This window comes from Pelodiscus sinensis, chromosome 5 (assembly GCF_052426305.1).
Source record: "Pelodiscus sinensis isolate ZL-2025 chromosome 5, ASM5242630v1, whole genome shotgun sequence".
Taxonomy (NCBI): domain Eukaryota; kingdom Metazoa; phylum Chordata; order Testudines; family Trionychidae; genus Pelodiscus; species Pelodiscus sinensis.
The window spans coordinates 80,571,251-80,859,608 of record NC_143056.1 but is presented as its reverse complement, the minus strand read 5'-3'; the positions used below and the strand labels follow the sequence as shown (position 1 = coordinate 80,859,608).

The window sequence follows — 288,358 nt, the reverse complement described above, 5'->3', positions numbered from 1 at the left end:
ATCAGTTCTGGGGGTTGAACATTGATGTTGCTGATACTAATGGAGATAGAGCAAACAATGCAATGTACTGACAGATTTGTGCACATATATGGATACAAAGTGCCCATATTTGTTATAAAGATTCAGGTGGCCACTGATGCTTTTTGCCTGCTTAGCTGAACTAAGTCTTCAGTTATAGGAAATAAAATTTGGCCACCTGGTATCCATCAGTCCCTCCTTCAATTTTCACAAGTGTCTGTTACAAACCCTGTATGCGGGATTTCTGCATTTTGGTTGTTGGAAAAATTAGCTGTTAACTGTCAGGAAATGATGTGTTTCCCCAGCACAGTCACTCAGACCCATTACAGTCCCTGTTCTAAGTCCTCTTCTTATTGAATACAGTTTACAAGAGGTTTGCCATAATCCCTTTAAAATTAGTTTGGGGTAGGGGGGTAAACTATTCAGACTCTTACAAGAATAAATTCTCTGGTAACAGAGAGAAATTCTGCTCCACCCAGACCCCCTTGATTCAAGATGGGTCTGTCCACATGGCCTCCTTGGGCTCGGTCCCAGAACACAGCCCCTGCAGCCACCAGCTCTTAACCCCACACCCCTCACCCCTCTAGACCCCTGGCTCCCCAGTGGAGGGAGTGCTGCTCTGCGCCCCGCCTCATGGGCAGCAATAGCCAGGACTGGTCCTAACTGAAATGCGGTCATGGCCTGTCCCTAAGGGTTGCCAAAGTAATGTCTTATGTATCCAGAGTAGAGCTGTTAGGGAATTTTTCAACAAAACGGCTTTTCATCAGAAAATGCCAATTTATCAAAATCATTTATCATGTCCAGGATGGAACTTCTGGCCAAAACAAAAATGAGAATGAGAGAGAGAGAGAGAGATGCATCCGAGAATTCGATTCTCAGGCTCTCCAGTTGAAGTTGTTCCACTTCGTATAAATATTACTGCAAGGGGTACAGAGTGGCTCCATCACCCAGTGGTTAGAGCACTCTCTTGGGTTGTGGATATCAGGGACTTGAAGCTGAATCTCCCATCTCCCAAGTGAGTAACTCATCCACCAGAAGGCAGGCTATTTTGGGATAGACTTTCATAAAAATATTTTAAAGCTCTATTTTTGTTTCAATGCCGATCAAAAATAGATGTTGAAACCTTGAAATTATCTTGTTATCAGGCCAACCATAATCCATAGTTCCTTATTATGGCTCTGTAGGGTAGTTTGATCCATCCAAGAGAGAGGTACAAGGACCAGTAGTTACTGGTGAACTCAGGGAATTGATTGACAGTTTGGTTTTATTCTAGATATACACCCCTCCAAGTGTTAATTCTTATTCAAACTTCATCAGTGTGTAACACTCATGAGATCCACTTTTCTTGTGGTATTGTGGTATATTTTGAGCTTCTCAAAGACTGTTCAAAGGTAACGTTTCAGAATCATCAAATGCACAAAGGTTACTTTTTTCCCTTAGGCAGAGGGGAGGTTGTTTTGGTTTAGTTTCTGAAACATTAGGTTTCCTTCTTGCATTTCAGAAAGATGCAGCAAAGATCTAGGATAGGTAGGCACAAAATTTCACTCCACATTTGTCTTCTTATCACAAAAGAATTATATGATGGCTAGAGGGAGCTGCAAGACACATCAACAGGCATTGTGAGATATCACATTCCACCTGCAAAGATCACAGAAAAATCCTAAATTGGAATGGGCCTGTAAGGAACAGAAACTGGATCTGTGCTAAACTTTACACCAAACGGTCACACTCCAACCACTTCCACACCAATTTACTGCATCTTTTAAATTGGTTTGCCCAGATACGTTACAGAAAATATGCTCCCAGTTACAGAAAAGCAGGACAAGGAGGTGATAAACAATACAATAAGTGCAGTATGAACTGTAATTATAGGAAACTGTGGAAAACTTTATGAAAGTCAGCAATTGGAATAGTGCCCCAGGAAAAGTGGTAGAAATGCCATTGCTTCAAAAGTTTAAGATAATATTGGACAACGCACTAGAAATTGTTCTATAAGCAACCTTTATCAACTTTAGTTATCAGGAGATAGAACGGCAACTCCCCTTCCATGGCAAATAAAGCAGGCAACATGCTGCAGAAGGAAACTCATTACCTATAGAAATTTGTGACTATGCTGTATCTAGGTGTCCATAGTAAGAGATGAGAGAACATTCCTATAATTCAGGAACAATAACGTCTCAAGATGAATGACACTTTCTGAATTAATATCAAAGGGCTTTTTAGAGCATGCTCTCCTCATAATAGTATTATACAATTATGGCTAGCTATCTGAGGCACTTCTTTTTTTAGTAAATTTAATCATGAGTTTGCTGTCATCTCTAACTCTCTGCATGTGAATTTAGTTTCAGGCTCCATCAGTTACAAAAGAGTTTTCTTCAGGAGCTGGGTGAAGTGGAGAGGGGAACACATGCAATTATTTTTCCTTTCAATGATCCAGCTAAGTCTTATGTGCGTGAACTAAGAAGTTCTGATCGTGATTTTTTGGAATCTGGAGCTTTTCTTTCTGTCCTGATTGAGACCCTTATGTTCTGGTTCTTGCACCCTTAACCAGGATTCCCACATTCCAATGAACTTCTGAGCTTGAAGACAATGTTATCTGAGGTCTCCAAACAGTGCATATTGCTTTGTAGCAGTCTCAATACTGACATTATTAAGTATTAATTAAATCATATTTAGGCAATGTTTCTGTAGTTTAGTAATTAGAGATGGAAAAGACCTCTTCAATCACTAAACTGAAGACTCTATGCAGTCAAACTCGAAGAGTAAATTTTGAAACATGGAATATTTAGACTTTAAAGGATAATCCAGACAGTGGATGACCCGAAAGACGCACAGCAATTATTGCCAGAGAGCTCCCACTATTTAACATCAACATAGCTGCCCTGACAGAATCACGTAGACCAGAAGTAGGACAGCTAAGAGAAGAAGGCAGAAGGTACACCTTTTTCTGGAAAGGAACCTCAAAGGAAGAAAAACAAATTCATGGAGTAGGATTTGCCATCAAGAACTAACTAACAAAGATCCTATCTGAAGTCCCTGTCGGCATTAATGAGCATCTCATGACTCTTCACTTGAAGCTTGCCAAAAACTGTCGTGAGTGCTTATGCACCAACTTTAGACGCCAAAGATCATGTGAAGGAGAAGTTTTACACTCAGTTGGACACAGCCTTGAAAGACATCCCCAAAGAAGACAAGATTATTGTTTTGGAAGATTTCAATACCAGGGTTAAAAGAGATGCAGACCTCTGGCAGATTACCAATGGAAAAGAAGAAGTTGGCAATAGCAACTCCAATGGAGTGCTCTTCCTTACAAAATGCGCGGAACATGAGCTTGTCATCACAAATACCCTCTTTTGCCAGAAGAATACATTTAAGATCTCATGGCAATATGCTCAATTGAAGCACTGGCACCTTATAGATTATGTCAACGTCTGCTCTTGGGATTGGTGCGATTTCTTTCTCATCCATGCAATGACTAGCACTGATAACTGCTGGACCAATCACCACCTCATCCAATCCATGTTAGCGATTAGGATTGTCACCAAATGGAGAAGTCAGAAGAAACTGATCCAACAAAAGATCAACGTACCAGGCTTGAAGGACCCCACCAGACGAAGTCACTTCCAGATAGTGCTCTCAAGGAAACTGCCGACAGTACACCCTGAAGACATGGAAGAACACTGGTGTCAATTGAAAAATGCCATCAATAGTGCTTCTGGAGAAACCATTGGCTACCAGACCAGGAAGCATCAGAATCGGTTTGATGAGAATGATGTGGAAATTGAACATCTGATTGAGACAAAAAGGAAAGCCTTCAGGGCTTGGCAAAGTGACATCAACTGTGCAACGAAGAGAGAAGCACATGCCAAGGGCAAGGCAAAAGTCCAATGCAAAATAAGGACGCTGAAAAATCAATGGTGGACCAAGAAGGCACGAGAGCTCCAGCATCTTGCAGATATCAATGATACGAGAGGTTTCTTCAATGTCACAAAGCTGTTTATGGACTGAGAAACCATGGAATTAATCCCCTGAGATCAAAGGATGGTACCCAACTTTTGAAAGACAATGAATCTGTTGCTTCTCGCTGGAGGGAGCACTTTTATGAACTCCTGAACCGCCCCTCCTTGTGGACCACGCAGCGGTTGTTCCAACACTGCTGTACATGTGTGAAACCTGCACAACATATAAGTGCCACCTGAGGGCACTTGAACAATATCATCAATGCTGCCTCAGGAGAATCCGTTGGGAGGACAAGCACATGAACACTAGCGTCCTGGAAGAGTTGAACATGGTCAGCATTGAAGTATCATCATCTACCAACAACTTCGCTGGACTGATCATGTGGTCTGGATGCCTGATCAGCACCATCCAAAACAAATTCTGTTTTCCGAGCTGAAGGAAGGATGGTGGAGAATAGGGGACCAGAAGAAGCAATTTAAGGACATGTTGAAGACAAACCTGAAAAAGTGTTGCATCAGTGTTGACACTTGGGAAAACCTTGCCCAGGATTGTTCCCAGCGGAGAGTAGTAATTCATGAGGGGGTGGCATAATTTAAGAGGTCCCCACACAGAGCAGATGAGGAGAGGAGGAGAAGGAGAAAAGAGCGGCAAAAACTGCCCCGCAGCCCTCCAATAGCCACCAGCACCTGCCCTTCTGCGATAAGACCTACAGCTCCAGAATCGGTGTGGTCAGCCATCTACGGATCCACAAATAGGAGGGTGACAGGAAGGTGTCCTACTTGTTATCGAGTGACCACCAAGACATAACTATGGGGGTGCTGCTGAATTCAAATAGGAAAGCGGAGTAATAATCAAATCAAAACACCATACAACATGGGCAGGCTGTTTGGCACCATTGCTCAGTGCCATCCCTCTGGCTCATTTATGGTTCTGTACAATAAACAAATCCTAAGGGTTTGTCTTCACCAGAGATGTAGATGGTGTGAGAACAGGAGAAGCAGCCCAAGAGCCAACAAGCAGCTGGAAGCAAGCGAGTTTGAATAAAGAACCATTGGAGGAGAAGAGAGGTAAGACCCTGTTGCTTAGGGGCAGTCAGTGCGTTTCTGACAGCATTTGTTTGCTTGCTTGAAGGTAGTTTTGTTTGCTTGTTTGTTGTAAGTTTGTTGTAGCTTATAGGGGGCAATGCACTGTGAGGAAGCAGCAATTCTGATCACAGCAGAGCCCTGATGGGGGTGGGGGGAACACTTCCTTGATGAGGTGGCCTATAAAGGCAGCCGAACAGCTAACCAGCAGCACAGAAGCCTGCAAACAGAATTGGAAACAGGAATCTGAAACTGTCTACACTGTACACTTTACAGCAGTGTAAGCTTATTTTTTTACACCAAGGAAATGCAGTAGAACTAATCTACCTGGATTTATGGCATTTGATACAATTCCACATGAGAAATTATTTATTTAATTGAAGATGAGGATTAATATGAGAAGTGAAAGATGGTTAAGTAACTGGTTAAAGGGGAGGCTACAACGACCATACCGAAAGGTGAACTGGAGGGAGAAGTGGGGGGAATTACTTATGGATTTCCTCAACAATCAGTCTTGGGACCAATCCTATTTAACATTTTCATTCATGACCGTGGTACAAAAAGCAGGAGTGTGCTAATAAAATGTACAGATGACACAAAGTTGGAAGATACTTCCAATATGGAGGAGGATCAGAATATCAGACAAGAAGATCTAGAGAATACTGAAAACTAGGGTAATAGAAATGGGAAAAATGTAATAGTGAAAAGTGGACTTAGGATTTAATAACAACTTTTTTTTTGCAATATGCTGGGTATTTATTAATTGGAAGGTACAATGGAGGAGACAGACCTGGGTATATTGACTGATTGCAGGATGGCTGTCAGTTTCAATCTGATGTCACAGTGAAAAAGGCTAATTCAATTCAAGGATGCAACAGGCAAGGTATTTCCAGTACAGTGAGGGAAGTATTAGTACCCTTAAACAAGGTACTGGTGAGATCTCATCTGGAATAGTGTGTGCATTTCTGGTCTCCCACATTTAAGAAAGATGAAGTCAAACTGTGATAGGTGCAAGATGATTAGAGGAATGGAAAACCTTACAATAGAAGACTCAAGGAGGTTGGCTTGTTTACACTTAACCAAAAGAAGTCTGAGGGAAGATATAATTGCTTTCTCTAAATACATGCATAGAGGCAGTCAATAGGTACACTGCGGACCAAATCCAGATTGCAAGAGGCTTTTGAATGGATTCTGAAATCTTTGGGTTTATTGTGATTGTGATTATCGTCTCTGGAGTTTGGAGCTTGACTATACATTGACCAACAAATTTTGACCTTGACAAGAAATAATTGACTATCCCTGCATCAGAAGGATAAATATCAAGGCAGGAAATGAGTTATTTAAATTAAGCACCAATGTTGACACAAGAACAAATAGACAGAAATGGGTAATCAAGAAGTTTAGGCTTAAATGAGATGAAGGTTTCTAACCATCAGAGGAATGAAGTTCTGGGACAACCTTCCAAGAGGAGCAGTGCAGGCAAAAAGTCTAAATGGCTTCAAGACTGAGCTTGATAAATTGATGGAAGGGATGAGATGGTGAGGCTGCCTACATGGCAGGTAGCTGATCTGGGACTGCTAGCAGCAAATATCTTCCATGGCTGAAGACAGAATCCTAAATGGGGAGGGCTCTGCATTACTACAGCAAATTATTTTCCAGGTGTCTGGCCAGAGTGTGCCCACATGCTCAGCATCACTCTAACTGATCACCACATTTGGGGTTGGGAATGGGAAGGAATTTTCCCCCAGGTCAGATGTCAGAGACCCAGGGGGATTTTCACCTTCCTCTGCAGAAAGAGGAACAGGTCACTTGCCGCTTTAAATTAGTGTAAGTGCTAGATTCTGTGTAACTTGAAATCTTTAAATCATGATTTGAGGACTTCAGAAGCTCAACCAGTGGTTATGGATCTATTACGGAGGGTTGGGGGATGAAATTCTGTGACCTGCCATGTTCAGGAGGTCAGACTAGATGATCATAATGGTCCTTTCTGACCTTAAAATCTATGAGTCTGTTAACTCAATTGTGGCAGGAACACGTTGTTTTTAGTTTAACATTATATCAGCTGGCCAGACCTATGGCTCCTGCACAGGTGACACCTGAGAAGATGACACAGTGTCAACAATGGGTTATTCCTGTCTATTCTGGTCACCAAATGGTGTTTTAACATCATGTTAGTTCTTGCAATTCCTTATGGTTGTGCTCCAGCAGAATCTAACTTTCTAGAGAATAAAAGCTCCCCATGAATAAAAGCTCCCCATGAATAGAGAGTGGTGAGGAGAATGAAAAAATGAGGTGAAAGAAAAGAGCATGTCCCAGGGAAAGAGGAATTGAGAGGTGAGAAAGAGACGGAACTACCATTAGTACTGCAGAGAAAACCAAGCCAAAGAAAAAATACAGAAAGGTGCAGTATAAGCAGTACTTAGATACAAGATGTGAAGGGGGCAAAGGCAAAGTCATGGAATGAAGGACAGAAAAGAAGAAAAGTGACTCACTATGCCACTATTTGTATTCATTTTTGGCATACAAAGTCTAAGAAAGCAATAAATAACAGGAATGCACATGGTTCTGGCAAACGGGAGAGTCTAATTTTGTGAGTTGTGCACAAGATATTATCTTGACTGATTTTACTTCCATTCTACCTTTGCTTTTAGCCTGCTTGCACTTCTGTCCCAGCATTACTCTCTGTCACACTCAACCTGAGTAAATCTGCCTCCATTTTAGGTTCTCTCTTCAGCCTTTGACCCATACCAGTCCTGTTTCCCAACACCCTATTATTCCTCAATGGTCCCCTCCCTCGGGGCAATACTTTTAGCTTCAAACTGAACTATACCTCTGCTGTTTTCCCAATATCTTTTCCTATTGGGGCCTGATGCTTCAGTCTAGCTCTGAAAGAATAATGCCTTCAAAAGGAGGAATAACTGCCCCATGGAAGGAGCTTGGTGTGGATGGAGGAGTCTGAGCATGGAGGAGTAAGTCTCAACATAGTGGGGTCTCTGGGTCCAGGGGGTGAGGCTCAGCAGAAAGGTTGGGTACACGGGGTCCAGATGCACGGGGGTTGAGAGGACAGGGGAAGCAGCTCCCTGTAGAGTGACCCCTTCCCCAAGTCCTTCTGTCTTACCTCCAGCCCTTGTAGGAGTCTACGGTAGCTTCCTTGGTTTTTATTCCCCATATTCTTCACACAAACAATTTCTTTGCCACACACTTCTTTGCTGCATTGTACCTCCCTGTCATTGCAGACACACATCTCACAGACTGCCAAGCCGCTCTCACTTTTCTCCTTCATAGAATGCACCCATATGCTTTTGACATTTCTGTTTCAGAAATTATCCCAGTAAGTCATCTCCAACATTGATCATAACCTTCTATTCTTCTTGCCTATTTCTCCTACATCTTGCAATTATGAATGGACACTTCATAAACACTCTTCTAAGAGTACTCCTGGTACTCCTCTATCACAGAACCATCTTCCTTGCTTTGCAAATGGGCGAATTTGTCAGATTGCTTGAGTTCTGGTGAAAGTCCCCTTGCCCTCCACCATGCATTGTTATTGAAGCCAGGCAAACAAGTCCACAGAGTTTAGACTCCCAGATACTGATGTTCTTTACTTCTTGAGGAAGAGCTTCTTGAGGAAGAACTTAAATATTTCTTTTGGTCAATTAAAGCCCTTTAATGAGTAACAAAGTCCTATTGTTTCCAGCCAGCTGAGGTTCCTGAGAAAAGAACCCAGGAATCCTGCTTCTTAACCCCAAGGATTATTGACTCTCAGTCCTGTGGTCTTAACTACAGATCATTTCCTCTATTGATCTAGGAAACAAATGGCATAACGCTTGTGATATTCCATCTGGCCTCCAAAATGTGGTGGCATCATGATGGTTTTGCTCATGGGTCCCATCACAGGCTGAGATTTCCAATAGTTGTATACCAGTTCTGGACATGTTGCTCAGAGGAGTGGGAGGGAGCACAGAGCAACTTGGCATTATTCTTACTAAGTTCCTAAAGTGTAATACTTTCCTTTACGTGCTCTTTCTTATTCACACATCTATAAAACTTGCCGCATCCGGGTGGCAGCAACCCTCCAGACAACCAGATTGTTTTTGAAAGAAAGAAAAGGCTTTCTCTCTTGCTCTCTGCAGGAGGTGGGAAAAGAAAAGTTAACAAGTTGCTTGTGGTTTTCTCCTTCCAGGTTGAGCGATCAGGTCTCTGTAGGGGGGATGCGGCAATTTAAGGACATTTTATACCTCAGAAGAATCGCAATCAGTAAATTGCCAGGAATGTATTTGATTCTTCTGCTCTCCTTCCCTCGGCAGCATGCCACCACTGAGTCAACTGCTAAGGACATCTTCTTGTTTGTGGTCTCCTGGATCCCCTCCTTGCCAGGGGACAACAAATGAATTTCCCAGAATGCTGGTTCTCGGCCCAGCTCTCCTTGCATCATAAATTTTAAAATGTTTCTTTTATAAAACTAAGAAATGAAAAATGAAAAGAAAAGGGAAAAACACACAACCAACCTATAAAGAGAACATAAAAGCTATTTAATGGAGTGCATAATGAAGCAGAGAGGAAACAGGCTTGCATTGATTTTCTCTGACATTTCACCTATTAAATTATAAGCTTCTTGAGGAAGAGCTTGAATATTTCTTTCGGTCAATTAAAGCCCTTTAATGAGTAACAAAGCCACTATTGTCTCCAGCAGGCTGAGGTTGCATGACAGGCAAAAATCAAGGAAGAATAAGTTCTATGTGGAGACCCCAATGAAAATGGTCTTTTCAGGGTGTTCAATGGAAGGAGACATCCTAAAACCTCCTGCAACAGTGTGCCTAGGCTACTGGCATTTCACAATAGGGGCTGAAGGAAAATTGAGAGCTAAAGAGTAATATGATCAGGAAAGGACAAAACAAGAAATAGGTCCATGTTTCTAGTGATCTGAGCATGGGACTCTCATCCAGGACACTTTCAAAGCCCAGCCCTACACTTACTGATTCTTTGGGCAGGTCACTTCAGTGGCAATCCTCAAAGGCATTTAGATGCCTAACTCCTATTGGTTCCCACTGATGTGAATGGGAGTTAAGTACCCAAATATGTTTGAGCATCTGGGCTTTCATGGCCCCAACAACTCAGTTTCCCAAGTTGTGAAATGGGGATAATTATATTAACTTCCCCACTGCAGATGCTGTGAGGGTTAGTTAATATTTGTAAAGTACTTTGAAGACAGAGTTTGTGATGATCTTTCTTCTGGAGGTCCTTGCAAGCTTTTGAAAGCAATAGTTCAGAGATCTTATAATAATTCAAAGATCTTAGCATGTAAAAGAGGGTATAGGCAGGCCCGGATGATGATGGCCCCTTAATGAGGGACAAGGTGGGGAAAGAATAGTGCCGCAGGAAAGTGAAAAAACAAAGTATTTATTTATTCCTTTGAGCATAAATTACCTTTTTATTGTAACCTCAGTTTCACACTTCATCATTTTCAGAGTCACAGGGGGATGAGGTGTGTGGGAGGTGTTTGTATGTGCGTGCATGCACACACATTCGCTGTCACAAAGGAGGAGGAAAAGCTGAGGGAAATAAGAACACCTGGTTAGCACCTCAGTTGCTGCTGAAAAATCATTTCTAGTATGCATGAAGCTTGTAGGATTTGGCAAGGGCCTGACTGACAGACACCCCCCTTTATTCAAAAAAGCCTTTGAAGCATCTTGAATGTTTGCTGCAGATGACCATTCTATTAATTATTGTTACTAAATAACATTATAGCACTATCAATCAAACAAGCACTATGAAAAATAGAGCAAGGCATGTTATCTGCTGAAAAAATTTCACAGCATAATCTGACAATATCTACCATTCTGGTATGGTAACATTTTACACTGGTATAAAATACTAGGAGGTCTTAGGTGGAGGAAAATCAGCCCCATTCCTTTCAACCCCATCCCGTCCTTACAAGGCTATCATCAGAGTCAGTTAAAGAGCTCCCAACAGTTTCTGTCTGAGTTTCATCCAACACTGTCCCATCTGAGCAGTTTTGCTAATAACCTAATCTAGAGTCAAATGGGAAGAGGTCCCTTTTGGCCTGGAATTACCCTGTCGCTGCCCCAAGGGAATTGCAGAACTTCATGAAGGCCAATCTAGCATCCAATGGGTTCTACATTGTACACTGAGGAGTTCCAGCAAAAATAGGCCAAAAGCTCCATTGGCTCCTTTCACTATTTAGATCAGAGGTTCTCAAACTTCATTACACTGCAACCCCCTCCTGACAACAAAAATTGCTATCTGACCCCAGAAGGGATGACTAAAGCATCAGCCCCTATGAACCCATTTCACAATAGGGGCTGAAGGAAAATTGAGGGCTAAAGAGTAGTATGATCAGGGAAGGACAAAACAAGAAATAGGTCCATGTTTCTAGTGATCTGAGCATGGGACTCACATCCAGGACACTTTCAAAGCCCAGCCCTACACTTACTGATTCTTTGGGCAGGTCACTTCAGTGGCAATCCTCAAAGGCATTTAGATGCCTAACTCCTATTGGGTCCCACTGATGTGAATGGGAGTTAAGTACCCAAATATGTTTGAGAATCTGGGCTTTCATGGCCCCAACAACTCAGTTTCCCAAGTTGTGAAATGGGGATAATTATATTAACTTCCCCACTGCAGACAGGCAGGGGACCAAAGCCCAAAAGCTTCAAGTCTAGGCAAGGGGGCTCTAAACTGAGCCCCACCACTCAGGGTTGAAACCCAGGGCTTCTGCTTCAGGTCCTCATAGTGGGGCTCAGACTTGCTGGGCTCAAGGCCAAAGTCAAAGTCAGTCCTGATGACCCCATAGAAATTTAGGTGAATACGCTGATATAGGACAGCCTTGGGTGTAATACATTGCAAGCTGGAGTCGTGACATCAGAGCAGGTTAGCCAGCCCTTTGCTTCATGGCTTGGATTTTGAAGATGTAGGGTTTGAGCTATGCATCCAGGCTGGCTCTGCACACAGTTTTGTTTGTTTTCTCATGAATTGTTGAGCTCATTAAGGGTACGTCTAGACTACCGCGTTTTGTCGACGGAAGTTTTGTCGACAGATACTGTCGACAAAACTTCTGTCGACAAAACGCGTCCAGACACATTGAGTTCTGTCGACAAAGCAAGCTGCTTTGTCGACAGAACAACGTAGTCTGGACGCAACCCTACAGGCAATAACACCTTCTGTTGACAGAACTCTGTCGACAGAAGGTGTTATGCCTCGTAAAATGAGGTATACCAGCGTCGACAAAATTGCTGAGTTCTGTCGACGTTATGTCGACAGAACTCAGCGGTGGTGTAGACGCTGGTATAGTTTTGTCGACAAAAGTCCACTTTTGTTGACAAAACTCGGTAGTCTAGACACACCCCTAGATACACCCTTTAAGAAAATGGGGAAATGAGCCATCGCCTTGGCTTTGGCTGTGAGCTCCTGGACACACTGATTTCCAAGTCTCTGTCTCCCTGATCCTGGCACGGTGGATAGATTGGGGTGGGAGGGTAGTTTTTTCTTAAGTCAAGGCCTTAAAAAATGTAAATGTAAAGCAAGGAAGAGATTACCTTGTCTGTCTCCTTAGATGTATTAAAGACAGGTGACTTTTTAAAAAATCTCAAAAACAATAGGTAGATAAATATATTTAAAATATGATAATAAAATCCTAAATTCAATCAGTAAAGCAGCTTCCATGGTATTAAATAATGTATTCATGCATTTGTTTGTCTTTCATCTGTGGCTCAAGGTGGGTAGAGGAAGATGATACCATTGAGTAGCAGCACCATTATAGTTACTGTCTGAGTGCTGGCTATGCTGCAGAATGACCTTGATGTAACTATGTTGCTCAGGGTATGAATAATCCACAACCTGGAATGAGGTAATTATACTGATTTAGGCACATGTGTAGACACTGCTGTGTTGGCAGGAGAGCTGCTTCCACCAGTATCGCTACTGCTGCTCATGGAGGTGGATTAACCACACCAACAGAAGAGCACTCTCCCATTAGCATACAATATATTCATTGGCACCAATGCAGCACTTTAAGGGTAGACCTGTCCTGAGACTCACTTACTGTTAGACAGCCTATTATTCTATGTGATGCAAAATTCACATGACTATAGTTTGCTTTGAAAATTGGTGTGCTTCATGGAGCTCCAGGGTAGGAGTAATAGTTCAAAAGTGGCATTGTTTGAGTAAGGGGTTTCTGAGATCTATACTCCTGAGAAAAGCATGCAACATCAACATTTTATGGTGCTGGGGGATGGGAGGACTTGGGGGGGATTCTGCATGCCTAAAGCTCAGTGTGGTTCAAATCATCACATTGATATTACACACTCAGTAATTTCACTAATGGCTGGTTCCCCACTGAGGAAATAATATTTAAAACATTATTCCAGATAAAAGCTGGATCGACAGTGTGCCTTGAGCCAAGCTGCTTAGCCGGAGACAGTAATTTCTGCATATGTAAGAACTATGATTCTCTGGCAAACCAGAGTGTTTTCACATAAACTGAGCTTTGAATAGTGGTCTAGCTCAAGGTAATACCCTCTACCCACTGAACCAGAACTGTACCCATCTGCAGTGAATACAAGGCCTAGGAAGGGCAGCTTTTTGAGGAATGTGTTAGTAGTTCTGCTCTGCAGCAATGGAGGTACAGAAGGTAGAAAAATAGCTTTTAACTATAAGGAGGGTTAAACTCTGAGCTCGGCTTTGAAGGGAGTTTGTGGAATCCCCATCAATGGAGGCTTTTAAAAACAGGTTGGTCACACACCTGTTAGGGATCTTCTAGTTTACTCTTAGACCTGCCTCAGTGAAGGGGTTAGACTTGCCAACTTCTCAAGGTCTCTTCCAGCCCTATATTTCTGTGATTCTACAAGGGCTCTTTCTGAAAGCAAAGGTTCTGGTTTAAGAGGATGCGGTGGATTCCCCACACTATACCCCTTCAAGGGCTGAATTAAGCCAAGTGGGCCCAATCAGCTAATGATGTGCAAGCAGGGGAGCTTTAGGCTGGGCACAGCTAATTAAAAACAGGCTTACTGGAGCAGTAGCAGGCAGTGCCTGTATAAAGCCAGGTGGGCAGCCACAGGTGTTTGCTGTTGTAGGGAGAGGTTTTATGGAAGTAGATTACAGTGTTCTCTGAGTGGAGGATGTAGGAGGTTGACAAACCTGGGGGCAGGCAAGTATAGAGGAAGAAACTCATAGGAAGAGCAGTTGGGAGGGCTAGTCCTTATAGGATCTCTGATTGAGAACTATAGGTGCTAACTGCATGGGTGTTTTCAGGTTTAGTAAACATGGGGAGAATTAGTGGGTGTAGAGCATCCAGTGGCACCAAGCTCACCCCTTTCCCCATGCCTCTCGCATGTCAGTGGTCCTGTACTTACCCAATCCTTCCCAGTACTTCCAGAATGCTGAAAACAGAGGAGTCCTGGTGTTCAAGCTCTGGGAGGGAGTGGGGACTGAGTGCGCAGGGGGAAGAGGCAGGGTGGGAGTGGAGCAGAGGTGGGAAGAGATGGGGTCTTGGGGAAAGGGGTGAAGTAGGGGCAGGGCCTGGAGTAGATGGGCAGGTCAACCACCCCTGGCAAAATGAGAAGTCAGTGCCTATGGCTAGGAGCATACCAGTCAGTGAGGAGTGGCAAAGGTATAGGCAGTGTCAGACAGCAGGTTTGGAAAGTCTGTGAATTCCCTGGGAGAGGACTTCTGTGATCTGTCTGGAGGAAGCTGTGCACCTGGTAGTGAGAAGGGGTAGCAGAGAGACAAGATGGGAGAAGACAACTTAGGTGAGAGAGAGCAAGCTGGGAAAGCTAATCCCCACTATGGCCAGTAGAAAGAGCCACTGTAGTGAGTGGACTCTAAGAACGTTTTGAAATATTGGCCCTGTCAGACATCCACATGCATACTCAGATTTAACTCTAAAAATACTGTCAAGGAAAAGTGTGGGGTATCAGTAGAGAGGAGATGAAAGGCTCTAATAAGCAGTAGCTCAGGGTAATGCAATCATGTTACATGCACCTTACTCCTTTCAAACACAAGGGAAGTGTGTGTGATCAAACAGAAGCAAGTAGCTACCACTCTCATCGACGTCAGTATGATCAAAGGGTTTGTCAAGGATTAGGACATGTATCCCGAACAGAGGGCTCCACTCCAATGTCTGGCTTAAGGTCAACATTGATTAATGCAGTGCTGTCCATCAGTCAAAACAGTAATTTGTTTACCATAGAAAAATAAACACAGCTTTTTCTGATGAGCGAGTCAGTCTACATAAATCTAAGATTTATACCTATCAAAGCTTCCCCTTTTCCCCCCTCCTGCCCCCACTGTGCTGTCTCTTCGGGGAGAAAAATGGTCCAAACAAGATGTCAGACACTAGGAAAATTTGCCATGTGGCCCTTTTAAAAACAGTAATATTAAACTTCAAATACACGTTTTCTTCACAAACTGCTATAGAGAAATCAAGCTGTGGGTAATAACCATTTTAAATAACTTTTTACAAAATTTTCACCCATTTAAAAGGAAAGCTTGAAGCAACCTTATGTAGTGTGGTGTTATTGCCATACTGTAAAATTGCTGTGACACAAAGTCAAGGTTTCCTGATTTTTTTTTTTCCGAGACTTAAATATATCTACAGTCAACATTCTGGAATGGTACAAAGTATTGCTGCTCAACCTTAACTTTGCATTAACAAAGTTTACAGCAGCAAATTTAAATTGGGAGTCTGATTCTGTGTTGCAGGGGGTGAAAGTCATAGTAGAAGTTAGACATTTTGGGTGTGTCTAGATTGGCAAGATTTTGCGCAAAAGCAGCCGCTTTTACGCAAAAACTTGTCGCCTGTCTACACTGGCTGCGAGAATTTGCGCAAGAACACTGACTTTGTAATGTACAAAATCAGTGCTTCTTGCACAAATACTTTGATGCTCCCGCTCAGGCATAAGCCCTCTTGCACAAGAATACTTGCGCAAAAGGGCCAGTGTAGACAGGAACATTAATTTCTTGCGCAAGAAAGCCCGATGGCTAAAATGGCAATCGGAGCTTTCTTACGCAAGAGAGCTTTTATACTGGGCACAGATGCTTTTGCGCAAAAGCAAATCTTTTGCGCAAAGGCACATACTAGTATAGACACTCTTTCGCAAATACTTTTAATATAAAAACGTTTCCGTTAAAAGTATTTGCGCAAAATCTTTCCAATCTAGATGCAGCCTTAAAGAGAGAGAGAATTATCTTATTGATATGTGAGTTTTAATAAGGGAACCAATATTTAAAAAGTAGTTACATGTTTGGGGGGTTAATTTTTCCATTATCCTGTAGCTTGGACAGATAACAGGACAAGTCCACTTTTTGGACTTTCATGTGAACACACTCCTGGGAGCATAGGGTCTCACTTCTCTTCTTGCTGAGGGGTGTTTGACACCCACACTGTGCTTTAGATCCTGCCCCCACTTCACCTCCAAGCCTCAATCCCCATCCCACGTCTTTCTGCCTCTACTCCACAATGCACCATCTCCTCTTCTCCCCTTCCTCCGCCCTCCCTCTCCCCCCCCCCTCCGGGGAGCTTGATTGTCATGAGTGAACTAGTCATGGTGCTCAGGAAGCACTGCAGGGGAGGAGGATCTGGTACATGCGGGGCCTCCAGTGCGAGAGTCGTGGTGGGAGCAAAAGAGGGAACATGGCTTCAGTGAGTGCTACACACCCATTTCTTCCCTGGGAGAAGTACAGCCTTGGAGCATCCAGCATCCACACCTATGCCTGGGAAAACACTGACCCTGAGTAAAACAAGGCTAGGACAGAATAATGAATGGAGGTCCTGGGTGGTGGGTGAAGAGCTGGCTTGGGAAGGTTAGCTCCATCAGCCCCACCCACCCTCCCCAAGGCTCCATCCTTTCCATGCCTGCTGGAGCCCAGCTCCACTGTGACTGCTGGTCCTTGCCTGTGCCCCCATGTACCCCATTGTGACCTCTGGACCTTTCCCAGGCTAGTACATGCACCCCTGGGCCAAGCAGTGTGTCTCCAACCTTCTCACTCCAAAGCAACCAGCAAATGTTCCTACTCCCGGCATTCCAGGGGCAGAAGAGCTGGAGCATTGGGGGTAGAAAAATTTGCTGGCTGCTGTTTTTGCTGTTACACTGGACAGTGCGGTCCCAGCCTCCCAGGCCTCAGAGCAATGCAGCCCACGACCCCCGGCTCCAAACCACAAGAAGGCCGCTGAGCATGGCCCCAACCCAATGGCATTGGGTGCAGGGAAGCCAGCAGCCACAGAAGAGCTGGCCACCTGCACAGTGAGGAGTGGGAGTGGGAGCAGAGTATGGGTGGGTTGTTTAGGGAGGTGCCACCTCCCCCCTGCCTCTGATACGTGCCACCCATGGTGGATGTTTTGCTCAAACCAGTGGGTACGAGGTGGAGGGTTGGTAACTAACAGCACCGGCAGGGTCATGCAGGCAAGTTATGTATCAATGTAGACAAGAGAAATCATAGGAGAGGCATCTGTGTCAGGCCTAGTGAGCAGTGGAAAGTCCTGCTGACTGAGCTAGTCCAATGCAGGAGGCATACGTATGTTAATATACCTCCAGCCACTGAGGCAGGGCTCTCGGACTGTGCTTGGTGAACAATGAACTTGGCTGAGTATATGGCCGTGCTCTTTCAGGGCAGTCCTATCAAGGTGTGTTGAGCCAGCCACCGGTGGGGCTTGAGTCCTGCCCACCCTGGCAACAGCCTGACAGCCAACACAGGCTGCCCCAGGGATGGAGCTTGCTCCCACATAGGGAAGGCAGGATCGGGGATGCCTTGAAGGCAGGGTGGTGAGAGAACGCACACATGCCAAACTGACAGCCCACCTCACCCTTGAATTTGGAGTCGGAGCATAAAGGAGTCTAGCTTGCACCACACTGTATGCCACCTTTGGCTGGAGCTTCCATGCACCAGGACTGGAAAGAGCGAGAGACTACGGGTTGTCATGAACTCCCCCCTTCACACTTCCCACACTTCATATGTAAAATGAATCAGTCTGGTGTGTGCCCCAGAGAATCCTCTCCCTGATCTCCCTTGCCTGGCCCCACCCTGAAAGCTCAGGTGGATCCTCTGCATGATGCAGGGATCAATGTGAACACAAATCAGTGAATTACACTTGGGAAGGGATAATGGGAAATTCTTTCACAAGCCCACCCAGAATTCTATGGCCAATTGTACTTGTTAATTTTGGCCTTCTCTTGGGCTGGGGCTGAGTCATCTGCTGTTCAGTCAGGTGGCTGCCAGGCCATGAGGGCATCCCTATTGCCATGGAAGATGCTTCAATCAGAACTTTGCAATGCCCTCCATAAAGTTTTTAAGACTGCATGAGAGATGCACCATATAGTCCCCCTTTCTTGCCCCTGGTGTGATTTTCCAACAGGGCCCAAGGTCAAGGAGAGGAGAAAAGCTCCTTCAACACCTGCTGTGGCCTTCCAGAAATTTAGGCAACTAAGCCCTGGTCTACGCTAGGGAGTTAGTTTGAAATAACTCCCCTGATTTCAAAATAACAAGTGAAGCATCCACACTACCAAGCCTGTCATTTTGAAACAAGGGGCTGGTTATTTCAAAATAATAACTCCTGCTTTCCATAAGGAATAATGTTTATTTCAAAATAGTTATTTTGGGAGTTATTTTGAAAAATGTTATTTTGAAATAATTTCCTAGTGTGCATCTACACAGCAGGGCTTAACGCAAAATAAGCTACGCAATTGAGCTACGTCAATTGTGTGGCTCATTTTGAAATAGCTTATTTCAAAATTGGGAGCATCTACACGGTACTTATTTTGAAATAGAGCGCTCTTCTTCCAACTTCCCTTACTCGTCGTACTATGAGGGTTACAGGAGTCAAAGTAAGAAGTCCTTCAGCTTGACAGTATTTCGACATTATTTCGAAATAATTGCCTGCTATGTAGATGAGGACTAAGTTATTTGAAAATAATGTTGCTGTGTTGACATACCTCTAGCGAAGACATGCCCTAAATTCCATTAAAATCAGTGGGAGTTAGATGCCAAATATCTTTGGGTCTCTGGGCACTGGTGCCTGTCTTCCCACCCTGGAGTTTGAAGAGCCAATATTGAGATGAACCCTGGAAACTTTTTGCACCACTACTAAAGTTCTCTGTGCCAACTAGGAGAAGTCAACTCTTACATCAGCCAGGAGAGACTCATGCTCTCTCTCTCTCTCTCCCATTTTTCTTGTACCGTCTCTAGAATCTCCTTCCTCCGCATCCACCTTTTCTAGAATCTCCCCCATCTCAGTTTCTCCTTTTCTTTGGGTTCTAAACTTTTGTCTTGCATTGCCAGTCACAGATATGTAGCTGCCATATTCTGTCCCAGAAATAGCTGCATGTCAGGAGAATGCAAAGTGTATTCTCTATGACAGAGTCAATGTTTTATATTGCATCCATTGTTGTATTATCCAAGCGCCTTATGGAATAGAAGAATTCAAAAGAATATAGGGTCTACATTACTTTAGAGCGGTGGTCACCAACCAGTAGATCAGGATCTATTGGTAGATCTTGGAACCTCTGACAGGTGATCCTGACTGGTTTGGCTGGGAGGCTCTCAAGTGATGACACTTCAACCTCTCAGTACTGCTGTGCTGCTCCTGCCGTCTTACTTAGAGGTGCCTCTCACCCCCGGGAGCCTCCTACTTGCTGTGCAGAGCACAGGAAGAGGAGAGGGTGCTGATGTCAGGGTCCCTCCTCCCTCCACCCTGTACCTCATCTCCACAGAGCAGAGGGGGGCAGGGATGGAGAGAGTCTGCTGGCTGCTTTGGCAAGTGGTCAGGGCCAGGATAGGGGTGAGCCTGTCTTAGCCCCCTGCACCACCACCCAGAAGCCACTTGTGGTAAGCGGTGCCCAGCTGGAGCTTGCATTCCAAACCCCGGCCCCAGTCCTGAACCTCTGCTGCACCCCAAACTCCTGCCCCCAGCCTAATAAAAGTGAGTGAGGATGGGGGAGGGAGGATGGAGTGAGCAGGGGTGGGCCTCAGAGAAGGAGCAGGAAGGAGGTGATGCAAGGGTGTTTCGGTTTGAGGTAGATCCTGGATTACACTTAAATTCAAAAAGTGATCTTGTGCTTAAAAAGGTTGGAGACCACTGATTTAGGGAATCTTTGTGTGCATCTCCAGCATTGGCACACTGGAAAAAGGCACTAAAGAAGCAGAAGGTAGTATTATCATGGACTAGCTGCTTCTTCAAAGAGTAAAATACAATGCAGGATGTAGCATTTAAAAAGAAAAGCCCTATGTCTCTATGGGGAGATGTATTCTACTCACAGCTGACTTGTAGATGAAGAAAAAGAAGCAGGTTATGTGTAAACTAGTTCCTGGCTATTGTTGTCTCCTCTTTGAGCAGATGAGCACATGGCTGACTGCTGTTGCTCTGCAAACATAAAGCAAAGTAGGCATCCAGAAATAGTATCATGGCAAAATGCACACGGATACAACGAAGTGAAACAATAAGTGTCTTCTCATGGTCTTCTTTGCCCTGACATAGGATTGAACCTTGAACCACTAAATTGGGTGAGTAAGTCCAGGGCTAAAGGTGAAGTTAGACCACTTGAGGCCCACATGGTTTGAGAAATTAACTAATTAGGACCTTTCAGCAATGACATCCAAAGGCGTTCCTGGTTCCACAGCTGGTTTGACACTAGCAAGATTTTTGGAGGCTCAGGAAGTCTGAAAGGTCAGCCATTCTCTGAAAGCTGGTCTGTTCTAATCCCTGTCTTTTCCCCCCTTCTCAGGCCCTTAAGATGCCAGCTGCAACTAAAAGAAACCACAAAAAATAGTTTGTTTATCTTTTTTTCTTTTTTGGTGCATGGCTAGGAAGAGACACTTCCAGTCTGTGTAATTACCAATTATAAGAGGGGAAGTTCAAAAATAATCAAAACCACTGGAGCACCCTCAGCTCCCCAAACCACGACTCTGCTCCTATATTCAATTAATGTGGTCATTAACTGACTGCATGTGACCACCAAAGGAAGTTGAGCTGGAGTCTGTTTTAATCTTGGACCTTGCTGGTGACTTTCTGGCAATGAACCAGGGATTCAGTTAACCATGCTAACAAGCTGTCTCCCCTACTGTCAGTGTGCCAATGCTCAAGGTACACAGTTGCAGAGCACATGCCGAGGCGTCTTTTGGTTTGCAGGAAAGGATATGGAGGATGGGATGCTCCCACATCCAGGTAAGTTCCAGAGGGTACTTTCCAAATATATTTGTGCTCTCAGACCTATACAAAATAGAGTATGTAGATTATGCTATTCTATACTCTTGGCACTACTACCATCCATTCATTGTTGCATGGTAAAGGCCCTTTCCTGCTGCTTCTATGTCTTCATTAAAGCAAAAAAAGGAGGAAGGGTCAAAATCAAAACAAAATAGCTCACTTGTCCTGTCCCAAGCAAATTTTCCCAATTCATGAACATTTTCAAGATATTGACTTTTCATTTTGGTATTCAGAATGGACATGCGCGCACACACATCAAATCAGCATTTTTTCCATCCTGCAAAGATGTTTTTTCCACTCGTGTCCATTATGTTGAAGAATTTGCCAAAGCCTCACTTTGCTTAGCCAATAAATGGGTTGCTATAGGGACGAAGAAAGAAAGGAATGTTGCAAGCCTTGGCTGGAGTCAGCTGCAAATAGGAGAGACTGTACACATTATACACTCTTTCTACCTCTGACTGCATCTGGGGACCCTCATCGCCTTATAAGTAGGGGACACTCTAGCTACAAGAAGCCTTGTACTTAGGAAGTTTGGCCACATTCTGTGAACCTAAAATGCTGCCATTATTTTTGAGGGGGAACATTACTTCCACCCTCCTTCCCCCCGTTTCCTAATGGTACATCTCTAGCATTTTATATACTCTCCAAATTTGCTTCCTAGCACCCCCTCTTCCCCACACACACCTTTGCTGCACTATTTGGAGAATTTTGAATAACTGTTTCTTTTTGTCCTTAGCAGAGAAGGGCTGCTGTGTTCTTCCTCTGTTTTAACAGGCACTAGGATCTCCAAGGAGCACGCAGGCTGCCCTCCATGGTTAACCATGTTTGAATGGAGTAACAAACCAGCTCAGCTGACTCTTTCCTCAGTGGAAATGGCGGGATCTGTAATCCTGGGACACTTGGACATGGCAGTGCTCAGCAAAGCAGAATTTGATTCAGGCTGACTGCTCAGGGACACAGAACTTAATTATGGGTGAATTTCTCTTTGAGATTCAGCAGGCCAAGAGCAGAGCTGTCTACATGATCTTGTCTTGTTTCCTGGGGGCAATCCTGTTTTGGGGGGAATTCTTCTATTGCCACTACTGACTATTAATCTGGGATTAAAAATAAATAACCCCCACAATTCTCTTGCTCCCCCCAGAATATCCCAACAATTCAGAGGGTATCTTCATATAACCATCAAATAACCACATTGGAGGAAATCCTGGTCATTGACTTCAATGGAGCCAGGATTTCACTCTTTATTTCCAGAAAATTTAATTTTTTCCCCCAAAATACTTTTTCCCTGGAGTTCATTCTTTCTGTTTTCTCATGCTTGCTAACGGACACCTCTTAGTGTTGGGGTGGGATATCTCCATACCTTTAATCTTTAGGTTGCCAGCTCAGATGGAGATAGTGACTGAAAGACATTGCACTCAGCCAAAACAGGCTAAACTCTCAAGACATTGAATTGGTGGGTTTGCTTAATTTCTATTGGACAGGTCTCAGCTTCATAGAAACCTCAGCTCACAAGTTTGAAGAGGTCAGTGAGAATTAAGCCTGCCTAGAAGTGATGTCCACCCAGACTCAAGGCTGTGACACATTGGAGGAAATCGTATAGGATTGTACTTGCTCTGTTGATGGAATTGTGGTATCCAGAACTGTCAGCCAGGCACCTTTGCCAGTCTTTTAATTAAAGAACAGACACACAAACAAAATCATCTCTCAAACTCTGCAAGATAAGGACTTAACAGTTCTAGAAAACAAGGTAAAACATAAAAAATAGAGGAAAACAGAGGTTGAAGAAAACATATATTTGAAAAGGATTTTTAAGGTTGAGTAGCAATTGTGGTTAGCACAACTAAGTGTTACTAAGTCTTTCCAAGCTTGTATCCCCATTGGAAGTGGTCTCCACTCTGTTTGTACTGCCTTGGGTGATGATTAACAAAAAACTCTTAAAAGATTCTGGGTCTTGCTATAAGGCAACAAACAGAACTACAAAAATTTTCATAACTGTTTACTTGGCATGTTGCCTTCTGAAGTATTTTGTATTTCCCCCAAAATCTACAGTTTTACAGTGTTTGTTTTTCTTTGTTTAAGTTTCTTATGGTCAACCAACTTTTCCTCGTTGCCTTAAAAACACATTAATCACATTTTTTTACCCACGCTCTGAAATACATACATTTTCCAGCTACCCTCAAGCAAAATCTCTGGGAGCAAATTGCATAAAGAAAGAGAGAGAAAATCCTATGAGACCTTGAGATAAATTCCTGGAATAACAGATCAGCGTGTATGTGAGTGGAGGAGTGAGAGGGTTTTGTGTTTCAATTCTTTCTTTTGCAGATTCCCCTTTTCCTGTATCCCCACAGAGTCACTGACTGACTCTCCCTGCATGATATAGCCAGCTCACCTATGAGAGCAGCTGTGTGTTAAATCCCTGATAGTAGCTGCATCCACATCCCAGGGCGGGAACCAGGTTAAAGTTGTACTTTCACTGAAGGCCTCATTTTCCCCTTATCTGACTTCTACCATGTTATTCTGAACCTGTTCCATTTAGAACTCTGCAAGGGTCTGATTGTGCAAGGATCTGACCAACTTCAGCCCTCAAAATGAGAGCAGGGACCATCTTCCAACACTGTGCCCATGATATTTCAGCTAATGAACTCAACTAATGCAGTTCCTGGTCAGTCAGTGTGGGTCACTGTTTAAGTATTTTCCTATGCAGCACTCTACTGCTGGGTGAACTTCAGAGCTAGGGCTTGGTCTACACTGCCACTTACCTTGGTAGAAATGTATGTCACTTGGAGGTGAGAATAAGCCACCACCACTACCCCTGAGCAATGTAAGTTTCACCAAGTTTCTAAGCATCACTGTGGACAATGTTAGGTCAGTGGGTGAGTGTCTTCCTCTGACACCACTACCATCTCTCACAGAAGTGGATTTACTCTGCTGACAAGCGAACTCTCTTCCATCAACATGGAGTACCTTCACTAGATGTGCTACAGCTGCTTGGCTGCATTAATGCAGCGGCACCATCGTACTGCCTCTAGTGTAGACTAGTCCCTTCTCAGAAGCATGGAAAGGGTGGTTAAAATGCCAGTGGTGGACAACAAATTTCATTCTAACATGTGAGTAGCAAAGATAAGGAACTTACTGCTGCTTTTTTATAAAATATACGATCCAGATTATCTTACAGTAACAGGTGGTGTAAATCCAGTGTAACTTCATGGAAGTCAATGCAGTGATTTCCCATTTTTATGGATTGACATGGGGATTAGGATTTCTCCCTATACATTTTACATATGTAGCATCCTTTTAAGCCCACCACCCTAGTTGAGGTTAGCTTAGAACTGTGACCATTTTGATGGCCTAGTTGAAGAGAAGATATATGCAGACTCTAGGCTGACCCTGGCTCACGCTGGGTAATCAATTCCTGGCTCAAGATTCTAATAAAAATGGAGACGTTGGTGAGAGACAAGGGCTTCACTCAGGGCAGCATTGCTTTGACAGGATCCAAGTCTGAAGATCATGTCACCGTTTACCCTGGGCAACATAAGCCCATTTGTTTTCCTCCATGCAATACTACCATTACCTGGAATGTCACCGTCTGGCACGTGCTCCATCCAAAACAGAAAAGGAGCACGGTGTGCGTCCCATCTCCAAAGCCTAATCACTCCTGAGTTCCTCCTACTGAGAAGGAATGAAGACTGGCAAGAACAGAACTGGTCTGTGTCTCCTTTTCATTCCCCTCCCCATCTCCTTCTACCACCCCCATCCCGCACCACAGCAATCAAGCTGAAGCAAGGTAGCAGGGTGCAGAGAGTGATTTGAGTCAAACCCTTTTATATCCATTTCAGTTTCTGCTGGGCCTTCTTCTGACAGATTTCAAAAGGCTGCGTTGCTAATGAAAAACACACACGCTCTTGAAAATTAAGTTAACTCCTTTTATAAAAAAGAAGAAAAGGAAAGGAAAAATCCCTTTTTGTCTCCATTGTTGCATATTAGAACCATATTGTACATCGCGCCACTTTCTGCCTTATGAGCAGAAATACAGTAGTTATTGCAAACTAGGAGAGCCAAGATTTCCCCCTCATCCCTATTTTATTTTGGAAAGCAGGAGTAAAATAATTCTGACAGGCCTTGTGTAGACAAAACCATCTTAGTTCTGTTTTATTTTATATATATATATATATATATATATATATATATATATATATATATATATATATATATATATTTTACTAATTCCTCTTATTTTTTTTACCATGCATTATAATTGCTTTGAATTAATAGGCCAAATGCTTCTGAATGCTGGGGTTTTAGATCCAAAGCCAGTTTGGGCTAGTAGTTGGAGTTTAGGTTTAAGGTGGAACCAGAGCTAAGGTTTGGTTTAGCGCTGAAGTCTCATGAGATCAACTCCTCAGGCAAGATTTCTGCCAGGATAACCATTTATTGGGCTGAAGTACATTTACCTCTCGCAAGGATTTAAGGTTCCATTTCCATTCCATCTCTAATATTCATATAAATAATGTCACTAATCATTATGTTGGATTTCCCCTGGAATTTATTGTTGATTACAGGGACCATCATTTTAAAAGTTGTCTTATTTTCTGATGGAAGAAGGATATATTTTATTAATTAGTGGGAGATTGTTGGGGTTTCTAACCAATGCTAGCATCTTAGACTGTGAATTCTTCAAAGCAAGAATCATGTCTTCTTAGGTGCTGCTCTAACACATTACCCAAAGGGGGCTCAGTCCTGACTGGTGTCTCTGGATAGTACCTCAAGAGCAATGCTAACTAATATGAAATGCAGGTTGGAATAAAATGAGCTAACTGGATCCAAATCTAAAAAGGACCATTCTGAGGTCCAGCAAGGTCCAGATCATTTGGGTTAGTATTTGTATGTGTCTGGGCCATCTAGTTCTTTCTGGAAGCAGATTTCCACCGAAATGCTATATGAAAGGCTGTTTGTCTGGAATTATAAGCTTATTCAGAAATAGAAGGAGCAAGGCTGTCACCAGAAAAGAGGCTGTTTTTTAGGCATTTCCAATCTGATTTCTAAACCAAAGGGGTCTCAAAAACCATGTTCAGTCATCTGGACTTTGGAAGCTCTTGTCAACTGAAACTGCAAACCATCCCTTTGTAACTGACAATGATTTGTGCCGCTATTGTATCTCCTGTTGGGTTTGACAAAGGCACTTAGAACCAGATTCTAAGCTCAGTAACACTGATATAAATGCACAGTCAGGGGAGGTGACAGCCTTCACGGGCCCCTGGGCAAGGGGGGCAGCTCCATGCTCCTAGAAGGGGCGGAGCCTCAGGCAGAAGGAGTGGGGCCAGAGAAGCCGGACCTCCGCGCCACCCAGAGAAGGGCACCTCGCCCTCCTCAGCACCACCCGGAACACGTACCCTTCCCTCCAGCCCTCAAAGCTGCCTGGAGCACACGGTGTGGCACTCTGACCGACATAAAAGGTTTGGGGCTCTGGCTGCTGCCACAATAGAAGCAGCATCAGATGGAAGTCCCGAGCCACTTTGAATCCCTGGCTCTGAGGCAACTTTCTTTCTCTTCATGCAGCTGATGAAGTGAGTTGCAACTTACAAAAGCCTGAGCCATAATAAAATAGTTAGTCTTTAATACAACAAGATCGCTATGGGTGAGGCAGAGGTTTTTTGTTTGTTTTGTTGGGGTTTTTTGTTTGTTTGTTTTGCTTTGTTTGTTTTTTTGGAGCTGAACCAAACTGTCAATAAGGCTAACAGTTGGAATTATCCCTGTACTCTCTGAGGGTATGTCTACACTACCCTCCTAATTCGAACTAGGAGGGTAATGTAGGCATACCGCACTTGCAAATGAAGCCCGGGATTTGAATTTCCCGGGCTTCATTTGCATAAGCGGGGCGCCGCCATTTTTAAAACCCCGCTCGTTCGAACCCCGTGCAGCGCGGCTACACGGGGCACGAACTAGGTAGTTCGAACTAGGCTTCCTAGTTCGAACTACCATTACTCCTCATTCCACGAGGTGTACCGGTAGTTCGGAATAGGAAGCCTAGTTCGAACTACCTAGTTCATGCCCCGTGTAGCCGCGCTGCACGGGGTTTGAACGAGCGGGGTTTTAAAAATGGCGGCGCCCCGCTTATGCAAATGAAGCCCGGGAAATTCAAATCCCGGGCTTCATTTGCAAGTGTGGTATGCCTACATTACCCCGCTAGTTCGAACTAGCGGGGTAGTGTAGACATACCCTGAGTGTTGTTATAGGCAGTTTTGTTATAGGCACTTTTCTTATAGGCAGTATCACCAGATGCAGAGCTCAGAAATACAGGGAAATCTAATTCATTAAAGGACATAAAAGATAAACCAGGCTGGAGGAATCCTCTCCAGAAGCAGCTTCAAGCTTTGGAGCCAGCCCAGAACTCTGAATCAAGCAGGGTGTGAGAAGGATTGTTTTCAACAGACAAAACATCTTAAAAACAAATACAAGAGCTAGAACTTGTCCCCTCGAGGCTAAAAGTCTCTAACAGATGCGGTGTTGTCTCTTCCCCACTATCCTCAGGAAGCTGGAAGATGCACCAGGGTGATCTCAGTGGTAAACAACGGCCACCATGTTTTCCCCCATTTTTGATAATGAGCTGTTTTCAGCAAAACTTGGCCGTTCAGTCAGACTCATCGTGAGTTCAGGCCCACAAGACTTCCTCCTTGGCAATGTGCTTTTGCAAGTTTCCAGGACAATGACATCATGAGAAAAGTGCCCCCGTGGTGCTGCCAGGCCCTGTATTTGGGAGATGTGTGCTCCTTTCCTCTGCTCTGCTTCTAAAACCCTGGGCTGTGTCTACACTGGCAAGTTATTCCGGAAAATCAGCCGCTTTTCCGGAAAAACTTGCAAGCTGTCTACACTGGCCGCTTGAAATTCCGCAAAAGTACTGACGATCTAATGTAAAATCATCAGTGCTTTTCCGGAAAAACTATGCTGCTCCCGTTCAGGCAAAAGTCTTTTTCTGGAAAACTGTTCCGGAAAAGAGCCAGTGTAGACAGCACAGTAGTGTTTTCCGCAAAAAAGCCCCGATTGCGAAAATGACGATCAGGGCTTTTTTGCGGAAAAGCATGTCTAGATTGTCCACGGACGCTTTTCCGCAAAAAGTGCTTTTCCGGAAAAGCGTCCTGCCAATCTAGACGCGCTTTTCTGAAAATGCTTTTAACGGAAAACTTTTCTGTTAAAAGCATTTCCGGAAAATCATGCCAGTGTAGACGTAGCCCTGGTGTCCAACATGCTAGCCACTAGCCAGATGTGGCTATTTGGCTGGTTGAGCGTGGCTAGTTCGCTATAGCAGAACTACTATACTACTGCTACTGCTGCAGATCTGGTTGGACACCACAGTTCTAGAAGGTGAGTTGGGCAACCCAGCTTTCAACAGCTTAAATTGGCACTGCAACTTTCTGGCTCAGGGGTGTGAAAGAACACACACATCCCTGAGTGCAGCAAGTTACAGCTCTGCAAAGCACCCATGTTAACCAGGGTACAGTGTTGGGAGCACGGGGAGAGCTCTGTCCCAGTGCTCCTGTCATGGCCACACTGCCGCAGTTAAGTGCTGCCACGACTGTGCTGTAAACTTTTAAGCATAAACAAAGCCTGAGTCTACACTAGAGAGCTTATCGCAGCACAGAGGAACCATCTGACACAGCTGTGCTGCTGTAAGATCATAGCTGCTCTCTGCTGATGGGAGAGAGCTCTTCCACCAACATAATTAAACCACTCCCATGAGCATGGTATCTCTGTTGGTGAGGGAAGCTCTCCTTTCGACATCGCCCTGTGCACGTGACCACTTATGCTAGCTAAACTTCTCTGGAGCGGATGGGGAGCTGTTTCACACCGCCATTTTGCAGACGTAAGTGGTAGTGCAGACACGACCCTGGTATTGCTCAGATAAGGCTCTAACTGGGTTTTATTAGAGCTGAATGACCTTCCCAGAATGCATATTGTCAGATCAAATTCAGGTGTGTCAAAAGCAGAAGCAATTGCAATGGAAATATGTTAAATAAATGCATGGGTCCAAATTGTCACCCCTCTGCTGTGTGGCTACAGCATTCAGGCACAGCTCCAGGGCCAGGCTAAGAGCAGAGAACAAAGGGCCGAGAACAAATCTGGCCACACATCCCTCAGGTTCCTGAACTGCATGTCAAGCTTCACTCTGAAGCTGAGCTAATGCCACTGCTGATCAGCCACTGTGACCTCTGGTCACAAGAGCCAGCTGCTAATAGCACAAGAGGCAACGTAGTCTAGTGGGCTAAGAAAAGCACTGGGAGACCAACATTCCTTCCTTCTTATCCTGACTCAGACACTGATTCCCTGTGTGGGCTTGATCAAATCTTTTCACTTTTTTACCTTAATTTCTCCAGCTGAGAAATGGAGCTAATAATGTTTATCTGCCTACAAAGGAAATAGAAATGGCAATTAATGAAGATTTATGAAACATTGTGTCTGTGCTAAAACCCACCAGAGCATTCATAGTGCCCAAAAGTGGCTGGAAACCCAGTGAACGATTACCTGCTTTTTATTGGGCAGGTGCATCCTTGCAAAAAGAAAATGAAAAAGTTGATAATTATGCAGAGACCCACCTCAGGCTGCAGCAACAGGTTGGAAGCACCCTAACACAAATATTCTAGTTCTACAAAATGAAGTGGATGCAAATTACAATGCCAGACAAGTATAAAGAAGTCTCAGTATAGAGGAGAATCAAACCTTAATATTTTGCATTTCTATTGCACTTCTCATCCCAGGATCTCCAAATGCATGTGAAACTTTCTCTAATGTTCATGACACCTTAGAAGATAAATAAATGTTACTATCCCTATTTTACTGGTGAGTACTCTGAGGCTCAGGATATGTCTACGCTGCAGAGTTTTTTGAGAAAAACTGTTGTTTTTCTGAAAAAACTTCACTTACATCCACACTGCAATCGCGTTCTTTTGAAAAAAATCGAAGAACAGAAGGGTTTTTCTGACATTGGTAAATCTCTTTCTATGAGGAAGAAGCCTTTTTCTGAAAGAGCTCTTTCAGAAAAAGGCGTGTGTGGATGGGGAAGAGGGAGTTCTTTCAAAAGAAGAGGAAGTGGTGTGGAGAGGGCGGATAAAGAAAAGTTATTTATTAGTTCCCTAAATAGAAGAACTAGAGGACACCAAATGAAATTAATGGGGAGCAGCTTTAAAACTAATAAAAGAAAGTTCTTCTTCACACAGCGTGTAGTCAACCTGTGGAACTTCTTGCCAGAGGAGGCTGTGAAGGCTAGGACTATAATAGAGTTTAAAGAGAAGCTAGATAATTTCATGGAGGTTAGGTCCATAAAAGGCTATTAGCCAGGGGATAAAATGGTGTCCTTAGCCTCTGTTTGTCAGAGGCTGGAGAGGGATGGCAGGAGACAAATCACTTGATCGTTGTCTTCAGTCCACCCTCTCTGGGGCACCTGGTGCTGGCCACTGTCGGTAGACAGGATACTGGGCTAGATGGACCTTTGGTCTGACCCAGTACGGCCGTTCTTATGTTCTTATGCTGTAGGAAAGAGGAAAAAGCACAGGTGGCCTTTCCTCCCCAGTAATCACTCAGGGTATGTCTACACTACCCTCCTAGTTCGAACTAGGAGGGTAATGTAGGCATACCGCACTTGCAAATGAAGCCCGGGATTTGAATTTCCTGGGCTTCATTTGCATAAGCAGGGCGCCGCCATTTTTAAAACCCTGCTCGTTTGAACCCAGTGCGGCTACACGGGGCACGAACTAGGTAGTTTGAACTAGGCTTCCTAGTTCAAACTACCATTACTCCTCATTCCACGAGGAGTAACGGTAGTTCGAACTAGGAAGCCTAGTTCGAACTACCTAGTTCGTGCCCCATGTAGCCGCGCTGCACGGGGTTCGAACGAGCGGGGTTTTAAAAATGGCGGCACCCCGCTTTATGCAAATGAAGCCCGGGAAATTCAAATCCCGGGCTTCATTTGCAAGTGTGGTATGCCTACATTACCCCGCTAGTTCAAACTAGCGGGGTAGTGTAGACATACCCTCAGTGTGGAAAATGTAGAAAATGAGCTTTTGCTGTGTAGACGCTCTCTTTTGGAAGGAGTTTTTTTAAATTTTGTTTTGGTTTTTTTTGGAAGATCTCATCTAGAAACGCTTCTTCCAAAGAAGCCTGCAGTCTAGACATAGCCGGAGAAGGGTCCCAAACTCTCAGCGAAGAGAGAAAGATCTTTGGGACTCTTTATTTTATGTGTAAAAATGTCATGCACACCTATAGGCTTAAACTCCTTCTTCTCTTTGATCTCTGATGATAAGACAAGAAGCAATGGGCTTTAGGTTTAGGTTGGACATTAGGAAATACTTCCTAGCTGTCAGGGTGGTTAAACACTGGAATAAATTGCCCAGGGAGGTTGTGGAATCTCCATCTCTGGAGATATTTCAAAGCAGGTTAGATAAACATCTATCAGGGATGATCTAGACAGTGCTTGCTCCTGTCGTGGGCAGGGGACTGGACTAGATGACTCCTTGAAGTCCCTTCCAGCTCTAGTATTTTATGATTCTTGTCGGCTGCTTAGTGGACTCATTTAGAAAATGAGCTACAACAAAGTTTTTAACTCATCTTAAGACATCAGGTTGTGATGGGTTAAACCAGCCCAGCTTCCCCAAAAGGGTTTGTGAAGCTTAGGGGGCCTTTTGGTGAACTTTGGCCAAAACTGAGTTTGAATGAAAAGCAGTTGTTTTTTACTTCATTCCTGATTTTGTAATGAAAGTTTTAGTGATTTTTACGGTCAGCAAAAATGAGTCAAAAATGGTGGCTCCAAACACAATGGAGCTTGGGGGTGGTTCAAGTTCTGAAGTGTAGGCTCACATCTAGTTTCAAGCAAACACATAGATGAGATGTCACATCTGCTTCCCCTGACAAACTGCTGGATTCTGAAAATCTTTCCTTTGGAAAGATTCTCCCTTGCTTAGCCATGGCAAAGGAACGGTGTGGCCGGATCATTTTTGAATGACTCCCTTATCTTTCACAATTTTTTTCCTAACGACTTTCTCCCTTTGGATAAATCTGTTTATTGAAAGGCCAAGCTTCTATTGTGTTGTATTAGTTATCAGCAAAATTCAACATAGTCAAACTAAGCCATGAGCTTCTTTTCTGCCCCCTTCTCCTCTGTAAAGAGGAAACAAAGGTTACGAACCACAAAGCAGGGAGGGAGGAACCTGTGCAGCTAACTGCAGAGCTGCAGGTCCTGTGGATTCAGGAGGAGATTTGCAAAAGTCTTGCAAGAAAGATGGAGAGGCAGGCAGACAAAAGCCTGAAGGAAAGAAAGCAGGAAAGAATGGGTATGGAAACTTTCTGTGCAAACCCTTCACTGTCCCTGGAATAAAAAGACAACAAGGAAAAATAATGTACACATAAAGGAATACTGTACTTAAGTAAACTAATTCCTCAGGGATTAATTGCTGTCATTCAAAGGCATTTATCTCATTCTGAGATATCAGGGACCCCTTGGGCTATGGGTCCTCCATATAGTGACTGGATGTGTTTCCATGATGTTGGGGAAAATGGTGTTCTAGTTTGTGGATTTTGCTTAAGGATGGGGTAGGCAGAAGAAGGGAGACTTACCTTATAAGAGAGAAAAATAATCCCCTGCATCAGGAATCCTTTCTACTGAACACAGAAGCACTGATCGTTGTCTGGCTTTCTAAACTATCAGATTAGGAGGGGCTGAGGGCTCGTGGCAGCTGGTGGTTAAGTGGCAGAACAACCATGTCGATTCATAGTTCATGCTACGGTGTGTTAACCAGCTCTAAGTAGCTTGAGGACTGCCCAAAACACAGCTCCAGGCTGTCTGTTTTGTAACAGTTCATCTTTCATGGCCAATTGACTACCGTGAAACAGAATGTTTATGGTATATTCCAGATAAAGAGGTGGGCAATTCATCCATTTCCAAGGTTTAAAAAAGTTGTCTTGAGGAGCTAGGTAGGTTTGAAATGAAAAAGATAAAATTTTAAAGATTTGAAGGTGAGTCTGGAACACAGGCCATGTTCCAGGGCAAAAGAAACTGGATTCAGAAACAATACAGCAGTGCTTCCTTTGTCCTTTGCTTTCCCTGTTTCCACAATAGGAAGGAAATAATAACAACACTTAGGCTGTGTCTACACTGGCCACTTATTCTGGAAAATCAGCCGCTTTTCTGGAATAACTTGCCAGCTGTCTACACTGGCCCCTTGAATTTCCGGAAAAGCACTGACGATCTACTGTAAGAAATCAGCCGCTTTTCCAGAAATACTATGCTGCTCCCGTTCGGGCAAAAGTCCTTTTTCTGGAAAACTGTTCCGGAAAAGGGCCAGTGTAGACAGCACAGTAGTGTTTTCCGCAAAAAGCCCCGATCGCGAAAATGACCATCGGGGCTTTTTTGCGGGAAAGCGCATCTAGATTGGCCACAGACGCTTTTCCGCAAAAAGTGCTTTTCCGGAAAAGCATTCTGCCAATGTAGACGCGCTTTTTCCGGAAATACTTATAACGGAAAACTGTTCCATTTTAAGCATTTCCGGAAAAGGGTGCCAGTGTAGACGTAGCCTTCCTGTGCAAACAGTACTTTGTCCCCAAAGATCTTCACAAACCGTGTTTAGCCTTCACACCATCCCTGAAAAGCAGATAGCACCATGTCTCCTTTTAGCAGATGGAGAAACTGAAGCACAGTTCAACTCAGTATAGAAAGTCGTCTCTCACCAAATACATCGCTTAATGTGCAATTAGCCCCTCACAAAAGCTTAGGTAGAACTTGTGTATGTCTTGTTTGCTGGCCCTCAGCATGGAGTGAATTTCAGCCACAGTGATTAATGTGGGAGCTGAGCTAAAATGTGGGATAGAATTGGCTGGAGCTAGGGAACTCTGATGGCTAGCAGGCTTATGTGGAGTCTCCTAGGTAAAGGGGGAGAACAGTCTCAGTCAGGGTTAGGTCAAACCCAAGAGGAGGATGGTGACACTGGAGGAGTTGAACCGCGATGGGGTTCCCAGGTGGAGGGAGCTGAGGAGTGGGATGATGTGGGGCACACACTTACAGGTGCCCTGGTTTCAGACGGTAGTGAATCAGTTGTAAAAAGTGTGGTGAATGGCCAGTGATGTGGAGGCCTTGGAAGAGGGATGCAGGAATTACAAAATGGCGTTTATTCCCTCACAAGTAGACAGTCTGGAGAGTAGGTCCCAGAATAAGGGCAGCGGGGTTGCTGACTTTACTTTGGTATCCAAGAATGTTCTCATTTTAGAACTGTGTGAACAAATAATGCTCAGAGGCAAGCCTCGAACTGGACCTGGAGAAGAACGTCATTCCCTTCCTCGGCACTTGCAGCGGGTCCCTTATCTAGTTGCTGAGACTGTAGGCGAAAGGATGAGCAACCCAATTGGCCCTATGGACATCAAAGGCAGAACTGCTTGAGATGCTCTGGAGGGGTGGGCTCTGTGATATGAGGTGATAGAGCTTCATCCTGGGAATAATGGGAAGTGTCAGGTAACCTAATTATAGGGTCGCTACCAGCTCCCCCTTTGTTAATAACAATAAGCTGTGGTACAGCTGTTGGGCCAGATTTGATCTTTGGAGAAAGTGACTCCCTTTCCCCCTTACAATTTTTCTATTAAAATGCTTCAGTTAGCTTCCTCTGAAGCTACGGTGTGTGGCCACAAGCGTGACAATAGTCCACAGCAGGGAGGGTTCCAGAAGCAACAGGCCCTGTGGGTACGTGTGAACAGAAACCATACCTCTGCTTTACTCTTCCTCTATTTCCTTTCACCTGCAAAACTGTTGTCCCGGGGAATGCCCAATGTGTTTATTTAATGGTAAGTCATTTTCCTGACATTGCCCCCTCTCCCCCAAGAGTTTTGTTTGTTACACTGTAACTGAAGGCAGCAGGTGGCTACCACACAAAGGCCCACAGAGCTCATTGCATGACCAGGAGCTAAATGCGGGGGCAGCAAGAAGTTGCCAGGGGGAAGAGCAGGAACAATTAAATGCCTCAAATACATAGGCCTTGTGCTACAAGCTGGCAATTAGCCTACGGAGGCTTCCCTAGTGGAGGTTATCCTGTCTGTGCCATTTATTAGTCAGAAAACGGCTTACAAAATATCTACTAAACAGATCAGGAAGCAATAGTTTCAAAAGTTCTTTTTGCCAAGCAGCAATCTGCCAGCCCATTGCCATGATGGACAATTTACTTGTATAATACAGTGAAACCTTTCTTATCCAGCACTCTGTTAACCAGAAAACTTTGTTATCCGGCATTGCCCCCAGCCACAATTCTGTCACATCATCAGGAGCACAGGCCTGGCTTGGTTTACCATGACTGGCTTGACAAGTTTTTATTTAAGAAGTACTAATCATCTTTAACTCAAAATAGAAATGTGAGACCAACTGCCTCACACTACAAAACTACCAATATTAAAAACGTGAGTTTTACTATTATTGTCCATTGGTTTTTCCTAGGTTAATGGGACCCTCAGATAACCGGAATTTTTAGATAACCGGAACACCCTAATCCCCGAGCGTGCCGGATAACACAGGTTTTACCATAAATTAAATATATTTCCAAGGCCGGGAAGGATGAGATGAGAACAAGAGGTTTTGCTGTAGATCAGGAGTTTTGACAGAGCTGTAGGTGAAGAGCACAGGACTGAGTGCTTTGGCATAACTGTGGGGGAAGTGAGGGAGCCCAGAACTGGAATAGCTGGAGTTGCTGCTAGCCAGAAGTCTGGCCTGAAGAACACTGGCAGAGCTGTGGGTAGGAGTGTATGTGTGGTCTAAGCTTACTTATTATAAAGGCAATAGTTTCTATTTGAACAAATATCTAAACACCTTTTAAAGATGTGGGCCTTTGTAACCACGAATGATGAGGAAGCAGATCAGAAGAAAGTACATGGGAAACACAGTTGAGGGTAGGAAGGTGTTGGAGAAAAAAAGATTAAAATGCAGCTCTCCTGTAGTCCTTTATGCCAAAGACTGACTTCTTCATATGCCAAAGACTGACTTCTTGACAAGGAAACAGAATCCATTTAGACGCAGTCTAAGAAACAACACCTTAGGGTGAGAAAAGGGGTTTAAAGATTTCTTGAGTCAAGTGAACTTTCCTTTGAAGACTTCAACTCCTGCACACGTTCTCTAGCCAACAGGCAAAGAAATAAGTTCTTCAATCCAGCATGAGGGACTTCATAAAATGCATATTGAGAGAATGCTTATGTCTGGGAATGCAGCAGCATTGAAGTTCAAATAGAACAGAATATCTCCAGACTAAAGGAGAGCAAATCAGTTCTAATCTAGGACTATAGTGTCAACCTATTTTAACCCATCCATGAGAACAAGTATGAATGTTTTGCCCCTGTGCTAGAGGTCATGAATGTTCCCATCAAGCCCCAAAATGCTCACAGTAAGAAATGTAGCATCAAAGAGAAGGGCAGATGTTCAGTTTTTCGAATTCATGTAACAAATTTCTAAGATTCCATTTTATTTCGTTCCTGCGGAAGGTTCTGGATTAGCCATCCTGGAGAACAGAACACTCTGTTTACCCCCACGTGGTAAACAGAGCACGAGCAGTGACAATGCAAGCACCCACATACTTTCTGCTAATGTACCTCCTGCCTGGCATGGAGGCACAACCCATAAGGGTGATTAGGCAATTCAGGAGACTTTCAGTCTTGAGTTTTTCTTCTGAGACAGTGTATTAGTAATTAGTACTAGCTATAGTAGTAAGAGGTGTTTGGATTGTCCCTTGGTTTCAGGGATGCTGCCCTCAATGCCCATTACTGATTCTGTGACTGAGGTTCTGACACCGGGTCCCATTTAGATACTTGGGCCAAGAGGTAATCCGGTGCCTCTTACCGCTTCCAGTCTCTATGTATAAATTTTGCTAATTTAGACTAATTTAGACTAAATTGCACCCAGTGCGGGCCTGATTCAGAGGTGATGAGGACAAAGTACACATTACACAGTAGTATAGCTGGCATCAGGATATATTGGACTCTAACGTTTCAGTAGATTTCTGTTGATACCATGGAGCACTGTTTTGTAAATGAGGTTAGCAGTGTCCAGAACAGAGAAGATGGGCCTGAGACGAGGGTTGCAACTGGTTAGGAGAGAGAGATGAAGTGTAGATTTCATTCCTCGGCATTAGCTCCAAATCAAACTCTGGCAAGACATCAGGAAGAGAGATGTCCACATGGCAGACTCCTGGCTCTGACCCAGGTGGGAAGAATGGAAAGAGCGTGTCACACTCGGAGCGCTGCCTTTCCCAGACCTGAAGGAGAGCTCCGTGTCAGCTCCAAAGCTTTTCCTTTCCACCAATAAAGTTGGTGCAATGAAAGATATTACCTGACCTTGTCTCTCTATTGTGTGGCGAGCAGCCTGGGTCCAGCAACACTGCAATCAGAACGTTATAAAGGACCGGGACCTGAATCTCATGCCTCTGTGAATCCAGAGTATCTACTGAAATCCGTTTACACCAGTGAAACTGAGACCAGCATCTGACCCTCTATCTTCAGCAAGGCCCCTTCAGCAGTGCAGATGGTCTAAGATGCATGTGTCCGGCTTGTGATTCCTAAGAGTCTCTTGTGCCAGGAGAGCCTCCTCCCTTAAGTCAGTAGACAGTATTTAATTCCCCCTTAATTCAAGGGCAGTAGACAATCACGACTGGTGCTGCACCCTTGCAGTCGAGGCCACTATGAGAAAGGCAGAGCTAACGAGTCAGCTTGTTTGTGTCAGTTCCATTACATGTCTGCCTGCGGAGTCTGGTGGGAAGGGGAGACGGGAAGAATGGACTAATGGCTCGCATCCAGGGCCTGTTGGGAAAAAATCAGCCCATTTCTCTCCAAGGCATTACACTATGATGTACCTGTGTGTATCTGACGTGGTGCCTTCCGGAGCCTAAGTCAAAGGATCCCACCCCTACATCAGGGTGCATGTTATAAAGGAAGCGTTTCTTTTAAGGGACTGCATTAACCTTATGAGTCAGGATGAAGTGCCAGGAGACTCGACAGGCTCAGCAGAGGCCTCTGAATGGAGCAAAAGACCCCTTGTGCTCTCACATCATTGGTCTCAACAGCCATCAGGCTGAAATCTAACCCTTGCCGCCTGCCTCAAGGGAGAGAAAAGTATAGGCTAAAATAAACAAGCCCCTGGCTCAGTTGGCCTGATCCTCGCTGGGAATTGCTTGCGATTATATTATACGGCAAAACTTTGAACGGAGCCTGACCACTATTGCAGCCCTCCCCCTTTGGTAGGGCTAGCACTATGTAAGGAATTTTCCGTCCTCCATTGGGAAAGTCTCAGGCTGCTCTGTTTGCTTTTAGACCCAGATTCAGGAAAACAGTTAAGCACATGCTGAAATCTATCCTTATTCAGGACAGCACTTAAGCCTGTGCTTAACTTTAAGCATCTGTACATCCCATCACTGTCTCCTCCCCACTTATGGCAGCATCGCTGCCTCTTTTCTCTGATTCTCATGCCAGCCTGACTGCAACACCCCCCTCTGCAGGGGATGCTCTCCCCCATCTCTGTTTTGCCGGGTGGCCACCTCCACCTCCACCTCCTGCAGATCCTTCTGTGGGACTTACATTGGGATGCGTAAAAGAAGTGAGGCAATAACAACTTATTTACATTAGAAATTACACTAATCCCTCAGATAGGGAACGTCTACACTACAGCGCTAATTCGAACTAACTTAGTTCAAATTAGTTAATTCGAACTAATTAGTTAATTCGAACTAAGCCAATTCGAACTAACACGTCTAGAACTAAAAACTAGTTTGAATTAGCGTTTTGCTAATTCGAACTAGCATGTCCACATTAAGTGGACCCTGAACTAGGCTTAAGGATGGCCGGAAGCAGTGCCGGCAGGGCATCAGAGGAGGACTTAGAGCGTGGAGATGCTGTCTCAGGCTAGCCGAGGGCTGCGCTTAAAGGGACCCGATCCCCACCCTGGACAGACAGTTCTCAGGGGTGTCCTGCTTGCAAAGCAGTCCTGGCTTGGATTGCCCGGAGTGCCCACACTGGGCACATCACAGCACTCGGCCATCAGACCGGCTGCACTTGCCACAGGCTGCCATTTGGGGAGAGGAGGCAATTGGGGGGGCTGCAGGAGAGCTTCCACCCCCAGAAGCCAGCAGAGCCAGCCCAGTCCTCCCCATTGGGGGTGCGTACCCCATTCCTCCCTCACTTCCTTCCACTTACCCTTCCCTAGCCCCTCTTCTTGATGTACAAAATAAAGGACAATTGTGTTCAAAAATGGAATCTGTCTTTATTGAACGAAACTGGGAGAGACTGGGAAAAGGAGGTGGGAGAGGGGAAGAGAGAGGCTGGGAGAGGGGAGAGCAACTAAAATGATCAGGGGTTGGGAATGGGTCCCATATAAAGAGAGGCTAAAGAGACTGGGACTTTTCAGCTTAGAAAAGAGGAGACGGAGGGGGGACAGGATAGAGGTCTCTAAAAGCCGGAGTTGGGTGGAGAGGGTGCATGCAGAAAAGTTCTTCATTAGTTCCCATAAATAAGGACTAGAGGACAGCAAAGGAAAGGAATGGGTAGCAGGCTTCAAACTAGTAACAGAAAGTTGTTCTTCACAAAGCAAAGAGTCAACCTGTGGAACTCCTTGCTGCAGGAGGCCGTGAAGGCTAGAACTAGAACAGAGTTTAAAGGGAAGTGAGATCAAGTCATGGAGGTTGGGTCCATGGAGTGCTATTAGCCAGGGGGTAGGAGTGGTGTCCCTGCCCAAGGTTTGTGGCAGGCTGGAGAGGGATGGCACGAGACAAATGGCTTGGTCACTGTCTTCGGTCCATCCCCTCCAGGGTCCCTAGGGTTGGCCACTGTCGGCAGACAGGCTACTGGGCTAGATGGACCTTTGGTCTGACCCAGGACGGCCATTGTAAGCTCAGGGCTCAGGGTCGGGGGTCTCAGTGGACCACGTTGATTTTCATGCAACCTGCTCCTGGGTGGCCAGGCAGGCAGCTCTCCTGCCCAAGCTGGCCACTTTCCTGTGCCTAATGCGGAGATCGTGGATGAAGTCCACGATGTCTGCACTAGCCCAGGCGGGTGCCCGCCTCTTGCGGTCCTGGGCAAGCTCCCGGGAGCCGCCAGCCTGGTCCCGGGAAGAGGGGGAGGGCTGGGGGGCATCGGGTGGGTGGCTCGATCCGTGCCAGGTGCAGGGTCTGCTGGCTGGGTGCTGGCAGGCTTGCACCTGGCACGGGCACCGTAGCCAGCCCGTGCCCCTTTAAGGGGTCCGGGGCCAGGAGGGGGGCAGTAGAGTTTCCCTGGTGTTGGCCAGAGTGGCCACCAGGGAAAGCTGGGGAGGGCTAGCCTCCCACTAGTTCGAATTAAGGGGCTACACACCCCTTAATTCAAACTAGCTAGTTCGAACTAGGCTTAATCCTCGTAAAATGAGGTTTTCCTAGTTCGAACTAAGCGCTCCGCTAGTTCGATTTAAATTCGAACTAACGGTGCGCTAGTGTAGCGCCTATTAAAGTTAGTTCGAACTAACGTCCGTTAGTTCGAACTAACTTTGTAGTGTAGACATACCCATAGCTACTAAGATGATCTCATGCCTGCTGGGACTTGTACTGCTATTTCTCTCGTCCTTCCTCATCTTAAACCCTCCCTACTATCTGGTAACTCCACTCACTGTGTGCTCCACAGCTAGATAGAAACACCCTCTAGGGCCAGAACTGTGTTCTCGTTTGTTCTGACAAGTGCCCAGCATGTGCTCAGGTGCTGCAAAAGTAATAATTATAATAACTAGGGGGCTGTGCCCCCTACCCGCTACGCTCGTCAACCCTCCTCTCTCTGGGGGCAAGGTATGGCCAGCAGGGAGGGAGCGGAAGCAGGCTGACGGTAGGTGTCTGGCTGGGGGGAGGGGAAAGGAGCAAGCTGGGAGTATAGGGTCTTGGTGGAAGGCATGAGTGAGGAGGTGGGGTCTGCAGGGTCTTGGCAGGATGATGAGTGATAGGACTGTCTATGTGGGGTCTCAGATTTGGGGGTATAATTGAGTGGGCTGGGAGTGCAGGCTTTGGCCAAGGAGGTATGTGAGGAGGTTGGGAGTGCAAGGTCTTGGCTGAGGATGTGTGATGGGGCTGGGTTGTGGGGAGGGAGGAGGGCATGTGGCTCACAGCTTCCTGCCTTCCCCCCCCCCCCCCATAGCACCAGGAAGGGGGGAGGGTATGCAGCTCCAGCCCTCTCTGGGAGGAGGAAGAGCATGCGGCTCCCAACACCCCCAGGATGGGGGAGAGCACATGGCAGGAGGGGAAGAGACCATACAGCTCCTGCTCACACCCCCCCCCCCCAAGCACTGCAGAGTGAGGGGGAGGCTGTGTAGCTCATGTCCACCCCTAGGGGGGAGGGTGCATGGCTCCCATGTCCCCTCCCCCCTGAGCACTGGGGACCAGGAAGAGGAACGGGAGGGAGGAGGAGACAGGGCGGCTGAGGGCAGCGGGGACAGCAGGATGCAGAATGATGTGATAATGTCACTCTGTCATCCTGCAGGGAAAAAATTATATATATAAAGAGATAACAAAAGATGTACTATGTGCTCTGCAGTGCAATTCTTTAATGAATGTCGATATCCATTTGCCTCATGTCTCATATCACAGCGAACTTTGCAAACTTACACTGAGATACACTTTCTACACAAAGTCACTTTGCCTGCCCACCAATGCAGCCTCCTCATTTTGATTTGCCCCTCATGCAGGAATGATCCAAGAGAGGAATCTCTAAGAATTTAAACTTGTAAAGTGTCTTAGATGCCTGGTCATTTCTCCACAGGGAGGCAGAGTTTTCCCCAGACACTTCCTGAGGAGGATCCCAATGGGAATTCCATGCCTCAATGCACAAAGCCCTCCACGCCTAGAATCATAGAACTGGAAGAGACCTCAGAAGGTCATCAAGTCCAGCCCCCTGCTCTAGGCAGGACCAATCCCAACTAAATCTCACCTCAACATCTTCTTTGGATCTCTGGGGATCTTCAGGAGGCAAAGGCATCCAAACACCACACTTTGCCTTAACCACAGATCTCCACCAGCTCCTGAATAGCATAGTTCAAGAGTGTTCCTAGAGACCATCTTAGCTATCTTATGGTTTTCATCACTGTCATATCTATGCCTTTACCATAGCTTCCCCCAGAAATTCCTATGGCACAGAGGAGGAAACACCAAAAGTCAATACTGACTTCCACTGGAGTCCTTCATGGGGACCAGGATGAGAACACAGAGTTTCAGCTGACTTCTCTTCCCCATTTACAACCAACCCCTTTAGCTCTCCCAGCATGGAACCCTTCTAAGGATGCAGAAGGGAGCTGAGGACTCTCTAACCTTCTCTATGATAAAGAAATCTATTTCCCAGCCCTCCATGTATAATAAACTCTTGGGAAAGGAAGGTCAATTCCCCCTGGTCTCTGATTTTTAAACTTCTGCTGCATTCTTTCCCCTGCCACCTCCCCACAATTCAGCACTTCTCATTGAGTCAAATAAAACCTAAAGGCAAAATCTCCTGTCATCTTCTCCAAGGTCTCTGAAGTGAGTTTCTACATCTAGAGCCAACCCCATTTGGACACATTCTTGCAGGTTATTGTGTCATCTTGTCCTTCTTTTGATGGCATTGAAATTTTAACTTTCATTTAGGTGCAATAATAACCCAAATGATACATCCCCTCACCTGCCATTAACCCCTGCAGTCAGACCTCTTCATGTGCCTTTTCCTTTTCAAATGTCAACACAATTCATAACGATGCACTTAAATCATGGTAAATGTCCATAGAATTCTTCTGGGCAACCATATGACAACCACATTAGCACCAGATGAGCTCAGCATGTTTATTATTATTACAATGGATACCAAAGTCAATTAAGAATGATTGATCAGTCACTTGTTGTGACTTGACCCAAAAAAATTTTTATTTTTATTTTTTGAGGGGTTTGGGGGAATGCCAGAGGAAAAGAAAATAAAAATCTGCTCTGCTCTTTTAAGGCCGTTTCTTTAAAATATTGATTAACCTCATGATGTCCCTTGAATTTTAAAGAAACAAAGTTATTAGCTATTTTCATTATTATCATACTAACCCAAGGGGACAGCTATGAAAATAACTTGGAAGTGTCACATGGCAATCAATCAGTTCCTTATGGTTAAGAACTCTTTAAACTATAGAACCAAAGGTATTAATAAAACTAATAGGGCATTTAAAATCGTGCTGAAAGATAGGATCACATTTAGTCAGGAGAAAGTCAGGAATAAAGTGTTATGCCCAATGTTCCTTATGCCTTGCCCGGAGCAAAAGGTTAGGAGATTCAAATGCCTGCATTTTCCTTGCTGTGGAATGCTCCTGAACTGAGCTGTCCCTGGAAAAAAACAGGAACCCTTATTGAAAAGATTATCTTCTCCATCAATAATCCCCCTCTAAGATTTCTTTATTAGCAAACCCCATGGCAAAACCTGACATATTTACAGCTTGTAGTAAACTTTATGTATCTGCAACAATATTAATAATATAGAGCCAGTGACCACAGCAAATCATTCAAGCTTTCAAAAAGTGAAAGCTTAGCTGTATTGAAAAAAGAGAGCCCTGACAAGTTTGAAATCTTTCCCAAACACCCCCTCTGAAAAGAGAACTTTACCAAGATGAAAAAAGTGTGTTGGAGGATTGGAAACATAAGAATACATATCTTAAAAAAAACACATACACACACACAAGTCTGATATCACAGGCTGCGCTGAGACAGAAACCTGATCTTTTACATGGAATGGGTAACATTTGGGTCTGTTTTATGTGAATTGCTCCAAGCTGTTTTTGTTAGAAATGTATAGATTTTAAGGTAAGGCGTACTAGATAGGCAGTGCAGGTCATACCCACTTTTGGAACAAGTTCCCCCATTACTTTTCAGCTGAAAAAGGTAGGGTCCAAAATTTGCTTTCCTTGATGGGAAACTTCGTTGCTTTTAACACGGAGATGAACCAGGCAAATGAACATTTGCATTTCCAGTGCCTGATTGCACTTTTCATCACTCTGTCAGTTTATTCTCTTTCTTTGTTTCCCCTTCTGAGAACTAATTGTAGTCACAAACCTGCAGGAATGTTTTGGTTTATTTCTTCCTTTTGAAAAAAAATTGCTATTTTTTCTTTTTTAGTAATTCTATAAATTCTTTTGTGGTGGGAAGAAAATGTGCAATATATACAGCTCAGAATAATATTTTGGAAGAGATAAACTATAAATATTTCCATTCTTTATATTTGCTTTTCACTCTAAGCAGTTCAATAATTCTATATTATTTATTTCTAGTTAAATAGCATCCATATTTATTCTATCATATCCTGGTTTCTTAACTGAGAAATGGAATAGTATGTTATTGTTCACCCAGTTTTAAAGAAATTATTTTTACTATATTATGATTCATTTTTATGTCTATATTTATATTGCTTGGAAAAGGAAATATTCATGGCTATAAAAATGTAAATAATATTCAGAAATTCAAAATACTAAATATACAGTAATAATGTAAATAAGAATTATAACAGCCTTCTTAAAAAAAATTTGTTTGCTTGGTTTTAGTAAGAGACAGTGTCTGGGATATCACTACAAAAAGCAATAATTAGTTTCATGTTGTTGTTTTTATTATTATATTATGGTTAATCCCATGTTATTCTTAAGGTGAACAATCAAAAATAGTCATGACAAATATTTCATTTATTTTTGAATAATTACAAATTTATCCCATTCAACACTGTCCCTGAAAACTGTAGCAGCACAAATTATAAGAATCCCATCAATATTTTAAGCATTTAACTCAAGATTGCTTAATTTATTTTTATTAATAATTATGCAGAAGGATTTTTAATTATTTAATTAAAATAAAATGTCTTAAAGCATAAAATTCTAACTAGTATTCAGATTATTCATGTTCAGCATAGCCTTGATCATGGATTTATTATATGCAGACAATAATATTGTGAAAATTCTTTGCTGCACATTCATTTTTGTTTTCAGTATTTTCTATGAGTACATGTTTGAATGATAAATGTGTATATAGACAGATAAAAATAGACATACATATATGTATGTTTACTTAGATACGTGTTGTGGTTTGATTCTAAAGTAAGAACAAGGAAAATATTCAAGAATATGTTCTATAAATCTCACCTTTTAAAACCATAGTGTTTTACAATTAACATTTGTGAGCTTTGCACAGAAAGATGTGCAAAAGTGTGCCTTTAGATTTTTATCTGTATCAGCCATTGTTTTTTCTCCTAATATAAGCGCAAATCACTTTTGCTTTTCATTTTGTTTTGTTTCACTAGTTCTTTACTTCAGTATTTTCAATGAGAAGTATTTTCTACTGATCTGAAGTTTAGGTTCTTTGCTTGTTTGCTTGTTTTTTGGGGGAGAGGATTCTTGGCTTTGTTTGTTTTTTGTTTTGTTCTGTTGTTATTTTTTCTTCCTTACCTGTATGATATTTAGTCCTGCTATTTGCAGAAATATACATAGATTGCTGAAAAGACGGGGGAAATAATTATAGTCCTTAAAATAAAAATCATGCAAACAACAAAGATCTGGTGTCTAAAACCTACTACAAAAGTTAAATATCTAGAGTTCTGAGAAAAAATCAGCAACTTTCTTCTTACTTGTCTTTCCCTTAAATATCACATTGATTTTATTGCTTATTATTATTATGCTCTGATACCTTTCCATACATGGTTGCACAGATTTTTCACCTAATGTAGCTCACTAATTAGCTAAATCTCAAAAAAGAAGCATTTTCTTTACAACTTTTTACCTTAATTATTGTGTCAGATTTGGAAATGAATATGTTTACATTTTTGAATCTACAGTAATTAGATTTTAAAATTTAAATGGCCTTCTTTAGAGCAAGCATCTTTATTCTTAAGGATAATGCTTTTTCATATTTCACAATTTTAAAGACTGCTTCACTACAGACTTTAAATATATAAAATATTATGGGGTGATGTGTCTACATATATACATACGCTCACACACACAGACCTCTTCCCTAATGACAGGCTATAAACTGCACAATATTGACAGCTAGCAAGAAAATTATACATAGGGAAAACACTTTACATCCTAGCCTAGGAAAAGAAGTATTGTTAATAATAAGCAAGGGAACATTTTAAAATGTTTTCTTTAAATTAAGCATCAAACAGAATTGTTTTAATTAATATCTAGAGTTGGAGAGTAACTTACAGGCTTCAGTTTGCTCCGACTATAACAAAATTTCCTTTGTGGTTTCCCCTGTAAGATCAAAAGGAGTCAATTAACTTTTGTATAAGGTAAACAAACTTGTAACTTGAAATATCCTTTTGAATTATCTGGGCTGTGGAGTCAGGGCTTTTCTGTGTTGTGTCTCGTGCTTTTCTATTATAGACATTTTCCACAGTGCTGGAGCAGGGACACTGGTGTGCCTGTCTGGTGTGGGATGCTGTTTTACAGTAAACTAAATATTTAAATCCAAATGCTGCATTCCTGCCAAACTGAGAGCATTTGGAAGATTAATAGAGTATTGTTCTGATAATATGAATTCATTCTCCCAAATCCTCTTTAAGTGGAGCCTTAGTCACAAAGAAACAGACTGCAAGGGCTGTGGGAAAGCTGGAGGTTCAGATAGAAGAGAAAGAGATGAAAAAAGGGACCTGTCTTTACTTTCAGTAAACCCCAGATACTGGGCATACTCTTTGGTGAAAGAGATGGGGTAGAAAGGCACCCTTATATACCATTTCTAGCTACCCAGAATTGTCTGAAAGAAGAGATCAAGCTCAAATCCTTCTGAGCAGCCAAAGAAAATTACAATTGGCAAGGCCTCCTGCTTTCCCAATGGGTGGAATTATTATTATTATTATTATTATTATTATTATTTATTGTATTACAGAAGCACTTTGAGGTCCCAAGAGACTTATTGTACTAGATGCAGTAGGCATAGAATAGTAAGAAACTGTTTCTGCCCCCCAAAAAGCCTTCAACGGGCAAGACAAATGAGGGATGGGAGAAGGGAAGTACTGCTACACTGAATGGGGAAGTTAAGTGACATGGTCATGCAGGAAATCTGTGGCAAAACTTAGACGTGAACCCAGCTCTTCTGAGTCCCACTGCAGTGTTTTAAATCCAAGGCTATCCTTCCTCACTTAACACCTCAGCTGGGATTTACTGGATAATAGAGTCTGAAACTGTTTCTTAAAGGTGACGAGAAAAAGATTTTTTCAAACAGATATTTAAAATGTTTTGGAGGCCTGGAAACTAGTTCTCCCGGTACTTCTCTGACTGGCTCACCATAGTATCTTTGCCCTCTAGCCTGCAAAATGACTCACAGAGCCCCCTAAGGAAAATGAGGGTCTGTCATCCTGAAAAAGTGGGGTCATCATCATGAAGATGATTCCACACGTTTGGTGCTTCAGTTAAGGGCAGAAAAAATAGCTTAGATTCTTCAATGATGGGAGTTACCGAAAACCTAGACAAGGTAGAAAACTCCCAGGCTGAAACATCCAAGTAGTCCCTCAAAAAACAACTGATTACAAGATTTGGCATTCCTGGCATTTCTAACATTGGCAGAGGTGGACGAGAAAGCAGAAGAAACTTCATCAAAAAAAGTCTCTACTGTTCCTACATCATAATTCAGAAGCATTTTAAAAGGGGGGACACAAACCTCCCTCTTTGCTGGTTACTATTAAACTTGTTCTTTTTCACTTCTTTCTGAATATTTACTCCAAAATGCCCCTTGCCATGTTACACATGAAAGCATTTCATTTCATCCCTCGTAGAACAACACAGATCCTAAGGATTCCTGTTACAGCGAATAGCCTTGCTGTTTTATCAACCATATCTACTGGGCAAGGCATAGCCATTCACTTGCTGAGGATAATGATGAGGAGAAAAATTGAATGCCATATGCATTTGCCCAGCTAAGGTAACATCATGCAAGTTTGTTTGATGATGATTAAAATCTTGCAGTGTGGTTTGCTGTGTAATTGGACCTGGGTTTGAGTCTTACCTTCTTTATCCTTAACAGATGTAAAGTTACTGTGGTTTGAGGTCGTTGGCTGTATTGGTAGATATGAATGGTAGAAAGCAATCATCCCAAAGGGAAAAGGAATGGGGTTTTTTTGGCTTTGGGGGTTTTTTGAGCTTAACAGTTATGTTTAAGTTTATGTTTACCCATTTTGTCTTTGAACGTGCCACTGAGATTTATTCTCCCTTAGTTACCAGTAGAAAGCTGGTAATTTTTCTTTTTTAATCAAATCCTAGCCAGCACTTTCTGTTTCTTTTGCTGCAAATTGAAATTAAATTGTCCAGTAGTGAGAAAAGCAGCTGCCCTTCCCAGTTTGCTACCTCAAGGTAACAGGAGAGTTTTTCATAATCGCCTTCTTCCTTCACTCTTGGTGTAGTACAAGGGTGGGAAACCTCAGGCCCAGGAGCCAGATGCAGCCCCCAGCTTGCCTGGATCTAGGCCCCAGGACTCAGGGCTCCTCCTCACCCAGCGTTGGGGAGCTCCCACTGGCGCTTCTGCTGCCTTCTCTCACCTGACTGATTTTTCTGTGGGTCAGCAGCCCCTGACCCAAAAAAGGTTCCCTACCCCTGGTTAGTAGTAGTATTCAGAGAGTGTCTGTGGTACACTGGAGAAAGATACAATCCCTACCCTAAATCATATTCCAGTCTAAGTAAATCTGGTAACTGCCTGAGTGTAGTTTTGGGGGTTTCTCACACCTGCTAGTGCCAGTTTTCTTTAGTTGCATGCTGGTTTAGAACAAAGAAACCAATCCAACAAACCCTTCACTAATACTAGTAACCTATGCTCATATAATTTTTTTCATTGACTTATGGGACTGCTCATGTTTGTGTACGAATGGCACCCATCCAAATCAAGAGCCTAGATGTTATGGTGCTGGAAGCATTTAAAATGTTTAAACACAATGCCAGTTGCTTGCCTATACAGTCCAGTCCTTCAATATATTGAGTCTCCTGAACTCCCCAGTGAATTTAGTGGAAGTTGAGGGCATTCAGTCCCTCTCATGAGGCTCTCAGCTGTATGTTTCAAGATCAGATTTAGGAGTAGGTTGGTTTTTATTCACAGCTTTCTTAGTTTTCATCACATCTCAGCGATGGGTGAGAACGAAATACCTTAGACTGATAGACTGTCTGGTACATTCCGGGATAAGGATGTGCACCACACATTTCAATTCTGTATTCATTTCGGTATAAGGATCCCAAAGTACTTCATAAATTATATTGGTCACTAAAAAGCAATCATCCTCATGGAGGAGAGCAGGAGCCTAAGGGACCATATGTTGTGCTGTACTGTAGTGGAAGGAAGGAAGATTTGGTCAAGGGCATTGGGGCAAGCACCTACTCTTACAAAAAAGGTCCTGTGGAATCTCCAGTGTCTGAAGAGAACAAGGACCACCTCACTTAAAGTTCCATCAGAAAACTAAATAATCCTCCATTACTGTGTGAAGCCTTGTTGTGATCCCGTCCACGTCTTCCCTTCCCACCTAGCATATTGTCCTGGAAACAATGGAGCTCTGCAGGTTTGGCCCTGTTATGTGTCAGTGGGCCTTATTGTCATTAATATCTTACTCTTTCTAGAGCTTGCTGAACAAATGTAGTTTGGAATGTGGTCTCCTAGGGATTCTTCTTGGGCTTTTAAAAGGACCTTTGCTGGGCCTGCAGAATATCTATCTTAGTGAGTACAGAAAGAGCTGGTAATTAAATGCTAAGAAGTAAAGTGAAAGAAGTCAGTGATGCTTATTGTTTTCCCCTCTTCCTCAAGTAAGTCCCCCTATAATTCTCGTGGCAATTCCTTGAAGGGAAAAATGACAACAACACCCACATCTCCAAACTTAGGACCTGTGAAACTGAAATTAAGCACCGAGGAAAGAAAAGGAACAAATGACTCATCACTTATTAAATAATTAAACCAGTCATTCAGATGAATGCCATGCACTGAGGGCCTGACTCTCCTCTCCCATTTGTTTTTACACCAATGTCATTTCACTGGCAGTAGTAAAGTTATTCCTGGTTTATACAAGTGTAAGCGATATAAGGATGAGGTTTGTGGAGGTTTATCCATCAAGTTAGTAAAAGCTCTGATATTCCAAGGTTTCCATTGGGCAAACCAGTTCGCAAGCCCTTCTTTGAGGGTTTGAGGGTACAGATAGAAAGGGACGATGATTTATATGTATGACTAGGTTGTTATTTAAACCCTCAAGCGGGTTTAACTGCTAGGGTTTGGGGGGTTGTTTTAAGTGGAGCTAATGGTTTCTTGGGGTCTTTAGAATAGACTTTTCTGATCATGTCACTAGTGGCTGAAACTAAGATACCCTTCCCCCCTACCTTTTCCTGCCAGATCCCGTTTTGGGGGGAGGTGAGTTAGTAATAGTCACAGATCTGAGTCATTAGTCTTTCCTGCATGATTTCCCAAGTGCACCAAAAAAGAGAGATGTGGGGAGGAATAAAGAAACCCCCCTTTATTGTGCTGAAGCTCATAAATTCATGGTGGGGTGATTTACAACAGCAAAGCAGAGTACCTAACTCAAGTCAATGCAAGAGGTTAATATAAAAGGTTAAGGAACTTGGGTCTGGCTGATTTATGGTCAGTCTGTTGGCTTTTATCCTGACCACAGCTCTGCAACTGTAGATTGGGACTCTACAAAGCACAAGAGAGGGTGATGGCGTTTGGGGGAAAATAAATGAATTTAGACATTAGCCCTGCCTATAAAATAAAGACCCCAAAATACTTAAATGACCAGAGAGCTGTAGAATCACCACATGTGACTGCAGGAGGAAGCCTTCTCCTCTTTGGGCTTTGTTTGGGTTAGTACAACTGACAATTACCCATAATCTTTTGAACATGGCAATACAGTTTAACCCAGCTACTTCATAGCCATGCCTCGCAGCATCAGCCAGTGTGAGTGTATTGCCAGTCATCTGAATAGCTAAATAGTTCTTTAGACCAATGGCCTGATGCAAATCCTAATGGTGTCCAAGGGAGTCTTTGTCCATGAGCTTTGAATTAGGGAACAAATCACCCTGGCATCCAGTATCATCAAAATCAACTGCTGTTGTTAAGAAAGTGTGGCAAAATTTCCAGACTGCTCCATCAGCATTCCGCAGAAGAGATCAGCACGGATCCTTTTCCTTCCCAGACTAGCTGCCTTGGCATAGGCTCATCAGGTTATTATGTGCTCGGTAGTGCCTGGTTGACAGACTAAGGTAAGATGAGAACTCAGGATCTGTCCCAAGCACATGCCTTGTGGGTTGACTGCAATAGAGGAATTCCAAAGGCCTCTTACCAGCCCTTCAGTGAAGGAGTGTGCTCCCTTTCCAAGCTCTAGGAAGGATGTCTATGGCCACTGCTAAGTAGTACCCTGTGGGATAGTAAGGAGATAAGGGAACAGGAAGAAAAAATGAGCATGGGAAGACAAAGAGCTACATTTGTGGAGTTACTCTAGATTTACACCAGTGTAACGTAGAGCAGGATCTGGCCAATGTCACTGCCGCTGTGTATTTGCAGGGGGCTGGGCAGGGGGCCTAGAAACACATCTCTACACTAATATTCCTCAGCAATCATCCAAACCCACAAGCAATACCCAAGCCTATAAATCTCTGGCTATGTTACAGAGGGTTGGCTTTACCTTCCCCACAACCCTTCCATTCGGTTCTCAACATTTGGCCATACACCACGAGGGAACTAAGATTTATTTAAGACCAAACCTGTAACCATAAGTGTTGATTTCCCACTGAAGAGCGAGAGAGAGAGATTGAGGAATTAGGAGTTTGTTTGATGGCGCTTGTCTTCTTCTTTTCCCAGCAATGCTGTAGTAATTCAATTGCCGTGAGGAGTGCATGGTGTTCTCTCGAATGATTTATTGAACCCATGTCAGTATTAGTCTTTGCCCAGGCAATTCAAAAACACCATTCACATGACTTCCATTAGAGAGCTGCTTTCTCAACCACGCCATTCCAATATGGCTTAGAAAGGATGTTCATTTACCAACTGGGCAGCAGCACAGAGGAGACAGTGTTACTGTCTGTTTACAAATGCTTTTCCCTTTACTTGCCAATAATAAATTCTGGGTCAAAAATAGTCTTTGGATTTATACAGGCTAGTAAAACAAATCATAAAACTTTTAACCCCATTTGAAACCCAAGTCTCCTGGGGATTTCTGATTAGAGAGCACAAAGGTTCTGTTATGTTTTGGGAAAGGCATTGTTTGTTTCTTAGCCATGTAACTTTTAATTTTAGTCAATTACTGTAGAATTAATCAGGAGGAATTTTAATATCTGTATATTTACACCACTAGCGGCAGTGGCTGCTGCTTCTAGAGAAGAGGGAATATTGATAGGTATGAAAAGGACAATGAAATTTGTGAAAGTGAGACCACATTTTTTCCTGCCCATGTCCCCAGCTCTTCTGCAGTCCATCGGGCAAGGAGCTTGAATACATCAGTTTCCCTGTGTACTATTGCAGGAAGGCTACATAGAAGAGATGAGGCATTTAGCTCTGAATATAGAAAGGCTAATGATCATTCTTCATTCGTCCAACAGAAAGTTTCACAGGTTTGGTTCAGGTCTGTTGAAAATTCTGTCTGCCCCAGGCATAGATCTCTCTCTTATGGTCAGCAGCTTCATGGAATGACAGAAATGGAGTTATCATGGGAGATCACTGTGATAGAATGAGAGTATGTGTCTTAGGCAGCTATCACCAGTCCCTAAAAGGGCTTTGGACATCAGAACACAGACCTTGAACTGGTCTCTCTGTTCAACAGGAATCGCTGCAGACAGCAGAACACTGGGGTGATGTGTTCATGGCGGCCTAAACTTCCAAAGCAATAGGCTGGTGTGTTTTGTACTAGTTGGAGCTTTCAGTGGCTTTACTTGTATATATAATGAGTCGTTCTAATCCCACCTGCAAGTCACAAGTCTGTGAATCACTGTGGTCAGTTCTGAGTCTGTCAGGATGAGGTGCCAGCTTCCAGTCTCTGATGAAAATGAATATTTTTTCCTGCCACTGCTATTTAGGAATTGAATGTAAGAGAGAATTTAAGAGGATCCTTTCTTTGGACAACTTGAACCATCTCAGGGCAGATGTAGAAATATATGCCTGTGTTGATATGATATATTGAGTTATATCATTTCCTTTGTGAGACTGAAAGCAAACTGTGTCACCTGGGGGGGGGGGGTCTTCTCACTTAGTTCTGAAATGCAGAAGCCATTATAACAGCACCAGCACTGCCACCCAACAGCTTAGAGATCATCAGTGAGGACTAAAGTATCGATGTGATATACAGAAGCATTTAGATAGAACGTAAGTACCTGTGTCAGATACCTGAGTTCTGCTTCCAGCTCTCTCAGTGACCTGCTGTTTGACCTTGGGCAGAGCCCTTTTCCTCTCCGGGCAAGAGTTTTGCATTTTGTGCAGAGAATAATTACATTTGTGTTCCTTTGTAAAATGGTTTGACATGTGCAGCTGAAAAGTGCTATACAAGAGCTAAGTCTTATCCTCACACTAGATTTCGTAATTTTTACAGAAAGTGCCTGGGATCTTTAAGGACTTTCACAGCTTATCAATAAGATAGCTCCTCTGGCAGCACAGCACCTTGTTGCATCGCAGTAGGAAAATGGACATCAGTATCAATCGTAAAAAAACTCTCTCTGAATCATCCACTTCACGCAGCGCGTGAGTGTCTCTTGGTATTTCCCATGCCCACGCGGTAACTCAGCCTCACAGCCAGCAGCCCAGGGGGCTACAACTAGAAACAAAATTCAGGTTTGGTTGGCTTTTTGAACCTGAGATTTCAGATGTACTTTCACTTCAAGCCCAACTAGCCCAGTAAACAAGTTCATATGTATGTGCTATCTGTGAGTTGCTGCCTGGTTGTGTAGGTCAGTGGGCTCATTCTTACATTTGTTTTGCTTTTGGATAAACAGCAAAGAGTCAGGGGGTGGCAGCATTGAAAATAAATCTCTCCCCATCTTTCCCCCAAAAACTTTTTAAAATCCCTCTTCACTTGTTCACATGATGTCACACACACACACCCTATGGCCTAGGGAACCTCACCCACAAGAGCTGCCTGAGGAGGATGGGTACAGACACCACTCCAGCCATCCAACATGATGTACTATTCCCATTCTCCATTTAAAAATATTAACACAGTAAAAAATCCTAATACAAAATTAAATAGTGAGCATCTCAGAACTGATATTGGTCCACTGGGCCAACTTAAGTGTCTTAGAAAATATGTTTCTTCATGGTGCTCAAGATCTTAAGAAGGAACTTCCACTTTTCTTCCAGCATTTTGCCATTTCCCATAAAATAAAAAAGCAAATGAAGGCCTCCCTTTAGGAGAGAGATGAGAATAAACATAATCAGTAAGTGGTAGGCTCCTGTGTCTCAAACTCTGTCTGGTACAGGGTTGTCAAACTCCTGACCCATGAGCTGGATCCAGACAAGAGTTAGTATTGATTAAACTAGGACAAGTTCTCCAAATAACATTAATTGAAAAAAATTATTGTGTCAATTTGCTGAAGAACACATTTGAGAAATAGTATTTTTCCAACTCAAATAGTCATCAGTCCTGCATAACAGATTCAGAGTTGTCAGCATTTAAGCTTCTATTTTAAAAACTATCAATCTATATATTTTAGAATGATCTGTCCATGTGTCTATCTCTTAGTCTATTTGTTCAAGAACGCCTCCTAAAGGGTAAGAGGGAGGGCCAGCAAATTTGGTATGCAGCTTCCTCTTCTAACTTAATGCAAGGTCAGCATTTGGTTGTGTCAGGACAACTGGAAGCCCTGAGAAAAGGACTGTTTTCCATACATGCAAAAGGAGGGCTGCTCTTCTGGGGGATGCAATATGAAAATGGCCACTGGGGGCAGTGAGCCTGCAGGGGAGAGTTATCCTTCAGACTGTCCACTAGGGGCAGCCGTACCACCAAGGGAGTGGCCAGCTGCCATCTTGCCTGCCAGCACACAGAGTAAGTAGCCCTCCTGCCCCAAACTCTGCACCCCTTACCCTGCCAGCCCCCTGCCCTGAAGGACTGGGGCAAGGCCAAGGAAGTCTGCTAATAATAAATAATTATAAAGGGCGAGACCAGATCCTTAGCTAGTGTAAATCAATCTAGTTCCTATTATTTTCTACTCCTGCTGATTGGGAAGATTTCAAATCTGATCATGGCTAAGAACTGTCTTCTACAGACCCAAAAACAACTACAAGAGAGCTAGGAGCTACTCTCATTCAGCTCAGTGTGATGCTTGCTAACTGGAGCCTGACAATGATAGCAGAGAGGGCATGTTTCCAAATTATGCAGACATGCAACAACCTGAACATAAAGTTACCTGGTTTTGATGCACAATTGCTGCATGGATGAATGGGGTAAAAGTGCATGCAGATGGCCAAATTAACCAAAGGCAGGAAGCAGAAAGCATAGAATCATAGAATAATAGGACTGGAAGGGACCTCGAGAGGTCATCGAGTCCAGCCCCCCGCCCTCAAGGCAGGACCAAGCTCCGTCTACACCATCCCTGACAGATGTCTATCCAACCTGTTCTTAAATATCTCCAGAGAGGGAGATTCCACCACGTCCCTTGGCAATTTATTCCAATATTTGACCACCCTGACAGTTAGGAATTTTTTCCTAATGTCCAATCTAAACCTCCCCTGCTGCACTTTAAGCCCATTACTCCTTGTCCTGTCCTCAGAAACCAAGAGGAACAATTTTTCTCCTTCCTCCTTGTGACACCCTTTTAGATATTTGAAAACCGCTATCATGTCCCCCCTTAATCTTCTTTTTTCCAAACTAAACAAGCCCAGTTCATGAAGCCTGGCTTCATAGGTCATGTTCTCTAGACCTTTAATCATTCTTGTCGCTCTTCTCTGTACCCTTTCCAATTTCTCCACATCTTTCTTGAAATGTGGCGCCCAGAACTGGACACAGTACTCCAGCTGAGGCCTAACTAGTGCAGAGTAGAGCGGCAGAATGACTTCACAAGTTTTGCTTACAACACACCTGTTGATACAACCTAGAATCATATTTGCTTTTTTTGCAACAGCATCACACTGTTGACTCATATTCAACTTGTGGTCCACTATGACCCCTAGATCCCTTTCCGCCATGCTCCTTCCTAGACAGTCGCTTCCCATCTTGTATGTATGGAACTGATTGTTCCTTCCTAAGTGGAGCATTTTGCATTTCTCTTTATTAAACCTCATCCTGTTTACCTCTGACCATTTCTCTAACTTGCTAAGGTCATTTTGAATTATGTCCCTATCCTCCAAAGAAGTCGCAACCCCACCCAGTTTGGTATCATCTGCAAACTTAATAAGCGTACTCTCAATCCCAACATCTACATCATTGATGAAGATATTGAACAGTACGGGTCCCAAAACAGACCCTTGCGGAACTCCACTTGTTATCCCTTTCCAGCAGGATTTAGAACCGTTAACAACAACTCTGTGACTACGGTTATCCAGCCAATTATGCACCCACCTTATCGTGGCCCTATCTAAGTTATATTTGCCTAGTTTATCAATAAGAATATCATGCGAGACCGTATCAAATGCCTTACTAAAGTCTAGGTATATGACATCCACCGCTTCTCCCTTATCCACAAGGCTCGTTATCTTATCAAAGAAAGCTATCAAATTAGTTTGGCATGACTTGTTCTTCACAAACCCATGCTGGCTATTCCCTATCACTTTATTACCTTCCAAGTGTTTGCATATGATTTCCTTAATTACCTGCTCCATTATCTTCCCTGGGACAGACGTTAAACTGACTGGTCTGTAGTTTCCTGGGTTGTTCTTATTCCCCTTTTTATAGATGGGCACAATATTTGCCCTTTTCCAGTCTTCTGGAATCTCCCCTGTCTGCCATGATTTTTCAAAGATCATAGCTAAAGGCTCAGATACCTCCTCTATCAGCTCCTTGAGTATCCTGGGATGCATTTCATCAGGACCTGGTGACTTGCTGACATCTAACTTTCCTAAGTGATTTTTAACTTGTTCTTTGTGTATCCTATCTTCTAAAGTTACCCTCTCTCTGCTTGTATTCACTACGTTAGGCACACCTCCAGACTTCTCGATGAAGACCGAAACAAAGAAGTCATTGAGCATCTCCGCCATTTCCAAGTTCCCTGTTACTGCTTCTCCCTCCTCACTAAGCAGTGGGCCTACCCTGTCCTTGGTCTTCCTCTTCCTTTTAATGTATTTATAAAAGGTCTTCTTGTTTCCCTTTATGCCTGTAGCTAGTTTGATCTCATTTTGTGCCTTTGCCTTTCTAATCTTGCCCCTGCATTCCCGTGTTGCTTGCCTATATTCATCCTTTGTTAGTTGTCCTAGTTTCCATTTTTTATACGACTCCTTTTTTATTTTGAGATCATGCAAGATCTCCTTGTTAAGCCAAGCTGGTCTTTTGCCATATTTTCTGTCTTTCCTACACAGCAGAATTGTTTGCTTTTGGGCCCTTAACAACGTCCCTTTGAAATACTTCCAACTCTCCTCAGTTGTTTTTCCCTTCAGTCTTGCTTCCCATGGGACCTTACCTACAAGTTCTCTGAGCTTATCAAAAATCTGCCTTCCTGAAATCCATTACCTCAATTGTGCTGGTCTCCCTTCTACCTTTCCTTAAGATCATGAACTCTATTATTTCGTGATCACTGTCCCCTATACTGTCTTCCACTTTCAAGTTCTCAACTAGTTCCTCCCTATTTGTTAAAACCAAATCCAGAACAGCTTCTCCTCTGGTAGCTTTTTCAACCTTCTGAAACAGAAAGTTGTCTCCAATGCAGTCCAGAAACTTATTGGATAGCCTGTGCCTCGCTGTGTTAGTTTCCCAACATATGTCTGGATAGTTGAAGTCCCCCATCACCACCAAATCTTGGGCTTTGGATAGTTTTGTTAATTGTTTAAAAAAGGCCTCATCCACCTCTTCCATCCTGATAGCAGGAATAAACTACAAGTCCCTATTGACACATCTACAGCACCTCCCCTTCTCCACAGCAATGCACCTTGTATGGTATCTTGACACTGTATTCCACGCTGCCAAAGAAAGGGTCATTCTACCTGAATGTGGGTTTGAATAGTGTCTATTTAGCCATCAAAACTCTCTTTGGGGGTTAGATTGCTTTAACACTAGTTCCTGTTACCCAGGGTCTTGATATGTACTACTCACGTGGCAAAGTTCTCCCCCGTGGTAACAAGTTATGCTCCTGATACCTGGTTTGTTCCACCAACGTACATTCACATATGACACAATTTGTAAATATGTCAGAGGAGCTGAGTTCAACAACTCCTATAGAAATCAATAGGTGCTCCTAGATCTTAGCACTTCTGACAAACGGGGCCACAATACATATTTTACCAGGTCACATTGGACCAAAGAACCAAACGTAGTCAAATCATACATACATGTTACATGGATTGAATCTACAGTGCCCCCATATATATCAGAGACTTAAGTATCCTTAGCCTCTTAATTTTGGATGTTGGTGACAAAATCAAAGCTGTCCTTACCATAGGTAAGATGGTTTACAAAAATGAATCCCCAAACCACTTGAACTCCATTGGTCCCTTGGGAGATTGTTTCTTCCCATCTGATTTCATTGCCAGATAGTGTGAAGATCAGATGATGAATTGCCCCATGTTCTTTGGTCCCAGTGCCAGAGAGGAAGATACCAAGGTGCTGTGTGTTCAGCTCCCATAGCGATCATCACAGTATAAAAACCTATAGATGAGATAGAATTGATCTAATCCCTAAATCAGTGAATCTTCATGGGGTTAGTGAACAGCTGCCAATATGGAGGGAGTGTAAAGGTTTATAGTTATGAGATGTCATGGAGAAAAAATATTTCCTGCCTATGTTATATCCATTTGGGGGCTGGAATGATTTGGGGGATTATAAGATTATTTATCTCTGAAAGGAGGAAGCAATCTGAAAATTCCAGATCTCAGCTGAGCTGGGTAGAACAAAGACAGGGACACAAATGCCTTCGTGTGATCCTGCTTATATTACTGTCCATACTACTCTTTATTTAACATAGAGTGAAATTCAGCACTGTGCAGACTTCAAGCACAAGGTCTATGCAATGCTTAAATCCCACTTAACCCTAACCCCATAAACTGTTTTTTGTTCTTCTGCACAGTGCTGAATTTCATCCACAGTGAGCCTGAAATAACCCAAGATCTATCACATGTAGAGTTCACACATTATCTATAAGCATGGGACCCACCTCTTCTCAGTCATCAGCTTGATTCTGTGTCCTATTGCAGTTCTCATCAGCCATAGGTCAATTTGTACCTTCCTTGAATCAGGTACAGTACAAAGATTTCTGCTCCTGGGTAGCTGATCAGAAGCAAATTGCCACCTGATAAATATTCAGTGCTATATGACATTCTAACTACTCCTACTTGGGTCAATAATCATTGCTTGGAGCTTACATTGTCATGGCTCATTTGTGTGAGTCATTGGTGCGTTTGTCGGGTTGATTTTCCTGTTTAATGGGGATTGTAAGTTAGTGCTGGTGAAAGGGAGGATTTGATGGCTTCATATAGTTTTACATTGCTTCTCTGAGAACCTCAAAACTGACCTACAACACGCATTACTATTCCATCACCTTGACCTATGGAATTCTACCAATAGCCCTCTTTCATAACCTTCATCCCTCTGCTATTCAAGCCCTGTATCTCCAAATAGTTCTGCCAATGCACTTCACTCATGATCTGCAGCAACCATATTGTTCCAGCTCTGAGCCTTTTCTAAGCACAGCTACCCATGAAATAGTGGAATAGAATGGGAAGCTACCCAACTCATTCCCTTAGAGTGACTTAAGTCAAGGTTTGAACCCAGGCCTCAAGAAGTCACTGCACAAGATCAGTGACTTCAATAGGAGTTTTGCCTGAGAGTGTCACTAACAGCTGCTCCAACTGATAAGCCCACTTGTTTGCCTCCCTTCTTTTTCAAAGTGTTTGTTTCCCAGTTTGCACTGATTTTTATTGAAAACATCAGGCTAATAGCAATGGGGAGAAAGTCGATCTTGCCTCTTTTCCCTTTTCTTTCTGGAATGCAGCCATCAAAATAAGCATTAAATGCAAAATGCTGGGGTTTGAGTTATTACTTGTGAGGGTGCTGGGAGGGAAATTTATAGCAACATTACAGTGTTTTGCTAGAAATCTCTTAATGCACCAAAGTGGGAAGGTGTGTGTGTTTTTTATTAAAATGTTACACTCTATAAATCTGAGCAGTGGGGAGGACACAGGTGGCCCTGGGACTCAGCTGATTGGACTGTCATTTCTAACTTAAAAGGCCTGTCTTCCCACTCCATCCACTCACCAAATAAATGCGACCCATAGTCCATCTCAATCCCAAACTGGAATCACTCTGGAGTGACTGATGTTAGCTTCAGTGTTGTTGTTGTTGGGTTGTTTTGTTTTAATTCCCTGCATTTTGTTCTCTTGACCTTTAACCCCCCGCCCTGAAAGATAGCACTTCAAAATCAACCAATCATCTATCTTGTTAGGCCTTTTGCATTACTGAATGTTTCAATTCTCTGTGACTCTTCCTTGTGTTGTTCCAGGTTTGCCCTATCGATGGGTTTCCATTTCTGGATGACTGATGTTTTACAATCTGACAATCACTATTGAGCATAGTTTGTTCTAAATTACAAGGGGAAATCACTCAGTCCACAATTTTCAAACCCAAATGCCTAAAGTTAGGCTACTAAATGCACATGTAGGGTATATCTACACTAAAGGACAAAGTTGAGTTAAAACTACATTAATTGCGTGGCTGAAGTTGAAGTACCTTAACTCGGCTTTCGGCGCTGTCTACACTTCAGGAAGTTGAAGGGAGAGTCCTCTTGCTTCCATGTCCCTTACTCCTCATGAAAGCAGAGTTACAGACACTTGCCAGTGTGCCCCCTCACTTCAATTTAGCTGTTTTAACTAGACATTTAATTTGAACCCTGAAAGATCGACAGCACCGCTTCGATCTTCCTCTGTAGTGTAGACATACCCTTAGGGGTCTAAATGTCAAGGGGCTGATTTTCAAGAGGATCTAAGCTCCTGCTGCTTTCATTGACTTTGAACAGATGTGTGGGTGCTCAGAGCTTTTGTGAATCAGCCACTTTTATTTAGATGCCGCAAAAATGGATTTAGCAGCCTAGCTGTAGGTACCTAGGCTTGAAATCCGGGAACATAGTTAATAGATTGCATGTATTGGTTTATAAATCATTTGTGGCTAGAGCTTTAGTGGTTGGCGCCTGGGACAGAAAATCAGGACTCTTGAGTTCTATTCTGAGATGCAAAAGTGGGTAAACTTGGAAAGGTCACTGCATCAGTATTCCCATCTGAAAAACTGAGATAATCATGCTTTCCTGGTTGTGATCTATATGTGTGAGTAAACCAGATCCACGTCAGCTAGCTCTCTGGCTTACACTGGTAGAGGATCTGCCCCAAGGTTTGCACAATTCTTTGGGAGTTTCCTTTCGAAAAGGGTTTTTAAAGCAAAAAAATCTGATAATTTCTCCACAGTTTTAGGCACTATTAATCTGATTTTTAATCCATGCAGTTCTCATCATAAAACATTCTTAATCTTCAAATTTGTGTGGGTACTTGAAAATAAAAAGAAGGAAAATGGATTTGGGGAAAAGAAAATGCCATGGAAGTGATCTCAGGGCAACGTAAAGAAAATTTTAGAGGGACATTAAACCCCTGCTAGAATCACATTTTATCACACAATGGCAGGGAAACCCTTTTGAATGATATTGGTGGAGCTTAATCAAAATGGGATCTCAAGTGATGTCTGTATCATGTGTTCTGTTTATGGCAAAGGGAAACTGTTAACTTTTATCCTCCTATGCTGGGCCTAGCAACAGATGTGATGCCATTAAGGTTTTCATTCTCCTGCAATCATGTGAGAATGTGGGGAAATCTTCCATAAAATCTAATAACTGGGAAAGGCTATAAAATGGTCTGATATAAACAGTGAAAATGAGCCCGGCAAATCAGTGTAAAAAGAGCGACTCTTAAATGAATAAGAAAAGCTCAGAGCAGAGGGATGTTATCAATGCAGCGGCGGGGTTGGGTTTGATTCCTCTCCCGAATTAGCAACTAATGTTTTGTCTCGTTCATCCCCTGCTGTTGCCTCCTTCTTCATTTGCCAGCTTCGCTCTCTGGGGCAGTTGGTTGTGCTTTTGCAAGGGAAGTTAAGGGTTGTTTTCTGGTTGATCCCAAATGGTCTTTTTCTTCTTTCCAAGTGAGCCTGACAGCGATCCTCTCCGGGAGAGCGTTTCGCTTTGGGGATAGAAGTGGGATCGGTTACTTCCAGGGCGTGTGCTGCAGATCAGCTCCGATCGCTCTGATAGTTGAAGTGCCTTTGGGCTGTGCGTTTATTTGAGCTGTGCAATTGTGAATGTGATTTCCCTGTACATCAATGGGAAGCGAGTTGGATCCGCTGTACGGGCGAGCCGCAAACTGTCCTTGCACACTGTGGGAATTACGCTGCGTAGCTTCACACGGTAACTAGTCGTTACGTGAATGACGATGTAATCACCGCTCTGTACAGTGTTTTGCTATTGATAACGGCTACGCCATTGGATTAGGACCGCACTGCCTATGACTGTCTTTTCCCTCGCCAGGTGCTACCCTTACTCTTGTACTGAAGGGCCATGGGGCGCGCCTCCTGAGAAACGAGCGCCAAGAGCAGCAAAGGGAGCAGCTCTACCGTGTGATTTTGAACCCCAGTTTCTATGGCTTGATGATGTTGGCAAAAATCGGCTCCCAACGCGGGGAAGTCCGCACGGAGCCCGCAGCTCTCCTGTAAAAGGCGCGAGTCCCTGCCGGGTGGGAGAGCAGCCCGGCGCAGGGAGGGAGGGATGCGGGGGCTGGAGGATGGTGCGGGGCCGGGCTTTCTTTCCCCGAAAGCAAAGCTCCAACGACCCCCGCTGCGCCGCAGCGTCTTTTCATCCCTTCTCGGCCGCCGGCACCAGCTGCTCCCCGCCCGGGGAAGGGGATGGGGGACCCCGCAGGCCCAGGGCGGCTTTGGTCAGGAGCTGGCTTGCGGGGCAGGCGGGGAGCCCAATGGGGGGGACAATGAAGAGGGGGTCGCATTGTGCTTGCCCCTCTGGGGAGCTGCGCGTTGTGCGTCGCCTCCCTCCCTTCCCCACCCCAGACTGGCTGTTAGAGGAGCCCTCGGGAGCAATCAGCTACCGATACGCCCTTAAAATCCCAGCCCTGCCTCCCCCAAGCAACCCCTTACGCACGTCCCTCAGCATCGCAGCTGTCTCCTGGCCCCAGCCCGTCCTAGCCTCCCTCATCCCCTCTCCTCGCTCCCTCATGGTCACAGCGCCTCTCTCTCTCTCTCTTTTCCTTCCGCCCCCTCTTTCCCCCCTCCCCTATCCTCCCCCCCCCCCCCCCCCCCCCCCAGTCGGCGTCCGCATTGGCTCTGGCTTGTCCCGCATTGCAAAGGTCATGGTGATCCGCTCAAGCTGCGCATTGACAGGTGCACGAAATGCCTTTCGCTGTGAAGCCCCTTCGCCGCCCCCTCCCGCCCCGGCCCCCTTTTGTATTGTGTCCCCGGGTAGAGGGCAAAGAGGAAATTCCCAGGGCCGGGACGCATCCCACGAGGGCGGTGAATGCCACAACTGCTGGAGGAGCTGATGCCAAGAGGCTGCAGCCGGAGCGCTTCCCACTGACCTCCAGGAAGGTCACGGGCACTCTGGAGAGCAGTCCTGGCTGGGGTTGAAATACCCCATTCACCGCGCTCAGCCTGGCCACCAGCTGCCCCCTCGCCGTGCCTGCACCGTAAGGAAGCTCGGAGCGACCTCCCCTTCTGCTGCCCTCCCTAGCGGGAAACTCCCCTCCTGCGGACTGTAGGCCCAGTGTTCGCTGGAAGGAAGGATCGTTTCGATCCCACAGATGAAGGGCTTGATTAAAACCCACTGGAGTCACGAGAGGGGCTGCCGTTTGACTTCTATGGGCTTTGGACCAAGCTGTCATTAGTCATCACGGCGTGGCACAAAAACGCGTCCCAGTTTGTATGCGAATGCAACGGTGGGAAAATGTCCCGGCTCCTTTTTGTGGCTGGTGCTTGTGCACCAGAAAGGTTTTCAAAGGCAATCAAGAGCTAGTTAGAAAGGCCAGCAGCAAACAACCACGACAGAGCTCTGTCTTTGGCCAAGCTTCCTGTAAAGAAGCGAAGTGGCTCTTGGCTTAGCCAAATGCCTCTCTTGTCAGTGGCTCGTTCTGCCCTTATTGATGTTCAGAAGCTAACCAGTAAGGTGCACTAAAGCGGCAGTACTGGAGGGAAGTCTGTAGACCATCTAAATCTATCCAGTCATTTGCGTTCTCAGGGGGGACTTGATGATCTGGACGTGCCTTAGTCCCCCGTTTGTGACAATTTACAGGGGGCTGATTAGCAGAAAGTGATGAGCACCTACCCTCTGAAATCCAGGCCCACTGAAATGTCCCTGGTTGGACACAGCCAAAACCGGAAGCATCCAAAGTCACTAGTGCCTTCTGGAAATAGTAGGCCACTGAATTTAAAAGAGCAATCTCACTGCGGGATGGGATCCTGGCTCTTCTGAAATCAATGGGAGTTTGAGCACTGCTTTTTAGTGGGACATGGGTTTCCTGCCATCGACACAATCCATTTTCTTAAGCCACAGATACGATCTTTCCAATCAACCTATTCACACTGTCTGTTTTTGGGGGGGTTTTTTGGGGGGGGGGCGGATTTGTTTTTTGTTTTTGTTTTTGTTTTTGTTTTTGTTTTTGTATTCAGCATCCTTGCGCGTTGCTAAGGTTCGCTGCAAAAAGGAGAGTGGAAAGCAAAGCAGAAGCAATAGTAAGGATGAGCGGATTTTGGGCGGGGGAAAGGTGTAAACTATCGTCTCACTCGTTGATCCTAAGCAATACCTTTTGGGAGGAAATATCTGGAAGAAAGTTTTACACACACAAAAGAACATGGAAAAACAGGGCCAAAGCCGACAGCTGTCCCTGAATAAAGTCATTCCTGAAGAGGCCATAACATCATTCTGAACACTTTCCAGGCCTCCTTCTTGAATTTTTAATCCGCTGTGTTTTCTTATGATATGGCCTTTACTCAGACAAAATACCCCCTGACTTCAATAGGACTCTTGTTTCTGTAGACTCGTCCCCCACCCTTAAAAATAACAGCTTGTAAGACAAAACTCCCAGGAAGCTAATAGCAAGTGGGATTTCTCTTTGCTCCAGCAAGTTACCCCTTGAAAATTGCAATCCGCTGCTGGGGCTGTTACGATGCATGCTAGAGCCCTGCGCTACCCTCCTCAGGGGCCGCTGGAATTTGGACGAAGGCTGCAGTTTAGCTGTAAAATCCCGCAGGAGATCGGACTGTCTTGCAATAGCCAGAGGATAGAAGCTCCTTGGGTCGCAGCTACGAATACGTACGTGAGCAACCCAACCCATCCCGGAGTCAGATGAAATCAAGCGGCTCGCTCTGCTTCAGGAGCTGGTCGCTCACGGCTCAAACACAGACTATTTCCCGGTTCTTGGAAGCGATGGCGGGATTGAAACACGCTGAAATAGAGGAAAGGGGCAAATAAGAAGGAAGGACAGAGGGGATAAGGTCAGGGGTCTGTGGTTCTCCTTACTGTTTCTCCCACACTGCGTTGCTCCCCAGCTCGGAAAGTAATGCCATAGGAGCTCTCGCATCTGCTGTTCAGACCTCTGGCCGCAGCATTGCAGCAGCTCCCTGGCTTTCTCTTTCCTTCTCCTGCTCAGTCTCTGCCTAACATAGCGAGATGCCCCCAACCTGCCTCTCGTCCAGGTCATTGCTGTGGTAGTTTTTGCCATTCCGCGTCCCGCGAATGACCAGCTAATTCTGAAAACTGAAGACCTAACGGACTCAAAAGTTCTAATTGGCAGGGACTTTTGTAGCATTTCTTTATTTCATTTAATTGAGGCGGGTTATTTATGTGGCTGTTTACTGTCTATAGAACATATGTCATGGGTGCCTATTCGCATACAAGAGATAGAAATGTAGCCGTAAGTGTGTAGATTCGATTCTCATCTACTCAGCCTTTTTTCATTGTCCCCTCAATCGTTGAATATATGGTTTGTTCGGCAAATAGTAGTATTTTTCGGTTCTGTCTTTTTCTTGAGTTGAAGGAAGAATAAGTGGAAGGACTTCCTTAGGCTGCTTCTTCTGAATATCAGCTACGCAGTTACTCACACACACAAAAAGGCAAATTTTCGTGGGGATTCCCTCCTGCCCTGGAATCCTTGGATAAAGTCAATCTGAGTTTGGCTGGTTTAAAAATGAAACATCACATTGTTACTATACCTCTAACAAAAGGAAGTTCAGATCTATGTAACATTCCAAATACTTATATAGATGCGTAAGAAAATCTTAAAGGAGACGAAATCACTGTACGATTAATAGTTTGACCCGGGGCACTGGGATCGGGGCTGCTGGGTTGTTCGGGTTTGTTTGTTTTTCCGGATCTGTCACTAAAATAAAGTGGCGACAAACTCCTCCGTGGAGCTTCTGCCGCTAATCTATCCTCTGATACTTTCGTCTTTGATGGTTAAGGCCGCGAGTAAGAGTAGGGAAAAGTATATTCACTTGTTTCCTTGACCATCCACAAATCGATTCAAATATTAAGTCTGGATTTCAGAGCAGGATCCAACTTGTTCTATTACCTGAATTCTTGTTGGTAATATGTATTTGCGTCTAAACGGGTAACAAGCGTACAAGTGGAAGGACTATACCCAGCTTCATATCACATCGGCATTAATAAGACTCTCAGGCTTTTTTGCAGCTGGGTTTTATTTGGCACAAACCAGTGATTTAAAAAGAAGGGTCTATCTTCTCGTCACCCATATCAGTGTGCTTGATACAGAATTCTTTACAGTGACAACGGGCTCCTAGACAGAGGAGAAGATACTTGGCTTGTCACGGCCAGTCCCCATGGACGGTAAAATCTGAGGGGCGTGCTACAGCCACCGTGAAATCTGTCAAGCCTTTGCCTCCTGCAGCAGAAAATAGCTCTGGGGGAAACTTAAACGACACAATGAAGGGGATCCTTTCTGCATAGTGTTTAGAATTCCCCCAGCGAACGCTGCGTGCAAATGGGACCGAAGGGTTTACACAACAGTTTCTCTTCCGAAGCCCATTGGTATTTTTATTTTGCACGAGATAATGGTGTAGTTTGTCCCTGGTTTTTCTCATACCCGGGGTGTAAAAATGCCACCTTCAAGCAGTGCGTCTGAAGCAGGGACCTCTTCTCCAAAAGCTTTCTAGAGACTGCCCAGCCACTGAACAGGTGGTGAGTGTATCTGCAAATATCTGTCCAGCAGGAACAAACTGTGTGCAAAGCAAAAAGGGAGACCCTCAAATGAAACAATGGACAGAAGAAATTCTCTTCTCCTGGGATCAAACTACTAGAAACCGAGCTTTGATCAGATTTAAAAAAATAATCTGTGCGCAAAACAAGCGCGCAGTAGCGTTTGTTCTCCCAAGAACCTAGAGCGTGTGGGAAAAAAGGGAGACCTCAGTGCAAAATCTCAGCAATTCTTCAGCAAGCCTCTCTGATCTACACAGGCCGCTCTCCGGAGTTTCCGCTCGATTGAAGTGACGCTAAAAGGAAGCCTCCGACACTTATGGAGCAGATGCTGGTACAACCGCTACCGATTTTAACTAGTTTGCATCAGGGCGTAAAGAAAGAGGGTGATTATTAGCGTGCAGCGCAACAAGGGTGAGATTTTCCCAGCTGTGGAAAGAACGTCTGTAACCTCCCCCCCCCCCCAAGGTATAGCCCTTGAATTCTCAGGGTGGGGAAGGGGGGGTGTGTGAAATAGCAGCGCTGTGTCCAGCGTGTGGATGGGGGGAACTGAGAGGAGGAAAAACGGCTCCTAATTCTCTGTTTTCCTCTGAGTCCTGAAGTGAAAGGTTCAAACCCACCAGTCTATAACCTGGGCGGCAGTGAAAGCCCATGCTTCTATGAGAATTTAGCCAGCAGCTTACAATGCTCCCTCCAAATTCGCTATCCTCAGCGGACAATTAAGACGTCAGGCTAGCAAGAGATCGAGCTGCACAGATCATTGTATCCACATGGGACCCTACAGGCGCGTGGTTACTTGATGCAAGAACAAAAATGAGCCAAATTCAGCTTTGGTGCCAACTGTTTTGGTGTATGCAATACCAGGAAAGGATTTGGCCAATAAAGAGCCATGAGGCTGATCCGAAGTCCATGGAGGACTCTGATGACTGGGGCGGGAGTGGGAGGGGGGGTTGGATCGGGTCCCATTTCTTCAGAGGGTCCTTTCATCACCCATGAAATGTGCTTTTTTGTTTTAAAAAAATAGGTCTCAGAATTCCGGTAAGGAAGGCCATGAAATCAGTTTCTCCCAGCAGTGCCCAGCAAGGACTGTGTGTTTGTATAGTGGGAGAGGCAAGTAAAAAGGTAAAAGGCGTAAAACGTAAAGGCCAAGCGCGCTGTTGCCATGCAAACTAAGCTCCAGAAATAGAGGCAACATAAAATCCTCTGCGAGAAATTATAGAGCTTAGCACTAAATGTATCCCGCCAGCAGGCGCACCAGCAATGGCATTATAAACAAGTTCCCCTCATCTCTCCTATCGGGTGCAAAAGGAGCTCGTGGCTTGGTATTCCGGGGCAAAGCCTGTTAGAAAACACATGAGCGATGGTTTCCAAGAGTAAGTCTCTGTCAAAGCACTGAGGGGAAGAAGGTGTGCAAGAATATCCGCCCCCACCCTTTGAAAGGAGCCCGCTCGCTCACTTGGGGGTTTTATCCAAAACTTGGAGACATCTCCCAAGGAATAATGGGAGAAATTTGCCCATGGGAGTGCTGGAATCTCCCCTCTCCCAAGCTTCGGGCTGGGGACAATTACAACAAAGGGGTCTTTTAGCAAAGTGGGGGTACACAAAATGAAGTGATCAGAACTGTGGGCTGATATGGTCTCACAATCAATACTTTAACCATGAATTCCATTCCTTCCATGCCCATTTCGACGTCCCTCTAAGGTTTCTAAAATAGCAATTGAATTCAGCCCCTTGTCCAAAGCTGAGCAGTTTGCCCAGAGAAATATGTTGGCTATTTGACAGATGATATCATTAAGAATCACTAATCCGAGAGTTTAATACAAATGCCCAGTAAATCATAAATCATATCATCAATCATATCTACATGCAACGATATGACAGAATCTGTTTAGATAACATAATACAAATGTGTATGACATTGTGTCTCTGCGTACACATGTTTACAGATTAATTGCTGACCGCTGTATTTTTCATTAGCTACCACGCGAGGCTGGGTTTTCCATTAGACCGAAATAGACGTTTATTTTGGAGCCTGAACTGCTTGAATAATCCTCTGTCCAAAGATGGCATCGCTACCATTTAAATCGACTCCTCTGTTTCTGTTCCAGTCGTGAATAGCTGTTTGAAATTAAAACTTTGCAAGGATGCGCCGCGCTAGGTCTTTCCCTGTGTGCAGCTGATAAGATTGATCAATCTCTGTGTGTACCTGCTCCCAAAGAAGCCCAGATCGTGGTGGTTTGGGAAGGAGGGATTGGTTTCGCAAACAGGTCCGGTTCACTGAAAGCTGGCTCGGTCAAACACAACTGGTCTCAGGCAAGCGGAGGGTCGATGTATCTAACCCTTCTCCAGAAAGAACTCTCCCTTCCCCCCAGCATAACGATAATAAACGGAAGCGATCGTGATTTGAATGAAAAAGCCAGCCAGGATTTGTGTATTCGTTTATTATCCAACCAGGCTCCGTGTTGGAGGCTGTTCAAAGAAAGGTGCGCTTTGGATTTCGCCTCGATTCTGTTTCTCGCGACCCGATCAACAAATATTGGGGTCGCTTCAGTCAGATACCGGCCTGGTCAGGGAGTTTCCTGCGACTATTAGACGGATTTGATAACATTCCTTTCCGAGTCTGGCTTTCTAGGACAGCCGGAAAGTCGAAAGGGGTTTTATTTTTTCCTTCCCTTTCAATAGAGGAACGAAAATCTGTTCCCAGTCAGTAAACATGACAGTCTGGGGAAATCAGCTGTGGGCTTATATTAATTTGGAGCAGAGACGCTGTATCATCATAGCCTCAGTGTTTGCTTTTATTCGTTTACACAGCTTCCTTTACAACCAAAAATAATCACCGCTCCTCTTCGCGGAGGCACTTTGGACAAAAACAAAGCAGCACAGATATGCCCAGCAATTCGCCAATTATTTTTAATCGCTAGTTTTCAGTGTGTTGTCCAACTACCCTTTAACTCGGTAACGGTTCCTGAATTAACCTCTCACTTCCAGTGACACAAATTGGTCATTAGAGAGGGAGAGTTTTATAGCAAACCTTTTCACAGCGCGGCAGATTAGCCTTGATTGGAAGCTAATTGAATTTTCGTGGCAACTTGATGCAGCTAGTAGTGGAGAATAGCCTCACTGGACAGAGCCTTGCTTTCAACCCTCCAGAGCTGCAAGTTATGATCATGCCCAGTGTAGTCTGGATTGAGATGAGATTGTCGTTCATTTCTCTGTTGAAGAGAAGACCAAACGCCAAGTACCATGCCGCGCATTTTTATTCCCAGCGTTTTGAAACACCCCCACATTTCTTGATTAGGCTGGTTAAGGCTGGTACTGGTTCTTTGCCAATAGACTTGACTTCGAAACCGCTGGCTCGAAACCCCTTTATTCCACACGCACAAAGACGTATTCTCCTTCATTCCTGAGTCTAAAAGTTCAGTGAACTCGAGCTAGTGGCTATAAAACTGGAGCCGGACCTGGAAAAGATGCGGTTATCTTCAAGGCGAAATACTCACCGGGTAAAGAGACCCAGAGGAGAAGCTCAGGGTTGGGTTTTCTCTGAAGATTTCCCACTGGCCGTCCAGAAGTGGGGTTATTTTAGAAAGACGTGAATGCATCGAGTTGATTTGGTTTTTATTAAGTCGTAAGAGAGAGGGAGAGCGAGGACTGTGGGACGGCGTGGGGAGGGGGGGACAAAAAAATGAGGAAAGAATTAAGCAGGTAATAAAGAGAATGAGGAAGGAAAATCCGCTGAAAGCTTTCTTGGATCAGAAACTTGACCAAGCACAGCGCTGCTGCTCTGCTCTGAGGGGGGGCTTGAAAATGTTTTGAAATCTAATAAATGAATCCATCTTTGGCGATTGCACCAGGCCCTCACGAGAAACCCGGGAGTGTCGCTAGGATCAAGGGCAGCCCCTCTTGCTGTACCAGAATGGGTTTAGCACTGAGGCGCGATCGCGATGTTTGTCAGGCCACCATATTTACAGCGGGGGTTGTGTATTATTGTACCACACTCCCTGCCTGCTGGCACAATCCGCTTCTGAGCGTCTAAACGGCTTCGCTCCGCAGGCCCCTCCCTGCCAGGTTCCTCCTTTGCGATCGGGGTGTTATTCCCTAGGCCTGCTCGGCTCCATTCGAATGGGGCAGCGTTCCTTTCCCGGCCATAGACCTCAGTCTGAGCACGGGTGCGTCTCCCCCGCGCCCGAGGTGTGGAGGGGGGGGGCACATTTGCAAAAGCCCAGCGTGTATATTTATAGACAAGCGTCAACTCTCCCCTCCCCCCCCCCCCCCACACACACCGGTTGCCCGGACCTAGGGCCCACGGCTCGCTTAGGAGCAGGAGCCGGGCCTCCGGTCTCCAGCGACTTGTAGGCTCATCTCCCTCGTGCAGGAATGTCCGGCGGCCAGGAAAGGGTTAAGGGCCCTCAGCCTGAAGAGCTGTGGATGCAGTTTGCGTAATATCTTTATTACCGAAAACTTCAAGGTAAGAGCGCGATAGAAACCAGATGTGAGGGAGGGAAGAAAGGCGGGGAGGGGGGGGGTAAGTGTAAGGGGCAGCAGGAGTTAACAAAGTGGAGTCGGGTTCAGCTGATGGGACCGGGGCGATACCGATTTGCTTGTAAACCCCTTTGGGGTTGCCATTGACCTTTGGGTCCAGGAAAGCCTTTTCCAGTCCCCCTGCCGGTTCCAGCCTGACAGCCTCGGAGCCAGGTTCTCTATAGAACCGCTTCTCTGCTACCGGGGGCGTTATAATACACACGTCCTGAGCAACAAAGCAGTGTGTACGTAGCAACGTCTGCAAGAGAAAGACACGTGAAAACCCTCCCTGGGTTGTACCGGTGATCAGAATTTCATACAACTGCTAATAAACAGCCGTAGGCGCCAGAGCGAAGTTGCCCTGGGTATGGAGTGGCTGCCTTCAGCTCTTACTCAGGGGACCCCGCAGCAACACTTGAAAGGGTTTCACAGTCCCTGGCAGCCCTGGAGAGGGCAGGAGGAGCGGGGGTGCTGCCAAAGGGTTAATTGGGGGAAAGGGTGAAGGTCTTAAAGGGATATGGCTCGGGAGCTCCATAGTGGTTTTAATAAAGCACCTAAGGGGGGGGGGGGGGGGAAAGTAGGGAGTTACAAAACGTAAGGTCCCTGCAGCTGCGTTGCAAAATCAATAGTGAAGAGGCCAGAACGAATGGAGTGTGTCATCCCCATTAAATTGTTCCCGGCCCTTCCGCCCTGCACAGAACCCCATATTCATCCCCTAATTGCATTACTGTCATGTGTTGGGTTTTTCTATTTTTTAATAATAAAAAGTTGGTTTATGCAAAAAGATTCCCCCCTCGCTGCTCTCCTGCTTCCTGGGCCCCCTCCCCTCCACTGTCATCATCTGCATATTAATTGTGGGAGAGGTCTCGGGGTTTGTATGCGCTGGGGGGGGGAGGGAGACTGTGGAGAAGAGTCTTTCTTTGGACTAGCTCGGAGGGTGAGGCGGAGAGTGAGTGTGAGCTGGAGAGGGAGGAGGGGGAGACCCCTTTCGCTCTGCAAGATCTTGAGGGGGCTTTGGAGATCTGGTCAGCTTTCAGGAACATCTGAATCCTCTTAGAGCTGCCTGGCCCAGCTGTGCGTGTGCATGTGAGACAGAGAGCGAGAGAGGGAGAGGGAGAGCGGCAGGCTCCTGGTGCCCCTCCAAGCGCATTAAGGACACTCGGGCCTTTTAATTTTAGGAATGAATGCTGATACTTGTGTTTCTTATTGTGATCCGGCTGCCATGGATTCCTACTACAACGCAGCCTCCCAGAGCACAGAGGGCTCCTCGCCTTTTAGGGCATTTCCAGCAAGTGACAAGTTCAGCCCTGCTTTCCTGGCCAGCAAAGGACAAGGCTTTGGTGACAGCAGCAGTAAGTGCCGGAGCCGCTATAGCCAGCAGGAATGCCAGTCCCTGGATGGCAGCGGGCAGGCTCCCAGCGCTGCTGGGGCACCGGGCTCCTTTAGCAAATACCACCCGCAGCAGCAGCATCTCTACATGCAGCGAGGCCCCTGCAAAACTCCTCCGGAGAGCAACCTCAAGCTGCAGGAGACCAGCAACCACAACGGAGCCCTGCAGGTCTCCTGCTACGGTGAGTCCAGTGCAAACGGCTCCGGCCCCGGGCTGGGTCAGTTGCTGCTGACAGTGGCTGGGGCGGCGGGGAGGGAGATGGGAAGTGAGGCGCGCAGAAGCGCGTGTTTGGTGTACCGGGGGCCACAGGCTTGGGACCTCCCGTGTGCGCTGTGTCCCTGCTCTGACTAAAGCCCGGCTGGAAACAACCGGGATCCGTGCCAGAGTGAGGACGGCGGGATCGGGCCTGTTTCTACCAGAGTGTAGGAGGTAAATTGATTCGGGGTCCTACCGGGGTCTTCCCAGCAAGCACTTGGAGCGATATCCCGGCCCGAGCTGTTCCCTTCATACTGCTCAGCCTGTGCAGCCTGAGCAGTGGGTCCTGTCTTCCACTGCAGGCGAGCTCATGGCACCGGAGAGGAGAGAAAACAGCCGCGTCCTCTCCCACTACAATGCACCTACTCCCGGGAAAAGAGTGGGGTGGGATGTAGAAAAGCTACCCATTTTCCAGAGGCTGCTCTGAAATTGTGTGTGTGGGAGGGGGAACACGCCCCAGGGGAATGTATTATTATTATTTATTATGTATTATTACGCATAGAACTACTGGAGTCATTTACAGACTCGCATCTCTTGAGTTTAATATTGTTATTGTTGTTTTTGTTATTTTTATAAAGTGAGAGTCTGTTTGTGTTTCCAAACATAGCCGTATTCCCAAAAACCCCTGTATTTTCTGACAGCAGCTTTCTTCCTTTTTTGAATGCCTCATTTCCTTTCGGCGCGGTGCAATGAAGTATTGTAATTTCTCTGAAACTGACGCCCACCTAGAGATTGCTATCCTGCTACTAGGCCCTTTCCAAATGACAGAAAATCCGTAATTCTGTTCTCTAAAGTCCCCACCAAGTGTTAGTGAACCCCTGCTAAATTATTCCCTAAAGTAGCTTTCTGTTTAAACGGAAATCCTAGGAGACATGTGCTCTCCTCATTATTGGGTTATCTTTATTATTCGCCTTTCCTTCCTCCCCTTTCCCCCGCACAAAAATGCCATTCTCTTGTTTTTTGCCCTGCATCTGAATCATCAAAGGTAACACTCTTGCATCCTCTTCATTTCATTAGTGGCAATTAAGACATCTCCTCGCATTGGCGCTAAGCTAAATAGAATTACGCCGGATTTATTCTCATTATCTGTGTGGGGATGTGCTTAAATGACAGAAAAACGTTTGTTTAGGCGTTTCCGTTATACTTGGAGGCTCAAAAAATCCTCTTCTGTTAAAGCAAAGTGAAAATAAAATATCTCTCTATCTAATCATCGATCTAATTCTTCCTTAATTCTACGCTAATGATAGTGACTACTACGATCTGAACTCACTGCAGTCTGAATTTCACTATTTCAAAACCAAGTTTCCATGGAAGTTCATTTTTTTCCCACTATTCCATCAAACAAAAGTTACCGAAAGCATCTCTAGTTCGAGAAGGAACAAGAGGAATAAAGAGAAAGCAGAACACTAGCTATGCCGCTCAAAGTGAGCAAGGGAGAAGGGTTACAAAAGAGACAGGAGAACTGCGAGGCAGCCTTCTGCGGCTCCTGCTTTTCCACAGTGCGGCTGCGGTGTGCTGGGGTTATTTCCCATCCGTCCTTCCTTAGTTCCATTTTCTTTGAACTCTGGTTCAGATTATGTCTGGGCTTCTCCAATTGCTTTTATTTAATTATTGACTTTCTCTCCATGCACCTCCCTTCCCCCTTTCCAGACTTGAAACAAGTCAAAGGCACCTTTACCGCTCCCTCCCCCCCAACATCTCCTGAAGGCTTCGAGTGTTTGCTGACTATAGGAAAAGCTGGAAGGGACGGGGCCCGGGGTTACATTAACAAGCCATCCATCACTCATGCTGCAAGGAGCTGGCCTGGGCAGCCCCTCTCAAAGGGGTGCAAGGAAGAGAGATGCTTTGAAATGCGCATCCAAGCAGGCTTCAGTTGCACTGGACGCAGTCCCCGTTAGCGTCACTCTATGTCCCTGAAGGACAGCTGGCTCCAGAGACATAGATCGAACTAGAGTCTCCTAAAGTTCCATAGGGAAAGGCCTCCCATGTTGCTAACCCCATGATCTAAGTGAAAGAGCCATAAGCACAGCCTGAAAGCGCTGTAAAAAAAAACCCCAGCCGCTTTTAATGTTCCGAAGAAGCCCCTTTTCCCGTCCGCCAAGGGCGTGGGCTTTTGATAGTTCCAGTCCCTAACTTTCCCTCCGGCACCATTCTGGATGCGGGGAATCTGGGACATTCCTTCCCAGAAATGACAGGGGCAGACGAAATCAGAGCGGCGTCGGTTCATTTCCCGAGAACTGAAATTACTCTGCCAGTGCCCAAGACTTCAGACCCAAATTTTTTCTTCAGGGGCTTCTGATCCCCCAGAAATGCTTCAGGGAAATAGGAAACAGGGTGGCATTGATTTTGTTTGCCATGCTTGTACTTTTTTCTCCTAAAATACCAGGTCAGGAAACTCATCATGTCTGAATTATCAAAAAGAAAACAGCGCAGGGTAAATCCTCTGCGTTCGTGGGGAATAGAGACAATGAGGACTGGGTCTAGTCTCCATTAGACAGGTTAGTGGAGCCACTCCAGACCTGCGGCGGTGTAATTGAAATCAGCGCTTGGCCCTGGGTCACTTGGTGAGCAAAAGGAAAGATAAGGGGTCGGAGGTGCTGCAAAAGTCTGAAAAGGGGAAGACCGCTTCCCCACTCGCGGTGATTTCAAAGGCTACTTCTAAATTCCACACCGCCGATCTGTTCCTCCGCGCAGCGCTAATGGCACCCCAAGAGGGAACGCGCAATGTCAGCGGCTGATCCAATGAGTTACAGCGCGTAAGCATTTTAATGCACACGCTGCAGAGCCCTCCGAGTTACCTGATACAGAGCTGTAATAGCCACATACTCACCTGGAACATTATATGTCATTACCCTCAACCTTTCAGCCACTCATTTCCCGAGACACCTCCCTGCGAATTTCAAGACGATAAATCAGAAGGTGCTGGGGCGAGAAGGAGGGGGGAAGAGAGGGAAGTGTCTCTCTTTATACTCCCCAAACATGTGCCATCGATATGTTTTCAATAACGACTTTCAGTATATTGGATTCCACTAAATAATTCGCGGAGCCTTTAACATAGATTGTAAATTCTTTGGGACAGAGGCTCTATCTGCATATGTTCTTCTGCATCTCGAGGGCTCTGCAGACGCCATTACTGGTTAATTAGCAGTGAATAATTTGATATTTGATGCGGCCATTTCTCAGAGGTGCCTGATTTCAGTTCTCTGCTAACTGGATTTCTTTTTTTTTAGGTTGAAAAATCCAAAGCGTTATCTTAGCATCTGATGACACTTTGCAAGGCAGTATAGAAACACATGAATTTAGTACTCACATTAGTGCCACCAAAAATCTTTATTCCTATCCATTAAATATGTATTTATTAATTCATTTATTTGTCTGTTATTAAGCAGAATTCCCAAATGACTTCAACTACAAGTTCTGCCGAAGAAACTAATGGCACGATAAAACCCATAACAGTTTTTACAAGTCTAGTGTCGAGTGGCTTAGTAATAAAAGTAATAAAAGCCACATGGATCCGTGATTATTATTAATTATTATTATTATTATTATTATCAATGATCGCGATGGCTACTGATTTACAGAGTTGTTGGTCAGTCATAAATATCCACAATACAATGTGGATCGGCTGCTGCTTAGAGCAAAGAAAGGCATGCCGGTATTTCTTCTTTTCTAAAATTAAATGAACATTTCAGAGCCGTGTAAGTTGATGTGATTCCGCAGCTGAAATGGAAAAGGAGGGTTAACCCTTTCTTTGTGGGGTGCACAAGCCCAGAGATAGAATTCCTGCTTCACAAGCCGCAAAGGAAGGGGGTGGGAGGCAGCGAAAATCCGCAGGGCCTCTTGCTCAAGGGCAGGACAAAGCTTCCCGGGAAGCGAGCGAGCGAGCGCTGTATTTTTTTTTTCTCCCACCACTATGTTGAGTCGCCACTCGCACGCAGGCCGCTATATCCTGTAATGATTTGCATGCAGTGGAAATTAGCATAATTGCAATAACGAATAATCGCTCTCGTGTAGTTCTGGTTAACCAGGCCGGGCAGTTTTGCCAAACCCCAGCGTGTGTTTTCTTTTACTAATCTCGGGTTTTCGGAGTCCCTCCTGGGCAGAGTTTAGCTCCAGAATTCAGTGCCCTGTGGATACAGTCACGGCGGCTAGGAATGGGCCGATGAGCATCGCAGGCGAACTCCTGGCGTTGGTCAGCTGTTTGTGTGTCTGTATTAGCTAGTTCAGTGGCCGCCAACCTCATCCCAAACGGTGACATGAAGCATGCTGCCTGGGCTGGGTTGTCTTCCTCCCCCTTCCCCCCTCCAGCGCATCGGTTTTAGACTGGCGCTGCCCTATTGGCTTCACTGGAGTTAGCCCGAATTTCCCCTGCCCGGAGCGGAGACTCGGACACCGGCGCCCGGGAGGGTCACGTTGGGATGACGATGAAACACACTTGGCCTCACACCAGAGGGTAAAGCGGCGGATTCGAGCGGGTCCCAAGAAACAATAGGAGGGGACCCCCCGGGCCCCAGGAAACAATAGGGGGAATCCCCCCAGGAAACAATGGGGAGAATCCCCCCAGGAAACAATAGGGGGGCCCGTTCCACTCTAGCGTGATAACAACCACCACCCGGGACCGGTTAATGCCGATCGTGCAGGGCCGGGCCTCCGGGCGCCTTTGCGATAGACCGAGGGATCCCTATGCCCAGAGCTGACCTAGCACTCTGGGCTGGGGGGGTGGGGGGGGGAGAGAAGGAGGGATGCTCCTGGCCTGAGGTGGTTCCCATCATAACCAGGCTTTCCAGACTGGTTGCAAGGCTCTCGGCGCCCCCACTGTACAGAGTGTCTCAGCGCCCCTGGGGTGGGCTCCGATTTCGCAGCTGTTCGGTGCTGAGCCCGGGCTGCGGGAAGCGAGCCTTTGGGCTCACTGCACCGCCCGCTTCGTGTTAGTCCCACCAGAGCCGAGCGTGACCAACGAGTGTGGAGACTTGAAGGTTTGGCGCTCGTGGCCTCCGCAAACCAGGAAAAATGCCGTTTTATTTGCTTGTGATTTTCCTCTCAGTTTACTGCCCTGTTAAGCGATCCGCCCTATATCTCACTGTCCAACTGGCGGGAGAGCGACTTAGGAGTGCCGAGAAAGTACCTACGCGGGCTTGTCTCGCCAGAGTTAGCCCCTCTGTAAAATTCCAGAGGAGCCTTTTCCTTGACCCCTTTATCTCCTCGCTTTGCCCCCTGCGAATGCCCCCCTCCCATCAGATCCTTTGGGCCTCCGCCGGTGCGTACTGTACCCTGAAACTGAACAACCTATGAAGTCCGATCCTAATCCCCTCACAATGAGATCCTAACCCCTCCCCTTTTCACAATGAAACCATGAAGTTTTGGATGCGCACATAGGAGGGGGATCGATCCTGAGCCCAGGACCCTTCTCCCAGGTTTTGTCTTCACTAGCAAACTCGGACGGGATGAAATCCTGGTTCACTCTGCCGGAATTGCGCTACTAAAGGAGGGGCACTGGAACGAGTCCTGCCCGCAGACTCAGCCCATACCCACTCCTCGTTCTGAATAGCTCTTTCCCTTTGTTAATTTCAACCGCGGGTGCCTTGTTGATTTCCGTTGGGGTTGGCTAGTTTCTGTCGCCCGCCGCCCTCTTCCGCCTGGATCACAAACACACAAAGCCCCTTAACTCGGCCCTCCGCGTTTTTCTGGTCGTCAGCATCTAAAGCTTGGGAATGAAAGCAGCGGTCGGGCTTTGTGCCGGTGTCCCACATGAAACGCTGTTAGCTGCTGGGCTGGAATGTCCCATCCAACCCTACAGATGTGAAACAAACTGCAAAGATTCTGTGAGGGTGTGAGGTTTATGGATTTATTTTTTTCAAAACAAACTTGTTGTATCTAACCTATAAAAAGCGTGTGGCTGCCATGCGCGTTGCTTTCTATTTGTACAGTTCTTCCAAGGCCATCTACTGGATAGTAACTATAAATATAGTATCAAGAGAGTTCTAGCGGACAACAGAAATGCTTCTAGCTCATTTGTGGCGCATTTCGGTTGCGGTGTCATTGAAGCGAATGAAAGGTGTTAGTTTGCCTTAGTGGTTTCCATTCCGCATTGCCAATACAGTACCCCCACTAGTCCCATGCATCCATTTTGCAACAGACAAGGAAATGGTCCGATCACTTCTTGTACAATTTAATTTCTAAATTCTGTTTGTTTTCGCTGAAATCAAAGGGCTGGGAGTGACCCAGACTGGTCAGACAACAAGATGGGTCGTGGAAACCAAATCTCGGAATCTAGAGGCAAAGAACTCGGGTCTGATCTTTGTACAATAGACTTTGTATATTACGAATAGAATTTGCGCGCGTACCCACAGTGAAAGCGTCTCTATCTGAATGCAACAGCAGTGCTTCCTCTCTCCACACCCCCTCCCCGGCAGTCAAACTAACAATTATGGATTATTCCCCAAACTGGAACCAAGAAAAAACCACACCTAAGAGCTGGTTATGTCTTGGTTTAGAGGTGAGGAGAAACATCAAGTGGTTCGTATATTACAGTAATCTGAATTGCGATTTCTTTTGCGTAGAGGTGAGGTAAATTACATTTCTTGGGGGGAAATATTGCTGCCTTGAAATACTTCTTTTTTCTTTTCTTTTTTTTTTAAGAAGGGGGAAAACTGTTAGGGGAATGAAAGAGAAATATGCACTGGGATGTTTGCTCAGAGGGTGAGGTCAATGCAAATTGTTTTTCCTGGCATGGGAAAATCTTTAAGTACCCAGTTATACAAATAATAAAGATTTACTTTATTTCCGAGTAAATATCAAATGCGATCTATAACGCTTGATTGGTAAGAGCAGAAAGAAATTGCCATATGAATTAAAGGAGCTCCCCAGGCTGTTTTTTTTCTGGTATATTTCTGTTGACATTTTTGTAAAATACCGTCTCAGAATATGCAAGCACTTTAAACGTGGGGATAGAACTATCTTTGCTCCAGAATGAGCCTTTGTCTATAGCTTTTGTCTTTAGCTAACAATATCAAAAGATATTTGGGGCCTGATCCAAAGCCCACTGAAGTCGATGGAAAAAGGTCCCATTGACTTTAATGGACTTTGGATCAGGAGCATAAAACGCAAAAATCCCTGCCTTGAAGGTGTCGGTTGAGAAGTCCCTAATCCGCTGTGATCAGGGCAGCCAATCTCCTTTTCGGTCTCTGCCCGCTCCAAGCAGGGCTAAGGGCTCACGTTATAGTGGGAGTCTCCTGCCATTTGTCCTCTACGTGAGAAGCAGTTTTATTGAGGGAAATATCAGCTCGTCCACATCTGCCTGAGTCAAAATGGGGGGAGGGGATGGTTTGGGGGCCGGTGGGTCACACATAAATGGCTCTTCCTGTATGTCTAAGGGGTTGCCACAGTTTCAATATGAACATTTAGTGTAGAGGTGAAAATATAAGGACCCTGCAGAGGAAATGCCCAAGGTGTGAGCTGCCTAGTGCGTGTGGCTAGAGGACAGCTACCTATAGCCAGGGAAAGGAGGTGGGAGAGAAGGCCCGTTTTGGCGTATTTCGCTGCTTACAATGTGTCTAGCGATCCCCATCTATCAGGCTGCCTTTCTTTTCCATTTCTTTCTGCCCAGCAGATCCTTGGGTGCTAGGAAGTTGAGGGAGGTCATCTTGAGAAGCTCCCCCTCCTTTACGTTCAGATGGGCCGGGAGGCCATTCGGAGATATGTATGGTTGGTTGCTTACCCTCACTATCCATGTGTGCGTCTACACTGCAAGGCTATTTCCAGATACCATAAGTATCCTGAAATAGATACCCAGCTTTCCCTTATTTCAAAATATTTTTCAAAAGAATGGGCATGCTATTTCCCCAGCTCAGTAAACCTTGTTGCAGGAGGGATAAGAGCTGGCTCGAAATAGCATATTATTTCAAACTTTAGCACCATGTAGATGTGCCAAATTTCACAATAAGCTATTCTGAAGTAAAATCAAAATAAGATACACAATTTGCATAGTGCAAATTGGATATCTTATTTCAAGTTTAAGGCTAGTCTGGATGCAAAAAGTCCACTAGCTCTGAGACAAAGGGTGCAACTACCCTGCACAGTAACTAGAAATAAGATACAATTTGAACTGTGCAAATTGCATATCTTATTTCCATGCTATTTTGAAATAGCTTATTTCATCACTTGGTACTGTCTACACAGAGCCAAATTTCAAAATAAAATGCTATTCTGAAATGATCCTTAGGGTATGTCTACACAGCAACATGATTTCAAAATAACTAGCATTATTCTGAAATAACTTAGTCCCTGACTACAGCAGGAAGTTATTTTGAAATAATATCAAAATACTGTCAAGCTGGAGGACTTCTTACTCTGACTTTTGTAACCCTCATTGTACAAGGAGCAAGGGAAGTTCAAGGAAGAGTGCTTTATTTTGAAAAGTGCTGTGTAGATGCCCCCAATTTCTATTTCAAAATGAGCTACACAATTGACACAGCTCTATTTGCATAGCTTATTCCAAGTTCAGCCCTGCTGTGTAGATGCACCGCGATCTGCGCATGGGCAGATGGCCGGAACCGGCTCTTCTGGGTTACAATCTACTCACCACAGGCGAGTAGATTGTATCATTTGTCAAGCCCTGCTTATACTCCTCATAGAATGAGGTTTACATGGAGGTTAGAATAGTGATCTGGTAATAACAGGCTTGCTGTGAAGATGGAGGATAGCTATTTCAGGATACTCCAGTATCCCAAAACAGCATTGCAGTGTAGACTACAAAATATTCAACTGCCCCATTCCTCCCGCTTCAAGGCGTGTCCCAGTTCAATGATGGTATGTTATTTTGAAATAATGCTGCTCTGTAGACATAGCCTAATAAGTCACCCTCGGGGCTTACCAAGGTACAAGGGATGGATGTGAGCTAGCTTGCTGCATTATGGAGGCCAGCTGAGTGGAAGTTTGAGGAGTTCCCAGACAGGACACAGCAGTGCAACCCCTGTGCACCGCAGGCCTTCGTTAATATCCCCCTGCTCTTATGTGATCCTGACCATCAGCAGGTGGAGTCGAACCGCCATCTCTCTCCCAATGGGGAAACGGGCAATTAGACACACAAATAAACTAGCCATTAGCATCAGAATGAGGTGGGTTCTTTTTTAAATGTGATTTTCTGGGCTTCATCCTCCTGTCCTGTTGCATCGATCAAAGGCAGCCGGAGCTGCAGAGAGACTTTTGTTTCGGGCCCATTTTTCTTCCTTTAATCCGCCTCCCCGCAGGCAATAATAGATTGAAAGTCCGTAAGAGCGGACCCCACTGGGGCAGCTGCTGGCGGTGCCTGAAGAGGGGCTCTCATACACACCTATCCGGCCCCCCATCACGTTCCCCCCTCAGCTAAAGCCCCTTCCTGCGGTCACGTGCGCAAGCCAGCGGTGCTGGGCAGGGATCAGAGCCGAGCTGGAGCTCAGGGGGGGAGCCAGCCTGTCTCCGGGCCGCGCCGGAATGGGGCAGGTTTGACAGGTTCTGAACTTTCACTCCCCTCGGAGGCTGGGAACCCGGCTCTGCTCCTGACCAGGCTCGGGGGAGACGCGAGCTACCTGCAGCTTCTCCTCAGCAGGCAAGAGCAAAGGGCGGGGGCGGAGGAGGAACTGTGGTGGGGAGTGAGGGTAAAGGATGAGTACGGGAGCGCGCTGGGGGAAGGGAGGAGGGGGCGCGCCAAGCCAGCCTAGCGGGGAAAGCGGGCAGGAAGAAACCCCGCGTGCCAAGCCTGAAGATGGGGGCTGGGGGAATGGGGCGCTGCCCGGAAAGGCCAGAGCGGGACCCGGCGCGCCGGGCCCATGCAGAGAGAACAGGGAGGCAGACCGCGAAACGGGACAAAGCGGGAGCAAGGGAAGGAGGCAGCGAGCAAGCGGAGCAGCCGGCCCCGCAGTCCTGTGAGAAGCGGCCCCTTCCCAAACGCTGTCACGTCGGGCTGCTGGGCCAGGGCCGCGCCGCAGGGCTCCCCGAGGTGCAGCTGACGCTGCTCTGGCGCTTGCCGCCTCTTTCGTACAATAGGGCCACCGGCTCCGCCAGTCACAGGCGCCGGCAGCACGCTCCCCGGGTGGGGCGGGGCGGGGCGGGGCGGGAGCGCGCGCTCCAAGGAGTTGGGCTCGGCTCGGCTCTAAGCGGACACTGGAGGGAGCGGAGTCCCCCCCATCTGCGCGCACAAACCGGCAGGGTTTCCTCAGCGAGCGGCGGCTGAGTCGAAGGTACGGCTCGCGCGTGGCCCTGGCGCTCCCCAAGCGGATCCCCCCCAGTCTGTTCCCAAAGCGCTTTGCTTCTCTCGGCTTGGCCGCCAGAGCTGGTGTGAGACGTTTATAGGGTTCCTGAACCAAGCTGCTTAGAACAGCGATGTGTCAAAGGACCGGGAGCTTCCCCTTGACCTGCCACTTTCTCTTCTAGGCAGGAGGCGTCTTTAGGGCTGTTTATGTTCACGTTGTCCAGTGCGGCTTGGAATTAGCTCTGCTTTACCTGTCGCTTTCTGCAAAGGTTTTCCAGCAGCAGCAGCAGCAGGGGGAGGAAAAAGAGTCTTAAATGTTTATTAATCGGGATTGTTTTGAAAGCAACACCCTGTAAAATAGATGAAGAAACTGATGGGGAAAGAGACTTGGGGTACTTAAATAAATGTGTCTTTTACTATAAGAGTTTGATGTAGGAGTCCCATTAACAATGTATATTATTGCCAGATAGCACAAATGAGCTTTGTGTGTGTGTGTGTGTGTGTGTGTGTTATCTAGGGCTGCAGGCTGTTTATTTTGTGCTCCCTTTTGAGGGTATTTTCACTGTGGTTGCATGACTAACTGGCGGGAGTGATTCACTGGCTGCTTTATGGCTGACTGCTCAAAACAAGTTGTGAATCAAAAGAGATGTTTTGGCTTTAGTTTCTAACCTCCCAAGTTAATGCACTCAGAGTTTAAGGGGAGCTAATGTGCAGACTTCAGTCCCTCAGATCTAAAAGATTTATCCCTTTCCAAGTCCTGCATGCAAAGCCTTGATGAGTTTCCCTTGTAAGAGGGAGAGGGTGTCTTGGTGGCTCTTAGCCAAAGTCTAGTGCTTAAGGAGATCTCCAGCCACATCCATAGCCACTTAATTGTCCAAGTGCCTGGCTCTGTTGTCAATTACATACTGACATTTTTAAAGTTATTTATTATCTTATCAGTAACTTTGCACTTCTATAGCAGCTTTCCTCCATTGGGCTCTAAGCACTCTGCAAAAATGGGAAAGTATCATTAGCCCCATTTTACAGTTGGAGAAACTGGGGCCCAGAGAAGGAATGTGATCTGACCCGGGCTGCACTGTGAATGTAATGGCAGAATCAAGGACAGAAACGAAGTCTTTTGGTGGGCAGACCCTTATTCAAAGTATTAACTTGTAGCAGATCAGATGTTTATATGTGCCATGACCTCTCTTTATCTTTAGCTAGTTAACTTTGCAAAGGACCTCAATTGCCTACATTTTCGAATGTAAATCTGGGTGACTCAGTTGTTTGGATGTCCAACTTGAGATGAGGCCTAGATTTTCTGAAAATGCTCAACATCAGTCTCAGAAAAAAGGGCCTCTAAGATGTTTCATACTGGGAATTCAAAAAATCACAAATCAAACGGTGTTTTTTGAAAATGTAAAGCCAATAGCTTTGTAGAAAAGTATTTTTAAAAAAGAAAGAGCATTTGCTCACAAGTCTAGACTGCATTGCTATGTTGGGATACCGGAAGTATCCCAAAATAGCAATGCTGCGTCCAAGGACTGTGGCCGCTATTTCAGAAATTTTTTTGAAATAGTGGATGCGTTCTTTCACCCTCCCTGTAAACCTCGTTCTATGAGGAATAAGGGATGGCTTGAAAGAGCACTTTATTTTGAAATTTGGCACCATGTAGATGTGCCCAATTTCAAAATAGCCTCTTTAGAAATTAAATCAAAAAATGATACACAATTTGGTATGCAAATTGCGTATCTTTTTTTCAATTTTACAGTGTAGTCTAGACATAGCCTCAGAATTAGGAAAAACCTGAGGAGCTCCACAGCAAGCCTAGGACCTTTATGATTCAAGAATGTTTATGTAGTACAGAAATATTTCATATAATTTATAAGGAGAGTGTTATGTTAATTTATACCAGTCTTTTCAGGTGCTTTAAAGTTTTAAATGGCATTATGTATACTGAGGGAAGAAAACAAATGATGTTTAACTCTGTGAATAGATTTTCAAAAATGTTATTTATTGCACTTCACAGCTTTTGTTTCCAATCTAATGAATGCATCTCTCTATTTCCACTGTTAATTAAAATGAACTGCTATGTTAGGAATGGTTCTACTGACCTAGATCTTTGTATGATCTTCTTTCCATCTGGGAAAGATTGCAGGGCAAGCAGAGGAGAAATATCACGGTGGGAAGGGGAATGGAGGAAGAGGGATGCAAAGCAAAAGAGAAACGGAGAAAGCTGTAATCAGTAGTGAGAAGAGGCAGACAGAAATTTCTATGAGCTGGGTAATGTGAGCAAAGGGGTTTCACTGTGGTCTGAATACAAATGCAGAGGGATGGATATTGTTTTGGTGGAAGAAACCTCTCAAAATCAAACCAAAAAGGCAATGAGGAAGACAAGAAAAGCATCCGTGGTATGATTTTGAGAGACAAATGGAGAGAATTTTTTTGGGTAGCATGCTCATTAGAAAAGAGGCTGAGAATATTGACCAGGGAAACTGTCTTCTATTTGGCCCCTGCTTAGTTTAAGGAAATAGATATTGTATGTACTTCTTGGTAAATAAACAGGATTACATCAAATAAATACCTGTCTCTATTCTTAATTATTCCTCTTAAATGAATCAACCTCCAAGACCCCAAATACTGGCTAACCACTCAGCTCAAATGTGTTAATAAGCTGATGTTAAGGATGGGATCCAGTTTCCAAAGAGAAAAATTGGGAGCTGGTGATTCATGATGCCCTGAAGTGGCGCACATGATAGGTGTACTCATAGACATCATAGGCGGACAAAAGAAAATGAAACAAAACCAGAAGTTATTAAATTAAGATCTAAATAAAAAAAGCTGGAAGATTCACAAAAGTCATCTAAAGGTTTCCTGGGACAGAAATGAGAGCTGGCCAGCAGGCAAAGATGATATCATTCTCAGGGCAGCAATCCTAAAGTGTCCACGGACAATGGGAGGCACCGCTACAATACTCCCCGTCTGAAATAGCAAGATGGATCAGTGAGGTGACCAGTTACCTGATTGCCATGTCTCAGAAGGCTTTCCATGAAACAGAGGAGACTAGGAATGCTTTTGTCACATTGGAACTTGAAAATATTGAGGAGATGCAGCAAGGATTTAGGGAAGTGAAAAATTGCCTTCAGAAGAAAATCCAAGTGTCACAGAGTACAGTGGAAGGCAGCCAGCCACCTAGATGAGGAATGGGGCCATTTACCACACTTCACTATCCCATTTGTAACCCACAGGGGCCCAGAAGGGAGAGGTCAGATTATTGTTCCAACTCAAGTAGTGCAAAAAATCCTCAATCTTTGAAGGGAAACTCCCTGCGAGGCTTATTTGGCTCAGTTCAATGCCATAACTCAAATAAATGGCTGGGGAGATTAACAGAAAGTATGGATTCTAGCTGGCCAGCTACAGTGATCCAGCTGCGATGGTGCAGAAGAATTTACCCCCACTGACATATCCAGACCTGGTTACAAGCCCTTGATATGTGATTTGGAGACTGCCATTTCAGATGTGGTGTCTTCTTCCCTCTCCTAGCTCTTAGTTGTGCCCTGACCAGCTTAGATTGATGGCTGAGGGCCTAAAAAGACTTGTGTTCCTGGAATGTTCACCTAGCAGTTAGGACAGGCTTCCCAGGATAAACTTGCAATGAACCAGTTTACAGATGCTCAGTGGGACCTGGATTTGCAGATTAACTAAAAGAGGCCAAAGATACCCAGAAAGGCTGGTATTTGTCACAGAACTTGAATCTTTTTTTGCAGCTGTTCATCAGAAGAAGAAACAGTTGCTCATGAGGAAAATAGAAGCTGACAGTCATAAGCCCTGTAAGTGGCTAATGTGTATCTAATATGTATGATGGACAACGCTATTCTAAGTTGATTTATTGCAGTTTTGAATTATTAGAAAAATGATTCATTTGGTTTGTAAAACAAGGGAAGTCAACAATCGGGGGGGGGGGGGGAATAAAGGCAAGCAGCGTGAGTTAAATGCTGGCAGTATGAAAAAACTGGCCACAAAAAAGATTGTTGTAAATATAAAGCAGACCACGACAGCGCATCACAAATGTCTCACGAAAGCGCCAGTCCCAGCTCAGGAAATGGGGAGGCATCCAAACTGAGCGGACAAAGCATGGAGATACAAGGATTAGTTTCAGAGTTTAGGCTTTGATCTGGGCAATTAAACAACAATAAAGGGAGTTTGACTATTCAATGTGTGATTTGATCTGTGAATTGAATTGTAATACTGGACACTGGCTCAAATATAATAGCTATTAAACCAATCATGGTAAGAAGCACAGGGAAACCGGATCAAAAACTGAGCCACACAATTGGTCCCAAATGGAGACATTGATGGGAGCAAAGACATTGATCCAAAAAATGGGCAAAATTGTATTTTGGGCCTCTGGATTTCAGACAAGAACTCTGGAAAGCCAAGATAGTGGATGAGCTAATATTGATTTGGATTTCATTGTGGCTAATAACTGTGTAATAAATGCCAAGAAAGATGTTCTACTAATTCAGTCTGTGGAAATTCCCTTTAAAGACGCAGCTTCATGAAGTACATAGTTTACAGGACATTGGTTTTCAATGAGCATGTTGGTCTTGTTTCCAGGGGCAGAAATGATAACTTATGTTTCACACACCTGCTTTGGGATTCAGGTTTTCTAGAGAATGTAGGTTATAAAGAGATTCCTGATTGTTTGCTGAATGTTTCTGACAAGCAGCAAATAATTAACAAAAAACAAAACAAAAAAACACTATTGCAAAAGGTAAACCAGTGGAGTGCTAGAATTTTTTAAAAAGAGGATGGGAGGAAGATGAGCTCCCTGAGTTTCTACTGGATTTGTTCCAGTGCAGTGTTGTATATTTAAATATGGAGATGCTAAACAATCAAAGATTTCTGGCTAGGAATCGGGAGGTGTGCTTCTGAACTAACAAAGATGGTTGTACTTCACTGGTCTAACACGAGACTGATGTTGGGGAAAAAACAACCTATCAAACAGCCCCATCATCATTTACAAAAAGCAAAGAGGGAAGTGGCTTTGCAGGCCATTGTAGAAACTAATCCATAAAGTATATTTGCGTCTTTAACCTGCCCTTGGCCTCCCTCATAGTTCTGGTTAAGAAGAAAAAAATGGTAGCATCACATTCAGTGCAGACTATAGAAAATGAAAAAAGTCACTTCTCTGTTATCCTGAACAGATGATACATTGGACACTGTATCAGATTCATCCTGTTTTGTTTTCCATACACTGGATCCTAGAAGTGAGTTTTGACAAGTGGAAGAGGACTCCACTCTTAGCTTATTTGCTATACTGATATTATATCCTGGTGCATGTTAATACCTGTGAATATGAACAGATGCATTTAAAAATGGTCTGCCATTAATGTTCCCAACCTGAAAATGAACCCCAAGAAATGTGGCCTGTGTCAAAAAGGGATAACTTAGGGTATGTCTACACTAGCCTCCTACTTCAAACTAGGGAGGCTAATGTAGGCATTCGAAGTTGTAAATCAAGCCCGGGATTTAAATATCCCACGCTTGATTTGCATCTTCCCGGCGGGTCGCCATTTTTGAAATTTACAAGTTCGGACTAACTATCCATGTCTACACGCGGCAGGGACCCGGTAGTTTGAAATAAAGCCCTAGTTCGAACTACCTGTTAAACCTCATTCCAGGAGGTTCGAACTAGGACTTTAATTCGAACTACCGGGTCCCTGCCGCGTGTAGATGCGGGCAGTTAATCCGGACTTGTAAATTTCAAAAAATGGCGACCGGGCCGGGAAGATGCAAATCAAGCGTGGGATAGTTAAATCCCAGGCTTGATTTGCAACTTCGAATGCCTACAATAGCCTCCCTAGTTTGAACTAGGGGGCTAGTGTAGACATACCCTTACCTTCTGAGGCACACCATCAGCCAGAGGAGAATTTCCACAGACCAAAAAAAAATCAAGACTGTACAGAATTGGCCTGTGCCCCAGATACTCACAGAAATGCGCAAATGTGTAGGTTTCTATTTCTGTTATGGAAAGTTTATTTGTGGATTTGCGAATATTTTAAAAAGGCAAAGCATTTCAGTGGTCAGCAGAGTGCAATTCGGCATTTTTGGAGTTGAAAAGGCTTTTGTGACTGCTCCTGTCCTAGCCTACCCATGTTTCAAAACCTCTTTCATATTGGACACAGGTGTTAGTACTTACAGTGTGGGGGCAATATTGACCCAAGAACACAAGGGAATTTAAAGGGTGGTGGTTTATTGCAGCAATAGTCTAAATTCTCCAGAGAGAAATTACTCCCTCTCCTGCACCCGAAAAGAAGTCCTGGAAGTGGTTAAGGTTATAGAATATTTTCACTACTGTTTGTATGGCAGAAAGTTTGCGGTGAAGACAGACCATGCATTCCTGCAATGGCTCTTTAGTTTCAAGAATCCTCAGGGGCTACTTGCCAAGTGGTTGGAAAACCTGCAGTGCTGTGATTTCCATAGTCACAGACAGGTCTGGGCACTAGCATGGAAATGCTGATGACTTGTCCAGACAGCCTTACGAGGAGACTAATTACAAACACTGCCCTCAGTAGAAGAACGAGGCGTTGGCTGCCCAAGGGAATGAGTGTGCTCAGGAACTGATGGCTGTTGTCTCTCGTCCCATACTTTGCAGAAGTGCAAATGTTTCAGTGGATGAACCAGGAACAGAGGGTGTGGGTTTGCAGGAATGAACTTCAGAGCAGCTACATGCTTCCCAAAGAGAAGATCCTAATAGTACAACAGTGTGTGATCAGAAAATCATTTGGCAAATGCAGCCACCTTGAAATATAGTCTCGCCTCAGTGCAGCACAAGAAGAGATTTCTGGTCAGAGTGAGAAAGCTTGGAATTTAAAGATTAACTGTTATATAGGAGTTGGGAACATCCAGGAGATGAGGTATATGTGAGTGGGATCTCCTGGGTGTACCATACTGAAAAAGGAGGTTTTGAGATTGTCAGGATTTGAAAACTGCTGGGCATTTTGGGCCTGAAAACCTCTTTGCCATGCTAAGGAAGAAATTCTATAGGATGAAATGCATGGCGCACAACATGTGATGCATGCCTTGAAAAGAATGATCCCCCTAAGAGATAGAGAGCCACTAAGCAGTATCTCATGGGGCATGAGGGAGTGCAGAGACAAGATAGAAAAGACAATAAACACCATTCAGATGAAGCATCTCCAATACAAATTGAAGTTGCATGAAGAGATCCATTTGCTGTTCTCTCAGTCTCCCAACACTCTTTTAATGTGGTTTGATCATCTGTGCTAAGTGCCTAACAATTTCCCTGTGAGAATCATCTTTGATTTCAACCTAATGAAAACTGCATGGAAATGGCCCTCCAGAAGATCTAAAACATGATGTCTGGGTGGGGTCATCTGTCAGTCACAAACATCCTACCCCATAGTGCACCAGATTTGGCTGAGGGCAGAATATCATAGAGGCACATCATGTGTTCAGTGGCCTCTGCACTGTCCAAGAAACAGCAATTCATTTAGCTGGTTAGTTTCCATACTAAGTTTGTATAATTCATCACTGGTAAATCATTTCTTTTCTTTCCATTTTTGGGAGGGGTCATTCAGGGCATTACCATTTTAGAGTCCTTGGGCACAGAGAGCAAGCTAAGACAGAGGTGTTATTATTCTGGGAGTTGGGTGAAATGTTATTGAAGCCGGTAGGCATGATCACTGCTCATCATTCAGGATTGGCATTAGAAGCAATAAAATTCATTCAAGAGTAAAAGAGTTGAGACGATACACTGGCCATGTGCAAGGTGGGTCAGGAGCTTGGCTATGTGAGTGGAGGGGTTTTGCTGGGAACTAAATGGAAATGCAGAGGACTGGGGATTGTGTTGGTGGAGCTGTGTATGAATGGATATAGTCAGAACCATCTCTGTAGCAGACAGAGAAAGCAAACAGGAAGCCGACAGCCAGCAAAGCACACTGTCGAGTGATCTTAAGTGAGAGCATTTTGGGCAGAGTGCTGGCTGGAAAAAGAGGTCTGGAATATTGAGCCAAAAATAGCCTCCTGTTCGATTCCTTACGGGCTCAGGGAAACAAGTACATATGCGCATTCCTTGTAAATAAAAGGGGTTGTATCAAATAAATACCTGATTCCATCATCAACTTCTCCTGTAAGACCTTGAATAGTCACTAACCTTTCAGGTGAACAACAGTTACAGCTGCATCCTTCCTGTATCCTGTTATCCAGTATTGTTTTCTTTTGTGTCAAAACAAATCCCAGTAAATAGGTTGTTTAGTCTGAACCCCCAGAAATCATTCTCTTCATGTAAATTAAAAGACTCACAAGAAGGGGCAATTTGGGCCCTACGGTTTGTATATAATACATTATTAAGGTCCAGTGTTTCCTGGAAGCTGTGCACTTGGGAGGCCATCCAGGAGAGATTCAAATGCTGCCCAGTTGATTAGCAGAATGCCCACTGCCGTCCACAGCTGGCAGCATGTGTTTCTATTGAGGGTGCATATCTGTATGTGCCTTGATGCACATACAATTATTTCACACATGGATGGGAAAACATAGAGGGAACTTTGCTATGATCCTATAAAAGAAAGTGTGTGTATGAATTTGGTGCTTGTGAAAAGTACTGGCCTATTTAACAGCCTTACAAAGTGAAGTCTCTTATTCGCAGAATAGACTCTATTAAATATCTCCTGTCTATGTTCTGAGAGTTCAGAGTTTAATCTCTGCCTCCCATTCAGTCTTAGGGTCTGTGCAATTAGTGTCAGTTGCGCTGGTGTTTTGTGATGTAAACAGTTGTCCGCTAGAAACTAACTTAAGAGCCACCAAACACACTTCATGTTGGCAGCTGAACAGTCATCAGTTGATAGTAACTTTGGTCACCTAACCTGCCTGCCGTGGTTTCACACAAGCAGACTAGAGGTAAAAAACTCCATGGCACAGATCCTCAAAGGTCCATTGTTTTCTCTAGAAGTAGGAGCCTAAATACCTAGGAGGATCAGGGCTCATTCTCATCCCACTGAGACTTCCCATCTGTTCTGCATTATTTTCTAATACTCTGAACATTTCTCGTGTCATTCATTGGAGGCTATCAACGTAAATGGTTGCTATTTATTCCTATTATCTGTCTCGCCTCTTATTGTAGTATCTGAGCTCCACAACTTCCCTGCCCCTGGTGAGGAAGGTAAATATTATCATTACCTTTTTGCAGAAAGTAAGCTGAGTCACAGAGTCACTTAGCAAAGAATCTAGACCTTCACACTCCCATTCCCCCATTTGAAACATTAACCCCCCTAGAATGTCCCAGTGACCTAGGTTTTCACATGCAGGATTTTCTCATTACCATTACTTCACTGTTTAGCTCAGACCGTGTCCTTTACAAAGACTCAAAGATGATGCTTCCTCCATTCCAGCTTGCACCTGGGGCAGTGATTCGACAGCGTCCCCCAGGCCTGAAGCTGTACTTCTGAAGTCCCAGCTTTCGGAAATATACAGGCTCAGTGGGAGATGGCCTAACTGTTTCCGCTGAAGGAGTTGTACAGTCAGGAAAAGCATTATTCACTTCTGACTACATCTATTCTCCTGAGATGCATTTGGTGCCATGAACAAAATGGGTTACCTCAAAAAAGCTCAATGAGGGAAATGTCTTACACTTTTCAGCCTTTAGGGACCCTGCACAATTCTGAGCCAAGTACAAAGTGATCTAGAAAACTGAGAAGACAGCAAAGTAAGATTCTTATTTGAAACAAAACAAAACAAAAAAACGCCCCATACCCAGCAACTTTCCTTTCAGTCATGCCACTGATTCTGGAGTCTGGAGACAGTTTGGGAGTCAGTGTCTCTGCCAATGCAAAGCAAATCTCTTCCCTCTCTTCCCTTCCCTCCCTCCTATTCCCTGTGGTGAACTGCATGATCCTTCAGGCTCTGGGACCTGAAATGTTTATCCATTCTTCTTCCTTAATTTCATTCTTTCCAGACCCCTGCAGATAGGCCCGTCACTGAGCGGAAGGAAATGGGTAGGGGGCAGGGAGAGCTTGGTTACTGTCAGACATGAAATTGCGAGACAGTGAGTATCTTTTGGACATGTGTCATTAAGAAATGTTGGTGCAATTTAATTTATTATAACCTTTTTTTACCCTCACTTCATATATGTGTGCACATTCGTACACACACACCATTCACATATACCTGCTCTGACTCACATGTTCCATTAAAGTCTCCTGGCTATTTTTCCCCAGTCACTCTGACTAGAAGAGGCATAATTTAAGAACTATAATCCTGAACATGAAATCTGCTCTATATGGACAGACCCTCTATTCAGTAGAACTCTGTGCATTCAGAAAGTCCCCCAATCAGATTATAAAATCCAGGCACAACATTTGGGCTAGAGTTGAGTGAATTTATTATTTTTTCTGTTTGTCAGCTCTTCAAGAGAAATGTATGATATTTGTAGATGTGCTATAGAATGATATTTGTAGATGTGCTATAGAATCATAGATTAGGGTTGGAAGAGACCTCTGGAGGTCATCTCTAGTCCAGTGTTTCTCAACCTTTTATTTATAAAGTACCCCTTTACAAAAATTATAAGTACCCCCAGTACCTACAGTTTTTAGACACACAATTTTTTTCTACCATTGCAACACATTTGTTTAAACAACTTAATCATAGCCAGGTGAGTGATGACATTTTTGGGTGTAAAAAGTACAAAAATTCAGTTTTCTCTGAATTTCAGTTGTGTTCACGCACCCCCCAGACTTCTCTCGAGTACCCGTAAAGGTACTAGTACCATTGGATCAGAAACAGTGATCTAGTCCAACCCCTGCTCAAATATGAAATATGTTTATTTGAAGCATATCTACATTAGTAAATTACTTGCATCCAGAATAACATAATTATTCACTACCTGACATTTCTGATCTGGTGCAAATGAAACATTCATATCTGATCGTATATACTTATTCAAATTAAAATAACTGTATTGAAAAGTTGCCATTAAGCAATGCCATTTTCTTTAAGTATTGCTAAACTGCACACACTTTTTTTAATGGTTTAAAGCTAAGCAACTAAAATTATACATAGCATGAATTTAGCATAGCAGTAAGCCAAAATTTTGCAAGACTGTTTGAGTATTTTTTATCTAAAAATCAGCCACCTCTGAAGACAGAAATAAACGAATAACAGCTAAGGAAACATCCTTAAGGAAACAGCAGCTATATTATGTAGACATTCAAATAATTAATGCCAAGTTATAAAAATATCTATAGAAATTAGTCTAACACCTGCAACTTCAATTTAACGTTTAAAATTTCTATCCTTGTTTCAAACATCTAATATAAAATAATGTAACTTTAGGAATACTGTAACGTCAAGGAAATTTCAGTTATAACTACTACTGTGTTGCAGACAGGATGGATAAAAATAGATTAACATGATATTTTTATTCATATCAGATTTTTTCAATTTAAAATTTTTTTAAATCAACAAAATACTGAATTTATCATTTAAAAATAAGTTATTATTAAATCTCATCAGAAACATGCTACACCTACACTTATTCTCATAAAAATAAATTAATGGCTCTAGTCTGACCAGGCTAACCTACCAACTCTTGCTTCTTGAATGTTCTGGGCTTTCAATTTCTGTTTCTCAGCAAACTAAAATGTAACATGTGCGAAGAAAGATACAGGCTGGGCAGGATTGCTTTTGTTCTATTCCATATGCTGGCGGACCTTGGCAAAGCATGGTATAGGAGTTAGTTAAGGCATTGTCATAGGGTATGTCTAGACAGCAGAGCTATTGCGAGATACCGGAGATATCCCGAAATAGCTATTCCACGTCTTTTACATGCACTTGTTATTCAAAACAGATTTCTAAATAATGGGCGTGCTATTCTGGCATCCCTGTAACTGTTGTTCTATGAGGGTTAATGGATGTCTCAAAATAGCATGTTGTTTTGAAATTTAAATAAGCTATTTGAAAATACATTCCAAATAAGCTACACAATTTGCATTGTGCAAATTGCGTAGCTTATTCCGAGACAAGGGTGTGTCTAGATGCACCCTTCAAGGCGGAGACAGAATACATAGAAAAGAATGGAGGCAGCATGGAAAGGAACAGTGGAGTGGACTAGAAAGAAAAAGGGAAGACATTCAGCACACACAGAGCTTCCTATATTCCCCCCCCCCCCCCCACTTTTGCCACAGAAATCTATCATGGCTTCTGGACATAATACACTCTATCCGGAAATATACTAAAGGCATTCATTCTCCTGGTAAAAAAGGAAAATGTGACAAGTGTAAGCTGTGAAAGATGTTGCAGGGCCTAAGTTACAAGAATGAAACATCATAAGGAAATCTTCTTATTGGGAGAAAATGATGGGAATGAAGATGTGGATATGACTGAGTGAATCAACTGGCCAGAAACTTAAATCATTCACTTTGCAATGCATCATTCTTCAAGACTTTGTCTTTTAGTGTAAGTGTGATTTGATAAATTCACAAGCTGTTTATGTATTTGATGTTGCTAGAAAGAAATTTAGCGTAGTTAATCCTTATAGCTTGTTTAATTAGCTAACTAGGTTTAGAATCTACTCCTCAAGTATACAATACAGAAAGCTGCAGTGAGAGAAATCTAGAGTTGTCAGCTGCCATTGTCATTTCCCTATTTTATATTACATAGTACATGCCCTTTATTTTGAAACATCATGGCCACCAACCTTAATAGTGATGCCGTAAGTCTATTCTCTGTGTTACTTGAGCATAACTCAGCTTTTCGAAGGGAATCCCATTCTATACTTGTTTTCTTTGAAAACAAGTTCCAGTGAGTTCCATGAGTCTTATTCCAAAATTAAGATTATTTGCTGAACATTTTTTGCAAGCAATCCTTGGCCTGTAAAGTGAATGTAAGGCATTCATTTGATAGTTTGAAATCTGATCTGTGTAGGTTAACTGCAGTGAGATGCATCAGCCTGTTTCTTGTTCCCCGATTGAAGAAGCATAACTGGGCATTGAGATTGGGACTGAGGTAAGAAGCCTGAGGTAAGGAGACTGTGGGTACGTCTACACACCAACGTTGTTTCAAAATAACTTAGTCTGCGTCTGCACAGCAGGCAGTTATTTCAAAATAATGTCGAAATACTGTCAAGCTGAAGGACTTCTTACTCCAACTTCTGCAACCCTCGTTGTACGAGGAGTAAGGGAAGTCGGAGGAAGAGTGCTCTGTTTTGAAATAAGTGCTGTGTAGATGCTCCCAATTTCGAAATGAGCTATTTCAAAATAAGCTACACAATTGACATAGCTCAATTTGTATAGCTTATTTTGAGTTGAGCCCTGCTGTGTAGATGGCACCCTGGGACTGGCTAGGTGAGGAGAATAAGACAGAGATGAGAAGCCCAGGTGAGGAAGAGATAGAATCAGGACAGGGATAGTCTGGAGGGAATGGGGCAGTAGGATGTATGCTTGGGGGCAAGAGGCAGAAGAATTTGTTCCCACTAGAGCACGGCTCCTTCCAGAGCTTGAAATGGCACCCAAGATTCCTGGATCTCACCATTCCTCTGCAATTATTTGTGAAACCCTCTGGCAAAGTGTGCCATCCCCCTCTATTGCTGGTTCACATAGAGGATGACAACCTACTACTGCTATCAATTACTCTGTTATCTCAAGAGGGATAATTGTCTGGTTGATCTAACCATTCAACTTTGCTGGTACCCTATGAGGGTATGACTTAGATATGATAGAATATTTGGGGGATGGCAGTGCTCCATTTGCTTTCTTTAAATTTAGGGTTTTATGTATAAAAATGCATAGTCAAGAACTCAAAAATTAGGAAATACCAATACCAAGATTGTCAGTGGAACTCCATTTAGCTCCCTTCTGCCTGTGCATTATGATACAGTATTTAATTACATGACCACATAATACAGTATATTTACTATATAAACATCTTGATCCTGATTCAGTTCCCATTATACTCAATAGCTACGTCTACACTGGCATGAATTTCCGAAAATGCTTTTAACGGAAAAGTTTTCCATTAAAAGCATTTTCGGAAAAGCGTGTCTGGATTGGCAGGATGCTTTTCCGCAAAAGCACTTTTTGCGGAAAAGCGTCCGTGGCCAATCTAGACGCGCTTTTCCGCAAAAAAGCCCCAATCGCCATTTTCGCGATCGGGGCTTTTTTTGTGGAAAACAGTACTATGTTGTCTACACTGGCCCTTTTGGGCAAAAGTCTTTTGGAAAAAGACTTTTGCCCGAACGAGGGCAGCATAGTTTTTTCGGAAAAGCACTGATGATTTTACATGAGATTGTCAGTGCTTTTCCAGAAAAATCAAGTGGCCAGTATAGAGAGCTGGCAAGTTTTTCCAGAAAAGCAGATGATTTTCCAGAAAAACTTGCCAGTCTAGACACAGCCTCTGTGTATATTCCCACTGAAGTCAATAATGCACAATCAAGCCACTAGGAAGATAAAGTAATAAGGGATGGGATACTGGAAAAACCTGACAAACAGATGGTTGTGACAACAAGGTCAAAACAGTGATGGGGAGGGGAGGGGAGAAACAAGGAGAAAAATTCTGTTGGACTCCTATAATCTTAGTTTTATTGGCTGTTTGTGGGAATGAAAAATTGCTACAGGCACTATAGACATTTTACATGATACAAAATTAATCATTTCATGTACTGCAGTGAAAAGAAGTAGTGAATGACTTCAAATGAGCAATTAATCAATTGAATAATTCATCACATCTTTTATCGTTCCACAGACTGCAACTGTCTCAATGTTTTTGTTGCTTAAAATTATTTAATGGCATTTTTAAATGAAATTAATTTTCTCTGTACCTGGCTATAGACAATTAAAAATATCAAGCCCGAGTCGAATTGGTTAGTTGTGACTACAGCTGGCTAAGCTATCACTTTTAAATTTAGAATTCGTTATGAATTTAGTTCCCTTTCTCGCCAAGAAGTCATTTGCAGTGGATCCCAGCTTTTGTGAATGTTTGTTATTTACAGAAAACACTGAGCAAATGCTTGTGAGTCAAGCTCAGCCTTTGGAATGTGATTTGACTCTCGGGCAATTGTGGTATCATTGGTTGCCGAAATCATGTGGTCATGTTTCCATTCCCTGACTGGATAGCCAGAACCTCTGACAAGGGAGAATAATGAGCTTTGCATGTATGTGTTCAAATGAATAAAACCTCTGGCTGTGTCTAGACTGGCCAGTTTTTCCGGAAAATCAGCCACTTTTCCAGAAAAACTTGCCAGTTGTCTACACTGGCCGCTTGAATTTCTGCAAAAGCACTGACTTCCTACTGTAAGAAATCAGTGCTTCTTGCAGAAATACTATTCTGCTTCCATTCAGGCAAAAGTCCCTTTGCGCAAAAGGGCCAGTGTAGACAGCTCAGATTTGTTTTCCACAAAAAAGCCCCGGTCGCGAAAATGGCGATCGGGGCTTTTTTGCGGAAAAGCGCGTCTAGATTAGCACGGACGCTTTTCCGCAAAAAGTGCTTTTGCAGAAAAGCATCCGTGCCAATCTAGACGCTTTGTTCTGAAAACGCTTTTAACGGAAAACTTTTCCATTAAAAGCATTTCCGGAAAATCATGCCAATCTAGACGCAGCCTCTGTGTTTAAAACTGGTGAAACCTTCAGGATTTTCAAAGCACTTCATCAGCTCACACTAGTTGTGTCAGTGGATGGAGGCCTGCTGTCAGCCAAACTGAAGACCCGTCTTGGTCCCAAATTCTCTGGGCTGGTGGGATGAATTCTGAGCTTTGGAGATGAACACCACCGCTTTGCCTATTGAGGAGCAGCTGCAGTGAGAGAGGGTTGCATCTAACCTTCTTCAGTCAAAAGGGCAGCCCAACTTTGGGGAGTCACACAGAGTCATAGAGTTTAAGGCCAGAAGGGGCTACTACACCACCTCCCCCACTGAAAAAATAAGAGGTGTGAGATTGTAGCAGCCGCTTAAAGCTGTGATTGATTGAACACTGTTAGGTGCTTTACCAGTCACATCAGAAGCAAGAGCAGCACTAATGAGTCCCCCATATTGGCAGCTGCTGTTCATACTGCATGCCAATGTAATAAATCACAGAGGAAAGACAGAGGGGGAAGGGGGCTGTGGAGGGAGCCAACAGAGGCCAAGAGTTTATTAAACTTCAATTTAACTGCAGTTGAAATATGCTCCTCTAACTCAGGGCAGCAGAGGTTAATGGAGTCCTGTTTGTAGATGTTTTATGGCTCTCTTCTGGGATACATATAAAAGACTGGGGCATTTTGAGTAATTTAAATAAATATTTGTTTAGACTGTGTAAGGGGCACTGGGAGTTTCCAGACTGGTCAGACTCAGACCATTTCTTTCTTTCTAGTTGAGGGGCATGTATTCAGTGATTTATATGAAGAGCATACCATACTGATACCAGTTCAGCAAGATGTTATGTCCTAGGTACAGTAATATATTTCAAGAACAAATTAAGCCCTGGTCTACAATATACAACTACCACACTCCTAATAGAGGGTATGTCTATACTACCACCCTAGTTCGAACTAGGATGGTAATGTAGGCAACCGGAGTTGCAAATGAAGCCCGGGATTTGAATTTCCCGGGCTTCATTTGCATAAAGCCGGGCACCGCCATTTTTAAATGTCTGCTAGTGCGGACTCCATGCCCCGCGGCTACACGCGGCACGGACTAGGTAGTTCGGACTAGGCTACCGTTCTTCACGAGGAGTAACGGTAGTTCGGACTAGGAAGCCTAGTCCGAACTACCTAGTCCGTGCCGCGTGTAGCCGCGCGGCACGGAGTCCGCACTAGCAGACATTTAAAAATGGCAGCGCCCAGCTTTATGCAAATGAAGCCCAGGAAATTCAAATCCTGGGCTTCATTTGCAACTCCGGTTGCCTACATTACCACCCTAGTTCAAACTAGGGTGGTAGTGTAGACATACCCTAAGGTAGTTATACTAGTCTAACTCCCAATATAGATGACAGTGTAGGGCTTCTCACTCAGACGTAGCTATTGCCTCTCAGGGGACATCTACATAGCAGGGCTAAAGCCGAAATAAGGTACGCAACTTCAGCTATGTCAATGGTGTAGCTGAAATCGAAATAGCTTAATTTGGCTTTTGGTGCTGTCTACACAGCAGGAAGTTGAAGGAAGAACATTCTTCCTCCAACTTCCCTTACTCCTCGTGAAGTGAGGGTTGCTATGAGTCAGATTAAGAAGTCCTCCAGCATGACAGTATTTTAAAATAAAGGTTTGTAGTGTAGAGGTGCCCTGTGTTATTTTGGAATGACATTAGTTATTCCGAAATAATGCTGCTGTGTAGACATACCCTCAGGGAGGTGAGGTACTTACACCAACAGGAAAAGCTCTCCCATTGGCAAAGGTAACATCTTCATTAAGCACTACAGTGGCACATCGGAACTGGTTGCAGCTGCAGCACTATAGTGTAGACAAGCCCTAAGAGTAAAGCTTCCTTTGTCACACAAACTTCTGGGTCTCCCATTTAATGAGGCTGGGGTACCAATGGACTGGAGGGATTGGAAATATCCTCTAGGCAAGAAATGCCCCAGTGCCATACAATTTAGAACCAAAGAATCCTGTCTTGCTGATGATGGCTTTCCTTTTCAACCTCTACCCCGCTTTGTCCATTAACACTGGCAGGATTTGGCTCCCCGAATCCACATTTCTGCTACTATATTTACAGAAGTTTTATGCCTGTAGGGATTTTAGCCATTCCCATTCCCAATCCCAGCCCAAGCACCAGTGTTTGCAGTGTACATTCAGAATGGAAGTAAGTTTTAGCCTTATTTCTAAAATCTGGCCTGTTTGGTAAAGCAACTAGGCAGGAAAAGGAAGTAATTTTTTTTCATCTGAACTTTTTTAATAAACTGCTCACTTGTTTAAAACTGGCAAAATGCTTTGGGTAAAGCACCTGGACTAAATTTTGGCCTAACATTCCAAAGACGAACTATTGTGTGATTCAGTGTTCAACCCACCTTTTTTCTACTCTTTCCCCCCTTGATTTCCAGTTCCAGCTGATAACTGATAATTTTGCACTTTCAAAGAGGTGCTGTTCTTGGCAAGAAATGGATCTAAACTAGTACTCCAGATCATAAGCATAGTTTGAACGGGAGAGGGGCACTCTTCCCCCCCCCCCCTTCCTCCCGGCATGGAAATTACTCCTCCCCCATTCATGGCCCCATGATCTCCCACATGCCTCCCAAAAACAGAAGTCGAAATATGACTATGCCCCAGATCCAAACACCCCCAGACCCTTGAATTTTTTGAGATGTGGATCCACATGATTGAGTCTTTAAATCAATTATATTGTGTTGTTTCTAGCCCTGTATTAGGAAGCATTAGTATCCTCCTGGGAACCTATACTGGGAGTTTGCTAGATCAGTTCTGCGGTACCAAGAGGTCCACCAGGGCCATGATCCAGCAAAGTACTTAAGCACATGCTTAACTTTAAACATGAGTAATCACACTGAAATCAACAAGGCTACCCAGATTCTTAAGTGCTTTGCTGGATCAAGGCAATAGTTTCAATACATTTCAGCTAAGCAGCCAACTCTTTAGATTCTCTCTCCAAGCCTTCTGAAGTTTGCTTGTCACTAGTTAGCATTATGGGAACCCTGTTTCAAAGGTGGCTGAGCTTCCTTCCTTCCATTCAGTCCACTTGCTATCTTACCTTAAGCTGTTGAATGAGAAGCATAAATTAGGTGTCTTGAGTCACCTCTGTGATAAGACAGCTGAGTTTCAATGATGTTTTCTTGACATGACTGTTTAATCTGTTCCTTTTGCAAAGGAGACTGACAGACAGGTGGAGAAAAGCAGACAAATCACATAAGCCCTGTCCATCCTGGCACTTTTGCAGGGTGATGAGCTGAATCATGCTATTACAATAAGGTGGGTGCACAACTGGTTGAAAGACCATACTCGAGTATTTAGCAGTGGTTCACTGTGAAATTAGAAAGGTTGATCTAGCGGGAACCTGCAGGAGTCAGTGCAGGGTCTCGGACTAGTCAATATTTTTATTAATGACTTGGATAATCTAAAGGAGTGTGTGCTTCTGAAATACGTGAATGACAGCAACCTGGAAGGAGTGGCAAGCATTTTGGAGAACAGGATTAGTACACAAAGTGACCTTGAAAAATTGGAGAATTAATTTGAAATGAACAAGATGAAATTCAATAAAGACAAGTGCAAGGTACTTCACTTAAGAAAAAAATCAAATGCATAACTATAAAATGGGAATAACTGAGTAGGTGATGGTACTGCTGAAAGGGATCTGGAGATTATAGTAGATCACAAATTGAATAGGAGTCAGCAATGAGATGTTGTTACAAAAAACCCTACTATTATTTTAAGGACTATTAACAGGAATGTCATATGCAACACATGGGAGATAAGTGTCCTGTTCTACTTGGAGCTGGTGAGGCCTCAGATGAAGTACCACATCCAGTTCTGGAAAAACTGGGACAAATTGGAGAGAGAGTCTAGAGGAGAGCCACAAAAATTATGGAAGGTGTAAAAAAAATACCCTGTCTTATGAGAACATGGTAAACAAGCAGGACATGTTCAGCTATGACACAAGAAAATTGAGTACAGACCCGATAACTGTCTTCGAATATGTTAAGGGTAGTTATAAAGAGGTGATGATCAATTCTTCTTCATGTCCACTGAAAATAGGACAAGAAGTAATGTGCTTAATCTGTGGCAAGAGAGATTTAGGTTTGACATTAGGGGAAAATTCTAATTAAGATAAGGAATAGGCTTCAAAGGAAGGCTGTGAAATCCTCATCATTGGAGGTTTTAAAGAAGGGTTTGGACAAGAACTTGTCTGAGATGGTTACTTGGTCTTGCCTCGGTGCAGAGGGCTGGACTTGATGACCTCTTGAGATCCCACAGCCCCATGTTTCTATGGTTCTGTGATAAAAGTATGCAGTAAACCGTACCTCAGCCATGCTCTGAAGCTATGTTCAAATCCCTTTTGTGGAATAGGCTTTGAAGTGGGATTTTCCTTTTGTAATAAGTTGTCAGATTTCTATGTGGGGCATTGAGTTGCCTCATGCTGCTGGTGCTTAGACTGAGTTTGGATGATTCCCCTGATGACTTTCACCTTCATTTGACCCTGATGGTGCAGATTCTTGGGTTACATAGTGTCTAGCCAAGACTGGACCTTTAAAGAGTAAATGGATGAAGCTCCTTGCAGAGAAGATGGAGGCAATGCCATTTTGCTGGGGAAACATCTAAAGGAGATGACCACTGGCTATTTGTCCTCTCAATAAAAGGAGATGTCCACCTTTTGTTAAGATGCTCTGTCCAAGAATCTTTTTAGGCACCTGGCTGCTTAGTTGGTCCATTAGTGTCATTGACCAAGACTGATATTTTTAACACCTGCTTCTGATTGGGAGACTAAGGCCATGTCTACACCGCAGGACTAAAGTCAAAATAAGCTACGCAGTTTGAGCTACATCAATTGTGTAGCTTATGTCAAAATAGCTTATTTCGGCTTTTGGCGCTGTGTGCACAGCGGAAGTTTGAGGCAGAGCTCCCTTCCTCCGACTTCCCTTACTCTTTGTAAAATGAGAGATACAGGAGTCGAAGTAAGAACACCTCCAGCTCACCATTATTTCAACATTACATTGAAATAACTGCTTGCCATGTAGACATGGACTATGTTATTTCAGAATAATGTCAGTTATTCTGAAATAATGCTGCTGTGTAGACATACCTTGGATCTGAAAGAAAATGTTTCAAGCTATTCCAGAGCTTTCTGACCAGGAAGTCTATCAAATCTCAAATCTAAAGAAAGCTGCACATTTGTTTACATTGCTCTGGAAATACTCTTTTGCCTCATTCTATACCATAGATGCTGTTACTGAAGATACACCAGAAGGAAGGGGGGGGGGAGTTTAGCACCTTCCTTGTTAAAAGCAATAAGTTATGCCTGGTCTTCAGTTACAAATTAGATGATCCAACCTACATTAGTCAGGGCTGTGCAGCTAGGTCAATGGAAGAATTTTTCCATTAAGCCAGCTACTGCTCTTACCTACAACAATGGAAAAAAGCCCTTATGTTGCTGTAGGAAGCATTTACACTATAGCAGCACAAGAATATAAACTTTCCCCCAGACAGCAACAGAGCAATGTCAGTGCAGGAAAAGGCAGAACCTTTATAGACTTGGAATAGCACACTCTTATTTTTGTGGAGACAGGAAACTGAGCCCAGAAGCTGCGTTAGGATTTACTCCCCAGCTCTTTAAAGGCACATCTGCAATTGTGGGCTGGGCTGGGCGGGGGAGGAGGGGGGGATTGTGCTCACCGGGTGCAGGGTAGCCACCCAGTGTGGCAAAATGGCATTGGCAAGATGGTGGCAGCCAGCAAGAGCCTGATGTGGGCAAAAAGCCTAACCTGCGGTTTTTAAAGAGGCAGCGTCTTTTTTTTTTGCTCAACAATTTTGGTATGGTTCTTCGCATTTTTCCACCACTGTTTCAGCTTTCTTCATTTAATGGGTTGGCCACCCCTGTTTTTAGGGGATAAAAAGACATGGTTTAAAAAACCAACATAACAGCAATAACCATAGAGAATAAAATTGCTCATGCACAAACACACACATAGGCTCGGTTGCTGGTACTGACATGGTACAGGCTTGTTAAATGCACCAAAGTTAAGGTTTACAAATCAGATCATTTACTCTAAAAAACCACATGAGGATTTTCAAAATAAAACATAGCCAGCCAGGCACTGGGAACTGTGTGCAACAGGACTGACTCTCATACAAATTTCGGTCTCAAATCTGCTGGGGACAAAACTAGTGTTGTAAGTTACACAGGGTGTCAGATGGCCCGAATGCCAATGGACAACTTACAATGTGTAACTTGAAGCACCTTTGACATCCCTCCTTTCTTGAAGAGACAGGGTTAGCTCCTGTTATGATGAGTGCATTAGATAGAAAAAATCTGGCCCTCTTACTTTTACCCAAGGAGGAAGCATGCTCCGGGCCGATTGCTGCATGTGTAGCCATTTCATACTCTAACATAACTGTGGCCAGCACCACCAGGAAACTTCACACTTGTCTTCGTACTTCAAATTTGACCCATTTGGAACATTCCTGAAGTAGAATGGGAACTCAGATTCTATTGTTGCCAGAACACAAGCTTCACCATTTGAGTTAAAGAATCTCCATCAGCAGCTAGCAGGACAGGGCTCATGACACAGACTTAGGCCATTGTGGGTCCATTTAGCAGATGGCAGTGGTATATACTTACGTCCTATGCACTTCCATGCCATATTCTCCTCCAAATGCAAAGCAACTAATACCTTACCATGAGTGGGGCAGCTACCCAGAATTCTGAAGCGTGCCACCAGCTTTCTTCCGTTTCTGTCAGAGCAGCCAGATTTCTGCTTTGGTGTAGGTAAGCAAAGGATCTTGAAACCAAACTTTCATGCAGGACTCCACCCCACCTATGCACACCTGGATAATGATGGTGGCAGATACCAACAGGTGTGACCCTGGGATTTGTGTCGATCCTTAACCAGAGCTGAGATAGTCTAATGCAGAGATGACCAGGGGAGGGCATAGCAGGCCATGAACAAAGCATGCTCCAAAGGCCACAACATCTGACACGAGCTTTCAGTCAGCAGAGTCTGCAGGGTCCAAGGGGAGGCATCAAGCTGCTTATTTTATTTAGATATTAGAAAAAACACACTGGCAAATTGGGAATGACCTGCATTTTATGTGTGGCCCAAGGAAAAATAAGTAGACCCCTTAGTCAGCAGTTGGGGGCTAATTTACCACGTCTTGGCACCTTGTTTAGAGTGGGTATAAAATGTCCCCATATCAGAATGAAAGCATCACTCCCACTTCACAGTCATGTAAGTGGCTGCACAAGGTTCAGGGCAATGGAGAATCGGGACCCTTGAATCTCCTTCCAGGCATTTATCATGGTAACTGGTGTGTAGTTAGGTGCTGTATGCTGCTGCAGCCTGCAGGTCATGGGCTGGTGCAGGGTATCAGTGAGACAGGATCCTCTTAAGATTGCTTCAGGGCTTCTGCTGGGAGAATGCTGGGAACACAGAGTGGTCTGGCTCCTGGACTGTAAGCATCTTCACCTAACATTCCTACTCTGTTGACAAGATGCCCAGATAATGGGATCCTGCCTTTAACCCTTAGCTGCTGCTCTCGACTGTTAAACATCTCGAAGAGCTGATCTTCTCTCAGAATATCAACGCTTCTGTGGCAACCTGGCAGCTGTGAGAAGGAAGGAGAAGTGGAAATGCTTCTTGCCCCATGTTAATTGGTAACCATATTTTCTCCAGCCCTGAAGAGCTTAACTGAGCTGCCAAAGTGAGCATGGGCTGTAGGCAAGAAACTTCAAGGAGGCCTGGTGCTTCTTTCACAGGGAGCGAAGCAGGAGCAACGTGGCACCTTTGCAACAAAAGGAGTTACCCCAAAGTGAGAGCAGTACTAAGCCCGGTATTGTGTTTATGGATCCATCTTACATTCCTTGTGCTGGCTGCTTGAGGTCAGCAAGGAACCCTGGGTAATTTTCCCGTTAGTGAGCCAGCCATGCAATAGGAGCCATGAAGGTAAATGTCAGATGCTTAGGGCATTGAGGCCAAATTCCAGTTGGGTTAATTACATTCTGCCTATTGTGGCTAAATTCCCCCTTATAGTTTCAACTGAGCAGTATAATTTTTGCTACTTGCTCTAGAAAGTTTAACAGCTGCAACATCCACCCTGAAGATAGCTGCATTTTTTAGTGGGGAACAAATGTTCCCTATCTGTGGGACTCCCCCCAAAAGAAAGGCTTTATACAACATCCAGTAATCTTAAATAAAGTGATAAAAGCCAAGACATTCAGACCTTAGGATTGTGTCTTACTCTGTGCGTGGGCAGCACCAGGATCTCTGCTTACTGAGGCTACATCTAAACTACAAGGTTTTTGCGCAAAAACCTGGAGAGCGTCCACATCTCAAATGAGCTCTTGCGCAATTAAATGGGCAGTTAAATGGCAGAACAGAGGGCTTTTTCTGCCATAGGTAAACCTCCTTTTCTGAGGCATAACTGCTTTTAGCGCTACAGCTAGTGTGGCCGCTCCAGAGGGGTGCCTTGGTCAAGAAACCCCTATGGAAAAAAGCACAGGTGCTCTGATGGCCATTCTGTGAATGGCCATCAGAGCTTTCTTGCGCAAGAGCATCCATGGCAGTGTGGACGCTCTCTTGCACAAGGTATGGACGTGCTCTTGCAGAAGAAGTTTTTGTGAAAAAATACTTTCACAAAAGGCTTCTTGCACAAAAAGCCTGTAGTGTATACATAGCCTGAATGTGAATAACTTATGAGTGTTTTGGCTTTTGTGAACCTAAATCCAGAAGCTCAATTTTACTTTTAAAGCCAATACTTGGTTTGGTTTTTAAATGACAGCCATGTGTCAGCTTCTCAACTGAAGAAGTAGATGGGAGGCATAAATAAAGGGCTGTAACAGACAACTTGGAGGACAAATATAATAGTTTCAGCATGTGTGAGCTAGGGCAAGATCACAAAGACTGGATATATTTACCACAGATGGCCAAGTCCATGGAATGGATACTTGATGTATATCTTCCTCACTAGCTAATCTGCTCCCATCTGTATGTGGGGGAAAGTTGAGTTGTGATGTTAAAACAGGGGCTTGAAAATGGCATGACGAGCCCAGATTAGAATAAGGAATCTCTCAGAAAAATGGGCCTGAGAAATGAAAACCAAAATAAACACAATTGCTCAAAGAAATAAGAGCTAGAATATGACCTAACTGACAGTGCTGGAAAGAAAGGAGTGTGGCACGTCTCCATCAGCAGCTAGTCCAGCAGGCTTGGGCAGCTCTGGGTCCATTCAGCGGAAGACAGTGGTACACATGAGCAGTGGTGTACATGAATAGTGTATATCTTCCAGGGTGGCTAACCAGAATTCTTCTCACCTTAGGCCTACAAGGTTTTTAGGTGCCAAACTCCTATTATTTCAATGGGAACTATGAGCCCAAATTCTTCTGAGGATTTGGGTGATCCCTCACTCCCCTGCTCTGGTTACCCATCTCCCAGGTGGCCGCTTGGTGGGGGAGGGGGAAGAGTAGCCTCCTCAGAGCAGCTATGATGTATCCCATGCTGGTAGGCAGGAAGATGCGGTGTGCCCAGTGCTCATAACAAAGCCATGAGTTAGACCTAAGGCAGCCCTTTAACACTAGAGTAGGCACCACTCACCAGGAGGAATGGGCTAGATAGGGCTCTTCTTTCTCTAATGGCTATGATTCAGTGATGGCGCTGAAGTGCCTTTCTCTGATCGGGAAATTGTCTTGCGGTGAATGTCTGTTAGAATCTGACACCACAGTGGGCTCCAGGCAAGCACGGGGCTTTGGCCACATGCCACAATTTGCATGATCAGGGCCTTACATGTGATGTGTGTGGAAATTAGAGGCAGGGCCAAATTTCACTTCACAAGTATTTGTCATTTCAACTTGGGCTGATTGGTGTGTAAGAGCCCATTCTACAGACTAGGAAATTGTGGCTCAAAGAGGTGAGGTGACTTGGCCATGGCCGTGTCCTGACAGAGCTGGGAACAGAACCCAGAATTCTTGACTCACACCCCTGACTGTCGCCATTAGCTAATCTGATCATGGGGTCTGCAGTTCCCCCAGTCAGTGCTTTATCCATCCTACAGCTGAAACGCACATAGAAAGTTTGAATAAGTGTCACATTCTGACTATTTAGGTAAAGTGTGCTTCAATTCTTCACTTTTCTATCCTTGAACTGTGAAATTGTCTCCTCCAGGTAGATGGTGGGTTTCCCACCACCTGAACCATTTACAGTGAGAGTGCACAAATCTCTGGAGACAATATCATGGGAATAATCTTGCATTGCCACACAAAAGGCAGGAACATGCTTTTTCTCTCTCTCATTTCTGAGCATCACATATTTGGGTGTATTTCAAAGAGGTAGGACTCAGGACTAGTTCTAGTCTTAGCTCTGCTTATCACACCCTGCATAATCTTGAGCAAAAAACATTGCGGTGTGGTGCCTCAGTTTTCCCATTCATAAAATGAGATGCATAACATGGTCTTTTTTGTTGTAAAGTGCTTTGAGGTCTTCATGTGTAAAGCACCTAATATGGGCAACATATTCAGTGTGTTACTCTGAAGATGCTCCTTGTGCCTCTGACCAGTCCAAATAAAGGCAGGGATGAGGGGAGAGTGACAAAAGGAGGGTGGGAGGAAGAGAAAGTTCTTGTTACAAATTCTACAACCATCGCAAAGTCCTTGCTACTGTGGATTCTGCCTGGCACCATCTTGCAAGTTGTCAGTTCAAAAGGGGGAGGGCAGGGCGGTTCAGCTTTGCTTTAAGGCATGAGAACAATCACGCATGTCCAAACAGAATCCTCTGGGAAATATCCCATAAAATAAAGGCAACCAAAAAAGGGCTGTAGGGTGGAGACTTGAAAGGAAAGGAGGTTAAGAGGGCTTTGGAACCAACCTCAGGAAACCAGGGGGATCCTTGCTAGAGCCGGATCTAGTGTGTATTGTTGGAAATCCACACTGTTTGGAACTGGAGGGCTCTTTGCTTTCAGCAGAAATAAATATCTCCACTGAAAGGCCTGGGCTCAACTCCGACTGTGTGTGTGTGTGTGTCCATCCCTTCCCTCCTGTGGTCATTAAGTCCTGCAGGCCACTCCCCCTATGCCTAATGAACAGGGAAAGAAACAGTAGGGTGTGAAGGAGGCGTGGAAAGACTTGGCAGAGGGCAGCTGATCACTTCTCCAAGCCATTGTTTTCAGGCTGCTCTCTTGCCAGCTCCACAGAGGGAATTGGCATGGCTCTGGGGTTGACTGTCAGAGCCCTTCCAACATGGATTCTTCTGCACTGTCTCCCTTCCTTGCTCTTCCCTGCTGCAGCAGGAACACTTGTATGTCCCCATCACGCCTGCGTCTTTCCCTGTAAACACTAAGGCTGTGTCTACATTGGCAAGATTTAACGCAAAAGCAGTTGCTTTTGCACAAAATCTTGCCGCCTGTCTACACTGGCCACGAGTATTTGCGCAAGAACACTGACGTTCTACTGAATGGCTGTGTCTACATTGGCAAGATTTAGCTTAAAAGCAGTTGCTTTTGTGCAAAAACTTGCCACCTGTCTACCCTGGTGGGGAGTTCTTGCGCAAGAACACTGGCGTTCTAATGTGTGAAATCAGTAGTTCTTGCTCAAGAACTCTGATGCTTCCACTCAGGAATAAGCCCGCTTGTGCAACTGTTCTTGCGCAAGAGGCCGGTGTAGACAGGTAACATCAATTTCTTGCGCAAGAAAGCCTGATGGCTAAAATGGCCATCGGAGCTTTCTTGCACAAGAGAGTGTCTATACTGGCATGGATGCTTTTATGCAAAAGCACATCTCTTGCGCAAAAGTACATGCCAGTGTAGACGCTTTCTTACTCAAATACTCTTAACGCAAACACTCTTACGTTTAGAGTATTTGCGCAAAATCTTGCCAGTCTAGACGTAGCCTAACTGGGGGAGAGTCAGGGTGCTGGGTTTGAGTCCAATGCACATCAAAAGGGGGCATAAAGTACAAATGCCTGGGTGGCTATGTGTTGCACCTGGCTATAGGCACCATTCTGTGCCCCCTGCACTGACAATGCCCCTTCCCTCCAGCTCTGTAGCAGAGCTGCAAAGGAATAACCACAGCAGAAGTTAATGTTCCAACCCTTCTGAGAATGGCACAGCCACTGGCCACTTCATATGGGCTGTCAAGACACCCACGCACTCCAAAATGGGCCAGAGCCCCCCTGCCTCCATAGAAGCAGCTGCCACCAGAGGAGAACGTTGGCATCAGTGCCACCATCCCCAGGCAATTGCATTAGGGGAGGATTGCTTCAAAATCCAGTGCCAACGCTGACCATTTGCCTGCAGATGCAGTGGCCCCACACAGTTGACCCACAGCTCCCCTCACAGGAACAGGAGTAGTTCAGGGTAGGGACCCATTCATCAGCCATGTAACTGGCCACGACCAGGATGGCCCCAGGTCAGCCCCAAGTCCCCCCACTGGGACTGTCGTAGGCCCAAATGCTCCCCCAGGCCTCTCTAAACACTCACATCCACAGCCCTCTGGCCTGTGCCCCCCCATACCTCCAGCCCCCTGCCCTGACTCCTGCTTCCCTACACCCACCCAAACTCCCAGCTCAGAGCCCCATTCTCTCCACCCCACTCCACAGTTTCTTATAGGTACTCTCATATCTCAGCCCCACACCCAACCACCTCCTGCCCTGAGCACCCAAAGGAGGGGAGGTGTGATACAATAATACCCATAAGAAATTTAAGTTACTTTCACCTCAGATAAGGTATTTCCTTAGATTGTATCTGCTCTCTCATGTATTTTATTTTCCTCTGGGGAGATTCTCCTCCTAGCAACAGAGTTTACTGCAAACAGGGAGGGACAAACCTCAAACAGTTTGGAGCAAGCCTGGGTTCAGAACAGATGCTTCTCCAGTTATCTGAGCCATTTAAGCCTGTAAGACAGGGCAGAAGATCTCATGAGGAAAGAATTCCCTGCAAAAATTCCTGTTCTTCCTACTTCTTAGATCAGCTGGAACCTGATAGTACTGGGTCAACCAAAATAATGGGAGGGAGCAGAATGAATTGAGTTTCTTGGAGCTGCCCCCCACCCCACTGACAAAGCTTAGATCCACTAAATATTTACAGCGGGTTCTGCACTTATTTCCTGCTCCTGCCCTGCAACTTCCAAAATTCTGCCCGTGCATCTTTTCTTATGCTCTCCATGTGTCTCCTTCTTCCACAGTCGGCTTTGTCCTTTCTTTCACCTTGGGATGCATACCAAGTGTCCTCCCCGGCCCTTCTGAAAAGCTGTTCCATCAACTCTACCTATGATAATTGCCACACAACATTCTGGTTTGGGGATGTGGGGAGCTCAGGGCAGGAAGCTGGGGTTGGGGGGGGGGGAAGGAATCTGGGTGGGGGAGTTGAGAAGGGGCTCAGGGGCAGAAGGCTGGGAATGTGGAGGGGTAAGAGAGTGAGGAGTTGGGAGTCAGGAGGGGCTCAGGGTAGGGATGAGTTGGCAGGAAGTTTGGAAGAGAAGCTCAGGGACTTCTGAGTAGGAGGGGAGTTCAGGGCAGGATGTGGAGGTGGCCACTGGCTTCTCCCTGGGGGTGGCCTGGGGCAGCAGGGACTGTGAACCGTGCCTACTGGCTTGTCCCTGGAGGCTGGGGTGGGGAGGACAACACAGGCCCTCCCCAGACACATTCTCTAGACCCAGCATGTGGGTACCGGGGGGAGAGGAAGCACGTAGGCTGTCCCCAGCAGCACTCTCTGGCCCAGTACTAATTAAAACTATTACTTTCTTCATATTTTTATATCACTTGGTTAATTATTAATTGCTGGGGATAATTTGATGGGAAGTACCCTAAGGGGCACGTCTACACAGCAGGGCTATAGTCAGAATAAGCCACCCAGCTTCAGCTACGTCAATTGCGTTGCTTAAGTCAGAATAGCTTATTTAGGCTTTTGGCTCTGTCCACACAGCAGGGTTACCACGAGTCGGAGTAAGAAGTCCTCCAGCTCAACATTATTTTGGAATAAATGCTTGTAGTATTCACATGCATATTGTTATTTCAGAACAATGTCAGGTATTCCAAAATAACACTGCTGGGTGGACGTACCCTAAGATATCTGTGATTGAATACCCTTTGTTTCTCTGACTAGGTCTTTTTTCCCCTGCAGTTCTATTATCTTATAATAATAATAATATTATATTATTATTATGTTATAGATTATAATTCTAATCTATTATTGTCTAATCTTCAGTGATTACTAACATTTTCTTCTTTCTCTCTTCCAAACATAGTTGAAGCCCTAACAAAACACAGTGGGCCTAGTCTCACAGGCTTTGTCTACACTGCGAGGTTTTTGTGGCAAAATATGCTAATGAGGGACTCATTAGCATACATTGAGATATCATTAGCATATTTTCTTTTTGCACAAAAAGAAGCAATGTAGATGCATAAGGATCTTGTGCAAAAAGGGGTTTTTGCACAAAATGGAAGCAGCTACACTGCTTCTTTTTGTGCAAAAACCCCTTGCGCAAAAAGAAACGGCCGAAAATATGCTAATGATGTCACAATTTATGCTAATGAGTCAAAGCCTTACATTCTCGCTGTTGTGAATCAGAATAATTCTTGTGACACCAGTGAAGCTATATAGGTGTACGTGACAGGGGAACAGGGCCTACTGAACATAATATGTAGCTGTCATTTGCGGTTGTTTTTCCGCTAACCTGTATTCAACAGGAGAAGCAGCATGGTCCAGAAGTTAGGATGCTGACCTGGAATGTCCGGGTTCCATCCCTTGCTCTGCCACTGACTTGCTACATGACCGTGCTCAAATCTCGCTGCCTTCCTATGCTTCAGTTCCCTTGGCCTGTGTAGAATGGAGCATGGGGAGTGCTGTGAAGGTGAAAATATTAAAGACTAGCTGTTCAGATAACTATAGGAATGGCCTTGTAGGCACAACCTGCTCCAAGAGAAGGGAACAGATTGCACTCATCTGAACTGGAAAAGAAAGCCACTCCATACACTGTTCCCCTTTCTGTCACACAAGAGTCTGCGTGGGATACACAGGCCTAGGGAAGATGATTTTGCTTTGATCAGCCTTCACTGGCATAATAGACATTTGAACTCTGATTGTACTTTTTTTTTTTAGAGTCAGGTTTGACCTCCACAGACCAGACACGGAGACCCCCAACTGCTGGGCAAGTTACACTCTGGAGAGGGGCTTTAGAAACAGTCAGTATTGGGGAGTCCAATAAAGGCAAGAAGGCTTGGGTTAGTTTGGTACGCAGGTAGTGTACATCTCAGCAGTTTCTCTTTGTAGAGAGCTGCAGGAATCTGCTGCCTCACTCCGGAGAGCTTCTCAGGGTCCCCCAAATTTGGCTTTGAATTTCTCTTTGAAACTGGCTTCCAAAACTCCAAGCAGAACTGGGTAGAAGAGGCCAGTTTTGCTTCATCCTTTCCAGGGACATTCTGAGCAGGTGGAATTCTTACCCCTCCTCCTCCTGATGGACCCACAGGATGCTTCTGCCCCCCTGGTGGCATCAATCTCACTTTCTGCTGTAGGCTTCATCCACAGCATTGTTGTCCGAGTTGCTGAATTCCAACTGCATGTGAATTAAGATGTTGTTACTCTTTCTGATGCCATTCCAAGAGTTCCTTCCTCTCCTCCTCTTCCCATTCACCTCCCAGCCCTCACACATTCTCATTCTAACCCACTTCTCACAGGCCTGTCCCTCTTCTCCCACCCCTCTCCTTTCTCAGGGCCCCATTCTCCCACTGTCCTTCTGATCCCTCACCCCATCTCTTACATTCCCTCCTTCCTCCTCCTCTGTCAGACCCTTGCTCTCCCAGTTGGAGCTTTTTATTTTTCCCTACTGGAGTGACTCTTGTTCAAATCAATTCATTTGTCCTGGGCTTTACGTTCTTTTCTTTCTCTCTCCATCCCTGCATCCCTCTCTCCCCCTCCCGCCATGCAAACAGGGAAAGAGAGCTCCTTGGATGAGGCTGAGTTACAGCCAAGCTCTGACCCTGCAGGAATGGACGGCAGCTACCTCAGTGTGAAGGAGTCTGGGGTGAAGGTGCCCCAGGACCGGGCCAGCACTGACCTCCCCAGCCCCATGGACAAGGCCGACTCAGAGAGCAACAAGGGCAAAAAGCGGCGGAACCGCACCACCTTCACTAGCTACCAGCTGGAGGAGCTGGAGAAAGTCTTCCAGAAGACCCACTACCCAGACGTCTATGCCAGGGAGCAGCTAGCCATGAGGACAGATCTCACTGAGGCCCGAGTACAGGTAATGGGGGAAGCTTTAAGGTAGATGGCGGGAAAGGGGATTTTTAGTGTGTGAACCAAGAACTTTCTAGGCGGCAAGATAACAAGTCCTAAAATTCACTCAGGCTTGACAGAGCGGAAATGTGGCTCTGTATTACCAGGTTGCAGCATAGCTGAGCTTGCCTAGAACCTCACCCCTAATTCCACTTAAACTTATAGCCTCCGGGGCTATACTCAGGGTCCCCACCACATCATGCTCTGCTCTGAGGTAATGGGTATCAGTCGACTTTAGGGTCCCTTAGGAGACCTTATTGCTAATCAGGGGACCTTATTGCTGCCTGATGTTAGTGCAGACTTCTTGGGTTTAGATTAGTATCCTCTGAGGCTCACAGAGGGGCCCGCTGTTCCTGGAGCTAAGGGAGCAGCTTGGCAAGCAGCAAGGCAGCAGATACCCTTCAGGGATATTTACTCCCTCCAGGCTCTCGTGTAAATTAGTTTGCTCCAAAAGAATCCGGTGGGGACACTGGCTCACTAGCTGTAGAGGCACCAACCTTTCTCATGATACATCCCATTGCTGGCAAGGTGGGGGAAGCAGAGGTCACCATGACCTCCGGTGCCAGGCAGTCAAAACAGAGAATGCAGAGGCACAATTGAAATGGGTTTTGCTGCCTGGTTGGCTGAGCAGGCTTGGAGGCAATGCATGAAGCCCATTGTTTTGGGGCAAAAAGGTATGGCTGCCACCTCCAAAAGAGCAGGAGAGTCCAAGAAGCTTGGGCCAAAGCTGCCAGGTCTCTCACAATCGTAAGCTGAGACTCCCTCTGTGCTTGCGTAGAGGAGAACCCAGGAAGTAGCTATTGATGCTATTTTTTGGGCCCGCATCACACATGCTGATGGCTTCCCCTGGAGGTCAGGGTACAATCGCAGGTTTGCAGATCGCACACTGCACAGACTGACCTCTTTGGCTTAGGAATGGCACTGCTATGCCAGTGGGGAGATCTCCTTCCCATGCTCATCCCAGAGAGTTTGGTTCATGCATTTTAATTTCCTAAGGAGTGCTTGAGGGAGAGTAGGATTTGGCACTGATCTTCCATGGCCTTAGCATATTTCATCATCATTTACACCGTGCAAAGAGAGTGACCGTCTTGTACACCTTTGCCCTAGGGGCCATGGCAACACAAAGCGCAAAGCTGCAGCGAGCCAGGCCCTGTGCGTGTAAGAGTGAATGAATTATATTCCCCTGCAGAGTCTGGCCCTTAGACCGACGAGGGGGCCAGCCACTGCAGTTAACTAATGGAGCACTACCTCATGAGCCTCTGTCAGGGCAGAGGGATTCTGGAGCCAAAGGGCAGGGATTCTAGGCCTGGCTTACGTGTGAGAGACACAGCTAATATTGGAGCTTGTTGTCTGCAGGCCTGGGTGTGGTTACAACCGAGTGATCAGATTGTTCATCACGTGCTCCAACGTCGTCCATCGTTGCCCCGCTGCTCCCCTTCCACTCAAGAACTGTGCAGAGAGAGCTGTCTTACAGAACAGAGGGTGACAAAAAATGTCCTGAGAATGTGCAGGGAGCTGTGGAGATGGAACAAGTGGCCAAGGTCACTAGAGTCATTTACCTAAGGACTATCAAGCTACAAGATGCCAGAGAGAACCTAGTGTTAGGCATAGACAGAGCAAGTTACTCGAGTCCCCACCACGTTATTTCTTTCCCCTGTCAAATGGTGGCAACATATTTGAATGGATTTCACCTGCTAGATGAGCCCCTTTCCCAGAGGCTACCAGTCACCATAGTGCCATTGACTTTGATGGAGGGTTGCTGATTGACCTGGAGAGTGTGGCAGTGTGGCTGGCCCATAACCAAACCTGAGACTCCAGCCGGCGGCTTTATGCTCCCTAAGGAGCAGATATTGTAACAGGTAAATCAAAAGCCAGACCTTTCTCCTCTCTAGCCTGGCCAGGGGAAGATGCGCTGAGGTATTCTCTGCCGTGAATCACTTAGTAAAAGCCTGGCCTGGTCCTGCATCTGCCTTCCCACTGGCCAAGCTGGCCGCTCTTTAGAACTAAACAGCCCCCAAAGCACTAGGTAGCAGCAGAGACAGGGCCCAGCCAGACAATGACTGATCAGGTTCTTTCCAAACCTCTCCCCAGTTCACACTTTGCTAGTAAAATACCCAAAGGGGAGCAGGGAGCTGGAGAAGAATTCACCCCAGCAGCAAACTCAGCACGGCAAGCTCTGTCTGCAAAGCTCTGGACTGGAGTGTCTTTGGAAATCATTCCACAGCGTGGCCCCTTTCCAGATGCTGAAGAGGTCACTTCTCTGCCTGCTTTGGATTCTAATCTCCACAGCTGGTGTCTATAGGCAATGAAGCTGAGTTTCCCCTGAAGTGCAAGGGACTGTTCCCTTCCTCACTCTGCCTGCAGATGCCCCTGAACCTTCCTTAAAGGCACAAGCGAGCTGAGATATCGCACGGCCCAGATTGCAGTGACTTAGCAATTGACAGTCCTAGTGTGCTGCCAGGTTGCTGCAGTGACGGGCACATTTAGAAATCATCAGGGAACTACTCCCACCCTTACATGCCCCCTGTAAACAGTCCTCACAAAGTGTAGCATTTTCTTTTTTCCCTTCAGTTGACTGGGCCATATGGAAGTCCATAGTGCAGTGAAAAGGAAGCTATAGCGCCATGGAAGTTAAAGTCTTTGTGCTCTCTTGGAAGTACCCGTAGGGAGTAAAAGTTTTGTAAGAGACTAAAACAGGGGCAGCGGGAGAATGGGCTGGAAGGATGGGGCTGATGGGTCAGACATAAAAGGCTGTTCCCCCCAAGTGGGCTGCTGTGCATGTTTATGCATTGCCTCTTCCCCCTCCACCATAAGTAGATAGTGAGCCCCCCATCACAAATAACTGAAGCCAGTGAAGTGTGAGAGATTGAGACAAAACTAGGACATAAAAGATCGATTCAACTAGATTACCAGCTCTCCTTCCAAGCCCAGCACCCTGCCCTTCTTCCTCTCGCAGGTCCCCAACCTGGACTCCACGCTGCTTTTGATTACATGGCTCTGGCTTGGTTCTTTGGCATCAGAGCTGCATAAGGCTATGTGACCAAAGGCAGGCCCCAAGGGGTCCTTGGAGGTTTGATAGAACCCACTTCGAGAAATATATACCCCAACTGCATGGCCTTCTACACACTCCATGAAATGCACACAAATGGCTCCTTCCTTGGGCACAAGTGCTCCCATCTTCTTTTGAACAGCTGTCCCCATGCACAAAGATCATTGCACTCCCCACCCATCCCACGTGTGCGCACACACCATTGCCAAGTCTCCACCCCATGCATTTCTGCATGTGCCCACATACAGAGGTATGCACTTGCGAACACACATGTACCACTTTGCATCCTCCTCCTCAGGTGTACCCAAACAATTGCTAAAATGCTTCCCTTCCCAACCTCCATGCCATGTCCCCCTAGCTCAGTACCAACACATGAGCATTCCTCTCCCTGGCTGCAAGTGTCTCTTTGGCAGACAGTAGCTGTGATTCTGGTTTGTTGCCTGCCTATGGGGGTCAGCGCCAGGGAATGTCACCCCACTATCCCCTCCCCAGGGGCAGGCCTCCTGATTGCAGGGCCGTTAATGAAAATCTTTTCAGGGTTGACCCTGTGATGCAGCAGAGGCTTGAAAGCAAGAGGGAAATGTCAAACTCCGCTGTAGCAAAATCACTGCCTGGGTAAAGAAAGAAAAGCAAAGCAAGAACTAATATATCTTGATCCCTTTTCCCCCATAAAACCCTGGGAGGCTGGTGGAAGGAGCGGAAAGACTGAGCTAAGCCTGCAGGAAATTAAACATGAAATGAAAACAAGCTCAAGTTATTCAATTCTCTCATCCCAGGCTCCAGTTTCCCATTCCAGGCCACTGATAAAATGGTGTCCAGTTTCAGTGCTTAAGGATGAATTCTGGCTCTGTTCTTGCAGGCTGGAAAGCGAAGGGCGTGTGGCCCTCACCAAGGGAAGGGGAGACAGCCTGGCCTTTAAAAGGGAGGCTCTGAAACAGACAGACACTGACAGACTGCACGCCTGAGCAGGAGGGAGCGTGAGAGGAAGAGAAAGAGACAGAGACTGTGAGAACGATAGAGACCATATGGGAGAGAGCTTATGAGGGGGTGCAACAGTGACAGAGAAATGCAACCACAGACAAGGGGACAGAACCCCAGAGAGCTTCCCCTAAAGGCAGGCTCAGCCCTAAACCTTGAAGCATCTGGTAGTTGACCCTGAAATTCAGATCTCAGTTCCATTCACTGAGCCCCCCTTTAACTGTGCTGAGTTGTCCCCACCTCCCCCCATCACTTCTGTTTGCAGCCGAAGCACAAGGGGAGGTGAACATGGGAGTGGGGTATTCAGCAGACTCAGCTGAGCACTGTGAGGAGCGGGGGGGGGGGGGGGAGGCATTTGCCAGCTGTGTGAGAACAGGCAGCACCAGCTGAGTGGGGGACAGTAGAGGGGAGATGACGAGGAGGTTACTGATCTCTTTGTTACAAACTAATCCCTGCCTCTCCGACCCCCAACACATAGCTCCATTGCTGGAGTGATGCACCCTCTGAGGCCAGCGTATACAGAGACACAGAGCATTTTCTATCGACACCTGTTGTAGGACTGATTTGTTCCTGTGCTACATCAGGGCTTGGCAATACACAGCCTGCAGGTGAGAAACACGTCACACAAGACTGCTGCCCGTCCTGACTATTAGCATGGAGATTCAGGCCACAGTAGGCAGTGCTGCTTCCTGATCTGAATGGATAGGCCACATTGCATGCACCTGTAATCTCCTTTCTGCTAAGACAAGAAAATTGGGCTTGTACCATTTTCTGTTTGTTTAGAATTCCATGAGGAGGCCTGGAAAGAGGTATTTTGTTTCCTTGCTTAGAGAATTACTTTATAAATTGTCTTATTGGCCCTGTTTGTCCTGGATGAGCCTATGGAAGACTGGAGATCTAACAGTTTTATGAGCACAAAGATACAAACCGATTGAAGCATGATGGAGCAAACGGGGCGGGGATTGTTTAAAGCCAGGGCTGCATTATGACTTTCGTGGGCCTTAGGCCCTTTTGCCTTCATGGGCCCCTCCCACCATAATAATATCAATATTAAAAATGATTTTTGATATAACGTCAACATTTTATTTTTTTTCTGTTTTAGGCAAAATTTAATAGATTTTCATGGGCCCTAAAAGTTTCATTTTTTTCTGCTGTGAGAAAAAAATTAAAACATTTTCTTTGACCCTAAAAGTTCATTTTTTTCCTTCTGATTTTAAAAGAAATTAAAACATTTTCATGGGCCCCTAAAAGCATCATGGGCCCTAGGCACTGTGCCTACTGTGCCCAATGGATAAGTCGGCCCTGTTTAAAGCCGTTGGGGGTTTGTTACCACTAGCTGATGCAGAATGCCTGAGTAAACCACTGCGAGGAATCCACGCTGTTAAAAGTAAAACATTTCACCCTACCTGTAAAGGGTTTGGAAAGTTCTCACCCCAAAAGTGAGACCTTCAAGGGACATCTCCATCAAAACCCTGGGTGAAGAGAGCTGATGGCGCTAGCATTTCAAGAGCCCAAGCAAAAACAACCAAAGAGAGCCCAGTGCACTATTTTGATTCCTCTGAAGTTTTCCTGGGAAGCTGAAGGTTGCTGCAGCATGCTCAGTTTCATACATATTAGCAACCAGATGCTGCCCTTGGCTCTGGCAGCGTAAAGGAGACTTAGTTAGGAATTCTCTTGCCTGGGGAAGGCCTCGATGGCACAGTGTTGCCAGTGTGTGATGCACCTAGGTAATCTTTCCATGGGGAGTTCAGGTGTGTGGGATGGGGGATGTGCATGTTGCAGGAGACGGTTATGTGTGTTTGTCATGCTCAGAGATGGGACATGTGCATGGCATATGTGCTCGCCAGCCTTGTGAGCAGTGCACAGCTCACTCCCTAGCTGCTACCCATCTTCTATGCACAGCGTGGACTCCCCAGTCTAGGGAGCAGCCGGGTCACCACCACTGACTGCAGCTGCAGATCAAAGCTCTGTGGAGCTGGCCAGTACTGGGATTGGCCTCCAGCTGGGCTGCTCAGAGGTGGGGACAATGTTAGCACGAAGCTGACAGATGCCAGGGGCCCCAAACCTATTCCACTGAGAGATTCAAATGCAGCATTCTCACTGGATAGCATGGAGCCCTCTTTGGTTTCATTGCACCCCGTAAAAAGCCTGTGGTGATGGTGGCTAATTGCTGCATAGGATGCAGGCCAGCTCTACATGAGATGTCAGGTGACTGGCCTGCACTTATTAGGTGCCATTGAAGATGTCACTGTATGCGTGTTCACAATCTCCCTGCTGTCACGCTGATGGGTCTAACCAGATGCCATTGAGAATTTCTCCCAAGCAATGGAGCTTCCCCCCTTTAACTTGACTGAATGGTCAGAGCTAAATGCATCCCTGAGCCACCAAGTAGCTCCTGGCAACTCCTTTCGTGCCCCAGCCTGACCTGGGCATTCCAGCCCCTAATAACTGCATCCGTCACTCAGAGCCCTCCCAATCAGCTCTGGATGGATGCATTTCACTGACCCACCATTTCTGGAGGCTTTCAGTGCATGGAGAGCAACTTTACAGGGTTAAATCATGAGCCATTTATGGATCTGATATTGAAGTTATGGTGGATAATCAGCTGAACATGAACTCCCAGTGTAATGCAATGGCCAAATGACTTAATGGGACCCTTAGCTGCATAAACAGAGGCATCTCAAATAGGAGTAGAGAGCTTGTTTTACCTGTGTAGCTGGGACTGGTGTAACCACTGCTGGGATACTGGGTCTAGCTTTGATGGCCACACTTCAATAGTGATATATTAAAGAAGGCTCAAAGAAGAGCCATGGGAATGATTAAAGGGGAGAAAACCTGCCTCCTAATGATAGATTGAAGGATCTCAATCAAGTTTGCCTAACAAAGAGCATGATCACATATCTACGTGGGGCACAAATATTTGATAATTGGCAGTTCAGACAAGCTCTCCTGGGTCCTAGAGTGATGTGCTGGCTCCAACGTACAGTCCATTTATTGAAAATCTTCATGTGATCCAAAGGGTGATCATGCAGATCCGCTGGAAGAGCTCACAGGATAGGAACAGGGAAGCAGATGCAGCCTAGTGATGCTCATGTTCATTCTCAAGATCTCTACATCAGGGAGGGTTTGGTTAGGGCTAGGCTGAGGTCATGGGCAGAACCATTAATTGGCCCAACCTAGGCTTGTTAAGTTGCCCAGCACAGCCCCAAGACAAGGAGTCTTGTGTGGTAGGCAGTAGGGTCCAGTATGGAAAAAGCTGGCACTGAATTGACTGAGGCTTGCATTAGGTATATGTAAATGAGGCAGCTGCTATGGTACCTCTGATGGAGGGGCAGCTGAGCCAAATCTGTGTGGCACTGTGACCTCCTTAACCCAGGTGGCTACACCACACCCTTAAATTTACCTCAGCTGCCCCTCCACCGTGACAGGGCTGTTGCGCTCATACCTGCTTTTATGTAGCACCTCTCAATCAACTACCAGAAGAGGTGGATCAGGAGCATCATCTTTACAGAGAGGTGAGAGGACATGCCCAAGGCAACATACTGAATCAGTAGCAGAGCTAGAACAGTAATCCAAGCTTCGTCACGCCTGAGCTAGTATCCTTTCCAATGGACTTCTCTACCCTAAGGTAAAAATGATGCCACGCTCGTGAGCCTTTTCCTTTCAATCAAGGGATTTTTCCAGTGGGTCTCAAGCTCCCCAAAAGATCCAACGGTGGGAAACCCCAGATCTCACCTCTGGAAACACAAAGGAGAGTCTCTTCCCTCCTGAACTAGGGAGCATTTGCCTCTGAGGGTCCCTGTCCTTGAGAACTGAGTTTCCTACCAAGATTCAGGACAGTGGCAGAGGGATTTTTCCATCCATTTGTTTGTGCTAATAGTGTGCTGGGGATTTATAGTCCCCCCAGAGTGTCTGAAAGTGGGATCGGCAGTCCTGGAACTCATTGAACGAACCTGGCATAAAAGTGACAGGATTAGTTTCATTCTCTGTGCTGATTAAGGTGCTGAAGGAAACCACACAGGATTATTGGTACAAATTAAAAACAGATTTTGAAATTCTTTCGATTTGAATAACCTCTGGCTGGGGACTCCTCAGTGATGCAGGGCCATTCAGCTTGACAACATCCCTTTTGCTTTGGCAGGTAAGAAATTGCATCTAGTCAAAAATAAACAAAAGCCTGGATTTGCCCAATTCTAGGGCAAGAGGTATGTGGGATGCCCAGATGCCTAATATGGAAGCTCAAGTGGGTGCCCAGGTCTCTCAACCGGAGGTTGGGGCCCATGTCCATAGTGTTGAAATCACTAGCAGTGATCCCTTTGAGGATTTGGGCCTTTGTGCGTAAGTGTTTATGTGAACAACAGCATGTGGGCTCTCAGCATCCTATTCAGATGCCTACAATTGAAAATTGCCCTTTGCCCCCAATTAGTTTGGGGACATCTGTTGCCAGACCTTATGGGTAGAACACAGGAGGTGTAATCTGACAAACGTCTCCCCCAGGTTGGTGCTCTGGGAGTACCTTCAGCTCTCTCCTGAAATGCTCTGAGCTCATCCCTTGCTCCCAGCCTCTCTGATCCCTGCTGTCTGTGCTTGTCTCCCTTAGGTTTGGTTTCAGAACAGACGGGCAAAATGGAGGAAGCGAGAACGCTTTGGTCAGATGCAGCAGGTTCGCACCCACTTTTCAACTGCCTATGAGCTGCCCCTTCTAACCCGAGCAGAGAACTACGCCCAGGTGAGCAGCCCCTGTCTTTTCCCACTCCGGCCTCTCACCTGTCCTGTTCAGCCTCTGTCTGGTGCTCCCTCCCAAGCCCCCAGGGTAGCCATGGTTGTGATGCACTGGGGGCAATGCTACCCAGCTGGGAGGTGGTGGGCCAAGACCAGTGCCGTCTGAATGTCTGGATGACATACACCTGGCTCAGCACTCCCTCCTCCTCTCTTGTGCTTCCCAGAATAAGTTGGTCCTTCTGCTGACACACACACTGCACTGACCCTGTAGGCCTCTCAGGCACTGTCTGGAGCATTACATTATCCTCTTACCTCTGCGATGCTGCTACCAAACACTGGCAAGAGATGATCGCTATGCAGCTGGTGCAGTGAATCCACTGTCTACTGGGTGAATTCTGCTCCTCTTACTGTTACCTTCTCCCTGCTTCCCGCTCCTCCTGCCCTTTCCCTCAGTCTCTTCTCTTGGCCCCCTGGCATTTGTCTCTCCTCCACCCTGCCCTATGGTGCCTTCCCCTTTCTTCTCCTGCCTTGGCCCCCTCCTGTCCCCTCACAATCCCCTTCCTCTTCTCACCCCGTCTCCCTTAGTTCTTTCCCTTCCCCTTCCCCTTCCCTCACCTTCTGCCTTCCTGACTCCTCAACCCTCTGTAGCCCCCTGGTACCGGACCTAAGCTGTGTGGCAGGCAGCTGCCCCATGTGCCAGGCTGGAGCCAGAGCCACAGTGCTATTTTTAGTACTGTGGCCTCGACCCAGGAGCAGCTGCACTGCAGTCCCAGCAAATGGAGCAGCCGCACTGCGGCCCAGCTGCAGTCCCAGCAAATGGAGCAGCCGCATGCCACATGATCCAGAACCAGGGAACTAGAGAGATTTGAGGGGCGCAGGTGTGCCGGGACTCAAGCTGAGGTTGTGCTGCTAATTTTAGTACTGCGGTCCTGGCCCCAGCAGTTGCCACGCAGCCGCAGTCTCGGCTGCTACTTGGGATTGGGCCGTGTGGCGGGCAGCTGCCTCGTGCTGGGACTGGAGCCGGGACATGATGCTATTTTTAGTACCATGGCCCAGGCTCCAGCTCCAGCAGTAGCCACACAGACTGCGTAGTGGTTTCCCAGCTGTTCCTGGGGTGGGGCAGCCACCCGCCATGCAGCCCCACTCCTGGGAGCAACTGGGGCCATGGGCTGCATAGCTCTGCTGAGGGGGTGGGCGGGACTGAAATACTTGGTGTGTGCCTGTGCAGGCACTCACCTCACTGGGAACCCTAGTTACAGCATGCCTCTGAGAAGTGGGAGACTCCTGTTAAAATCCTTTCCCGCCTCTGCCAGAGCAGGGGGAACCAAATCTGGGTCTCTCATGTCCCAGGAGTGCTCTAACAAGAGCTAAAAGGTGGGCACCCCCTCTAGCCATTTTATGTGGCGCAAAGCTCACACCAGACTCATTCCCACAAGAAATGTCTTGGGTGCTTAAGCCACTTAACTCCAGGGAACAGGTTCCCATTCAGGGATTGCTAAGCAGAGATAGGCACCTTTGCAGCTTGCAGTTAGGTATCTACCTCCACTGGGGGAGGAGAGGCAGGCATCAGCAGCTCCCCTCCCACTGGCTTTTATGGATTGCATTCTCAGGTGCCTGTCTTTCCCCATTCATTGTATGCAGGCCTATGCAGTTCCCTTAGGCTTTGTGGATCACAGTCTTGAGAAGATGCCTTGACACTAACTATTGTAGCACCTAAATCCCTTGGTAATCCTACGAGTGACTTGCCCAAGGTCACACTGGGAGCCTGTGGCAGAGCTGAGAATCAAACCTGCATCTCCGAAGTAGTAGGACAGCTCAACGGTGGCCCCACTTTCCTCTCACATGTTCTCAGAAGGCTGCCAAGGACAGGGTTCAAATTCATGGTATGTGGGTGATAGCTGCTGGTTACAACATGTCCCCTTGAGCCACCTCATCTTTGTCATGCAGGATCCAATCAATCCTAGGGCTTGCCAGGTCAGAATTGTATTAACGCGGAGCTTTTGCTCCCCTCCGCTGCTGGGATTTCCCTTCCAACCGTGAGCTGTCAGATGCAGGGCTGGCCTTCCTGGAGAGCACAGCATGCAAGCTTTCCTGCGTCAGCTCAGCTTTTCCCCTTGCTTTTAACTTCCCCTTTGGCTTGGAAGGAATACTGAACAGCCCCTATTGCCGAAGGCTCTTTCAGGCAAGGGGCGCACTAGAATGTGGTTTGTACAGAGCACAGCTCTGTTCTGCCTCTGTACTTTCCTCATCTCCCTCGCTCCTCACCCCCTCCTCCCCCAGTCTAAAAAAATCTTCTTTGCTGGAGGTAAAAGGTCAGTAGTGGAACAGAAGCCAGTGGTGGTGCTGGGCTGTGGAATGCTGGGCTTTTCACACTCTCGCTCCATCTGGATCCTCTCTTGTTGCATTCTTTCATCTCACCCCTTCCCCCAGCACACCTCATCCCAAAGGAAGGGCCTCCCACTGCCGAACACTGCTCTTCTTCTGCATTATCATTTGGTTTTATTATTAAGATTCAGGATCCCAGATGGCCGGACACTTGAATTTGACTTCCTGGGTGGGGGAGAAGAGCACATGCGGGAGGGGGGGAGGATTCTTTTTTCTCTCTAAGCAAAAATTAAGGCAAGCAAATGGGAAATGGTCTGCCCCAGATACTGCATCCAGACCATACCAGTGTCTCTTTGACAAGCATAGCAGAGTGCTGCAAACACTTTACTACCTATGGGTATGTCTAGACTACATGGCTCCGTTGACGGAGCCATGTAAACTAGTTTACCCGGCATAGTCAATTAAACGGGGATTTAAATAATCCCTGTTTCATTAACATAAACATGGCTACCGCGCTGTGCCAACAGTCCACTGACGCGGATCTGTCGGCTGTCTAGTCTAGACATGGCTGTCTAGTCTAGATGCGGATCTGTCGGCTTTGCACAAGGCGTAAGGGATTGGTCAGCAAAGGCTTCCTCAGCCGACAGATCCACGTCTAAATTGCTGCGCTGTGCTGGATCAGCTGATCATTGGCACAGCGTGGCGGCCATGTTTATTTTAATGAAGCGGGGATTATTTAAATCCCCACTTCATTGACTAGGCCGGGTAAACTATTTTACATGGCTCCGTCGACGGAGCCATGTAGTCTAGACATGCCCTATTTGTATTATAGTAGGACCGAGAGCCCCTAACCAAAGTCAGGGCCTAATTGAGCCAGGGACTATACTCCTGAACTATGGGAACAGCTAAGGGTACTAGGATGACTCCCCAATACACCAATATCCTCGTGGCCCACACTGAGGTAGAATTTCTGGACAAATCCACCCTGAAATAAGTGATATACCTGAAATGTTTTCATCTCTGGCCAGATGACTTAAAATCCCACATAGGTTTCCACCACAACTTCAACAACCACCACGCATCTCCTCAATTCTCTCTTGAATCCTTCCATGCCAGCATCGCCTTCCTGGACACCACAATCAGCTTCAGCCATGGAACCCTACAGGATACTATTTACAAGAAACCGACAGATCACCACCCTTACCATCACAGATCCAATAACCACCCCAATCCTACCAGGCTCCCAGACCCCACAGATTATGTTTCAAGGCGAAAGTGTGGGACACATTGCACCAAAAGTGTTTTTCCTGTCAGTATAGAAAAAAATAACAACTCTGCCCATCCCTAGGTGTCACCTACCACCTCACAGTGGCACCCTACCCATGGAGTCATTGCCTCTCGTGATTAGTCAGGCTTAGTTTGAATGAGTGCTAATCCACACATGTCCGTGGAGCTGCACTTGTTTTGCTGTTGTCTGGCATATTGGCTGGTTGCATAGATGCCTGAGAAGGTACTAACCAACCTGCTAGGACTGCACTTGATGCCAATAGTGCAGATTCCTCTGCATTTCATTGCTGATTTGAGATCTTATGTTGTGTGTCCATTTTAACCTGAAGAATTGTCCACCAAATGTCTCAGGTGAAGGATGGAAGGAGAGTTGACTGAGAGAGCGATCCCATCTGCCTCCTTGTCCCAGCAAGCCTAGCACTACATCATGATCCCCTTCCATCTCCTTTGCCTGCACATTAGCTAGCTGAGAAGCTGCTCCCTCTAGCCTAAGGCCAGGTCTATGCTATGCCAGAAATTTGACTTAAGGTATGCAATGTACCTTAAACCGAATTTGAGGCAGGCCCCACTGCAGGAGGTTGATTGGGGGGGGGGGACTCTTCCATTGACGTCTCTTACTCCTTACAACTTGGACGCGTACCGGGGGTGCTAGTGGTGCCCTCAGCATTTACTAGGCCTGCTAAATCAAACCCTGAAAGATCAACCGCCAGGACATTCAGCTTCTTGGACGTACAGACAAGCCCTAAGCGAATACCCTACTACCTCTGCTACACGCCCCCCCCCCCCAAGCCACACCTTCAGCAAAGGATTGCTTCAGGCTGCCACAGCAGAAAGTACCCAGTTTAACTTCTCTGGTCCTGCTGCTTCGCTGGGTAAGACAGAAGGGCAGACCCAGCAACTATGGAATGTGGGGCAGGCCTTTCCTGACGATCAGCAGGGTGATGTCCAGAAACAGGCTGGATGCTTCAGAATGAGCGCCCAGTGCTGGGAAAAAAACTCCTTGATACGGACCTGGATTTATACCTGAGAATTCTTCTCTTTCTGCTCTGACACCTTTTCCTTGCTAGGTGGTGACCTACCTCGGATTAATTGGCCATAGAGCCATCTTTCAACCCTCTGTTACCTCACCAGCAGGATCAATAGTCCTGCACACACATAACCAACCCAGGAACAGCAGTGCCTGACCCTAGAGCCGCTGTTGAATGTGCTCTTCACACTTTTATTCACGTTGCTCAGGTGTTCTTTCGAGCTAACCATTCTAGTGCTCATCAGGTGCTCAGCGTAAAAGGAGCTCATGGAATCAATTTTCTGGATGCAGTTTATGATGTCAAGCATTGTTAAATGGTGTTTAAGCTGAAGGGCTGTGGGAATTGGCAATCGACAAGGAGCATTTTCCCTCCAAGTCTTTATTCAAATCTAGGCCAGGTTGGCAGAGGATGCAAGTTGTTCTCATGCAATGGCTGTTTGGGGCCCTTTGTGAAATGAGCTGATGGTTTTTCAGTCCAGTGTCTGGTGGCCAGGTGGCCACAAGACAGCTCGCATTAGTTGCCCCCCCCCCTTGCTAATGGTCTCAGGTGGGAGACTGAGGATGGACTGGGCCGCAGACTCCGACTATCCCTCTCCCCCCTAGAGAGGACCCCAGTGGGTTAGGCTGGAGGCCTAGAAGCAGTCGGGGTATTAGGCGATGGAAGCCAGGACTGTTTTATCCTGTGCTGTACCAGTTCTTCCAGCTCCAGGTCGGTCCAGGAACTAACACTGAGATTTCCTTTTGCTCCTGCAGATCCAGAACCCATCCTGGATTGGCAACAATGGTGCCGCCTCCCCCGTGCCTGCTTGCGTGGTCCCCTGTGACACGGTGCCTTCCTGCATGTCCCCCCATGCTCACCCGCATGCAGCTGGCGGAGTCTCTGAGTTCCTGAGCGTCTCCGGCCCTGGCAGCCATGTGGGACAGACACACATGGGCAGCCTCTTCGGCACCGCTGGGATCAGCCCAGGCATCAACGGCTATGAGCTGAGCGGCGAGCCTGACCGCAAAACCTCCAGCATTGCGGCCCTGAGGATGAAAGCGAAGGAGCACAGCGCTGCCATCTCCTGGGCAACATGACAGGGCTGCAGCCGACAGTGCCCTCGAGACACTGACGGAGCAAACGGGGACAACCGAAAAAACCCACCACCATCCGCTTGGACTCAAGCCAGTCATTGCCTCCTTGGGGAGCCGAATGCAGCACTTTTAGCTACCCTAGGTATAGAGAAGCCAAACGGTACCGTAAGTGGAGTGTTTCAAACATTCACCCAGGGAGATGCCAGCTTCCTATGCTCAAGCAGGAGAAGAGGAAGTGGTGGAGTTGCTCCTATCCCCAGCTAGACTTGGGTTTTCGTCTAACAGGCGGCATGTCCCTTTCACTGTCATGCTTGCGTTTGCCAACCAGGGCTTTTTTCCTCCCCTGTTTTTTCTTACATCTGATCAGACTTTCCAATCAGCCGCACATCATGTTCAGCTGATGTTCCCCACCTTCCACCAATGTGTTGCAGCATAGTTTTGAATCCATTTTAGTCTGTCTCATGCAGGCAACAGGTGCGGGAGTGGGCAAGGTGGCACCTCTGGGGAGGGCACAAGGCCCTCACTCTGGGCCTCTTAGCAGGAATACAACTAGCGCTCTGAGTTGGCAATAGAGCAGGGGAGAGAACTGTGGCCCAAAAGGAGAAATTCCTCATCAATCTCTGCTCCAGTTCCTCTCTGTATTGCACAAGCTTAGCTGAAGTAAGGACTTGTAGAGACACTAAGGGAGGACGGGGCAAGGCATGGTCTGTCTTTCCCTACAGAGCACCCCCCATGCTAAAGTTAGGTACTACCAAGGCTGCAAGGCTTAGCCTGTCAGCTCAAGCTTTGTCAGCTACACCCTACTTCCCGCTCTTCCGGCCAGGCTCATTATCAGCTTCCCCAATGTCCCTTAGGTGCTCAGAGGGGATTAGCACCCTGTAAGCTGAGGTTCCTTCGCCCTTCTAGGAAAAAGCTGACACTGATGTTGATGGGTTTGCAGGTCCACGGTGGGAGGGACCAGCAGGCCTTTAATCTTCCATCTTTTTAAAGAGGTGTTTATTGGGTTAGCAGTTACTGCCCACTACCTACAGCGAACAACTAGACCAGCGCAGCTGTTGTGTAGGCCCTGCCTGGCAGCAGTCATTCCCTTGAATCACAACTCACGAGCTAGCCCACACCCCCTGCTTGCTGGCGTTCCTGTGTTATGGAATTCCGCGCCCCCCTCCCCCCTGCCACATACAGCTTGCGGGACAGCAGTTGGGCATGTACAGAACGAGGCCTTGTCATTTCACCAGCATCCTACTGAACAACCTGGGGTAGGGGGCTATGGCCTCCAGTGTGCATCCGCTGAACAGAATGATGCAGAAGGGCAGAAGCTCCCTGGTCTCTCGGGGGTCCTTTACGCCAGTGGCACTTCTTGCTTCCTCACTAGTTCCTATTGCTTTTCTGGGAGCCGGGAGAGCACTGTAAACCATTGGGTGAGCTTTCCCCTGGGAGGCCAAGTGCTTTCCATTGGCTCCAGAGAATCTGAGCAGCTCGCACTCCTCTAAGCGCTTGAAGCCACGTATGCTTGAAGCAGCACTAGAAACAGTGTGGAGTAATTCTGGCCGAGAATGCAACACCCACTCTCCTCACATACCTCAAGTGATGTTAAGAAAGAGAAAGAGCAGCTGCATTGTAGCGTCATCTCGCGCTTTGTCATGAGTGCTATGGTGGACTTGGCTAGCCCATGTGAATGGAGACTCATTTCAGCCCAGTGACTTCAGGAGCATCAAATCAGGATGAACTCAGCCTATCATGTTAGGGGCAATAGGGTGTGTTGTAGTCATGTCAGTCCCAGGCGATTGGAGAGACAAGCCAGGTGAGGTTCTTTCATTGGACCAACTTCTGTGAGGTCCCTCTCACCAACAGAAGTTGATTTAGTGAAAGACTTTACCTCACTCACCTTGTCTTTGAGGCCTAGGAAGTCAGTTCCTTTGGGAGGATTAAAGGTTCTTTGCAGAGTCCTGTTTCACAATGGTTTGGAGTGTCTCCAAAGAAACTACTTCCAAAATTCAGGTTTCTAGCTATGTGTATATATTATTTATGTACTGCCTAGCACGCTGCTGTGCCCTATATAAATAAGACAGCTATATTAGATCTAACATTCATATGTATTTATTAGACTAAGTGAAACTAATAGTACTATCTCTTTTTTCCCTCGAAAGTCTTTGGGGGTCAGTAGAACTCTATAGGTTTACACACACTCAGTAATGGAGGTGTCATACATGTGTCCAGAAGTCTACGTGTAATCATTGGTTTTTGTCAACCATGGGTGAACAGAAGTGGTGGATGGGAGGGAGAAAGATTATCTGAATGATTAGCCAGGAGTTCTCAAATGTCATTGTACTGCAACCCACCTTCTGACAACAACAATTATTACAGGATTCCAGAGGAGGTCAAAGCCTGAGGCTCGCTGCCCCAGACAGGGAGGAGCCAAAGCTCAACGGTTTCAGCCCCTGAGCAAGGGGACCTAAAATCTGAGCCCTGCTGTCGAGGGCTAACGCAGTGGGTTTGGGTTTTGGGCCAACCATGGGTGACAAGGCTCAGGCTTCAGCGCCATTACAACAGGGTCATGACCCACAGTTTGAGACCTGCTAGATTAGGCACATGCTCCTTGTGTGGGTGTTTTAATTGCTGAAACAATGCCACACCAGGCAGCAGCACAGGGAATTTAAGCCTTTCTCGAAAGTTCCTCCAATTTTTGTGCATCTTTTAAAGAGACACTGCTTATGTTTTATTCCGTCACAAAAGAAACAATACAACTAAACACAGAGCATAACCCACAAAAGTGCCTTTTCCCTACCAAAAATTGAAAGCATTTTTAAAATCTAAGCTCCAGGGCATTGACTAGAATCCAGGTAGGAGGCTTTAGGTCAGTGGTCCCCAACACGGTGCCCCGGGCACGTGGCGCATGCATGGTGCCGGAGCCGGCCCGGGCGCATGGTGAGCGCTGGCCCCAGGAACGCCGCAAATTAGCCGCATGCACTCTGGGCGCGCGGCGCTTGGGGGGGAGGGGCGCCGGCCCCGGCCCCGGCCCCGGCGCGTGGGTGGGGGGGGGCGGCTCCGGGCACACAGCAACGGGGGGAGCCCCGCCTCCGGGCGCCCAAGTGTCCCCACCCTCTGGCGCCCGGCAGGTGAACGGCCACAACCCCCGGGTGCCCGGCAGCCTCAGATGGTTGGGGACCACTGCTTTAGGTGCTTGGCCAGCGCCTCAGATTCCACCTTCCTGGCCCTAGTTGAAGGACTGGGGCCCAAACTGGCTTTTCCTCACTGTTGCTGTTCATTTTCACTCTTCATCAACAATGTTGCTGGTCTGGTCAGTGTCACATGCCCTAGTGTAAAGCTCCTAGGTGCTTATGTTCAGTGCTGCAGCAGAAGAGAGCCTGGGTTGTTTTCATTGCCTCAGCCTATTTCTACTTGGTTTTAGAAAAAGCATCTAAAACTTATTTAAGCTAAAGTCTAACAGCCAAGCCCCCAGCGTGGCCCTGGGGCTCACTCTGTACCACGTCAGCAAGGCTGAGCAGTCCTTTGCAATTTGAAAAGTACTCCTGCCACCCTCAGCCTAGTAGAGAAGAAACAGGACCCAGAGGGGAAGGCTTATAAATAGCAGCCCTTGCTGAATCTGTTGGACACACACAGACCCTATGGTTCATTCTGGTGCCCGAGCTCCCAGAGAGTTTAATGTCATAAAATCATAGAATACTAGGACTGGAAGGGACCTCAAGAGGTCATCGAGTCCAGTCACCTGCCCTCATGGCAGGACCAAATACTGTCTAGACCATCCCTGAGAGACATTTATCTAACCTACTCTTAAATATCTCCACAGATGGGGATTCCACAACCTCCCTGGGCAATTTATTCCAGTGTTTGACCACCCTGACAGTTAGGAACTTTTTCCTAATGTCCAACCTAAACCTCCCTTGATGCAGTTTAAGCCCATTGCTTCTTGTTCTATCCTCAGAGGCCAAGATGAACAAGTTTTCTCCCTCTTCCTTATGACACCTTTTTGGATACCTGAAAACGGCTATCATGTCCTTCCTCAATCTTCTCTTTTCTAAACTAAACAAACCCAATTCTTTCAGCCTTCCTTCATAGGTCATATTCTCTAGATCTTTAACTATTCTTGTTGCTCTTCTCTGGACCCTCTCCAATTTCTCCATATCTTTCTTGAAATGCGGTGCCCAGAACTGGACACAGTACTCCAACTGAGGCCTAACCAGCACAGAGTAGAGCGGAAGAATGACTTTTCATGTCTTGCTCACAACACACCTGTTAATGCATCCCAGAATCATGTTTGCTTTTTTTGCAACAGCATCACACTGCTGACTTATATTCAGCTTGTGGTCCACTATAACCCCTAGATCCCTTTCTGCTGTACTCCTTTCTAGACAGTCGCTTCCCATTCCGTATGTAGCGACTCTCACCATACTCTTTAAATCCAATCCAGAACTAAAGAGATGTCAGAGGGACTCTGAACTACACTATCCTCCCACTACCAGTTGGGGCTTTTCTGAGGCTTGAGAAAGGCCTTGGCCTTCAAAGGGAGCTGTGTTCTCCTATCCACCCCAATCTCATGCAGTTTACTTGTTGAAACGTACAGGCTAGGTTTGATAGCCACGAAAAATCTAACTGGAATTCGATAGTGAGAGGGAAACGGGTGAAGGGAACCAGGTACGGTTCTATTCTTCTCCCGTCATCCCAATCCCAATCCCAATCCATCCCTTCACCTTCACCACTGAAATGGACTTGTTCAAAGTAGGGGCAGTTCTCAGGCAAAATCTGCATTAGCTGATAATTTACTGCGACCATGCAGTTCCCCTACAAGAGGATGCCTGGGCCTGACCTATTGATGGGGGGGGGGGAGGGGGAAATGCTAACAGTCCCAACTAAACACACTGTGAAGACACACCATGAGACGGGCCTAGCTCCTGCCGGTGACCCTGCCCCTGCATTTTTTTATTTCTCACTAGAAATGTAGCTACTAGTGGACCTTATCACCACAGTTAGCGAGGAGGTGATATGAGAGGAGCACATGAGATGACTGGGTCCAGTCCTATAGGGTGCCGAATACTCTCAATTCTTTCCAGATAGCAGAGACATGACACTAGCAGGGCAGGGCAGCCCCAAATTTCACATATCCTAAAATCCTCGGGCAAAATATTTGTTTAGAGTTAATATATTTGTTGAAAATAACCAAGAGTTCCCAACTCTGGGGTCTGAGCTAGCTAAATACAGTGAGCATGTTACAAATGAAGTGTTGTTTCGTGTGTTAAGCCATACCTGCCACTCTCTTCAGTCTCTTGTGCTCAGTGGGAGCTGCCATCTGATTGTCACTTCCACACAGGGCTCCAGTCTGGTGCCTCAAAGGGAGGCTGAGAGCTACGCTGAAGCAATTTTTTTAGTTTCGATTTTTTAAAACCAATTGTTATATTTTAAAGTCGAGCAGTTCCCTTAGCCCAGTTCCTTTAGCCCTCTCTGCTTTCTTAATTATTGCAAAGGCACTGCTGAGTCTTTTGTTCCTACTCGGTACTGAGGTGGCGAGATTGCCCCTTTCATTTTGATTCCTGTTTATGGCTCTGTCTGTACTTACTGTTTCTGGGGGTGGCTCCTCTCTGTCATTTGACATTGTGGTGATTTTGCTCTGGCCATGTCTTGAGAAAGGCAAATGCACTTGCCATATTTCACAAGACACAACACACCAGCCCACACGTGAGTTCTTTAGGACAGGGCCTGGCTTTTAGGCCTATGTTTGCACAGCTCCTAGCATAATGGAGCCCAGGGCCATGACTAAAAGGGCTAGGTGCTACGCTAGTAGAAATAATAAGAATACCAGCTGGTAAGGGGATTTTCAGAACAGCACAACACTTGCAACTGCTGTGTATAATGAGCACTAGAATAATCTCACCCCAGAGCCTAAGACCAATGCCTGTGCCCCTTGCTAGTATCTAGAGAGAGTTTCAATTTACAAACCTTCTCCCTGAACAGCAGCAACTGTGGCCATGCGACCACTCCGCAACAAGGGACATGAACAGCAGCAACCACCTTGTTTCACTGCCATTAGAAACACAAGAATGGGAGGATGCTCAGGTTTGAAAATGGGAGTGGGCAAAATTGAGTGACAACAAGCATCTTTTTCCGAGCCGATTTTCCAAGCAGTTGAGTGTGGTTTGCTATCCAGGTGCCTGGCAGCATAGCTTTGCTGGGATTAATACTGTCTGTAACAAGTGGCAAACATATACTCATTCTTCTTGTACCCTAGCCCCACGCCTGCGCTGCTTGGCTCGCATACTGCTGTTCTCTGCCAGTCACCAGGAAGGGCTCCTCCTGGGCCACAGACCACAATTCAAGAACCACTACGCCGTGCCGTAATCCCACACGAGCAGGCAAGGAGATACATTTACTCCAGCTCTGGCACACACAATCGGCAGGTCTCTGAAGGAGCATGGCTTCTCCCTCTGCTGCCGCAGAACAAGTGTCTTACGAGACCACTAGGATGAGTGCATAGGTGGGTTTTGAGGCAAAGGAGCTTGCTTCTCTGCACCCAGCAGGTTCCAAAATGCCAAAATTTGGCCAAGCTCCCTGGAGGCCCTTAAGCCAGCTGCTGTGCTATTGCCTTTAAAAAGTGCTATGAAGGCAGAGCCTCATCTGTCAGGCACTCCAATTTGTAGCTGCCTGGACTGGAGGACTGAGGTGTCAAGTCAAAGGAGAAGTTGCTTCATCTGTTGTCCTAGAAGTAGAGTTTGCAACAAGCAGGTGGCCCAGCATGTCGTGTCTAGGTGATAAAACACAAGAGAGAAAAGTGTGTGTCTGTGTGTATCCATGTGTAAATATGTCCCTATGTTCTATGGCATATGTGTGGAGAGAGGGGTGTGCACTGTATACAGACTATATATGTGCAGTACATAGAGCATGAATACCCAGTACATATGTATATGCAATGTGTGTTGTATTATACAAAGAATCATAAAACTGGAAGGAACCACAAGAGATCATCAAGTCCAGGCCCCTGCACTCAGGGCAGGACCAAGCACCATCTACATACCACAGTATCTGTGGGTATGTCTACACTACCACCCGAGTTCGAACTAGGGTGGTAATGTAGGCAACCGGAGTTGCAAATGAAGCCCGGGATTTGAATTTCCCGGGCTTCATTTGCATCTTGCCAGGCGCCGCCATTTTTAAATGTCCGCTAGAGCGGACTCCGTGCCGCGCGGCTACATGCGGCACGGACTACGTAGTTCGGACTAGGCTTCCTATTCCGAACTACCGCTTCACGAGGAGTAACAGTAGTTCAGAATAGGAAGCCTAGTCCGAACTACCTAGTCCGTGCCGCGTGTAGCTGCGCGGCACAGAGTCCGCACTAGCGGACATTTAAAAATGGCGGCGCCCGGCGAGATGCAAATGAAGCCTGGGAAATTCAAATCCCGGGCTTCATTTGCAACTCCGGTTGCCTACATTACCAACCTAGTTCGAACTAGGGTGGTAGTGTAGACATACCCTGTATGTGTTCTGCATGTGTCTAAATACTGTGCATTGTATGGATGCATGCATACAGTGTGCCCAGTGTGCAGAGCGTCTGTTTCTATGGGGCAGGGAAGGGTTCCATGTGTGCCTTTCTGACAGCGTACACCCAGACGTCACAGTATGTTGTAAAACACTCTGAAAACAAACAAAGACGAAAAGGTAGTTTCCTGGAAAGGGCAGCAAAAATAATCAAACAGCTGCGCGGGACTGTGTTTATTTTGCTGTCCTGACTGACATAGTGAAAAGCAAACAGATTCAATCAAGGATTAAACCCAAATGGGAACTGGGGCAGGATCAGCCTGAAACTCATCCAGCCAGTTTCAGCTCTACTAATGGTACAACAGTGAGGTGAAAGCCTGACCCTGTACGTTAGTAACTCTGTGCTGGTAACCTGATCACCCACCCAATTCCACATAGCTAGATAAATAGATAGAGCTAGGACTTTTATACTACTGATTTTGAAGGACAGTTTTCAATGTATAATAATATATCAGTTTAGGTGTGCAGTGTTTGAAAGCGAGAATGGGAGAAAGGAAGAAAAAGAAAACAAACCTCAATCAATATTACTGGTCTTGTAAAATATTGTAACCTTGTATAAATGCAACTTTCTTCTTTAGCTTAAGAGCCTGGAGCAGAATATATAAAAAATAAAAGTTCAGGAAAAAAAAGGCTAAAAATATGCAAAAGATACCGCCACGTGAGGTTTGTTCCATACAGTTTTACTGCCTATACAGACATGTATTACAAGTTCATTACAGTGTAATCTTAAAAAAAAAAACCGCTTTGCATTTTGGTTCTTTTTGAATTGTTTTGGAAGTAAGTTATTGCACTTACAGCTTTTTTTTTGTGAGGTGGGAGGGTTTGGAATTTCTAGGTGCCAATTTTTTTAAGGAGTCAAAATGAACTGAATTACAGCACTGTCTGAGGAGACCCAACTGTTGTTTTTGTTTGCAATAAACTCCTTCTCTTTCTCTCCTCCCCACTGGAATCTGTCTATTTTGTTCCTGACTCATGACAGATGAAATGTGATCAGAGGGGGCCTCCAAAATCTCACATTAATTGAAGCTGGCAAAAAATACTAACAGTGCCCTTTTGAACTGCTGACACAGTGCAGAATGGATTAGCTGGGGCTAGATTAACAACAGGTGGCAGCTCACAGGGCTCCTGCCTCTACCCCCATACAAAGAGATGGTGAACACCCAAAGCCCAGCCGCCGCCATATCCCATAGGCAAACTTCAAGCTAGTGAGTGCTTCTCGCACCTACAAAGAGTGCATTTTCATGTTCACCTATTAGCAGCCACTTCAAAGCATAAGGCAAGGTTACTGGGGGACACTAGTCCCACGATACAGTATCAGGAACAATTTCTGCTGGATGAGATCAAACCCTCTACAGCTATAAATAATGCCAGGCACTTTTCCAGCTCCTCACACCTTATGCTCTCAGAACACTTTCCAAATAGCAATGAATGAAGCCGGTAGATAATACACCCCATTTCGTAGCTGAGGAAACAGCGGCATGGAGAAACTATGTGATTTGTCCAAGGTCCTATATGGCAGCAACAGCAGTGGGTATAAAACTCAAGAATACAACTCCCTGATCCTATGCTAACCAGATCACTGTCATGCCCCCCTCCCAAACCCCCCCTCCCCACAACAATAGAGTTACTACAACCAAGCTATCACAGCCAATCGCCTATTGAAATGCAAAAGGAAAACGTGACTGTATTGGGAATAGGCTGCCCTTGGAGAGTGCCACTTAAAACTCACCTGTCACATCCCTTTTCCCCATGTGGCTGAATATCTGACACAGGACAAAGGGCAACGTGAGTCTTTTGAGCTTTACTTGTCAGGGTCCACGGCACTCTCAACCACTGCCAAGTTCCAAAGATTGGCTTGCTGGTGATCAGACAGGGTGTGGTCTCTCCCTTAGCAATGACTTTCAATCAGCATTAGTGCTTCCTACACCAGAGGGGCTGCTAATGCCAGCTTCAGTGGGTTCTCAATTTGCAGCTTTTCAAGGGAAGGACTAGGTCAAGACTAGAAGACATGAGGCAGGGCTTGTCTCCTGTTGGTCTTGACCCTCATGCCTTCTCCATTGCTCCAGCTCAAAGGGAAGGAAATTAGTGCTCAGTGGAGCAATCTTCTGTGATTTCCCTTTGGAGAATAAGCTCCAACTGCAGCCATTTTTTTTAACTCTCTGAAGCTACAGCCTAATCCTGCAAACTCATCAAGTTTGCCACCAGCAGCCAGTAACAGGGATTAGCCCAAACTTCTGCATCCAACTAGTTTCAGCCTCTAAGAACACGTGGACTGGGATCCAAACTCTGTCCTTTTGGCCCAAGCAGAGCGGAGGCTCACTCAAACTGTTGGGTAGCTGCTAAACTGTGCAAGGCATTGCGACTGCACACGTCTCTCGTTTTCCTTTCTGTGGATTGCCAAGTGTCACATTAGCCCCGACATAGAACAACTGGTTTTTCTCGCACAAGGCACCAGGTAACTAACAATAAGATTTTGTGTAACACTTATTCCTTACCCTAGTTTGGATCACTTGGAGGAAAATTCCTCTGGCCCAAAGCACTAGATCAGGGGCTGGCAACCTATGGCTCACAAGCCAAATATGACTCACAAGGGAACCAAATATGGCTCTTTTGGCAGTCGCTGAGACCTCCCTCCAGGGTGCACACCAATGCAGATGCACACCAAGCACTGTAATCCCACCCACCTCCTCGCACAGCAGCACTCGCCTTCCTTGGATGTGGAAGGTAAGCTGCTGCTGGAGGTGGGCTTGGTGGGAGAGTGGGGGACCACGACCATGTGGTGGCTGCCCAGCTGCTCCCGGAGTGGGCCACGCAGTGGGCAGCTGCCGGAAATGTAGCCGGGCTGCGATGCAGCTGCTCCAGGGGCTGGGAAGCTACTGTGGCCCCAGCCCCAGGAGCAGCCCGGACTCCAGCTCTGACAGCCACCATGGGGCTCACCCCAGGATCATCTGGGCAGCCATCACACAGCTCTAGCACTGGGGAGAGGCCCCATGGGCTCTGGCCTTCTCTGTTCCTACCTCCTTGGGTTGCTGCAGGAGCTGCTTCCCACTGCCTCTCACCTCACGCTGCAGAAGTGGTAGGAGTCCCTGGCAGGTGAGTGCTGGGGCTCCTTGTGGTCCGCAAGGAAGGATGGTGTGCGCTGCAGGGAGCGTGTGGGCCCACTGCAGGGTAAGGTCAAACCTGTAGCTCTGTCTCTTCCTCCCCTACCCCCAACCCCAGTCCAGGCCCTGCAGCAGCCCAGCCTCGTTGCTTAGCAGTGCTCTCAAGAGCTGCATCTCCTCTGTCCGCTCCTTTCCCTTTGTCTCACACGGAGCATCCTTCCTGTCACCCCTCATGGGTGCCGTTGCTGCCTGGGTGTCCCATGATTCCCCCACAAGCCTGTTTGTGATTGCAGAGCATTACCCAAGGGCAGAGGAACTGGCCACATGCTGCCTGATAACCTCTTCGCCAGAGGGGAATTTAGCCCATCCTCCCAGGGCAAATTATATATCTCTTTGTTGACCATTTGTTTTGAATTTTGATGTAGTCTGGCTCTTTGGTCTGACCCAGTACAGCCGTTCTTATGTGGTGAATCCAATGTCTGGTGCAAGGGTTGGCAACCTTTTCAAACCACAGGTCCATCTAGCCCAGTAGCCTGTCTGCTGACAGTGGCCAGCACCAGGTGCACCAGAGAGGGTGGACCGAAGACAATCATCACGCGATTTGTCTCCTGCTATCCCTCTCCAGCCTTTGACAAACCGAGGCCAGGGACACCATTTCTATCCCCTGGCTAATAGCCTTTTATGGACCTAACCTCCATGAAATTATCTAGCTTCTCTTTAAACTCTGCAGCTGATAGAGGAGGTATCTGAGCCTTTAGCTATGATCTTTGAAAAATCATGGCAGACAGGGGAGATTCCAGAAGACTGGAAAAGGGCAAATATTGTGCCCATCTATAAAAAGGGGAATAAGAACAACCCAGGAAATTATAGACCGGTCAGTTTAACGTCTGTCCCAGGGAAGATAATGGAGCAGGTAATTAAGGAAATCGTATGCAAACACTTGGAAAGTAATAAAGTGATAGGGAATAGCCAGCATGGGTTTGTGAAGAACAAGTCATGCCAAACTAATCTGATAGCTTTCTTTGATAAGATAACGAGCCTTGTGGATAAGGGAGAAGCGGTGGATGTCATATACCTAGACTTTAGTAAGGCATTTGATACGGTCTCGCATGATATTCTTATTGATAAACTAGGCAAATATAACTTAGATAGGGCCACGATAAGGTGGGTGCATAATTGGCTGGATAACCGTAGTCAGAGAGTTGTTGTTAACGGTTCTAAATCCTGCTGGAAAGGGATAACAAGTGGAGTTCCTCAAGGGTCTGTTTTGGGACCCGTACTATTCAATATCTTCATCAATGATGTAGATATTGGGATAGAGAGTACTCTTATTAAGTTTGCAGATGATACCAAACTGGGTGGGGTTGCGACTTCTTTGGAGGATAGGGACATAATTCAAAATGACCTTAGCAAGTTAGAGAAATGGTCAGAGGTAAACAGGATGAGGTTTAATAAAGAGAAATGCAAAGTGCTCCACTTAGGAAGGAACAATCAGTTCCATACATACAAGATGGGAAGCGACTGTCTAGGAAGGAGCATGGCGGAAAGGGATCTAGGGGTCATAGTGGACCACAAGTTGAATATGAGTCAACAGTGTGATGCTGTTGCAAAAAAAGCAAATATGATTCTAGGTTGTATCAACAGGTGTGTTGTAAGCAAAACTCGTGAAGTCATTCTGCCGCTCTATTCTGCACTAGTTAGGCCTCAGCTGGAGTACTGTGTCCAGTTCTGGGCGCCACATTTCAAGAAAGATGTGGAGAAATTGGAAAGGGTGCAGAGAAGAGCGACAAGAATGATTAAAGGTCTAGAGAACATGACCTATGAAGCCAGGCTTCATGAACTGGGCTTGTTTAGTTTGGAAAAAAGAAGATTAAGGGGGGACATGATAGCGGTTTTCAAATATCTAAAAGGGTGTCACAAGGAGGAAGGCGAAAATTTGTTCCTCTTGGTTTCTGAGGACAGGACAAGGAGTAATGGGCTTAAAGTGCAGCAGGGGAGGTTTAGATTGGACATTAGGAAAAAATTCCTAACTGTCAGGGTGGTCAAATATTGGAATAAATTGCCAAGGGAGGTGGTGGAATCTCCCTCTCTGGAGATATTTAAGAACAGGTTAGATAGACATCTGTCAGGGATGGTGTAGACGGAGCTTGATCCTGCCTTGAGGGCGGGGGGCTGGACTCGATGACCTCTCGAGGTCCCTTCCAGTCCTATTATTCTATGATTCTATGATTCTATTATAGTCCCAGCCTTCACAGCCTCCTCTGGCAAGGAGTTCCACAGGTTGACTACATGCTGTGTGAAGACCTTTCTTTTATTAGTTTTAAACCTGCTCCCCATTAATTTCATTTGGTGTCCTCTAGTCCTTCTATTATGGAACTAATAAATAACTTTTCTTTATCCGCCCTCGCCACACTACTCATGATTTTATATACCTCTATCATATCCCCCTCAGTCTCCTCTTTTCTAAGATGAAAAGTCCCAGTCATTTTAACCTCTCTTCATACGGGACCCGTTCCAAACCCCTAATCATTTTAGTTGCCCTTTTTTGAACCCTTTCTAAGGCCAAAATATCTTTTTTGAGCTGAGGAGACCACATCTGTACACAGTATTCAAGATGTGGATGTACCATAGTTTTATACAGGGGCAGTAAGATATTCTGTGTCTTATTTTCTATACCTTTCTTAATAATTCCTAGCATCCTATTTGCTTTTTTGACCGCCGCTGCACACTGTGTGGAAGTTGTCAGAGAACTATCCACAATAACTCCAAGATCTCTTTCCTGATTTGTCAGCCAAATTAGCCCCCATCATACTGTATGTCAGTGGTCCCCAACCTTTGGAGGTTACGGGTGTGAAGGGGCGTGGCCGTTCGCCCGCCGGGCGCCCGGGGGCGGAGCCCCCCATATCAGCGCGCCCGCGGGCGGGGCCACCTCCAAGAGCCGCGCGCCCGGGGCCGGCGCCCCCCCTTCCAAGCACCACGCGCCCGGGGCCGGAGCTCCCCCTCAAGTGCCACGTGCCCGGGGCCGGAGCTCCCCCTCAAGTGCCGCGTGCCCGGGGCCGGAGCTCCCCCCCAAGTGCCGCGTGCCCGGGGCCAGCGCCTCCTCCAAGCGCCGCGCGCCCACAGTGCGGGCGGCCAATTCGCGGCGTTCCCAGGGCCGGCGCTCACCGTGCGCCATGTGCCCGGGGCCGGCTCCGGCACCATGCGTGCGCCACGTGCCCAGGGCCAGGCCAGCCCCGAGCACATGGCGGGCGCACACGAATGCCCCCGTGGGCACCGTGGCGCCCACGGGCACCGTGTTGGGGACCACTGCTGTACATATAGTATGCTGGCAAAGCCTTGTTTGCTGGTGATTTAAACCCAGTTTCCGTATTTCCTGTTTCCAAGGGTCTATACAACCAGCATAAAAATTTGCTCTTCACTTTTAGGTTGACATGCAAGGCTGGGCCTTTGCTGAGCAGCATGAATATTGCTAACAATACCATTTTAAAAATTAAACACACCTACAATGATGGAGGTTATAGATGGTAATATTTAAAGCCCTTTACAAACAAACCAACCAACCAACCAACCACTGCTCTACATCCATGAGAATGAGGACGGTATTAATGTTTTACAAGTGGGGAAACTAAGCTACTGAGATGTTAGGTAGTCTGCTCAGCATCTGTCTGAGGCAGTGGAGGGCCAGGATTAGACCACAGCCATCTTTGTGGCAGAGTAGTTTCCAACTGAAATGCCAGGAAGAATTTAGGGAGGCAAAATGCTATTTCCCACATGGGAATTTAGCAAGACACCTGAGTTAACATCTCTTTGCTTTTGGCAAGTGTGACACATGTACGTACGTATCGGGGGAAGAGGAAAGGGGTTAGGTCACTAGACATCCAAAAAAAAGCAAGTTTTTCTGTAAACTCTTTTAGTCTAAACAGCTTTGGGTTCTTTTCCTCTTGTTTTTAAAAGCAGGTGACTAATCTTTAATAACTTGGACCAATCTGAACCTGCGCCTTTGAGAAAGGCAAAAAACATGAAAGCTGCATCTGTTTATGGCCATATGGTGCCCATGTGTTAAGGTGTTGCATTTAATCTGAGACAAATATGAGTTTATTACATGTAAAAGATCTTCCACTTCCCTATTTTAACTGCATCGTCATTGTTACAAATAGTCTGAACAGTTATGCAAAGACAGACGCTTGCCTCTAGCAGTTTACTCCTTTTGCTAATTTCTTTCTGGACTTCACTTTTAAATCCCTTGACATTTAAAGCCTTTTTGCTAACCAACTTATAAAGCAGCCTGGATAAAATTATTGGGCTAGGTCCTCCATTGGTCTGAATCTACACTGACTTCACCAGACACTCCAATGAAGATCTAGGCCATCATTCCAATAACATAAAATTACAAAACAACTTTCAATAGTTTAAAAACTTACCTGGAGCACAGAGTAAACCAGGTGTGAAATATAATTATATTCATGAGTAAAACAGCTCACAGTAAATGAAAGGTGGGGCAAACAAACACACATACGAGGGAACAAAGGGGCCTTTGATCTAAGCGGTTCAGGTTCATTGCCAAGTGGCCACAGGTGTGCACCATATGAGCAGGTAGAAGAGAGATGCTAAGTGATGACAGTTGAATGGGTGTCCATCATGCCTGGGGCACTAGGGGCAAGCTGGTTCCATACTTTGACATTTAATTTTATTGGTTCCACTGAAGCCCATGATCAGGGGTTTGAACCTCAACAAAAGTAAAATGCAAGCGGGGGTGTTATCAGCCAGTCACATGCACTTGGAACCCAAGAACATGGTTAGACCTCATGCACCTTGTGTCTCTATGACAATCAATACACAATTCTAATTCACTTCTCAATCCAAACCCTCATGAACCATCACTTCAAATCAAACTCCCAACAAGAAATGAACTAACCAAAATGTATTTTTGCTCACCAAGACAAGTCTATGAACAATCACCACGTGATCAGTTTGTTCTCTCCCACACTTATCTCTCGTCCAAATTTCACGCTTTGATCCTACCATTAGATGTATTTGAGTGGACCCTTGCATTCATGCTGGAGGTCCATTGGCTTCAAGGGGGCTAAGAAAAAGCTCAAGGATCCATGCACACTGAGCTGATTTCAGAATTTGGTTTCTGATTGTATGTTTTCTGGGCAAAGTTCTGGTCTAACGGTTCTGAGAGTCCCCCTGCTACATCTGTGAGTGCATTACAGTCACCAATAACAATAGAAGATTGCAGATATACACTATCAAAAGCTTCATTCTTCACTGAAAAACATAACAATACAACAAAATGACAAAGAAACTAAGCATACCAAAATTAAAGAAATGCTATGAGGCTCAAATCTATGTTTTCTGGGGGGTTTTCCAAGTGATTATTTATGTACAGTACAAGTGTTAAACTTAAAACCAAGGAGTGGTCCTGTAACACCTTAGAGACTAACAAAAATATACACATAGTATCATTAGCTTTTGTGGGCACAACCCATTTCTGTAGATGAGTGGAGCAAAAAGCCTTTTTGCCTCACTCATCTGAAGAAGTAGGTTGTGCCCACGAAAGCTTATGATACTACATGTATATTTTTTGTTAGTCTCTAAGGTGCTACAGGACAACTTGTTTTTAAATATTTTAAGTTATAGACTAACATAGCTACCCCTCTGAAATTTTAGTACAAATGTTAATTAAGAATGGGATGAATTCTGAAAATGGACAGCTTTCCTTACTTTAGGTACTGCACTCCCCTTGTACAATTAAAACCATTTGTGTTCAGTTCTATGCATATATTGACTTAGCAGAATCGTGTGCCAGTTTGAGTGTCACAAACATTTATGAGAAAATTACTCCTTCAAATAAACTGTTTCTGTAATAGTGGAACCATTTTCAGTGATGTCTGACTTCACTGTGGAAACATGACCAGTAATGTCTGACTTTGGGAAAACACTTGTTTCTAAAGCAAATCTGCATTTGGGACTTGAACTGACTTATCCATTTAGAAGTTGAACTATAATCATTTGCCCAGAGGAGAAGTGGTCCAAAACAAGTAGGCAGGACATGTGTCATAGCTCTATCTTCCAGCTAATGCACCAACCCAGCAAATAAAGTGGATTAGATTTCAATTCAAGAAACAGCATTACAATATCCTTCTGTTCAAATCTGTAACAGAATACCAACCCATAAGTGGCAGTCTCCGTAAGATCTTTGATTTGTTCCTTTATGGTTGAACTCTTTTCAGAGCCGTGTGCCAGGTTATGATTTTATACATGTACATAGGCGCACATGAAAGCAAGAGACTGAACGGGGAACTATGTAGCTCAGAAGACCAGGGCTGATGTCTGAAGCCTTTCATCTTTATGCCTTGTATCACACAGCGACTGATTATGATTGAAAATTATCATCATCCTGTGGCTGGTCATCATTTTATGTGAAATGAGTTGCTGCAGTTTCAAGCCAGCTCTCAATAGACAGACTCCTGCAGAACAACACAACTGGCCACCAGCGTCACTGGTCTTAGCAAAAAGGCTAAGAAGTGAATGGGCCATGGGGTCTGAGTTGCTTTGTAGCAGCAGGGACAGTGAAAAAGGAAGCCTGCATCATCACCTGTTGCATGGATAAAAATGTTAAATCCGCATGCGGTAACTTCCAGCAGCACTAAATTTGCTTTCAGATAAAACGACTGAAGCAGATTTTAGTTTTATGAAGCTGCACACAGACAGCGAGCCACTCTCAGAGTGGGGAGGGGAATGGTCTGAATACCAGAAGCATCGCTATCGCAGAGTTTACTGTCAACACAATGTAAAAAACCCAACCCAATCCCCAAACAGACAGATGGCAGGGGAAGCACATGGGCCTGCTCACTTATTAGAGAAGTGAAGTAATCCCACAGCTCCATCTACCAAGGAAGGATCGAAATGATTGCTGAGCTGCTTCTCCTGTCTGGAAAGGAAGGCGTTAACAAAGCCCTCCATCTTTCTCCAAGTAAACAATCAAGGCATTCAGGGATAAAGTCAAGAACATTTGGAAAATTGCTGCAACCCGTCTCTAGAAAATGAAGGCAGGCAGGTAGCCTTGCACTATTGCCAGGATTTCTGCTGGGAATACCCATCAGGGCTGTGCTGGGTTTCCTCCGCTGGATAACAACCTGGCCACCACCATAACCACGCCATTTCAACTAATTGCCTCAATTGGTGCTGTCACCCTGTAATGAAAAACACAACTTGCCATGGAAGCAGCTATGAGAGCCTGGCAGACACTGGAATCCTGAAGATCAGCAGACACAGGACTGCTTAACAGCAATTTACATCAAACCGCAATTACACTGAGCATACTGGGAATGATTCTAAATGGCTTCAAACTGGGGCAGGCGTTGTGCTCATACTGATAACAAAGACTATGTCTCATGGCTTTCCACTGCTCCAGAAAAATGGCATTAAAGACTAAAGATAGTTGATAAGACACAGGACTGGGATACTCAGATTCTATTCCCAGTTCTGCCAAAGAAGACTCCGCAAGATCTTGGGTAACTCACAGCTTCTCTGTGCCACAGTTTCATTGTCTGTAATAGCAGGAACAATACTGACCTCCTGGAGGAGGGTAAGGGAGCAACTCACAGAGAGAAGTGGAAATGGTTCAAATACCTGAAGCATCTTCACTTTATTATTGTTAGGTACTCAGACAGACACACACAAAATGTGAGGCCAAAAGCTCCACCATCGAATGTGATTCTAGAGCAGGGCTACTCAACTTTGGAAGTCCCGGGAGCCACAATAATATTCATAGCACATGCCGAGGGCCACGACTTAAGTGTGGTTGCATATACATGCAAATATATGCAAATATAAGCAAATAGCTTTTCACACGAACAGGCATGAATACAAAGCACTTCCCACCATGCCCCAGGGCTCCTGGCACCTCCTCCCTGCGGGCTAGAAACACTGACACCCTATATCTATACGTGTCTGTTCCAGCCAGTCCATCCGCTTGTTTCTTTCAATGCTCACCCCGCCTGGGAGACACCTCCCAGTGGAGGCCATGTCCAAGAGATCCCACCAATGGGCCACGTATTGAGCCCTGCATAAACCCAAACTGCACTGCAGGCCGCAAACAAATGGGCCGCAGGTTGAGTAGCCCTACTCTAGAGTATCCTAACTAACCTTGTTCTGAGATAGATTGCAATGAAGGGAGGACCGTAAGACAGAATGCAGTATAGAGATCCTCCTCCTCCCTACCCACATGTTTGCAAATTGGTTTCTAGGAGGTGGATATTTTTAAAGGCTCGTGAAGGGGTTGTAGCTGTTTAGATCACGACCATGCAACTTTTTGCAGAAAGATGCCGTTATTGCTGGGCTGGGTGGGAGGGGAGAAAGTACTTTGTTTTTCTGCCACAACTTTCTTGGGCTCCATCATCTATCAGTACGGTTTGAACTGCTGGATGGTGTTTGCTTTGCTATTCACAGCTCCTCAGTAATCAAGTGAAGGCAGTGGAGCCAGCTTAGTTTTTCCTCAGATCTTGCCTCACATGTCATGTGTTACATGCACCGGACTTTGACATTGTTTCTCCCTCCTACCGCTGCTTTTAATACAAGCAAGAATCCAGATGAAAGCAGCAAAATGAAGCATCCATCCGGAGAAGTGGAAACTACTGTTTGGTTTGAAAAAAAAAAAGGAAAAGAAAAAGCCCTGCAGCTGTTCTGGTAAATCGAAAGTACGAGAGCCTTTAAAATGAATTCTGAAAAAAACCAAAATACTTACATTTGTCCTGAATTAATTCCAGTTCAGATAATTTCAACCAACCTCCCTGAAAGAGCCCCTTGGTTTTCAATTCTCCCCTACATTGTTGCAGTTTTAATGTTACAACAGCAGTGATTCTTCATGGCAGACATAGCTGTATTTCATTTGTGGATGAGTAGATTTCTGTGCATTGCTGGTAAACCACTTTGAGATGCTTCAGAAGGAATAGCACTCTTATAAGTGACTATTACACAATGTAGTAATAGCGGGTAGCTGTGTTAGTACATTACAAAAGTAATTTCCCCTTTCTTGAGACCCACCTTTCCACATCAACTGCGGTGAACAATCACTTCCACCCTCCCTTGATTAACCTCATTTACACAAGTACCCTCTTTCTTTGGTTGTCCTTTATATATACCCCTGCCTCTACACTCCACACCCATTCATCTGATGATGTAGGTTTTACTCATGAAAGCTTATGCCCTAATAAATCTGTTAGTTTCTAAGATACCACAAGACTTCTCATTTATTACACAATGTAACAGACTCTGCTTCAGCTTCCACAGAAGTATGCACAAAGTGGCCTCATTTACCAGAATAATCCATTGTCAAAGATCAGGTCAACATTTTCAAATCCAAATAGCTAAAAGTAGCTTCCTAACTCCACACTTGGGCACCTTAATACAAGAGGCCCGCTCATCAAAAATGCTCAGTGCTCACCCATACACTGAAAGCAATGGGATCTGTAGGTCTTGAGAAACTTTGCAAGTAAGGCCACTTTTATTTCTATATGAATTCAGGAACCTAATTTAGGCATCCAGGGTTCACTTAATTTTAAATATAGTTTGAAGATAGTTGCTGCAGTAAAGCAAATTCAAACAGTACTAGAAAAGATGCATCAGGGGCTCAGTGTACGAGCTAGAGACAGCAGGAAAGCAGCGATTCAGAACATTGGAGACTTAATAGGCATGTCCTGTAATCAGATAGCAGAGCTGTGAGGTAGGGAAGAGACAACAGGGTCAGTGAGGTTAAAAATGTATCGCTGAAACTTGCACAACTGGCTGGGCAACCATCTCACTTTGTCCTTCGAGACAAATAACAAAGGTGCCCCCACCATCATTTAAATAATTTTTCAGCATGCTATGTATTTTAATAAGCACACAGCAGTATCTCTGAACCGAGAGGAAATAAGAAGCTGCCATTGCAAAGAATGCCACTGTCAAGATAGCCTAGCTATCTGCCCTTCTCCTAAGATCCAGACCCTTCATGTTTGCAGCTTCCTTTCTCAGGGTGTGTCTTTTATTCAGGGGGGTCATCTCAGAAGTCTCTCAAATGATCTCTTGAGCACGTAACCTTAACACTGCAAAAAGACTGACACTCCAGCAAAAGGGAGAAGTTACTTACCTTGGGCAGTGTGACGGCGCGTTGGGGTTTTCCTGACTCCTGCACCCCCGTAATGGCACGAACAGACTCCACCAGCCAGTAGAATAGAGGGAGATTATTGCCTCTCCAGGATACAGCACAGCACAGATGTAATCTGGTTACAGGGCAGGCCTAGGATGCCTCAGCCCCCCTTGATATGGGGGAGTCTGGGCTCCTAAATCCCAGCCTGTTGCCTAGGCTGCTACCTCCATGATACCAGACAGAGACTAACCCACTCTCTTCCAGCCCTGCCCCCCAGCCAGGGGCGGCATTCCACCTTCCTTTGTTTCTCTCCCTGAGGGGTAGCTGGTCAGACAGGTTGAGAGACCCTCTTTGCATAATGACTCACCCCCTGCCCTGCTGGGCCGTGCTGCCGCCAGCAGAGGTCACCCATAGCCTACTGCCCAGCATAGCAACCAGCAAGGTACCCCTACTACGTCACAGGCAGTAATGACAATTCTTCAAAATGTGTGTCCTCATGGCTGCTCCACTGTTGGTGTTGGGCTTGTCCCAGTGCCGCAGATTGGAGATTTTTCAAGCAGTATTTGTTCAGGTCGCACATGCTCGTATGTGGCAAGTGCGGTTTGCACCTGTGAAGTTCGCGATTGCAGCCCGACTCTTCTCAGTTTTCATCGTAACTGCCCATCAGTGTAGGATATATCCGAAGAGCGGGGAAGAAAGGGTGCATCGTGGAGCACCCATGAGGACACACATCTCGAAGAACTGTTGTTATTGCACAAGGTGAGTAACTTCTCTTTCTTCTTCAAGTGATGTCCCTGTGGGTGCTCCACTGTTGATGCATCTAAGCATTACCCACAGTAAAGACGGTGGGCTTCAGATTATGAGGTGTGCACAGATTCAAGAACCGCCGAGGATACGGCAGAACTCCTCTCATATTGAGGGGTGACAGCAGAGTCTCATAAAAGTGTGGCTGGATGCCCACGTAGCTGGGGGACCCCTTTGAGGAAGGCAGTTGACGCAACCACGGCCAGCGTGGAGTGAGCTCTATGGGTTGTGGGAAGAGGTCTGCTGTGCAACAAGTAACATTGGGTAATACAAGATGTAATTATTTTGGCAAGATAGCAGTGTGCTGCACGATCATTCTGCAAGCGAGAGGAATAATGATTGTGGCTGGACTCCGTCTGTGACTGAGGGTGGTTTGAGGAAAACTGAGGCGAGTCATGCCGCGCGCGCAAACTTCAAAGGTTCATACCTCACGCGCCACATATGAGCATACACAGCTTGAGCAGATACTGCTTGAAAAAAATCTCCAATCTGCGAAAACGGGACGAGCCTGACACCAACAATGGAGCACCCATGGGGACATCACTCAAAGAAGAAGTGGGAAGTTTCACACATCCATAGCATTACAATTAAACCCTTGGGTAAAAAGGGATGTCAACCCCCCTGTTCCTCCAGCCTTAATGGTATAGCCGAATAATGTCAGGAAACAAATCAAAACTACCCTCTCAGGAGGAGTATATGGGAAGAGTTAGTCCAGAGTACAAGCTCCCACTGAAAAATACCAACATCATTAACAGTTGTTGAGTCATTAAAATAGTGTTGATTATTTCTAGAGTTTCATATTTTAATACAGCTTTAGCAAAAAGAAACAATCCCTGCCAGTTGTCCATTCAGAATGCTTCTACAGTTCTTTAGGGAAAGTACACAAGTCATCTCTTCAGAACTCAAACAGAATAGAAGCACTTTTGAGCTCATTTTTTTTAATAGACACATTAAACTTTTTTTATATAAAATATACAAGCTGAATAGTTAACGAGGATCATAAGTTAATGACCAACAATGGAATTATCCCAATTCTCTCACACATACTTGAAATTTTACAGGTTTTGAGTCATTTTCAAAAACAACACAACCAGGTGGCCCAATCTATAGACTTGACAGCTGCTGAACTTGATATTTAGGTCACTTTTAATGCCACAGAATACAGGCATACATCATTTAAGAGAGCTTGGAATACAAAAAACAACTATGAAATGGTGCAGGACAAAACAGAACAGGTTAATTGATATAACAGCTCTTGGGCATATCAAGGAAGGGATACTTGCTCAAGCCCCTACATGATTTTGGCTATGGGGGGTTGTTACCCACTTAGTGTTTTAAATCTATAGATGATGTAAGGTGGGTTTTAGAGAGACAATGTGGGTGAGGTAATATCTTGGACTGCACCTACTTCCGCTGGCAAAACAGGCAAGCTTTAGAACTTCCCAGAGCTCGTCTTTGTCAGGCTGCCACCAACCACTTTTATTTTGAGGCCATTTACCCCCACCCTCCAGTATGAAATCTACCTTGTGCAAAAACTACATGTAACCATTGTATAGAACTTGAGAAGGAACTACCAGGTTGCAGCACTTTCAAGACTGTGTGCATGGGAGAAATTCTCTCTCTGGGACACTCCCAAATCTTTACTATCCTCAGGTCAGCCCCATCTCTGGGGTCAATTCAGTAGCGTAGTATACTGTCATAACGTCCCTTTTAAAAACAAGCTATTTAATGGTGAGCTACAGTCTGTGATACTCCAGCACAAGGATGTAATTCAGACAGACTCAGGAAGTAAGTGCATGTGTGGAGGCTGCAGGGAAGAAATATTAAACAGCAGAGAAACAGCGTTCCTTACCCTATTTGCAAACTGTCAGCTTTATAACCAAGACAGCTATCCATGGCATTGCCCACTACCATCCCTCAGCAGATGTAGCAAAGACTGCAAGATCCTAGAAACAAGTCCTAGAATTTATTGGTAATTTAAACATTCCCAAGAATAGGACAATCTAGTTTAAAGACATTTGCCCTGAAAGAGCTATGTCAAAGTGTCACCTCACAGCTACTGTTCTAACAGGCTTCTCATTCCCAACACTTCCACTGGGTTGGGCAATGAGGAAAGTTTTACTAGGGTGATACAAACAGGGAGCAGATGTTTCCTGTTTCTGGTCTTTGACTTCCATTTGATTTTTGCAATTGCTACCTATCACTCTCAAGGCAGGGGGGATGGATTAAGATTTCTAACACGTGTCCTGCTGCAGAACTATAAGAATGCTCATACTGTAACAAAGATGGTCCAACAATTATGATGTCTGCAACACTAGCAGTACTGGATGCTAGTGAGGAAAGTGCAAACTACCCATAGCGCATCAAATAGAAGGACACTATACGACGGGGAAAAGAGGAGAATTTATCTCTGATTCCAACTTGGGATCAGTTTGTATGCTGGTGCAACAAGGACTGATTATCCTTGAAAATTGTATTGTCTCTAGTGTAGACAGATAATATTCAGATCAACTTTAATAATGGAGAAACAGTTTGACGCTCCAATAACAAATATATAACCTTTTAAAAACCACATTAATCCATTTGTTCAAGTAAAGTCCTGTGGCAGTGGGTTTTATAGATTAATCACAGGTTAGCCTATGTCAATTTTTCAAATGAGGACAGCTTGCATGGGTTTGTTTGCTAAGTATGTGTTGTTAATATATTGCACATACACGCACCAGCTCTCAAGTGGAATTCCTGCAGATGGAGATATAGGACAATCTATCCTACAGCCCATTGTTTTCTGAAGAGGGCTCACATATACAAACATACATTTTAGCTGTTGCCCCAGTACGTGCAAAAACAACTGTTCCATCTTAGTAAGAAAAAGCTTTGGAATGGCAAAACATAGTAAGGCCTCTCCATCTTCTGAGAGTATAGCAGAAAACCTGAGATCTATACAAATGTATGAGAGGTGTAGTGATGGTAAATATAATCTGTCTTTAAATTAAGGAGACCACCCTGTTGGCTCTAATTTGCATCAACTCCCATTGAAATCTTTTAATGCAAAAATGTTTAGCCCCCTAAACTCTATGACATAAGAATGGATTTTTTTAAAAAGAAAAAAACATTTATCTTACTAAGCAAAAAGGCCAGGTAGGGATCCTTGATGCTCAATTACTTAAAGCCAAAAATTAATTTCAATGGAAGTAGGCATGCCAACTTCATAGGGGGGAAAATGGGCTGGATGCATGTTGTAGTCAGTGCTGAAAACAGCTGGTATTTAGATTGGTGGCTTCATCAAACCAAGAGAGTGTATTTAACACAATAGGTGAGCCATGCAAGGCACCCCTTACGCAAAAAGATTCCATTTCATTCTTCTGGATAAAGCCTCCCCTGGAAAAAAGCGTTTGGCATTTTTATTAGACCCATGCATACAGTGGTCTGTATTTGTGTGTAACACAGAAATAGCTGCTGCACATTAGTCTATCCTTCACAATACTTAGGGCAGTACTGTATCAAAACTTGGCATTACCCCTCTTTCCCTTAGTTGTAACCATCATGTGTGCATTTTCCTTCCAGGCCTCAGGCTCATCTTAGCACTGGTCATCTTTTTATTTTTCCCTCACTTTTTTTAAAATATACTCAAGTTTGTCTCCACGCTGCCTTTTACAAGCTGCCGATGTTGGGGAAACTCTTCAGTTTTTCAGGAAAGTCATCTTTGTACAGAACAGGATCAGCACGATGCTCCACTACTTTCAGAGGCATGGTCCCAAAGACAGAGGCAAACTTATTGATGCATTCGGACCTGTGTGAAAAAAGACAGCAATGTAACTAAGTGATCATGTCAGCTACTAGTTCCCAGTCTAAAATAACTAGCTTAAAAAGAACTCAATCATCTCTCGTGTTCATGGAAATATTTGTTCCACACTGGCTACTAGGAATTAGGAGAGGGAGCCTCACTATATGAGGGTTTAGAAGAGGACTGGTGTTCTTTGATTTATCCATTTAATCATAGTGAAGAGCAAGGGGATGCTGCCAGCAACACATGTGCACATGGAGGTCAAAGCTTCCCTTCTCCCTCCCCCTAGAATTCCAGTCATTCTTAAAGCAACACACATGCTGTAAAGCAGAACAGATTAGCTGCCAACACATCTCAAAGTGCTACGGATAGATCAAATTTAACTATAATGAACATTTTGCAAAAACCAAGCACACACAAAACTGAAGACCCATGCAAACGTTTTTTTCTGTTTTAGACTTCATCAGAAATCTTTTTTCTTTACTAAATAAACAAACATTCTCTTATGAACTTGGCAGCATTGATTGTGCTTGGATCCTGAAAAAGAAACAGAATAAAAAAACTACAAAGGGAAACTGACTAATTTATCTATATAGACAAAGCAAAATTGAACAGTAAAGCATTAAATTTAGTGAAAAATTCATTAGAGATTTGATCATTCTTTCCCTTGTAATAATCTCAGGTGTCAATAGCAGAGTAAAAAACAAACAAAACAAAACCTTCCTTGTTAAAATGCATGATTTTTAACCTTTCAGTCCCCCTTTAATTTCTTCATTGAAAGATAGGGAGTGGGGGAGGCAGAATAAGGAAAACCCAGCTAATCTTATCTCAGACAGAGCTAAGCTAATTTTAACACAATAGTTTTTAAAAGCTTGTGACACTGAAAGTCACAGCAACTGAGCCTTCAAGATGCTCAAGGGTGGCTGCATTTGCTGTCCACAAATTAACAGAAGACACAAAAGATCAGCAAGTATTTTGGCTGCTACAAAAAGCAATCTAGGACTGTGCACCAGACAGCAGTACAAACAAACAATCTCCAGGCCAGCCTCTCCTGCTCTCCACTCCCATGCTCACTTTCACCCCCTTCTCAGGCGGAGGTGGTCATTCAGTCCCCAGGATAGCTTTCCTGAGCAGACTTGGCCAATCATCCCTACTAAGTGTGATACTTTTATGATGGGGACTGCTGCAGCACCACCCAAAAATCTCAAGAGCGCATTTCTAAAATTAAGAACTTATTTTTAAGCCATCCTATAGCTCCTTATTTAAGTGCAGGAAAAGTTTTTGAAAGTGTTATATGTCTGCACAGTTGTTTTTGACCTGTAATACTTACTACCTTAAAATCGGCAGGGAAATAACTATATTGTTAACACTTTATACAAAGCGTTCAGTGCAGAAAGGGTCTGAAAATAAAGTAGTACTGACAATTCATTTTCTGCTGTCAGCCTCCTCTCTCCCCAGTGGTGTTCAAATCCTTATAGTGGGAAAACAAAAGGAGTTTGAAGAGTAAGATAGGAGCAACAGTGAACACCACAGAACACCTGGTAAACTGGCACAAATATTCTCCGCTCAGGAAAGGCCCTGGTCTGAGACAGGATAGAGGGACAGAGAATGAACCAACTGACCAAAACGTTGAGTAGTCAGGGCTGTTGTAGGGCATCATTAAGGTGCACTGGCAGAGAGAGGAGTGTGGGGACTAGTGGGGGAAGACTAGAGCAGCATGAAATACAGCAGATTGGAATTCAGAGTCAAGATTTTGAAAATGTTTAACATCTCAATTTTGGGTATCCACTCTAAGCTACTGTCAAAGGCCCTGATTGGCAGAAAGTATGTAACACCCACCCTTTCAAAAATGGAGGCACCCAGAATCATCAGTTATTTTTTAACATTGTGGCAAAGTCCATAATCTAAATTGAAGCCTCGTAGAGGGAATAACAGTGTTCCAGGAGCTAGTTGCACAGATGAACTTTGAAAGAGAAGTTTGTACAACTGCTGTCTCTCAATGGGCTAGAGAATACAGAACCTTTCACTTCTAGGTTACTGATACAACTCCTGCCCAGACTAAAAATGACAAAGTCATTATAACGTACCAGTTGTTTGGTGGGCTGTGTGAAGTCAGTAAGTTGTCTCAGTCTAGCTCCTAATGGGCATGTGTCCATATCATAAAAGCTTCTGTCACACCGCTACCAAATGGCAGCCCAACAGCAAAAACCAAAACTGAATGGACCCTCTTTCCTCCAGAGGTCATCCATCTAGGTCAAAGATTAGGCAGAATGGCAGAAAACAGTATAGGGAAATCTTGCAGTGCTATGGCTCATGCTGTACTTATTCCAGGAATAGGGGGTATTCAGGCTGCCAAAAGGTCAAATGTAAGCACCCTGAAAGCTGCTTCGTTTGTTAAAGAAATCATAAAAGGAAAAATCCAAACTAAATCCTTTATGAACCTTCACCTTCACTCACAGAAGTCACTTCTCAGCAAACATCAGAATAAGGCTGAACAGCAGCATTTTTTGAACCAAAATGTGTCAGATACAAGCCATACACTATCTCTACCTGGAGAAGTACCTTCCCACCTGCCGAGATCTCATCCTCTGCACAGAGCTGAACAGCTCCTGCAGGATTCATCACTTCTGGACAGCACACCATACAGACACTTAAAGCATTAGACATTTTAGGCTACTTAGCCAAGAAAACATAGTGTGTCATTTCATAAAGAGGGGCAGGTGTTTTGCTTGGCTATTTTTATAGGTCTGCACATTTAGATTAACACACACCTCTTTGCTTCCAAAAATTATTTCATCCTTTCCTTACTTTGCCGACAACACAGAATTGTGCTCAACATGGAATTAACTTAGTGTGAATTGAAAAACAAGACTTCAGTTGGCTTTGGCAGATTTGATCAGCTTTCTGGCCAATCAACCCTTAGAATCAGTTCTCTTCCTTGTAACCAGACCTGATTTTAGCATAACCTCTGAGACAAGAAAAGAGTTCAGTTTCCACTATCTTTTTTCTTTTTTCTCTGCTAAAACTGCCAACAACGGCCTCCCTCACAGATGGTTTTGCTAGGTGATCATCTGTCCTCAAGAAATAGGATAAAGATCACCAGCTGTTTTCCCATGTCACCTGGTAACTTCAGGTCACTATGCTGGTTTTGAAAAAGAAACCCAAAATAAAAAGTTTATCTCCATTACTAGCCTTTTACATCATCCATTTCGCAACAAGTAGATGGATCCCTGGTCATTTGGGCCTGGTTCTAACTCAATTGCCAAGACCAATGTGTCACAACTTCTGCATTCCAGGGAATCAGTATTCTAGTAATATAAATGGACCTGTTATGGAACTCTGTCATATATCCCAGACCATCATTCTGGACACTGGGCATTACAAACTAAGAATTATTCTTCAAAGTTCTGACTTGGGCTTCTTGTTGTCAGGGATACCCCTCTCATTTATATTCTCTCTCAACCCGGCAGAAGCCAGTTGACATATAATTAATGCAGATAATTGCAAAATAAGTATGGATGCTAAGTCCTAAAACCAAAACATAGTTCTAGCTAATGCTAAATTACTGGGAACTTGCACTGAGAATCCTGTGTTTTATTATCCCACTAAAACAAATAGATAATTTATGAGATTCCACAAAGAACACCCTGCAAGTTTTTCAACTAGCGCCCACTCATTTCAAACTGACACTAGTAACATGGGACTACATGGACCTTGGTAGTTGGTAGGTATGTCAGCTCATATACACACAAGTAATGGTTTATTGTGCTGAAACCAGGTCAACCTAAACAATAAGAACAATCTTTAAAATATAAAAATCAAGAATGAGTAGGACTATATCCTAGTTGTGTATCATTGCCATTCTTCTCCAAGGTACAGTTGCTAACTTCCATTCTAAATTCCTCTAGCTGGATAATCAAGTAGTTTACATAGTCAACTTATGAACAAATTTGATTTGTTATTACTTCCTGACACTTTCTCCAATCCAATCTGTTCTTTAAAAAACCTCCAATTATGGGGATTCCAAAACTTCTGTGGAAGTCTAATTCAGAGCTTAACTATACTCATAATTAGAAAGTTTTCCTAGTAAATAACCCATTTTTTTGCTGCAGATTAAGCCAATTATTTGTTGTCCTACCTTGAGTGAACACAGAACAATTGACCATTGCCCTCTTTAAATAATCCCTAATAAATTTGAAGACTTTTCAGGTTCTCTCTGTCTTCTTTTCTCAAGACTAAACTCAGTTCAACTTTTTCTCATTTGTGTTGCTCTCCTCTGGATTCTCCAGAGTTTGTTCACATCTTTCTTAAAGTGTGATGCTTCAGAATGGACAAAGTATCTCAGCTGAAGCCACACCCAGTGCCAATGGGACAATTACTTAACACATCTTGTATATTTCCTTCCTGTTAATACAGTCCAGAATGGGAGATGCCTTTTTCACAACTGCATCACAAGATAACAAATTAAATATGAGCTAACATAACTCTCAGACTACTTTCTGAAGTTATACTGTCCATCGTGTTATTTCCTATTTTGGAATAACGGATATGAATTTTCTTTCCTAAGTATAATAGGGTCATGGCCCATAAACTCCTAGGTATTACTACAATACACACAACAAAAATGGTAACAGGAAAAAACCCTACTATATTCCTGTAGGCTGTCCCTCAGCAAATACAGGATAGTCTCCCTAAAGAGTATTTTCCAGTGCTTCATCCAGTTTTCATTTAAATTTCCCATGGTTTCCTTACTCCTGCCTTATGACATTATTCTATACAGTAACAGATCTCAGTTAGGAAGCACTTCATGATTTCATCTGACTTTTTTCCTTTTCTTAATTTAATCCCTTCTACAATATTATAGCCTTGTATTAACAATACTGTTAATAACCCATCTCTTTCCACGGTATTTTCACTCTTTGGTACTTGAAAACTATTTCTCCATTTAGTCATTACTTAGTAAAGTTGTATATACTTAGCTCTTTTGATCCCATGTCATAAATAAATCCTTCCAACCTACTAACCACTTTTGCAAATATTCACTGACCTCACTTCAATATGTTAATATTTACTAGCAATGAAGAGGCCACAAATGAATTCATGGTTCCAGATGCAATCTCTTCAGAGCAATGTGGTAAGGGTCTGTAGATATTATGGCTATAAGTGCATTCAACGTATATCTACAGCTAAACAGTTTCCTTCCTGTTTCATAATATGATGCCCTAGCAGCTGAGACTTACACTGGCCTATTTTACTGCCCCATCAGCCACAAACACATGTCTAATTTGTTGTTTACTATCATCATCAGTGTAGGACTCCTACATCATTATTGCTTCTGTCGTTTCTCCCTCCCTTGAAGAGGAGGCATGTGTGTATTTCAGATAATTTTTCTCCAGATGTGTTTGTGACCAAATGTGTTATTCCATACACTTGACAAAGTGAGAATGATCGATAAAAGTAAGTCTGAAGCTTGCAGAAGTATAACTTAGACTGAACACTCAGCAGGCAATAGCCTTGAGTTCACCTGAGGGGCACAACAGATGGAAGAGCTCATGTATACATGTTTGGAATATATAGGTGTGTCAATTCTGCAATTCTGGCTAAATTTCATACAAATAATAAGTAATACACTTGAACCTCTGTACACCTAATCTGGGAACATCTTTGATATGGAAGAGGAAGCGGCTCTGTCCACTGCGGCTCTCCATCTCCCCAGCTAGGGCTGGGGGTACGGCAGTGCGGCAGTGCGCTTCCCCCTAAAGCATTGCCCCACTACTCCTATAACTAGGGGGTTGGAGCCTGGGAGTGTCACAGGGCATGCAGCCACGTGTCCCCCAGGAGCCGGGCACCAGGTAAGCGTCCTACCTGTTTCCCTCCTGCCCAGACCCTGAAGTATATTCTGTGGCTCAGCAAGGTCTTCAATCCAGCATACCCTGTTTCCCAGGGGTTACCAGATTAAAGCAGTTCAAGTATATAGCCCTTTACATACAAGGATCTCAAAGCACTTTATAAAAGGTAAGCAAATATTTTCCCTGTTGAGCAACTGAGATTCAAACTGCTTTAGTGTCTTTCCCAAAGTTACAAAACTAGTAAACTGCATAGTGCAGAACAGAACTCAGATGTGTTCTGATTCCCACTACAGTAAAACTCCGATGGTCTGGCATCTGATGGTCCGGTACTCCTGATGGTCCGGCACCATCAGGAACCCAGAAGTGCTCCGGGCAGCCGGAACATTGGAGCTGCTCTGCTCCCAACTTCCCCGATTCAGCTGCTGCTAAAACTGACCAGCGGCTGAATCGGGGAAGCCGGGGAGAAAACAGCTGGAGTGCTGCCAGGTAGGTCCCGTAGCACTGCCCCTCAGGCAGTGCAGCAATGCGCTTCCCCCTAAAGCATTGCCCCACTACTCCTATAACTAGGGAGTAGTACTGCCAACCCGGCAGCACCCCAGCTGTCCCCGATTCAGCCGCTGCTGAAACTGACCAGTGGCTGACTCCAGGAAGACCAAGGCAGAGCAGCTCTGCCCCGGCTTCCTGGAATCAGCCCCTGATCAGTTTCAGCAGCAGCTGACTTGGGTATACCTGGGACAGAGCAGCTGGGGTGCTGCTGGGTTGGTCCCCACAGCGCCGAGGCAGTGCATCCCCCCAACCCCACCCCAGACCCCTCATAGCCCCCCCTTCCGATAGTCCGGCATATTTGATAATCCGGCACCCCCTGGGTTCTAAAGGTGCCAGATTACCGGAAGTTTACTGTACTTTGTTCTAAACCCTTTATAAAATGGCCTCCCCCACATATCTTTCAAAAATAATTCTCCCTATCATAAATGTTGCAACTATTGTTAAAGAACTGCCATGTTCAACCACACTGGTGACTATACTTCAGCAGGAAAAGCAGGCGTTGGGATCTTTGGAGGAAAGAGACTGTTTAAACATTAGTTATTACAGCACCACTGTAGGAACTTTCCATTTATCAGACATTTTCATCCCCATTAGTCAACTTCTGAGAGATTATCAGCTTTCTGTGTTTTGAAAAATGTTTGAACACTCATTACACTTAAATTTCTCTTATAAAATAAAAATATTTTATAAAAATATTGTTGATAACCTGAATTTCATACAATCAATGTGTATTACAACAGAGCACCATTCCAAAGATCTTTCTTTAAACAGATTACTTGTCACTTCAGACCATGTGCCTTATTACACATTGGAGGAATGACCTCCATGCATATGATAACTGGATTTATGCAGCAATTTGGACAGAGTGCATTTTTAGTCCTAATTTCAGAGACACGCCCAAAACCTGGCTCTGAGAATCACAGTAAGACATCATGGGCAATGGAAGGAGGCCCACTCACCTTTCCACCATGTGCGTCTGGTCCAGCGATAATCCATCTATGGCTGTGCACTCTGGACATTTAAACTTTTTTCGTGGGGTCACCTGTACAAAAGCACGAAAGACATCAGCATCACTGGCAGAAGAAATATTAATCCCCTTGCTTGGAAAGTAGAGTAGAGTCTCTGAACATGCCTGAAGTGTAGGCTGAGCACTCTCCTAAAACTTAAAAAAAAAAAAATATCCATGTCATTCCCCCATTCAGCTCCATCTGGCCTGGCTAACTGAAAAATTCACAGGGGCCCAATAAAAACGGTTTGGAGGGGTTTTGCCTTCTGCAACTGAAAAGAAGTAGCGATGACAAGCTCCTTAATTCCTGTTTAATGACTGTTTTCTCACTGCCAAGGTCCCTGTATAAACACCATTTGTTCTTGCAGCCATAACAGTGATGAAATATAGCTTCCCATACTTCACCGTAACCTTAATCCAACAGACGGTCTTTTGCTTACTTGAGTTAATAGCTGACTGGCAAACTCTGCAAGACTCACCCAATTGCGTTGAGGTGCCAAATTTCTCTACAGTGCCCTTGCACAGCTCAAAAACTTTTTCAGCAAAAACAGATACTTTATCTTCTAAAGACTTTTCTAGGAAACACAGCCACCAGTCCTAGTAAATGATGATAGACAGGTGGGAAAACGGACCTTGCTAATTGAAGTAATGCCTGGCAGCCTCTAAATCTCATTCCAAGTTGACACACTTTGAAATGAACGTACAGAGTGAATTCCAAACCTGAAAACATGTCGAAATATGTCAGGAAATTAATTCAGGGATAAAAAGTTCATTTAAAACTGATCTTGCAATTAACATTCTTGCAATTAACATTGCAATAAATCAGCTGTTGCCAGTTATGAGACACCGTGCCAGGAGATCCCTCCCCACCATCCCACAGTAATCTCAAAAAACAATTTTTAATAGAATTTAACCTATCCTCTCTGCGTAGGCAGCTACAATGATCACAAGTCAATCCTGTGTTCCCTAGGTTTACTAGTCTCAATGGACTGGGCTATGCCTACCATGAAAGGGAAATGGAAAATCATTCTAGAAGTAAATGAGAAGAAAAAAGAGAATAAAGCCCTCTGAAATAAACTCTCATATAAATTTGTCACATTTCTGCAATATAGAGATATTCAAGATAAGAACTGTTGAAAATCAGACCTTAATAACTGCTTTGCCAGTAACGTTTGCCACTAGAAAATTCATGGCGATATCTTCACAATTCATGTGGGCATCCACCCAGTTTTTGATGTCTCCAGGCATTTTGTAGGTGTACAGGTAGTTAAAATACTGCAGGACAGAATGACAAAGGAAAAGGGAGGAAGGAGAATGCAACTTTAAATACTCTTACAGTGACGGACTGCCTGCAAAATATTCCAGTCATTGGGAACAGTAAACAACTAAGAAATGGAATGTAAGCAAACTCTGCTCTTCGCAGTCTAGTGGTTGGAGCTGTGTCTGTGACATTTTACCATAAAAATGAAAGGGATGCTGCTTCCTTTCACACATTCACAGTTTTAGTCTTTGTGCCTAGCAACTAGTCCTCCTTTGCCTTTAACACAAACACAGAAAAGGAAATATTTCTGCATTTGCTTTTCTTCTTCTAAAGCTTTAATTGCAATCCTATATTCACTGTTGCAATAACACATCCTACAAAGATACACTACTTAATTGTGTTTTTCTATAAGTTCACAAATGAGCTATTTTTTTTTTCAAAATACAGTGGAAACAGTTACAGGCATAATAGTTGTTTCTATAGCAAGAGTTGGAGAATATAGCTTGAGGAAGGTCTGCAACTGATTTTTGTAACCATAGCCTCATGAAATGAACCCCCAAACAACAGAGCTTCAGATGTGGACAAAAATACCCTCTTCCTTTTATATTTTAATATGGTATATTATTGAATAATCTTCTGCTAATTTCCCTCTAAGCTGCACAACTGCACAGCTATTTTCTGAGCCCCGCTCAGAGGTTCAAAGCTCCCACACAGGCAGGAAGCTCAGCTGCAGAGCATCTAGATAAGGAGCAGCTGAATGGAGCTCTGATGCTTGAACTGAAGAGCACCCAGAGAACATAAGCAGGTGAGATAAGGTGGTAATAAGTGTCTAGGGGAAGAGAGGGAGGGAGCAATTAATTGGCAGGGCTCGCCAAACTGCGGTGAGCCCCGCTCGCCAGTCACGTTGTCCGGCAATCTGCGCATGCGCAGATCATTCTGTGCATGCACAGATCGCCCAAACCCGGTTCTTCTGGGTTGCAATCTACTCGCCACAGTCGAGTAGATTGCATTATTTGCCGAGCCCTGTTAATTGGTGTGGGGGCAAGTCAGGGGAAGGGGGAGTTTGGAGATTCCCATCTGCCCAAGGAGAGAGAAAGACAGAGGCAGAAACCCAGCAATCTCTTCAACCCTCGTAGGTTAGGAAGGGGGAGGTAAGGGACTGACTGCACGGGGTAGATAGGGAAAAGAGGGAGTGGGTGGGGGATGGCATCTGTTCAATGAGGTGGAGGCAGTTAAGTTTGGGGAGTCCAGAATCACTTGCTGCAGTCCTTGCTGTCTGACTGAGTTGGAGGGAGTGGTGGGGGGAGGCGGGAAGGACAGCAGTAAGCATAAGGAGGTGTGCGCGCCACTAGGACATTTGCATTACATTTCAAACAACTTTTACATAGGTGTTAATGGCTTAAAACAAGAAAGAAAAAAGGTTAACAACGTTTTTTGGAGTGAGTGTTGCAGATATCTAAAACTCTGAACTTAAACGATTTTTTTAAAAATTCTGTATTACTAATTAATACATGGTGCATTAAGGCCAGATCTTTGCTATGTGGTAGAGTTCTGACTCTTATGAGTCAGAAGTAGAAAGTACTAGGTGTGATGCTAGTTTTGTAGGATGAAACCTTATTTGCAAGCTCTTTGAAATATGCATCTATCCATAAACCCTGAAGCGATGTGCCAATTTGTTTTGGGGCTTCCACTCTTCCTCACAGTGGAAGGAAGTGAAAGAAAGCTAATTCCCTACCTTTGTAGTCACTAAGCGTACCTCACAGCAACTAGCCACAGGTGTCTTGTTTTAATATATTTTCTTCCACACATATGGACTACTTAAAGTGCGTGTGTGTGTTTTGTTTGTATTGGTGGTGCAAGTCCACATACTACCTCAATATTGGTGATTCACATAAATTTCAACCCGTCCAAAAGAAAATTCAACCTGCCCAAGGATAGAAAATGTTAGAGGGAACTCTGTTCTTCTGCACCTCAAGGCACCTTGCTCACTTTTAGAGTGCCTGCACCTTCGCACTTTCTAAGAATGCTCCATGTGAGATTGTGCACCTTCACAAAAAAGGTATAGGGAGGCCATCACTGACAAAAAGACAATAAGGAGGGAAAGGAGTCAAACATTAAAGACAGATTTTCAAATGAACCCAGTTTGTTCTCAAAGGACACTCCTGGGTTCTGAGCCCTTCTGAAAACCTAGCCACTTCATTTAGATGCCTAAATAGAGGAACATATTTTCCAAAAAGAACTGCTTTGCCATAATTAGCGTAATCTTGCCAGAGAGGGTTGGAGGTTTAAAAAGACATTTGAAAGTTCAAATATAAGTCAGATGTTTCCCAAAAGTTGTATATTAAGTTGAAGGCTCTTCAAAGTAGGGACCGTGTCTTTCTATATATTGATCCAATACCTACTTCAATAAGGGCTCTGTCATAATATAAAAAAACCCAAAACAATGATTTTTCATTTTTTTGCTATTTAGCCCCCTTCCACATACCCACACCCTTTTTTGGCCTTCAACATTATACCATTTTTTGCAATGACATCTGCAGTAAATGACCAAAAAGCCAGAACAATAAAGACTTAAATTCTCACATAAAAAAATGATCAGATATGTTAGTCTGACATGAAATAGCATGTCATATTATAGCTCATTGCATAGCGCACACACTTCCTATTTATCTTGGAAATCACTTTTACCTTGTGGTAAAAAGCTGCTCCAGTAAGCACCATGGAGACTTCATTGGTCCACTCTGACTCATACTTCCATTTGTTCATCTCATGGTCCCACAGATGCAGGCGTCCTGGATACCCAACCAGCCTATCAGGAAACTCCCGCCAAACCTGCAGAAAGTAACAGGTGTTAATGCCAGCATTGGCGCAAACAGTGACCAAACTCAACAGAAACAATTCAGGGAAGCTACTTAGAGTTACAATTATAGGTGTTCCCTCCAACAACTATCACAGGGAAAGTACTCAAGCACTTGAGCATACCTGGCATTTAGATCTTGGCAAAATACATAGTATATGTATAGAAAATTGTGTTGTGTAAGCTGGTCAGTCCCCACACTTTGCTTTGTCCATCTTTCTTCGTAAACAAAAATCTTCTGATGAGATTTTATAGCTCTGAACAAAAGTATAGCTAATAACTTACATTTATTACACATATTCCCATCACTGCAAATTCTCCAAATTAAGAGTTAGATTCAGAAGCTAGTGATAGAAAACAGCAAGTAGATTCCTTCTCTGTTGGGTCATTGAAGGATTGCTCTTAATTTTCTACTGTTTTATCTTGTCTACTTTTAAATGGCCCAAGAGGCTTCTATCATTTCTCTTAGAAACTTATAACACAAACTAACACATTTCTCCATTACGAAGCTTCTTCTGACTCAACCTATTTCTTTCCATTCATTTCCTCTCATTTATTCCAAACTCCCACATTCTCCCTCAAATGATCCCAAACAGTTTCATCTTCCCTACTTTGAAGAGCCTACGGCTGCTACTCAATTTATTCTGGGACTTTATTTTGAGCATCTGTGACAATAAAATTCACCATGCCGGAAGAAGCTTCTGTTGAAAAACTCTGAAATAATGAATATCTGAGAAGGAAATACAAATAACTAACTATTTTATTCTGAGTTTGTTTTAGAAGAACCCTGCATTTCTAAGTGCGGGTGTGGCTCTTTGATAAATGCAAGAAGAAAGGAAAACTAGTTTTCTTATTAAAAGAAACAGCTGCTCTGCTCAAAAAGAGTTAACTTGTTTAAAAGCCAAGTATGGTTAAAATGGAACTTTATTCATGTTGGTTATGGCTACAACCTAATCTGCTTTCAGGAGTGACTTTGGGTCTAATAAGCCCCTTTACTTTAACAGGGTCATGTTCAAAAGCTACATGTTATATTTCTTTATATTCTTTAATGGGTGCTTTGGTGAAGCTATTGCTACATGACAGGCATCTTTGCCCTTGACTTGTTCCAGGCAGCTGGATACAATCAAGATACCATCCTTGTCACTTCATACATTACTCTGCAGCTGACTACAGGATCAAACACAAGTGGGCAAAAACAGGAATAGGGCATCATTAATGCAGCCCCTGTTCTACACGATGCTGGCCACATTAAACAATGGACAATTTCCCAGGAGGGGAAAACGGATATGGCGTTTAAATTATTTACTAGGAGCAACTACTAGCAAAATATATAGGATTTTCTATTTGCCAGTAATGAGGGTAACATTTATTTTGTGCTACTAATTTTACTTTTACAGCTTTTTTTAAATCTTAGTGTCAGACTCAGTTGGAGGAATAGAGTGTGCCTGACTATTAAATCTTGAAATACAGCAGAAGGCCACAAATGTTTCTTATTCACACTAGTAGTGTGCCCACAAACTAAAGCTCCCACATCAAGGTTTCACTCTTACTATTCATCAACAAGGCATTCCCTTCAACTGCCTCATCTTCATTCCATGAGCATTCCATCTTCATTCAACCATAAAGCTAGATTCACAACAAAACAGTTATCAAGAGTTCTAGTCTACTGAAATCCACATTGTGCAATTTGTCTGCAATTCCCTTAGTCGGGCATCTCTTACATGCAAATGCCTTTTATCTACATGTCTTGGACTAAAAAAAAAAACACTGAAGTATTCCAAAAGTGTAAGTAAGATAAGATAAGTCAGTATTAGTTCTTCATCTGTCTTGGCATTATTACAAGCTTCTACTGTAGATACATTTCTACTATTTAACATTTCTATATTGCTTTCCATTCGATAATCTCCAAACATTTTACAAGCAACAATTAACAGAATTTCAGAATTCCCCCTAGGACAGGAGTTATCAAACTTCATTGCACTACAACTCCCTTCTGACAAAATTACTACACAGTTCCTTGAGGGCTAACCAAAGCTTGATTTGGCCTAGCCTCAGGTTGGGGAGGGGGCGGCAAAGCTGAAGCCCAAGAACATCATCCCTGCTACCCAGGACTGAAACCAACGTTGAAGCCCAAGAGCTTCAGCTCCAGGCAAGGGGGAGGGAGGGCAACGCCAAAGCCAAAGAGCCTCAGCCTCAGGCAAGAGGACTGTAACCCAAGCTCTGATATCAAGGGCTGCTGCCAAAGCCTGAGCCCTAGAACATGGGACTGAAGCCCTTAAGCTTCAGCCTCGGGAGGGGAGGCTCTGGCTTTGGCCCCAGACTCCAGCAAGTCTAATGCCAGTCCTGGCAATCCCATTAAAACAATATCATAACTCATGTTGGGATCCGGATGCACAATTTGAAAGCTGCTGCCTAGGAGGAAGTTTATTCCAATTTTTGCCAAGACTCTCACAGAAACCAGGAATGAAACTCAGATCTTCTAACTCTGACTTGCACCTTAATTGCAATTATGTTAGCAACAAGAGGAAGATCAGAGAAAGTATAGAACCCTTACTGAATGGGGAAGGCAACCTAGTGACAAAATATGTGGAAAAAGCTGAAGTACTCCATGATTTTTTGCCTAGGTCTTCATAGACAAGGTCAACTACCAAACTGGTGCACTGAGCAGCACAGTATGGCAAGGAAGTGAGCAGTCCTCAGTAATTAAAGAACATATTAAGGACTATTTAGAAAAGTTGGACATTCAAAAGTCCATAGGGCTGGATCAATTGCATCCGAGGGTGTTGAGAGTGTTGGCTTATGTAATTACAGAGCCACTGCCCATTATCTTTGAAAACTCATGGAGACTGGGGGAGACCCCAATTGATTGAACAAAGGTAAACGTAGTGTCCATCTTTGAAAAAGGGAAGGGGGCGGATCCAGGAAACTACAGACAGGGTCAGCCTCATCTCAGTCTCTGGAAAAATCACGTGATCAAGAACAGTCAACATGGATTCACCAAAAGCAAGTCACGTCCGACCAACCTAATTGCATGCTTTGACAAGATAAATGGCTTTGTGGATATAGGTGAACAGTGGATGTGATCTGCTTGAACTTAAGCAAAGCTTTTCTTGCCAGCAAGGAAAAGAAGTATGTGTTGGATGAATGGACTATTAAGTGGACAGAAAACTAGCTAGATTGTCAGGCTCAACAGGTAGTGATCAATGGCTCAATATCAAGTTGGAACCAGGAGCAATGCAGAGTGCCCCAGCAGTTGATTCTGGGGCCACTTTTGTTCAACATCTGCATTAATAACCTGAATGATGGGATGGATTCTAGGCTCAGCAAATTCACAAGTGACACAAAGATGGGGGGAGAGGTAAATAAGGTAGATGGTAGGGAATTGATCCAGACTGACCTAGACAAGTTAGAGAATTGGCCCAAAAGAAATCTGATGAGGTTCAACAAGGACAAGTGCAGAGTCCTATACTTTAGGCAGAAAGATCCAATACACTGCTATAGGCTGGAGACCGACTGGCTAAGCAGCAGTTCTGCAGAAAAGGATCTGGGAATTACAGTATATGAGAAGCTGGATGAGAGTCAACAGTGTGCCCTTGTTGCCAAGAAGGCTAAAGTGATATTGGGCAGCATTAATAGGAACGTTGCCAGGAGATTGAAGGAAGTGATTATTCTCCTTTATTCAGCACTGGGCAGGCCACATTTGGAATACTGTGTCCAGTTTTGGGCCTCTCGCTACAAAAAGAATGTGGACAAACTGGTGAGAGTTCCACAGAAAGCAACAAAAATGATTAGGGGACTGAGACACATGATTTATGAGGAGAAGCTGAGGGAACTAGACTTATTTAATCTACAGAAGAGTGAGGGGGGATTTGATAGCAGCCTTCAACTACCTGAAAGGGAGTTCCAAAGAGGATAGAGGGAGGCTTATTCTCAGTTGTGACAAATGACAGAATGAGGAGCAATGATCTCAAGTTATAATGGGGGAGGTGTAGGTTGGATATTAGGAAAAACTACTTCAATAGGAGGGTGCTGAAGCACTGTAATGGGTTGTGTAGAGAGGTGGTGAAATATCCATCCTTAGAGCTTTTTTAAGGACAGGCTTGACCAAGCCGTGGAATGATTTAGTTGGGGTTGGTCCTGTTGGAGGTTGGCCTAGATGATCTCCCGAGAGCTCTTCCAACCCAAAATAATGATAATGATAATAATACACTCCCTTTCTCTGTAAACACAAGGCATGTTTTCAGTTGTGTCCAAGTACTTATGTACAAGAGCACTCTATTAGTAGGCTACTACATACAAAACATTTCTCTGGAAGCTTTATAGCTCTAAAGAAAGAGGAATCACTCAAGTTTGTCATCATAACTGGGTATTATCATCTGATAAGGAACTGTACAACTGCCAAAGAACCCAACAAAGGCTTAAATTACCTTGCACTGTTTCTTTATAACATAGGTTCCAAATATTAATGCCCAGCAGAACAAATGTATAGCTTACACTTTCTCTCTGGACTTCTATTACAGCTTTCCCATGACTTACATTTTTAATTACAATTTAAATTTAAAAAACCCTACTATTAAAATATCAGTCCTCCAGATGTCAAATTGCACCACAACATAGCTATTGATGCTCTGAAAAGGATTTGAAAGAACACCGATTTGTAACACACACAGCTAAGAACCCCTGTACAAAGAATGACATGCATATTGAAAGCAACCAAAGGAAGGATTAAACTCAACTACTGCTTCCCAAGAGACTACACTGCCCTTTGTAGCACAGGAAAGATTGGTTCATATTCCTTTCAGCTTTTCTGCTTCTTCAGTGAGAGATTTCTAAAGTCCCATTCGACAGTAAAAACCAGTTTTAATGGATGGTGGCATACACAATCTTCTAAAAGTACCAATGCAGGACTCACTGCTAGCCTTCTGGTCTCTGGAAACTGACAGCTTATTGCAGTTAAAATATATAACCCAGTTGTTTGAAACAAAGAATGCTTTTTAAACTACTGCTAGTGAAATCAATGGAAATGTTGGCTATTTCCTAATGTTAATCAGTAGTTCATTTGTTGGCTGTTCTTGGAAGGATTCCAGATAGCTACCTTCAATTCATAACTCAAATCAATACAAGTACTTCCACAGCCAAGTTAATACATCCAGCTTCTGTTTATATGGGAGATTTCGCAACATCTTATACTCGAATACTAAGAATAAGATTTCAGATTACAGTCCTTTCTTATTTGAGGGTTAGTAGTAATGTACCAATCTATTAGGAATCCTTGACATGGTCTTGTGATCTTAACATTGCTCTAAAGATAAAGAGGGCTGGACTTAGATGAGAGAGATTTAAGTGCTGACAATTCAGTAGTTAGTACTCATATCACTAGTCAGTGCTGTTCCAATGTTTTAGCATGTTGGCGTATGAATGCTTTTGGACATGCAACCTTTCATAAAAACATAGAAATGTAGGGCTGGAATTTCCCTTGAGAGATTATCCAGCCCACTGAGATAAGGTAGGACCAAGAAATACCTACACAGTCCCGGACAGGAATTTATCCAACCCATTGTTCAAAAACTTGCAATGAGAGGATTTCACAATATCCTTTGGAAGCCTATTCCAATTCTTAAACACCCTTATATTTGGAAAGATTTTCCTAATAAACCTAAATAATTACTTCTAGTCCTACCTTCAGTGAACATAGAGAACTGTTGATTATGATGCTCTTCATAACAGCCCTTACTGTATTTGAAGACTTATCAGGCACCTGCTCAGTCTCCTTTTCTTAAGACTAAACATGTCCAGTTTTTTAAACCATTCCTTGTAAGTCAAGTTTTCTAAAACTTTCGTCATGTTTGTTGCTTTTCAATTTGTCCACATTTTCCCATAAGAGTAGCATCCAGAACTGGACAAAGTATTCTAGTTCTCCAGCTGAAGCCTTGCCAGTGGTAAGTAGAGTATGTCCCACATGTCACACGTAAAATTCCTGTTAAGATACCACAGAATATTAGCTTTTTTCACAACTGCATCACACCGATGACTCCAATTCCTGATCCATTAGTAGTCAGCTCCTTTTTAGCAGTACTACTGCATAGCCAGTTATTCCTCATTTTGTAGTTGTGCTTTTGATTTTTTTTCCTTCACAGGTGTAATCCTTTTCACTTGTGTTTACTGTTTCATCTTGTTGACCTAAAACCAATTTGTCACTATCATTTTGAATTCAACTTTTGTTCTCCAGTCTCTTCCACTTGGTGAGATATGTAGCTCGAGTGGAGGGCTTTCTCCTACCTAAGAGGATGTCTCGGACCACTCTTCAGCATACTAGTTCCAATGGAATCAACCCCGGAGCATTCAAGTTATGAGATGAGAGGACTCCAGGTTGGTATGTTAGAGATGACCATGGTCCTGAATGAGCAAGTCCAGAACCAGGGACAGAGGCAGCAGAGTGTTCACTGACAGGTTAGGTAATGTGGTGAATCAGTGCTGCTTGGGCCACACTGGAGCTACAAGGATTACTGATACCTTGTCTTGATTAATTTTGAGCAGGACCTTGTGGATGAGGGTGAATGGCAGGAACACATACAAAAGGATGTCCTTCCATGAGATGAGGAAGGCATGAGCCAGAGAGCTCAACTTGTGACTCAAGAAGGAACAGAAGTACTGGCACATCCTGTTTTGGTGCACTATAAAAAGGTCTATCTAGAGATAACCCCCACCTCTGGAAAACGTAGCTGGCAATATTGGGGTGAAGAGATCACTCATGGTATTGAAAGGACTGATGGAGCTGCTCGGTCAGCACATTCGGAGCACTAGACAGATTTGAGGCCTCCAGGTGTATTTCATGAGCGATGCAGAAGTGCTACAGCTTGAGGGCTTCATGACACAGAGAAGAGTAGTGAGCATCACACCCTGTTTGTTTTATATAAACATTGCTGTGGTTTTGTATTTTAATGGTAACAGACATTTGCCCTGGGTGTCATGATTATGAGGGTTAGACAGCAGCCTGGGGATTAAGGAGTTAACTACACCTAGCCAGGTGGAGTGACCAATAGGAATGTAGGTAGGACTTTCAAACTGGGACAAAGGAATTTGTTTTTTTCCCTCCTTTGTCTCTCTGGGTGAGTCCTCTGCAGCTACAGGGAGGGACAAGCATGTCTCTCTGTCTCCAAGAAACAATTCTTCACTTTCTGTAAGTAGGGTAAAGTTTAGGTAGTTTCGTTAGGCTTTATTGTTTTAAGGGTTGGGTATGGGATCTGATATCTGGCACTGCTTAAGAGATGTTTGGCTTTTATTTTTAACTAAGTGCTAGCCCATGGTGTAATTCCTCCATGAGTATATTTTGTTACTTTTCCATCTGATCCTTATGCTTGCAACAGGAATATTGTTGTAATAATAAAAGTTCTCTTTTCTTTTTATTAACCTGGCATTGGTTACTTGTATGTCCTAATATTTATAATAGGGGTGAGATTTCCCAAATTATCTTTCCCCTAATCTCATTATTAATATTTGGGTGATGGCAGCGGAAGTTTTATTTCCAAAATCTAGGTTTTTAAGATTTTGGGGGAAGTTTTATACCAAAGCCTAGTAGATAAGGCTTTGGGGTACACTTGCTGGCCCCCACTTCTGCATTTATCATGCCAGAGTGGGAAAGGAGCCATGACAGTGGGTGCAGAACATCTGGCAGCCAGGATTGCACTGTCTGCAGCTCCTTGACATTGATATGCATTGGAAACTCTGCAGGTGACCAAAGACCTTGCATCCTGAGACCACCCAAGGGAGCCCTGCAGCCCATTGCGGACACACCTGTAACCAGGACGAGTGTCTGTTATGATGCAAAAAGGGGACACTACCATAGTGACCTGAGAAGTGAGAGTGGCCACCATGTCTAGCCGATCCCAACTCAATCTGTAAGAGTGCAGATGAAATCTGGTATACTGCACCACGTATGTGTGTGGGCTGACATGTGACCAAGGAGCGCAAGACAGTAGTGGGGAAAGCTACAGTAGTGGGGAAAGCTATAAGGTTTTGTATCAGTGCACACATGGTATGAAGCTGAGCCTGAGGAAGGTAAGCCCTGGCCTCCTGAGCCCCTATAATCTCTATCCTCTGAGATGGAATGAGAAATGACTTTGCTACATTTAGAATCAAGCCTCGTCTGAGAAATGTGCAGCACACCAGTCTCACATGGTCTTCAACTTGGGCCCATGATCTGTCCTTGATGAGCCAATTGTCCAGGTAGGGGTACACCTAAACACCGCTCAGTGACAGAAAGGCTGCCACAATGGTCACACATTTTGTAATCACAAGGTGGGCTGCCAATAGGACAAAAGGGCGGACTGTGAACTGGTAGTGCATCTCTCAACTCAAATTGATGAAACCTCCTGTGGGATGGGATTATGGCAATATGAAAATATGTGTCTTTCCAATGAGGATGGAGTACCAGTCACCCAGATTCAGTGAAGGTAGGATAGCTGCTAGGGGCACTATACCTCAGCTTCCTCATCAATGGGCTGAGGTTGCATAGATCTAAACTAGTCCCAATCCCATTCTTCACCTTGAGAATTAGGAAATATGAGGAACAGAAACCCAGACCCCTAAACTCTGGAAGGACCTCCTCCTCCACTGCTCCTAAGTGCAGGAGCAACTGCCCCTCCTGTAGATGAAATTGCTCATTAGAGGAGTCCCTGAAGAGGGATGTAGGATAAAAGGGTGGAAAATTGGAGGGACTATCCAGTTCCACCATGCTTAAAACCAGCAATCTGAGGGAATCTGGATCCAAGCCCAGTAGAAGAGGGATAACTGGTTGCCAAACATAGGGGAAGAATCTGGGATTGACACTGGTGCATCCTCGAGTTCACTTTCCAAAGTTCTTTTTGGAGCCAAGGGCTGCCGAGACGCACTCTGCTCCCGACTATTGGAGGAGTTTGGCAGTCTCCACCTACATCTGTGGTTACCCTGCCTGTTTGTAGTCCTCCATCTGAAGGGATAAGTAATAATGGGGCAGAGGCTGTGGCTTAGGCTTTCCTTTCAGGGCCTGTGTATGAAGGCATAATGACTTTAAAGTTGCCCTAGTGTCCTTCAGGCTATGGAGCCTGGAATCAGTTTGCTCTGGAAAAAGCTCCCAGCCATCAAAAGGCAGGTCTTGAATGGTATGCTGGACCTCCCAGCAGAAGGCCTAAGACCTGCAATCAGAAATTTCTATGCATTACAATCCCTGTGGACATTGTGTGAATTGCTGAGTCCGCAGTGTCTAACGTGGCTTCGAGAAAAGTCCTGGATATGATCTTTCTCTCCTCCAGAAAAGCTGCAAACTCTGTGCAGAATTTTCCGAAGAAGGCCCAAGAATTAAAATTATAACGGCAACGGTTCACTTGCTGGTCTGCAATTCTCAGATGAAGTCCCCTCACTGAATAGAACTTAAAGCCAAAGAGGACCAGATTTTCAGCCTCCCCTGATTTAGGAGTGGGGCCCCTGCCTCTCCTTTGCATTCCCCCCATCCACAACCAATGTTCCTGTCTGTAGGTGCATGAAAAAGTACATGGCACTTAGAGGGTACAAAACATTCCCTCCGACAGTGGGAGGCAGACATCTGCCATAAGGTCTTAGTGGTGCAAACTATCTTAATAAAAGGCAATGCCACTCTGGAGGATCCTTCTGGGGTGAGAATATTGCCCATAGGGTCAAGATCTCAACCTCCTTGGCTTGTAGGTCCAAATTTGGCAAAATTTCCTTAGTAGCTCCTGATGGGCCCTATTGTCCATGGCCAGTAAGGAGGTGAATGAGACTTTCATAGTTGCCCCAGCTCTAGGTCTTCCTGACCTTCCAATTCCCAGGTGACCTCCACAACAGGCACTGACTGGATTATAGCTATCCCATCTGTGCTTCCAGGCTGAGTGCCAAACATAGTGCTAGAGGTGCTAACTGCAGTGCCAGAGCCAATTGTGGTGCCAAATTGTGAGCTGACCATGGTGTAAGGCTGGACTTTGATAGCAGGACCAGGTTGGGCACCGACCCGGTGCTGAGCTGGGCTGGCCACTTCTTATTGCCTATTATATCCCTTGCTACTTGTAATTCATATTTTTTTGTATTTGTATATTCTTTTGTACTTCTCTTTAGCAATCGGTCCATGTTTCCACTTTTTGTAGGATTCCCTTTTGATTTTCAAGACATTAAAGAGTTCCTGATGGAGCCATAGTAGTTGGATAGACATCTATCAGAGATGATCTAGATGGTGCTTGGTCCAGCTATGAGGGCAGGGGACTAGACTTGATCTCTCGAGGTTCCTTCTAGTTCTATTCTATTCTATTCTATTCTATTCTATTCTATTCTATTCTATTCTATTCTATTCTAATATTCTTATCTTTCTTTTGCCTTTGTATAGTTTGCAGATGAAATTTCAAACAGAAGTTTTGACAATCTGGCTTTATTAAAACTTAAGGCATTTTACACATGAACAGGATATTAATTACATTGTCCAAAATGAGTATTTACACTATGCCTAACTAAAGTGCCCTCTATGGTTTCATTTAGATATATTGTGCTCTACTTTTTGGTCCAACCTAGTCTACAATGTTGGTGTGCAATATATAAACAGCTGCCATAGTCCATCCCAGAGGTGGCTCAAGTGATTTCAGCTTATAGAGCACAATAGATGAAAGATGCTATTGTAAAAAAGATATTAGCAATAGATGTACCAAAATAAGAGTTTTCTGATCTATTTTAGAATTAGTATCAGAAAAAAGTCATTTTAGAAGACGAAAAGAAAAATTGTAGTCCTGTAAAAATGAAATGTTGTTATCCTACATGGATTGAGGAAAATGCAATAAATCAGGGCTCTATGTCTTTCTCCCTCACGCCATATGCTGTCTTTTCTCACCAGTGTTGCTGTTGAACATAAATAAGAATCCCAGACAAACAGAACCAATGCCTTCTATTATTCCAATTTGGAAAACAATTTTTAACCTCCACAAAATCTCTGGATTGGTATAGATCCAGCGGAGTTATTTTAGAAAAGTCCCATGAGGTGGCATCTAACAGGAGGCAAAATGTTTATAATTCTAACCAAGTATGGTCTATTCTTCTTCCTAGTTTCATATGAAAAATGTGTATTCTGAAATGCTTCAGAGTAAAAATAGCCTGAAGGAAAAAAGTAATTCCATATTATGTTCATTACTTGAATGAATGCTCATATAGCACATTGAAGTTGTGAAGTGCTAAATATTTATTAAAAATGCTTCCCAAAATCCATGTCTGAAAACTATTATCCCTGTTTTACAGATGGACAAATCAGAGGCACAGAAAGTTTAAACACCTTGCCTTGACACCTCACAACAAAACCATGAAATCCTAGAGAGAAGGCTCCAAGTCCCTTCAAAAAAGATTAAGGATAAGCCAATGGATTTCCTATAATATTTTTCTAAAAACATATGATAATCTGAATGCACTTAATTTCTTGACTTCTTTATTAATCTGCCCTGAAATGAAAATAGTAGAGGCTAATGAATGGTTAGAAAAGTTGCCACTGTCTGGTTAGTAGTTTAGTTTGTCAGTACCTCTACATACTTTGGTGAAATTCTGTCATGCAGGTTCCTATAAATATCCTATTTTAATTTATAATATTCTAGGTATTCCTACACCTCCTTATAAACAGCAGCAAAGTACTATTTTTCTGTGTGCTGGTACAGTTTTTACATTATGTAATAAATCACTGAACAGTAACAGTTCACTTAACAAGTAAAAAAAATGTCTGACACTGAGTGTTACTATATTTTTTTATGACAAACTGTATGGAGATCAAAGTTGTGCTTTTTTTTGTTTTAAGTTTTATTTTTGGTTTTTTAAAGATCTACTCTATATATCCACATAAGTCTGTGTGACAGAAAGGTTTTGCCACATGTTTAAAATAGCGTCTCAAAGATGACGATAGAAGTGAAAAAACTAACTAACTGTCACGTTTCCAAATGGTTTTTGTGACTGAAGCAGAAGCAGACATACTTTTAAAAGAAAACTTTCTTGTAACATTATATGCTGCTACTGTTCCCTCTGGATTCCTGCTGCAAATGAGTCAAGAACTCAAGAGATACTTTCCTGGTAAAAATACATAAACAGATAAATAAATTATCACAGGCTGAGGACAATTTAAACATCTGGTAGCCAGTTCAGGCTGTCAAGCAAGTCAAAGACACTCAAAGCCAGAGAAGATCAATCTGTAGTCCCTGATTTCTGGGCTGGAGACAGGAACAGTATCACTCGCTTGCCTTACGAGGGAAAATTGTATAGGTAAAATAAGTTGCCATACTTTTGTTTGATTCAGCATTTAAAAAACCTACTAATCTAAAAATATATGGATACAAAGTAATCTTGAATTTTCTTAAGTTACATGTTTAATAAGGTATTTTACTATTCTGTCTGTATGGCAGCTTATTAAACTAGAATGATTTTACAGTTAAAACTAGAGGTCTACAAAATACATCTAGCAAAGTAATTCTGTATCCAAACAGCTAAATTCACTCATGCAAACTCTTACCCAATCAGTCCTGGACTCCAATCAACTGACCTCCAGCAGGCAAATAAGGGTTTTGCTACACGGAAAATGACAGTATAGCAAGCCAAGTATAAATCTACAGTACACTAGCCTGTCACACACTAAGTCACCTAACATTTGCTAGAAATTCTGTAGTATGCTTTGACATGCTATTTCAAACATGGCAGCACACAACAGGCTAGAGTTTGCCGTTCACTAGGTCTCCATGCAGATAAGCCCTGAATTAGATAATGTGTCCTAATGGTTAGAGCTGATGGGGAGTTACAAATACTGAATAACTGTATAAACTTGAAAGCTTCAGAGGGGTAGCCAAGTTAATCTGTAACAGGAAAGACTTAAACAACAACAAATAGTCTAGTAGCACCTTAAAGACTAAATAGTTACAAGAGGCTGATAAGAACCATTTTTTCTGCACTTGAAAAGAAAGATGACCAACACCAGATTGGACATAGACATCAAGAACCGTTAGCACCATCATTATCTGGTTGGGTGATAATGTGCAAGCCATCCAATATCATGATTCATACCATTTGCATGAGAATTAAACTTCTGAATGAAGTTAAATTCCAACCCTTCTCTGTGTGTTTGGCTTGTGGAATTGGTCCGAAATAAAAAAGTGACTTGGAGATCCATTAATGAGCGTCCAGGAAGATTAAAGTGCTCTCCAACAGGTTTTTGTGTGTTGCCTTTAAGGATATCTGATTTGGGTCCATTAATTCTTTCCCATAGATACTGTCCAGTTTGGTAAATATACATTGCAGTGGGACATTGCTGGCATTTGATGGCATAGATCACATTAGTGGATGTGCAGTTAAATGAGCCTCTGATTTGGTGGCTGATATGGTTGGATCCAGTGATGAAATCGCTTGTGTAGATGTGTGCGCAGAGTTGGCACTAGGGCTGATTGCAGGGGTGTGTTCCTGGACACTTACGATGAAGGTGTGTTGCATGGTGTGACGGTGCAACGGGGACCCACCCCCCGATCCTATACCCCCGTAGCAGACAGAACAGACTCCGCCAGCCAGTAGAATAGAGAGGGTTTATTGCTTCTCCAGGATACAGCACAGCATAAACGTGATGTGGCTACAGGAGTCAGGGCCAGGATTCCTCAGACCCCTTGAGTTAGGAGGTCCATTGCCCCCTCACCCTTAGCTTAGTTTGTTCTCTTCATGTTTCCCATCCAGGAACTGCCTTGCTCCCAGACTCTGCCCTTCAGCCAGGTGTTCGTCTCCGCCTCCCTTCTTCTCTCCCCCTGGGAAGAGCAGTGTTATCTGCTCATGCTGGGACTAGGTGTCTGGACCAATACACATGTGGGTGAGTCAGTGGGAATCGCACATCACAGCACAGAGGAACCCTGGGTTACAGAGAAGTCAGCACCCCCACTACGTCATACATGGTTACTGGAAAAAATCTGTTTCAGGTTATGGAGTTGTCTGTAAGCGAAAACTGGACTACCGTAAAATCACGAGTATAATGCACACTTATGTATAACGCGTACCTACCTTTTCAGCATCAGAATCCTGGAAAAAAGTGAACTCCTATATATAATGTGCATCCCCATTACGCTCGCGATTTTACAGCAAATATAGGAAGGAAAGGGCTGCTCCCACCTGCAGGCTCGCCCGGGAAACACGCGTGCAGGACCGGGGAGCCGGCAGCAGAGTTTGAAACCTGCTCCCTGCTCCCCTCCCCCCCGCAGCTGCCTGTGCGCTGCACTGAGCTCGTGCCTGCCGCGGGGCCCCTTCTCCCCCCCCCTCAGTTGTCACGCGCTGAGACTGGGAAGGCAGCGAGCCAGGGTGCTCCTCACCTTGTCCAGGAACCTGGCTGAGCTTGTGCCTGCCGCGGAGGCCCCCTGCCCAGCTCAGCTCGTGCCTACCACGGGAGCCCCCTACCCAGCTCAGCTCGTGCCGCACTGAGTTCGTGCCTGCTGTGGGGGCCCCCTGCCCATGTGCCACGCCGAGAACGGGCAGGCAGTGAGCCAGGGTGCTGCAGTCTGGCAACACCGCCGGCTCCTCGCCTTGTCCAGGAGCCTGAGGGGGCGCCGCGTTGCAGGTGGAAAGTTTCTGTGCAGAGGGAAGGATGAGTTAAAAACTTTAACAGAAACTCTATGTATAATGCGCACCCCAGCTTTGACCCTAAAAAACCAGGGGAAAAAGTGCACATTATACTCGAGATTTTACGGTATTTGTTGTTTTTAAAGTGTTTCCTATATAAACTTAAGAAAGTCATTTACTTAACACTTGATATAAAAGAGCACTTCATAGATGTTAAGTCACTTATGCCTTCATATTAAAAAGATTATTATTCTCTTGGGAAATCTTTTGGCAAAATGCAGTGCATTACATCTTAGAATATGTGCACTCCTTATTTTTGATTCTCATGATTTCTTGCTGAAATACAACCCAAAATCACTTGTAGTTGCGACCTGCAGTTAGAGTCTTTAAAAAGAAGCCCTCAGAACTTTGCACTATTAGTACTAAAGGCTCATTTTGGAACTAAGGAACTTAGGTTCTCTTGAATTTATTTTTGTTTCAGTTTGAGACAGAGTTATGGTGACATGAGAATTAAACTGGTATCAGAGGTACCAGTTAGAAGCTCTGTTAACATGACATTTTTTCTCCTGTAAATTTTTTCACGAATTCAGCCCCACAGCTCGCAGCAAGAGTAGATGCACAAACCTAGAAAAGGTACTGATGGCTGCCAGTGATATCACCACCTTGTTATCTAGCCCTTTTCAGTACAGTTCTATCGAGTATGGTATTTAAAATGCTTGGGCTAGCAGTTTCTTATGATGGAAATGAACTGTCATTAGCAATGGGGAGGAAACATCAAGGGGAAAAAGTAGTATAGAAAAGACCAACCAGGATATAAAGAAACACAATTGTCTTTTTGTTCTCCTTTCATGTCTCACTTACCAATGTGTAACCCTTACTCTCTCAAGGGATACATTTCCCCATGGAGACAAGTGACACTCTTGTCTCCACTACATTTAAAAATTGTTATTGTTTAAGTTAGCATATCTAATTTGTGACAAACAACTTCTTGAATCCAAAACTGGTAACTGGCTAAAAATTTCTTTCAGTTGTAGAGGATTCACATTAAAAGGATGTATAACTTAAATAAATCTTGACTAAATCCTATGTTAGAAGGTTAGATTAGTAACAGCATACAGACAGCAACATTATTTTACTTTCCAGTCTTTTATGCTGTTTGATTTTGCTATTTCACTCTGTTTGGGCAATGAAATTAACTCAGTTTCAAGGTCCAGTTCTTATGCATTAAGCCGAGTGTAATTTTGTTTTGCTTCCCCATTCTGCAGCAAAATGTAAATGTACTTACATACATTAAAAAACAAAAAACAAAACAAAAATGTTTTCTGACATGGTTTTAAAAGAAACTTTAAATTGAATCTATATTTATACTAATACTAGATTTTACAACAAAAAAAGTCTTCTCCTTCCATAACAGAGAATTATTGTTTGTACACAGGTGTTATAGTATGTCAGATTCTACATATTGTATCATATACCCAAATATAAAAAAAGGAAGATGAAAATAAATGCCGTAAGATAAATTTCAACCTGTTTTTAAAAAACCTAAATTTCAGAAGTGAAATTGACTACTTCCTTTTAAATGTGTGGTCATTTTGACAGATAACTCAGGTTGAAATTTTCACCTTCATTGTAATGCCATGGATAGTTGATTTGGACACTATTTTTCAATTTATTGGCACCATCACTGTAACAGCAGTCACTGTGTCCTCACAACTTTCAACCTGTGTATTGTGCATCTTCCCTTTGACAGATCATATCAATCGTCCTTTTTGTTCTGCCACACTAGTGCTAACGCACTTTCCCTTCAGGAGACCATTCCTGTTCTCAGTCCTTAACTTCTGGATCTTGCACTTCCTTCATAGGAGATGAAAATAAGAACTATCCCAGTGGCAAAACTGCTGGCAACTGATCCAAGAGACAGATAAACAGAGAATTTTCCATTCTATCTAATTCCCATTTGTTAGAATACCCCAGGTGTTATGCTTATTGAGAATCATTACTATATTTGAAGGTGCGTAGCTGCTAAAAATATTTTAGAAAAAACACAAAAATAATAGAAGCTACTGAAACTGAAAAGCTATAGAACCCATTCACCTACCATGGATTTCTTCTAATATATACAGAATATCTTGGATGCTGTAGCAGCGATAGGCCGTTTACAAGTCGTTGATGCTTGGCTAGGAATTTACCATAGCTAAATAGCTTTTCAAATGCATGAGCCCCCAATTTTTTTTAGGGCAGACCCTCAGTGGGTATAAATTGACAGATTCACTGAAGTCCATGGAGCTATTAATACTTATACCAGCTGATCATCTGGCCTTTTCCCCATGTGATACTCACAGAGTGTTAGGCAAATAGCATAACACAGAAAAGAAACAAGCAAGCCTTTTACCTCATAACCAAACTGCAGTTCATCTGAGGTCAACATGATGATATCATCATCAATGGCCAATACTGCCTCCGTTTCAATCTCATCATAGGGGAAGAAGCGGTTACTAAGCTTGTTTTCTGTGGTCTTCACAACTTTCAGTGGAACCCGAATCTTTGGCCACAGAGAGTCTGAAGAGAAACATTAAAGAGAGAAAGAATTCATCATTAGATTTTTATTCTTATTAAGACTGCATCCCATCCTCAGCTTCATTTTGCCCTCCATATTCTAACCCCTCACAAAAGGTTTTGGATGTTCGATTAATTTCTTATTTTCAACTAGGCAAATACACCAACAACAGAGGTAACCTGTTAATTGCACTGTGGAAACATAAGATCTTTACAAACATATATAAACTGGGGTTACTAGGCCTATTACTGAGAAGCAGCTGCCAGTGGTGTGGTATTTTGGAACTGTTAAATAGAACAAAGCAGAATCATGCAACACTTTAAGATGAAGAATTGAGGGAGACAGAAAGTAGTGAGCCATACCAGAATCTGCTCTGATCATAAAGAATTTGAAGGGGAAGTTTACTGTTTACAACTCCAAATACAACTAAATGCTAAAATACATCAGAGAAAAACAGAGATAGCTAAAACGTTCATTGCCATTAATGGGTACAGATTGAATGATCAAATACGAGAAAATTAATTTATGGGGTTTTTTTCTTCTGAAAAATCTCAAGTATTAGGATTAAACCAATATATATATATATATATATATAAAAAGAATTCTACAAGTACATTTTGAGATTTCCACCACTGAAAGTGAGATAGAAAGTAAGGCACCCTATTACCATATGACAAATTATACACAATGTTTAACCTAGTAACAGAATCATAAAACTGGAAGAGATCTCAAGAGACCATCTAGTACCCTTCAAGACCAAACAACAGCCCAATCCTGACAAGTGTTTGTCTAATCTGCTCTTAAAAATCGCCAATGATGGAGATTCCATGACTTCCCTAAGTAATTTATTCCAAGGCTTAACCACCCTGACAGTAAGTTTCTCCTAATGTTCAATCTAAACCAGTTTTGTTCAACATCTTTATTAATGACCTGGATGAGGGGATGTATTGCACCCTCAGCAAGTTTGCAGATGACATTAAGCCAGAGAGGTAGATCTGCTGGAGGGCAGGGCTAGGGTCCAGAGTGACCTAGACAGATTAGAGGATTGGGCCAAAAGAAATTTGATGAGGGTCAACAAGGACAAGTGCAGAGTCCTGCACTTGGAACGGAAGAATCCCAAGCATTGTTACAGGCTGGGGACTGACTGGCTAAGTAGCAGTTCTGCAGAAAAGGACCTGGAGATTACAGTGGATGAGAAGCTGGATATGAGTCAACAGCAGCATTTCTTAATGCAGCCCGAGGAGTGCCACAGAGGTATGGCGACCATACGTCCCTTTTTTCCCGGGACAGTCCCGGATTTAAAGACACCCAGCACTAGCGCGGTGCAACAGCAACTCCCTGCCTCCACCCAGCATGTAAGCGGCTATCTTGGTGCTTTGCGTGGGCAGCCAGGGCCGCTGGCGGTGGCGCACAGTGTCCAGAGCTCTGAGCTCCCATGTAGCACGCGCTGCTGTCCGGCAAGCCCCTCTTCCCACCTCATGGCCCTTCCCTCCTGCTGTGGGACTGCCTTTGCCGTGTGCCGTCAGCCAGGCCTCCTCCATCCACAGATGGCTGCCACTGCTGCCAGAGGGGGAGGGGCACTGGTTGGAGCCGGTGAGTGGCTCCTGGGAGCTGCCAACAGAGTCCCAGCAGAGACAGTGCAGAGCTCGGCTGGAGTGCTGCAGAGCGGGGTACGTTTGGGCTCTGTTGGTGTGCACAGCCCTTTCTCTCCCCGCCCCTTCACACCCCATTGGGGGAGCGGCAGTGCACAGACCCGCTTGCTCTGCCGTGCTCCTCAAGCCAGATCTGGGAGGGTGGGGTCTTTCTCCCCGGCACTCCTCCTAACGGGAGCGAAAGCTGGTGCAGGGACTGAAATGCGGCACTAACATTAGCACTGCAAGTGGCCCAGCTCCAGGCCCAGCAAGTGGTCCTGCCTTGGAAGCAGCTGGGGCCAGGGCTGTGGGACTTTTGGGGCTTGAGCACAGACTCCAGCCCCGCAAACTGGAAGGCAAAAGGTGGGGGAGGGGCTCAGAGAGAACTAGGGGGAAGAAGGGTGGAAGAGGAAGGGGCTTGTGCTGAGGGGAGGGGGGCAGGGCAGGAGAAGAAAGGCGAAGGCACCAAGGGACAGGGTGGAGGAAAGACAAATGCTAGGGGGCCAAGTGGAGACAATGAGGAAAAGGGAAGGAGGAGGGAGGAAAGGTATCAGTGTGGGTGGGAAAGTGGAAGGGACAGTGATACTGGGAGAAGAGAGAGGAAGGGCATTGGTGGCAAGAGGAAGCAAGGTGAGCGGGAGGTGCTGTGAAAAGGGTAGAAAGGAGGGGTGGGCATGAGGAAGGTGGCGATGGAGCAAGTCATGTGTGAGGGCACAGAGGGGAATAAGAGGAACTGGGGCAAAGGGTGGCGAGGGGAAGGGCATCAGGGAGAAAGAGGGCAAGGGGGCAGAGGCAGTGAGGGAAGAAGGAAGCAACAGGAGGGTGCAGGGGTAAGGGAAGGTGCAGGTGCCAGGGGATTCTGGGGGTGAAGCAGAAGGGCAGACACCTGCAGGGGAGAGACCAGCACCAGAGGAGAGAGGGTTTGGTGGGGGCCAAACTCATTCCCTATGGATAGGAGGATGGTGGGGAAAGTTCTTCGAGGGGGTTACTTTTACTTCTGCTCATATGTCCATGTTGACTCCGAGTGTCAGGGGCATAGTAAACAGAGCTCAGGGGGTGTAGGTAATGTATCCCTAATTTTGGTTCAGAAAATATGGTCACCATACGTGGAGAGAAATGGCCATCCTTAAAAGGGGCAAATTTCCTCCCCCCTCCCAACAAAAATCCTTGGTGTTCCCCATAAAAAAATTGTTTGGTGTTCCTCAGTCTTAAAAAGTTTAAGAAACACAGGTCAACAGTGTGCCCTTGTAGCTAAGAAGGCTAATGGCATATTAGCTTGCATTAGAAGGAGCATTGCCAGCTGATCTAGAGAAGTGATTATTCCCCTTCATTCCGCTCTGGTGAAGCTACAGCTGGAGTACTCTGTCTAGTTCTGGGCCCCCCACTACAGAAAGGATGTGGATGCATTGGAGAGGGTCCAGTGGAGGGCGACCAAAAGGAGTAGAGGGCTGGAGCACATGACCTATGAGAAGAGACAGAGGGAGTTGGGTCTGTTTAGTCTGCAGAAGAGAAAACTGAGGGGGTCTTTGATAGCAGCCTTCAACTTCCTGAAGGGAGGTTTCAAAGAGGATGGAGAAAGGCTGTTCACAGTAGTGACGGATGGCAGAACAGGGAGCAATGGTCTCAAGTTACAGCGGGGAGGTCTAGGTTGGATATTAGGAAATCTATTTCACTAGGAGGGTGGTGAAGTACTGGAATGGATTACTTAGGGAGGTGGTAGAATCATCATCCCTAGAGGTTTTTAAGTCTCAGCTTGACAAAGCCCTGGCTGGCTTGATTTAGTTGGGATTAGTCCTGCCTTGGGCAGGGGGCTGGACTTGATGACCTCTTGAGGTCTCTTCCAGCTCTATGATTCTAAACTTCCCGTGCCGCAATTTAAGCCCATTGCTTCTTATCATATCCTCAGAAACTAATGAGAGTAATTTTTTCACTCCTCCTCCTTTTAGTACCTTCAAGTACCTCCTTTTAGGTACTTGAAAGCTATTATGTCCCCTCCGAGGCTTCTTTTTTTTTTTTCAGATTAAACCAACCTAATTCTTTCAATCTTCCCTCTTAGGTCATGTTTTCTAGAGCTTTAATAGTTTTTGTTACTCTTCTCTGGACTTTCTCTAGTTTGTCTACATCTTTCCTGAAATGTGGCATCCAGGACTGGACACAATACTCTAGCTGAGATCTAATCAGTGCAGAGTAAATTCTGTGTCCTGCTTGTGGTCCATTATGACTCCCAAATCCTTCTCCACACTACTCCCCAGGTTTGCTGCTCTGTTTGTGAAGGGCTCATCCTGGAGAACAGCCATGCTGTGCGGGAATGGAGGATGACCACATGCTGGACTATGAGCTTCCAAACCCCTAACCTGCTGCACCACTCCCCTATTCTAGTCAATATAGCAAAGGAAGACTTCAGTCTACAAGCATGCTGTTGTCCCTCTCCTCCCCCACCGCTTTGCAAATACAAGTGCAAGAGCTACAATGAAGCACCCTTTCTACGTATTTTCAAAGTGGAAGCAAAAGAGCCTCCTAATGTATTGTTTTTTATGCCTGCCAACAAACTGAGTTCAGCTGCCCAGCTGTCTTGTGTTATACCTTATTGTTAGGTACACAGTTTAAAAGGAAAAAATTCAGCCTTATACGTAATACAGATCTTTTGTGCAGTACAGTACTTCATTCATTACACAGGCAACCCCCAACTTAAGAACCCCCGGCATTTACAACCATTTTTAATGCAAGATAGCTCCTAAAATCCTCCCATTTATATACAGCTCACATTTATGATGGTGTACGACACAGATTCCATGGTCATCCCAAAACAGAAAATGCACAAGGTCAGTCAGACTCACCAGTCTGCAGCTGCTGATTGAACTGTGTGCATCTCCCCCACATCAGTCCTCACTTTTTAGTTATTTTTGTGCATTATTTGAACTATTTTTGCTGTTCACCATGTCTGAGAAAAGGAAAAGTGATGCACAGAGTGGAAAATCAACCAAGACCACCAGGAAAGCCGTTACTTTGGAAATTAAACATGAAATTTTGAAGCGTCACGATTCAGGCATGAAAGTGTATGAACTAGCTAATAAATGTAAGTTGTCTCATTCAACCGTGAGTACAACTGAAGGACAAGCCTAAATATTTAAAGGAAGTGAAGAGTGCAAGGCCAATGCAAACAACAGTGATTAGAAAACATGATGGGCTCATTCCCGAAATGGAAAACCTTTTAATTTTGTGGATAAATGATCAGACGCAGTGCATCCATATGCCTCTCAATTAAATGACGATTTCGTCTAAGGCTAGAAGTGTCTTCGAGGCACTTTTTTTTTTTTGGCTCAATAATTTTGGTGCTGCTCTGCATTTTTTCCACCGCTGTTTCAGCTCTCTTCGTTTAATGGGTTGGTCATCCCTGCATCTAAGGACAATTCTTCCAATGCTAGCAAGGGTTGGTTTGACTGCTTTAGGAAGAGAGCTGGTTGGCATAACATTCGAGTCCAAGGAGAAGTAGCCAGTGCCACCACGGAAGCAACGAAGGATTTTCTGCAGAAGTTAGCCAAAATTATCAAAGAGGAAGGCTATTGTCCTCAGCAGGTGTTCAGTGTTGACTAAACCAGAATTTATTGGAAGAAAATGCCATCGAGGACTTACATTGTGAAGGAAGAAAAGTCAATGCCCGGATTCAACGCTGCTAAAGATTGACTGACTTTGTTGTTGGGGGCTAATGGTGCAGGGGACAGCAAATTGAAACTAATGCTTGTCTACCGTGCTGAGAACCCAAGGGCACTTAAGGATTTGGTGAAGGGAACCCTTCCAGTCATTTGGAAATCAAACTCCAAAGCTTGGAGACTGCATCTCTTTTTGAAGATAGGTTCACCTAGAATTTTATACCTGAGGTCCAAAAATATTGTTCTGAAAATGACCTTCCATTTAAATTACTGCTCATTTTGGACAATGCTCAAGGCCTTCCCAGAATTCTTCAACATGCAAATCGGAATATCAAGATTGTTTTCTTTCCCCCTAACACAACTGTGTTGCTTCAATCAATGGACCAGGGAGTCATCAGTTCATTCAAGGCTTATCATCTTGGAGGGACTTTCAACAGGCTGGTAGAAGCAGTTGACGAAGAACGTGGACCAACAATCAAAGAATTCTGAAAGTCTTCCAATATTTTGGACACCGTAAAAATCATTAAAGAAACCTGGAACGCAGTCACCAAATCCAACCTCAGGGTTTTTTGGAAGAAACTCTGCCCTCAATTTGTTCAGGATTTTGGGAGCTTTTAAGATCCTGTTGCAGAAGTCACTGGATCTGTGGTCGAGATGGCAAATGGACAGGATCTCAAAGTTTCTCCTGAAGATGTGACTGAGTTGTTGGATTCTCATGCTCAGGAACTCACCAAAAAAGATCTTTTGGAAATCGAAGAATGGTCATAGAAGAAGAGGTTACTGTCGAGACTCCCGCTCCCCTGAGCATTTACCATTCAAAGCCTTTCGGAGGCGTTCGAGTCAGCACTGAAAATTTTTGAGACAGATGATCCTAATTTCGAACACAGTTCAAAGGTCATTTCAACAATTAAGAATGCCTATGCTTGCTATGAAAAGAAGGCAGCATCTTCAGTCCAGACCTCATTGGATTCCTATTTTAAGAAGCCTTAGATAGTCCGGTCCATTGAGAAAAGCCGCCCAGAAACTAACTTTGTCTCAACCAAGTTCCCCCAATCTATCCCTCTTCCTCTTTCAAGAAGATTAGATTTTGATGATCCAGATGCAGTCCCAACCCCCTCCCCAAGTGAAGAAGATGAAGGAATTTCATAAATGGAACTTTTGCAATACTCCATGTACAGTATTGTATACTTAAGAATTTTCAAATTAGTTTGTGCTTTATTTTCATATTGAATGTTTGTTTTAAGTAAATAAATGTTTGTAAAGGCATATATTAGTGTTTTATTTAGTTTTCCTCCATTTCCATAGTCAATATTGGTATTTTTAGGGTATGAAACAGGTTTCCAGGAACAGAACCGCCATTTATAACATTGCGCCTCTGGGAAATAATGGTTCAACTCACGATGGCTTGACTTACAGTGGTTCTCTGGGAACCAATTAGGTCATAAACGTGGGGAGAAGGGTCGCCTGTAAGAGAGTTAACCCTCTGTTTTTTTACAGTGTATCTTCTCTAAAGTCTACCTTTGGTTTCCACCTCCCCCTAGTGCAGCTGGAACTATCAGTCTGCTTCCCTTCCCCTGCTCTGCCAGCTGTTAGGCTTTTGCAGATTAGAAGGTGAAAAAGATGTACACAGGATGAAATGTTTAACAAGCTCATGCAATCCACCTGCACTGACAGGCCACAACTGAATTCATGGAGGCAAACGCTGTTAGAGATCACCTGCACTAAATAGGACAGGTGAGCATTCTGTGAACATGAGCATAAGATGCAGAATGAGCTGTTGCGGCTCTTGCGGGAGCAAACAGAGCTGATGAGGCACTTGGTAGAGGTGTAGGAAAAGCAGCTGAAGCACAGAGTCCCTTTTGCAACCACTGATAAACCACCTGCCCTCCTCACCAATAGTCTCTTCTACCAGATGCCCTACAACAGTGTTTCTCAACCAGTGGTATGAGGGTACTCAATCAAGGGTACGCGAGAGAAGTCTGGGAGGATACGTCAACACAACTGAAATTTGGAGAAAACTGAATTTTTATTTTAAGTTTTACAGCGCTTAATTATTTTTGTACTTTTTACACCCAAAAATGTAATCACCCACCCGACTATGATTAAGTTGTTTAAACAAATGTGTTGCAATGGTAGGAAAAAAAAAACCACGTGTTTGAAAACTAGAGGTATTGGGGGTACTTTTTTTTTTTAAATGAGGGTACTTAGAATTTTTTTTAAAAGAGGTACTTTTTTTTTTTTTTTTTTTTTAATATAAAAGGGTGAGAAACACGGCCCTAAAATATATGGGGAGGTGTGAAAAGGTCCGAGAAGCTTTTCACTCAACTCCCATGGGTGACTCCTGAAGCAGAAGGCTGGCTTTCCCACAGCTTTCATTGCTACACAGTGTGATTACAATAAGCCACATATCCTTGCGCCCCTCCGTTATCAGATCCTACACCCGCAACTCCTTTTCTATTCAATTATGTCTGTGATCCCTATGTGGGCATAAGCGACACACTATATGGGAATATTTTGAATAAATCATTCCCTGGGTAAAAAAGGAAAATGTGTCAAGTGGAAGCAATACAAGAAGATAATTCAGGGCTTCGCTGCAAGGAGGAAACATCAGGAAAACTGCTTAGTGGGAGAAAACCATGTGAATGAAGATGTGGATAGATTTAAAAAAAAATCTGAATCAACTGGTTAGTAATTTAAATACAGGCAGTCCCCGGGTTATGTACAAGATTGGGACTGTAGGTTTGTTCTTAAGTTGAATTTGTATGTAAGTCGGAACTGGTACATATTGTAGGGGAAACTCTAGCCAAACATTTCTCCAGAGCTCAGTTTTATTCTCCCATACCTCACTTCCCTCAGTCCTTTATTCTCAAGCTGAGGTGTCTGCTGAGAAAAGCTGCTCCGCGTCTCCCTGGTCTGCTGGGGGGAGGGGGGGGCGCTAGCTTCACGTCTCCCTGGTCTGCTGGAGGGAAGCAGCTAGTGCAGGGTTGCCTCACCCCGTTTGTAAGTAGGGATCCGATGTAAGTCGGATCCATGTAACCTGGGGACTGCCTGTAGTTCACTTTGCAATGCACCATTTTTTCAAGCCTCTCTATGCCTTTTAGTATAAGTGTGATTTAACAAGTAAATTCCCACATGGTTTACTGTACTGAATGGTGCTGGGGAGAAAAAGTTTAGTTTAGTTAATCCTTATGGTTTAATTAGTTAACTAGGTTTAAAATCTGTTACCCAAGTATTTTCTACAGAAAGCTGCAGTAAGAGAAATCTTGATACACCAGTTGCTACGGTGTGTCATTGTCTTATTTTATATTACATAATACATGCCGTTTATTTTGGAACATCATGGTCACAGACTATAATGGTGATGCCATAAGGCTATTCCCTATTTTATTTCAGCATAACTCAGCTATCCTATACTTGTTTTCTCAAAAAAACAGAAGTGCTAGTGAGTTTAATGGGGCTTACTCCAAAATTAAGTGCATTCTACCAAAAAAAGCAGACTGACCATGCTTCATCTGGAATTGGATCTGCATCCTTGCTTTAAAAAAAAAAAAAAAGTCAATGGTTAACAGAGTGAGAAGAACAACTATTCAAAATGATTTTTTTAATTTTGTTTTTAAGCATAAAAGAATTAGACTATCTGTAACAACTTCAGAGTCATCCATTGGTACTTTTTATCAGCAGTGCTGCAACTAAACATATTTCAGATAAAGTATCTTGCGAGGCTTGGGGCTCTTCTCCTCCCATTGCAGTGAAGTGAACTTCGTCCCTTCCCTCCTCCGCACTCCATGGCTGGAGCACCAGTGCTGGCTCCTTGCTTAGGGAGGGAGAACCCTGAACCTCACAGGCTGGATCAAGGCAACCTGCAGCCACATCCTGGCCACAGGTTCTGCCTGGTAGAGAAGGAAGCAGCTCTGTGCCAGAATGTGTCCCATGCACTGGCTTGCAGACTCTATCCCCATCTCTTCCATTAGCTGGGAATCCCAGCCAATGGGAGCAGTGGGGGGTGCCTGCCAGTGCAGGACAGCATGGAGCCACTAGCGCCCTGCTCAGAAGCTGCACCAGGTAAGTGCCCCCATCCCATCACCTCCCACACCTGACCCACACCCCATACCGTCTAGACCTTACAAACCCAGTCCACTCCCACACCCTCCTGCCCACCCAGACCCTGCACCTCCACTGCCACCCCACTCCCAAGCAATCCCTCCCATACACTGAGTCCCTCATTTTTTACCCTACGACAGAGCCTAGGGGGCAGCACAAAATCTATTGGCCTGGGGGGAAGGCCTGAGCCTTAGCCCTCTCCCACACATCATGAGGGGCTTGGTTTTGCTTCTCACTTGCATGTGGCCCGATTGATTTTTCTGTGGGTCAAGTGGCCTCCAGCCCAAAAGAGGTTCCCTCCCATCTCCACACTACCACCTTTGGTAAATTGTTCCAATGGTTAATTATCCTCACTATTAACAATGCACTTCTTATTTTTCACATGAATGTATCTAGCTTCCATTTCGAGCCATTTGGATTGTCTTATACTTTTTGGATAAGACTGACATTGGAAAAGTAGCTGTAGAAAAATAGCCACAAAATTATTAGAAGGCTCCTGCAAATGCCTTAACGGGGATTCTTAAAGAACACAAACTGTTTAGTTTCTCAAAAATAGAGAGGACTTGATTACAATGTAATTCCCTTCTCGAGGAGAAAAGACTGGATAGTAAAGAACTCTTCAGGTGCGTGGAGAAAATAGAAAAAGAATCCATGTTTGGAAACTGAAGTCAGACAAATAAAAAAAATAAAAAATGGTGCCTTATTTCTAACAGTGAAGTTGATCAACTACTGGAACAAAACTACAAAGACATGTGTTTGATTCTCCACCTATTGAGCTCTTCAAATCAAGACTAGATGTCATCAGCAGTGACAATGAATGCAGTGGGTAGGGATGTACACATTACACATTTTGACAGACCCAGCTGGCTGCCACAGTCTAATGGGAGGCAGATATAGGGCTCTAGGTGAACAGCTTCTTCCCTGAGTGAGCAGGGCTGAGTCTCATGCAGCATAATTAGGCAGGCACCTGGGACCAATTAAGAGCTTGCCAGAAGCAGCAGGGTAATCAGAGCACCCATGGCCCAATAAGGCCTGCTGAGGAATGTTTATAAGATTTCTCTGCAGGGAGGGCAGGAAGCCCAAGATCTGAGAGTGAAGAGGTGTGCCAGGTGAGAGCTGAGGTCTGCAAGCAAGGCAGAGTGCTCTGGAGAAGCAGGATGGACTTACTCAAGTACCACAGAAAAGGCACTGAGAGGGATCCTTTGTGGAAGTGGCCCAGAGAAGAAGCTGCCAGACTGGGAGTAGAGGAAATCTTGTCTGTGCTGCTGCCTTAGGGTCCTGGGCCAGAACCCAGAGTAGTGGGTGAGCCGAGGTTCCCCTAGCCCTCCCCATGCCACTATCATGTTTCCCCGTGAGAGAGGGGACCAGGACTACAGAAGGGTTTTCATCCCAAATTGTGGATTAGCCCATGATGAAGATGGCTGAGTAGGCTGTGACTTTTGCTCTAAGAAAAAGAGAAAGAGGCTGTGTGGAGGGTCACAAGGAGCCTCTGAGGAAAACGCTATCCACCAGAAGTGAATAACCCTCGGGGCATAGCCAGGGCTTTGCCACAACATGCACACATTCCTAGCTCTACAGTAGTCCAGAATCAGCTTCCAAACTCAAGTCTATGTCTACAATGGGAAGGGTTGGCAATTAAAATGTTGTCAACAGGCAAAAAGGCAGTTTTTGGTGACAAAACATGACGGTGTAGACAAGGTCTAAGTTCCAGCTCTGCTTTTTTTTACGACTTCCAAGTAAACAGACATTTACCCTTTTCCCACTGTCAGTCCATTAACACTAACTTGAGTTCAGAATCTAATTAAAGAGCAAAGACACTAATACTAACACATAACGACTTCATTCCAACACTCACACTAATAGAGTTTGCTACTTTGAGTGATTGTGAATGTTCTTGCTGCCAGCTAGGGCTCTCAGACTTTATGGCTGATACAGTACTCTAAAAACATACAGAGCTTTGCACAGTTTATGAGCACTGGCATCCAAACACAAGATTACTTTACTGGGAAAACAAAAACCCTTTTCCAAACCACTCTGAAGAATCTTCAGGAGCAAGTTTTTCTTGGAAATATATTTTGGAGGGAGGGATGGGCATATGAGAGTAGCCAAAAGAAAGGAGAAGCGGTAGCATATTTACTGGAAATATGTTTATTTCAGTTTCCTACCCTGAGGTAGTTCTTGAAAGGCCATAAAAAAAATTCAGAAAACTTTTTTTTTCCCCTGTGTGGTCTTGTGGGACTCTGTTCTGCCTTTGCCACGCAAATGGTTTTCATCTGATTCCAGTCTTTCTCCTTCTTTGTATGGAAAGGCAGTGAGATCATCCTTTAACACTAGTGGGTGCTTGAATGACTTTCAACACTTATTGGTTTGCAGATTGAGCTGTGGTGCTGACAGGCTCCAAAGAAAGTTACAATTAGTCATCAGTTGGAAGGGGGAGCAAATGAGGTGGGGGTCTCAGAGCTCTGGAGGATAAAGTAGTATGGGGGAAATGAAAGAATCCATGGAGCTCTAAGAATAGGTGAAGAGATTTTCTGTATGAACTTTTTATATCCCTTATAGCAATTGAATCATGTGTTTAGACTCATCCAGCAAGTACATACTACAAAGCTAAACAAAAGCTACTGGTTCTCAGCCATTCAGGTCATCAGTAGTGAAGCATGTGAAAGTTGCATTGTCCTAACAAGAAACAGTTTTAGGAAATCCTTTTGCCATAGTCAGATTCCAGTTAAAGCCCTTGCAGCAAGCAAATTCTAGATTTAATTTTTCATTTGTAAAAACAGAAGCAGAATTGCTATGATTTACAAATATAAGACTATTATTGTTCGTGGCAATTATTAGTATTTTAATACAAATTCTCAGAGCAACAGATGATTTCTGTAGTTTAGAGCAAGGTCATGTCTAAGCAAATATGTTGATTATTTTCTCTCTCTAGATTAGTAAGGAAGATTGGCTGTTCCTAAAGCAACTCTCATCTTATGTCCTCCGTGCTAGTAGCTGATGTAACTATCTTGAGTAGAGGGCTGGGTTTCTAATTCTAACCATTACCACCAATGTTCTCATATTTTATTCCCATGTGCAGAATGAATTTCATCATCACCAATATGGAGATGATGTGAGACATCACCTCCATATTTGTACACATAAAAAAATAATTTTTCACATAGATCATCTGTGGCAAGCAATGGGCCTGAGGGATTCAGAGCGTAGAAGGGGGCTCAAGATTGGGAGAGGAATGAGGAGGTCTGACTGCAGGCTATGGAGTGTGGCTAGGGATCAGGCGTTTGGGTGAAGGAGGGAGCTCAGAACTGGAACAGAGGGTTGAGGTGCAGTGGTGAAGGCTGTGGCTAGAGGTATGGGATCTGGGATGGCGCTGGGTATGAGGGATTTTGTGTACAGGCTCCCCAGAAAAGAGGGCTCCCCCTAGACCTCTTTCACAATAGCAGCTCTGGCTCATATGAGAAGCACTTGTGCACCAGTCATGGCACCTTTAGTGAGGCCAAGTTGGGCTGGAGGAGAAACACCTCTTTTCTGGTTATGGCAGATCCGTGCTGCTGGGAATGGGCAGGGGAAAACTCTGAGAAACCAACTTTTCCCCTAGCCACAGCAGCTCCCTGCTGCAGTTGAAGGAGGAGTGCCTCTCTCCCTGGCTGTGGCAGCTCCCTGCTTGGTCTGGAGGAACGTGTCTCTCCTCTGGTTCTTGCAGCCATGGACGGGGAGAGGTGTGCTCCTCCAGTGCCAGCACAGAGCTGCCATGGCTGAGGGAGGGATGGAGGTCTCTCCCCTTGTCATGGCAGCAACATAAGCAGCAGCTGAGGTGAAAGGAACTTAACATTTCTTACAGTTACTGTCCAGGGTTCCCTCTAAGCTACGCACTTGCGGACATGTGCAGAAAAAATTTCCACCCCTCCCACCTCCTATACAGAGCCACACAGCCATGTGGCAGGCGGCAGGAAGCGGCTGCAGTGGCCTGGCTGGAGGAGCCACGAGGCGTGTGGCAGGAAGCCACTGTGGTGATCAGGGAGGTAGGCGCTGCGAGCTGTGTGGCGGGCAGCAGGAAGCTGCTGCAACAGTCAGGGCCATGTAAGCTGTGAGTGAGCCTGGGCAGGGGAGCGGTGAAGCAGGTACCAGGATCGTACCAGCAGGAGAGGCAGAGGGGCCAAGGACAGCGGGGACTCAGCACAGAAGCCGGCCAGGTGGAGGGCAAAGGCACCAGCTGTCTGTGGTGGGGGGGAGGTACTGGGCGCAGATACATTCTGGGGGGAGAGGGAGGGAGTGCAAGGTGAGGAGTTGGACTCAGGTCTCTGGTCAACAGGTGTGGGGTGAAACAGGTGAGATGTGGGGCTGGGCACAGGTACTTGAGTCGTGGGCCCTAGGCCCAGGTTCTGGGTGTTTGTGGGTCAGATAGCATGGCCCTGGCATATATACTGGTGTCATATGGGGTGGTAGATTGCAAGGCTGGGCACAACTACAGGGTGGTGGTGGGGGGAGGTTAGGCAGTTAGCCAGGCCTATACAGTCACCAGCTGGCTGTGTGTGGCCCTGATGAGGGCATAGGCAGTGAGGCATGCACAGTGTGTTTTGAGGGCAGGGGCCAGCAAGGTGGGTAGTTTTCAGGATCATGCACCTTGTTAATTATCTGTTTTAGTATTTTTTCTTACATAATCTTAAATTTTTATATATACATACACACACACACACACACACACACACACACACACACACACACGTACGTACGTACGTATATGGAGCAATACCAGTTTAATTTGTGAGCTCCCTCGCACTAAAGGCTTTTCATTGTCTTCTATGTTTCAGAACCTTGCTAGAGTAGCAGCATGTATTGGTAACTTAGGCCTTGCACATTGCACACATTTAGTAAACATGGCTCTCCCTTTGTGGTTTCTTCTTATTACATGTTATGTAAAAACTACAGAAGGTCAAAGTATTAACAACTTTGCCCTGACCATCCCATCTACTCTTTTAGTTCAAGGTATCCATCAAATAAACAATAGTAGAGGCGGTATTAATGTCTAAATATGCCAAACTCCAGAATTAATTAAAATATAGTTTAAAGCAGCATTTTGGGTTGATAGTGCTATGTAATAGCACGAATAAATTAAATTGGTGCACACAGTAATGGCCAGTGGGATTATCACCCAAAGTTAATACCTTTGAAAGTCATAGGCTTGGAAACAAACATGTGGGTGCTAGAGGGGAAAGGTTCTTCTTCTGCCTTTAACAGGATGAAAATTTGTTGGAAACTTCTATCACATGCTGTATATATTTTCTTAAACTTCAAACCAGTAATTTAGACTTAAATGTGAGCAAAAAGGGAGGAGGGAAGTATTTGGTGGGATGGTGAGAATTAAAAAGAAAACATTTCTACCTACTCAAATATTCCCAGCAGCAGACACTTAGACCACAATATTTATTTTAGTAAATGCAGAGTGAGTGAGAAACATCACTTTCTCCTATAATATTTCAAAGTTTTAAACCCTTTTTTATTAATACCGTACATCTAAAGTCATGTTGGTCTGCTGGCACTACAGCTAGATTGACAACCCATTTACATTTGGTTGAAGAGTGACTGTCGGACCAGGATCAGAGAATGAGTTAAGAGACATTAAAAAGGAGTTATGCTCAAAATTAGACACGTTTCTAAATGAATATCAGCCAAGGCACTTCTCAATTTTGTTTAAAAAAAATTACCACTCTTACCAAGAAGTTAAATACAAATGTCACAATTTCACACAGGTCTTCAAAAGACTTTTTTTTGGTGGTACCGGTGCATTCCTCTGCCGTTGCAATTAAATTATATTACTAGAACATTGCTCGTGAGATGGATTCAACGGCAAGGAACCGGGATCTTGATTTCATGTGTCGTCTAAAAGTATTTGTAAACTAACATTACCTTGGAGTATGCATTCAGCAAAGACAGAATCATCTTTGCCATTACTCATAAGCATCTTGGGTTTTAGAGGGGAAATTTGGGTAGAGGAGGGTTATCTGCCATTGAAATACTGGTCAGGCCCAACCTTAGCTTGCTTATAGAATTTAGTAAGATCACAGCTCCTGAGGAAAGGTAGCAGATCTTAAATGGCAATTAATGCTTTCCCTCCCAACAGAAAATGCCAAAAGGGAGATATTCTATTACAGCTAGAAAATTGGTCTGGAAAGCCTCCTGGTTTCTATACCCAACTCTGACTCTCTGGTTGGTTATAGTTAATTATGTGGGGCTCAGGTCTATTCCCCTGTAGATATGCGTGTTTGCCTGCAGGGAAGCGTCATGCTTAGAGTCAACCGCCAGCTGAGCAGCGTGATTGGCCTGGGGGAGCGCACCAAGTCTCCTTCCACCCAGCCCCCATCCTGCAAGAAGCATGCAGTGCTTACAAGCCTGCACCCCTCGCAGGGCAGGAGGAGACTTTGCCTGCTCCCCCTATCCCCAGGCCAATCAGGGCTTGAAGGCACGGGGAGCACGCAAAGTCTCCTCCCGCCATGCCAGTAGCATGCGGTGCTTCTAAGCACCGCACACTCCTTATGGGGCAGGGAGTGAAAGACTTCACGTGTTCCTCCTCCCCAGGCCCTGATTGAACTGGAGGAACACTCGAATTCCCTCCTCCCACCTAGAGGGAACCATCAACTGTTCAGAACAGCTGGTGGTTCTCTCTGGGGGCAGGGCAAAGTCTTTGCATGCTCCTTCACCCCCCTGACCAATCAGGGTCTGTTGGTGGGGAAGCATGGAAGTGTCCTGGCCCTTCTCCTTCCACCTGAGGCACTATATCTGAGATGTCATCTGTCCCTAAATCATATGTCCTACTAATTTCTAATGGCTCCTAATTAAGTCATTACAATCAGTTTCAGATTCTTACATCAGAGCTAAAAAGCAGGACATTCATGGGAGAGGCCCCTTGACTGGAATTCACTTTCAACCCTTAGTCTGACAGAGTTTGTTGTGGCTGACTTTTAGGATCCATTGCAAAGTTTATCTTTCTATTTAAGCTCAAATAATGGGGGCGGGGGACTGACTGAGGAGGATTCTAATCTTTTTGGGATGGGGGATTAGTGAAAATAGTGGCCTTTCTAATTTTAAAATGTATTTTTATTCTGTATTTTAATAAGAACTCTAGAGAACTCTGGTTTGGATTTTATAAAGTTACCATTCAGACAGGTGAGCATTCATTAAAAGTACCTAAAGGTTTTTAAAATTGGCATATCATTTGACTTTTCTCTCTTAGATTGAGAGGAGAGAGTTCTTTTACTAACAAGTTATATGATCGTTTCTGCAAACATAAAACACTTGATTATACAACCCAGTCTCAAAGCAAGTGATAATTTTAAGCAGCAAAAACACTTGGTATAGTTTTAATTTGATAAAATTACTCTGGAGCTGACATGAGTTAAAAAAGAACAGTTAAGTGATATGATTGTGTAGCACTGTAGCCATGCCTCTAGAAAGCTTGGTTCATATCTGAATTTATTGCAGATCATCTCAAGGCAAAAATTACTTTGATGTTCTTGTTGTAGCCACCATTTATGCATACCGAAAAACCCACTGGCTCTGACAACAGAAGCCCTGATTTGCCTTTGCACAGCAGACCTAGAAATGTGTCCCCTATATGGCAATGACCAGGAAATCCTGCATTTGATGCACTAGTAGGTTAACTGTCCCAGCTTTGCTATATCCAATTAAAAGAGAATAGCCATAAAAGCACTGATACTACCGTGGGGTAATAAACTAGACCTTATCAGTGACAGTGGTGCACATTACAAACTTCAAACTCATTCCTCGCCCTAATCCATCAGAAACTTCCTGGCTTTAATAGGCTATAAATGGCAGAAGCTTTGAAGTTCAAGGATTAGAATCATTAATAGACAGACTGAATGAGAGACTAAGTGCAGCAAGGCCTGCTACCCCACTGAAGAGCCAGGTGGAACGTACTGCATGGATCTGTAACACAAATTAAATTAACTTAATCAAACTGCCCTCTCCTCAGAGGCAGTCCAGGAGATTACATGGGTTATCAAAGTGTTAAAAATAAATGGACAAAGGGGGAAGACAAGAGCCACATGAGAAACACACATTTACTACAAAGCAAAGCTAGTTTGAACGTAAGAGCCGAACAGCCAAAGCTCTCAAATGGGACCTATGATCATTAGGCTCATAGACAAATGCATTCTTTTTTGAGATAACGATTTATGATTTAATAATATCGGAGCAAATAAAGAAAACAGAAAATTCCTTTACTTAGTTTGTTTCCATTCTCCCTCACCTGCCTCACACGAAAGACTATAGGGAAACAACCCAATTTAAGTAGAAAGCAATATTTTTGTTATATTCACAGTGTATGCAGTGTTTACTGGAGTAATAGCTCAACCATGTGTTATGAATTTGTTTTCAATAAAAACTTCAGCATACCCAAAAATAACACCTTAAATTTATATGCAACGCTTTTAATCTCAAAAGATTCCAAAATACTTTACCAACCACAATTAGATGTAAGAATCAGTTCATTTGTCAGTGATGGGCAACCACATCTGGTCTGTTTTACACAGCAGTCTAAAGAGTTTGAGACCAGAAATGAATACTATGTCCAATTTAAACTGAAACAAGAATAGGAGGGGGTAGAATACAATGCACAAAAACTAGAAATGGGCCAGGGGAACGGGGTTAATAACTTGACTCTTGCAAATGTAGTATGAAATCTTAAATGAGTGCAAGTAATAAGGAGCTCAGTTTAAAATTGTACCTAACATACATATATGCTCAGTTTCTCTCTCAGATTGTCAGTACATTCTTATATAGGAGAATTACAAAGCCAAAGAGATGTCTTAAAGATTCACTTTATTGGCTACTGGAGACAGAAAAGAGTTTATTAATAAATTCACAGGGTTTTACAGCCATAATTTAAGAGCAGTTATTCTAATTAGAAGAAGCTCTCTTGTCCAAAGAGTATCTCCTCCTTATTTTGGAGAAGATGCTTAACTAGTATTAGCTAGAGAGAAGTACTGTACACTTATTTTTCTTGAACTGAAAGTCACTCACACCATGCATTGGAAAGCTTAACGTGCATGCTCACGTCCTCAGAGTTTACATTCAGGTTAGGAAAGACTGAAAAAAGAGAACAGATCAGAGGAAATAATTCAGTGGGGGAAAAAGAGCAGAAAACAAGTAAAGTGAAAAATAGGAGTGCTTTCAAGTAAGAAAAAGAGGAGAAAGAGGAAAATTTTATATAGACACTATATAACGGGCACCTAGTTATTGTGTTCCAATTTTTAGAACAGATGGCTCTTTACCTCTAATACAAGGCACAAACTTCTCTTTAACATGCTTTTGAAACCAAATCTACCTTGAAAAAATTACAGATTTAAATGGCTGCAAGAAAGGTTTGTGAGCATCCTATAATTTTATGAACCCATGAACTCAAAATAAGACTACAACATTCAAAAGTCCTCCAAACTCCACGAGGTTTGCTTATCCTGGATATAAACAGATTCATGTGTGTTTAAAAAATAAATATTTATATGAAGAGACTATCCACCTCACCTATCAGGACATTCTCAGAATTTTCACATGATAACCTGATGTTTCAGAAATGTCTCTGTGGACATTCAGGATGTCTCGGGTTTTTATTCAAATCAACCAAAATGCTATTTTATAACCACACAAAATGTGCAATCTGTAATGTTGAATCAAGCCAAATCTGTTCTGTGTTTACCAAGAAAAAACAGCTTAGTGGAACAAGTGTTTACTGTGAGTCAGAGTACCTGGAGAGAAAAATCAAACGGGTAGAGACAATTTAAAGCCTTTTCCCTCCCTACACACAAAGCAAATGTTAATGAAGTTTGTTCAGTGTTTCACAGGTTTTTGGAAAAATTCCTCCACAGAGAGAGAGGAAGTTACTCACCTTGTGTAGTAATGATGGTTCTTCGAGATGTGCCCAGTGGGTGCTCCACTCTAGGTGTCTGATCCATCCCGGTGCCACTGATCGGGAGATTTCATAGCCATATCGGGTTGGACAGCGCATGCTCCCTGCACCACTGGTCATTCGCGCCCTTTCTAATGTGCGCAGTTTGGGCCCCCCCGCCAGTTCCCCTCACCGCTCAGTCTCTGAAACAAGAAAGAGAGAAAACAACCCCGGAGGGGCGGGACGTGGAGCACCCACGGGGCACATCTTGAAGAACCATCGTTACTGCACAAGGTGAGTAACTTCCTCTTCTTCTTCCAGTGGCCCCGTGGGTGCTCCACTCTAGGTGACTGTAAAGTAGTAGTTGGAACAAGGAGCGCTCCAGGTTAATTAGGTTTTACTGTAGAAAGGACTGCAGAAGCCACTGCATGGTCCGCCGCCCATTTTTGCACTATAGCGTAATGTCTCAAATGTGGAGCTGGAAGCCCATGTGCCTGCCCTGCAAATATCTGCTAATGGAACTCCTCTGGAGAAGGCGGTAGATGTCGCCACTGCTCTGGTCAAGTGACTCGTGGCTGAGAAGACAGGGGTCTACTCCGAATGGAATGGCATGTGGTAATGCATAAGGTGATAAGCTTGGCAATGCGCTGAGTGGAGAGTGCAGCACCCTTAGATCAGTGAGCCGTTGATATCAGAAGTCTATCTGTTTGTCTCCACTGGCGGGTTCTATGTAAAAGGAAAGAGCGCACCTTACGTCCAGCGTATGCAGCAGGGCCTCCTTCGTCGAGGCATGCGGCTTAGGGTAAAAGGAAGGAAGGATGATCGGTTCATTGATATGAAATGACAAAGACGTTGGGTATGAATGCTGGGTGTAATCATAACGTCACCGACTCCTTTGAGAAAAAAGTAAAAGGAGGATCTGTCATTATCGCCCCTAGCTCGCTAATTCTACATACTGATGTAATTGCGAGCAAGAAGATGGTCTTCATGGTTAACATCTTTAAGGGTACAGATGCTAGAGGCTCAAATGGAGGATACATAATTGTATTGAGTACTAAGTCGCGGTTCCACAACGGAAGAGGTGGCCTTCGAGGTGGGCTTATATTCATCAGACCTTTGAGGAATTGTCTAGTCGTCAGGTGAGCGAACACCGAAGAACCCTGTATTGGGTAATGGAAGGCACTGATGGCTGCCAAGTGAACTCTGAGGGATGCCAGAGAAAGCTTCAAGTTTCGCAGGTGAAGAACGTATTTGAGAATTTGGTGTGGAGGAGAAGACAACGATTGAATGTTATTCTGGAGGCACCAGTAGGAGTATCTGTGCCATTTAGCCAGGTAAGTATTTTGCGTAGACATCTTTCTACTGTGTATCAATATGGACCTGACCTGACCTGATCTGAACAAAGCTTTTCATCTAGTCTAAGCCAGTCAGGAGTCATGCCATCATGTGCAATGCTTCTAGTTTGGGGTGAAGGAGAGATCCCTGGTCTTGAGAGAGGAGATCTCGGTACAAGGGCAGAGGCCATGGTGGTCGAAGTGACATCTTGTGTAAGAACAGATACCATGCTTGCCTCGGCCAAGCTGGTGCTATTAAAATTACTGTCGCCCTCTCCGTCCTGATTTTCTCTAGTATTCTGGGAATGAGGACTATTGGCGGAAAAGCGTACAGTAGCGACTTTTTCCAATTGATCAGAAGTGCATCGCCAAGAGATCCTTTGCTGATCCCTGTTCTAGCACAAAAAAGGTGACACTTTTTGTTGACAGATGTCACAAAGAGATCTACCAGGGGCGTTCCCCATCTGCGGAAGATCCTCTGAAGTACATCCAGCCTCACCTCCCACTCGCGGTCCGTGGGGAAGCATCTGCTCAGGGAATCAGCAATGACATTGACTATGCCAGGTAAGTATGATGCTGTTATGATTATGTTGTTCTGTATGCACCAATTCTAGTATCGTACTGCTTCGGCGCATAGGGAGCGCGATCTTGCTCCTCCCTGTCTGTTTATATAATACATTGCTGCCACGTTGTCTGTCAACACCCTGACTTTTTTGTGTGTCAGACTGGGGAGGAAGTGTTTGCATGCTAGAAAGATTGCTCGCAACTCTAGTTGGTTGATGTGAAGGCATCTCTCAGTGTGAGACCATCGTCTCTGGATGCGCTCCTCACCAATGTGAGCACCCCATCCAATGAGTGAAGCATCTGACGTTAACTGAACCGATGGCTGAGCTTGGTGAAACGGTACTCCCATGAGGATGTTTAATGGGTTCGTCCACCATCGAAGGGACCTGTGCACGTGGGATGGAGGAGTAACTAATTTGTGTACGTCGTGTCTTGTGGGGACATACACAGTTGACAGCCAGTGCTGTAGATTTCTTAGATAGAGATGTGTGTGCGGGACGACGAAGGTGGCTGCAGCAAGCGCAGGCAAGTATGAGCTGAGACTGTTGCGGTTTTGTGGAGAAGACTGACCAGGTCTTTTATTGCCTGGAATCTGTCCCTGGGCAGATACGCTCTCGCCGCACGGGAGTTGAGAACTGCTCCTATGAACTTTATGTTCTGTGTTGGAATTAACGTGGACTTATGTTCATTTACTATCAGCCCAAGTGAGTTGAAAGTCTCTCTGACTATTGAAAGCATCTGCGTCGTCGCCTGTCGTGATGTTCCCTTTATGAGACAGTCGTCCAGATAAGGGAATATGATGATTCCAAGACGACAAAGGGGGGCGGTGACAACGGCGAGGGTCTTTGAAAAGACTCTTGTAGCCAAAGCCAGCCCAAACAGAAGGACACAATACTGAAAGTGCTCATTGCTTATACCAAATCGCAGAAATCGCCTGTGCGCAGGGTGTGTGGCCACATGAAAGTAGGCATCCTGGAGGTCGAGGGCTGCGAACCAGTCGTCGGTATCAAGAGAAGGAATGATCGCAGTCAGAATCACCATTTTGAATCGCTGCTTCTGCAGATAACGGTTTAACCCTCATAGATCAAGTATGGGTCTCCAACCCCGTTTTCTTTTGAGTTAGGAAGTACCTCGAATAGAACCCTTTTCCCCTGAAGCAGCCTGGGACCCTTTCTATCGCTCTGATTTCTAACAGGCGATAAGCCTCCTGTTGTAAGAGGGCCTCGTGAGAAGGAACCCTGAAAAGGGACGGGGTGGGAGGGGTGGTGGGGGGAAGGGATTTGAATGGGATGGTGAGTCCGGATTTTATCACTTCCAAAACCCATCTGTCCAATGATATGGCAACCCATTGATGGTAGTAGGGTCGCAGCCGATGTTGGAAAATGGGATTGGTGTCTCTGACTAGAACAGGAATGTTCGGCGTGCCCTCGACCTGGGAGTCAAACCTGCTACTTGGGTGTCACTGAGTTATTCGCCCTAGATGTCTGAGGGCGTCTGCGCTGCGTCCTCTGCTTGGACCGGTTTTGATCATACGGATGGTTTTGCTGTCTGCGAAATTGGTACTCATAACGTCTTTGGAATGGGAAATAACGCTTACGGCGGAAAGGTGGACTGTACATCCCGAGGGTACGTAAGGTGGCTCGGGAATCTTTGCCCGTGTGGAGCACCTTGTCCGTTTTCTCCACAAACAACTTAATTCTGTCGAATGGAAGATCCTCGACCTTGGATTGCAACTCTTTCAGTACAGCAGCAGTCACAGGCCATGAAGATCTTCTCATGGAAACTGCTGTTGCAATTGTTCGAGACGCTGTCTGAGCCACATCCATGGTAATTTGCAAACCTGCTCTGGCTGTGACGTAGTGGGGGTACCTGGCTGGTTTCTATGCTGCTGGCTCTGGGGGAACCCCCACTGGCTGCCGTGGGTACCACGACCCAGCAAAACAGGATGAGTCACTATGCAAACCAGTGGCCAGACACCCCCCACGGAGAGGAACAAAGGAAGGTGGAATGCTGCCTTGGCTTGGGGGCAGGGCTGGAAGTTAGTGAGTTGGTTGCTGGCTGTCGGAGGGCATGGAGGAGAGCCTAGGGGAAGGGGCTGGAGTTTAGGGGCCCAGTCTCCCCCATCTCAAGGGGGCCTGAGGCATCCTAGCCCAGTTCCTGTAACCAGATTACATCTGTGCTGCGCTGTGCTGGAGGAGCAATAAACCACCCTCAATTCCACTGGCTGGTGCAGTCTGTTTGTGCCATTTCGGGGTGCAGGAGACGGGGAACCCCCAACGCGCCGTCACACTGGTGTCAGGAGTGGGATGCACTGCACCCCGTGGATGGAGCTTCCAGCGGCAAGCGACAAGGCGCAGTAGAAGCAAGAGCCCTGGAGCCAGGCGTGCTGGAGACAGAGCGAAGCGGTTCCTGGGAATCGTGGGGCGCTGCAGCACTAGACTGGTGAGTCTGCACCGAGGGGCCCAGCGGGCAGATGGCCTACGCCCAACTCTTGAAGGCAGAGCTGGTGGGGCTGTGCAGAGAGAGGGGCTTGCCTGTGCAGAAAGCAACCAAGGCCCAGCTGATTGCTCAGCTAGAAGAGAACGACCAGCCACAGGGCCAGGATCTTGTCCCCAGGGGAAGCAGCCAGACCCCCCCTGAGAGTGTGTCAGGCTCAGAGAGGGGGAGGAGCGCTGGAACCCACAGGAGAGATGAGACAGCTTCCCCCAGGAGGCCTGCAAGCTGCAGCCCATCTAGGGCAGGGGCCAGCCAAGCAGAGCTGCGGCGGCTGGAGATCCAGCTGCGGATCAAGGAATTGGAAGTAGAGGACCGAGAAAGGGATCGCCAAGATCGAGAGAGGCAGCGGCAGCATGAGCTGGCCATGGCAGAGCGGAGAACCGGCGGGGCACCGGCTGCGCCAAGTGCGGATAGGCCCCAGGGTCCCAGGACTGCCAGATGCTTGGAGAGGCCCGTGGTGGCCCAATTGAAGGACATGGGTGACATAGACGGGTTCCTCAGTGCCTTTGAGAGGGCCTGTGGACTGCAACGGGTTCCCCCAGCTGACTGGCTGCAGGAGCTCATCCCCGCACTGAGCCAGGAGGCGGCCGGAGTGCTCAGTCAGCTGGAGGACCTACAGCCCGGGGATTACAACCGAGTCAAGGAGGCCCTGCTGCACAAGTTCGGGCTGACCCCCGAGATGTACAGGAAGAAGTTCCGGGGGGTACAGAAAGGGCCACGGGAGACCTATGTGGATCTGGTCTCCCGCCTGGCGCAATACTGCCGCAAGTGGGTGTCTGGAGTCGGAGCCCAGACTGCAGAGGAGCTGCTCAAGCTGGTCATGATGGAGCAGTTCTATGCAGCGTGCCCACCCAAACTGAGGCTGTGGCTCAAGGACCGGAGACCAGAGAACCCCCAGGAGGCCGGGAGACTGGCGGATGAGTTCACGGAGAGCCGGTCCGGGTGTGAACGGGAGTCCCGGAGAGAAAGGGAACCGCGCAGAGACCGGATCTCGGCTCAGCGACGGAGGGAGTCAACTACGGGGCGAGACCAAGGAACAGGTCGTCTGCGCCCCAGAGAACCAGCCAGGGCCTGGACAGAGACAGCCCAAAGCCTAACTTGCCAGCGCTGTGGGCAAAAAGGCCACAAGAGGGCTCAGTGCACCAGGTCCCAGGACCGGGGACTTTCCAGGGTTAACTGGCTGGGGCGGGAGGAAGGGCAGGCTGCCCCAGAGGCAGGGGCTGGCAGGCAAACCTCAGCTCAGAGAGAGGGGAAGGATGCTCAGTGCACCTCCCCTGGGAGGTCTGATTCTCAGGAGGCGGATTTCTCCGTGTACCGGGTGGGGGCAGGACGGCCCCTGCGGAGCGAGTGCCTCATACCCCTGGAGGTGGATGGTAGGAAGGTGACGGGCTTCTGGGACACGGGGGCGGAGGTGACTCTGGCCCGATCCGACATAGTGGCCCCGGAGCGGATACTACCCCACGCGCAGCTGACCCTGAAGGGCATAGACGGGTCCCCGTTTAAGGTGCCTGTAGCCAGGGTGCATCTGAAATGGGGGGCCAAGGAGGGCCTCAAGGAAGTGGGGGTGCACCCGCACTTGCCCACCGAGGTGCTGATGGGGAACGACCTAGAGGAGTGGCCCCATGAATCCCAGCGGGCTCTAGTCACTACCCGGAGCCAGAGCCAGCGGGGGGCTGACAACGTGGGTCCAGGGAAGGACTCCTGGCAGCGTCCTCAGGGTCCCATCCCAGTGGACACGGGGTCCAGCCAGGCTGGGACTCCGGACCTAGGCAGAGGTGGGGGACAGGTCCCGATCCCTGCCTCAGCAGCTGAATTCCAGGCTGAGGTGCAGGCAGACCCCTCCTTGCAGAGGCTGAGGGACCAGGCTGGCCTCCGTGCAGCTCAGCCCCGGGGGAGAGGTGGCCAGGAGAGATTCCTGCGGGAGCGTGGGCTCCTGTTCCGTGAGCGTGGGCTCCTGTTCCGTGAGTGGCTCCCCCCCAGGAAGGCGAGGGCATGGAGGGTAGAGCGGCAGCTGGTCGTCCCCCGAAAGTATCGCCTCAAGCTGCTGTATTTGGCCCACGATTCCCCCGTTGGGGGCCACCGGGGGATCCGGAGCACCCAGCTGAAGCTGCTCCAGCACTTCTATTGGCCGGGAATCTTTACAGCCGTGCAGCGGTACTGCCGGTCCTGTGACTCCTGCCAGAGGGGCGGGAAGGCCCAAGACAGGAGGAAAGCGGCTTGGGGGTCTCTACCCCAGATAGACCCTCTGGGCTGGCTGAGAGAGTTATGGGAGGGGAAGTCCTCCCTGGATGGAGCATCGGGGGTGGAAGCCGCCCTGGCTGTCCAGAGAAGGCTCGCTGGGCTCATGGCCCCGGCCCGAGAAACCCCGGCCAGAGATCAAGGCCAGCGGAAGGGTGGGTGTGACCCCCGAGGACAGGCCTGCACCAGTCGCCCTGGAGCGGGGCGGCGAGTGGACAGAGGGAAGCCAATTCATGTGGGGCCTCGCCACGGCCGGCCCGAGTCAAGGGGAGCACCCATGTCCCCGGGGCGGGTTCCCACGCAGAGGACCCGAACTTCCCCAGGTCACGAGCGGAGTGACCCTGCTCAGTTCGCTCTCGGAGGGGGGAGAACTGTGACGTAGTGGGGGTACCTGGCTGGTTTCTATGCTGCTGGCTCTGGGGGAACCCCCACTGGCTGCCGTGGGTACCACGACCCAGCAAAACAGGATGAGTCACTATGCAAACCAGTGGCCAGACACCCCCCACGGAGAGGAACAAAGGAAGGTGGAATGCTGCCTTGGCTTGGGGGCAGGGCTGGAAGTTAGTGAGTTGGTTGCTGGCTGTCGGAGGGCATGGAGGAGAGCCTAGGGGAAGGGGCTGGAGTTTAGGGGCCCAGTCTCCCCCATCTCAAGGGGGCCTGAGGCATCCTAGCCCAGTTCCTGTAACCAGATTACATCTGTGCTGCGCTGTGCTGGAGGAGCAATAAACCACCCTCAATTCCACTGGCTGGTGCAGTCTGTTTGTGCCATTTCGGGGTGCAGGAGACGGGGAACCCCCAACGCGCCGTCACACTGGCACATGCATAACTAGCAGTATAGTTGGGAGAAGTATTTTGTCCGTTTTGGAAATTCTCTGAGCAATTTCCGATAATTTCGCAATGTTGTCAAAACTATGGATTAGAAAGTAACACTGCGTAATTTGCGATACGGAGGAGAAGTGTTGAAGAGCAGTACACTTTTCTTCTGAATATGTCCAGTCTCTTTGCGTCCTTGTCTGCTCCTGAATTCCTTACTTGCAGATTCTTTGCAGAGCTGTATCCACCACCACCGAATTTGGTTGGGGGTGAGTAAAAAGGAACTCAGCACCATTTGAAGATATAAAGTATCTCTTCTCGGCTCGCTTACATGATGGAGTAGTGGAACACGAGTGTTTGTTTTGGGGTTTTTTTTTGTTTTGTTTTTTCAGAGAAATGGTAAGCAATGAAGAGAGATTGCCAGCTCCCGTCAGCAACCGAGGACGGTTGAGAGGAACTGGCAGGGGGGGCCGAACCGCGCATGTTAGAAAGGGAGTGAATGACCAGCGGCGAAGGTAGCATGAGCGGTCCAGCCCAATATGGCTATGAAATCTCCCGATCAGTGGCGCCGGGTCAGACCCAACACCTAGAGTGGAGCACCCACGGGGCCACTTGAAGAACTTGTGTGGCTTGCTGTTGAGTCAACAACTAGCCATGGCAAAACCAGCACACATCTTTTTAAAAGTGTAATTTGGCCTTTTGTATTTTGCAATTTTAAAAGAAGTGTGTCATGAAAGTATGCCTTTTTATTTGAAAAGCACGATGAAATATTTTTAAAGAGTTTTGTGTTTAAAAATACATAGAAGAGAGGATGCATTGCACTAGATGTAGAATAAATGTACTGTACACATATCACCTCACTTGAAACTGCATGCCTTACCTTCTGGTGGATTCTTATTCTGATTGTTCCAGACAACTAACAGCTTGGATAGACTGGGCACCTTGGACACCTCAGTGATGACTCGGAATAGGCTTTCCACCCTGTCATATGTCAAGACTATAGCAGTGAAGCCTTGAGACTGTGGTGGGATCAATGGAAGGAAGAGCGGGTTGCTCACACTGCTCCATTTCTGTAAAAGCAGAGAAGATACTGGATCAGATCAGGATCAATTAAAACTATAAAAGAGGAATATAAACAGTCAGAATTTAAGTACCAGAGTGGGAATTTAGCTAAGATAGGTCTCTTTGGTCAACACCCTAACTCTTTGAAAAATTAGCCTTTCAAACAATCCTATTTTCTTTTTCATAATTCATAGTTCTTTACATGCAGTGATGGGGTTTGGAAAAAGTGGAGTAAAAGGGATGAAAAGACTTCTGGGGAAAAGGTGACGGGGGGGCATTTTAAACTCAGCTAGCATGGCTCAATTCTCATTTGCTACTCTTTGCTTGAAAGTGTTTTGTTTTTTACATTCACTCAATGGGCCAATAAGCAGAGAGCCACCTGAGAGTGGAAATAGAATTTAGAAAAAACAGCAAAAGCATAATCCAGACACAAAATGAACACAAATAAAAAAGACAAATGCTGACGTAATAAAAAGAGGGATAAATATTAACTTCAACAAAAATAGCTTTATTCTTTGTGAAAGAAAACCTATTACAGTTAAATAAAAAATCCTATAAGAGATGCCAGGATCAATTTTGAAGAGTTATTTACTCCATCTGAATTTTAACTAGGGTGTCCCTTTCAAGACTTTAAAGCTTTTATTTCAATGCACTGCCAGCATAAGGAAGCCAGCTTAGTTGGCAAGAGACAAGACAGACAACTCTGTTCTCACTAAGTTTGCCAACCCCATTTGGAGCCAAAGATGTAGGGAGAGGCAGCTGCAAATGAACCATCAGATAGCAATGAAACTTGCAGGCATTTTGACTCTCAGCTTTTTCATTCCAGTTCACTATTCAGATGTTGATATTAAGGCTGGGACAGAAAAACAGAGGTGAAAAACAAGACTTAGTTGGGGGTGGAGGAAAGGGTTTGGGATTTGGGAAAACAGATGCTGACACTGTTTTGAATCTCAACCAACAAAGAACTAGAAACACTTCTAGTAGTCTAGAAAACATTGCCCAGGAACTTTCTTCCACCACTGTAAGAAACCCCAGTTAAAACACATACTATACTTCTGCTAGTATAGGGAAAAAACAAACACTTTATGTATCAAAGTTATCAGCTTGTATTTCTTGAGAGGAGGTATGAAGCCTCACGATTTCTTTAAAGAATCTTTAGGTTCTTGTTTCTCACACTTCAAAGATTGCTGCCTTTCCAACCTTTACCTGATGCCACTTATAATACTAAAATACTCTGCATATCTATTGGTCTGTCTTGGTGATATCAGCAGTTCACATGTGCAGCAATAGCTCTCAAATTTCAGATGTCACATTCTGTAAAGCCAGTTTTTAGCTCATTTTCTTTAATATGACTTGGGACATGAAGAGCAAGGGTAGAACACTCTGATTATGGAGTAGTCCAAGAATTTCTGCAGTGAACCACAACCTAAATTTGACTAGAGCACACTATCTCATTAGACCTTTAAAGAGCAACTTCAAAAAGCTGCATTTTTTCCCCTCAAACATCCTGAATATGAAGTTTCCTCCACTTTCCCATCTCCTCCAAATGATCCTTTTAATGGTTAGAATTCTGTTTTGTGCATCCCTTACATGTCTGCTTCTATTAATACCTGCAGCAAGGGTTTAGCAGCATATTCAAGACAATGCCAAGAAAACCCTACATTTCTGCCCAGCAGAAAGAAATAACTGGTGAAGTCATCATACAGACAATTTTCTTTGTATTTTACAGTGACACCCACCATTCTAATTAAGAAATCCCATATGAATTTTCCTTTATTGTGCAAGCTCCTTTCTGGACACAATATATCTTAAGAGTGTGTGTTAGCACCCAGCATAATGGGGCCCTGGTCCATGACTTCAAGTTCTTAGGCACTACAGTAATATTAATAGGAAACTATATAATTTTGGATGACTCCTTTCCATCATCTTCTGAAACTACTTTAACATCCAAAACAGTGCTAAGTATTTCACAAAATATATAGACAACCCCTACTAAAAGAGTATTAACATAAGCAACAATCTAAGGTTTTACACATGACGATGTCAATTCCAACTGATCCTACTCTGTTGACAGTACAATACAGGCAGTCCCCGGGTTACATGGATCCGACTTGCATCGAATCCCTACTTACAAACGGGGTGAGGCAACCCTGCACTAGCTGCTTCCCCCCCAGCAGACCAGGGAGACGCGAAGCTAGCGCCCCCCCCCCCGCAGACCAGGGAGATGCAGAGCGGCTTTTCTCAGCAGACACCTCAGCTTGAGAATAAAGGACTGAGGGAAGTGAGGTGTGGGAGAATAAAACTGAACTCTGGAGAAATGTTTGGCTAGAGTTTCCCCTACAATATGTACCAGTTCCGACTTGCATACAAATTCAACTTAAGAACAAACCTACAGTCCCTATCTTGTACATAACCCGGGGACTGCCTGTACTTCTCTACTGCAGTAACCTCTTAGGGAAATAAAATTAACCTCTCAGAACATTCCAGTTTATTTCAGCTTATGCCCCTGTAAGTGGTGTCCAAGTAAAGGAAAAGCTTGTACTCTTCTCTTTGGAACCTAATGGGGAAAGAAATCCAAGGCCCCTTGTTTAAGGGAAACATTTCAAAAGGGCATTTAGACATCTCTGAAGTGCCATTAAGAGCCAACCCCCTGCTGCCTGCCTGAAGTGTATGTCTACAGTCTGAGACCTCTTGACCCCACTTTCTGCAGGAAATTGGGCAAATTCAAGCCTTCATAATTTACTTGAGTCTTCCAGACTTATGCTGGGGAAGGCAAACAATGCAGGCAATTAACTCAACAGAAACCTAATTAAATCTCAATTATGACAGCAGGTCACAAAATGCATCATGGCATCTAAATGGCTACTCCCAACCACAGGCAGCTGGAGAAGTCAACATGTTGAGAGAAATTTGTTCTAATTCTATCATTATTCGCCCTCATGATGGGTATCCATCTGAACTTTCACTAACAGAAAGAAGAGCAAAAGGTACTAGTGGAAAGATCATTTATCACTTTCCATGACAAAGTGTTGACGCTCCAGTTATGGATACGGCAATCCTTTCCCTCTTCATTCCTCCCATGCTAATATTCATTACAGGAGCCATTGTAATGAACCCAAGATTGACAGTTTGTTTATTGAAATCACTTTTATGAGCAAGCAGGATCAGGTTACAAACAGCAGCATCTTCCTAACAACGATCTCACATTCCATAATCTGGTAGTCTCAGTAGTTTGGCAAGCCTCTCCACAAACAATATGGGAAACCCACAATGTGAGGGGGCAGTGAGGAGATTGGCTTGAAGTTGGGGAGGTGTGAGAATTCTTTAAAGGGATGAGTCCATGAGAAGAGATTCCATCTATTGCTGTTGGCTTGTGTATGAGTGCCACAAGCAAAAACAAAAAGTTTCCATTTGCATTTTTGCCTTGCATACACATACCAGAACACTGAATTCAGCATGAGCCTATGTTAAGAGTAGTTAAAGCAATGGAGGCAATCCCTTCATAGAATCATAGAATAATAGGACTGGAAGGGACCTCAAGAGGTCATCGAGTCCAGCCCCCCGCCCTCAAGGCAGGACCAAGCTCTGTCTACACCATCCCTGACAGATGTCTACCTAACCTGTTCTTAAATATCTCCAGAGAGGGAGATTCCTCCACCTCCTTTGGCAATTTATTCCAATATTTGACCACCCTGACAGTTAGGAATTTTTTCCTAATGTCCAATCTAAACCTCCCCTGCTGCACTTTAAGCCCATTACTCCTTGTCCTGTCCTCAGAAACCAAGAGGAACAAATTTTCTCCTTTCTCCTTGTGACACCCTTTTAGATATTTGAAAACCGCTATCATGTCCCCCCTTAATCTTCTTTTTTCCAAACTAAACAAGCCCAGTTCATGAAGCCTGACTTCATAGGTCATGTTCTCTAGGCCTTTAATGATTCTTGTCGCTCTTCTCTGTACCCTTTCCAATTACTCCACATCTTTCTTGAAATGTGGTGCCCAGAACTGGACACAGTACTCCAGCTGAGGCCTAACTAGTGCAGAGTAGAGCGGCAGAATGACTTCACGAGTTTTGCTTACAACACACCTGTTGATACAACCTAGAATCATATTTGCTTTTTTTGCAACAGCATCACACTGTTGACTCATATTCAACTTGTGGTCCACTATGACCCCTAGATCCCTTTCCACCATGCTCCTTCCTAGACAGTCGCTTCCCATCTTGTATGTATGGAACTGATTGTTCCTTCCTAAGTGGAGCACTTTGCATTTCTCTTTATTAAACCTCATCCTGTTTACCTCTGACCATTTCTCTAACTTGCTACGGTCATTTTGAATTATGTCCCTATCCTCCAAAGAAGTTGCAACGCCATCCAGTTTGGTGTCAGCTGCAAACTTAATAAGCGTACTCTCTATCCCAATATCTACATCATTCATGAAGATATTGAACAGTACGGGTCCCAAAACAGACCCTTGAGGAACTCCACTTGTTATCCCTTTCCAGCAGGATTTAGCACCGTTAACAACAACTCTCTGACTACGGTTATCCAGCCAATTATGCACCCACCTTATCGTGGCCCTATCTAAGTTATATTTGCCTAGTTTATCAATAAGAATATCATGCGAGACCGTATCAAATGCCTTACTAAAGTCTAGGTATATGACATCCACCGCTTCTCCCTTATCCACAAGGCTCATTATCCTATCAAAGAAAGCTATCAGATTAGTTTGGCATGACTTGTTCTTCACAAACCCATGCTGGCTATTCCCTATCACTTTATTACCTTCCAAGTGTTTGCATATGATTTCCTTAATTACCTGCTCCATTATCTTCCCTGGGACAGACGTTAAACTGACCGGTCTGTAGTTTCCTGGGTAGTTCTTATTCCCCTTTTTATAGATGGGCACAATATTTGCCCTTTTCCAGTCTTCTGGAATCTCCCCTGTCTGCCATGATTTTTCAAAAATCATAGCTAAAGGCTCAGCTCAGCTCAGCTCAGCTCCTTGAGTATCCTGCTCTATCAGCTCCTTGAGTATCCTGGGATGCATTTCATCAGGACCTGGTGACTTGCTGACATCTAACTTTCCTAAGTGATTTTTAACTTGTTCTTTGTGTATCCTATCTTCTAAACTTACCCTCTCTCTGCTTGTATTCACTACGTTAGGCACACCTCCAGACTTCTCGGTGAAGACCGAAACAAAGAAGTCATTGAGCATCTCCGCCATTTCCAAGTTTCCTGTTACTGCTTCTCCCTCCTCACTGAGCAGTGGGCCTACCCTGTCCTTGGTCTTCCTCTTGCTTTTAATGTATTTATAAAAGGTCTTCTTGTTTCCCTTTATGCCTGTAGCTAGTTTGATCTCATTTTGTGCCTTTGCCTTTCTAATCTTGCCCCTGCATTCCCGTGTTGCTTGCCTATATTCATCCTTTGTTAGTTGTCCTAGTTTCCATTTTTTATAGGACTCCTTTTTTATTTTGAGATCATGCAAGATCTCCTTGTTAAGCCAAGCTGGTCTTTTGCCATATTTTCTATCTTTCCTACACAGCGGAATTGTTTGCTTTTGGGCCCTTAACAACGTCCCTTTGAAATACTTCCAACTCTCCTCAGTTGTTTTTCCCTTCAGTCTTGCTTCCCATGGGACCTTACCTACAAGTTCTCTGAACATATCAAAATCTGCCTTCCTGAAATCCATTACCTCAATTGTGTTGGTCTCCCTTCTACCTTTCCTTAAGATCATGAACTCTATTATTTCGTGATCACTGTCCCCTATGCTGTCTTCCACTTTCAAGTTCTCAACTAGTTCCTCCCTATTTGTTAAAACCAAATCCAGAACAGCTTCTCCTCTGGTAGCTTTTTCAACCTTCTGAAACAGAAAGTTGTCTCCAATGCAGTCCAGAAACTTATTGGATCACCTGTGCCCCGCTGTGTTAGTTTCCCAACATATGTCTGGATAGTTGAAGTCCCCCATCACCACCAAATCTTGGGCTTTGGATAGTTTTGTTAATTGTTTAAAAAAGGCCTCATCCACCTCTTCCACCTGGCTAGGTGGCCTGTAGTAGACTCCTAGCATGATATCACCCTCGTTTTTTACCCCTTTTAGCTTTACCCAGAGACTCTCTACACAGCTATCTCCTACGTTCATCTCCACTTCAGTCCAAGTCTGTACATTTTTAATATACAAGGCAACCCCTCCTCCCTTTTTTCCCTGTCTGTCCTTCCTGAGCAAGCAGTACCCTTCCATACCAACATTCCAATCATGCGTCCCATCCCACCAGGTTTCTGTAATACCAATGATAGCATAGTTGTATTTATTGGTTAGCAATTCCAGTTCTTCCTGCTTATTACCCATACTTCTCGCATTTGTATATAGGCATCTAAGATACTGATTTGATCTTGCCTCCCTGTTGTGCCCTGACCCTCCTTTCTCCTTGCCATTATAGGCCGTAGTCCCCCCATTTCCAACCCATCTCCCAGTCCCGCAAATTCAGCACTTACCTGTGGGCTTTGCTCACCTGCCCCCGTCAAACCTAGTTTAAAGCCCTCCTCACAAGGTTAGCCAGTCTGTGTCCAAACAAGGCCTTCCCGCTCCTGGAAAGGTGAACTCCATCTCCGCCAAGCAGTCTTCATTAAAGACTGCACTTTATACTAATCTTTCAGGTGTGAAGGAGTACATGTGTATAAGGGTATAACAAAATCAGTCTTGCTAGCATGCAGGACTGAGATATTTGACATCTGAGAAATCACATCCAACCCAAGTAGTCAGTAACTGGCTAATCACTGTAAACATTACAACATCTTTAAAGCACCAATAGAATACTAAACACAATGAATGCAAGGTCTCTGCCCCAAAAAGCTCACAAAGAAAGGAGATTATAGGCAATAAGCAAGCAGTGAAGCTAAACACACATTTTATAAATTCCATGAGTTTAAAAAAAAAATGTAGTCCTGACACACCTTAGAGACTAACAAAAACAAAGTCTCCAAGGTGCTATAGGACTACTAATTGTTTAAGTTAACTAGCATGGCTACCCCCCTGATGATTTTTTTTTAAAATGTTTGAGTAACTTTGTCAGGTGGTAAGGAGATAGTGGGAAGAGATGCATATTAAGGAAAGTCTTGAAGGGAGAGATGTGACAGACGGGACCAATGAGTGGGTTCTAGGAACCTGAGGCTGTGTGAAAGAAGGCCACATCACAGCAGAAGGGTTAAAAATTTCCTAGGTATAATAATTAGCAGGAAAAACTGGTAACCATATAGCAAATAGATTCTGTTGCCATCATGAACAAGAACCATGGCTTTTTCCCTCCTACATATTTATTTTCTACAACCAGACATAATACTTGTTAACCAAACTTTTTAGTAAAACCACATTATATTTGAACAAGGACAACCCACTATCATTAAAAAGCCAAGAGACAAGGACCAAGGAGTATGAAGTTCTGGATGGTACAGTGAACAAACAGTTCTTCCATGTACCCAACAAAGCAGAGATGTACTTATCCCCTACCTCTGCACAGATGGGGTTTTTGGTTGGATTGTTTTAAATATCAATCTTAACCTCAATGTGGTTTCAATTATGAATTACCAGACTAAAAAAGCCTTGATTTATTCTATTTTGTTCCAATTATGCATGATGTGTTTCCACTGAATAATTTAAGAAAGTATTTCATCATGCTTCCCATTCTCAAGTGGTCAAAGGGCAAAACCAGAGGAGTTAACCCTCTCCACTTCTTCAGAATCAATCACAGTGATTACATTGTGGATTCACAGGATTCAGAAACAGGCTTTTTGCCAGACAGGACAAAATCATTGGCCTGTGGAGTTTAGTACACTAATCAGTAGCACATATTATGCTTTGGACGAAAACCTATATTTTATTCTACATAACACCGGAGTTCTTCAAGTGCACTCAGGGGTTATTCATGTGAATTCCTTATAAATTCCTGTGGGAATAGCTGGTGCCCTGACGCATGATCTCTGATGACCAATTTTTAACCCATAACTACAAATGCAAAACTATGTAGTACCTTTTTTAAAGTTAACAATCTACTTTACTCTCGCTGGCCTCCTATAACTGTGAATTCTATAGTCTGACTACATTCTGTGATTTGCAGTATTGTTTTAGCTACAGTACTCTAGGATATTAGAGAGACAAGGTGAGTGAGGTAGTATCTTTTATTGGAACAACTTCTGTTGGTGAAAAACTAACTTTTGAACTATTCAGAGTGCTTCTTCAGGTCTGTGCAGCTCAAAAGCTTGTCTCTTTCACCAACAGAAGTTGATCCAATAAAAGGTTCTATCACTCGCTTTCTCTCTCGACATTGTATGATGTATTTATTTCCATGTTAAGTTTTTTTCTTTTTTCCCCCACTAATTTCAACAACATGCCAAAGAAGTGGATATGAGGAAGGTGGACAGCGAGTGCTGTTCAGAACAAAGTGCAGAATTACAAATGTCATAGTGACTGGGAACTTTAGAATCAATCCATTTACAAAGGTAAAGATGTTCTACTGGTACTCATCACCTTAGCATCTGAATGCTACTAAATGAGGCTCTATCCATAGGGCCAGAAAAGGCTGAGTGCATTGTGAAGGTGAACTTTGGAATTCAAGGAAGACTAAATTCTACTATACATTTTTATTGAGCCATTAATGAAGACCAAGCCTCCTATTTTTCAGGCCACAAGTAAAGTGACACAAACCAGCTGGTGAAGTAAGAAAGATTATTAATGGGAAAGGTGCAGATAATAAAATCATTTCAGAATAAGATGGCAGTGAAAAATCCTACAGTTTGTTCAGACTAGCGCATGTAAAACAAGTGCTAATGAGAACAAGAAACAATCCCCTACACACACATGTCTGTACTTCTCTTTTCAGGCTTTCCCAGATTAAAGATGAGGGAAAAGCTCTCTAAAAAACTAGCAACATTAGATACAGACAGATTGCGTGTGGATTTAAAATTACAACTGACATGAGAATGAAACATCTGAAACTTCACTGCATGCCGAGAACCATGTCCAGGAGTCTGTTTCTCATGCCCTGGATATCACAAGCAGATGAAGTTAAAATTTTTCTACATACGGTACCAACCACACTTCATTAGGTAAGTATGTCATCTTTTATCATATAAGCAGAGAATCCTGAACTCTTGCTCTTGGCAGGTAAGACAAGGAGGAATTGACTGTCAAATTTTGTTTCACCAAGAAATTTTTTTTTTTTAAAGTCTGACTAATCATGTTTTTAGTACACATGATCTATCAAACACTGCAGAAGTGTACTAGTAACTACACCTTCCATCACGACATGGCAAGGAATCCAATATGGCAAATAAGAAAAAAAAATCCCACCAAACTGATCAAAATTTAATTGTTTTTGGAAGTAGATTGGGCGTCATGAAACTAAGAATTTGAGAAAAATATGGAGTCAGCTATACCACGTGTGTCAGCCAATAAGACTGCTGGAGGATTTTCTCTTCTAGACAGATAAATGTTTTGTTCAATGTTTTGACTGTGAAGACAAATAGTCCTGTGGCACCTTAGAGACTAACAAAAGTATACAGTATCATATCCTATATATATTCAATATCTTCATCAATGATTTAGATATTGGCATAGAAAGTACACTTATTAAGTTTGCAGATGATACCAAGCTGGGAGGGGTTGCGACTAATCTGGAGGATAGGGTTATAATTCAAAATGATCTGGACAAATTGGAGAAATGGTCTGAGGTAAACAGGATGAAGTTTAATAAAGACAAATGCAAAGTGCTCCACTTAGGAAGGAATAATCAATCAGTTTCAGACATACAGAATGGGAAGCGACTGTCTAGGAGGGAGTACAGCAGAAAGGGATCTAAGGGTTATAGTGAACCACAAGCGGAATATGAGTCAGCAGCGTGATGCTGTTGTAAAAAAAGAAAACATGATTCTGGGATGCATTAACAGGTGTGTTGTGAGCAAGACACAAGAAGTCATTCTTCCGCTCTGCTCTGTGCTGGCTAGACCTCAATTGGAGTATTGTGTCCAGTTCTGGGCACCTGTAGCCAGACAGCAACCCCCCTGTAACATCCATTTTTGCTTGCCTGGAGCATACAGGGCACACAGAGCAGAAGGCGCAGGCTGTGTGACCGTGAATGGCTGTAAACAGAGATATGCCAATTGCTGACCAAGAGGCTGCCAAGGAGTGCCCTTGACTTAACCCATATTGATACTAACACACAGCCGTCCGCGGAGGGGAGGAACCTCTCGCCCAGTAAAAAAAAAAAAAAAGTCTAGTACTCACAATTTAGTCATCTCTCTTGCAAGTGTAAATTAACTTGAAACTTGCTTGTAAGAACTGGCGCCACAAAACGGACCAGTACAATTTGGCCTCTAAGATAAGAAAGAGGATACGGGCCCCCAGGGGTATAAAGATGGGTCCAGCAGCACATTTACTCTGAGTGTCAATCTACCATCTATCTGCTGGTCGGGTTAGGTGTTTGATCTCCCGAGGTTCAAAGGGGACGCCCACCTCGTATTCGTCTTTCCTAGGAATTGAGAGACCGACCTTGGTCTGACATGCTGGAGTCGAGAGGCACAGAAAGGGGTAAAAATTGTACCTGGATGTGGTCCTTTGTCTTAAGCATACACATAGACTTAGAGCTCTTTAAAGATTAAGCTATCACTTGGTACCATTATTTCTATTTTCTATATTTTTTTTTGTAACCATTTTTAAAAATCTGTATTTGCTAACAGTTAAGAAAGAGAGCAATAGCCATTGTAACCATATGCTTTTATAAGTCTTTTTAATAAACCTGTAACTGTTTAAGTTTTAACCTGACTCCTTCAGTTGCTGTAACAGAACCAAGCACAATTTAAAAGAACTTCAGCCGGTCATAAAGGGACAGTCATAGGAAGAGCTTGAGCGTTTGGATCTGTGTCACTCTCAGGTGACTGGTCCGTTGGGGCACCTTTCAGCCTTCCCTAGGCTGCCCGCTGTGAAGGAACTTTGTGTTCTAGCAGCTAAAATCTAAGGTATAATAAGCTCTTCCTATAAAAAGGGGCGTCTGTTGGCCTGCTGGCCACCCTCTGCGATGGGACCCCGGTCCTAGCAGTAAAGACACAGACATTAAACCTTTTCTTGAACGAACGCACGCACGCACACGCACAGCCCTGACCATCTGCTGACAGCACCGCATTTCAAGTAGGATGTGGGGAAATTGGAGGGGGTCCAGAGAAGAGCAACAAGAATGATTAAAGGTCTAGTGAACATGACCTATGAAGGAAGGCTGAAAGAATTGGGTTTGTTTAGTTTAGAAAAGAGAAGACTGAGGGGGGACATGATAGCTGTTTTCAGGTATCTAAATGGTGTCATAAGGAGGAGGGAGAAAACTTGTTCATCTTGGTCTCTGAAGATAGAACAAGAAGCAACGGGCCAGCTGGCTGTGGCGTTCAGCCAGAGGAGGCTGTGCCGCGCTCCAGCTGATCTGGAGGCTTTCCCTCTGCTCCAGCCCACGTGGACCATGGTGCACCCTGGCTGAGCACCATGGCCAGCTGGCCGGGCAGCCACTCCTCTTTGCTCCAGCCCAGCTGCCCTAAGCTCAGTCCAGGAGAGGCTGCGCCTCGATCCAGCTGGGCTGGAGCAAAGAGGAAGGGCTTCCTAATGAGCAGGAGTGCAACCTCCCTGGGCTGAGCTCAGGGCAGCTGGGATGGAGCAAAGAAGAGCAGCTGCCTGGCCAGCTGGCCATGGTGTTCAGCTCAGGTGCACCCTTCTCTGCAGGAAAAGTGTGCGCCAGTGCTTCCCTGCTGCACAGGAGGGGGGAGTTGGCCCCAGAGGAGGCGTGCACTGGAGCTTCGCTGCTCCGGAGGGAAGGGGGCGAGGGAAGGAGTTGGGGGAAGGAGGTGGGTACCAGGGACTTCCTGCTCCCATTGGCACCTTGTCCCCTGCTACAGAACCCTGCCCCCTGCACCCTGTCCCCTCTCCTCCACTGGCACTCTGTCCCCTGCTGCAGAACCCTGCCCCCATCAGCACCCTGTCCCCACCCCAGAACCCTGTCCCTTGCCCCAGCACCCACTAGCACTATGTCCTCTGCCCCCACCAGCACAGTTGAGGTCACATTAGTGAGGTTTGGGGGAGGTTTTTTTTTTTTTTTTTTTTTGCATCTCCCTTGTGTGGCCCCAACTGACTTTTCTGTGGGTCAGTGACCCCTGACTCAAAACAGGTTCCCTGCCATTCTCATAAATAAAGACAATGCAGAAACTTTTTGTGTTTCACAGTCTTTTATTTAAAAATGAAGCCTGGCCAAGAAACCCCCAATTGGGGCCAAGCCCCAATCTGGCTGCAGCATTATAACACTCCCGCACCCCCCAGACATGAGCCTATCATACTCTGGTTCCCCCTGCCCTGAGCCCGTCACATACCCCAACCCAAATTCCTGCACCCTCACACCCACAAGCCTGTGGCTTGCTTAGTACCCCAACCCCGCATCTGACCCCAGCACTCCTCAGCCTGGAGCCCCCTCCCCAAGCCAGCATCCCCTTCTCCACCTTCCCCTGCATCCAAATTTCCTCCCAGAGCTTGCACGTCTCATCCCTTCCCACACCCAAATCCCTCATTCCTACCTCAGAGCCCACACATCCTGTTTCAACCCAGTGAGGGTACAGCTAGACTGCAGGAGTTTTTCCAGGATTCCAGAGATATCCTGGAAAAACTCTTCCACATCCAGGGATGCATTTGTTCTGGTTTTTTTAGTGGAAGAGCAAACATGCTCTTTTGGTAACTCCTATATTCCTCATTCCACGAGGAATAAGGGGGCTTCCAAGAGAAGGGGTTTTTCTGACAATTAGTCCAGTCTAGACAGGCCAAATGTTGGAAAAACCTCTTCCTACAGAAGAATCGGGGAAAAAAAAGTGGCACTGTAGAGTGTATAAGAGCTGGGGGTAGCAAGTGATGGAGAGGAGGAGAATAGAGAGGGCTTCAAGGAAGGGGTGGGGTCTTGGGGGAAGGATGAGGCAGTAGATCTTCACTTGTTCTGAGATTTAAAAAAAGTGAACTTGGGTGTAAAAGGTTGGAGAACACTGGTCTGGACCATCCCAGATAGACATCTATCTAACCTGCTTTTAAATATCTCCAGAGTTGGAGATTCTACAACCTCCCTAGGCAACTCATTCCAGTGTTTAACCACCCTCATAATTAGGAAGTTCTTCCTAATGTCCAACCTAAACCTCCCTTGCTGCAGTTTTAGTCCATTGCTTCTTGTTCTATCCTCAAGGCCCAAGGAGAACAATTTTTCTCCCTCCTCTTTGTGACACCCTTTTAGATACCTGAAAACTGCTAACATGTCCCCTCTCAGTCTACTCCTTTCCAAACTTAATAAGCCCAATTCTTTCAGTATTCCTTCATATGTCATGTTCTCTAGACCTTTAATCATTCTTGTTGCTCTTCTCTGGACCTTCTGTACATCTTTCCTGAAATGTGGTGCCTAGAACCGGAAACAATACTCCAATTGAGGCCTAATCAGTGCAGAGTAGAGTGGAAGAATGACTTCTCATGTATTGCTCACAACAGTCCTGTCAATGCATCCCAGAATCATGTTTGCTTTTTTTAACATTTTGCACTATTGACTCATGTTTAGCTTGTGGTCCACTATGACCCTTGATCTTTTTCTGAAGTACTCCTTCCTAGAGGGTAGCTTCCCATTCTGTATGTGGGAAATAGATTGTTCCTATCACACATACATGAGCTTTTGTAGGCAAAACACAATACTTCTCTGAACATCCTACAGATATGCCCACAGCTTCATCTTCTGGTCTCCTCCCCAAATCTGTCACTCCAGTGCCCAGTCTACACTGCAGAATGGAACCACAGTGTAGATGGACCTGAATTCCATATAAAATGTAGCATTAGGAGTGAAGACAGAAAGAGGAAAGGAGAATAAGTCAGTGATGAGAGAGCCATATTTGTTGTGGGAATGTGAATGGTAAATTCTGAGGATAAGAGCCAGTAATAGATGAGGGATTTATAGGAGCCCAACTGAGTGCACATTTCACTATTAATGCTATAGTGACTTAAGGATGCTCCAGTTAACTGACTAATACTGTTTCCTAGACTAAGAGAACTCTGATGTGAAAGTTTCAGAGTTTCTCTGTTAACTGTTCAAGATAGTTAAGACCGAAGCAGACTGTGAAGAGCTTCAAAAAGATCTCATCAAACTAAGTGATTGGGCAACAAAATGGAAAATGAAATTTAATGCTGATAAATGTAAAATAATGCACACTTGAAAACATAATCCCAACTACATACACACAGTATGGTGGGGACTAATTAGGCTACAACTACTCAAGAGAGATCTTGGAATCATTGTGGATAGTTCTCTGAAAACATCCACTCAGTGTGCCGCAACAATGAAAAAAGTAAATAGAATGTTAGGAGTCATTAAAAAAGGGATAGAGAATAAAACAGAAAATAACTTAGTGGCTTTGTATAAAACCATGGTACGCCCACATCTTGAATACTGCGTACAGATGTGGTCACCTCATCTCAAAAAAGATATATTGGCATTGGAAAAGGTTCAGAAAAGGGCAACAAAAATGATTAGGAGTTTGGAACGGGTCCCATATGAAGAGAGATTAAAGAGACTAGGACTTTTCAGTTTAGAAAAGAGGAGACTGAAGGGGATATGATAGAGATCTATAAAATCATGACTGGTATGGAAAAAGTGAATAAGGAAAAGTTATTTACTTATTCCCACAATATTAGAACTATGGGTCACCAAATGAAATTAATAGTCAACAGGTTTAAAACAAACACAAGGAAGTTTTTCTTCACTCAGCGCACAACCTGTGGAACTCCTTGCCGGAGGATGTGGTGAAGGCTAGAACTTTAACAGGGTTCAAAAAAAGAGGTAGATAGATTTATGGAGGTTAGGTTAATCAATGGCTATTAGCCAGGATGGGTAGGAATGGTATTCCTAGCTTCTGTTTCTCTGGAAGTGGGTAACAGGGTGTGACAGGGCGCTCGCCCTGCACTGGCCCTTTAAGGGCAGACCCCGGCCTGAACCAGGGCCGGGGAGTTTAGCCCAGCTGAGGCTGTACTAGTCCATTAGGGCCCAGCTGGGCGCTATAATAGAGGATGGGCTGCTGCTGTGAGAGGGAAGCAGTGAGAACCTGGCTGCTGAGGGAGGAGGAGGAGGCTCCCTGGAGCTAGGGCAGGGGTGGGGGAGGCCAGGCAGGGCTAGGGGAGCTCTGGCCAGCAAATCCTCAGACTGCAGGGCTTGAAAGAAGGCCCGATGAAGGAACATCGACCCCCGGAAGGGGGGCTCAGAGACAGACTTGGGCACTGCCGGAGGGCAGTGTGGCGAAGAGTATGCCGCAGCCGGGAGTAAAGAGGGGAGACATCACCCCAGAGAAGGCACCCTACCCGCCAAGGGAGCCAATTCCTGAGGACAGACAGCAGGGGGGTTACGGTGGTGAGTGCACCCCCTCACACAGGGGAAGGTTCATTTGAGGATTACCTGTTGTGATCCTTCCCTCTGGGACATCTGGTATTGGCCACTGTTGGCAGACAGGATACTGGGCTAGATGGACCTTTGGTCTGAACCAGTATGGCCATTCTTATGTACAATATTTCAGCCTTGAAATTTATTTATCTCACAATACAGTTATTTGTCAACTGGAAGCATTCACAAATTAACTTTTAATTACCCATTCTATTTTCATATCTAGATATGATGACACTTTTCACTCTATTAAAAGATATGGTGTCAAATATCCACATGCATAAATGTATTTTTAGATCATGATTTCTCACTAGGGCTAATCAGAAATTAACAGTACCATTATAAATACATGTTCTCTAGACACAAACCAAAATAAGAAACATGCTTAGGTCTCAAGTGGGACATTATTCCTTCTGATAATCACAGACCATCTCTGGAATTCTGACAACTGGATAGTTATTTAAGAAAATAACTCAATTTATTAATTTGACTGGCAGATACCATATAAACACTTGCTGCCCTAAGTGTCTGAAGTTAGAAATTAGCTGGACCCTGTGGAGGAGGCCACTTAGAAGCTACACTAATAATAAGCTCACCTCTTAGAAAGAAAGTATCCCTAAAACAACAAATGAATAAATCACAGCCATTGAAGGCTCTAGTTATGGGCTTCTGTTATTAGAGTGATGTTTAAAATATACATGGTACAGATCTCAGCCAGTTAAATGAGAAGTGACTGAATCAATTACACAGATTGGACATTGCTGGTCTAGCACCCTTTGGACTTGATTAATTCCAAACAAGGGGATTTTCCAGACCAGGAGAGATTCCTCACCTCCTGGCCCGTGCTGCCACCAGGATAGGGCTCCAGCCTTCCCCTGCTGTTGCCCCAACCTGTCGGGGCTCTCTAGATGCTGCTGGCCCTGCTGCTGCCGGGGACAGAGTGCCATGGGCGGAGCTTCATAGACAGGGCTGCAGCTCTGCCACAGGCTGGGAAGCTCCCCAGCCACTGCAAGGGCCAGAGGTCCCCACTGTGCCGCTCATTCGGCTGAGTTGCCGGTGCCCCTACCACACTCCTGCCTTGCCGCCAGATCTCCCTGTTCCTTGGCTCTGTGGTCCAGAAACATCTGTGGTGCATGCCAGACCAGGAAGTCCAAGTTGAGGGAAGTACAACCTGTACTTTTATATGCACTCATACTACAGTGATAAGTATCAATTAAAATCCATGGTTATTAATGTCACAGAACTGTGTGGGTCAGTTCAAAAGCAATTAAATACAACGATGAATTCCTGACCTGAATTGTATTTTCTTTTACTGATCTGTAAGAAAGGGTCACAAAATCTCTGCATAGCTGGCTGACATGGAGCTTACGCAGCTCATAAAGGAAGTTTTTATGACTTTTTTCCATACTGAAGCAAAAAAAATATTCATGCATGTCTTTATCGCTTTCAACTGAAATATAAATCCAAGGAACTGACCATTTGTGTGCATTGAAGAGTTTCAGTCTGGCATTTGGATGAATACCTGTTTGGCTAATTAAGCTTCCTTAAGTTTTCTCTGCAGTTTCAAATGGAGAGAGTATTTACTTCTTGTATTACGCTACTGTGTACTGTTGTTGTGTGTTGCTGACCAGTTTCAGTGTTACACTCTAGAGCAAAGGTGGACAATTTTTGGAGAGGCCACACCAAGACTGTGTTAAGTGCTCAATAGCTGCAATTTTCTTCAGAGGAGGTATAGTGTCTGGGACTAAGGTTGGGTGCAGAAAGGAGCACATAGTGGGGTACCAGGGTGCAGGAGATGGTGTGGAGTTTGAGACAGAGTTTGGGTAAAGAAGGGGGTTGTGACCTAGGACAGGGGACAGGGACATGGGACAGGATATGGGAGAGGGAATGGGTGCAGGAGGATTCTGGCCAAGGGGAAGGCTACAGAAGAGGTTCAGAGAGTTTGGTTTATAACTAGGATTGTGATAGTGTAAACATGTAAATGGCTAACTGATGAGCCTGGACTCATCAGTTAACCTTCACAGTTACACACAGGCCTCCCCTCTCCCCAACCTCCATGCTGCTGCTCCTGTATCAGAGGTTGCAGCATGGAGGAAGAGGGGCAGGCAGGAACCAGTGCTTGCAGGGAGCCACCTTTTAAGCCAGCTCCCCATGCATACTGGTTCCCAGAAAATCACCTCCCCTTCACTCCCACACACTGCCGCCTCTCTATTAGTGAGCAGTACGGGCGGGGAGGAGGAGAGGCAGCACCGCAGGAGCTGGTACACAGAAGCAGCCAGCTCAAAAGCTGGCTCCCCACATGCACTGGCTCTCAGGGAGCTTCCTCCCTCCTGCATGTTCAGTGATTGCTCAGTTACCTAAATACACGCATTTTAATATCCCTACTTATAATCTGGGACTGAGGTGCAGCAGGGGGTGCTAGGTCATGGAGGGTTTATCAGTGCAGATGAGGATTCTGGCCTGGTTGAGGAACACTGGAGGAGGTGTGGAGACTGGGAGAAAGGTGTGACTGGGGGTAAGGGAATATACAGAAGGTATGAATGGTGACCTAGGACAGTAGGGGATGGTGATCTGGGCAGGGATGCCAGATGCAGGCTGTGACCAGGAGGTGCTTACCTAGGTGGCTCCTGGCCAGCTGGCCGGCAGTCCAGCAGGACCTGCAGGCAGGCTCCCTGCCTGTTGCAGCCCCAGGCCACTCAAAGTAGCTGAGCTGCTGGGGCCATGTGCCCCTCTAGTTTCCAGCCAATGGGAGTTGCGCTGATTGTGCTAGGGGAGGGAGCAGTGCGCAAAGTCTCTCCTCCCTTACCCCTCACCGCTACAAGGGGCATACGGCACCTAGAGACACTTGGTGCCAGCAGCCAGTCAGTTTCAACAGCCTGGAGACTGGGTCTAACCTGTCTGAGGGTCCCGGCGGGCTGCAAGATGGATGAAAAGGTTTGGCCGGACAGCTTTGACTGCTCTAGAGATGGCTGTATTTGTTTTGTGACTGATCTCTTGTAAACTACTTTAGGAACTTTCATCCCACAGGATGTCAAGAAATACAGGAGTTTTCTCTAAATAAAAAGAGTTATGAACAAAAAGCAAGGGCTTAACTGTCCCACAGAGCAGGGGCTTTACTGTCTCCCATAGTCATTGAAGTCAGTGGGTAACCTACTAGAAGGAGAGCAGAGAAGCAGTAGTCTTACAGGTGGCTTTTAATGCTAGGTGTTTTTAAATCCCTATTTTACCTTTTACTGCCAAACTCAAGCTGGGTGTTAGGGCAGTCTTGCTGTGCTAACAGATGGATAATAGTCTACTAAGATGTTCTGATCTTCTCACTCTTGAGTAAGAGTGCTTCCCTCTTTCATACCTTAACCTTCACCCAGGACATCTCTCAGTGCCACACTCTCTGCCCACTCAGCTATGCTAATGGTTCAGTATCCTAGGATAAGTCTGTTGACAATCCACCAATCTAGGGAGTTTAAGTACCGAGCAATTTTCTCCAGTTTTGGTTGAAAACCATTTTGCTACAAGCCCTTGGACTCAGCTATTGCAGGATAGTTTAGAAAAAGGAAAAACAGTTATTAATTTTTCTGTATGTATGTATAAAATATAAATTAAGGAAGAAATTAGTTTGCAAAATTCTGCAGTGTAAGATAATAGAATAGGATCAACTATGTGACAGGTTAATACATACACTAGTACTTCCTCTTCAAAGAATTGGGTTTAAATCCTGGCCAAGTAACAAGAGAAATTAGTTTGTCCAAAAAGTCAGTAGATCACTCAAGATGATTATCCGTTTCTGTACAAGCGAGTTCGAGGATTAGAATACCAAAGGTGAACACTCACAGTGATGTGTGAAGAAGGAAACAGGGAGAAAAAACCTTCAGGGTAGAGATAGGAGACTGCTGAGGGGCACCTTGGCTGTCCACCAATGAGGGTGGCAACGGGTCCTCTGTAGCCCCTCAAACTTCCTCTTGGGGTAGTGTGCCCTAACAGCCAGAGTCTATATTAATGCCCTTCCCTCTGTCAGGGCAACATGGCTCACTGGCTAAAGAGTCAATTTCCCCATGGTCAGCACCATACAGTCTAGCAGCCACAGAGTCAATATACGTTCCCTCAGGGTCAGGGTAGTACATCCCAGTGGCCAAAGGTCAATACAATTCCCCTGTGTTCAGGGCAGTATATCCTTCCCCCTGTGTTCAGGGTAGCATGGCCTAGCAGCCATCAAGTCACTACAATTCCTCTGTGGTCAGGGTAGTACGGTCTAGTGGCCACTGAGTCACTACAATTCCCCTGTAGTCAGGGTAGTTCAGCCTGGTAGCCAGCTGGTCAATACAACAGGCAAAGCGCCCTGCAGTCCAGGATCCTGTCAGCAGAAAGGTATGTGTCTGACCTATGTGAGGGAATCTATTTGTACCATGTGACTTTTGTGGTGTTATCACTTTGATATTTTTGAAAGTGAATAACCAAATTCACACAAAAATAAAAAACATTCAGCTAATATAATAAAAACCTGACTCATAAAAGTATGTTCATTTTGTGCAACTTACAAATACAATGAATCTTTAAATGCAGTGTTATCAAGATGCATAGTATATACCACAGGAATGATCTGAAAGAAAATATTTTATAACTAAACCACAAAAGTACATTCTACTTACAACAGCTGGAGGATCATTCCATTCTTCATAAGATATAGCAGCATATGGGTAGATCCTGTCATTGATAATCTGAAGCGTGGCCAGAGCAATCGCTTTCATCGACCGAAAATATGCTTCCCAGAACCACCTTGCCTGCAAAGAAAGGATGAAATGCATATTTAGACCCTGCTAATTCAACAGACTGATGCCTATTAATCAATTTTCATTTGTCATACACGATCTGCTCAATGCTACTGAAAGATCAGATGAAAATTAAATCAAGAGAAAGATTCACTAGAAAAAGGAATGTTTCCACAGAAGCTGGAGACCTAAAATTGAAAAAGATTATTGAAATTTTTTTTAAAAAGTAGAACCAAAAATAAAATAAATCAAGGAGTGGCTGCAGAGGAAAACATTTCAATGCATTTGTGAGTGGGCTAGTGGAATAAAATTGCATGCAAACATATGAAGGATCCAGTTTCTTTCACATTTTATCAGTTTTTCCCCTCAAAACGTCAAAAGTGATTTACTCACAGCATAAAATAATTTATTATATCTGGTTTTTCTTATTTAGAGAATCCCAAAGTGCAGCCCAATAGCCAGCTGAAGCAGCCTAAAATACAGCTACCTTTCAACTGCAGCATGCGGAAAGCTTGATCTGCTGCAGGATTTTGATACTGGTGAACTCCACCGAACAAGCCATTTCTACTCTTCTATGAAGAACATAGAAATGCAGACAAATATTAGCATTTATTTTTACATAAAAGTGTACGTGTACGCAAATTAGTTGTAGCCCTTGATCCTAGCAAGTTTCTAACAGCCATGGATGCTGTAACATGTGCATGCCATTGGACTCTAAACTAAGGCTCTTCTTAAAAAAATAAATGCCATATTCGAACAGGCAAATGTATAAAATGTCTCTGATGAGTCAATTGCAGACCGACACTCTCTATGAAAAGTTTCAATCCAAGACAATCCCTCGGTGCTGGAAGAATAAACAGAGTGTGGTAATGAATCTGCTGACTAATACAATTCTGTATTACAGACTTTTTAGAAGCCTGGAATCAAACGACACCAAAGCACCACATCCAACCCAAAAGGAAACATGCTTTGCCAATGATCATTGCTCAAGTGTATAGACCTAATAAAAGTGAACTTCTTCATGTTAGCTGATCTGCAGGAATTTCCAGCATCTTGAAGTATCCAGAAGGCACCTCTTTTTCTGATCTCTCCAAGATTTAGCTTTGGCCTACAGGAGGATACACGTGTCTAGGTGGGAGAGCAAGTGATAGGAAAGACATTTCCAAATGCACTGGCATCATGGGAAGCTCGCAGAGTCAGAAGATAAACAGAAAGGATAATGCACATTTCTGACCAAGTACTATTTAACTATGCCAAGGGAGCTTTTCAAACAATGCAGAAAGGCCAGCTCTAGTGATATGCTAGAAACAGATCAAATCTTCCTCAAATTTTGGGAAATCCCATTGTCTTAGCAAAATACACTTTTGGATATGAAAACTGAATTATTTTGGCAATTGTGCAATGCTAAGCAGCTGTTGCGTTCCATTCGACAGGTGGCTGCTCTTTAAGGAAGAGCAAAGTGATTACTCTATGTACAATTTGTAAAGCTCCTTGGGATTCTTCAGGTTGAACAGCAACACATATAAAAGTGCAATGAATTCAAAATTGTACTTCTAAAAGTGTTCAGAATGCAAGTAGACAAGCAGATTCTATTATGTTCCTGAGAAAGGGCACCATTCTAAATGCTGTTTTGAAGATTAGTAATACAACTGAGATGAAAATGGGGGTCTGTTGTTAAGTCCTCAGCCGTAATCCTTATTCTGCAGGCAGTTTTTAAGTCAGGTTATATAAAATGTGTTTGTTTTATACTTTGGAAGGGAAAAGCCACTCAAATGATACAAAAAGCAACAAACCCTTAGCTCATTAGAAGAGTGATTAAGACAATGGGTAACATCCAAACTGATCAAATGAGGCTGTGCCCCCACATTTTTATGGAAATGTGTTTTTAATATGCATAACACAAATAAGACTTATGCAAAATGGGGCATGTGACCTATCACTGGAAAGCTTATAATCCCCTGAATGCGTATATTCTATTTCTGTGCATGTATCATTTATGTAAGCAAAATTAGAATTATGACATATAAGCCTTTATAGATCTCTAGATGTGCTAATTAAGGCCATTAGCAATACTCAATAAACTTAATGGCTAGATGCCTAAGGCAATGATATGTGAATAGTCCTCTATTTCCAGGTAAGCCTAGATTGTGGCTGATCCTACAAATACAGATGACCATGGTACCTGGTGACAGAATTTATTTTGAATGTTGTACTTTTCCACAGGGGTGGGGAGACTTGAACAAAGCTGCCAAAGGGAATTCTACATCAGGAATGGGAAACAAACAATAATTGTCTTCAGCTGGCTTCACAAACTGCTCCCTACCCCAAGAAGATACATGAAAAAGGGGGGGGAGGGAGATCTTTAACAGGAGTGGAAATAAACTGTTCAACTCAGGTCAGGGGGAAAAAAAAAAAAAAAAAAGACAGCTCTTTTTAAATCCTGAGAAGGATTTAACCTGAAATAAGAACTAGAATGAAAATTAGATTTGTAACAGCTTCTCACAGGGTGCTTTACACAGCAGAGTTTAACTTAAAATAAGCTACGCAAATTGAGCTACGTCAATTGCGTAGCTTATTTCAAAATTGGGAGTGTCTACACAGCACTTGTTTCGAAGTAGAGTACTCTTCCTCCGACTTCCCTTACTCCTCTTACAAGGAGGGTTACAGGCGTCGGAGTAAGAAGTCCTCCAGCTTGACAGTATTTTGACATTATTTCGAAATAACCACCTACTGTACGGATATGGACTAAGTTATTTCAAAATAATGTGGCTGTGTAGACACCCTCAGTGTATTAGGCTTAGCTGCATGTTTTGATTTGTTTTAGCTTAGTATTTTACTTTCATGTGTTTTCCCTTGCAACCACTAACATCCTACTTTTTATACTTAAACAAGTAAATTTTTGTATTATTATCAAACCCAGTGTAAATAGTTGTTACGGGGGTGGGGGGCGTAAGGCGGGGAGAGACACAACAGCAGTGCATCTCTCTCTTTCATAGATAAAGGAGGCAAGCATCTAATGAGCTCACTCTGTATAAACTTTATGCACAGTGTGACAGATTTATTTGGGGTTTTGTTCCTTGGAGCTATGCACAAGGATTCTCTGGCAAGTCCCTGTGACTGAGCCTTCCCAGAGCTGAGAAGTTCTCAGTGTCTGTGTTACTCTGCTGGAGACTGTTACACCAACTCTGTGACTTAGTTGAGGGAGACCAGAGCTTCTGGCTCAACAGGAGAGTGTGATGGTGGGGTGCTCCAAAGGGCAGATAGATGGACTCAGTAGTATGGTCAGCCCATCAAGTAACAATCTCAGGGGGATCTCTGTGACACAACCAGTCACACCATGATTTCCTTCTACTTGGCTGCAGCCTTACAACTTTGGTCAAGTAGCCTGGATAGACACTAAGGTGTTTGAATTCACCAGGTAACAATACACATTTTAATACTGGGGTGGGCAAACAGGATGGCCTGCAGTCTACATCTGGCTTCTTGGAGCTTTTAGCCCATCCTTGAACTCCTGCTGGGAAGTGGGTTGGGAGCTTGCCCTGTTTCCATGCTCCTGTCAGGGAGCAGGGCTGGGGGCTTTCCTTGCCTCGCTTTGCACACACAGCAGCTCCCAAAAGTAGGGGCAGCCAGGGGACTAAGCAGGTTGTGCCTGCCTCAAGAGTTGACTCCGTAGCTCCCACTGGCCAAGCACCATGGCCAAGGGGATAGGGAGAGGACACCCGCAGATGGGCAGCACACAGACACGTGGGTGCTGAAAGGAAGATGGGCCTCTGCCTCCATGACCTGTTTCAGGTAAGTACTGCCCGGATTCTGCACCTCACACTCTAATCTCCAAACAAACCTCTCATCTCCAGCCCGACTCAGAGCCTGTATCTCCAGCTGAAGCCCTCACCCTACCCTCAGTGCTCCCCAATCCTCTGTCCAAACTAAGAGCTCCTTCTGCTTTCTGAACCTCTAAATCCCAACCCTGAACAACTTCCTACACTTTGAATCCTTCATTTCTGGCAACGCCCCAGAGCCCACTTCCTGAGCCTGAGCTCTCACCCCCTCCTGTACCCCAATGCTCAATTTTGTGAGCATTTATGACCTTCCATACAATTTCCATACCAAGATGTGGCCCTCAAGCCAAAAAGTTTGCATAACCCTGCTTTAATAGATAAAGAACATCAAACAGAAGCATTTACAGCTAATTTCACGAGACAAGAGATAGCAACCTGCAATAAGAAAGTAGCTCACTCACTGAAAATAACATTTAAGCAAGGTGTTATTTTTGTTAGAAATAAACATACTTTTTACAAGCCACCAGAGCACCACGTTACACAGGTCAGTCATATAATGTTTGCAAGACCTAGTGTTAATGCCACTAATGGTGCTCCAGCATAGAGTACAAGGCACATCAACATAAACCTTTTGTTAGTTTGATCAAACAAAAACACTGGGCATGAGGAAAGGAGCACTGTATGGTGTAACTTGAGGGTGGGGTGTACGTCTCAAGGAACATAGTTCTTCTTGCAAAGGAAGCTTCTAGGTTCCTATCCACCCAGTTTGGTGAGAATGGGGAAAGTCAACAGAAAAGAGATTTGGAAGAAAGCAATAAAAGTTAACTGCCCATAAAGCACCACTTCTCCCAAGCTCCAGATCAGGCGCCATGCTATTGTAAGATTTTACTTCATTGCAGAAGCCAAGTGCTCCCAGAGCGCCATACTTAAAAAGGTTTATGAGGCCTTGAAGTGTTACCATTTTCACCCTAGCTAAAGTTACTCTACTTTAACTGTTTTCCTTTTATATGATATAGGCTCATACCCACTTCCATCCCCAAAGTGTTTTTTTCAAAAAAAAACTTTTTTAGTCCCTGATCAGGTAGGGTAGGGAAGCACTGGTAAGAGGCAGGCATGTAACCTAGAGGCTATATCTTCAATTTTATTCCTGGCTCTGCCATTTAACTATCATTTAACTTTATACAATTCACAATCTCTGATACTGTTTTTCCATCTGTGCAACATGTGCAATCCCCACTTTAGAGAGATGTTGTGAAGCTTAGTTATTTGTAAAGCATTTTGAATTTCTTGGATGGATGATCCTATAGAACACTGTTTCTGAATGACCAGTCCATGGACCAGTGCCAGTTCCTGAGATCTCCCTGACATAGTTAAGGCTGCAGCAAGATAGTCCCTGGTATAAAAAAGATTGAGGAACCCTGCTATGAAAGGATAAAAACATTTTCCATCCTGTTATTTGTAAAATGCCAAAACTTCTAAAACCATCACTTAGCTAACCAGTATTAGTAAGATAACTGCAACTCTCTGGTCCTTTACTAAATATGGAACCATCAGCAGAGACATTTTTCAGGGTGGCACAAAATAATATGAAAAAAACTGCCTAGGAGAAGGTTCGTTTGGAAACTTGCCAAGAGAGGCATTGAGGCTCAAAATGTTTATAAAGCCATACTAATTTTTACTAAATCATAAGCCGTACTCATCTTTATTAAATCAGCAGAGACCTCAGTGACTAAGATCCAAGGTGTCTCCAACCACACCATATGGACCACATATGGGGACCCACATTCTAAAAGAATATTCCCATACTTAGTGTTTGAGCTGCCATTTCTCAATCCCACATACTAGATGTCCTGCTCTCTCCACGATTAGCTCGCTGTGCTGATTAATTTCTCACTGCCAGCATGTGAATCAATTTCTCTGTATTCAACTCCAAGGGAAAGAAACCCCAAATTCCTTCAGCTATGATCAGCATCATTTTTTGCTTCCTGTGCTAGGCTGGGGCTTCAGAGAAATTTACTAGAGATTGAACAATTTTGGGTCATGAAGCAATGTGTAGTTTATAGCAAGGGATAAAGATCTAGGATACAATTTTCAAATGTGTTTAGTGCCTTATGAGCCTACATCCTATTTTCAGAAATGACTGAGGCCAGGTCTACACTGACAGAGAAAAATCATTGTAAAATATGCAATTCCAGCTATAACAATTGCCAGGGCTTGATGAAGCATGGCGAAAGCCGCTCGCCAGGCACGCACTATGCATGCACAAGAGCCGCATTGCGCATGTGTACACCGCCGATAAACGGGCCGCCAGGCTGAAATCTACTCACCACGGGCGCGTAGATTCAATAGATTGTCGAGCTCTGACAATTGCGTAGCTGGAGTCAACATACCTTATATGGATTTTCTGGGGCGACCCCACAATGGGAGGTCAATGGAAGAAACTCTTCTATTGACTTCCCTCACTCCTCGCAACTGCAAGGAGTAACCAAAATTAAGTCACTTTTGAAAGTTTGGGCAGGAAGCAAAAAGTTAAAGTCTCTTCCCATTTAAAGGAAGTGTTAATATTAGACCTAATAGATCAGTGGAGTCGTAGGAAGCTCATGCTGTATTTCCTGACCAGAAAAAGATTCTAAAATATTGAAGTTCATCTGCTATAAAACATGGTAAAGTACCTTCAAAGTTGAGCACAGCAGGTTGTAGAGTAGCTAGTTTCCAATAGAGATTTATTCCTCAGGGTTTATTATATAGGTATCTTACACACAAGATTTCTAAATTTAATGAGTGTTTAAAAGGGGGGAGTTGTACTTAGATTTAAAAAAATTCAGTCATATGGTGCCACATTGCCAGAAATAAAGACCAAACCACAGTTCAATCTGGTCTGGGTTTCTGCTAAACCAATAAAAAGGGAACAGAGGAGAATAATGACTTGTAGAAATAACACATCTAATATATTTTCTCACATTTAACAACTGCATTTTATTGAACACTAGAGGATTTACCTGGCATTTCTTGGGTCCTTGTAGTGGCTTAGTGTAGAGGGTGCAGGAGGTTGGGTGTGGAAGAAACTCCAGGCAGGGGGTGGACAATGCAGGCGTCAGGTAAGGGGGCTGGAAGGTTCGGGGGATGTAGGGCAGCAAGGGGGCTGGAGAGGTGTGGGAGGGCTCTCTGGGGCCACCCACAGCAGCAGCTCTGGCCAGCTGGCAGTAGATGCCCTGGGTAGCTGGGGCCATGCTATCTGCCCAGCAGTGGCGGTCATGCTGTCCAACCTGGCAGAAGTGGCGGGGGCTGCACTGCTGTCCGGGCTCCCCTCCCCTCACCCCCAAGTCCAACACTGAGGCTGAGGACTGGGGTGGTGGTTTGGGCTCCGGTTGTAGGTAATGGGGACCAGCACAGTAAGGAAGGGCAAGCCCAGCACAGGAACCTTATCTATGAATGGCAAAAACCTAGAGCCCGTTTCAAAGACAGCCACTGTCTTACAGGTGTGGTCATTCTGCAGTATAATTGTGCCTGCTAGCAAACCACTTCCTTAGCATTTTATGAGAAACAATCGCACTACAGGCAAATACCATTTTCCTGGAGCAACCAAACCCTGGCCTTGCTTTAAGTTATGATAAGAGGAAAGTCTATACTGAATTTGGTGATCCTAGTTCTTACCATGGAGAAGTTCTTGAACAGGCAGGCAGGCAAACTCTCAAATACATAATAGGTAAGATGACTCAATACAGGTGTTTTTTTTGTGCTAACATTCGGTACAGTTTCATTTCAATATTTGACCTGATAAAATTCTCTGAATGTATTTAATCATTGAATCCAATATCCTATTGTGAACTACACTGTAATCATTTAATCATGGATTAAACAAGTATATTTGACCTCTTCAGAAACAGAATGAAGAGAGGAAACCAAATATTTACTACTGCCACTTTTTTTTTTTTAAGATGTCAATGCTCAGAGACCAAGAGATCAGAGTTCAAAACACTAGTCTGACCCTCCAGATACTAGTCGCCTGGGAGCAGACTTCTAGGAGTTCTCAGTTTTATTGCTGTAAACTGCTGACATCACAAATACTAACTCCTGGAGGTTAAAGGAAAATGGTAGTGCTAGCAAGGATGTCAATTCCATATCACTAAGTTTTTTGCACTATCATTTTTCTTGGATCCTTGTCTCATATTTTGCTGTGGTAGTCACAAGGTATAATTACAGCAATGCATTCATTTGACACAGATACCATAATGACACACTACAGCAAGCAGATCTCTGTTAAAGTTTAGTTTTGCCAAGTCTTTCCTGTATCAAGTTTGTTTTGTTTGTAAGTTTTAATCCTCAATTCTCATTCTCACTTTTGCCAGTTCATAACAGTATCACTTTGCTCAAGGCCCAGCTGCAACTACACTACACACAAAACTGCTACTTGACAGGAAGAAGGGTTTTCATGTTGTCCCATGATACAGCTGCATATTTGTGGCCTTTAAATCCAAGGCTATCTCGATCCCTAATATAGTGGTAGCATTATAGGGCAGCATTTCACATCTTGGAGAGGTCAAACTAGTCTTGGAAATGGAGGCATGGAAGGCAGAGGAAAAGAATAGAGTGTATGAGTAATCCTTGTGACAACACTTTGAAATCCACTGCTCCCTTTTCCTTCAAGAGACAGGTACAGCAATCACAAACTCAGAATGGCTGACACAACTTGGCATCTTCATCTCAGATCAGCAGCAAAAAATATGTTCCACACACAAAGCCAGTAAAGGACCCCAAAATCATGAATCTTTTGGCTGAGGAAAATGGGCCAAAACATGCAGAAGGACCCACTGGGAAGAACAAAATAAAACTAAATGTTGTAAAGAGGAAAAACAGCTAAAGTGCACTTACCAATGTGTATGTGTGCAAATCCTGTTTTCTGACAATCTTTGCTTCCATTGGGTTTTCACCTTATATATTCCTAATTCACAGCAAACAATGGTTTACTTTTGTAGATACCATGGAACCAATATAACTATAGGACACCAAGTTGGACTCTGACAAATATAATTATTCATAAGGCAGAATAAATTGGTGAAGATGTAAGAGGCATAACAGAACATAACTTGATTTTTTAGAAACCAGATGGAGTGTGCAATGTTGACTGATTCTTTCAGTTAAATTGGGAGTCCTTAAGAAGGGATTGTAAAGGTTTAGATCAATCCTATTCTGAACAGTCATTTTAATTATAACTACACAATCAGATTAGTTTCTGCTTGTAACACTCCTTCTCCATTAACCACAATTATGACAATCTAGATTTCTGCTATAACTGTTAAAAAGGCCAGAACATCCAAGAGAAGAACAAAAATCAGTTTTGTATATACAACTGTAGGAACATACAAATGTTACATGAATGCCCAGAGAAAGAGGAGGTTCAGGCACATTTTTTGAAAAGTGATGGACAGCTCCTGAAACACAAAGCAATAGGTTTCATGTCTCAGGGGTATCGCCTTCAAATATGTCTATGTTCTAAGGGTAGATCAGTTTTCCCTGCTGCAGGCATCCTGCTGAGAGGTGAGGTCCCAAGAAAAACACAGGAATCTGACTGCAAGCCTTTGAGGTGACAGGAGCCAAGAGTGGTTCAAAGGCAAGGCCGACGGGTGGGCAGCACCTCTGAGTATTGTAAAGGTTAGAGGTTAGTAAAGCAGGAGCCACTGGCCAATAAAACAGTGTTTGCAGAGTCCCTTCTCCAGCTAAATTGGAGATCTGTTTACACCTTTCCCAGCTTTCTGAATTACACAAATCGATGCTTCCCACTGTGATCTTGTCCAGTGTCCGCTAGCATCTCCCCTGGTCAGCAGCTGCTGAGCTCTCTGCTGGCCAGCTTTATAACATTGCTAAAGGATGCTTGGAAACTTTTAATCAGTATCCAACATCAAAAATAAATAAATAAAAGCACAACTTGTGTCAACTGCTGCAATAAGATCCATGTTGTTTGAGATTTCCCATGACTGCCATACTAATGCCAGGAGAATGGAAGTTTCAATTCCCTTGATTGGAGAGGTTAAACATAAAACAAGCCCAATGCCAATCACACACATGAAAGACTTGCAATTTTTAGTTAAAATAAAAATAAAAAAGTCAGATTACTGCAATATTCTAACTTGCAAAAAACCAGCACACTGCTATTTCAGAGTATAAGCCATGTTCCATAAAAGCATGTTTACCTCCCCTCCCCCACACACACACACACTTATTCATGGTTTTCTTATTACCTATGAAATATGTGTTCTATACATGTATAAAGACACACTGTCAAAAGCGTTAAACAATCTTAACAATAGGCACTGCTGCCAGCTCCATCTACAACACACATTTTAGTGAGATATATATATATATTAATAAAAGCTGCGGGAGTGACAGCCTTGTAGTCTGAAATTCTTTACTCACAGTCAGGACTCCCAGGTTCCATTAGATCAGTGGTTTTCAAACCACTCATGACCCAACTGAAGAAAATTGTGATGCCCACAACCCAACATAATTTGACTAGAGTATAGGCTCTGGGGTGGGGCTGAGAATAAGAGCTTTGGAGTGTAAGAGGTGGCTCCAACATTGGGGGAGGGAGGATCAAGGCTGGTGTAAGGAGGGGCTTACCTTGAGCAGCTCCTGGACAGCGGTGCAGCAGGGGTGCTAAGGTAGGCGTCCTGCCTCTCCTGACACTACAGACCATACTGCGCCCAGAAGCAGCCAGCCAATGGGACTGCAAAATTAATGCTCTGGGCAGGGGCAGTGAACCAAGCCCAGTGCGCTCTCCCCCCTTCCCACCTAGGAGCCATGCCTGCTGCTGGCCATTTCTGGGGCACAGCACAGTCAGCGGTGCTAGAACAGACAGATAGCCTGCCTTAGTACCCCACTGGTCACCTGATCCCCCTGCAGAAACAAAACCCAATGCCTGACATTCCACAACCCAATACTGGGTCATGATCCATAGTTTGAAAACCACTGTATTAGACTACCAGTCTGATGTGTGTAAGTAAGCTGTTTGTGTATGCCTCAGTTTTATATATTTACGTAACAAGGTTACACAACCACCTCACAGGAGTTCTGCCTTTAAAATCCTTAAATAAAAAGTCCTATAAATGCAATGTTTTTATTGTACAGGTAAATACGAATATTACAATGGCCTCAATTAGTAGGCAGGCTGTGGATTTGAAGCAGCTGTGGTACAATCCAAACAAGAGACGAGAGGAAGCAGAATGAAAATTGGGTTGAGATTCTGGACTGCGTGCAGCCAGCTGCTTCAGTCAAAGGGTGCAAAATATTCTCCATTAGGAAAAATCCTGAGCTTTCAGATTTTGATAATCTGAAATTAACTGTTATATACCCAATATATCCCTTGACTAGAAATTGGCATATGGCAACCTTTCAAGGCTTGGTAATAAGAAATCCAAATTCACAGCAGCGTTTTCACTAGTTTGAAGTAGAATGATTGACTTAAGTCAACATAATTATTCTGTCAAAGCTCACTTCTAACCTTGCCGTTTAGAGGCTGAAAACAGAGATTCTAGGTAGAGCTAGGCAAACAACTTTTCTTACTCACAAAAAATTATGTTCAAATAGAAACATTGTGTTTCCAGGCACGTTTAAAGGAAAAAATCTGCAAAACAGCCAAAAGAAGAGGTCTTATCCCCTCCCTTATAATCTTTAGTCCCACCCAGCAACTATTCAAATACTTCACACAAAGTGTAACATCAAGAGAGACTGAGACTAAGACTTGTCCCTGAATACCCTATAACCCTGTGGTTAGGGCAGGCCCATAGCAAGTGGGAAACCCAAAGTTAAATCCCTGTTCAACCTCAAGCAGAGGGGAGAACTGAATCTTAGTCTTCTATGTCCTTGATGAGTGATCTAACCATTAGGCTAGGAGTCATAAGATGGTAGCACACTTCCTTTATGAATCTATCCACTCCCACCTCAAAAAGGTTTGTCTAGCGCGATTCTGTGAATCCACGTCACATTCACAAATAGTTCTGTGTTCTCCAAAACCACATTTTTTAACTAATAATCTATTTATAAAATAAAATGTGCTCACTTCCAATTCTGATAAAACATAGTTCTTATTCATTAAATCATTGAGTGGTGTGTTTACTATTCTCAGGGACTTCTCAACTGTTCCATGTGTTGTAGCATGGAGATTGTTCAGCTACACAGGTAACATGAAGATAATTTGCTCCTTTCAGGAAGGCAAAGTTGGGGGGGGGGGGGGGGAATAGGAAGAATCTAGGTTAAGGGTGTTCTTTTCAAGTGGCTCAAAAAATTCTGATCAGTGAATGCCAAGGATTCTGCAATTCCCCTAGTGGTCCTGGCAACAAGCCAGGTAATCATTTTTCCTTTCTCTTGCTGTCTGCTACAGCAGACCTTTCCCAAGAGAGAGAGGGGGCTAGAGCTAACTCCAGTGCATCTGATAAGATGGCAAACTGTCCATGCCTGACATTTATAGCGGACCCAGGATTCCATGGAAGCACTCTGGGAGGATTAAATCGGGGTTAGCCTCTCTAATCACACTCCCTAAAATGCTACATCTGTCAGATGGATGGAAGTTTTTATATTAGATAACGATTATTCTAAAGAGCCCCGAGACATAAGTTTCGCTCCATCAAGGAAAGATATGCAGCTGGAAATCAATTTTTTAAAAAGCTTGTAAGACCCAACCATGCATCCTTAAGAGCTGCCCTGTTGCACAAATGGCAGATCAAATATATCCTGGGATTACATTTCAAATGACAAGATAAAAAACAGCCCTTTGAAAGCTCACTCTTCCTCAGTCCTTCATCTATGAGGCTACATGTACACTGCAGCACTATTTTGGGGTACCTATTCTGCATCTTCTGAGCAAGCCAGTTATTTCAAAATACAATGGGCTCACTATTCTGACATCCCTGTAAACTTCATTACACAAGGAGTAAGGGACATTTCAGAATAGCAATTTATTTCAAAATAAGTGCTGAGTACACAGCGCCAATTTAAAAAAAAACATGAAAAAAGATACGCAATTTGCGTAGCTCAAACTGTGTATCTTATTTCAAGCTACGGTGCAGTGTAGACGTACCTGGAGTGTCCACATATTGAAATGAAGTTTGGCTGGAAATAGATAACTATTCTCAGTATCAACCAGTTAGAGCTAGCTATCCTACCTCCTCTACATGCCTTGCCTCTGTCCCCCCCCCCCCCCCCCCCTCCAAATCCATACAATCCATTTGGTTAAAATGTCTGGGTCCACTTCAATGTAAGAATGAGAAGTTTCACACGCCTGCACTCACTGCCTGGAGCCAGCAGAAAGGCTCATATAGCTGTCAGCAAACTGATAAGGGCTGAAATTATTCCACAAAGTTCTCTTTAAAGACAAGAGCTGAAGCAGCACATTAAAGAGGAGGAGGAAAGGGTCAGAGACACTAGCCATTCATGTTTTAATGTGACACTAAAAAAAGTCACTGATTTATGTATATGCTAGTGTCTTCACTTCCATTTGACCTGGACAGCTTGACACAGAGGGGAATGAGGGCTAGAAAAACTATAGTGGTATTGCTTATACATTATTTTTCTGGGAAACCTACCTCCCAATCCAACATTCAAACTCACTCTAAAATTACTTGCAATTTCTTTTAAAAATTGGACTTTAAAAAAAAAATTACTGAGCATGGAGTTAGAAAAATTTAAATAAATCTAATCCCATAACTTTTCTGGCTAACTGTTTTTTGCCTCAGAAGTGTCACGTATCTCAAGTCTAGCTCTCCATCAAAGTAGATCTCACAGGGTTTTGAAGGGAGTTAGCACGAGTTCATATATTAGCTGAAGGAGTAAGTTTGTTGCACCTTTAACAAAAACATTCTCTTTCTAGTATGATCATTAGTCACTCAATTTAAAAAAGTGTTAAAACACACTAAAAAGTGTTCATCAAGTGACTAAATAATCCCTTTCCTCAAGTGCTTCAACTTTAGCTTTTTCACTCTAGATACCACAAGATAATATCAGAATAGTCAATGCCTTAATTTCTAATGTAAAAAACAAAAAAGAAAAAAACCTTCCCACACTCTTTGGCATGCCTCCCTCTCCCACTTCGAAGGTTATCCTTAAATTCCAGTCCTAGGTACTAATGAGTTTATCTGTGTTTGCTGGATTTGAGCAATGAATTGGGACTTATGATATCAGTAGAACATAAATTTTCAAGACATACAGTACTCTGCAAAACCAATCTATAGGAAAAAAAATCAGAAAGACTCTAATTTGTAGGGGAAATGGACTTCCAAACTGAAAGAGAGAGAGACAGGTCCTGGGGGAGAAGGTTTCATAAAGGATGGTTTTTAGGAGGCATGGACCTGTTTCCTTTCCTTTTTTCTTCATTCAGCTCCTCTCCTTTCCCTTACTTGAATCTTCCCCCCCCCTTCTGCCTCATCTCTTACTCCCTCACTCCATATGCCCATCACATCCACCCGTCCTTCTTCATCCTTCCTCAATATTGTGGCAGAAAATTATTGTTGGCTTGTGGCACAGGAAGTGAAAGCAGAACAATGGATGCTGTCCACAAGACAGGCTTCCAGCATTGTTACCAGTGTTTCAGACTCCATATAGATCTCCAGGTGAGGGAAGGATGGCTCAAGGAGAATGCTCCCTAAAGAACTTGACAGACAGCAGGCTAGTAACAATACAGAATAACAGATAAGTAGACAGTCCCAGAAGTGCATGCATTTCACATCCCCTCTGTTTCAAACTCATCAGCTCCGCGGATTGGTGGGTTTTTTAGGTGGCTATTCTTAGAGTGGAAGGGTGATTATCCAATATAATTGGGTCTAGAGTCAGATCAGATAACCAAAAATCTGGATAAACCAGAAAATGGGCGGTGCTATACAGGCTCAAAGCAGGAGCTCTAGCCACAACTGAAGTTCAGACTGACAGCAGGATGACTAACAGCCCAAGCCTCAGCTGTTATCAGCCCTGGGGCAACATGTGGTTCAGTTAATATGGACAGCCAGATAATGAAGGCTTGGATAAACAGGATTCTACTGTACTAGTTCCTGTAAATTATGAGAAGTCTTAGCTTAGAACACATGGATCCTCCCCATCGCTCCCTGTAAGGTGGGCACTTGTGTAGCCACTCAGGAGAAATTCCAGTGCCACCACTGATTAGCAGAGTGAACACAGCTAGGTTTGTGTTTTTCCTAGTGGTGCACATTCACACATGCCTTGGTGCACATAATTTATTCCACACAAATAAAAACTCTGCACATGGATGGATGAAAAAGATTAGAAGGAACACTGATCCTCCCCTTTGTTCAAGGACACAGGCTGCAGCGTTTGGGTGGGCTACGGGCTCTTAGCAGGGATTTTGAAATGTGTTTATTTTTGTAAACACGTATAGCAGTTACACATTTACACATGGAGGGTGGGGGCAAGGCAGGAGCAGGTGCACATGGGGAGCCAGCTTTTAAATTGGCTTTCCACACAAACCAGCTCCCACTTGCCCCACCCCTAGCTGCCTATGTATCAGAGGAAGGGGAGGGCAGGCAGCTGCGCAGGAGCTGGTACGCACAGGGAGCTAACTTAAAAGACAGCTCCTCACGTACACCAGCTCCTCCCTTTGCAACCCCCCTTCCTCACCTCTGATACAGAGGCAGCGGGGGAAAGGGGGAGAGAGGGGAGGAAGAGGAACTGCACATAACCATTAGGATTAACCAATGAGCCCAGGATCATTTTGTAAACAGTTAAGGTTGCCAGATAGTTTCAACAAAAATACCGAACACACTTAACATTATATCACAATCTATATTACATCTTATCTAGAAAATACTGGACATTTATATTTTCTCAATTTGTTTCCCGTACAGAAAGCTCAAATACTGGACTGTCCGGTTCAAAACTGGACACCTGGCAACCATATAAACAGTACATGTTCACATCCCTAGCTTGGGTGACAAAATGTTTTGCAAGCCTAAATTAAAAAAAGCAAAGGTTAGCATGATGATTTACTCAAGGTCTCTCAGCAAATCAGTGGCTGCTCAGAATACAACTCAGGATTCTTGACTTTTTGTGCTCAAACTATTAAATAACACTACCTGTTCCCCCTGATTTCCCAAAAAACTGTCCAAGTAAAGCAGCTATGCAAAATGAAGTTGTACTGAAATCACAAAACCCAAGCCACATTAGCCTACAGATCCTGGAAAAACAACACCAGGGCTAAATGCAGAGGTCTCAAACTCATCGCGCAGAGGCCATCTGTGGCCTGAACAATTCCATAATCCAGCATGCGCAAAGCTACTGGTATGAGAGTCCCTGTGGCCCTGGGAAGGGCGGGGGGTATCCATACCTTTTCTCCAAGTCCAGCCCCAGCTCCAGCTCCATCCTCCCCCTCACATTGCATCTCTTCCCTCAACGGGCATGGCCTCAGGGATTCCCAGGGGGCCTGACACAGGGTGGTAGCAAGTGTCAGGGCCTCTCACACTCAACACCAGTTGCTGGCCCCAGCCCTCCCAGGACCCCATAGGCCAACCTGAATAAGGGGGACCATCCCATCCATAGGACAGTTGGGGCAGCCACAGCTGAGCCCTCCCAAGCGTGGGCCTAAGGGCAGTCTCTACAATCCGTCCTATATACAGGACAGCTCTGCATACATCTTCATCAGGGCCACAAGGATTTGCTGGCAACAGTGTAGAGTTCAGAGTGGGGGGTTAGCAGTCAGAAGCTGCTCTAGCTCCGCGGAGCTGCTGCTGGGAAGGGCCACCAAAGGAGGTTAAATAGCTTGGGGGCGGCAGGCGAGGCCAAGGGACGCATGGGAGAGGAGGGAGCCTATGGGCTAGCAGACGCATGGTGAGGAGGGGGGGAGGAAGGGAACAGAGACCCCTGCCCTCCCCAACCCGAGCACTGCCAAAGGGGTTGTCTACTGGCCCACTAGAAGGATTTGAGGACTAGCACTGGCCCAAAGGTAAACTGAGTTTGATACTCCTGGCCTAAATGTATTTATATGTTACCCTTCTCATGATAGCAATAATTTAATTCTCTTAGTGACTACACACATTTTCTCCCAGCCCAAACCTGAAAAAGAAAACATTTGTATTTAATGGATTTCTTGATTTCCCATCAGATGGCAAAGTAAATCCAGCAAGAAAATTTGAAAAAAAAAAGTTACAAATAAAGAGCTTCCTTCAATAGTCTTATTATCAAGGAGATTTTTAATCTACATCAACTTGAAGAAAAAAATTATCTTGATATGTGAACTCCACTGAGTTAATCACAAAAAGATGTTGTGCAGAAAGCTACTAACAAATGGAGAAGACAGACAAATTATAACATTTTAACTCTTAATTCCAGTGCTTTCCCTTAAGGGCAAAGAGATTTCTCTGTCTGAGCAATAATTGCTTTATACTGACACACAGAGTTTAGAAGTTTAGCACAACTGGCATGCTCTTTAGGAGTGTGTGCATGCATCTATTAGTGTAGGTTTCACATGATGCTGTAGTTTTATCAGCATGAGATCAAGATAACTGTGTTATTTATTTTAAAAAGTGTGTTATTCAAGTCATCCCCAAAGACAGACAAAGCTTTTACACAAAACCACAGCATAATATATTTTGTAGGAGCCTCTCATTTTCAACATTTTATGAGGTTGTTTTCTTTGTATTGCTCTACCTGTAATGTCTGGCACCTATGTTACTAGTATTCCAATTGTACAGAGAATACCATTAAAAACATCATGCTTCCCAGATACAATCTCTCAGGCCCAGAACCAACTGTGGTGGGAATGCCCTGGGAAGCTAGGATACGCCTCATCTACTTTTCCCATTACCATAAAACTCCCACTTCTAGTTCTCTGGTGTTAAATCTTGAAAATACTGATAGACTTTAATGTCATTTTTATGGACAGAAAAAACCTGTCAGAACTGAGTCTTGCTCATCGTGAGCATAGTACTGTATAGGCGTAACTTGTTTTGGAAAAAGTCAACAAGGGGTAAAGGAGGACACTGTGGGACACTTTTTTAAAGAAGGCAATTTGAAATGTTAAAATTAGGTATGAAGAAGACAGATTAGTGATCAGAGAGTAGAAGAGCCATTTAAAGGTAAATGATAAATTTATTTTATAATATGGTATCACTTCCATATGTGGAATTTTATGAAAAATGTGGATAATGGAGTTAAAAGAGAACCTTCGCTCTTATCCTATGGTTTTTGAATACCTAGATTCAAAAGCATAATAATCAATCATTCCCATAGAAACTTTAATCCAAGGTTTTCAAACTACTTCATAAGCATTAATAAGCCCCAACACCTTTATACTCATTTTACTTCTGGACATGTTCCATTCTTTGTGCCTTTAGTTTAAACAGTCAAAATGTTTTAGGGTACAAGAGGTAGAACAGAGGATAGTCATTATCTCACTCTCTTGTTCCAGCTACTAAACAAAAACTCCCATTTTAACCAGGAACTAATCGGGACACAGGTGTGACAGGTGATAAATGACTGTAGTTAGCCTTAAGTATCCATCTCTTTAAAGTCACAGGCACATCCTCAAAGATGAGCATCACAATATAATGATGAAAGTACTGTTATTCTTCAGAAGTGAAGCAATGAATAGGAGCAGAAGAAAACAGGGCACACATTAAATATTGTCGAGCAAAGTAACTTACTTGAAAACAATGACAAATAAGCCTCTGAAATAGAGCAGAGCCAGAATGAAGGGAAAAATGTTCCTGAACAATCAGACTACAGATTAGAAAAGCATTCTGTAAGAAGAGGTTACTTACCTCGTAACTGTAGTTCTTCGAGATGTGTTGCTCATGTCCATTCTGATTAGGTGTACGCGCGCCGTGTGCACGGATTCCGGAGCTTTTTTCCCTTAGCAGTATCCATAGGGCCAGCAGGGAGCCCCCTGGAGTGGCGCCGGTATACCGGTGCATATATACCCCTGCTGGCCCTCCCACCCCTCAGTTCCTTCTTGCCGGCTCCTTCCGACACGGGGAGGTGGGTGGGATGCAGAATGGACATGAGCAACACATCTCGAAGAACTACAGTTACGAGGTAAGTAACCTCTTCTTCTTCTTCGAGTGCTTGCTCATGTCCATTCTGATTAGGTGAGTCCCTAGCCGTGTCCCCCCTCCAGAGGTGGGGTCGGAAGGTGACTAACTATTATGTTATTATTCTGCAGAACACAGAACTGCCATCCCGACAGCAGCATCCTCCCTGGCCAGCTGCGTGATTGCATAATGCTCTGCAAAGGTGTGCACTGATGACCAGGCTGCTGCCCTGCAGATCTCCAAGATCGGCACGCAGGCCAGGAACGCCGCCAACGTCGCCTGGGCTCTAGTGGAATGTGCTGTTATGCGCGGCGGTGGTTTACCCGCGCCCTCATAGCACAGTCGAATACAGGAAGTAATCCACGAGGATATACGCTGCGTCGAGACTGGCTGACCATACATCCTTTCTGCCACTGAAATAAACAGTTGTGTGAGACCACCTTGGGAAGAAATCCCGGGTGTGGACGTAACCTCACTTTGTCTTTAAAAAACACCGTGTAAGGTGGTTCTGAGGTGAGAGCCTTAAGCTCAGACACCCGCCTGGCCAAGGTAATGGCCACAAAGAAAACTACCTTATAAGATAGATGTGTCAGGGAGCATGAAGCTAGGGGCTCGAACGGGGGCTTCATAAGGGCAGTCAGGACCAGGTTAAGGTCCCACGCCGGTACCGGAGGCCTCTCATATGGCTTCAACCTGTCGACTCCCTTTAGAAACCTTTTAACCAAGGGGTTGGCAAAGATAGACCTTTGGCCCTTCCCCCCTCCCCCCCCGGTGTGGAAGGCCGCTATGGCCGCCAGGTACACCCTTAGGGAGGCTGTGGCCAGGCCCTGTTTCCGCAGGTGGAGAAGGAATTCTAGGACAGTCGGAACCGCCCCTTCACCTGGAGCAAGCGTCCTGCCCTCCAGCCAGGAAGTAAACCTCCTCCACTTAGCCTCGTAAAGAGCTCTAGTGGACGGCTTCCTACTTTCCAAGAGGACCTCCTGGACATCTCTAGAGCAGGCTCGCTCCGTCACTGAGAGCCACTGAGGAGCCACGCTGCTAGGTGGAGAGATGGAAGGCTCGGGTGGAGTGCCACTCCGGCCTCGCAGCTGAGTGATTAGATCTGGCACTAGGGGTAGCCTGAGCGGGCCCTCCACAGTCAGATCCAGCAAGGTGGTGAACCAGTACTGTCGAGGCCATACTGGCGCTATCAGGATGGCCCGAGCCCTGGACCTCTGCACTCTGAGGAGTGTGTCGTGGATCAGAGGGAACGGGGGGAAGGCATAGAGTAGACCCCTGGGCCAGCTGACCTGCAGCGCGTCTCCCCGAGAGCCCTGCCCATGCCCCATGTACGAACAGAACTCCCTGCACTTGGCGTAGCTCGGAGTTGCGAACAGGTCCAGGCAGGGAAACCCCCACCTCTGGAAGACCTCGTGAAGTACATCCCCCCTTAGCTCCCACTCGTGCGCCTGGATTGAACGGCTGAGCCTGTCTGCCAGCCCGTTCCTGGTTCCTGGGAGGTGAGACGCCTCTAGAGAAATGCTGTGGGCTATACACAGTTCCCATAGATCTAGGGCTTCCCGGCACAGGGGAGAGGAACGCGCCCCACCCTGTTTGTTGATATAGAACATGGCCGTAGTGTTGTCTGTCAGCACCGCCACCACTCTGTTCTGTAAGTGGGGAAGGAACGCCCTGCAGGCCAACCTGACCGCCCGCAGCTCCTTGATATTTATATGGAGGCGAGCCTCCTCTGCCGACCACATACCTTGTGTCCTGAGGTTGCCCAGGTGAGCGCCCCATCCCACGTCCGAGGCATCCGTGACCAGCTGCACCGACGGGGACGGCTTGGTGAATTGGACCCCCGCACACACCGAGCTCTCGTCATTCCACCAGTCCAGCGAGCGCAGGATGTCCTGGGGGATAGTTACCACCGCATCCAGCGGCGACCTCAAGGGGTTGTGCGCTCCCTTGAGCCACCCCTGCAATGGGCGCATGCGTAGCCTGGCGTGTTGGACCACGTAAGTGCCCGCCGCCATGTGGCCTAGCAGCCTCATGCAGGTCCTCGCCGTCGTAGTCGGGAACTCCTGCAGCCCCACTACCAGCGATTGAATGGTCGAAAATCTGTCTCTCGGTAGGGACGCCTTGCCCATAGGCGAGTCCAGATGGGCCCCCACAAAGTCTATGACTTGCGTGGGCTCTAGCAGTGATTTGGCCTCGTTTATGAGGCGGCTGAGGCCCTCGAACAGAGCCCTGGCTCTCGAGACATTGTCCAGTACCTGTTCTCGAGACTTGCCCTTTATGAGCCAGTCGTCCAGATATGGGAACACTTGGACCCTGTGCCGCCTCAGGAACGCGGCTACCACGGTCATACATTTGGTAAAGACCCTCGGGGCTGTACACAGTCCAAAGGGGAGGACCGTAAACTGAAAGTGGTCCTGCCCCACCGTGAACCGGAGGAATTTTCTGTGACTTGGAAAAATTGAAATGTGGAAATACGCGTCCTTTACATCGAGAGCAGCATACTAGTCCTCCTTTCTGAGCGATGGGATGATGCAGGCTAGCGTCACCATCCTGAACTTTGTCTTCCTTATAAAGGTGTTCAGGTTTCGGAGGTCTAGTATGGGACGCATACCCCCTTTCGCCTTGGGTACTAGGAAGTAGCGGGAGTAGAAACCCTTTCCCCCTTACGTCTGGAGGTACCCTTTCTATGGCCCCTAGCATCAACAGGCTGGACACCTCCTGCCGAAGGAGCGTCTCGTGAGAGGGGTCCCTGAAAAGGGACGAGGCTGGGGGATGGGAGGCAGGGTAGGAAAGGAAGGGGATAGTATATCCCTGCTTCACCAGGTCTAGGACCCAACGGTCCGACGTGATCTTTAACCATCCCTGGAAAAATAGGGAAAGATGGTCCCTAAAGGGCGGACAGATAGGCGCTACTGGTACTCTGCTCTCTGGCGTACCTTCAAAATGAGGGCTTAGCTTGGTGACCGGGGAACGGCCCTGAACTTCTCTCCGAGTCTGACCGAGGCCCCCTACGCCTGCCCCTGAAAAGGTCAGGGCGGTTATTGTTGCGGCCTCTCCTGCGACCCCTGTCATTGTTCTGCCCCCTTCTAGGGTAGGGTCTAGCCTGGAAAGAGCGCCTCTGAGGTGCCGGGGTATGTATCCCTAGCGACTTCAGGGTTGCCCTTGAGTCTTTCAGGCTATGCAGCTTGGAATCAGTCTGCTCTGAAAATAAGGCCGGCCCCTCAAAGGGCAGGTCCTGGATAGTAGTCTGCACCTCAGGTGGGATGCCAGACACCTGCAGCCAGGCACTACGCCTCATCACCGCCCCTGTGGCCATGGTGCGGGCTGCCGAATCGGCTGCGTCCAAGGCCGCCTGGAGAGAGGTACGCGCCACTGCTTGTCCCTCTTCCGTCAAGGCCCCGAACTCATGGCGGGATTCGGGAGGAAGCTGGCTGGCAAATTTTTGCGTGGATGCCCACGTATTAAAAGCATAACGCCCCAGCATCAGTTGCTGGTTAGCTATACGTAGCTGGAGGCCCCCTATGACATAGGCCTTCCGGCCGAGCAGGTCCAATCTCCTAGGCTCCTTTGCCTTCGGAGTGGGGCCTGGAGGCCCTTGGCGCTCCTTCTGCCCAGCGGCCTGAACCACTATGGATCCCGGATCCGGGTGGGTAAACAGATACTCATGCCCCTCCTGGGGTACATAGTATCTTCTCTCGACCCCCTTCTGGGTCGGCGCAATAGAGGCTGGCGTCTGCCACAGGGTTTTAGACAGCTTGTCCACCGTTTTATTCAGTGGGAGCGCCACCCGACCAGGGCCCGCTGCCGCTATGATGTCCACCATCGGATCTAAGTCCTCGTGAACCTCCTCGTGCTGGACCGCAAGGTTGACCGCCAGCCTCCGGAGCAGCTCCTGGTGTGCCCTGGAGTCCATGGACGGGGGCTGAGGTGCGGGGTCGGCCAGGGCCTCGTCTGGTGAGGACAACGAGAAGTCCCTTGAGGGGATTGCCTCCTCGGTCAACTGTGCCCCCGGTTCCCCCTGACCAATAACCGGGGGTCTCGGCCCCAACGCCATAGGCAAGCCACTTCCAGGCGGGGAGGCTGTCAAGGGGGTGGCAGATGGGGTGCTACTTCTTCGAGATGACCCCGCTGCCGGCCCCGTAGGGGGAGGCCCCTGGGCCTGATAGTATGCCCAGGGCGTCCAGAAAGCCCACTAGGGTTGCCCCTGCGACTGCTGCTGGACCATCGGATCCCAGTGAGACGATCTGACCGACAAGCGGGACCTATGGCTGGGCCGCGACCTATATGAGGGCCCGGTCGAAGCCACTGACTCAGCCTCCGACTCCGAAGAGTACTCTGATGCTGACCAGGGAGGGGCTGATGAAGACTGCACCCTACGTTGGTCTGCCATGGCCGATGGCTTGCCCCTGTGCACCACACGCGGTGCCGGTGGTGGCATGAGTGGAGGCCTTTGCTGCAGCGGTACCGCGCCCGGGTGCATCTGATAGACCGGTGCGTACCCCTCTGGTGCCGTCATGTGCATCGGTGCCGCGCTCTGCTGCTGTGCTCCCAAGGAGTAAGCAGGGATCGGTGCCGGGAGCGGCAACAGCATCGGTGCCATGCGGGGCGCCTGTTGCGGCACCGCAGGCAGCGCGTAATACGGTGCGCGGCCCTGCACCGCCCAGGGAGCCGTCTGCGGCACCGGACCCTGCACCGGTGCCATCGGCGTAGTGAGCCCACACGCTCCTGGAGTCACTGCCGGTGCCAAGGGGAGCGGGCCCGGGGTCGGTGCCGGTGTTCGTCCCGGCTCCGGTGACGGTGTTTTCCCCGGCACCGGGGGAAACTGCTGCTGCTGGGCCGAGGCCTGCCCGTCGCCCAGAGGGTCCCACGGCCCAGCCCTGTCCTGCTGGGGGGCACTTGAGGCCTGTGCCGGCGCGGTCCGCTCCTGGGGTACCGGGCCCTCCCCTTCATCCACCGCCATGTGGATGAGATCCCAGGCCACCTCAAAAGTCTCTGGGGTGGAAGGCTGACGGACCTCTCCTAGCCCCACTGTCTGCCCAGGGCTCTTGCCCTTGTCCGGGCTGTGCCTCTTCCTAGAGGACTTAGAAGAAAGGTGCCCCTCCTTAGGGCGCACCTTCTGGGCACTCCTCTCTGCCGAGCGACCCCTCGAGCTCTTGGAGGCCCTCGGCACCGGTGACGGCGATCTGCGTCTCGGTGCCCTGCTGTCCGACGGTGTCGCCGTCGGTGCACTGCGGGCGGAGTGAGGCCGCTCCTCGCCCTGAGGCTGCAGTGCCGACTCCATTAGCAGGAGTTTCAGTCGGAAGTCCCTCTCCTTCTTAGTCCTGGGTTTGAAGCTCTTGCAGATAGAGCAGCTTTCAACTCGATAAGCCTCGCCCAGACACTTAAGGACGTTAGAATGAGGGTCTCCGCAGGGCATAGGCTTGGAGCAGGAGGCACAGGGTTTGAAGCCCTGGGGCCCTGGCATGCCCTCCCCTCGCGGGAGGGTTCCACTGCTCCCTTATCTAAATAACTATTTACAATACTTAACTACTTAACTAGATAAGAAACTTCAACTGCAAACTATAATACAACGGATAAGAGATAAGCTGCTAAGCCCGCTCCAGCTACCATCACAGGCGGTAAGAAGGAACTGAGGGGTGGGAGGGCCAGCAAGGGTATATATGCACCGGTATACCGGCGCCACTCCAGGGGGCTCCCTGCTGGCCCTATGGATACTGCTAAGGGAAAAAAGCTCCGGAATCCGTGCACGCGGCGCGCGTACACCTAATCAGAATGGACATGAGCAAGCACTCGAAGAAGAACCCTTACATAAAAGACAGCAGCTAAACTGACAAATACTATCAAATGCTGTCACAGATCACAGTGGAAAGCATAGGGAAAGAGGTAATTCACAGCTGGAAAACAGTGTAAACAGCCTCTTCAACTCATCTACAGAAGGGCATCTACAAATATTTATTAGTCAGGATCAAGCTAAGACAAGCAACAGGGCTGAAATGTTACCCACAAGTTGACCCCATGACTTGGGATCTCTTAGCACCTGCCACTAAAAGGCTACCTCTACACTACAGGGTTTTTGCACAAGAAGTCTTTTGAGGAAGATTTCTTGCGCAAAAGTGAATCCACACCTCAAAGCACATCGCTTTTGCAATGTGCTTTTGCGCAAGAGAGCGTCCACACAGCATGGATACTGCCATTCACAGAATGGCCATCAAAGCACCTTTTAGATAGGGATTTCTTGCACAAAAAGAGCCTGTGGAGCGTCCACACATGCATTTTTGCACAAGAGCTTTAGCGCAAAAAGGAGCTATGCTTCATAGAAGGAGATTTACCTATATCACAAAAAGCCCTGTCAACTGACCGTAGATTTTCTTGCTTAAAAATGCTCGAGGTGTGGACGTGCCTCAGGTTTTTGCGCAAAAACTGCCATAGTGTAGATGTAGCCAAAGATTCACTTTCTGAAACCATCTTTCCCCTCAAGTCTCAAACTTTAAATAACCTTCATTTACTGATTACTACATCACAGTGCCATACAAGTGCTGAATATAATTGAAAGAATCAAACAGCAAAAAGAGTAGATGAGTTTACAGTATGAAGATGTTGGCACTTGGATATCACAGGAAGGCCCTGCATTTAGACAAGGATTTCCAGAATATTTTTTTTAAGAATAATTTCCATCTAAAGTATGTTTTTAATCTGTAAATCAAGGGGAAACTTAATATAATACCCTACTGTGAAACTGACAGAAGAGCAAAAGGCAGACAGGTCTTGTTAGGTCATGGTTTACTCTGAGTCCATCTTTATTTTGCTAATCAATGTCATATCAGATATTAGATATTTTTTTGAATAGGTGTCCTGGAAATATCACAAGACCAGGGTACCACAGAGAGAACTTCACAGATGCATAGCTCAGGGAATCCAGTGATAGATCAGGCTGATAAAGTATGAAACGAATGGATAATCTGTACCCACACAAGTGCTGGGTACCAAAATTAATACATTTTGTGGTGAATATGGAGTATTTTACAAATACACACTGTGGTTTTATCAGAAAGTTGTTAACTTGCAAGATCAGGGGATTGAAATTGAACTCTGCAGGAATTTGATCATGACTAGGTATTGAAAAAGCAGAGAGAACATAGGAGAATAAAATAAAATTACTGACAGTAGAATTTGACCAGCTACTGGGGAAAGTACCATGGGATCTTTAGTGAACAGGTGGTGAGGACTTCAGTTTCACTTTTCACAGTATTTAAGCAGTCCATACACCGGAGGCCCTAACCATTGTGGACACTAAAGATCCCATAACATCTTTCACAAGTGCATGGATATTAACATAGCATGCCAGAGAAATTCCAATGTGGGTAATTCTTCTACAATTGCAATCATATGCAATATTCTTAAATTCCTGACCTAAACTACATTATAGTACTGCTGAACAGCTGTTCTTCAGCAGCTTTAGTTGTGCCAAAGATGGATACAATTATCTTTGCATATATATGTATTGTGAGCATTGCCTAAATGTCAGTTACTGTATTTTTAGTTCAAATAATCAGTAAGGTGAAGAACTAAACATTAATAATAGTAGATGCATTTTGCAGACTCCTATTCCAACAACACTTCACACACACAGGCAGTGAACAAAAATGAATTCATGTAGAGATTTAAATGTATATTCAGGCTATTTTACCTGTCTCTGCATCTCCTCAATCTGCCGCTGAGGAATGCTTTGCAGAATACTGTACATTTCAGGCATCTTTTCTTCAGGTATCACAACAGATGCTCTAAATGCAAAAGAGTGAAGGGGAAAAGAGTTTTAAAATGGCACAAGAACATAGCAATAGCCCATCTAAACTGGTATCCTAATGTGTTAAGTTCTAGAGGGTTCAGAGGAAGGCATAAGCCCCTGTAATGCAATTAATTATTCAATACTAAACCACTAGGGAATTTCTTCATGGCCCCAGCTGCTCAGCCCAAGAGAAATGTTCAAAAACTCTGTGGGGAGCATTTGCAGAAGAGCAGCTGCAAGTGGCTACATAGAGAAGTATGGTCTAATGAATTAAGTATGGACTGAGAGCCAAGAATTTCTGTGTTCTAATTCCAGCTCCGTCAATGACTTGGTGTAACTCTAAATAAATCATTTAGGGAAAAGAGTGTTGAGTACACTTGTATGCACACAAAACGAACATTTTTTCTGAATACAAAATCTGCCGTGACTCAGTTACATATACCTGTAAAATGGGGATACTTCTTTTCCTTTTCAGGGTTTCAAAGGTATGAACTGCTAGAAGTGAATGTAAACAGCTTGAGTGCAAATACAAGTGTGAAAAGGCCAAGAATTTTGTCCAACAGATGAATATTCAAAGCTTCAAGAGACGGAAAATCCAATATAAAGAAATGGATAGTCTGTGCTGCTCACCACTCTCCTTTTGTGTGTGTCAGTCTCCTGCTCAATTACTTTCGATGCATGGATGCATCCAGTGCTTTTTTTTGTAAAAAAAACCAAGGTGCCAGTATTCAAGGGGAAAAGTTGTTGTGCTCTGACTGAAGGTGCTGGTACTGCATCTGGAGGTGCCAGTACTATGTACCAGGCAGTACTGTCACAAACAAAGCACTGGATGCATCCATAATGTGGACTTCAACTGCCCTGTTGTCAGCATTCTCAGTGCAGTCCCCTCCATATTGTTCCTTCACTTCTAGGTTGTGGGATTTTAACTGGATTGACTCTATTGCCCATCACCAAATGCAATGCATACCTTACACAGATATGGAGGGTGCAAACCAGTAAGTACGAACCTCTTCCAGTCCAGAACCTCAGAGAAAGGCAAAATATACGAGTCAGCAATAACAACAGGGACACAGGAAGCCTGAAGTACATCACTTAGCACAGCTTGTCCCAGGCGAGCACCACGCAGAATAATGCAGAACGTGGCTTCCTGTCAGTGAATAGGAACAACAAAGACAAAAAAGAAATAAATATTACATCACTGTAATTTATGTACTCATTCCCCTCCGAACACATAGGTTAAAAGGAAAACATTACTCAAGTTGCTCTCTGCTATCATCATCATGTTGTGAATTACCACAGACTCCAAATAAGTGTACAATTTTATTCTGTACTTTTCCTGGGTCTAAAGTAGAAAATGAGGCATGGGTGAATTAACAGCACCTTTCCATTTTAGTTGTTTTAATCATCCTATGTCAGAAGTCTAATTAGTCTGGAAAGACAGAAGAATGCCAAGCTTTTAAAATATCTAACATCTTAATGGCTGAGTATGATCACGATTAAGGCTATGACTGTCACAGAAATCATGAAATCTGTGACTTCCAGAGACATTGAGGTACTGCAGCTGCCCAGTCACTGCTAGCAGTGGGAGTCCCACATGCAGCAACCTAGCTGCCACAGGCAGCAGGGTCTCCGCTCCTACAACTGTGCGTGTAGTGGGGCAGGTTCCTCGACACTCTCCTCCCTTCCCATTTTGTCAGAGATGTTTTTGTAAAGTCAGGGACAGGTCATGGCTTCAATGATTTTTTATTGCCTGTCCATGACTGTTACTAAAAATATCCATGATAAAATTGTAGCCTTAACCATTATGCAACCGATTACAGGATATAAGTGCTCTGGAATGTTAGCAGATACTCCTCGAGAAACAAATTTCCCCATGTTAATATATGCATTTGAAAGAGTACTACATAACTGTGTTCAAAAATAACTGATGTTTGTTATGCACAGGGACTGTCACTGGTCAAATTTTCACCTCTACATCACTGGTTCAAAGCTAGCTCAGCATATTAATAGCTTACTCTGAGATCTGTTGGCCTACATACAAGGAATTTTCTGGTCACAATCCAGTTTCCAGAAAACAGTATCCACAGAAACCACCATTCCTACTGGCACTAATTGGCAATTTGATTGGCAACCAAAGTAGAGAAACTGAGAACCAAGCAGGACATGAAGGCTGAAATATTCTTTCACCTTATAGGTGGCCTCTGCAGGGCCCAGGAATAAGGTATCATTGGCTAGGCAGCATTGGTGAAGTTTGTGCAACCACTGCTATTATCATATTAGTATTACACTACCAGGATTTTGTTCCCCAAGGCTGTCAGTGTGGAGCCTTTCTCCAGCACCAAAAGTCACTCAAAATTGTTTATAGATTTATTAAGAAACGATCCATTGAATCTATTATCTAACAGCTCGAGATAAGAGAAGGAACACAGTAGGAGAGGGGGCACATAGATTTTAAGGCTAAAAGAAATCATCATGACTGTCTAGTCTGACCTCTAGTACATCACAGAGCACAGAACCTCCCTCATCCACTCCTATAATAAGCCCATAACCTCAGGCTGAGCTACTGAAGTCCTCAAACCCTGATTCAATGCTTTAAGTCACAGAGAATACATCATTTACTACAATTCAAATCAGTAAGTGACTTGTGCCCCACATGACAAAGGAAGTCAAAAACAGCCAAGGTCTCTGCCAATCTGATCTGGGGGGAAAATTCTATTCTGATGCTGAATATACCAGTCAATTGACCACAAGCGTGAGGACAAGACCCACCCACCAGACAGGTAGGAAAAATTTCTATGTATTAACTCAGAGCCTTCCCCATCTAGCATCACATCTCTCCCAAACAAGATAATTTGCTTACAGCAGTCATGGATAGACCATGAGCCATTATAGGCAACTTAATTATACCATTCCCTCCATTAATTTATCAAGGTCAGTCTAGAAACAAATTAGTTTTTTTGCTCCCATGACTCACCTTGGCAGCAGGTTCAGAACTTCACTCTTCTGATAGTCATAAACTCGTCTAATTTCAAGCCTGAACCTGTTGGTGGCGAGCTTATATCCATTTGTTCAACATTGACCCTTAACTTGAATAATTTCTCTCCCCTCCCTGCTGTTTCCCTCTTCCTTGTATTAATAGAGAGCAATCAAATCTCCTCCTCAATCTTCATTTTGTTAAGCTAAACAAACCATGCTCCTTAAAACTCTTCTTGTAAGGCAAGTTCTCCATTCCTAGGTCATCCTTCTCTGCACCTTTCCAATTTCGAATCTTCTCTCTCGAACATAGGTGACCAGAAACATATTACAGATGACATCTCACCAGTGCCTTAAAGTACAATGTTTGTATAAAACGATCTATTCAGAGCACCCAACTGCTTTCTGCAGCAGGGAGTTAAATATGAAAACTACGAATTAAGTCTTTGCTTAATTCTTCTCTTGCTTTCCAATAAAGTTATGTAACCTATGTTCATATCAGAAGAACACTGTTGAGCAGTCCTTAAATCTCGGCCAAGGGAAGATTGCAAAACAGGATGCATTAGCAACTCCGCAGTCTAAGAGTCTGTTTAATAAGACAACAGTAAAGGGAGTACAGGAAAAGATGTGCTGGAATCAAACCTTAGACTGCTTTGAGAGAGTACAGGAAAAAGGAGCAAAACACATTTTAAACACTCACTCGATAGATCATAGGATGGCAGGTGGAAGACCCTGGGAAGGTCTGGGGGGAATAAGAAAAAAGCCCCAGATGTGGACACACATGCTCATCTGCCCAGATAACCATTTTTCCTGTCTAGACAAAAGTTACTATAAATACATCTCCTCATATCAATCCTATTATCAGCCAGACATTCCAAAGGGAGATGCAGGGCTCTGCTAGAGAAAGTATTTTAACCATCTCTGCATGTGCCAGCGCTTGAGTTTTTTTAATTTTTATTATGTATATCTCCTCACCTGTTATTCTTAAATGATATCGCCTACAGTAAAGAAGCAAAGCGAAGATAAATCATTGTTTATTATGGGTGAAAGTTTACAACTTAGAACAACCCTTCCCTTCCTCTCCCCCTCCTCCATTTGGAATTTTTAAACATCTTTCCTACCAAACATAACAACTGGAGGAAATTTTGTTTTTCTGCAGTACATTTATTGTTTTATCATAATTTGCTGAAGTTCAATGATGGATTATGTGATGATGGCCAGAGACGGAAAGCAGTGGAATATTCCCCAGCTGGCTAAAGGCTTCACCACACTGCATGCTAAAGTTCTTCTACTCTGCATTAGAGACTTGCCAGAAGACACAAGAGTCTGAGAAAGTGTATCTGTTTTTATCTGCACTGGCACATGAAATACCCTCTGGAAGTTGGTTGAAGGCCATGAAACACATTGCATCTCGATGTTTCCATAGCTGCATGCTATCAAATCTTCTAGCTCAGTTTGTCCTGGATAGTACCACACAGTGCCCTGTGTGGTACTGTTTTGCAAACACTACACTGACTCCCCCTTTAATCTCTGTATACCCCTTTAAGTTCATAACACTTTTGGTCCATTAAGTTCAATGATGTTAACTGTAAATTAGAATATAATTTACTTTTAGGATACAACACTCAGTTTAACGCAGTGGATTGTTCATTTTCAAATTCTTCCAGCAATTTCACTGAAAATTAAAGTTTACAGGTTGAAACTCTCTTAACTGAGATTTTCTGGTCTGGCAACGTCCATGGTCTGGCATGGATGTTGCAAGGCCAGAGAATCCTGGTGGAAGGCCAGCAGCAAGGATCCCTGTAGGGTCGGCAGGGCAGTGGGGTCCCCACAGCAAGATGATGGCAGGTCCTGGAGCCCCAGCACAACATGCGAGGCTGCCCAGCAGGTCCCAGAGCCATAGCAGTGATGGCTGCCTAGCAGGGTCGGCAGAGCAGCAGGAGGTAGAGAGCCAGCTAGGAAGCCAGCAGCTGGGCCAGGGGGGCTCGTGGCAAGGGTCCAGAAATGACCTCCCCTGGTCTGGCAAAATCCCTCATCTGGGACCAGTCAGATCGTATGTGTGCCAAACCAGGGTGGTCCAACCTGTTATACCCAAATTAAACAAAAACTCTTCACTAAGCATCAGGTGATCTATGTAGAGGCTATGTAGATGGAGCAGCCTTACCTGAAGCACCTGAGGATAATCAAATATCTGGTTCTTGTGACAACGTTTACGAACAGAAGGAACTCCCTCTGACAGATTTGTGCACTTGTCCAAGATCAGCACAGACCCTCCATTCTCAGCTTCAAGAGCTTCCAAGTCAGAGCGGTATTCAGGGTGGAGAGCCATTTGGGATGACAGAATGAAGTACCTACGAGGACTGAAAAGTAGAGCCAAGGTTATGTGACATTTCCAGAAGTTTGCTTTCTAAAAATTTTGGAATTCGTTTCTTTTTATCTTGGTCCTTCTATAGATCAATCCAGATTTACTTACCTTTGAACATACAGAAAAACTCAGTTTTTTTCCCTCCAACATTTGAGGAGAGAACAAAATGAGAGTTGTTACCAATACAGCAAAATTAAGATTTTGTCCATACAATTATAATTAGATCGGACAACAGGAAGTAGAAAAGCAGCTCAAAGTGATGTACAGATTATTGTAAAATGTTAAGTCTTGAAAAGGGTGCTTAAGAGCTAGGGATGAACAACTCTTCATCTGTTTCAAAAACTGGAAAAAAAACCCTATTTTGCAAAGTACTTGAAAAGCCTGTGATGCAAGACTACTGCAGTATGTGTTCACTTCGTGATACTTCTACATGATGTTAGTGTTTTATTGTAAAGCACCTAAGATACTTTGGATGACTGATGTTAGTGCTTCCACTTACAGACATTTTAGTTAATTTTGTATGGGTAAAAGACACTGACAGACCGGATACCCTATGCTGATCCACAAAATTGATACAGTGAGGACAGCAGCTAGAGAAGTTCTCCTCACTGACTCAGCCTTGAGCCTTTAGGTTATCCTGGAAGGGTCACTTATGCAACAGAAGTCAGAGTTTAGCATAATCACTAAAGTCAGCTTTTGACCTCTACTAACATTAACAAATTTATAATGTAAATTGCCAACATGTTAAAGGACTTATTTTAATACCAATATATTCAAAAATATTCTTTAAATACTAAGGTCAAAAAGGCAGGGATATAGTTTCAAGTTATCTGTTCATGGCTTTAAGTTGTGCAGCTCATTCATACTAGAGTACCCTCACACTTCACAGAAAACAGTCCTAAAATTTATTCTGGTCTTTCATTTAAAGATCAGATCTCACAGACTATTCCACTATGTCTTAAGCAAAGAAATACATGTCACACACACACACATTCATGCTGCCAAGAAACTCAGAGAACACGAGGCCTCTAATTAGGATTCCAATTTCCCTCTAATTATAATAATAATTAATAAAAAGTCAGGCATCAAGTAAATACATAGCTCTGAATCACACACATTATAAAGCTGAACTGTGCCCCACCCACCCTCCTTACCATCCCCACACAGCAGTTTTGGCTGCTCCAACTGATAGTTGAGTTACAAGGGCTTATTTCTTTTTAATACTATTTTTTAACTAGCAGAGACTAGAATATTTACTCCTGGCGGCACTGAGTTTATCACTCTGTTTTAGGCAACTAAACTATTGAAAAACTAAATCACAAACTTCTCAATTCAGCGCTCTAAAAAAATAAAAAATAATAATAATAAAATTTACCTTACAAGCCAGCACAATTGCTGGTTAATCCTAATAATGGCAATGGGCTAGCCAGAAGTTGCACAGGCTGTTCGTATTAATGGTTTAAGACCAAAATTCTGGCATGAAACTGTCAACGTTCCATGATACCCATCTTGCTATAAATAGATGTAAAATCCTAATGTATACCAAGCCTGTTAGTGCAGAATCATAGTATAACTATATTCACCTATTATCAAATTTTGACCATCTTTCTTTTGTCAGTCTTTCCCCACTCCAAAACTCATGGTACTGTCCTTGTTTTTTAAATTACATCAGTGGTGATTGGCCACCAGATGGCCCTCTATCCAAGGTATAGCCCACTACCTTTGCCAGTAAGTATGAGTGTATACTGATACATGGGTGTTCCAAAATATTCACTAAATTAGTGACTGCATCACTTCTACTTGGTCCCAGAAACAGATCTGTTCTCTGATGCACTGCAACGAGCCATGTCTTCTGGCTGATCACGTGAACTACAAAGAAGTCTGTACTAAAGAAAGAAACAATAGATGTTGAGGTCTACTAGATGCATTTTGTTTCCAAGATATAAATATGATGTTCTCTTTCTGTGCTTAAGGTAACAATTTACCAAAAATAAACTGGGATTCACTTAAGTGTCATTGCATTGTTCATATACAAACATATTCCAAGTACGCACAGTAAGAGAACATATACATGCGGTCCCCCGGTTACGTACAAGATAGGGACTGTAGATTTGTTCTTAAGTTGACTCTGTATGTAAGTCGGAACTGGCGTCCAGATTCAGCAGCTGCTGAAACTGACCAGCAGCTGATTCCAGGAAGCCCAGGGCAAAGCAACTCAGCGCTGGTCAGTTTCAGCAGCGGCTGACTTGGGGACACCTGGGGCAGAGCAGCTGGGGTGCTGCTGGGTTGCTCCAGTAGCGCCGCTCCTGGGCGCTACTGGACCAACCCAGCAGCACCCCAGCTGCTCTGCCCCAGGCGTCCTGATTCAGTCGCTGCTGAAACTGACCAGCAGCGGCTGAATCAGGACGCCTGGGGCAGAGCAGCTGGGGTGCTGCCGGGTTGGTCCAGTAGCGCCCAGAGCGGCGCTGCGGGACCAACCGGCAGCACCCCAGCTGCTCTACCACAGGCGTCCGGAGAAAAGCCTGGTCTGCTGCGGGGGGGGGGGGGGGAGGAGGGGGGCGCACTAGCTGCGTCCCCGTCCCCCCCCCAGCAGACCAGGGAGACGTGGGCGGTGGACCGAGACGCACCGCGGTCCTGCGGCCCGGGTCCTCCGAGGCTTTGCTCCCCGTCTCCCTGGTCTGCTGGAGACCAGCAGACCAGGGAGACGGGGAGCAAAGCCTCGGAGGACGCCGGCAGCGGGACAGCCGCGGCGCATCTGGGCTGTCCCGCTGCCCACTTGCTCTGCGGCTTTGCTCCACGTCTCCCTGGTCTGTTGGCGGGGGGCTCCCCCCCCCCCCAGCAGCCCAGGGAGACGCGGAGCAGCTTTTCTCGCCCCGGAGGACGCGGGCGGCGGGACCGTGTCGCATCTGGGCGTCCCGCCGCTCCCGTCCTCCAGGGCGAGAAAAACCCCATTCGTAACTGCGGATCCGACATAAGTCGGATCCGCGTAACTCGGGAACTGCCTGTACATGAATTATTGCAGGGCAATCCTGAGCGATGTCATTTACTTAGAGTTTGAGGTGACCTGAAATTCAAAATAATTCAGGTTTACAGCCCTCAAAAGACAACAGCAAGAACACTGACATTATCAGCAGAAGAGAAGGCACAGATTACTCTCATAGATGTTAAATTTAGATTAGTTGGCTAATCGAATAGTTGATGCAATTTGCATCAACTATTTGATTAGTCGATAAGGGCACCTCTGCCTTTGAAGTGTAGCAACAGCCCCAAGACAATAGTGCTGTGGGGAGCATGGAGCCGGCAGCATCGCATGGGGTCCCCAGCTGATCCCGGGCTCCACGTGGCGCTGCTGCTTTGAAATGCCACATGCAGCCGGGGGTGAGCTGGGGTACGGGGCATTTCAAAGCAGCAGCACCATGGGGAGTCCAGGGTCTGTCCCCGGGCTCCACATGGTACTGCCACTTTGAAGCACTCCCTTCTCTTCCTGCACTTGCTGACTCTTTCAGGTACAGGCAGCAAGGGGGAGAAGCAACTAGTGTGTTGACTATCCGATAAGCATTTGCTTATCGGAAAGTCGACTAGTTATTCATATCCCTACTGTCATGTATGATAAACTTCTGATCTGAAGCAGACAGCATTCCTTTACCACTTAGGTCCTGTCTTAAGTACCCAGGAACTTGTGATAAAAATACATCATTGTTAGCATCGCCCTCTGTAGCAGATATTTCATCTATGAAGGGTCAGCACTTGATAGGGAGTAATCACCACAAAGGACTGAAAGTTTCTGAGTCATATTCAATGGCAATGTATCTGTTTTACTGTGACATTTGAACAAGTAATTTAAGCTTATTGCATCGTTTTACTTATCTGGTAGACAGGAATAGTAAGTAAAACCTAATCATCAAGTGTTTTCAGCTGCTCAGATAAAAGGTATTATGAAATAAAATATTTTTAAAGAGCAGATGAATATATTTTAACACCAGGAAGGACAATTAAATCATCTCATCTGAATTTCCGTATATTACAAGCCAGACAATTGTACCCAGTTACTCCTGTAATTAGCCCAATAAGTTGTATTTGACTAAATTATATCTTCCAGAAGGGCAACCAGTCTTAATTTGAAGACATCAATAGCTGAACAATCCACCACCTTCTTTGGTTATTTGTTCCTCTCTTAAATGTGTTTTATTTTTAAATTTGAAATTGTCTGGCTTTAACTTCCAACAACCGGTTTTGCTACGCCTTTTTGCACTAGATTAAGCAGCCCATAAGTATCTGTTATTTTCTCCTCATGAGAGTACCCAAACACTAATCAACTCTCTTGTTGATCTACTAAGCAGTCTGACCTCTTAAGACACTTTCTCTAGCCCTCTAATTATTTGTGCCTTTTTTGCACCCTCACCAAGTTTTTAGCATCTTTTTAAAGAGCATGCCACCTGAATCAGACTCAACATTCCAATACCAGTGTCAACAATGCCATGTACAGAAGAAAAATCCCTCACTCCCCCTACTCACTAGGGATGTAAGAGTTTAGCCAATTAAATGCTGCATGGGGCTGCTGGCAGTGCCGCAGAGTCGGGAGCCCTGGCAGTGCTGCAGGCCGAATAACTATGTAACCCATAGAACTATCGGTTACATGGTTGATATTTTTATTTGGTTTTTACACCCCCGCTACTCACTATTTCCTTTTTATATGCCCAAGACTTCATTTCCTGGTTTTTGTCACAATATTACAATGAAAGCCTACATTGTTGGGTCACTAAATCCTTTTCAGAGTCATCGCTTTCCAAGAAATAGTTCCCCATTCCTAGATGTATAACCTTGCATTTGTTTGTATGAAAATATTTTGTTTGAATCGCTCATCCTCATCGTCCTACACACCCACTGGCATATAGGGCAGCAACAAAGGTCCTCCACTTCTGTCTGACTGGCCAGCCTGCCTCTCAATAATGCCCCAAGTGTAAGTCATGCTCTTCATCTCTACTTCAACGGTCTGGCATCATGTTGTCTTGGGAAGTCCTTGTTTCTGCTTCCCTTCAGGGGTCCAGTGCACAGCAATCTTTGTGATGGAGCTTCCATTTCTTCTGAGCATGTGCCCAATCCAGCGTCTTTTCATAATGATGGTAGCCATGTCATCTTGTTTACACTGTGCAAGCAGGTCCTGATTAGAAATTATTCTTGGCCAAGAAACATGGAGGATCCTCCGAAGACTACTGGTGTGAAAAGTCGACAATTTATTGAGGTCGTACTCTGTCATCTGCCAGCATTTTGATCCATATAATAGTGTTGATAAAACAGAACTCTGATAAAACTTCAGTTTGGTATGGATGTTGGACTGTGATGACTTCCATACAGCATTCAGACTCATGAAGACATTTCTGGCTTTACTGAGTCTGCTCTGGGAATCACTTTTGACATCTCCGTCTTGCCTGATAATACTACCCAAGTATGCAAAGCTCTCTGTGATAGGTAGGTCGTGGCCATCAATCTTAACTGATGCTGGTGCCTCAATATTTAGGGTCATGACTTCTGTCTTCTTCTGGCTAATTCTTAGTCGGACCTGTTTTCCGAAAGTGCAGAATTGATTTGTCTTCTCTTGCATATGACGATGCGTATGGGAGAGCAGCACAAGACCAGAAGCAAAATCAAGGTCCTCTAATGTGGAGAAGACAGTCCATCTGATGCCTCTTTGCTCATCTTCTATTGTATGCCATATAACCCAGTCTATGACTAAGTTAAAGAGCATTGGAGACATGACGCATCCCTGCCTTACTCCGGTCTTAACTTCGAAGCATAGATCATTGTTCCCCACGCTGCATGTGAAATTGTTGTTTGAATGGGCCCAGTTTACTAGGCAATCTGTAGTGCTCTGAATAATTGCCCAACACTCACTATTTACCATTTCTCCATTCTTCATGTCACGTGAACATTTTATCAATAGTGAATACATATTTTGAATCCCAGCACAACTCCACTAGAAACACCCTCTTTGGAGAGGACAACAACTGCTATCTCTGAGGTGAGGCCAGCCCATGCTTCACTTAAATAAATAACAGCTATTTAGGTCTCAGTTAACTGCTGGTAAGGGACTATGTCTCTATAGTAACAGCAATCCCCTAGTATCCCCCCACACATATACCTAAAAAATATATGTTATAACCACCATTTATTATAAATCTGCCCAATGCTAGAAGTCCCAAGATACAGCTCAATGCTACCACCACACATTTAATAAATGAATGAAAACAGTCTGATTCACCAGGATCAGCTTACCCTGGTCCTTTCTCTGGCAGCTCCACCTCTGCAGACAATGGGCTGTAAACAGGAATACTGACATCATAGCCTTGCCTATAGGTCCATGTAGAGAAGCCTCCTCCAGCCAAAAGGGCTCTAAAAGTATTAAGAACATGAAAAAATTGTGAATGGGGCCAACACATTACTATTACATTTAAATTCCAGGTCATAGTACTTAACCATTTTTAGCAGATCAGCTGGTTTCAGCATCTGTGACACTTTCAACAGTGGCTTTCGCATGAAGTTTTACCTTTATTTTAACTTAACTCAACTGCAATACAAAAAGGAACTGTGTCTATTTATTTAATGTATAGTTATACTGGCTCAGAATTAAGACATCAAAGTCCCCTCAAATGGTGAATGAAATGGTCCTGATCACTTGTAGTCACGAATGAGCCCTTGTCCTAGCTGAATTTCAGTTTGAGTAATTACATCCTAAATTCCTTCTATTAGTTTAGATGAATACCAAATTCTTCAGTTCCTGCCCAACTGTTGTCTAATGTTGCTCTGAACTGTTAGAGGCAAGCTGCATTTCAGTTATAGATGGAGTGATTTTGTATTTCTTAAAATACTAAGATTCTTCACAATAGAAGGCACTATAGCAGCAATGGGCAGCCAAAAATAGGGAGTGGGCCACATGAGTGGCTCTCCTTGACCTCAGTGGGCTGCAGAAATGTGTGGCTCCACCTGCAGCCCTGCAGTCCCCCAGTACTCTGGGGCACTGGAGCCTCTCACTTACCTGCTCCTCCTCCACCCTGCCAGCATTTTCAGACTTTGCAAATCACCTGATTTATGCACCTTCCCTGCTGCTTTCCCTTGAACAGTGGGACTGACAGTTAAGGTCAATTAACAGTAAGCCTAATGCTTACCCATTAACATTTTACTTTGCTTTCCCTGACGAGTGTTTATGGAATCCACAGCATTGAAGATTTTTAAGAAAAGATTAGAAAACCTCCCTCTTTGTACAGCTCTGCAAATCTGAAGATATCCACTTTATATTCATGCATATCTATGTATGCAGATATCTGCAGATATGGTTGCAGATGGATGAGGATCCAAATTTTATATTCAGAGTTCTGCAAATCTGTGACTATTACAAATGGATACAAGTTTTATATTTATATAAAGCAGGGGTTCTCAAACTGAGGTGGTCACAAGATTATTACGTGAGGGGTAGCGAGCCATCAACTTCTACCTCTCCACCCACTTCATCTCCAACATTTATAGCAGGTATTAAATATTAAATGTAAAAACACTTATTTTATAAGGGGAGGGTCACACTCAGAGGTGTACTGTGTGAAAGGGATCACCAGTGCAAAAGTCGTGGAACCACTATTGCTGTTCCACCTATACAAAGATACAATGCATCCTCCAATGGGAATGCATTGACTATCATTCAGTTAAGTCCAACTGTGGCTTTTCCTGAATGGGGTACAGGATACTTGGCTAGATGGATCTTTGGTCTGACCCAGTATGTCCATTCTTATGTTAATCGACTAGTTAATGGAATTTCCATCAACAAGTTGATAAGCAGGGGAAACTACAAAGCTACAGTGGGTTTAGTTCCCAGCTCCAGGAGCTAACCCCAATGTGGCTCTGCCTTTTAAAATGTATTAAGAGCCATGTGGCTCTTAATACATTTAAAAACCAGAAGCGCAGGGGCAGGAGGGGAACCAGGTATGAGCTGAGACAGCTGATTCCTGGCTCATGCCTGGTCCCTCCCTCTGCACTTCAGCCTTTTAAATGTATTAAGAGATGGCTCTGCCTCCCCTGTCCCCGATAGAGACAGTGCTGGGGGGAACCAGCTTTTAAGACAGCTCCCCCCCTTCCCCACTTGCTGCCTCTGGTAGAGACAGCAAGGGGGAGGGGAAGGGGCAGGGAAGCAACTAGTTGACTCACTACTGTCACATCCCTATCCCAGACAGAAGGAAAGGGCTTTAGGGATTAGAAAAGAACAACATACAGGAGATAAAATAATCAACCTTTTATATTGCCAGTGGAAATTTGAACTCTAGTTATTTACATTTGCTACTCTTAACAGAGCTTCTTGGAAATATGCTAGCAGAGAGAAACCACCTTTCTGTTCCCACTTCACCCCAATGGCCACTCGGTACAATGAATGCATTTCCCTACTCTAGGAAATTCTGGATTTGACCTCTTTCAGTCAGCCTTTCTGAACAGTTCTTTACATTCAGACATTCACTACAGCCCTGGAAAAAGGAAGCCAGAATGTGACTTGTCACTATTCTAGGTAGCACTGAAAGAATCCTGTGAACAGTAGCCATGTTGCTTCAAGATGGGATATCGTCAGAGTCCACTAGCTAAGTAAGAACTTATGAATACCTGAATGGGGGAGATATCCAAAAATGCCAAGATATAACAGGAAACATTACTGGTGATTCATCAGGTGGCTAGCTTGCTAAGAATTAGCACTGAACTGATTCCTCAGTATGATGTTTGGAGATGCTGTCTTTCACATCTCATGTGAAACTAGGCTTGTAGATTTGTAATTACTCTCAGACTCTGTATCATTTTTCATAAGGGCAAGGTGTTCCGGTAAGATTCCAATAAATTAGCTGCTTTGAAGTTTCTATAGGATGCTTCACTGCCTGCCCCAAATACTAGTAAGGAATTGTTCTGTGCTGTTAAAAAGCTACCACCCTTGACCTCCACAAAGAATTCTCCAAGAGTAAACAAATATGTGGACAAAGGGGATCCAGTGGATATAGTGTACTTTAATTTACAGAAAACCTTTGACAAAGTCCCTCACGAAAGGCTTGTAAATAAAATAAGGTGTGTCTGCATAAGAGGGAAGGTCCTTTCATGGATTGATAACTGGCTAAAACACAGGAAACAAAGGGTAAGGAACAAATTACCAGTTTTCAGAATGGAGAGAGGTAACTAGTGGTGTCTCTAGGGATCCACACTGGGGTCAATTCTATTCAACATTCATAAACGATCTGGAGAGGAGAGTAAACAGCAACGTGGCAAAATTTGCAGATGTTACCAAACTGCTCAAGATGGGAAAAAGCAGACTGTGAAGAGCTTCAAAAATATTTCACAAAACTAAGTAGGCAACAAAATCGCAGGTGAATCTTAATGCTCATAAATGCAAAGTAATGCATATTATGTTTTACAATCCCAACTGTATGTATACAATGATGGGGACTAACTTAGGTGTTACTACTCAAAGGAGAGATCTTGAAATCATTGTAGATAGTTTTCTGAAGACATCCACTCAATGTGCAACAGCAGTCAAAAAAGCAAACAATGTTAGAAATTAAAAAAGAGATAGATAATATCTTATTGCCTCTACATACAACCATGGAATGCCCATATCTTGAATACTGGTGTCTGAGATGAGGTAACCACATCTGCAAAGATACCTTAGCATCAGAAAAAGTTAAGAAATAAGCAACAAAAATTATTAGGGGTACGGAATGGCTGCATATGAGAGTAATAACATTGGGACTTTTCAGCTTACAAAAAAGAGGAAACTAAGAAGGGATAAGGAAAAGTTATTTTCCCCTTCCCATGACACAAGAATGAGGGGTCATCAAATGAATGCAATAGGTAGCAGGTAGGGATGTCAACATGTAGTCAACTATACGATTAACCGATAAGCAAAGGCTTAATGGTTAATCTTGTTGACTACACACATTTCCTCCACCCCCGTGGCTGCCTCTGTATCAAAGGCAGCAAGGGAGAGGGAAGCAGGAGGGAGCCAGCTTAAAAGCTACTGTGGACAGAGGCTGGTCCCCAAGAGTAGCTCCTGTTTGTGGGGGGTTCGAGCACCCCATCACTGGAACCTGTCAGAAGACAGGATACTGGGCTAGATGGATCTTTGTTTTATCCAGTACTCCATTCTTATGTACTCCAGATAAGGTTGCACTGCAGCGGTGATTCAAGCAAACTATACTTAGTTTATAAAATGCTTTGAGAGTTCTGAGATCAGGATGAAAGGTGCTACAGAAATAAGGTATTTTGAACCTGTAGTTCTGCATAGGTGATCAAATCCAAACATACCAGCATGACCTAATTAGAAGTTACAGAGAAAAGTTACTTGAGCACAGGATGAAAAAACTAAAAAGGTGCTGAGTGAGAATTTAGGTTCCAAAGCCAGAGAGATTATTGTGGATTGCAGTGCCTCACCTTCAGTGACAGTGTATCAAATGTTGCATGACTATTTCCCACCCTTCAAACTTCACGTTTCTTGTCTCATTCACACTAATAACTGCAAGGCAGGGAATGAAAAATTGGATTTGGTTCATGTCTTGCTCCTCTTGCATTTTTACTTTACTCCCCTGCCCTCTGGTTTTTTGTCCCTTAATGAGGAAATTGCAACCAGATTGTTTTAAATAGAACCAGCACATATGAAAACATATCAGAAGCACAGAGAAAGACAGGTGTGCATCACTCCAATTTTTACCTAAATAAACCCACAAGAACCAACACCAGTAAATTAACTTCACTTCAATTTTTCAACATGCAGTCCTGAAGACAAGTTGCATTGAATTAAAGAGGAGTGAACATTTTCTCAGTTCCTTGCTCCTCCCTTGCACCTCAACTTAAACCTCTTCACAGGCTTACAGGCTCTTCCCCCCCCCCCCCCCCCCACCTTTGGAAAAGTATCAAAAGCTCTCTGCATTCCGCTCTACTGTAAGTTTTCTTATTCACTCTGGAACATCACCAGTTCTCTCCTTACCAGTCTTTTGAAACCACGCTCCTAAACATCAGTGCTCAACTCAACAATTAATTCGAGAACCAATTGCAGGGAGGCAGGATGCTTAGAGACCTGTTAAGTGGGATTATTATTTGTAGAGTAGGTTGAGGTTTACCACAAGAAAGAGTTCTGAATTGCTCTGCCTTCCCACTAATGGAAACCCTTCCTCATCCCTAGAGTAGCAATCACACTATGTTACCAGATAGAAAATTCTTAAGGAGACTGTTTACCAGACATTAAAGCTAGAGAACTATATATCCCAAGAACATAAGAACGGCCAAACCGGGTCAGACCAAAGGTCCATCTAGCTCAGTGTCCAGTCTTTCAACAGTGGCCAATGCAAGATGCCCCAGAGGGAGTGACTAGAACAAGGAATCAAGTGATCCCTCTCCTGTCATCCATTTTCAGCTTCTGACAAACAGAGGCTAGTGATATCATTCCTATCCATCTTGGCTAATATGTACTGATGGACCTAATCTCCAATATTTATCCCGTTCTTTTTTGAACACTGTTAAAAGTCTCTGGCAAGGAATTCCAAAGGTTGACTGTGCACTGCATGAAGAACTCTGTGGTGATTCATAATATATAATAGCAAAGGAGTAGAGCTCATGAATTAATACCTTTACTTTGTGCTTCACAGCTTTCTTATGTTAACTTCTTTTGTATCAGGCATCCATTTAAAACTGGCCTTGTGTGTCTTGTGCTTCATATGTAGAAAAAGCATTTTTTCAGGTGTTTATTTTACTGTCAGCAAAGCAGTCTCCGCACCAATTCAACATACTACTTAGTACTGACAACTAGAACTGTTAAAGTGTGTGTAATTAACCACATAACTGAAAATTGTAGCGGTTACACATGAGGAGCTGCTGCTCCTGTATCAGCTGCTGCTGCCTCTGTATCTGCTTAAAAGCTGGCTCTCCACAAGCACCAGCTCCTGCCTGCACATCCCCATGCTGCTGCCTTTCTGATACAGAGGCACTGGCACGGGGGAGCAGATGGGGAAGAAACATGTAACCGTGAAGGTTAACAAATGAGTTTTACACTATCACATCCCTACATTATATATACACACACCTTAATTTTGACCTGCTGTGCTCTTGGGAACTCCTTGTAGAGATCTACTAATGCACTTTATTCTTGACCTTCAATTCTATACAGCTAGTCGTGTTAGATTCAAACTGAGGTCTCCAAAAGTCATGCAATAACCCTTATCACTCAGGTTCTCTGAAGATTTTGTGACTACAAACAAATGTGTCACAGATTACAAGTTTTAGCAAAATGAAGAGAGCCTTCTGTTATACAGGACTTCATGATTTTCTATTGTAATAAAGCTATTTCTTTCACTCTCATCTGGCCCTGTTGCTCTTGTAATCAATAAGCCCCAGAAGATTCAGAACTGACTTCTCCCAGTAGTATTAAATATGCCTAAAATAAACACCTACTGAAAAAATGCTTTTTCTACATATGAAGCACACGACACACAAGGCCAGTTTTAAATGGATGCCTGATACAAAAGAAGTTAACATAAGAAAGCTGTGAAGCACAAAGTAAAGTTATTGTATTAATTCAAGAGCTCTATTCCTTCGCTATTATATATTATGAATCACCACAGAGTTCTTCATGCAGTGCACTGTCAACCTTTGGAATTCCTTGCCAGAGACTTTAACAGTGTTCAAAAAAGAACGGGATAAATATTGGAGATTAGGTCCATCTATTAAACAGAATGCAAATTAAATCAAAATCTCTCAAAGTGACAGAATTTAATAGGATGCAAGCATATTCATGTATGTGAGTGCGAAACAGAGAGTACGTCTACACTGCATGGCTATTTCAGGATACCAGTATCCCAAAATAGCTACCCCGCATCTTAGTGCGCCCGTTATTTCAAAATAATGGGTAGCTTGTTATTTCAGATTCCCTGGTACCCTTATTCCACAAAGGTTAAGGGAGGTCTCAAAATAGTGCATTATTTTGAAATTTGGCACAGTGTAGCTGTGCCAAATTTCAAAATAAGCTATTTTGAAATAGAATTGAAATAAGATGCACACTTTGCATAGAGCAAAGTACGCTATCTTATTTCCAGTGTAGAGTGCTGTATAGATGCATGGAGAGAAGTTACAGGTTTAACAAGTTTTGATTTATTATGCTTGACTGCCATCTTCAGGCCAAGTTTGAGTCAAATGCATCAAATGTGTTTTGGTTTTTACTTTTTCTGACTGCAACTATACTTCAATGTCAGTAAAGAAACTTCAAAAAGTATTCTGTGGACTTATTTACACACTGAACACTACAGAGAAAATCTGCTCTTTTGAAATGAAAGGAAAACTTGTTGCTTATGTTGCAAACAAATTAAGATCTAAAAATCCAGCCACATTCTGCCTCATACATTATCATCCATAGTAAAGATCCTGCAACCGCATTTTAGCTGTATTGGTTTAGTAAGGCTTACCTCAATAAAATGGTGCATGCATGCCAGTGAAGTAAAAATACTTTTATTTTTTGTTTAATATAGTTGGAAATTTCTTCCCTTTCGTATCTTTCCATCTAAAATGTCTGTTCTTAGTACACCTATGTTCTTCCAACTTCTGTCAAAACAGGCTAAGACATACTGCACCTATGTAACACTGAGTGATCCTAGCATTTGCACTGTGACTACCAAGAATTCTGAACCCCACTTCCTCTTTAGAGACATTTCACCCTACACAAGCTACCCTCTAATGCATTTAAATAAACAGAATGATGCCTACCTATCTCTGGGAACATCCAGTGCTGTGTTGTAGTCAGGCGGTCCCCCAGGCAGCATGTTAAACAACAGGTGGTTTGTGCCACGATCCCACCTAAAGAAAAGACAATCATAGTCAGAGAGCTCTTCTGAGAGGCACATGCCAGACTCTCCCAAATTCTGATCTCAGCTCTGACCAGGGCTCACGGCAGAACTTTCCCCGTCACTAACCTTATTCTCTCCAGCTCTAACTTTATGATTCATGCAGTAACATTTCTGTGCATACCTGGATAACTGAGCCAAGGCCTGAGCAGTTTCCTTGATGCGGAGTGTATTCTGGTTCAGTACATCTATAGACGGCACAAAAAGGCAGGCCCTGCTGACATCATCTGTGTAGAAGTCACTGTCAGAGATAGCAGTCAGCAGCTCATTATATTCCCGAGAGATAGTGTTGCTAACCAGCATCCCATACTCATCCACATATTTCTTCAGCGAGTAGATATAGACCTTGATCTTGTTTTTGGGGTTAAAGCCACAGCGATAGACATCAAAGCAGGTATGCATCCTACAGCTGAGGTCTCCCCGTTCTGGGATGGGGCTGTCAGCAGGAAGCTTGACCACAGGCACATCATGAACACTACGTTTTTCCACTGTCCAATCGCTGGATGACTCAATGGAGTGTGGCCAGAACTGAAACATACCTGTGGCAATAAGGCCAAGCAGGACAACGGAAAAGAGTGTGATGTAGTAGATGCGGTGCTTGGTCTTCATTCTTGGGATAAGGGCTGGACCCCGGGTGTTATATTTGGCTGACGCACACATAATGGAATTAGCCACTTCTTCCTCGTGTGTCTAGAGGATGGAGACACAAACACATAAGATAAGAACAGGTACAATGTTAAGTGTGACAGAAGAGACACAGTCATCAAGCAGGACAAGAACAACAGGACAGAAATACGTTCCCTCTCTTTTGGGAAGGCTCCTTTGCCTCAAAGGATTGTACCAACATTATTCAGAAATTCAGCTGTTCCACGGCAATGTCAGGTGCTAGCTACCCTATGTATCAGGGATGACAGTTGGAAGTACCAACATGAAAGAGTTACCTGCTGGGATTACCGAAAACCAGAGGTAGAAAGTAACTAAGTAGAAATACTTCGTTACACTACTCGAGTACATTTTTCGGTATTTGTATTTACTCAAGTAATTTATTTTTGTGATACTTCGACTTTTACTCAAGTAGTTTTTTCAGAAAACATTGTACTTTTTACTCCATTACTATTTCTGGAAGCACTTAGTTACTCATGAGTTTCAGCTCCCCACTGACACTTGTGCAAGTCAGCATTCTGATTTGCTAAAGCACAGCTGCATGCGCAAAGCATCCAATCATCATGCAATTACAGTTTTTTTTAAATATCCAATCAATAAGCACAGTGACCCTGCCAACACCTTTTAATGGCCACATCAACAACTTTTCATTCAAAAACAGTATCTATGCAGGGGTAGAGAGCCCTGAACCTCCCAGGATGGATTCCGCATGTGAGGGAGAAGAAGCCCAGTGCTGCTCACCTTCCCCCCTAGCTGGGGAATGCGGTGCTGGAAACCACTTGTAGGAGGGTTTCCCTGCTGCTCCCATTGGCCAGATTTCAGCAATTGGGAGCGGCAGGGAGTATGGAGTTAGGTAAGAGCCCCCCACTTCCCCATGGCCAGGCCCTGTACCCTCATCCCTCTCCTGCACCCTCCTCCCACCCAGCTCTCCCAGTCCCGGTCTGCTCCTGCACCCTCCCACACCCTTCTAGACACCCCCCCCCCATAGCCCACTCCTGCACCTTCCTCTTGGCTAGACCCTCCCCATGCACACTGAACCCCTCATTTTGGCCTCACCCAAGAGCCTGGGGGCAGGTGCCTCACAAAATCTACTGACTCCAAAAAGAGTTAATCTGGCATGTGGGAAGCCCTGAAGTTTGGTCCCCTCTGCCTCCTCTCCCTCAGCCCACCTTGTTACTTCCGGATACTTGAGTACAATTAAAATGCAATACTTTTGTGCTTTTACTCAAGTACTCTTCCAGAAAGATACTTTGACTTTTACTTAATTACATTTTTCAAACTAGCAGTACTTTTACTCAAGTAACTTTGAGTACTTTTTCCACCACTGCCAAAAACCTACTGAGGCCAGGCACCGACATCCTAGTAAAATAGTTTAGCAAAACTGTTAACAATCACAGTGTTAGTATAACAACCGGGCCTGAACTTTAAGTGAAAGAGAGAAAATATGAATCAGAAAAGAAAAAGTCATGATATAGGTCCCACCCAGTCTGTCTCCCAGAGCATTCCCAATGTACATTTCTTAATGTAGTGTGCTCAAGGACTGAGGAAGGACAGTTAAATGTACATTTACTGAGGAAGCAGGGCAATGTCCAATGCCAAATGCAATCTTATTCAACTGATTAATGGGAATGTTGTAGGGATAACATATTAATGTATTGAAAATGATTCCTCCAAATGGAAGTGACTCCCCATAATTTGTTCCCCACAGCTTAAAGTGTTTAGATTTATTATTAATTCTTATTCTTATTATTATTATTTGTTAAGATTGTTAAATGTTTAGATTTTTATTATTATTATTATTGCCCCTTTAGAATATAATGTATTAGGTCATGTAATTTAGAACTGTTAAGAATATAATCCTATGTAGCCAGAAACAGCGCCCCCCCCCTCCGGTGCTCCAGGGCATGCTCAAGCTTGTGCAAGGGGCTGCTTGAAATTGACATTGCAGAGATACATTGTAACAATGCATTATCAAGCCACTAACTCTGCTATGGGAGCCAAGCCCTATAATTGACTAAGGGCATTGTTACATAATTGACGCCTGTTCTCTTTAAAACATTGTAACTTTACTCAGCACTCAGAGAATGTTTTAAGCAATACCACCCAGAAACTTTTGTAACTACAACTTTTATTATTATACAAAATACTGTATGAACATATGAGAGAGTGCTTGGATGATGAATGAATGGTTCTGAGAGGTGCCAGCCTGAGAATACAGCAACAAAGGGCTGAAGAAGGCGTCAGGTGCCAGTGCAACCAAAAGGTGTCAAGTGGAGAAAACCAAATACTGGAGGTCCACCCGATGAGATCACTGATGAGCACCTGGCAGCCACCCTGGAGACATCAGCATGATGCAGCAATTTCCATAGACTGGCATAGGACGAAATTCCTATAAGAACTGGACTAAAAAACTATGGAATCAGAGTCCAAGGTTCTGCTGCCAGCCTACCAGGAGCTTCAGATGCGCATCTGATCAGGACTTCGCTCCCCACTACCATCACTTGTGTACAGAATACCTGGCCAGTATTCTGTCACAAGCAACTTCCAGGCTGGTTACTATAACAAATACACAGAACCTGAATGAATGGATGAATGAATGTTTATATGTATAAGGGTTAAGTAGTTAAACAACGTTGTTTGCTTCTATCTTTTCTTTATTTTTTTATTATTATCTTTACAATAAATGTGGCTTTTTGCCTTATCCCCCTCATAAGATCCTGCTTGCTTTTATTTGGTACAACAATGTGTCACTGTTAACTCTTTACTAGCCCAAAGCTGGATATCATACAGGACTCGCAATGAGGATGAAGTCACTAATCTAGGGTGGCTTCTAAAAAGTATTATAAAGTAAACCTGTATAAACACCATCTGTCCATCTTCTATGGATGAGAAAGACACTAACACTAGGTGATTGCCCTGGTGTCTTAGGCAAACGTGCCCTTTCACCTGGGTGTAACAAGCTGGTTCTCTCCCACCACTGAAGAAGCACTTCAATACAGGTTGAACTTCTCTAGTCTGGCAACATCCGTAGTGTGGCATGATTTTAAGTTAGCCAGATATCCACTTATGGGTGTGGCTAACTTTCCTACAGGACCATAAAGTTTGTTTACAGCCATTAGACCTGGCTCTCTGTGTTCTTTGCTATTATTTAGCTCTAACTGACCCCTAAATATCTTCTGACATCCCAATAAGCAGCGGAAGTGTTGGTAATGCTGCTAGACAATACTGATCTCCCGAGGTCCAGACATTTCTATAATTTGGCATTGGTCAGGTCCAGAAGGTGCTGGACTAGTGAGGTTCAATCTGTAGGGCTATGTGTATATCCTTGTGAAATATTTTGGGATGAAAAGCATTACATAGTATCAACAGAAAACATTAACCATAGTTGGGTGCTGATATTTTGCAGAGCTGATCATATAGGTTAGTTTTTGTGCTTTCAAAATTTTGATTACTAAAGCAAAGTTACCAAAGCAAAGTTACTAAACTTCAGCATAAAGAAACAGTAACTAGGAAGATACACAGATTGGTTATTATACATTTGTTACATAACTAGGGTGTTTTGGTTTTTCAGTTCCAACACAGAACTCAAAAGTTCTCATAATAAGGAAACTGATTGTGGCTCCAACATGCAAATTGTTCAGCAGCAATTTTGTGCATCATGCTTCACTGAACTACAGCACGGCTGATATAATCATATATACTGCCTTTTGTGCGAAAGTACACAGAGTAATTTTTGAGAACAAGAGAGAAAATTTGATAGGTAAATGTTAGTGAAACAGAAATTATACAAAACAAACAAACCATCACCACCAAATATGAAGAAATTAAAGAGTATGTCAAAAACAATAGTTATATGAAAATTTTTATTCAAGAGAACGTTGGGACAGAGGTTGTTTGCAACTTAAAGTGACAGCACTTACACAGCACAACAAGGAAGAGGTTTTAGACACCATTTAAGAAGTTCTCAACTTTTAATGCTTAGGTCAGAGTAGGTTCATATTCTGATTTCAATTTACGGCTGTTAAATGGTTAACCAGTAATCATACCAGCAAGTATGAGACTTACCTGTTTGTTTACCAGTTAATCAGCCCTTGCTAGTGAACTCTGTCTATGCCCACCTATGCTATGCTGGAGCAGCCCCAGATGCAGGGGCCCAGCAGGTGGGTGGCAGAACTTCACAGCAGCAGTGACAGCATGGCCACACAATGGCCACTGTGGGACAGGGCAGCAGTTGCTAAATTAAACAGTTAAACGCTAGCACTTAAATAGGTTATCAGATTAGCCGTGTTAACATCCCTAAATTAAATAGTTTTGCCAGCCTACTCCTGAACTCTGAGCAGATAAAAGATTGAAGTAATAGAATAGCCAGCAAAAGAATGGGAATTTCCAAAAAAATTTATATTTTTTCTGCCGTTTAGTCAAGTTATTCCTTCACTTTCCAGATACAACGGTGGAATCATGTGATTTATCACAGAGATTATATGTGTGTGACAGGCTCTTGAGTCACTGAGAAAAACTTTTTCCTCTTGGTTTCAGACAAGGAACTATTTAATCTCTAGAATTCACTGCCATCAGGTAGACGTGAAGTACCAAAATTGATTTAAAAAAGAATCATACATGTATAGGATAGTGATAGAAATGTAGCCGTGTTAGTCTGGGGTAGTTGAAGCAAAATGCAGGACAATGTAGCACTTTAAAGACTAACAAGATGGTTTATTAGATGATGAGCTTTCGTGGGCCAGACCCACTTCCTCAGATCAAATAGTGGAAGAAAGTAGTCACAACCATATATACCAAAGGATACAATTAAAAAAAATGAACAAATATGAAAAGGACAAATCACATTGCAGAACAGAAGGGGGATGCGGGGGGGGGGGGGGTGGGAAGGGGGAGGAAGGAAGGTAAGTGTCTGTGAATTGCTGATATTAAAGGTAGGGAGAGTGGGATGTTTGTGAGTTAATGGTATTACAGGTGATAATTGGGGAAACTGTCTTGGTAATGGGTGAGAAAGTTCAAAGTTTTGTTAAGTCCTTGTTGGCAAGTGTCGAATTTTACATGAATGACAGTTCAGAGGATTCCCTTTCAAGTGCAGATGTAAAAGGTCTTTGTAGCAGAATGCAGGTGGCTAAGTCATTTAGAGAGTGTCCTTTCTGGTTAAAGTGGCAAGAAACTGTTTTCTCTTTGTGATCTTGTCTGATATCTGTTTTGTGGGCATTAATCCTTTGGCGAAGTGTCTGAGATGTTTGTCCAATGTACATAGCAGACGGACACTTTCGGCACATGATAGCATAGATTATATTTCTGGATGCGCAGGAATATCTGTTCTTGATCTTATAACTCACTTGGTTAGGTCCAATAATGGCATGCTCACTACTGGTCTATCCAGCTATGTAGACACTCTTCTCAAACCCTTTGTAACCAATACCCCCAGCTATCTCCGAGACACTACTGACTTCCTAAGGAAACTACAAAACATCGATAACCTCCCCAATAATACCATCCTTGCCACCATGGATGTAGAAGCTCTATATACCAACATCCCACATGAAGACGGATTACAAGCAATTAGAAACACTATCCCAGAGGACACTACTGCCAACCTGATAGCAGACCTATGTAACTTCGTTCTCACCCACAATTATTTCCAGTTTGAGAACAACTTATACCTCCAGATCAGCGGCACAGCCATGGGTACACGCATGGCCCCACAGCATGCTAACATCTTTATGGCTGACCTAGAACAACGTTTCCTCAACTCCCGTCCCCTTTCACCCCTCCTCTACCTACGGTACATCGATGACATCTTTATGATCTGGACACATGGCCAAGAAACACTGGAGATATTCCACAGAGATTTCAACAACCTACACCCCACCATCAACCTCAGCCTGGACCATTCTACACGAGAGATCCACTTCCTGGACACCACCGTACAAATCAACAATAGAAAATTAGACACCACTCTCTACAGAAAACCCACCGACTCATACAGTTACCTACATGCATCCAGCTCCCATCCAGAACACACCACACGATCCATCGTCTATAGACAAGCCCTTCGATACAACGGCATCTGCTCTAACCCCACTGACAGAGACCAGAAGCTTCAGGATCTCTACCAAGCATTTATAAATCTCAATTACCCACCCAGAGAAATAAAAAAGCAAATTGAAAGAGCCAGACGAATACCTAGAAACCATCTACTTCAAGACAGACCCAAGAAAACCAACAATAGAACACCACTTGTCATCACCTACAACCCCCAACTTAAACCTGTCCAACACATTATCAATAAACTACAGCCTATATTGGAACAGGATACCATACTCAAAGAGGCTCTGGGAGACAGACCCATAGTCTCCTATAGACAACCACCTAACCTCAAGATGATTCTTACCAACCACCACAGGACATACCACACTAATACCAACCCTGGTACCTTCCCTTGCAACAAACCCCGTTGCCAGCTTTGTCCACATATTCATTCTGCTGATACCATTATTGGACCTAACCAAGTGAGTTATAAGATCAAGAACAGATATTCCTGCGCATCCAGAAATATAATCTATGCTATCATGTGCCGAAAGTGTCCGTCTGCTATGTACATTGGACAAACGTCTCAGACACTTCGCCAAAGGATTAATGCCCACAAAACAGATATCAGACAAGATCACAAAGAAAAAACAGTTTCTTGCCACTTTAACCAGAAAGGACACTCTCTAAATGACTTAGCCACCTGCATTCTGCTACAAAGACCTTTTACATCTGCACTTGAAAGGGAATCCTCTGAACTGTCATTCATGTTAAAATTCGACACTTGCCAACAAGGACTTAACAAAACTTTGAACTTTCTCACCCATTACCAAGACAGTTTCCCCAATTATCACCTGTAATACCATTAACTCACAAACATCCCACTCTCCCTACCTTTAATATCAGCAATTCACAGACACTTACCTTCCTTCCTCCCCCTTCACCCCCCCCCCCCTGCATCCCCCTTCTGTTCTGCAATGTGATTTGTCCTTTTCATATTTGTTCATTTTTTTTAATTGTATCCTTTGGTATATATGGTTGTGACTACTTTCTTCCACTATTTGATCTGAGGAAGTGGGTCTGGCCCACGAAAGCTCATCATCTAATAAACCATCTTGTTAGTCTTTAAAGTGCTACATTGTCCTGCATTTTGCTTCATGTATAGGATAATGAGAATTAACATGGGTTATATTAGAAACCACTGGGAAAAATAAGAAATATTATTAGCCTTTCAGCTTCGGGACATCAAAGATAAAAATGCTAATGAGTAGGAATAAGCTTCCCCTATCAGCAAACTATCACATAAGCATCTATGAACAGAACTTTTAACTGAATTTCCTCCAACTCTAGATTTCCCAGACATTACAGGGTTGCTTCCATTTTCCTCTAAAGCAAGGCATATTTGTCACTTGTACATGGATACTACACAAGACAGACCACTGTTCTGATTCACCATCAGCTCTTCCATGTGCCTGAAACTTACTAACCTTGAGTAGAGCATGGGAATGAGTTTATGATGAATATACTCAGATAATTTTAGAAAGTTACATTAAAACCCCTTCTCATTCATGTTTTCAAATAAGGGGCCTAGAACTAGCCTGGTAAACCCAGAAAACCTTTGTTAAAATACAACTTTTCCACAAAGGCACTTCATACTTCAGGGCTACGTCTAGACTGGCACGATTTTCCGGAAATGCTTTTAGCGGAAAAGTTTTCTGTTAAAAGCATTTTCGGAAAAGCACTTTTTGCAGAAAAGCATCCATGGCCAATCTAGATGCGCTTTTGCGCAAAAAAGCCCCGATCGCCATTTTTGCGATCGGGGCTTTTTTGTGGAAAACAAATCTCAGCTGTCTACACTGGCCCTTTTGCACAAAAGTTTTGCGCAAAAGGGACTTTTGCCCAAATAGGAGCATCAAAGCTTTTCCGGAAAAAGCACTGATTTCTTACAGTAGGAAGTCAGTGCTTTTGTGGAAATTCAAGCGGCCAGTGTAGGCAGCTGGCAAGTTTTTGCGCAAAAGCAGTTTCTTTTGCAGAAAAAGTGGCCAGTCGAGACACAGCCCAGGACTCCACACAGAGATGCATCCCTATAAGAAGTGAGGTAAGTAGAATGAAACTTCAGCAGTACTGAGAAACAGAAACAGGAGAATTGAAAGCAGGTGGGGAATAGTTCAACCCATATTATTAGCAGAGGGTAACACAGATGCCGTTCGTGGCCCGCCCACAAGTAACAAGAAAAGTATTCTTTGAATCAGTAGGAAATACGGCTCGAGACCTGCCCCGCTACCCTTAGGTGGCCAGTTTCTCCCTGTTGTGTCAGCTGCGGTCCCAGGCACAGCCACAGGCACAGTCCTGGGGAGTAAGGGGCTGAGCGCCTAGTGCTGGCGCCCCCCGCACGTGTCTCCCGCCCAGGGGTGTGTTAGTTACTGCGCGGCCCGCGGGACACCTCCGGCCCCCCGCTCCCCGTCACACGGCCTAGCTGGGAGCCGGCTGCCTCCCCGAGTATCTCGGCCGGCGCGCCCCGCCCTTCCCCCCTCGGCTTGACACTCCCCGCCCGGCTCCCTATCGCCGGCAGGGGCGCAGCCCCCCCCCCCTCCCCCCCCCCCGGCGGGCTCCTCGCTCTCCGCAGCCCGGCCCGGCAAACAGCCGCCTCACACAGCGACTCCGCCGCGCCCCGGGACCCCCGGGCCGGCCCCTCACCTCAGCCAGCAGCAGCGCAGGCGCCCGCAGGCCGCTCACGGCCTCATGTCACACGGAGCGGGCCCGTCGGGCGGCTGGGCCGGGGCTCGGAGCAGCCGCCGGGCGCACAGCAACCTGAGCGGCCGGGCCGGGCGCAGAGCGCATGCGCGGGAGGAAACGTTCAGCGCGCAGGGGTGCAACTAGGGCCGCGGCCGGTGTGCGGCCTGGCTGCGGCAAGAGCGCCACGCGCATGGGCGCCCGAAGCCGCGGACTCTGCCCGCGCCAGTGCGCGCGACAGGCCCGTGTGGTGCAAGGGCGGGGGCAGGGCTGTCAACCTGTAGAGCACTGTACGAGTCAGCGCTAAATTTGGGCTCTGGGTTAATCTTGTCCCGCCCCCCTCACTGCTGCTAAGGCAGCCCCCCCCCCTCCTCCCCCGACTGTTCACAGGGAGCGCAGACCCCTGCTGCTGCTTGGCTGTGTCTAGACTGGCAAGTTGCTTTTGCGGAAAAACTTGCCAGCTGTCTACACTGGCCTGGCTGCTTGAATTTCCACAAGAACGCCGCCTTCCTATTGTCTGAAATCAGTGCTTCTTGCAGAAATACTATGCTGCTCCCGTTCGGGCAAAAGCTTTTGTGCAAAAGGGCCAGTGTAGACAGCTCAGATTTGTTTTGCGCAAAAAAAGCCCCGATTGCAAAAATGGCGATCGGGGCTTTTTTGTGCAAAAGCGTGTCTAGATTGGCACGGACGCTTTTCCGCAAAAAGTGCTTTT

At 44.7% G+C, this 288,358-nt stretch overlaps 3 protein-coding genes across 10 annotated transcripts; 1 reads left to right on the top strand and 2 right to left on the bottom strand.

The window, feature by feature from the left end:
- The first annotated feature begins 43,924 nt into the window (after window positions 1-43,924).
- ALX4 (ALX homeobox 4) lies at window positions 43,925-132,414 on the top strand. 8 transcript variants are annotated; one of them, XM_075927529.2, is made up of 5 exons: window positions 70,990-72,062; window positions 73,294-73,686; window positions 115,526-115,836; window positions 124,496-124,624; window positions 130,010-132,414. In XM_075927529.2, the coding sequence occupies exons 2-5, from the start codon at window positions 73,296-73,298 to the stop codon at window positions 130,331-130,333; spliced, it is 1,155 nt and encodes a 384-aa protein (XP_075783644.2). In that variant the 5' UTR covers window positions 70,990-72,062; window positions 73,294-73,295; the 3' UTR covers window positions 130,334-132,414. The 8 variants fall into 8 exon arrangements, with proteins under 8 accessions (XP_089634677.1, XP_089634679.1, XP_089634680.1 ...); XM_089778551.1 differs by lacking the exons at window positions 70,990-72,062; window positions 73,294-73,686 and adding an exon at window positions 43,925-44,019; XM_089778553.1 differs by lacking the exons at window positions 70,990-72,062; window positions 73,294-73,686 and adding an exon at window positions 43,943-44,030.
- A 20,273-nt stretch (window positions 132,415-152,687) lies between these two features.
- EXT2 (exostosin glycosyltransferase 2) lies at window positions 152,688-287,790 on the bottom strand. The gene is made up of 14 exons (XM_075927527.2): window positions 287,611-287,790; window positions 278,342-278,907; window positions 278,081-278,170; window positions 270,590-270,706; window positions 264,116-264,311; window positions 259,986-260,125; window positions 258,880-258,973; window positions 232,268-232,399; window positions 211,973-212,162; window positions 184,200-184,366; window positions 167,050-167,193; window positions 164,247-164,375; window positions 163,054-163,136; window positions 152,688-155,705 (listed from the first exon to the last, which is right to left on the bottom strand). The coding sequence occupies exons 2-14, from the start codon at window positions 278,875-278,877 to the stop codon at window positions 155,567-155,569; spliced, it is 2,157 nt and encodes a 718-aa protein (XP_075783642.1). The 5' UTR covers window positions 278,878-278,907; window positions 287,611-287,790; the 3' UTR covers window positions 152,688-155,566.
- Window positions 251,025-253,540, bottom strand: LOC149524342 (uncharacterized). Its single transcript, XM_089778550.1, has one exon. It carries the CDS (start codon window positions 253,538-253,540, stop codon window positions 251,495-251,497), a length of 2,046 nt encoding a protein of 681 aa, XP_089634676.1. The 3' UTR covers window positions 251,025-251,494.
- Window positions 287,791-288,358: the final 568 nt, after the last annotated feature.

Excerpts from the sequence above, each read along its gene's own strand:
- EXT2 (XM_075927527.2), bottom strand. The coding sequence starts at position 278,877 with ATGTGTGCGTCAGCCAAATATAACACCCGGGGTCCAGCCCTTATCCCA. Across the intron at positions 278,171-278,341 it reads GCCTTGGCTCAGTTATCCAG|GTGGGATCGTGGCACAAACC; the intron begins GTATGCACAGAA and ends TCTTTTCTTTAG. Across the intron at positions 270,707-278,080 it reads CTGGATGTTCCCAGAGATAG|AGCCCTTTTGGCTGGAGGAG; the intron begins GTAGGCATCATT and ends TAATACTTTTAG.
- LOC149524342 (XM_089778550.1), bottom strand. The coding sequence starts at position 253,540 with ATGACCGTGGTAGCCGCGTTCCTGAGGCGGCACAGGGTCCAAGTGTTC.
- ALX4 (XM_075927529.2), top strand. The coding sequence starts at position 73,296 with ATGAATGCTGATACTTGTGTTTCTTATTGTGATCCGGCTGCCATGGAT. Across the intron at positions 115,837-124,495 it reads TCACTGAGGCCCGAGTACAG|GTTTGGTTTCAGAACAGACG; the intron begins GTAATGGGGGAA and ends TGTCTCCCTTAG. Across the intron at positions 124,625-130,009 it reads GAGCAGAGAACTACGCCCAG|ATCCAGAACCCATCCTGGAT; the intron begins GTGAGCAGCCCC and ends TTGCTCCTGCAG.